The sequence below is a fragment of the Callorhinchus milii genome, unplaced genomic scaffold (genome assembly GCF_018977255.1).
Source record: "Callorhinchus milii isolate IMCB2004 unplaced genomic scaffold, IMCB_Cmil_1.0 Scaffold2, whole genome shotgun sequence".
In the NCBI taxonomy this organism is placed as follows: Eukaryota; Metazoa; Chordata; class Chondrichthyes; order Chimaeriformes; family Callorhinchidae; genus Callorhinchus; species Callorhinchus milii.
The window spans coordinates 125,362,670-125,601,545 of NW_024704743.1; the positions used below are offsets into that span (position 1 = coordinate 125,362,670).

At 45.3% G+C, this 238,876-nt stretch overlaps 1 protein-coding gene across 4 annotated transcripts; it reads right to left on the reverse strand.

Annotated features, from left to right (window-relative positions):
- Positions 1-3,011: 3,011 nt before the first annotated feature.
- Positions 3,012-215,713, reverse strand: LOC103190581 (low-density lipoprotein receptor class A domain-containing protein 4). Of its 4 annotated transcripts, XM_042331752.1 has the most exons (6): positions 215,616-215,713; positions 178,079-178,478; positions 142,494-142,634; positions 27,555-27,709; positions 5,461-5,514; positions 3,012-4,256 (listed from the first exon to the last, which is right to left on the reverse strand). In XM_042331752.1, exons 2-6 carry the CDS (start codon positions 178,116-178,118, stop codon positions 3,711-3,713), a joined length of 936 nt encoding a protein of 311 aa, XP_042187686.1. In that variant the 5' UTR covers positions 178,119-178,478; positions 215,616-215,713; the 3' UTR covers positions 3,012-3,710. The 4 variants fall into 4 exon arrangements, with proteins under 4 accessions (XP_042187686.1, XP_042187687.1, XP_007909609.1 ...); XM_042331753.1 differs by lacking the exons at positions 142,494-142,634; positions 178,079-178,478; positions 215,616-215,713 and adding an exon at positions 81,168-81,314; XM_007911418.2 differs by lacking the exons at positions 142,494-142,634; positions 178,079-178,478; positions 215,616-215,713 and adding an exon at positions 28,064-28,231.
- Positions 215,714-238,876: the final 23,163 nt, after the last annotated feature.

Genomic DNA, 238,876 nt, shown 5'->3' on the forward strand with positions numbered 1-238,876 from the left:
CATTGTTGCTGATTGACTGCAGATGTCAAGGTGGTTTTGGACGTTCAAAATGCTTTTGCTTTAACCCGAATGATTTATTTTTAATTTCAACCGTTGCTTCAAAACTTATTTACCAAAAAACAAAATCCTGTATTTATATATTAAAAAATCTGCAGATTCTAAATCTATCCGAGGCATTTCGAAGCTTTAAACTAATCCTGATGCCAGCTGAGCAGAAAAAGAAATGGCAAATATTCTGTTGCATTTTTAAACACGTGAGTTTAGCAAAGTCACTGCAAAGTTACATTGAAAAGTGAGAATTCTGTTTAAGTACAAACCAACTGACAACAGACGGTATCTTGTCAATCACCAAGGTCGGCATTTTCAGCAACGACCTTAGCAATACAGGATAATCATCTTTAGGAAAATAAACGAAGTCCTTTTTTTATGTATTAATTTGCAAACTCGTTTACAAAAGGACAAAGCATGTGGTAGGTATTCATAAATTTCTATGCCATTGTGTTAAAATTTATGTCATTTATACATTATTATACATTATTAACAATGTCTTTTTTGTCTACCCATTGGGTAGGATTATGTGCATAATATATTCAAGTTATATACAGCACCTTACAAATAAACACAAAAAGAGACAGACAATGAAAGAAGCACCATATTTAAGTGAGGCACAACAGAGTGCAAAGGGATTCCTATATCTGCTCAATCCGGGAATGAGGCATCTTATCTGCTCACAAACTAGTAACATGCAAACAAACCTCTTCATCAAATAAAAACGAGAGATCAGTTTCTACCACAGCATAGAGAACGAGCAAACATAGAGTGAAGTCCTGTAGCTCAGTGGTTAGAGCACTCGCTTTGCAAGTGAGAGACCTGAGTTCAATTCCAGGCAGAGGGCGAAACCTTGGGCAAGTTTCCTTACTCCACACAGAGCCTAATAATAACCCTCCAAAACCAAAAACAATAATAAATTGGTCATTTTCAATCTACGACTGTTTGTGGGACATTGCTGTGCGCAAATGGCTGCCGCGTTCGCCCACAAATATACAGTCAATTCACTTTACAGTGTGTTCTGTGAAGCGCTTTGGACGTCCTCCCGACGTGAAAAGCGCTATATCAAATTCAAGGATTATTCTTTAATAATTAAAACAAAGAAACTTCTTCACCCAATAAAGGTCTTGTGATATAATACCACAAGAGGATCAGAAACTGACATAGAAATTATTGAAAGTGTTACAGCAGCAACAGCAGCAAAACAAGTTGCCTGTCAGTCACTGACACCAAACAACACAGAAAAAGGAACATTTCAGGATCAACAAGACATAGTGACTTAAGATTTGCTGTTTGTTTCACCCACAAGTCACACGGGATGTGTGTGTATATATATATATACACATATATAACCTGACCTGACTGGCAGCTCAGCACAAAATGTCCGTTTGTCAAAACTATTGTTTTTAAAAACAGTAAAAGTGCGATATTTGCCAAAACTGAAACATAAACCAGAGAGAAGAGCAGCTCTGAGCAAAGACACTGAGACACAGACACTGGGGGCTTGTGCCAAACTTGGTGCGGTTTGTAAAAGGTACATGTCTTCCCCCCCCCCCCTCCCCGCCCTCTCCTCTCCCTCCCTCCCCGGTCACTTCAGGCAAAAAACAGCTTCAACTTGGCCAAGAACAGTCGTAGTGGTAAAGAACTCAGTAAATTGAGTAAACTCTCACTGGTCACACTTTAACTAGACCGAGGCTTGAGGAAAGTCAAGTGTAAAAAGCAATTACAGTTTAAAGTATCTTCAGTTTACACTTCAAAATGATGGTCTGAAAACACAAGGAATGAGACTCAATCAAACACTCGTAAAAGGAATGCAGTGTTAACACAGATTAAGCCATAGGTAGAGACTGACTGACACAGTGACTGTTCATTCCAGTTTCTAACATGGAAACAATCAAATGAATGTATTTCAATCACATAGAAGAGGTTTTTTTTTGTTGCTTTTTGTTACGGTTGTTTCAGCGGCTTGGGACGTCCTCCCGACGTGAAAGGCGCTATACAAGTGTAAGCTGTTGTTGGGATCCTGCACATGCTGAACCTCAGTTTTACCTCCAAGTTGCTGTGGGACAGCACACAAACATTTGCCAAAGGAACGGTCAGGAAACAACGTAAACAATGTGTGTTTAGTTAAAACAAAGGATCTTACGTTATGGAATAAAAAGATGACGGATTTAAGGGAAACAAACCGGTCAGAACATATTTATAGGTAACTGCAATGTGGATCTCAAGTCCCTGTACACTGAGACTGAACTAGCTCTACATCTCACCACCTGGACTCCATGCTTTACTTGTGTGTTTCAAGTCTAGACATTCAAGTTGATTTCCTCAGACACTATAATGAATTGAATAGCGGGCTACACATTTGCAAATATCAAAGCTCTCTCTCAAGAATTGACTCAATCTTTCACCCATTTCCTGTGATAGCCTGCAGTCTGTACCCCATCCGTTTAACATGACATCACTGCATAGCAGACTAACGTTAAGCCTGTGCTGATATCCTTGAGTAGGTGAAAAGCTGAGTTACTGACTGGTCCATTCTAAACAACTGTACAATTGGAAGTAATTGAGCTTTTACATTCTACACTTTAACCAGAACCCAGTTAACCTCAAAATGGAAATTCTAAACAAATGTTCACAATCTTAAAAGTCTTTCAATGACAGTATTTTAATAATAATCCTTACATTTTATACAGCGCCTTATCCAGTCTTCGAGACGTCTCAGAATATGCTGTAAATTCTAGTGGCTGTGTATTTTGTGGGTGAATCGCGAATTGTGCACAGCAGCGTCCCACAAAGAGTTTTGGATTGAGTGACTTTTTTTTTAAAAGGGATTATTACCCCTGGAAAAGTGATCCACCAATCGACTAACCACCAGGTTCCTACTTCTGCTGGGTAAAAGAGATGTGTGGAATAAGGAAACTTGCCCAGGAATTGAACCCATGACCTCTCACTTGCGAGGCAAAGCCTCTAACAGCTGAGCTACAGGACTCTATAATTTTCCATTTCCTGTATGGTGGGAGGCAATGGGCTGGATCCAGAAATCAAGGAGAACCTCCACACGTCAGAATTGGGAAAGTTCTACACCTTGTGATTCCACTCAGTTCCGTCAATATGAAGACAATGACAATAGATATTTTTTCACATAAAACAACTCCCCATTTTTTTTATCAAACAAGAAAATAGTGCAACATTTCAATTTTTCACAAACACATTTAAACCATTGCATTTTTTTTCCCTCCAACGTTTTTGTCTTAGCACTTGAAAAGGAATTTCAATTCTCTTAAGTTTGTTTGTAAAATGTTACAAAAAAAAACTGTCCAGTGATGTACAATTGCTCCTAAAATACCTTCAGCTTCTATTGTTGGCAATTCTGTCATCACGAAAAACACCCTCCGGCCAAGGCAGAAAGTCTGTGCTTGTTTCTTCAAAATTAAATAATCCGGATACAAAAAAAACAACTGTTTACCAAATGCTCTAATTTACTAAGTGGAAGTTGTGTTGTTAGAATCAATGTATCATGTGTTTGTTTCCCTCAGAGACAGACAGACAGACTTGTTTTGGTTTTACTCAAACGGTTGCAGTTCCCACTGATTAACCTTGTGCCAGGATGCTTGGCCCAGTCTGGCCGTCCTCTGCCTCAATTCAGGAGTCTGTGCCGACTGTCAAATGATTTTTTCTGTGTGCGTTTCCTTCCCTTTGAATGGGACAACTGTACAATCTGCATTGTTCTGCTGACAATGGTGTCTATTTTCCTCGTGTGCAGAGGGAGCCGTGCTGTGCTGGTGCTGGTGCTGGAAGAAGGCTGAGCCTGGATAGCGCCCCATCACCTCGCTGTATGTGGGGGGTGGGCCCTCCATCAGCCCGTTACTGCTGGAGTTGGTGGCACTGATGCCCGAGTTGTTGCTGGGCGGGCAAGGACCCCCGTTGTACACTGACATGTCTATCAAATCACTGTCAAAGATGGTTCTGTTGGGTGGAGCCCGAACTGACTCCCGGTTCAGTTCCATCTGCTGCTCCGGGTCTCTAAGCTGCAGAGTACACAGCCCCTGATAGGGGGGCGGCTCCTCGCCATCCCACAGTGAGATGGTGGGGGGGAAATCGATCTCATGGTGTAAGTAGGGGTACGTGGGCTGGAAGTGGCTGAAGCGGTCCCTCTGCATGAACGGTGAGGCCGAAAACCTGTCCCTCGATCTCGGAGAATACATCAACTGAGGAGACAGGAAACACCTTATGGTGGAAGCTGCACTGAGGTAATAAATTATTATAATATAGTAAAACATTGTATATTATAATATAGTAAAATATAGGTTTATTATTGATTATTATATCCAATACAGCAATAGATGCACGGTTCGTATCTGCCATTTAACAATAGTCAATAATTTTTAGCAACATATAATAATAATAATCCTTGCATTTGATACAGCGCCTTATCAAGTTATTGAGACTTCTCAAAGCGCTTCATAGAATATACTGTAAAGTGAATTAATTGTATATTTTGCGGACGAAACGCAGCTGCCAATTATCCACAGCAATGACAAACAGTCGTGGATTGAGTGACCAAATGATTATGACTTTGTCTTTTTAAATTAATTTTTGTGATGATTTTCACAGTAAAATCGTGTTATAAGTTAAAATAAAAAGTTGGTTTTATAGTACATGAAAATTACCTGACAGCTTATGTGGATTGAGTTACCAATTTATTGAGGCCTTCCAAGGCTTTGCACCTCCCTACCTCTGACCTGCTGACCCCCTATCAACCTGTCCACTGTCTCCACTAAGCGGGCTCTGGTCTGCTCCATGTCTCCCACCCGACCCTCTCTACCATCGGTGGCCGGGCTTTCAGCCTCTCTGCCCCCACACTCTGGAACGCCATCCCACAATCCCTTCACCTCGCCCCCTCGCTCGCCTCCTTCAAGGCCGGACTCAAGACCCTCTACTTTGACTGTGCCTTCGGCCACCCTCCTACATCCCTTGCCCTCCACCAGCCCCACCCCCCAGCTCTGGTCCAAATCACTGACTGCCCAGCGCCCGACAGGAAAGGCACTGTACAAATGTCATTTTGTATTATTATTATTATTTTTGGAAGAGATAATTACCCCCCAAAAATCACAGAAATGTAATTAGGCAAACATTTCTTGAATGTTTTAGGTTGCATGTATAGAGGCTAAACATTACCATTAAAAACTTAAATACTGTTTAGCCATTTTTAAGCAAAGTGCAATTGGATTTCCAAAGGACTCAAAACTGTTGTGCAATAAACATTTGGGCCTTTTCATAAAGGAATGCTTTTGGGAAGATATTTATGGAAATATAAAGCATGTAATTACAGAACAATCTCCTGGTGTGGTGCTGTGATATCTATATGAACATATTCAGTGATATCCTATTACATGCTTCTAGTTAACATACCTCTGCAGGGCAGTGGCGAGACACTGTGCTTTCTGACGGACATAGACACCCTTCCTATTAAAAAGAAGAAAACATTAGATAACGTGTCGAGACAAAGTGAAAAGCAACGTCCACAACACCCAAAAAAAGAAAAGTCTGCCCAGGTTTGGCCTGTCATTGATGACCAGACGATGGCAGCCGAGCTGTGAGCCGTTCATGTGACAAACCCAGACATCGTCTCAAGTGCAACATGAGACACGCTGACGCAGCAGCAATTTTGTTCGATGTTAAACAGGAAATCAGAGCAGGCGGCTCCTTGGCTTGGCCTCGCCAGGTTACAGCAGACTGTTTCCTGTCAGTAAGACGATTCTTTACCACTTGCTGAATTCACCTAAAACGATGTGAAATGGCTCTTGATTTACTATTTCGGTGGTACTTACATCATACGCTTGTAAATGCCCAAATCTTCAGTGTTTGATGAGGATTTTATAATAAACCTGAGTTCTGATTATTCTAATTGTAAGAATTTTCTCACATTCAAAGTTTTGTATTTTTGATATTGATATAAAAACAGTATGAATTTAATTTCAATATTCAATAAAATATGATCAATTCAATTTGGTCACTCAATCCACAGCTGTGTGTGGGATGCTGCTGTGCACACACATATACGAGGGTAATAGTAAGGAGGAGGGACGTGGTAGGTATATAATGGTCTGAGCTGGAGTGAACACAGTGACTGAATGGCCTTCTGTTCTACAGTATGTATGAGCATATTCCAGAGCTTGTATTTCTATTCCCCCCTTGGATTAATATTGTAATTTTCCAGCTATTTCCTCTGTGTCTGACAGAATTTGCACCACATGAGACTTGATTAGACCCTAAGTGCAGACTGTGCAGCCTTGTTAGCCACTAAGGTATCTGGAGGCAGCAGTTAGAGTAATGTCCATCTGCCTTGTGTGCAGCAGAATCATGTGATGCGCTGGAGAACTTAAGTGTGAAAGATACAACTTGAGTGGTTGCTGTGAGGTTTCTGTAGCTGAGGGAGACAGCACATCACATCATTGCCGATTTGATCTGGGATCCTGAGTCTCTTGGGACACCCAGGGTCAGGCACTGGGAGTCCTGCAGACTGTAGTCTCAAGAAGCTCTGCTCATCGGGTCTTAAACTGAGCAAAAGGGACAGATTCCAATCTCTGTCCAGAGTCCATCCCGGTCAGTCTGTGTTTGACACAAAGGGCTTCGCAGGGTTAAGTGTAAAGTGGAGTGATTGTGTCTTTTGTGGGATAATAATAATAATCTTTGCATTTGATAAAGCCCCTTATCATGTCTTTGAGATGTCTCAAAGCGCTTCACAGAATATACTGTAAAGTGAAACAAAAACAGAAGTCGCTGGGAACACTCAGCAGGTCAGGCAGCATCTATGGAGAGAGGAAAGTGTTTCAGGTCCACGACCCTTCATCAGAACTGGGGTATGTTGGGAGGGAGAGGCTTTTAAGGGTTAACAGAGACGGGGGAGGAAGACAAAGGAGAAAATGGGGTAGAGGACAGGGGATGATGGGCTAATCTGACAAAGGGTCGTGGACCCGAAACGTTGACTCACTTTCTTTCTCTATAGATGCTGCCTGACCTGCTGAGTGTTCTCAGTGACTTTGTTTTTGTTTCATATTTCCAGCCTCTGCAGTATTTTGTGTTTTGTTTATACTGTAAAGTGTATACTGTAGACTGTATATTTTGTGGGCGAAACGCAGCAGCCAATGCCACAAGATGCTCATTTACAAATAGCAAAAGTAGTAAAACTAACAAAAGAAACCCCACAATAGCTTTGTTCTAACCTCTTTACAGCATGAAACATTCCCCTGGTTTCCTAATCCAGTACCACATGTGACCTCAGATCCTTTCACTCGTGTGAAATTGTCAAAATATAAAAAGTCAACTTAATTTCCTTTTCATGAACTGAGGCTTTCCCAAGTGGTTGCTCCATAATAATATTAATAACATCATCAATAATAATATAATGACAACAATAATAATAATAATCCTTACATTTGATATAGCGCCTTATCACATCGTTGAAACGTCTCAAACCACTTCACAGAATATACTGTAAAGTGTAGTGACTGCGTATTTTGTGGGCAAAACGTGGCAGCCAATTGCGCACAGCAGTGTCCTACAAACAGCCGTGGATTGAGTGACCAAATTATTTTTAATTAATTTATTTATTAAAGGGATTATTACCCCCAGAAAGTGAACACCTGGGTTCCTACTTAAGGCTAGGTAAACAGAGGTGTTTGGAGTAAGGAAACTTGCTTAAGATTTCACCCTACCCTGGAATTGAACCCGGTCCTCTCACTTGCGAGGCGAGTGCTCTAACCAATCAATATGCTCCACTCATAATCTCTCTCAAAAGTTTTTCAACAATTTTCCCTGAATATTGCACTCGGGTATTTCTCTCAACCCTTTTTAAAATGAACTTGTCTGTGGTGTATTTTCTATTCTACTCTCACCTTCATAATATTGTGCAGAAGCATTGCCTGTTTCAGGCCTAATCTGCAGTCTGCCTTTATCAGCCAGTGTGCTGACAAGCAGAGAAGCAAAGACCGTAAGTATTGATGCCAACAGAGCCAAAGGGCCTCATCATTAGTACTGCCTAAGTGAGCTAACGTGCAACAACATTCAGAGACGAGTCACAACCTCAGGGTTTGCGGTATCTTGTGAATTGAGCACCAGTAGTCAATCACATTAATCCAGAGGCCAAACAGGAGGCTTCTCAAACATGGTGTCTGAGGCCCTGCGTCACTTTGAGCAGCAGTTACAAAGCTGTGTTGTGAGGAAATGGAGTCAGTCTGGAGAAGGAATTCCTCCAGTCCCCTGGAGACACTGACTGGGCTTATAGAAAAGTGCTTCCTTCTGAGGTCACTGCTCGAGCTCAGCATCAGCCTCTGGTTTACAAGCTGCTTCTCTCCACCATGATAGGAAATGTGGGCCCAGTAAAGCTCATTATAGTCATAAAGCACAGTAAAGCTCACGTCAGTTGGTCAGTACGAGCTGTTAAAGGAAGGGCCTTCCAACAAAACAACTTGCAATTATATAGCGCCCATCAAGCGGGGAGCGTCCTGGAGCGCTTCCAGGAACTTACAAAGATCAAAGTTTAATTTCACGTGTTTATGGGATGTTACCTGCACATTAGTTTCACGTTTGCTTTGATAACAACTTACATTTGAATTCTAATCAACCAATCATCTTGTGAAGGTTCTCCAGACATTTATTTGCATCAGTAGAATACAGTAGAATCTCACTAATCCGGTCACTCAATTGATTGGGCAAAAGTGACTGATTACTGAAACAGGTCGGGTGATGCAGGTCACTGAGCTAATGCTAAGGGCATTGGCAATGGGGGAGGTGGTGGGGGGGGCTGAACATTCAACAACCGTACTTTGGAGTCCTGTAGCTCAGTGGTTAGAGCACTCGCTTTGCAAGTGAGAGACCTGAGTTCAATTCCAGGCAGAGGGCGAAACCTTGGGCAAGTTTCCTTACTCCACACAGAGCCTAATAATAATCCTCCAAAACCAAAAACAATAATAAATTGGTCATTTTCAATCTACGACTGTTTGTGGGACATTGCTGTGCGCAATTGGCTGCCGCGTTCGCCCACAGATATACAGTCAATTCACTTTACAGTGTGTTCTGTGAAGCGGTTTGGGACGTCCTCCCGACGTGAAAAGCGCTACATCCACACGATGTAGGAAAGAGATCCACATCCACACGGAGGACTCCACACGATGCAGGAAAGAGATTGATGCTAAGATTAAGACGTGACCATAATAGATTCGAATCTTGTCCTAAAGTCACTGGTATACTCGTGGCTGTTGTTAACAGGTCCATTCCGGTCAAATGATGAGTTTGAAGAATTGATTGTCTGAATTGCTGAGAAGTTTTCCCTCTGGTCCTGATTTGAAGGACGAGGGGAAAGGAATTACTCTCTCAAAGTGGAAAGTACCTAAAGTGCCTGAGGGATTTATTAAAAAGCTTTACTCGGGTCTCAGGCCATTTGGAGAACAATTGAATTAGTAACTTAAGTTTGTGATTAATAATAATCTTTGCATTTGATACAGCGCCTTATTACACAATTGAAATGTCTCAAAGCACCTCACAGAATATACTGCAAAGTTGAGTGACTGTATATTTTGTGCGCAAAACACGGCAACCAATTACGCACAGCAGCGTTCACAAACAGTCATAGGTTGAATGAACAAATTATTATTATTTTTAAAATTATATTTTATTATGATTTTCACAGTAAGATGTTGTAGGTTAAAATAAAATGTTAGTTTGACAGCTGGGGCACTCTTAGTCACAAAAACAGAAGTCTCAGGGAACACTCAGCAGGTCACGCAGCATCTATGGAGTAATATACCAGCAGGGAAACCACTAACACTAATATACCAGCAGGGAAACCACTAACACTAATATACCAGCAGAGAAACCACTGACACTAATATACCAGCAGGGAAACCACTGACACTAATATACCAGCAGGGAAACCACTGACACTAATATACCAGCAGAGAAACCACTAACACTAATATACCAGCAGGGAACCACTAACACTAATATACCAGCAGAGAAACCACTGACACTAATATACCAGCAGGGAAACCACTGACACTAATATACCAGCAGGGAAACCACTGACACTAATATACCAGCAGGGAAACCACTGACACTAATATACCAGCAGGGAAACCACTAACACTAATATACCAGCAGGGAAACCACTAACACTAATATACCAGCAGGGAAACCACTAACACTAATATACCAGCAGGGAAACCACTAACACTAATATACCAGCAGGGAAACCACTAACACTAATATACCAGCAGAGAAACCACTGACACTAATATACCAGCAGAGAAACAGATTCACACTTGTTTTTATTTTGAGAAACTCCAGAACCGGTCGTTATTGGTCTGAGACGCTGCCCTGCATTGTGATTGTGATTGTCCCATCGCTGTCACTTTCCTCCATAAACTGCTGCCAATTCCAACAATTTCAATCAAGACGACATGGGAATCCGTGTGCGGTTTGTTTCTTGAATTGTCGGCCAACCTAATCTGTGAAGCGCTTTGAGACGTCTGGAAGATGTGAACTCCTCCCCTGTAAAACTACCAATCACTGTAAAACTAGTGGCCTGGTGCTGCCTGGAAGCAAATACAATCAGCGTTTCTCCCACAGAACACACAGTCACTTCACTTTAGAGTATATCCTGTGAAGCGCTTTGAGACATCTCAATGACGTGATGATATCAATTGCAAGGATTATTATCATCATAATATAATTTACATATGTACGTGAAAGGTATTATACAATGTAAAATATTGTACGGAGGAGTTGTGCCTCTAAGCACTTCGCAATGCTACGTGGGCACCTGAGCTGAGAAAGGGGGCGGAGAGGGTGGGCAGAGGGAGAGGAAAGGGAGAGGGTGGGTGGGGAGAGGAGGTGGGCAGAGGGAGAGGAAGGGGAGAGGGTGGGTGAGGAGGTGGGGGGGTGGAGAGAATGGGGAGAGGGTGGTGCGAGGTGGGGTAGAAGCTGTGGAGAGGGAGGGCAGAGGGGCAGGAGAGGAAATGACCAAAAGCACGTCCAAAAGATGAATGGAGACAGGATCTGAATGTGGGGAGGGAGGGAGGGAGGGAGGTGGAGGAACTCTGGGATGGAGTTCCACACAGTGGGGCAGCATATGGGTGAAAAGGTCACCCCCTGGTGGTGTGGCGGGGCTGAGGGAGGAGTGTAGGAGGGGCTGAGGGAGGAGTGTAGGAGGGGCTGAGGGAGGAGTGTAGGAGGGGCTGAGGGAGGAGTGTAGGAGGGGCTGAGGGAGGAGTGTAGGAGGGGCTGAGGGAGGAGTGTAGGAGGGGCTGAGGGAGGAGTGTAGGAGGGGCTGAGGGAGGCGTGTAGGAGGGGCTGATGGAGGAGTGTAGGAGGGGCTGAGGGAGGAGTGTAGGAGGGGCTGAGGGAGGAGTGTAGGAGGGGCTGAGGGAGGCGTGTAGGAGGGGCTGAGGGAGGAGTGTAGGAGGGGCTGAGGGAGGAGTGTAGGAGGGGCTGAGGGAGGAGTGTAGGAGGGGCTGAGGGAGGCGTGTAGGAGGGGCTGAGGGAGGCGTGTAGGAGGGGCTGAGGGAGGCGTGTAGGAGGGGCTGAGGGAGGAGTGTAGGAGGGGCTGAGGGAGGCGTGTAGGAGGGGCTGAGGGAGGCGTGTAGGAGGGGCTGAGGGAGGCGTGTAGGAGGGGCTGAGGGAGGCGTGTAGGAGGGGCTGAGGGAGGAGTGTAGAGGGGCTGAGGGAGGAGTGTAGGAGGGGCTGAGGGAGGCGTGTAGGAGGGGCTGAGGGAGGAGTGTAGGAGGAGCTGAGGGAGGAGTGTAGGAGGGGCTGAGGGAGGAGTGTAGGAGGGGCTGAGGGAGGAGTGTAGGAGGGGCTGAGGGAGGAGTGTAGGAGGGCTGAGGGAGGAGTGTAGGAGGGCTGAGGGAGGGTGAGGCAAGGCTGTGAAGGGACAGTGAAGATCTCTGGGGCTGGGGAGCCAGTGGAGCTGACCGGGGGGGGGGGGGGGGAGAGCTGGTACAGGAGAGGACATGGGCTCGAGGGTTGTGTGGGAACTACTGTTCAGGGACACTTAATAATCCTTGCATTTGATATAGCGCTTTTCACGTCGGGAGGACGTCCCAAAGCGCTTCACAGAACACACTGTAAAGTGAATTGACTGTATATTTGTGGGCGAACGCGGCAGCCAATTGCGCACAGCAATGTCCCACAAACAGTCGTAGATTGAAAATGACCAATTTATTATTGTTTTTGGTTTTGGAGGGATTATTATTAGGCTCTGTGTGGAGTAAGGAAACTTGCCCAAGGTTTGGCCCTCTGCCTGGAATTGAACTCAGGTCTCTCACTTGCAAAGCGAGTGCTCTAACCACTGAGCTACAGGACTCCACTTACTAGAAGAGGAAGTCTCTACCAACATCAAAACATCTCGTAACACTGCATTGCAGTCATTTTGCACACAGCTAAAATCCCACAAACAGCCATGAGGTCAAAGGCTAATTTATCTGGAAGGTTGTTATGTAGGACACTGGAAGAAACTCACTTCTCAAAGAATATCACGGAGACTTTCAACATCCATCTGAACAGGCAGACAGAACCTCGGCATAACTGTGGAGAGTCCACCAAAACCCTCACACACGCTTTCATTACATCGAGGCTCGACTATGCAAACTCACTGCTTGTCGGCCCCCAACTCCTCCCTCCACAGACTGCAGATCATCCAGAACTCTGCAGCCAATGTCCTCTCCCGCACCAAACTCTATGACCCTATCACCCCCATCCTCACCCGACTCCACTGGCTTCCCATCACACAGAGGGTACAGTTCAAGATCCTGGTCCTCACCTTCAAAGCCCTCCATGGCCTTGCTTTCCCCGACCTCTTACCACCTCCTAACCCCCTACCATCCTGCTCACTCCCTCCGCTCAGTGGGCTCCGGCCTGCTTCACATCCCCTATCTCGCTCACCCCACCATTGGTGGGCGAGCCTTCAGCCACTCTGCCCACACCCTCTGGAACTCCATCCCACAGTCCCTCCGCCTCACCCCCTCCCTCACCCCCTCCCTCGCCTCCTTCAAGACACATCTCAAGAACTTCCTCTTCGACTGTGCTTTCGATCTCCCTGCTTCCCTGCGTGGAGTCCTGTAGCTCAGTGGTTAGAGCACTCGCTTTGCAAGCGAGAGACCTGAGTTCAATTCCAGGCAGAGGGCGAAACCTCGGGCAAGTTTCCTTACTCCACACAGAGCCTAATAATAATCCTCCAAAACCAAAAACAATAATAAATTGGTCATTTTCAATCTACGACTGTTTGTGGGACATTGCTGTGCGCAATTGGCTGCCGCGTTCGCCCACAAATATACAGTCAATTCACTTTAGTGTGTTCTGTGAAGCACTTTGGGACGTCCTCCCGACGTGAAAAGCACTATATCAAATGCAAGGATTATTATTATTATTATCCCCCCCCTGCCCTCCACCCTCCCCGAACCTGACCCCCAACTCGGGTCCATAACTCTGTAAATCCAGCCCCTTGGGACGTCCTCCGGACGTGAAAGGCGCTTCACAAATGTAATTTTGTTGTTGTTGTTGATAACAAGTTAAGTTTTGATTGTGAAATCCACAATGATCAAACCGCTGCTTACAGTAACTCTCTGCGAGTTTGCATTTGAAGGATGGCCACTGGAGAGGTCTCTGTAGAACGTTACTCCAGCAAGTGAGCTCCTTCAGGCAACGTGTGTTTAAGGAGAAAAATCAGAAAATTGAAAAATGATTTTATGTCTGTAATAATAAAAAGGATGTTGGAATAATAAATTCAGGGCTATAGGGACTGTGCAAATTCACACAACTTCACAGTGTAAAATTGACATGCATTCTAACATCTAAAGTGGAAATAAAGACCAAAATTGAAGGGCTCCTTGATGCTCAATGGAAAATATATAGTCACTACACTTTACAGTATATCAGGTGAAGCACTTTCAGATGTATCAACAAAGTGATCAGGCACAATATCAAATGCCAGGATTATTACATTATTATATTAAGATGTCCTTCAGTGCCGGAAGTTGTATTTTCGATTCCAGGCAAATGGCCTCAAAAATCCCTGGACAAGGTGGGGGCGAAGTTCAGACAGGATTCTCACTCCAGATTGTAAACCTTCCCATTAAGTGGAATGATGTTTGGAACATAGCAACAACGGACTCTTTAACGGACTTCATCCAGATAAAGGGTCAAACGAAAATGTTAAGCTACAGGAGTCCTGTAGCTCAGTGGTTAGAGCACTTGCTTTGCGAGCGAGAGGCGAGAGACCTGGGTTTGATTCTTGGCAGCGTGAAACCTTGGGCAAGTTTCCTTACTCCACACACCTAATAATAATCCCTCAAGAAAAAAATAATAAATGGTCATTTCAACCCACGACTGTTTGTGGGATGCTGCTGTGCGCAATTCGCTATGTTCCATGATAGGGAGCCAGTGGGGCTGGCGAGGGCTGGGGTGATGGGGTACAGGGGTTAGTGTGTGTGATAGGGAGCCAGTGGGGGCTGGCGAGGGCTGGGGTGATGGGGTACAGGGGTTAGTGTGTGTGATAGGGAGCCAGTGGGGGCTGGCGAGGGCTGGGGTGATGGGGTACAGGGGTTAGTGTGTGTGATAGGGAGCCAGTGGGGGCTGGCGAGGGCTGGGGTGATGGGGTACAGGGGTTAGTGTGTGTGATAGGGAGCCAGTGGGGGCTGGCGAGGGCTGGGGTGATGGGGTACAGGGGTTAGGGTGTGTGATAGGGAGCCAGTGGGGCTGGCGAGGGCTGGGGTGATGGGGTACAGGGGTTAGTGTGTGTGATAGGGAGCCAGTGGGGGCTGGCGAGGGCTGGGGTGATGGGGTACGGAGGTTAGTGTGTGATAGGGAGCCAGTGGGGGCTGGCGAGGGCCGGGGTGATGGGGTACAGGGGTTAGTGTGTGTGATAGGGAGCCAGTGGGGCTGGCGAGGGCTGGGGTGATGAGGTGTGTGTGATAGGGAGCCTGGCGAGGGCTGGGGTGATGGGGTACAGGGTTTAGTGTGTGTGATAGGGAGCCTGGCGAGGGCTGGGGTGATGGGGTACAGGGTTTAGTGTGTGTGATAGGGAGCCAGTGGGGGCTGGCGAGGGCTGGGGTGATGGGGTACAGGGGTTAGTGTGTGTGATAGGGAGCCAGTGGGGGCTGGCGAGGGCTGGGGTGATGTAGAAGGAAACTAAGCAGAGAGCGAATGTTCTCCTCACCCACAAGGAGCAAAACTATTCAGAGAATGAATCACTTTGCTCTCTAGCACAGCTTGTAAATAATACAATAACAGCACTTTTACAGTCTGTGCCAGGTCTCTGTAGGAAATCTTGCAAAGACCTTAGAGACTGGCAACTGTATGTTGAGCTGATCTTGTGAACTTTCCTGGTTGAGAGGCATTTGTTGAAGCCTGGGAACAGATCACCAACTTGCTCTTGATTTAGGAATATTGCGCAGAAGAAAGGGGAGATGCAATAATAATAATTAATCTTGCATTTTATACAGTGCCTTATCATGTTTCTGTTTATCACAAACCCTTATGGAAGAATCATTTGTAAATGATAACGTCTTTCTCTCTTACACTGCTGTTTTTACAACATGTAATAAATAATATGGTTCCAAAATAATCCAAAAAAAAATAATAAATTGGTCATCTTCAATCCACAACTGTTTGTGCGACGCTGCTGTGTGCAATTGGCTGCCGTGTTTCGCCCACAAATATACAGTCAATTCACTTTACAGTATATTCTGTGAAGCGCTTTGAGACATCTCAATGACGTGAAAAGCGCTGTATCAAATGCAAGGATTATTATTATTATTATTAAAAGGCAGTGAAACCCCTTTTCTCCCACTGGAGGCCACACCATTACCTACTGGCCACGTTAGTGTCAATGTCACGGTCGTGCTGGTGCAATACGTTTCCATGTTTTGAAGAGTGCGGTTCCCCATGAAATTAGACATAAAATACAAGACTTGGAGCATTTCCAAAATAAGGCTTTGTAATTTGCAGCTGATAAGCTGGGGGGAAACTGGAATCAGAGGAGGCAGCAAAGATCTTCCAAAGACAGTTTCACATGGGCTGATAACTGTCAAATGAAGTTTTATACAATAAATACAATATACTATGATAATAATAACTCTAGTAGTTGAAGAAGACCTGATAAGGCGCTATATAAGTGCAAGGAATTATTATTATACAGCGCCTTATCATGTCTTCGAGACGTCTCAAAGCGCTTCATAGAATATACTGTAAAGTGAATTGACTATATTTTGTGGGCGAAACGTGGCAGCCAATAGTGCCCAACAGCGTCCCACAAACAGTCATGGATTGAAGTGACTAATTTTTTTTAAGGAATTATTACCCCCGGAAAAGCAATCTGTCAATCCACTAACAACCGAGTTCCTACTTACTGCTGAGTAAACTGAGGTGTGTGGAGTAAGGAAACTTGCCCAACATTTCACCCTGCTGGGAATCAAACCTGGCCTCTCGCTTGTGAGGCAAGTGCTCTAACCACTGAGCCACAGGACTCCACAGAATATACTGTAAAGTGTAGTCACTTCAATCCATGACTGTTTGTGGGACACTGTTGGGCACTATTGGCTGCCACGTTTCGCCCACAAATATACAGTCAATTCACTTTACAGTGTGTGTTCTGTGAAGCGCTTTGGGACGACCTCCTGACGTGAAAAGCGCTATATCAAATGCAAGGATTATTATTATTATTATTATTTTATGGGTGAAACGTGGCAGCCAATTGTACACAGCAGTGTCCTACAAACAGTCCTATACTATATTTAGGAAGAAATAATAGGAAACGTGAACGTTATGAATGGGCAGAACGTGCTGAGGAGAAAGCTGAAATATCTCAGGGTTTGAGTTGATTTATTGCTTACTATGTCATAACAGTGTGAGGCTGCAACACACCAGACAAACAGCCTATATTGCTAAATCAGTTGAGTTTAGATCCTCCTACATCACACTCAAATAATAGCAATAATAAGAATACTCCTCATTTTTGATATAGCGCCTTTCATGTCAGGACAACGTCGCAAAGTGCTCAACAGTATTTTTACAGTAAAGTGGACCCACTGTGTATATTTTGTGGGTGAAGCTAAACAGTGCTCTAGTCAGACTGTGACTTAGAGTAAGTAACCCATACAATTCTGCTGACTGCTACATACCCTGCCTTGGGCCAAGAGGCAAAGAAGATGGGAGGAGAGCAATGAGGATGATTCCCGTTGCTAAAGCAATGATTTATGAGCAATGATCAGACAAGCTAGGGGCTCTTCAGCCTTAAGAAGTCTCAGAGAGAACCTCATAGTAGGGAAATCTGGAACTCTCTCTCCCCGAAAAGGCTGTGGATCCATTAACATTTTCAAGACCGAGGTGGATAGATATTTATGAGGTCAGGGTATCAAGGGATATGGGGCAAAGGTGAGAAATTGGATTTGAGGTACAGATCAGCCTGATCTTATAGAATGGCGGAACAGGCTCGAAGGGCTGAATGGCCTCCTCCTGTTCCTATGTTCCTATAACTTTACATTTGTGTATTACCATCCACCTCTCTTGATGTTCCACACTCTCCGAGATACACTTCCACATGTGCAGGTCCCTCTCCAGTATCGCTCCCAATGGTGACTGTTTATGTGCTTCTATTGTCAGCTGTTTATCAGAACAACAGTGACCTCCACAATGGGGAGAAAAACTAGTGACAAACATGTCCCATGTGGTATATGAGCAGAAACACAAGCTGAACATCAAATAACCCACCTTAACTTGGCCTCAACCCGGATACAATTGGCCACGTGAAAGCTTATCCTTCATTACCCGCCCCTCATTATCAGACCCTCATTATCAGACCCTCATTGCCCGGCCCTCAGTGCCAAACCCTCATTGCCAGACCCTCATTGCCAAACCCTCATTGCCAGACCCTCATTGCCGGACACTCATTGCCAGGCCCTCATTGCCAGGCCCTCATTGCCAGACCCTCATTGCCAAGCCCTCATTGCCCGGCCCTCATTGCCCGGCCCTCACTGCCGGACCCTCATTGCCGGACACTCATTGCCCAGCCCTCATTGCCAGACCCTCATTGCCCAGCCCTCATTGCCAGACCCTCATTGCCAGATCCTCATTGCCAGATCCTCATTGCCAGACCCTCATTGCCCGGCTCTCATTGCCAAACCCTCATTGCCTGGCCCTCATTGCCTGGCCCTCATTGCGGACCCTCATTGCGGACCCTCATAGCCGGACCCTCATTACCTGCGACATGTGACCCTTGGCAGCAAGTGTTGACAGTTATTTGACTATTTAAGGGAGGGGGGGGTGGGGGGGGGAAATCCTATCTGAGCTCAACCCTGTCCTCACAAATATACACAAGCCAGGAACTTCCTGCATGAGCTCGGTCACTCAGCAGTGATCAGGAGCGAGAACTCAAGCTGGCTTTACCCACAATAGCTCACAGACACAAGGCCAAGTCTTGTCACCTTGATGGCATCCTGGCTCAGAACCTCATAACTTCTGGTTCAGCAACTTACTAGTTATCTATTCTTGAGCTGGTAAATAAATTAAATGTACATGCACCATTTTAGTCATGGAATCCTGTAGCTTAGCTTGGTAGTTAAGAGCACTCGCCTCTCAAGCGAGAGGATCTAGGCTTGGTTCCTGGGCAGGGGGAAATGTTTCCTTACTCCACTCGCTTCTGTTTACCAGCAGTAAGTAGGAACCCGGCTGTTTGTTGATTGACGGATCGCTTTTCCAGGGCTAATAATTCCGTCAAAATTTAAAATAAATAAACAACAATAATTTGGCCACTTAATCCATAACTGTTTGTGGGACACTGCTATGTGCAGTTGGCTGCCACGTTTCGCCAACAAAAATATACAGTCAAGTCACTTTATATTATATCCTGTGAAGCAACTGAGATGTCTTAAAGACGTGAAAAGACGCTATATCAAATGCAGGGATTATTATTATTATTATTATTATTTAGTCTCCCACATACCAAACAAAAGACATATGGACACAAAGTACCTGGAGCCATATATTGTAAGTTCGGGCAATAAGAAAATAAACTGTTGACAGCAGCATGAGGAATCCAAGTCATTTTTAGTTATCTTACCAGTTGACAAAAACATGTCAAAAAATAGATTAAAGAATTAAAGGATAAGTTAGGAAGATATTTTACAGGAGTTAAAGAGACAACAGAGTAACAATTTTTTTTAACATTATCATAGAACCATAGAATTATACAGCACAGAAGGAGGCCATTCGGCCCATCAGCTCTTTGAAAAGACTTCCAAATCAACCCCACTCCCCCGCGCTCTCCCCATAGCCCTGATCAACCCCACTCCCCCACTCTCTCCCCATAGCCCTGATCAACCCCACTCCCCCACTCACTCCCCATAGCCCTGATCAACCCCACTCCCCCGCTCCCTCCCCATAGCCCTGATCAACCCCACTCCCCCACTCTCTCCCCATAGCCCCGATCAACCCACTCCCCCACTCTCTCCCCATAGCCCTGATCAACCCCACTCCCCCCCCCCCACTCACTCCCCATAGCCCTGATCAACCCCACTCCCCCGCTCTCTCCCCAGAGCTCTGCAAACTTGTCCCCAAATAATTATCTGCTTCTCTCTTAAAAGTTGTTATGGAATCGGCTTCCACCGGCTTTTCAGGAAATGCATTCCAGATCCCAACAACTCGCTGTGTGAACACATTTCTCCTCCCCTCCCCTCTGTTTCTTTTAACAGCTATTTTAAATGGGTGCCCTCGGGTTACCGACCCACCGCCAGTGGGAATAGTTTCTCCTTATTCACCCTATCGAATCCTCTCATCATTTTGAAACCTTCTATTAAGTCTCCTCTTAACCTTCTCTGCTCCGAGGAGAATAATCCGAGCTTCTCTACCTCTCCTGATAACTGAGGTCCCTCATTCCTGGTACCATTCTGGTCAATCTCCTTTGCACCCTCTCCAATGCCTTGACATCCTTCCTAAAGTGTGGGGCCCAGAACTGAACCCAGTCTCTCGCTGAGGCCAAACCAGTATTTTATATAAAGGTTCATCATAACTTCCTGACTTGTGTATTCTATGCCCCTATTTGTGGAGTCCTGTAGCTCAGTGGTTAGAGCACTCGCTTTGCAAGTGAGAGACCTGAGTTCAATTCCAGGCAGAGGGCGAAACCTCGGGCAAGTTTCCTTACTCCACACAGAGCCTAATAATAATCCCTCCAAAACCAAAACAATAATAAATTGGTCATTTTCAATCCACGACTGTTTGTGGGACATTGCTGTGTGCAATTGGCTGCCGCGTTCGCCCACAAATATACAGTCAATTCACTTTAAAGTGTGTTCTGTGAAGCGCTTTGGGACGTCCTCCTGACGTGAAAAGCGCTATATCAAATGCAAGGATTATCATTATTATTATTATTATGGGTTTCTATAAGATCCCCTCTAATTCTTCTATATTCCAGAGAATATAGGCCCAAATTGGTCAGCCTATCCTCGTAACTCATCCCCTTCATCTCTGGTACGAACCTAGTACATCTACACTGCACCCTCTCCAAGGCAAGTACATCCTTCCTTAAATAAGGAGACCAAAACTGCACATAGTATTCCAGGTGTGGTCTCACAGGGCCCTATGCAGTTGCAGCGAGACTTCCCTACTCTTATACTCTAATTCTTCCATAATGAATGCTAACATACCGTTCGCCTTCCTAATTGCTGCTGCACCTGCAGAATAACTTTCTGTGATTGGTGTACAAGGACACCCAAGTCCCTTTGGACGCTAACACATTCCAATCTCTCTCCTTCTAAAAAATAACCCGCTCTACTGATTTGCTACCCAGGTGGATGACTTTGCACTTCCCTACATTATACTTCATCTGCCACCTACCTGCCCAATCACCTAACCTCTCTATGTCGCGCTGCGTTTTTTTAATGTCGTCCTCTGTGTTGACACTTCCTCCTAGTTTTGTGTCATCCGCAAATTTAGATATATTAACTTTGATGTCCTCATCTAGATCGTTGATGTAGATGGTAAATAGCTGAGGCCCAAGGACTGATCCTTGTGGCACTCCACTAGTCACATCCCGCCAATCTGAAAAGGACCCGTTTATCCCTACTTTTTGTTTCCTACCCGTTAACCATTTTCCAATCCACGTTAATATGCTCCCCCCAATTCCATGGGCCTTTATCTTTTGGACTAACCTTTTATGCGGCACCTTATCGAATGCTTTCTGAAAGTCCATATAGACCACATCCACTGATTCACCCTTATCTAGTTTACTGGAAATATCCTCAAAAAACTCTATGAGATTTGTCAAACATGACTTCCCTTTTGTAAAGCCATGTTGACTTGGCCTAATTATATTGTGCCCTAAATACCGCACTACCACATCCTTAATCAATGATTCTAAAAATTTTCCTATCACTGATGTGAGACTAACTGGCCTATAATTCCCCATCTTTTCCTTTCCACCTTTTTTAAATAGTGGTGTGACATTTGCGATCTTCCAATCCATGGGGACTGTTCCAGAATCCAAGGAATTTTGGAAGATCAGACACAAGGCCTCCACTATCTCATAAGCTCCTCTTTTAAAACCCTGGGATGCAAGCCATCCGGACCAGGGGATTTGTCACTTTTTAGTGCTAACAGTTTCCCAGCACCAATTCTCTACTAATGAAAATTTCCCTAAGTTGCTCCCTGTCCTTATCCCTTTGGTGCATCCCTATTGTTGGTAGACTTATTGTGTCTTCTAGGTTGAAGACAGATGCAAAGTACCCATTTAGGGACTCTGCCATGTCCTTATCTCCCATTACAACTTCTCCCGTCTCTGACTGAAGTGGACCTACATTTACCCTCATCAGCCTATTCCTCTTAATGTATTCATAAAAACTTTTACAATCAGACTTAATGTTCCTGGCGAGCTTACCCTCATACTCCCTTTTTCGCTCTGAATGAGCTTTTTAAGGTTTTTTTGCTGGTTTCTAAAACTCTCCCAATCTTCAGATTTGCTGCTTTTCTTGGCAGTTTTATAACCTTTATGTGTTAATTTGATGCTTTCCCTAACTGCTCTAGTTAGCCACGGATGAATTGCTTTCCCTGTGGTACTCTTATTCCGCAAGGGAATATGCAACCACTGAGAATTATGCACTACATCCTTAAATATTTGCCACTGTTGGTCTACATTTTTACCTCTTAATCTTATTCTCCAGTCTATTTTACCTAAATCTTTCCTCATACCTACAAAATTAGCCCTATTTAAATTCAGAATACTTGCCTCGGATTTAACGGTATCCCTCTCTAACTTAATGCAGAATTCAATCATATTGTGATCACTCTGCCCTCGAGGAGTCTTAATACCTACACTGCCAACTCACTCTGTTTCGTTACACAAAACAAGGTCTAGGATGGCCTGTCCGCTGGTCGGTTCCTCGGCAGCTGCTCTAGAAGGTTATCTCTCATACACTCAATGAACTCTTATTCTGACCTACTTTTGCCGATTTGGTTTTCCCAATCTATGTGGAGATTGAAATCACCCACTATTATCGCTTTACTTTTCCTACACGCTCCACTGATTTCTTGATGGATACCCTGTGCTATTGTGATCACTGTTTGGGGGGTCTATAAATCACTCCCATTAATATTTTCTGCCCTTTATTATTTTTATTTCCACCCATATTGTCTCTACTTCCTGGTCATCGGATTTCAGATCCTTTCTCTCCACTGCTTTTATTTCATCCCTAATTAAACCCACCTCGTTTCCCACAGTGCCTATCTTTCCTGTAAACTGAGAACCCTGGAATATTTAACTCCCCCTCGATCTCCTTGTAACCATGTTTCAGTGATGGCCACTTGATCGTACCCATATGTGTCTATCTGTGCTTTTAATTCATCAGTTTTATTCCGAATGCTTCACGCATTCAGATATAACATTTTTAATTTCCTACCATTACTTTTTCTAATGCTAACTTATGGTTTCTCTTACCTATATATTCACCCCCTCTTTACTAGTTTAAATTCCTATTTACCTCCCTATTAGTTTGTTTAGCTAGGACATTTGTCCCAGCCTGATTTAAATGCAGCCCTTTTCTCTGAAAGAGCTCTCTTTTCCCCCCAATACTCGTGCCAATGGTCCATAAAAAGAAACCCCAGAGCTCTGCACCACTCTTGATCAGTACATTTCCAGCCTAACAAGGACGGAAGCAGTGCTGGATCTAGTTCTGGGGAATGAAGTATGGCAAGTGGAGCAAGTTTCAGTGGGAGAGCATCTGGGCAATAGTGATCACAACATCATTAGATTCAGAGTCCATATGGAAAGAGACAAGGAACCATCTAAGGTGAAGGTGTGGAGTCCTGTAGCTCAGTGGTTAAAGCACTCGCTTTGCAAGTGAGAGACCAGAGTTCAATCCCCGGGGGGTCAGGGCCAAACCTTGGGTAAGTTTCCTTACTCCACACAGAGCCTAATAATAATCCCTCCAAAACCAAAAACAATAATAAATTGGTCATTTTCAATCTACGACTGTTTGTGGGACATTGCTGTGCGCAATTGGCTGCCGCGTTCGCCCACAAATATACAGTCAATTCACTTTACAGTGTGTTCTGTGAAGCGCTTTGGGACGTCCTCCCGACGTGAAAAGCACTATATCAAATGCAAAGATTATTATTATTATTATTAAGATACTCAACTGGAAGAAGGCAAATTTCAGTGAGTTAAAAGGGGACCGAGCCAAGGTGGACTGGAAAGAAAGATTGGCAGGTAAAACAACTAAAGAGCAGTGGGAAGTCTTCAAGGATGAGATAGCTCGGGAACAAGAACAAATACATTCCCACAAAAGGAGAAGTAGGGCATCCAAACCGCCCTGGATGACGAAGGTAATTGTATCTAGAATGACGCAGAAAAAGGAGGAGTATGAAAAATGTCAAACCCAAGATACAGAAGACAACCAAATAGAATATAGGAAGTACAGAAGAGAACTGAAAAAGGAAATAAGAGGCAAAAAGATTATACGAAAAAGGTTAGCGGGTAACATTAAAGGGAGTTCTAAAATATTTTACAAACATATCAAGAAAAAAAGGTTAGTCAAAGGTAGGGTGGGACCAATTAAGGACCAAGGGGGAAATCTTATTGTGGAGGCAGAGGCCATGGCTGATGTGCTGAATGAGTACTTTGCATCTGTCTTCACAAAAGAAGTGGAAGCACCAAATGCCGCAGTATCGGAGGAGAGGGCAGAGGAAATGGATAGGATAAGTATAAACAGAAGTACTGAACAGGTTGACTGCGCTGAAGGTGATAAGTCCCCCGGGTCCGGACGGGATGCAGCCGAGGTTACTATGGGAGGCACCGGTACAAATAGCGGAGGCTTTGGCTACAATTTCTCAATCTTTGTTGGACACAGGAGTGGTGCCTGAGGACTGGAGAGGGGCCAATGGGACTCCCTGTACAAAAAGGGACAGAAGGACAAACCTGGGAACTCCAGGCCAGTCAGCCTCACATCAGTAGTGGGGAAACTCCTGGAGACTATAATCCGGGACAGAATAAATCTTTACTTAGAAGAATATGGGTTAATTAGGGACAGCCACACGGATTTGTTAAAGGCAAATCTTGTCTAACAAATCTAATAGAATTTTTCGATGAGGTAACGGAGAGGGTGGATAAAGGTAGTGCAGTTGATGTAGTTTATATGGACTTTTAAAAACTTTGACAAAGTGCCACATGAAAGACTTGTAAGAAAGATAGAAGCCCACAGTATAAAAGGGACAGTGGCAGCGGATCCAGAACTCACTGGGAGACAGAAAGCAGAGAGTTGTGGTGAACGGCTGCTTTTCTGACTGGAGGGAAGTGTACAGTGGTGTCCCCCAGTGATTGGTGTTAGGACCACTGCTCTTCTTAATATACATAAATGATCTGGACTTGGGTATAGGAAGTACCATTTCCAAGTTTGCAGACGACACAAAGTTAGGGAGGGGGTAAACAGTGAGAAGGATAGGAGCGACTGCAGGAAGACATAGACAGATGGTACAATGGGCGACACATGGCAGATGAGTTTCAATGTGGAGAAATGTGAAGTAATGCATTTTGGTAGAAAGAATGAGGGGAAGGCAATATAGTCTGGTAATACAATCTTAAGGGGGGTGAAGGAACAGAGAGACCTGGGGGGCAGGTAAATGAATCCTTGAAGGTGGCAGGACAGGGAGATAAAGCTGTAAAAAGGGCAAATGGGACACTGGGCTTTATAAATAGGGGCATAGAGTACAAGAGTCAGGAGGTTATGATTAACCAATATAAAACGCTGGTTAGGCCTCAGTTAGAATACTGCCCCAGTTCTGGGCACCGCACTATAGGAAGGATGTTAAAGCATTGGTACAGAGGAGATTTACGAGGATGGTACCAGGAATGAGGGACCGTGATGATGAGGAAAGGCTGGAGAGGCCGGGATTATTCTCATTGGAGCAGAGAAGGTTACGAGGACCTGATAGAGGTCTTCAATATCATGAGGGGATTTGACCGGTTAGAAACCTGTTCCCACTGGTGGGTGTGTCGGTGACTCGAAATCACAGATTCAAAATAGTCTCTAAAAGAAGCCGAGGGGAGAAGAAATGTTTTCACGCAGAGAGTTGTTCGAATCTGGAAGGCATCGCCTGAAAGGGCGGTCGAGGCCGATTCGATAACTTCTTTTAAAAACGCGGTGGACGGGTATTTGAGGAGGACGGGTTTGCAGGTTATGGGGAAAGGGCCGGGAGTGGGATTGACATTAACTGCTCTATTCAAAGAGCCGCACAGACTCGATGGGCTCAATGGCCTCTTTTTGTGCTGTACAATTCTATGATTATATGTGTGTGTCTCTCTGAGTGTGTGCATATCTGTGTGTGTGTGTGTCTGTGCGTGTCTCTCTGGGTGTCTGTGTGCAGTAGCAGCCCCAAGAGGCAGGAGGTGGTGACCTCCTGTAGCCCCACAGTCAGGACAGGGTGAGCAAGGCTGGTGTTAGGCAGATGTCCAGCCCTTTAAATGAGGTGGAAGGGGGGAGTGGAGAGAGGCCATTCTGCCCTTCGGGCCTGCGTTGGTGGCTCACCCAGTTTTTGTGATAGAAATCATTTAATATCTAAAACATTAATTCATATTATTTGTTTTGGAACTATCTGTGATGCGTTATTTCTTCATGTTTAGTTATTATCAATAAAATGAAAAAATGTTGGTTAGCAGTAAAATATACCTGTCAATAGCACCAACCAACTACTCGCAATTTCCACCCAAATTTGTCAAGCTTCCCTCCACGTTTTTGTAAATATTTCCGCAAGTGTTCCTGATAACTCTTGATATAACACAGAATTCCCCCTCCCTTCCTCAGCTCTACCTCTCCCAACCCTCACCTCCCCAGTGAGAACTCTGTCAGTCAGTGTGAAACGCTTTGAGACGTCTTCCCAACATGAGTGTAAATTGTTATCCTGTGCCACACAATACTCTCTCTGCAAGAGGACAGGCAGCTTGCCTGCTCTGAGCCTCTGATATCAGCCACACATGATCTGCTCCAACTCGGCCTTTCTGTAACTCAGCCATCACCAAATGCAAAGCTTTTATTTCAAACTTAATCATGGGGGGATTGGGAAAGGGAGAGGAAGAGAGGAGAGTCGGGTGAGCAAACCTGATGCTTTCTTCTACCACTTAACCATTGCCGAGTTCCTCTGCACCATTTTCCTGACCTTGTTAATAATTAAGAGTGCAACATATCAAACATTTCACTGAGCTGGACTTTTTATTACTGGCGCTATCACTGCACACAACATCAGCATTTTACTGGACCTGTTCTGCTTCCTGCAACCATTTACTTTATGTTCTTTATGCCAATTTCAGGTATCTAATATGTTAAATGTCATTAAACCAGTTGGGTGTAAACCTTAACCTGCAATTTCACCGGCTCTTCAAATTCGATATGAGTTTGTGGTTTCAACAGAATGAACTGGAAAACTCTGCCTTGATGCTAATGTTTCAGAACAAAATTAAACTTTTGATATAAAAGATTGAGCCTCATATTCTGCCATTTCATGAAGCGCCAACTCCCTTGAAGTAAAGGGAAATTTCTGTCATGTAATAATGCTGCAGAAACAAAACCAAAACTGGAAGCTAAAATGGTGGATTTATTCTGCTCTTGTTGGTAAATTTACAAACCTTCAACAGGATGCGGCTACTCTGGGAAACCACCAAAGATCACATCCCCTGGGCGGCTAAAATCTCTCCTTTTATACACTTGGCAAAAAGGACTGCGATTGTCATACGGAGACACATTTAAAAAACATATAAAATTCTTCTAGGCATAACCATGGGCTGCAGAAATATAAGAAATGTAGCATTCAACTTTAGTAAGTGTGAGAGATTCTCCAACAGCTTGATTAAGGAAATAGCTCCTGAAATGCTCTATCACATACAGTGGAACTCAGCAGATTTGTGCACTTTTCTGGAAAAGGAAATAATGCTTTTAATAATGTTTCTCTTAAGTTCAGAGGAATGGACTTACTGGCTGCAAAGCTTCCTCTTGTCTTCTGCCTTGACTTTGTCGGTTTACAAAGGATCGTGTTAACAGTTTGTAGTGGTTCAGCAAACAGATGATCACAACTACCATGATGGTCATTACCACAACAATGATGATTATCTTGACAAACTCCTGATCAGCTGAAATGACAAAAATAAGCCACTGTTTAAAACTTTTATGAGCGGTTATAGTTAAATTAGCCACATTCTCTTAAAAACAACTGCTCTCGACATTTGACAGGTATATTATAATAATTCTACATTTTATAAAGCACCTTATCAGGTGTTTGAGATGTCTCAAAGCGATTCACAGAATATACTGTAAAGTGAATTGACTGTATATTTTGTTAGCAAAGTTCAGCAATCTCCAGATTTTGGCCGATCTGGTTATCAATAAAACATTGAAGCAAACCTGTGTATAAATAAATTCAAAGGCTTTTAAAATTCATATCACAACAGTTGAAGATTCACAGCTACCTTCTGCCCAAATCTCACCGTCTGACTGTGCAACCTTCATTGTGGTGAAATTCACCGGCTCACGCTGCATAATCGAGGTGTGCAATTAAGAGATGATTAAACAAACACACACACAGCTGCACTCAGAGATTGCTATACACCAGTGTACACATGCACACATATGTGCACACACAACTGCACTCAGAGCATGCTATACACAATGCCGTCTGGAGTGAAGCAAACCTCAGACCGAGTGTGTGCAACTTCCCGATGTCTGCATTTGCTGCAGAATATCACAAGCACCAGGTGGTGACTATAAACATTGTGGCTGAGACTGGAGACTCTGGCTACCAATTATCAGTTGACATCAGTGGAAGAGAACATGCAGTGTGGCAGGATGTTGGTTGTGCCGTGGAAATAGATAACTCTTGTGGCTAAATCTGTCCGGCTCGACAAAGAAGTTTTTCTGCCAGTTGTTTATTAAATTTAAACGTACAGGAAAAGAGACAGACATTTCAACTGGAGCTCGACAGCCAGCCCACTACAAAGGAAACAACAAATACAGTAAGGGGTGTTGGTATGTTAGACTAACAGCCTGATCAGACACAATCAACCAGCTCCGCCGTTTGCCTCACTGACTGAAAAGAAAAGCTCCTGTTGGCCTTGATCTTCACATTGTAATAGGAATAAATCCATTTGCCAGATTTTCAAACATGGACAGCAGCAGCTGTAGACTCTGATCGCATATAACTATACTATTTACAACCACAACAACAACTTGCACTTATATAGGGCCCTCCATGCAGGGTAGTGTCTCAGAGCGCTTAACAGTGGCAGAGCCTGACTTTTTGCTGCTGCTTAGACATGCCCTGTTTAGGGCTGAAAACTTACATTTTAAAAGCAAGTCATAGTTACGCTGGGAAATTAGTGCTCACCCGTTTCACAAGGAGACTGGCATTGCCATCACCCCGGAGGCTTGACTGCATTCTCATCCTCACTAGCACTGTTAGCAGTCAGTGAAACACCCTCAGATTTCCTACAGGGTTTCAGCTACAAGAAAAAACTCCAGAAGTCAAATGCAGATCCTGGAGACCACCCAATATTGTCACAGTGTTTTATCTTCTCTCTGAAGTACTTAAACAAACGCCTCTACACGTAATAATAATAATACTATATCCAAATATCTGGAGAAATGGATTAATTCAGGAATACAGAACAGCACAAATGAGTTTTTTCTTATATTCAAACAGGTTTTTTTGGCAGATCTCTTAGATTCTATTTTTATTTTCCTTTGTAATCAATTACAAAGGGCTCTGGCCTGCTTCACGTCCCCCGCCTCGCTCACCCCAACATTGGCAGGCGGACCTTCTGCCACTCTGCCCCCACTCTCTGGAACTCCTTCCCGCAGTCCCTCCGCTTCGCCCCCTCCCTCGCCCCCTCCCTCGCCACCTTCAAGCCCCATCTCAAGTCCCTCCTCTTCAACCGTGCTTTTGATCTCCCTGCTTCCCCCCCTGCCCTCCCCGACCCCAACCCCCAGGTCGGGTCCAAAACACTAACTGTTCAGCGCCTTCGGATGTCCTCCCAATTTGAAAGGCGCTTTACACATGGAATTTTGTTGTTGTTGTTCATCTTCACTCTATTGAGACTTTGAGCTCACAGACCAGACTGACCAACCATTACACCGCGGAGCACTGCATTGTGGGAGGTGCCGTCCTCGGGAGGAGACGTTAAACCGAGGTCCCGTCTGCCTGTTCGGTGGATGGTAAAGATCCCGCGGGGCTATTGGAAAAGAGAAGGAGTTTCTCTCTCTCTCCCGGTGTCCTGGACAACAATTCCCAAAATAATATTGCCCACTTGCTCCATGGCTGTTTGTGGGATATTGCTGTGCACAAATTTAGTGCTGCATTCGCCTACCAAATGCTCAGTCACTCCACTTTACAGTAAATTAGTAGAGTACAGTAAAGTGCATTGAAATGTCTCAATGTACTGGACCCAGGTTGAAGCGGGGGTTGGAGCGGGGGAGGCAGATACCATTACTACCATTACTGCTCAGCACGAGAGAGAAGCTGATCAACATCTGGAAGGGAACAGGATGGACCTGTGTAGAGCAAGAGCAGATGTAAATCGTTAAATACTGCACTGGACACACATTTGTATGTTGTTGGGACCACGAAAATGTCATTTGTAGAAAGAAAAGCAACCAGAGCTCGAAGCTCTGTGATATCGATCGTAATGGCTGAGGTACTTCAGGGCATCCAGCAAACAATAATAATAATAATAATCCTTGCATTTGATATAGCGCTTTTCACGCCTTCTCGACGTCTCAAAGTGCTTCACAGAATATACTGTAAAGTGAATTGACTGTATATTTGTGGGCGAAACGCGGCAGCCAATTGCGCACAGCAGCGTTCCACAAACAGTCGTGGATTGAAAATGACTAATTTATTATTGTTTTTGGTTTTGGAGGGATTATTATTAGGTGTGTGGAGTAAGGAAACTTGCCCAAAGTTTTGCCCTGCCTGGAACTGAACTCAGGTCCCTCGCTTTCAAGGCGAGTGCTCTAACAAGAGCTTTAACTTGTTGGAAATTTTACTTGTGGTGAGTCACCTCCCCGAGTAGATTAAATAAATAGACCACCATCAAGCAAATTGTATACAGTCTATGGTACAAACAAGGCCTCTATTAGGTTCTCTCTGAGCTGCAAATTCTTCATGCTTGTCCGTATGAAATTGTCCAATACCTGACTCGACAAAACATGACCCCAAGTCCAGTTCTAATAGCATCCCTGACCAGTTTTTACATTTTATTTTTGTGATTTAATCGTAGTGCTGTTCATATTAATGATCCAACTCCCTTCCTTCATCCCATAAAACTGAGTCCCATGGCATGGTGGTTAGAGCACTCACTCGCAAGGGAGACGATCTGGGTTTGATTCCCGGGAAGGGCAAGTTTCCTTACTCCACGCCCCTCTGTTTACCGAGCAGTGAGTGGGAACCCAGTTGTTTGTCAATTGGCGGATCGCTTTCTGGGGGTAATAATCCCTCAAAAAAAAATTGGTCACTCAATCCACGACTGTTTGTGAGACGCTGCTGGGCACAATTTGCTGCCGTGTTTCGCCCACAAAATATACAGTCAATTCACTTTACAATTTGTGGAGTCCTGTAGCTCAGTGGTTAGAGCACTCGCTTTGCAAGTGAGAAACCTGAGTTCAATTCCAGGCAGAGGGCGAAACCTCGGGCAAGTTTCCTTACTCCACACAGAGCCTAATAATATTCCCTCCAAAACCAAAAACAACAATAAATTGGTCATTTTCAATCTTCGACTGTTTGTGCAACATTGCTGTGCGCAATTGGCTGCCACGTTCGCCCACAAATATACAGTCAATTCACTTTACAGTGTGTTCTGTGAAGCGCTTTGGGACGTCCTCCCGAAGTGAAAAGCACTATATCAAATGCAAGGATTATTATTATTATTATTATTATTATCATAATATAATCTGTGAAGCGCTTTGAGATTTCTCAACGACGTGATGAGGGGCTGTATCAAATGCAACAATTATTATTTATAAAACAACAATTATTATTTATATGGGGCTCTCCTTCACAAGCTCTGCTACTGATACCATTAGATTGTATTGCTCAACATATAACATGTCACACAATTACTTTGTGAAAAAAACTAAATATATCCCAGAATCGACAAACCCAGAATCACTGAACTCACAATTAAAAGCAGTAAAGTGACTGGGTAAAGGTAAAGGCTGGTATAGAATTAAGTTACAAAGACCAGAAGGTTGTATAATAATAATAATAGATAATGCAGACCATGATCAGCTGTTTTATCGTGTACTGAACAGTAGAACTAGAGGACACGGCCTGTGATTGAAGGGGGTAAATTCAGAACAAATCTGGGGAAACATTACTTCAATGAGAAAGCGATTAGTAAAGGTATGGAACAGACTCCTGAGGGAGGGAGACAGACGGTGGAAACAGAAAGTGTTGATTGTTTCAAGAACAAATGAGATAGATTTCTGTTAGGAAATAATGTCTGGGGATACAGTAATGATAAGCGACTGTCAAGATGGTGAAAGGCAAACTGGATGGACGTTGGTATTCTTTCGCCAGCAAATTGTTATGTTGTGTTTCGCTGCACATGCAGTTGGTAGGAATAGGACAGCAGCAGGCAGCCACGGACAGATGGGAGACGGCCTGGTCTGTCATTGTATTAGATTGTGCTGCGGTTTGCCCACAAAATATACAGTCAATTCACTTTACAGTGTATCCTGTGAAGCGCTTTGAGACATCTTGAAGATGTGATAAGCCGCTATATCAAATGCAAGGATTATTATTATCTTTACACCCCAGCTCCCACACAAATCACTTGCTCTCGCTCTCTTCATGTGCAGTCCTCAGGACAGCCACCAGAAGGTATGCAAGAGCAGCTCACATGATGGTTCCCTCAATGTGGGGAAACACCTGGTAACCCACTTGGCAGGTCTCCACGTGGGACAGCTGTAAACTCAATACAAACATGGCCTTGTGGGTGGCAGGAGCTCCAGCCCCGCCCTGTCTCAGCGCACAGACAGCAGTCACAAACATAATTAGATTTTCATAGAAGCCAGACACTAAGTTGATACTAACCGTCTGGCAGTCAGGCCAGTCCAACAGAGCAGATTTGGCAGTTTGTTGAGGCTCCTTCACAAATACACTGCAGATATCATCACAACATAAATGGTCACCATTTAGGTTTGAGATGGAAACACGTTCTTTACTTTTGCAATTTAAGTAATCGGTCAAAATTTACAACAAAGAAATTGTTTTTTTGAATACAGTGCCTCATCATGCTGAAATGTCTCAAAGTATCACGGTGATTACCGTTAGGTGTAGTAACTGTTTTCTAAGCAAACACCTCAGCCATTATTCCGCACAATAAAATATAAATAACTACAACAATAACTTGCAGTTATATAACGCCCTTTGCTTGGGGTAGCGTCCCAGAGCACTTGATCTGGGAGGATTGTGAGCCAGGACCTATAAGGATTTAAATGCATAAAACCTGGGGGTGTAAAAATAATAAAACCCCACCTAGTACTGTAACCTACTACACAGACAGTGTCAGGTTCACAGAAAGGGGGGAGGCAGGGTAAGGAAGTCAAAGGAGAAAATGGGGTAGAGGACGGGGGATAATGGGGTGTTAATGATGCAGAACAAAAGGGGTGAGGGGGAGAACTTGCAACAAAACAGGTAGATCAGGGAGAGAAAAGGTGTGTCTGGGACCGAGATGATGTGGTAATGGTCACTGAAGAGGGGGAAGGTGACCTCACCTCTGTTTTGCATCATTAACACTTCTTTAACCCATCATAAGAACATAAGAATTAGGAGCAGGAGTCGGCCATTCGTGCCCTCGAGCCTGTGCTCCGCCATTCGATAAATTCATGGCTGATCTTCAGACCTAACTCTAATTACCCGCCCTGTCCCCATATCCCCTAATCCCTGTTTTTTAAAAATCTCTCAGTCTCAGCCTTGAAGATGTTCAAGTACTGACTGACATCTACAGCCTTCTGGGGGAGTGGATTCCATAAAGTCACTGCCCTCTGAGTGAAGAAATGTTTCCTCAACTCTGTTCTAAAAGGCTGACCCTTAATTTTAAGACTGTGACCCCTGGTTATAGATTCTCCCACCGGGGAAACAGACCCTCTGTGTCTACTTTATCAGCCCTTTAAGAATCTTCTATGTTTCAATAAGATCTCCACTAATTCTTCTAGAGAATACAGCCCCAGTTTATTCAGCCTCTCCTCATAGGTCAGTCCCCTCATCCCAGGAACTAACCGAGTGAATCTACGCTGCACCCCTCGAGGGCAAGTGTGTCCTTTTTTAAATAAGGAAACCAACACTACACACAATACTCTCGGTGCAGTCTCACCAAAGCCCTATACAGTTGCAGCAAGACTTCCCTACTCTTGTACTTTAAACCTTTTGCAATGAACGCTAACGTGCCGTTCGCCTTCTTAGTTGTCTGCTGCACTGCAAAGTAACTTTTTGAGACTCGTGTACAAGGACACCCAAATCCCTCTGCACTCTAACACTATCTAATCTCCTACCCTCTAGAAAATAATCTGTTCTTCTATTTTTTCTACTTTGGTGAATAACTTTCTGCCAATTCGAGAATGACCCGTTTATCCCTACTCTCTGTTTTCTACCCGTTAGCCACTCTTCAATCCATGCTAATATGTTCCCATTAATCCCGTGGGCCTTAACCTTGTGCAATAGCCTTTTGTGTGGCACTTTGTCAAATGCCTTTTTAAAATCTAAATATACTACATCTACTGGTTCCCCCCTTCTAACCTGCAGATACATCTTCAAAACACTCTAAAGGATTAGTTAAACGTGACTTCCCTTTTGTAAAGCCATATTGACTGCCTCATCTTGTTATGGTCTTCCAGGAATCCCATAACGGCATCTTTAAATAAGGACTCAAGAATTTTCCCCTGTCCTCTACCCCATTTTCTCCTTTATAATAATAATAATAATAATCCTTGCATTTGATATAGCGCTTTTCACGTCGGGAGGACATCCCAAAGTGCTTCACAGAACACACTGTAAAGTGAATTGACTGTATATTTGTGGGCGAACGCGGCAGCCAATTGCGCACAGCAATGTCCCACAAACAGTCGTAGATTAAAAATGACCAATTTTATTATTGTTTTTGGTTTTGGAGGGATTATTATTATTATTATTAATCTTTATTAATTTGTCTTCCTCCCCCGTCTCTGTTAGCCCTTAAAAGCCTCTCCCTCCCAACATACCCCAGTTCTGACAAAGTGTCGCGGACCCGAAACGTTGACTCACTTTCCTTTCTCCATAGATACCGCCTGACCTGCTGAGTGTTCCCAGCGACTTGCGTTTTTGTTTTCAGATTTCCAGCATTTGCAGTATTTTATATTTTGTTTAAACAATGGGCCGTTATTTTGCATGTCATGAAATCCAGCCGTCTTGCTGAAACATGAAATCTATCCAAACACTTATAGGTGAATTACTTTTGATCCCTGGTGATTAAACTATTTTAATCTAATTTTAATCTCTTAATCTCATGAAAACAACAGTTACACTAGAGATTTCACTGCACCAGAAACAACTCCCCAAGAGGTACAGTACAGACAAAATATTGACATTTATTTACTCTATAACTGGACAAGGACTCGGGATTTTGTTTGCCTTATTTAGGCCTGGCTCGTAGACAATGACAAAGCTAAGACGTACAACCCCAGAAGGCTGATGTATTGGCCAGACAGCCAGGTATTAGATACTCCAGCTGTCTTGATGCTCGGAGAGTCTTATCATGTTAGTTGCTGCTGTCTCTGTGACAAAACAGTGCAAGGCTCATTTTCATTCCATCCACAAGGTCGTGTTTGTATTACCCTCTGAGAGTCTGGCATATTTGTCAGCTCAAACTCGTCTGAGATAAGCTATTTCCCATTATCTATAAGATCTCACCAGGCAGTGCAACGGAAGGATAAGCACAAACTAATAGCCTAGGCAGGCATGAAATCTTTAACTCTTGTCAGTTTTGCATAAAACATAGATCTATTCACGGGACGACAGAGTCTTGTTGATCACTTTTTTTTCCTTTTCCTTCGCTTTAAATCTCATTGGGGAATCAGCCAAACTGTGAGGAGATCTCCTTGACAAGGAGGATGTTGGCAGACACCCATCAGTGGTATCAGGTCTATTACTGACTGCATTGAAATTAATATCCAATTGAGCGTAATTAAACTGCTGAAACTTACTAACCCACAAATTGTCTCTTGAATGGTAGAGGGCGCGAAAGGTGTCAACCTCCGAGACAATGCACAGCTATTAGATACAGTATGATAAATGCACTCATTTTTCTGCTAGATCTTTTGGCTACACTTCTATTTTTTTCACAATGTAAAGCTCTGTTGCTGCCTGGTGCTGTGTCACTTGTACAGATCAGGAAGATAGGTTCCACATTCAATTCTTTCAAAGCATTAAGTATCAAGGTTCTTGTGAGGGGTCACTGCCTTACATTAGCTGATATCTAGGCATTTGTGAGGAGTTTAAAATTGGCCTCAGCTTCCCTGAGCTAGAAATAGCAATAATAATAATAATAATCCTTGCATTTGATATAGCACTTTTCACGTCGGGAGGACGTCCCAAAGCGCTTCACAGAACACACTCTAAAGTGAATTGACTGTATATTTGTGGGCGAACGCTGCAGCCAATTGCGCACAGCAATGTCCCACAAACAGTCGTGGATTGAAAATGACCAATTTATTATTGTTTTTGGTTTTGGAGGGATTATTATTAGGCTCTGTGTGGAGTAAGGAAACTTGCCCAAGGTTTCGCCCTGACCTGCGTGGGATTAAACACAGGTCTCTCTCAGGTCCCTCAGGGCTCTGTCCTCGGTCCCCTCCTCTTCACCCTCTATATGCTCCCCCTGTGGTGACATCATCCGCAGACATGGAGTTAACTCCCACATGTACGCGGATGACACCCAACTCTACCTTTCGTCCTCTACTCTCAACTCCACGACCACCGATGTCCTGACAGCTGTCTGTCCGACATCGAGTCCTGGACGAGAGACAACTTTCTTCAGCTCAACGTGCGAAAAACCGAGGCCCTCCTGATTGGCTCACGTCAGCGCCTCCGCACCTCAGGCGCCGACACCATCAGCATCCAAGGCTGCACTCTCCACCTCTCAAAGCCAGTCAGGAACCTCGGCGTTTTGTTCGACCCTGAGCTGTCCTTTCTCCCTCACATCCGCACCACAACTGGCACCGCCTTCCATCACCTCCGGAATATCGCCAGACTACGGCACTACCTCACCCCTCACGCTGCTGAAACCCTGGTTCACGCCTTTGTCACCTCAAGGCTGGACTATGGGAACTCTCTCCTCGCCGGCCTTCCCGGCCCTCCCTCCACAAGCTGCAGGTCATTCAGAACTCTGCAGCTCGTGTACTGTCCCGCACCAGGCTTCGGGACCACATCACTCCCACCCTCGCTCGCCTCCACTGGCTCCCCATCCCCCAGAGGATTGATTTCAAGATCCTCATCCTCACCTACAAGGCCATTCACGGCCTCGCTCCCTCCTACCTCTCCAACCTACTATCCCCCTACCTACCTCCGTTCCTCCGGCTCAGGTCTGCTCCACGTCCCCCGCCCCAATCGCCCTACCATCGGTGGTCGGGCCTTCAGCCTCTCAGCCCCCAGGCGCTGGAACTCTATCCCCCAGTGCCTTCGCCGCTTCCTCCCTCTCCTCCTTCAAGGCCGGTCTCAAAACCTTTCTCTTTGACCGTGCCTTCAGCTCCGCTCTCGACTCTCTTCCCCCTCCTCGCTCCCTCCCTTCCCTCCCCTCACCCTGACCATTTCCCCCCTGCTCGGGTCATGACCCAACTGTGCAGCGCCTTGGGACGTCCTCCTGACGTGAAAGGCGCTTTATAAATGGAATCTTGTTGTTGTTGTTGTTGTTGCAAAGCGAGTGCTCTAACCACTGAGCTACAGGACTCCACAAATGATAGAGTAGATAGCGGGAGATTGTCCCCTGGTTGGAGAAACTAAAACCAGGGGTCACTGAGTTGAGGAAGAACTTCTTCACTCAAAGGGTGGTGAATGTATGGAACTCGCTACCCCAAAGGGCTGTTGATGCTCAGTCCTTGAGCATATTCAAGACTGAGATATATATATTTCTTATTGCAAAAGGGATTAAGGGATATGGGGATAAGGCAGGGTTACCTTATCAGCTGGAGTTAGATTAGAAGATCAGCCATGATTGAATGTCGGGGAAGGCTCAAAGGGACGAATGGCCTACTCCTGCTCCTACATGTTATGTTATGTACAGATTTGGTCAGCCTGCCTACAGACATCAAGTACTGGATGAGCGCAAATTTCCTTCAGCTAAATGTTGACAAGATGGAAGCCATACTCTTTGGCTCTCGTCAACGTCTAAAATCGCATGGTTCTCACCTCCTCCACCCACCCGACCTCCCCCTGAAACTCTCCGAACCTGTACGCAAACTAGGTGGCAGGTTCGACCCCCAATTATCCTTCCTCCCCCACATCCGGTCCCTCACCAGCACCGCTTTCTTCCACCTCCGACGCATCGCCCGTCTCCGCCAATACCTCACTCTAAAAGCCGCTGAAACCCTGATCCATGTCTTTGTCACCTCTCGACTGGACTATTCAAATGCCCTCCTCGCCGGTCTCCCCTCCATTACCATTCATAAAATCCAGGTCATCCAGAATTCTGCCGCCCACATTCTTACCCGCACCAAACTCCACACCCCGATCCCCCCAGTCCTGGCCAGACTGCCTATCTCAGAGAGGATCGACTTCAAGTTCCTCACCCTTGGCTTCAAATCCCTCCACTCCTCTGCACCCCCCGACCTCTCTGACATCCTCTCTCCTCACAACAGTACCCGATGCCTTTGTTCCTCTGGGTCTGGCCTCCTCCTTGTCCCCCGAGGCCTCCGCTCCACCCTCGGCGGCCGTACCTTCAGCCACTACCCCCCGAGGCTCTGGAACTGCCTTCCTCACTCCCTTCCCCTCGTCCCTTCTCTTCCTATTTTCAGGTCTCGGCTGAAGACCTTTCTTTTCGACCGTGCCTTTGGTCACCTTCTTCCCCGCCCTCCCCCTGGCTCCTCCTCCACCCCCTGGCTCCTCCCCTGGCTCCTCCCCCTCCCTGGCTCCTCCCCCTCCCCTTGGCTCGGCCCCGGGATCCGTTACTGTGAAGCTCTGAGACGCCCTCCGGCGTGGAGGGCACTATATACATCCAAGTTATTGTTGTTATAAGGGGCTGAAATGGTCCTGTGGGCAACAGGAATCCCTGGTGCTAGAGGAACAAGAGTATGAGCAACTAGTAGACTAGCTAAGGCTCTTCAGGCTTGATAAGAGACATCTCAGAGGTGTATAAGATGGAGGTGTTTAACAGTAGAACAGTACTGTAATGAAGACTAGAACCAGAGGACATGTCCTGTGATCGAAGGCGGTAAATTTAGAACAAATCTGCAGAGACACTATTTCAGTGAGAAAGCGAGTGGTAAACTTATGGAACAGTCTTAAGGGTAATAGTGGATGCAGAAATTGTCATTTGTTTCAAGAACAAATTAGATAGATTTCTGATAGAAAATAATACCTCAGGATAGAGAATATAGTTTGGGACACAACATGTCAAGCGACTCCCAGGATGGTGAAAGGTGAACTAAATGGTTCTTCTTTCGCTAGCAAATTCTTATCTTCTTATACGATTTGAAATGAGATTGAGAAGAAATACTCAGAACAAAACTTTCAGATGCACAGGGACAGCAGAAGAGGTAACACGTTTAAGAATACAAAGATGAATTTCACCAGGAAGTATATATTTCCACAGTGGTTAATTAACAACTGAAACCGGTTACTGAGAAAGGTGGTTGAGGCCTGGATGTTAGACCCATTTTAAATCAGATTGCGGAGTTCCATAGTATTGCGGTTAACGCACTCGCCTTGCGAGCGAGAGGACATGGGTTCGATTCCTGGGCGGGGTAAGTTTCCTTACTCCACACGCCTCTGTTTACCAGTAGTAAGAAGGCATCTCAGTGATGTGATAAGGCACTATAACAAATGCAAGGATTATTATTGTTTTATTATTATAAAAAACAGTTCAACACTGTGATAGGAGGTTATTGTAATAATAATAATAATAATAATCCTTGCATTTGATATAGCGCTTTTCACGTCGGGAGGACGTCCCAAAGCGCTTCACAGAACACACTGTAAAGTGAATTGACTGTATATTTGTGGGCGAACGCGGCAGCCAATTGCGCACAGCAATGTCCCACAAACAGTCGTAGATTGAAAATGACCAATTTAATTATTGTTTTTAGTTTTGGAGGGATTATTATTAGGCTCTGTGTGGAGTAAGGAAACTTGCCCAAGGTTTCGCCCTGACCCCCCGGGGATTGAACTCAGGTCTCTCACTTGCAAAGTGAGTGCTCTAACCACTGAGCTACAGGTCTCCACGATTGTAGGAAGGATCAGATAAGATGATCTGAACCTCCTGTGATCTTGTGAAAAAGAATCTTACACATATCTCCAGAGCCGCCATCCCTATCAGCTCACTCGGAGCTGAGCTTTAGTGGTTCTCGGATCAAGCCCCATTTTTCACTCTATCCTGTCCCCCTCCTCCCCTCCACCCCCCACCCCCCAAGCAAACACTGCCTGGCCAAGATGTGGAATTTGGTTGCTTGGAGAAATCAGATCATATACCAATGAAGTCTGGGATCAACACTGAATAATAATGATAATCCTTGCATTGGGTAACAATGCCTTTCATGTCGAGAGGACATTCCAAAGCATTTCACGGGATAAACTGTACAATGCAGTGATTGTGTGTTTTGTGGGCAGAAGCTGTAAACCTGGTGTAGTATAGGTGATTGATGTTGTGTCCTGACTGATAATCGTAACAATTCAACTACACAAATTAAAAAGCCAATCGTTTCAGAGCTTATACTGGTATAATTAATTTTAGACCCCAGTTGCAAATTCACCTCCTTCCCCCTCCCATTTTCAAAGAAATTATACAAATTCAGAAGAAAGTGCAAAGGTAGTCATGAAGGAGTTTCAGATCACTGACCAGCCCAGGGAATACAAATGAAACCTGACAGTTACTTCAATCTATAAGGATCACTTTCTGAAAGCTAGCAACCTGAAAATCCCTAAAAGGCACGATTCTGCTAAAATAGTATAAAATACTATTTGGCCTCTTTTCAAACGTTTCACAACAGCATCTGTTTATTTATTAAAAGCGTGTCAGGATTCCATCAAATTTCACTTTATTTTTACTAATTAACTCCATACGTTGGTTACATGAATGCTCCATCCATGTTAATATATCCTCAGGGACTAATGAAAAGAAAATACTACCTGTAGTAAAGAAACCACATTTTTGTCCTCTTTTAGTTGAGAAATTCTGTTTGGGGAGAGGTTTTAGGTCAGGTAGGGCATAATTCAGTGTTACTGTGCACAACTGGCTGCTGCATTTTGCCCACAAAATACAGTCAATCCACTTTACAATATATTCCATGAAGCGCTTTGAGACGTCTCAACGATGTGACAAGGTACTACATCAAATGCAAGGATTATTATTTCTATTTAGCAGTAATAATAATAATAATCCTTGCATTTGATATAGCGCTTTTCACGTCGGGAGGACGTCCCAAAGCGCTTGTAGGTTTGCTATTTTGACATAGTCAGGGGTAAAGTTACCATCGCTCAGTTTTTTTAAAATCTTACGATATACAACCTTAACGGGAGCTGTTGTTCTATGCAGGTGCTTATTCCAATACAGACTTCATGCCCCAAAGCCATCTGTCTGTCTGTGCATGTAGAACTCAGGATCAATAGCAGCTCACAATCTGAACAGTCAGGGTTCCCCTCCACAGTCAGAGTCAAAACCTCATTTCAAACAAACTCAAGGGTCAGAGGTTCAAAAGATCCTGACTGAAAGATGATAAAAACAACAACAAATGAGTTGTTCTGCCAGGTGAATTATAATAATAATAATAATCCTTGCATTTGGTATAGCGCTTTTCACATCTTCTAGACGTCTCAAAGAGCTTCACAGAATATGCTGTAAAGTGAATTGACCATATATTTGTGGGTGAATTCATTCATTATAACTTTGAAACACTTTAGCTGTTGAAGTGAGTTGCCTAATCTATTCTCTTGCTTTGCCATTACATTGCATGCCATCTCCACACATACATGCCATCTCCACACATACATGCCACCTCCACATGTACATGCCACCTCCACATGTACATGCCACCTCCACATGTACATGCCACCTCCACATGTACATGCCACCTCCAACATAGATAAGTTACCTGGTCCGGACGGGATGTATCCTAGGTTACTGAGGGAAGGAAGGGTGGAAATAGTGGAGGCTTTGGCCACAATCTTTCAATCCTCTTTGGACACTGGAGTGCTGCCAGAGAACCGGAAGGCTGCAAATGTTACTCCCCTGTACAAAAATGAGCAGAAAGATAAACCTGAGAACTATCAGCCAGTGCCTAACATCAGTTGTAGGGAAACTCTGGATACTATAATCCGGGACAATATAAATTCTCACTTAGAAAAATATGGTTCAATAAAGGACAGTCAACACGGATTTGTTAAAGGGAGATCGTGTCTGACAAACCTAATAGAATATTTTGATGAAGTGACTGAGGGTGAATGAAGGTAGTGCAGTAGACATAGTTTATCTGGATTTTCAAAAAGCATTTGACAAAGTGCCACATAAGAGACTTATAAACAAAATAGAAGCCCCCGGTATTAAAGGGACTGTGGCAACATGGATCCAGAACTGGCGAGGAGTCAGAAAGCAGAGAGTGGTAGTAAACGGTTGCTTTTCTGACTGGAGGGAGGTGTGTAGTGGTGTCCCTCAGGGGTCGGTATTGGGACCACTGCTCTTTCTGATCTATATTAATGATCTGGACCTGGATATAGGGAGTACAATTTCCAAATTTGCAGACAATAATAATAATAATAATCCTTGCATTTGATATAACGCTTTTCATGACTTCGAGACGTCTCAAAGCGCTTCACACAATATACTGTAAAGTGAATTGACTGTATATTTGTGGGTGAACGCGGCAGCCAATTGCACACAGCAATGTCCCACAAACAGCCATGGATTGAAAATGACCAATTTATTATTGNTTTTTTTGGAGGGATTATTATTACGATACTAAGCTAAGAAAAGTAGTTAATGGTGAGGAGGATAGCACCAGCCTCCAAGAGGACTTAGACAGATTGGTCAAATGGGCAGAAACGTGGCAGATGAGGTTTAATGTGGAGAAATGCGAAGTGTTGCGTTTTGGTAGGAAGAATGAGGAGAGGCAATATAAGCTGATGGGACAATCTTAAAGGGGCAAATGAACAGAGAGACCTGGGGGTCCACATCAGCAAATCTCTGAAGGTGGCCGGACAGGTAATAAAGCTGTTAAAAAAGCATCCGGGATACTCGGCTTTATAAATAGGCCATAGAGTACACAAGTCAGGAGGTAATGCTGAATATTTATAAAGTGTTGGTTAGGCCTCAGTTGGAGACTGCGTTCGGTTCTGGGCACCGCACCTTAGGATAGATGTTGGGGCATTGGAGAGGGCGCAAAGGAGGTTTACCCGATGGTACCAGGAATGAAGGACCTTAGTTATGAGGAGAGGTTAGCGAAACTAGGATTATTCTCCCCAGAACAGAGAAGATTCAGTGGGGATTTAATAGAGGTTTTCAAGATCATGAGAGGATTTGACAGATTGAACCGGGAACTGTTCCCACTGTCATGTGGGTCAGTAACCCGAGGACACCAATTCAAAAGGGGTGGGGGGAGGTAAAAACATAGTAAAGTATAGTCCATCACAGTTAAACTTGAGATCAACAAAAGCAAGAGAGCAGATTAACAAAGGAGAAGAGCAAAGTGTGTCAAGCCGGGAAAGGAAGTACAGTGATAGAGTGCTGGTGAATAGGGTTAATAGCCGGAAGTCAGAATTAAGGGCACTGTATCTGAATGCACGAAGCATTCGTAACAAGATAGATGAATTAGTTGCACAAATAGAGACAAACCGGTATGATCTCGTAGCCATCACCGAGACATGGTTACAGGGTGATCAGGGATGGGAACTGAATATTCCCGGCTACGTGGTATATAGGAAAAATAGGCGATGTGGTAAACGAGGAGGGGGAGTGGCCCTGCTAATAAAGGATGGGATAAAAACAGTAGAGAGGAAAGATTTTAAATCTGAAAAGCAAGATGTAGAGTCAGTATGGGTAGAGATACGTAACTTCAAGGGGCAGAAAACTATAGTGGGAGTAGTTTATAGACCCCCAAACAGTGGTCAAAGTATCGCTCAAGGTATAAATCAAGAGATTAGTGGAGCATGTAGCAAAGGAAAGACACTAATTGTGGGTGATTTTAACCTGCACATAGACTGGGACAACCAAATTGGGAAAGGTAACATAGAAGAGGAGTTTATAGAATGTATTAGAGATAATTTTCTAGATCAATATGCTGAGGAGCCGACCAGGGAACAAGCCATATTAGACCTTGTTTTGTGTAATGAAACAGGGCTGATCAGCAAACTGGAACTTAAGGCTCCTCTAGGGCAAAGCGATCATAATATGATGGAATTTAGCGTTAAGTTAGAGAGGGAAGTAGTTAAGTCTGAAGCAAAAGTCTTCAATTTAAATCGAGCCAACTTTGCTGGTATGAGAGAGGATTTAGCCAGAATAAACTGGGAGACTAAACTTAAAGATTTGACGGTAGACCAGCAATGGCAGACATTCAAGGAGATAGTGCAAAATTCCCAACGAGCACATATTCCTTTGAGGAATAAGAATGCCACGGGAAAGGTGGTGCAGCCATGGCTAACTAGAGCAGTTAGGGAAAGTATCAAATCAAAAGAAAAAGCCTATAAAACAGCGAAGATGAGTAGTAAACCCGAGGATTGGGAGAACTTTAGGGAACAACAGAGGAGGACCAAAAAATTGATCAAGAGGGAGAAAATAGATTACGAGGGCAAACTAGCAAAGAACATAAAAATAGACTCCAAGAGTTTTTACAAATATATAAAGAGGAAAAGGCTAGCGAGGTGAATGTGGGTCCATTACAGGCAGAGACCGGAGGAATTATAATAGGGGACAAAGACATGGCAGAGTCATTAAACAAGTATTTTTCTACAGTCTTCACCGTAGAAGACACTGGAAACATACCAAAAATAGAGGACCAAGAAGACAATGTTAGCGAGCAACTTAGGGAGATTAACATTAGTAAAGAGATGGTTCTAGGTAAATTGTCGGGTCTTAAAACCGATAAATCCCCTGGACCGGATGGCCTGCATCCGAGAGTTTTAAAGGAGGTGGCTACTGAGATAGTGGATGGCATGTCTATAATCTTCCAAAAGTCTGTGGATACTGGAAAAGTTCCCATTGATTGGAAGATTGCAAACGTAACTCCACTATTTAAGAAGGGTGGGAGAGAAAATAGGGAAAACTATAGACCAGTTAGTTTGACGTCAGTTGTAGGGAAAATTCTTGAGTCCTTAATAAAAGACGTAGTTATGGGATACCTGGAAGACCATAAAAAGATTAGGCAGAGTCAACATGGCTTTACAAAAGGGAAGTCATGCTTGACTAACCTTTTAGAATTTTTTGAGGATGTATCAGCAGGTTGGATAAGGGGGAACCAGTAGATGTGGTATATTTGGATTTTAGGAAGGCATTTGACAAGGTGCCACACAAAAGGCTGTTACTCAAGATCAAGGCCCACGGGATTAATGGGAAAATATTAACATGGATAGAAGAGTGGCTATTGGGTAGAAAGCAGAGAGTAGTGATAAACGGATCATTCTCGAATTGGCAGGAGATGTAACTAGTGGAGTGCCACAAGGATCAGTGCCTCGGCCTCAGCTATTTACCATTTACATCAATGATCTGGACGAGGACATTGAATGTAATGTGTCTAAATTCGCGGATGATACTAAACTCGGTAGCAGAGTGAGCTCTCAGGATGATGCAAAAAGATTGCAACGGGATATAGATAGGCGCGGGGAGTGGGCAAGTAGGTGGCAGATGGAATTCAATGTTAGCAAGTGTGAAATTATTCACCTTGGTAGCAAGAATAAAAGAACAGATTATTTTCTGGAAGGGGAGAAGTTAGATAGAGTTAGTATTCAAAGGGATTTGGGTGTCCTTGTACACCAGTCCCAAAAAGTTAGTTTGCAGGTGCAGCAGCAACTAAGAAGGCGAACGGCAGTTAGCGTTCATTGCAAAAGGTTTAGAGTACAAGAGTAGGGAAGTCTTGCTGCAACTGTATAGGGCTTTGGTGAGACCGCACCGAGAGTATTGTGTGCAGTTTTGGTCCTTATTTAAAAAAGGACATACTTGCCCTCGAGGGGGTGCAGCGTAGATTCACTCGGTTAGTTCCTGGGATGAGGGGACTGACCTATGAGGATAGGCTGAATAAACTAGGGCTATATTCTCTATAGAGTACAGAAGAATTAGAGGGGATCTTATTGAAACTTATAAGATTCTTAAAGGGCTGATAAAGTAGACACAGAGGGACTGTTTCCCCGGTAGGAGAATCTATAACCAGGGGTCACAGTCTTAAAATTAAGGGTCAGCCTTTTAGAACAGAGTTGAGGAAACATTTCTTCACTCAGAGGGCAGTGAACTTATGGAATTCACTCCCCCAGAAGGCTGTAGATGTCAGTCATTGAACATTTTCAAGGCTGAGACTGAGATTCTTGAACAATAGAGGGATTAGGGGATATGGGGACAGGGCAGGTAATCAGAGTTAGGTGAGAAGATCAGCCATGATCTTATTGAATGGCAGAGCCGGCACAAAGGGCCGAATGGCCTACTCCTGCTCCTAATTCTTATGTTCTTATTAAGATAGTTGTTAAAAGAAACAAATGAAGGTTAGGAGAAATGTTTTACACCAGTGAGCTGTTGGGATCTGGAATGCATTACCTGAAAGGGTAGTGGAAGCCGATTCAATAATAACTTTTAAGAGAGAAGTAGACGGGTATTTGGAGAGGACAGGATTGCAGGGCTATGGGGAGAAAGCGGGCCGGTGGGATTGAGTTGGATTGTTCTTTTAGGAGCCGGCACAGACACGATGGGCCGAATGGCCTCTTTCTTTGCTGTGATTCTATGATTGTACATCCCACCTACACATGTGCATCCCATGTAGGAGGGATGTATATGTGGAGGTGGGATGTATAGAATTCTGTTTGGTTGGGATACTCTTGAGCATGGCAATGGGTCTGCATGCCAAGACATACAGTGACCAAAACAAACACATGCAAGAAATGTTGAGCAGGACACAGTGCCAAGTGCCAGGAAGATTGTTTGTTTCCCCAGCACTCAGTGCTGCAGGAGTATTGGTCCTTGTTCAGCTCTGCTGATCCTCTCCACAACACAAGGTCACAGTTTCAGACACAGGTTTATGCCAATTGGAGATTAAACAGTTAGTGTTTGTAGTAGCAGCTCTCAGTGCAAAGGAAGGAGAAACAAACCACATAAATCTTTCACTTCTCTGCCAGTGTTAAAATAGAAATCTTAACCACAGCAGTTTGTGTTTACATATTAATTCAGGGTTTAAAATGTGGTCTGGGATCTGACAGTCACATTCCAGTCAAAGCCAGAGCGAGATTAGGATCATGGCGTGTGCACAACAATGTTTCCTACGTGGGATGAGCATGTGATTGGCCACAGCATTTGGCGAGTCTGACACCGCAGTCATCAATGTGTCAGTCAAGCACACCTGCTGACAACGAAACTTCTCGCCCCATGTCACTGTTGAAACATTACACTACATCTCCTGCATCCGTTTCTACAGCTGGATTTGCTCACATTTTTAACACGTTAAGCAAACGGTTCACTTCAGCCAACAGTTTGCTAACATCTCTTCGGCCAAGTCAGTTACAATAACAGCAACAGCTGGCTTGCTCTTAGCACAGCAAACATGGTATGTTACAGCACTGCTGACCGCATCTTCGGTCATAAAAGTCAGGACTGGTCAGCGCTTTGGGACATCCTCCAGACATGTAAATAGCTATTATAATCTGTATTGATTTACCTAGTAAAATTTATAGTTCCATGGGGTTTGTGTAATTTTGTTTTGCACAGCCGGGTGCTAGACACATGCGGAAACCCATCACCGTGCTTAAGAGGCTCCAAACCAAACTGGGAGTTCCATCCATCCCACGTATACAGGTTGTTGGAATGGAATGTGCTCTCTCCCTCTTCCTGGAGGAACACATCCCGCTTACCTAATTCCGGAGAGTATTAGGCGCAGGTTGGCAAGAGCCAAGACTTGGGGGGACCCCAGAGTGTGTGTTGGGGTAACTGCTGGAGTGTAACCCGCTAAACCCACACCGCTCGGCCATTGATATCACTGTCCGGCAGCTTTCCCACTGCTTGTCCAGCGAGGATCCCCCTTCCCCGTTAGTTAGGGCTTTGGCTGTGGGGTTAACAGGAGCTGAGGGGGAGGATTCCCTGCCCCCAGTGACTGGTCGGCCCTTCCAGGTCCTGCTGATGAGCCGGGCCGGGCTGTGCTGTCATCAGCAGTGAGTGCCCTGGGACACTGCGGCCCCTCCTGACTCAGGAACCGACTGGAGACCGGCACGGGGGGGGGGGGGGTCGATTCTGACATTGCATTGCCAGACATAATAATAATAATCCTTGCATTTGACATAGCACTTTTCACGTCTTCTCGACGTCTCAAAGCGCTTCACAGAATGGACTGTAAAGTGAATTGACCGTATATTTGTGGGCGAAACTCGGCAGCCAATTACACACAGCAGCGTCCCCCACAAACAGTCGTGGATTGAAATGACCAATTTATTATTATTTTGTTATGGAGGGATTATTATTAGGTGTGTGGAGTAAGGAAACTTGCCCAAGGTTTCGCCCTCTGCCTGGAATTGAACCCAGGTGTCTCGCTTGCAAGGCGAGTGCTCTAACCACTGAGCTACAGGACTCCACAGGACATGTCACCTTAAGAGCCAGTTCTGCTCCAAGGAGACCCCCGCTTACCGCCCCACAAGGAGGATACGTGTAACTGAAGTCAGTGACACCAGAACAAGAGACAATGATGTGAGCGAGTAAGCCCAGACCTGATTCTATTCACCCAAATAATGATCAAAAATACAAGACACATTTTCTGAAGAAAAAAGCTAAATTGAAGAATAAAAGTACATTTGGCACTAGGTTTCATTAAGCAAAGTGTGTGTGAAACAATTCTATCCTCTGCTTTACCAATATGGTGTCTGTGCACCATATGCCATCGCAGCCAAGGCGGGTAGCAAACAACCTGCCACAAACTCCTTGCCAAAGACACTGGCAGCTCAGAGCTGGCACTGCCGCCCACCTTACACTAGTAGGAGGTCAGTGAGCAAACCACCAGATGGACGCCGAGTCAGAAGGTTGTGGTTTCAAGCCCCCTCGCCAAGACATGGAATCATATAGTCTGAACCAGTGGTTCTCAAACACATGTTTTGGGTGGCCTCAGTGTGTGGCTGAGCGCAGAGAACTCCAACACTGCCATCAGTGCTGCACTGTGAGCATTAGAGCCTCTTCAATCTGAGTGGGATAAGTATTTCCATTCTTCCCTCGTTCTGTTCCACCCAGAGATGGATAGACTCAATGTCCTGCAGTGCCTGTTCATCTCGTGCCTGAGTAAAGACCCAATTAAACCCACCAACTGGGGCCGGGAGCAAGTTCTTGTCACACCAATGGAACTGAGCATCAGCCCGTTCTCTCTTAAAGGTTTTCAGCATTTTGGTCTACAACATTTTTAAAAATATATTTATTGTCACACTGTTATGATTATTCTCCCATAAATAAGAGATTTGATGAATACAACAGGACAACTGGTGAAAAGGCCACATTTTCCTCAATGAATGGATGTAAATGTGAATTGTATTCATGTAAGCAACTGCTTCAAACAAACAGCTTCCAGCTTCCTCTGCAGCCAATGTGAGTTATCCAAAGCTTGGTGGCGTCTGGATGTGGCTATGTTGGCTTTAGCTTCTCAAGAAAGCAGCAACAGAATGATCTACTTCTAATTAATTCGTATTACTGCACAAGTTAACTTAATTTGGAAAATTTAGACTCACCCTGAAAAAATGTTGCATTAAAACCAGTCAGTGTTTTGGAAATAAGTATCAAAAATAATGTTAACGTTTTAAGAAACTTGAAGTTCCACAGTTACATTGACAAATGGCCACCTGGGCCAGAGTGTGGAGCTGTGCGCTGGTCAGAGCCTTCAGAAAGACAGGGGAGCAAAAACATGCACAGGCAAACATGTGCAACTTTAGTGCTAAAGCAGTAACGGCATGAGAACAAAGCATTGTTGTCAAACAGTCTCAATTCCATGTTATCTATTCAGATAACATGGAGTCCTGTAGCTCAGTGGTTAGAGCGCTCGCCTGGCAAGTGAGACACCTGGGTTCAATTCCACGCAGGATGAAACCTTGGGCAAGTTTCCTTACTCCACACACCTAATAATAATCCTCCAAAATAAAACAATAATAAATTGGTTATTTTCAATCCACGACTGTTTGTGGGACATTGCTGTGCGCAATTGGCTGCCGTGTTTCGCCCACAAATATACAGTCAATTCACTTTACAGTCTATTCTGTGAAGTGCTTTGAGATGTCGAGAAGACCTGGAAAGCGCTATATCAAATGCCAGGATTATTATTATGTATTATTATTATTATGCACACGTTAATAACAACAACAATAATAATATTCCTGGCATTTGATAGAGCACCTTATCACTATGTTGAGTTGTCCCAAAGCGATTCACAGAATATACTGTAAAGTGTAGTGACTGATCATCCAAAACTCTGCAGCTAGTGTACTCTCGCGCACCAGGCTCCGTGACCCCATCACTCCCACTCTCGCCCGACTCCACTGGCTCCCCATCCCCCAGAGGATCGAATTCAAGCTCCTCATCCTTACTTTCAAGGCCATCCATGGCCTTGTCCCCTCCTACCTCTCTGACCTGCTGACTCCCTACCAACCTGCCCCCTCCCTGCGTTCATCGGGCTCCGGCTGCTCCATGTCTCCCACCCGACCCGCCGTACCATCGGTGGCCGGGCTTTCAGCCTCTCTGCCCCACACTCTGCAACTCCATCCCACGGTCTCTTCACCTCGCTTCCTCCCTCGCCTCCTTCAAGGCCGGTCTCAAGACCCTCCTCTTCAACCGTGCCTTTGGTCTCCCTCCCACCTCTCTGCCTTCCTTCACCCCTACCCCACCCCCACACCACCCCTCACCCCACGCCCTCCCCCATGCTCGGGTCCTAACCCCTGACTGTTCAGCGCCTTGGGATGCCCTCCCGATGTGAAAGGCGCTCTATAAATGTCATTTTGTTGTTGTGTTTGTGGGCGAAATACACAGTATTGACCATAATAAATACTTGTACTTCAGTGACCAAACCAGGGCTCATTCTCAATCTGTCCCATACGCTGACCCATCAGTGATCTGGTCTGTATGTTTGAAGCTATTTTGTTGACATGACAAAGGTACTATAACTGTACGTCAGGGTTTTTCTGATATTTGGAGGGGTGGGGGGGGGGGGGTGTGCACATTCATATGAGCGAGGTCAGCAGACAGGATCTGGAATATTACTTGTGTACTGCGTGAGTCAGTTCGTATGCAGAAATTGCAATTATTACTCGTCTCATTTGACATTTATACTAAAATGTTGCGCAACAAAAAACCTCCCAATTTACTGATTCTCATCTAGTTCAGGAAGAACACTACCAAATAATTCACTCAATCCCCTATGTATAGGTGGGTGGGGTAGGGAGAGAGAGAGAGAGATGCTTTGTAACATAGTTAGACTGAGGTACATTTGGTATATGAGGTACGTTCTTTCCCCTTCAACAACAATCCGTCCCCTTCCAGCTCAGTTTCAAGCTATACCACTGCTAAACACTCCGAGACACTACCCCACGTGAAGGACACTGTGTAAATGTTGTTATTGTATATTACCAAATCATTTTATCATATTTCGCCCACAAAATGCACAGTCAATTCACTTCATAGTATAATCTGTGAAGCGCTTTGAGACGTCTCAACAACACGATAAGGCACTATATCAAATGCAAGGATTATTATATTTTGAGCCATAACTTTCTATGTTTTAAAAATACCTATCATATGGCATAGCGGAAACCTGGCTTTACAGTCCAATCCCATCTCATAATGCCATGTCATTGTGCATAACCTCCATTCCAGACATCTGCTAATCTGTGATAAAGCCGGGATTTAGGGACTTCCAGGTCCTAACACCAGGCACGTCTAGACTCCTTGTGTTTCCACTTTTGAATTGTTGAATTATTCAGTTCCATGTGGATAGACTAGCAAACCCTGATCAGACCAGCTTAGGTTCAGCTGCCACCTGCTAACACTCTACACCTTCAGATCCAGTCATTTTAAATTGAATTACAACTGCTTACAGACACAGAGGATGTCAACAAACACGGGAAAAGGGCAATTGGGTAAGATCCAATCTTCTCCCAATACTTCTCAGGGCCATCACTGTAGCAAACTGATATCCAGGGCCTTGGGGCATCCTCCTGGCATGAAAGGTGCTTACAAATATAAATTGTTATTGTTGAGTATTTATATTCCTTCCCATCAGAGCATCTTTCCACCTCCCTCTTTCTAATCACTCTCCTCAAGTTTACAATCGCAAATCAAGCAGCCAAAGCTTTGTTTGGAACATTGCAGATGATCTCAAAAACATCTGAGCAGCTCATCTTCAAAGACCACAGCCCTCATAACTCCCTTCAGACCCTTGCACCCCCCCACTATTTCTCTGATCTCTTTATACCCCATTTCCCTGCCCATCCTCTATGCTCAGCTAACACATGTTCTCCTGCCCCCTGCCCCACCATTGGTAGCCAAAACCTTCAATCATTATGCACCAACCTCTAGAACTCCCTGCCTCTGACCCTTTGCCTCGCCTCCTCTCCTTCTTAAAATCCCACTTTAAAAGCTACCTCTTTGACCGTGCCTACGGTCATCTCCCCTCTCCTCTCTCTTCTTGATCAGTGTTCACCCCACTACAGTGATGCTATTTTACGTGAAAATACAAGAATTATTACAATGAATAAGTTGTTGTTGTCATACTGGCAAAGTAATCTTCCAAGAACACTACTACTAATAATAATCCTTGTATGTGATACAATGCCTTTCATGTCTTTGAGACGTCTCAAAGCGCTTCACAGAATATACTGTAAAGTGAATTCACTGTATACTTTGTGGGTGAAACGCAGCAGCCAATTGTGCACAGCAGCGTCCCACAAACAGTCGTGGATTAAGTGACCAATTTTTGTTTTTTTGAAGGAATTATTACCACCGTTTTAATTATTTCCTGGCAGGGTGAATCCTTAGGTAAGTTTCCTTATTCCCCACACTTCTGTTTACCCAGCAGTAAGTGGGAACCCAATTGTTAGTCAATTGGCGGATCGCTTTCCGGGGGGTAATAATGCCTTAAAAAAGAATTGGTCACTCAATCCACAACTATTTATGGGACGCCGCTGATGCAGTTGGCTGCCACATTTCATTGACAAAATATACAGTCATAGAATTATACAGCACAAAAGAAAACCATTCATGTCTGTGCCAGCTCTTTGAAAAGAACTTCCAAATCAACTGGGAGAACTTTGTCAATTCACTTTACAGTATATTCTGTGAAGCGCTTTGAGATGTCTCAATGATGTGATAAGGCGCTGTATCAAATCCAACGATTACTATTATTACCATATAGCAACAATAATTAAAATTCTAGCTCCAACTGACTCTAACCTTCTATAAACTGCAGTGCAAATTGTCTCCCTACAAAATAAAGTTCAGAGGCCCTTAGTTGAAATACCCTTTTGCCACAGCCAAGCCCCAGATCACTAATGTCTGAACAGTGCAGCCTGAGTCAAACAGGAGACTGGTTCTATAATCACAACAATCAGAAACATTAAGAGAAGCTACAATTGATAAAATGAATCGGCATAATTAATAGGATGGATGCAAAATCAAAATGAGAATCTTATCTTACAGACATACTCCATTCCACCACCACTGGAATTTTCAATCCTCTTTACACGGGTTTACAGATTCATGCCAGACCTCTGGCTTCACACATGCCTGGCTCAACTTCAATAATACCTCGGTTACTCACTCTACCCTCTGCTAATAAAGACATACAAAATAAAACTTGGTGGAGCATGTAGGTAGCTTAGAGAACACTAATTAGGACTTTGCGCTGTGCTATATCGGTGTCATCCTGATTCAGTTGGTTCTGGGTCTAACTCTTACTTCTGTGTCAGAGGTTGTGGGTTCAACGCCCACGTCAGAACTCATATTGTCTATGCTGACACTCCAATGCAGTGCTGGGGACGTGTATATTTCTGGAGGTGCCGTCCTTCGGATTAGACCTTACACCAAGATCCTGTCTGCCTGTTCAGATGGATATTCAAGATCCCACAATGCTATTCGACAAGAGAAAGGACTTTTTCCTGGTGTCCTGGCCAACAATCTCCGAATCTCACAGCTGTTTGAGATACATTGTCGTACTGCCTCGTTCGCCCACAAACACAGTCACTGCAACTTATAGCAAATCCAGTGAAGCACTTTAGTACATCCTCCCAATGAAACAGGTGCTATACCAAATGTGAGGATTATTATTATTATTATTAATAAGCTTACAGAACCTAAGATTTAAATAATTATGTACAATTCATATTGTGGGAAAATGATTGGCTGGTTTGAAAGATTTAATCTTAATTTATGGCCATTAATCACACATAAACAGGAAACGTAAGAAACTAGAGAAATTAGACATATTAGACCGAAGGACAGACAGCTGTGGGTAAGGGACTGATCGGAAACCAGCCGTTCTCTCCTGTTAATGAGCAACTGCAATGTGAACCTCGTGTGAACCCTAAAATAGACTGAAAAGGAGCAAATGGGGGGATGGGGGGGGTAATTATTTAGCGCTTCTCTTTAAATTAAAATATGTGGCCGCATAATGAACTTCAATTAATATATTCTTGGCTTGTTTTGCAAGAGGCTTTGAGATCTGCCCTTCCTATCACTAGCGAGGTCTGTATAAAGTCACTAAGTGCAGAATAACTTGGCTGTACAATGCAGGATAATTTGAGTCACATTCTACTTTGGCAGTAATGGATTTTTTTATTATACTATAGTCTGAAACCCAACCTTCTGAAATTAATTGTACAATTTTCTTTCCACAATGTCAAATACATGGAGCCTTTCAAAGTGTGTGAGCCCTTTTAATAATAATAATAATAATAATCCTTGCATTTGATATAGTGCTTTTCACGTCGGGAGGACGTCCCAAAGCGCTTCACAGAACACACTGTAAAGTGAATTGACTGTATATTTGTGGGCGAACGCGGCGGCCAATTGCACACAGCAATGTCCCACAAACAGTCGTAGATTGAAAAATGACCAATTTATTATTTTTTTTTGGTTTTGGAGGGATTATTATTAGGCTCTGTGTGGAGTAAGGAAACTTGCCCAAGGTTTCGCCCTCTGCCTGGAATTGAACTCGGGTCTCTCACTTGCAAAGCGAGTGCTCTAACCACTGAGCTACAGGACTCCTCTTTTAATAATAAATAATAATAATAATAATCCTTGCATATGATATAGCGCTTTTCACGTCGGGAGGACGTCCAAAGCGCTTCACAGAACACACTGTAAAGTGAATTGACTGTATATTTGTGGGCGAATGCGGCAGCCAATTGCGCGCAACAATGTCCCACAAACAGTCGTAGATTGAAAATGACCAATTTATTATTGTTTTTGGTTTTGGAGGGATTATTATTAGGCTCTGTGTGGAGTAAGGAAACTTGCCCAAGGTTTCACCCTGCCTGGAAAGTTTTAGTTTAGTAATTGCACAAAGCTTGGTAACGCTCCCCATCTTTGTTCCCTTGACAAAAAGGGGTACTATTAGCATCTTACCACCTTCACATATCTACCACACCTACAGAACAAAGTGAAGTTCAGGTTTTGATAGTTCTTGGCAAGGCCACACAATGCCTTGTGGTTGTGGAGAAAGGAAACAAAAAGATAAATCAGCAGGGAATCTACCACATGGTGTGCTGCAAATCACAACTGCCTGTCAAAAGGCACAGACAGAATTGATGGAGACTGTGGGGAAGAGAGTCTGTGGATCAAACACAACCTCTGGCTTTGACATCTGGGGAAATGATGAGTGAAGGCACAGAAAGTTTGTTAAATTGCAGCTTGGTTCTCCCCATGGCCTCACAGATACAGGCAGCTCTAATGGCAGAGATTTGCAGCAAGATGGTGCCTTAAAGGGTCAAAGACAATGTGTGGATCCTGAGCACGGAGGAGAAGGAGGGGGAATGTTTACTGCTCCCCGTCCTACAGAATCTCTAACGCTAGTATTACAGTGTGGGGCACAGCATAGCCACGGCTACAATACACCTCCATGCTCATGTCTCAGGACCTGAGCTTCAGTCCAGTCTGACAACTTAGAGCAGGACTGGGTAAGCACTGCACTGTGGGCAGAGCGATCCTTCAGGTCAAACGGTCTATCTGCTGTTCAGGTAGATGTTAATGATCCTGAACACTGTTTGGAAAGTGAAGGTACGGTACCTTGGCCAACAATCCTCGTGGCTGTTGGTGGGATTTTGCTGTGTGCAAAATAACTGTCACATTTTGTGTACAAAAACAGTCACTACTTTTGGAAGTAACTTCTGTAATTCCATTTGGTAGTCATTACTTTGAGACATTTTGGTGTGCTAAGATGCTATAAAATTGCAGCTTCATTCCACTTGTTTCATTGCCTTAAGCACATCAGCTGCCATTTCCTCCCCTGCCTCAAAGACAGAATACCTCACTAAAGACATAATGCTTTTGCGGTTCACCTAAAAAGAGATTCAAGCCTACACGTCCAAGTCGTAGGAAGTACATACAGTGACTCAAAACACATGGCATGGAAAGTTGAGGTTTCACATTGCTCGTCCGAGCTGTGCACTCAGCTTCTTAAAACAATTATACGGTCAAACGTGTTCAAGCAGCCACCTCCATTCAGCAACTACCCCCTTTTAACAACCACCCTGGAATAGCCCGGTTCTCACATCAAATAACCCTTACTCAGGGGCCACTCCTATGTAAATATATAAAAAGCACATGATCCTTGACAGTGAATGTTGGCAGCTTTTCTACTGTGAGGAGCAGCACATCCACACCGTCACTGAACACCGTCCTCACCCAATATCACCTTCGGTAACTTTCCTTACTCCAGACGCCCCTAGCAGCAAGTAGGAACCTGGTTGTTAGTCGATTGTCGAAAGCTTTCTGGGGATAATAATCCTTTCAAAAAAATGTTAAATAATAATTTGGTCCCTCAATCCACGACTGTTTGTGGGACGCTGCTGTGCACAATTGGCTGCTGCGTTTCACCCACAAAGTATACAGTGAATTCACTTTACAGTATATTCTGTGAAGCGCTTTGCGACGTCTCAAAGACATGAAAGGCATTGTATCACATACAAGGATTATTATTAGTAGTAGTGTTCTTGGAAGATTACTTTGCCAGTATGACAACAACAACGTATTCATTGTAATAATTCTTGTATTTTCACGTAAAATAGCATCACTGTGGTGGGGTGAACACTGATAATAATAATCCTTGCATTTGATATAGTGCTCTTCACATCGGGAGGACGTCCCAAAGCGCTTCACAGAACACACTGTAAAGTGAATTGACTGTATATTTTGTGGGCGAACGCGGCAGCCAATTGCGCACAGCAATGTCCCACAAACAGTCGTGGATTGAAAATGACCAATTTATTATTGTTTTTGGTTTTGGAGGATTATTATTAGGCTCTGTGTGGAGTAAGGAAACTTGCCCAAGGTTTCGCCCTCTGCCTGGAATTGAACTCAGGTCTCTCACTTGCAAAGCGAGTGCTCTAACCACTGAGCTACAGGACTCCACGATCGATGATCAAGAAGGGAGAGGAGAGGGGAGATGACCGTAGGCACAGTCAAAGAGGTAGCTTTTAAAGTGGGATTTTAAGAAGGAGAGGAGGCGAGGCAAAGGGTCAGAGGCAGGGAGTTCTAGAGGTTGGTGCATAATGATTGAAGGTTTTGGCTACCAATGGTGGGGCAGGGGGCAGGAGAACATGTGTTAGCTGAGCATAGAGGATGGGCAGGGAAATGGGGTATAAAGAGATCAGAGAAATAGTGGGGGGGTGCAAGGGTCTGAAGGGAGTTATGAGGGTTGTGGACTTTGAAGATGAGCTGCTCAGATGTTTTTGAGATCATCTGCAATGTTCCAAACAATGTGACAAGGAGCTGTATCAAATGTAAGGATTATTATTATTACTGAAGGCCACTTTGGCTCAGTCTCCTGAGTGGCTGTTGAAGAGAAGGTTGGACGGTATAGACAGGATTCCCAGGTAAGAAGGCTCATATTATCAGCTCCGAAACAACATTTCTGTAGAAATCAATTGGTATAAAACATATCGAATCATAGAATGTTTAGATCTGGATGGATATAAAACATCCCAAACCCAGTATTCACTTGAACTTAAATAGTTGGGTGGAAATTTAACAGATTTAGCAAAGCTTCTCAATAAGAAACAGAGTCCAAAAACATTACCCTTCAGGACAGAAGTAACTGGGTTTAGATCACAAGTGTGGCTTGATTTATTTTAGGGAATATTGTACAAATTGCCCACTATTACAAGGCAGAAATATTTCTAGTTGCTCTCCATATATGTAGCACTTCAATATAACTGGCTGCTCTGCCTCCTCGTCCTCCTTGACCTCTCCCCTGCCTTCGACACCGTCGACCAATATCCTCATCCTCCGCCCCTCTCACCTCAACCTCCACGGCTCTGATCTTGACTCTGATCGTACCTCTCACACCCCCTGCACGTCACCTCCACAAACGGCTTCTCCTCTAGCCCCCACACCATCTCGTGCGATGTTCCTCAGGGCTCTGACCTTGGTCCCCTCCTCTTCAATATCTATATGCTCCCTCTTGGTGACATCATCTGCAGACATGGGGTCAACTTCTACATGTGTGCTGATGACACCCCAACTCTACCTCTCTGCCTCCACCCTTAACTCCAGGACCACTGCTGTCCTGACAGAACCTCTGTCAGACATCAAGTCCTGGATAAGAGATCATTTTCTTCAGTTGAACGTCAACAAGACCGAGGCTCCTGATTGGCTCCCGTCAGCACCTCCTCACCTCAGGCGCTGACAGGAACACCATCCCTGGGGCTCACTCCACCTTGCTAAGCCAGTCCCGAACCTTGGGGTCTTGTTTGACCCTCAACTATCCTTTCCACCCCACATCTGTGCCATGACCCGCTCTGCCTTCCGCCATCTCCGCAACATCGCCCGGCTCTGACAATGTCTCACACCGCAGGCCGCTGAAACCCTCATACATCGAGGCTTGACTGCAAACTCCCTGCTTGTCAGCCTCCCCAACTCCTCCATCCATCATCCAGAACTCTGCAGCTCATGTCCGCTCCCGCACTCGACTCCTTGACCCTATCACCCCCATCCTCGCCCGACTCCACTGGCTTCCCATCACACAGAGGATACAGTTCAAGATCCTGGTCCTCACCTTCAAAGCCCTCCATTTCTTGCTCCCCCCGAGCTCTGCCACCTCCTAACCCCCTCCGCTCAGAATTCTCTGTCCTGCTTCACATCCCCTGCCTCGCTCACCCCACCATTGGCGGACAGGCCTTCTGGCACTCTGCCCCCACCCTCTGGAACTCCATCCCGAAGTCCCTCTGCCTCACCCTCTCCCTCGCCACCTTGAAGACCCTCGTCTTCAACCGTGCTTTCGATCACCCTGCTTTCCCCTCTGCCCTCCACCCTCCCCAATCCGACCCCCAGCTCGGGTCCGAAATTCTGACTGTCCAGCACCTTGGGACGTCCTCCTGACATGAAAGGAAGCGCTTTACAAATGTAATTTTGTTGTTGCTGTTGCTTTCCCTTCACCGTCCCTATTGACCCACTTCCCGAGTGAGACTTGGATTTTCCACCACATCTTTACCCTAATCAGACTCAGCTGCTGATAAGAGCCAAGTCTCATCTTTTAGGCACACTTTTGCAGGAAAGGTTCATTTGCTCAATGTCAGAATCACAGAACAGTACATCACACAAACAGGCCATTCAACCTATCACATTTGCAGCTGGTGTTTTCTCCACCTAAGCCACCTATTCTAATTCACCATTTTCTCGCACACTCTTAATACTCCTCCACTTCAATCATTCCAAAAGATTTCATGCACTCTGCTTTACTCCATATGAAAAAACAAGGCAAAATTAAGTTAAAACAAAATGTAGAATAATTCTTAAGCACAGAACTCAAACCCAGGTACAAATAACGTATCCTTAATGGTGGTTCATGGCAAAATAAACTTCAAAGACTAAATTGTCCAATATCAAATTTACCTTAATCTATTTAGAGAATAATAATATAATAATCCTTGCATTTGACATAGCGCCTTATCACGTCACTGAGATGTCTCAAAGCGCTTCACAGAATATACTGTAAAGTGAATTGACTGTATATTTGTGGGCAAACGCGGCAGCCAATTGCGCACAGCGATGTCCCACAAACAGTCGTAGATTGAAAATGACCAATTTATTATTGTTTTTGGTTTTGGAGGGATTATTATTAGGCTCTGTGTGGAGTAAGGAAACTTGCCCAAGGTTTCGCCCTCTGCCTGGGATTGAACTCAGGTCTCTCGCTTGCAAAGCGAGTGCTCTAACCACTGAGCTACAGGACTCCATGATATAACAGTATATAACAGATCAAATATTTAACTTCATTGTGGAATTTTTTTTACAGACACAAACATTTTTTCCATAAGTGGGTGTTGACAGTTGGACAGCACTGGGGAACATGAGCAGCTATTTTCTGTGATGGTCTAATGGCTTGTAAAGTGTTCCCCCACAGTCTGGTGTCAGGCACTGCAGCAGGAAGGGGGCGGAGGGGAAAGAGGAGGGGAAGAGGAGAAAAAGAGGACTACAGAAACATATATCAACCTCGTGACTAGTTATGTTTTTACATTCGTAGTGAGAGGGAGGAGGGCAAGGCCGCTCTGTCACCCTGTCGTTCAGGTGGACATTAACGATCACACACTATTTTTAATCTAGGCTGACATTCACTGCAATGCTGAGTGAGTGTGGCATTGTTGGAGGTTCATCTTTTCAATAAGACACGCGCAAAAAAAAACTAGGTTTGCCAGGTCAGATGGACGTTAAAGACTCCACTGCACTATCCTGCTGTCCTGGCCAACAATTTCCCAAATAAAACTGGTCTTTCATAAAACTGGCTGTTTGTGGGAAACTGCCATATGTTAATTGGCTGCCATGATCACTTACAAAATACAGTCACTACTTTATCGTAAATCCTATGAAGCGCTTTGATACTTTGATGACAATGTGTTGAGGAGTTATATCAAATGTAAGTATTATGATTATCAAATTATCAAATGTAAGTATTGTTATTATTTCCAGTTGAAAAGAAAGGGGAGTTTCTTCTGGTGTCCTGGCCAATAATCTTCCAAATAATTTGGTCACTCATTTCATAGATACTTGGGGTTCTTTCAGTTGTGGCTTCAATATCAGTCCCAGCCACCGCTCATCTGATGATATTTGTGTTCATACCAACAGGATTCCAACATTGGATTTCAATTCTCTAACCCTAATTTCAATTCATTGATCCAAAATATACTCAATCCAAAATTCATCACCTTTTGTTCTTAAGTTATTTATAATATAATAAAATAATAATTTATTTTTATTATATTATTAAGTTATCTAACTTTACTGCTGTTACTTCTTTAGATGTCTCCAGTTTTATTTTTCTGGAGTGTGTGTGCGTGTGTTCGCGTGTATTCGCACGTGTGAAGGGGAAAGGATGTTAGAGGGGCACATTTCTCCCCTGTATTCAGTACTGCTCTCTTTCTCCCCCAAATCCCTGGGAGTGTGTATCCTAACTCACCACCTCCCTCTGAAATGACAGGAAGTTGCTGTAGGAATATATTGTACCACACTGAGTGAACATAACAGAATTTGATGGGAGTCTTACCAGTAGCCCACTTGGTTGGCTCAATCATAGAATCATAGAATTGTACAGCACAAAAAGAGGCCATTCAGCCCATCGAGTCTGTGCGGCTCTTTGAATAGAGCAATAAATGTCAATCCCACTCTCCAGCCCTTTCCCCATAACCTGCAAACCCGTCCTCCTCAAATACCTGTCCACCGCATTTTTAAAAGTAGTTATCGAATCGGCCTCGACTGCTCTTTCAGGCGATGCGTTCCAGATTCCAACAACTCACTGCGTGAAAACATTTCTTCTCACCTCACCTCAGAGACTATTTTGAATCTGTGACCTCGAGTCACCGACACACCCACCAGTGGAAACAGTTTTTCCATTTCTAACCTATCTATTAGTTCTCCTCGTAACCTTCTCTGCTCCAATGAGAATAATCCCGGGCTCTCCAGCCTTTCCTCATCATCAAGGTCCCTCATTCCTGGTACCATCCTCGTAAATCTCCTCTGCGCCCTTTCCAATGCCTTAACATCCTTCCTATAGTGCGGTGCCCAGAACTGGGGCAGTATTCTAACTGAGGCCTAACCAGCGTTTTATATTGGTTAATCATAACCTCCTGACTCTTGTACTCTATGCCCCTATTTACAGCCTTATCTCCCTGTCCTGCCACCTTCAAGGATTCATTTACCTGCACCCCCAGGTCTCTCTGTTCCTTCACCCCCATTAAGATTGTATTACCGCCTATATTGCCCCTCATTCTTTCTACCAAAATGCATTACTTCGCATTTCTCCACATTGAAACTCATCTGCCATGTGTCGCCCATTGTACCATCTGTCTATGTCTTCCTGCAGTCGGCTCCTATCCTTCTCACTGTTTACCCCCTCCCTAACTTTGTGTCGTCTGCAAACTTGGAAATGGTACTTGCTATACCCAAGTCCAGATCATTTATGTATATAAAGAAGAGCAGTGGTCCTAATACTGATCCCTGGGGGACGCCACTGTCCACTTCAATCTAGCAACTCAGGTTTTCAAACAGATGCAATTACAATGCACACAAATACTAAGGAAATCAGTGAGACACCGAGACACCTGTACATCACCAATTACAACACTTTTCACAAATGTATATGTCAATCCCTGCAGCATTTCTGTTCTCTCAATGAGTTATTATTGTACGGTAGTAAACAACAGTTTCAGTAGGAACCAAACACAGTGAATAATTTTTTTAAACAGCTTGAACTCACATTGTACAATGCAGAAAGCATGACCTGTGTGGCGTTGCTATGTCATTCATGCAGTTATTATTGCAGTTTTGTCCTCACCACAACCCAAGGCGGTTCCTGATCCCTTAACTGAAGCAGCAGCAGAGATAACACAATAAATGGTCCTTCCCACTGCCTCCTGGGGTCTGGCCTCAGCCCACAGCCACCGCCTCAAGTCAGCAGTAACTGCATAGCACTGCTCGCCAGTGAGAAGGTAATTGCCAGAACATTCCAGCTGAAATCTGTGAACCACTGAATACGCAATGTAATGATGCCTGCAGTGATGTGGCCAGGGCTTTGGTTTCTGCCGGCGGAGTAAACAGATACGAAGACCATCAGACTTAGGGCACTTCTGTCTGTCTGAATTGACTGGTGTATCAACAACAACAACAGAATTCCATGTGTAAAGCGCCTTTTACGTTGGGAGGAACGTCCCAAGGCGCTGCACAATCAATGTTTCGGCCCCGAGCTGGGGGTCGGGATCAGGGAGGGTGGAGGACGGTGGGAAAGGAGCTGTGATCCCCAGTCCCCTGATGTTCTGTCGACTTGTCTGTCGGACATCAGTTGCTGGATGAGCGCAAATTACCTGCAGCTAAACGTCAACAAGATAGAAGCCATACTCCTTGGCTCCCACTGACGTCTTCTGTCCTTTGGTTCCGACCTCCTCAACCTACCTGACCTGTCCTTAAAACTCTCCGGACCCGAGCGCAACGTAGGCATCAGGTTCGATCCCCAGTTATCCTTCCTCCCCCACATCCGGTCCCTGACCAGCCCCGCTTTCTCCCACTTGCGGCACATTGCCTGTCTCTGACACCACCTCACCCCAAAAGCTGCCGAAACCTTGTTCGTGCCTTTGTCACCTCTCGGCTGGACTACTCTAACCCCCTCCTCCCCAGTCTCCCCTCCTCCACTATTCACAATATCCAACTCATTCAAAACTCAGCCGCCCACATTCTCACCCGCACTGACCTCTGTACCCTGATTACTCCAGTCCTGGCCAAACCCCACCGGCTCCTGTCACAGAGCGGATCCACTTCACGATCCTCACTGTAGTGTTTAAATCCGTCCATTCCTTGCCCCCCATCTCTCTAACCTCCTCTCTCCCCACAGCACTTCCCGCTGCCTCCACTCTACCGGGTCCGGTATCCTCCACATCACCCGAATCCTCTGCTCCACCATCGGCAGCCATGCCTTCAGCCACTACACCCCGAAACTTTGGAACTCCCTGCCTCAACCCCTTGGCCTCGCCCCCTCCTTCCCCATCTCGAAGGCCTGAAGACCTTCCTTTTCGACCGTGTCTACGGTAACCTTCACCTCCCCCTGGGTCAGCCTCGGACTCCACCATTGTTAAGCTCTGAGACGCGGCCTGGTGTGGAGGGCGCTGTATAAGTGCAAGTTGTTATTGTTGACCAAAGGCAAGATCGAAGAGGTGGATCTTGAGACGGGTCTGGAAGAGGAGGACAGGGAGGGGGCAAGGTGGAGGGACTGCGGTATGGAGTTCCAGAGGGTGGGGGCAGAGTGGCTGAAGGCCCACCTGCCAATGGTGATGTGGGCGAGGCAGGGAATGCGAAGCAGACTGGAACCCGCTGAGTGGAGGGATTGGGCAGTTTGGTAGGGGGAGCAGAGGTCGGGGAGAGCAAGACCAAGGAGGGCTTTGAAGATGAGGACCAACATCTTGAACTGTATCCTCTGTGTGATGGGAAGTCAGTGGAGTCGGGCGAGGATGGGGCTGATAGGGTCACGGAGCCGGTGCGGGAGAGGACACGGGCTGCAGAGTTCTGGATGATCTGCAGTCTGTGGAGGGAGGAGTTGGGGGCTGACAAGCAGGAAGTTTGCATAGTCGAGCCTCGATGTAATGAAGGCGTGTGTGAGGGTCTCGAGGGCTGCGGTGGGAGACAGTGGCGGAGTCGGGCGATGTTGCGGAGGTGGGGAAGGCAGAGCGGGTCATGGCACAGATATGGGGTAGAAAGGATAGTTGAGGGTCAAACAAGACCCCAAGGTTCGGGACTGGCTAGCAAGGTGGAGTGAGCGGCCATGGATGGTGATGCTGTCAGCGCCTGAGGTGAGGAGGTGCTGACGGGAGGCAATCAGGAGAGCCTCGGTCTTGTATCCTGCGCAACTGCTACAGCTCGCTTAATAATAACCTTTGAATTTGATACGGCGTCTTATCACATCTGAAGGACGTCTCAAAGCGTTTCACAGGATTTACTGAATATACTGTAAAGTGCTGTATATTTTATGGGCAAAACACGGCAGCCAATTGCACAAAGCAGTGTCCCACAAACAGTCGTGCATTGAGTGACCTAATTTTTTAAAAGGGATTATTACCCACGGAAAGTGATCTGCCAATCGACTAACAACCGGGTTGCTATTTACTGCTCGGTAAACAGGGACGTGTGAAGTAAGGAACCTTTCGTAATGCCGGGAATCAAACTCGGTTCCTCTCACTTGTAAGGCAAGTGCTCCAAGCAATAAGATACAGGATTGCAGGTATTTATGTTATGTAACAAAGGAAAGGGGAAATTAACAGTTGTGCTTTTCTTGTGATGGTGAAAAAAAGAATCAGAAGAATACAGAACTAAAGCTCCTTCTGCTGGCTCAACTTTCAAGAAGGCTGCAGTCTAGGATTTCTTAAAAAAACGAAATCAAATTTGTAAATCATTAGCATATGCTTAAAACTAGGTTGTATGCTATAATAGCATTACTCTCTGCTTGCTCTTCTGGAGGCAATGACTACAGGGATTATACATCGATTGCAATGGATTTTAAGGCGATTTATTCACTTCTGAAGGCAAATTTATTAAGACTTCCTTCTGAAGCTGAATTTATTTTCTGTACAGACCACCGCTGTAACAATCGCACAAACACAACTCTTGTGCTTATATTTTTTTCTTTTAATTGTATTTCAAATATTGTGAAGCTTATTCTTCTGTCTATTTGTATATATCTCTCTTTCCTCCCACTTGCTTTACTATATTCCATCTTTTCAGTGTACATCATGTTATCACACAGTCACTTCTCAACAACTCTCCAGACAGTGAGCCCCTCGTACAAACAAGCTGCTCACAAACATGGAGTCACGGCTCAAATGAGATGGTTTCAGTTGAGAATCCCGGTGGAGTACAATACAGACATATATATATATGTATATACCCACAAGTTTTTTTATTGTATGACTGAAATATTAAAATGGGGGGAGGGGTTTTGATCTTTACTGAAAATAATTTTAGCTTCGTTGAATTTTGTTTCACTCACAAAATATACAGTCAATTCACTTTACAGTATATTCTGTGAAGCACTTTGAGGGTCTCGAAGATGTGATAAGGCACTACATCAAGATTAATATTATTGAGGGATTGAAGTCCTTAAAAAACACTGCAGTCGGTGAATCTGTCTAGTCTGACAAGGAAAGGAACCACATACTGTGACTTTATAAGTCTTTTAATTTTTAGGAGAAATACTAAACTTTCATGTAGAATCATAGAATCATAGAATTGTACAGCACAAAAAGAGGCCATTCGGCCCATCGAGTCTGTGCGGCTCTTTGAAAAGAGCAATTAATGTCAGTCCCACTCCCGGCCCTTTCCCCATAACCCGCAAACCCGTCCTCCTCAAATACCCGTCCACCGCGTTTTTAAAAGTAGTTATCGAATCGGCTTCGACCGCCCTTTCAGGCGATGCGTTCCAGATTCAAACAACTCGCTGCGTGAAGCAATGTCTGCTCACCTCCCTTCGGCTTCTTTTAGAGACTATTTTGAATCTTTGACCTCGAGTCACCAACACACCCACCAGTGGGAACAGGTTTTCCATTTCTAACCTATTAAATCCCCTCATGATTTTGAAGACCTCTATCAGGTCTCCTCGTAACCTTCTCTGCTCCAATGAGAATAATCCCGGGCTCTCCAGCCTTTCCTCATCATCACGGTCCTTCATTCCTGGTACCATCCTTGTAAAATGTCTGCAGGATGTCTTAAAATGTATTACAGGATTTACTGTGAAATGCAGTTACTGTGTGTGTACAGTACAATATCCCATAAACACTGTGAAGTGAATGACCAATTGTTTTCTCTCTGGCAGATTGTTGGCCAGGACATTGTTTTATAAACTTTATTTTATGCACTTGATTTTGTGCACTGGATTTTATGCATCTTGCACCTTGATTTTATACACTTGATTTTAGGCAGGTTTGGCTTCAACGCAAATCATATTAAATGTTACGGTCCCAACTGTTATGACTTGTGAGTTTTAACGTCCTGTCAAGGCAAGATTATTTTGCACATGGAATAATAATAATCTCCACATTTGGTGTAGATTTTTTCATGTCAAAGTGCTTTACAGGATATATTGTAAATTGGAGTGACTGTGTGTTTTGTGGCCAATTTTGCACACAGCATTATGCTACAAATAGCCATAGAGTGAATGACTCATTTTTCTATTTGGGGGATTGTTGGCCTGGACACCGGAAGAGCGAAACTCCTTTCTCTATTCGAATAGCCTTGCGGGATCTTTAACATCCACCTGAGCAGGCAGACGGGACCTCGGTTTAATGTCTCAGGACAGACTTCACAATATTGGGGGGTGGAATAAATTTGCATAGAATAAGAACCGCTGCAATCCCAGTTTGTAAGATTTGTGGGTCCCAACAAATACAGCAAAAACAAATCTCATGGAAATGAAAAATAAGTATAATATTTCAACTATAACCTCACTATTGATTTATAATAATATATAATAATAATCCTTGCATTTGATATAGCGCTTTTCACGTCTTCTCGACATCTCAAAGTGCTTTGAACACTTTAACTGACTCACTTGCACTGGGTACAGTGATTTGCAACAGTCTCACTCTGTGAATGTACACCTGAAATTCACTTGTACAGTTGAAAATTTCACGAGTGTACAGCCCCAACAATAAGGGCTGCTTTAAATGAATTCAGGATCACCGCACAATACCGCCAACTGTTAAGTCTTATTCATATACATTAATTACTTTTACATACTAATCTTGTGGACAGCTGAATCATTATTCATGCCCAGACAACCACACTATGTGTGACACGTGACTGTGTGACATGTTACTATATGATACTGCGTGCCTGACCTTGTCTTTAATGCATTTCCTTTGTGATTTGCTTTGCTTACTTTTGGTTACAAACAAAATGTACAATTTTAGAATGCTGGGCCAAATTTTAGAACTGAGTCATGTTTTATTTCTACATGTAAATACAAAAGAGCAATTTATACAAGATGTTGTTTGGTGCAGTGGGAGGTTGGGAGAGTCGAGGCATTACAGAAAGACTATCAGCATTATGGACAGAGTACAGCAAATGCTCAAACCTATACAACCACACCGAGGGTTGTACAGTAATGAGGATAAGACGGAATAATAGCATCTGCTTTCACTTGAACAGAGAAGGATAAAAAGGGAGTCTAATAGAGGCCTTCAAAATTTTGCAAGGTTTGAAAGGATCGTGAAACATTATTCTTGCTGGTTGGCAAATGAATAATATGGTTGTTCTATCATCATTTGGGGAGAGATTAATGGTTAAGGTTCATCACCAACACAAGCTCAATGGTCAAAATGATCTAATATGGTGTCATTTCTATGACTATGGGTCTATCAGTATACTGTTACATCCTGGGGAAGTGCTTATTATTGTTTTCTCATATTGCTAAAAAAAATCATTACATTGCTTTGACAAAACAGGAAATTCATTTCCATGTTGTCAGTTTTATTATGCAGTGTTTGAGCAAAATATTGACACCTTTAAAATGCTGCATTGTAACATTGATGAGACAACAGCAACAGAAAGCTGATTCCAACAGGATGGCCAAAATATGCAAATACACTATTTTTCCAACACCTATGTCTTTGAATCATTTTCCTTCTCACAGAACAAACAAGGCTTCCCTAAACTTGTCATGTCTGATCTAACTGTATTAGCCAATTGAGTTTTGGGCAATAAGCTTGTAATCTGGTAGTGTGACAGACACAGATGGCCCTGGAGCACAGTGCAGGTCGCATTGTGGAGCTGCCAGTTTCTAGCGCTGAATGACTCGCAATGGCCGTGCTATACACAAGTAAGGGACATCAGCAACAACCCAAAGTACTGACTGACCAGTAGCGATTGTTCAGCTCACCTCATAATGTAGGGTCTGAGCTTATGGAGCCAGGCTATTGCTGTATATCAGAGTAAGAGCTTTTCCGAATCAACCCCACTCCCCCACTCTCTCCCCATAGCCCTGATCAACCCCACTCCCCCACTCTCTCCCCATAGCCCTGATCAACCCCACTCCCCCACTCTCTCCCCATAGCCCTGATCAACCCCACTCCCCCACTCTCTCCCCATAGCCCTGATCAACCCCACTCCCTGCTCTCACCCCATAGTCCTGCAAACTTGTCCTCCCCAAATATTTATCTATTTCTCTCTTAAAAGTTCTTATGGAATCGGTCCCCACCGGCCTTTCAGGCAATGCATTCCAGATTCCAACAACTCGCTGTGTGAAAACATTTCTCCTCACCTCTGTTTCTTTTAACAACTATTTTAAATGGGTGTCCTCGGGTTACCGACCCACCCGCCAGTGGGAATAGTTTCTCCTTGTTCACCCTATCGAATCCCTTCATAATTCTCAGAACTTCTATTAAGTCTCCTCTTAACCTTCTCTGCTCCAGTGTCCAAAGCGGATTGAAAGATTTTGGCCAGAGCCTCCATTATTTCCATCCTTACTTCCCTCAGTAACCTAGGATGCACCCCATCCAGACCGGGTGACTTATCTACCTTGAGCACCAACAACCTTTTTAGTATCTCCTCTTGGTTTATTCTTATCTTATCCAATTTCTCTCCCCTCTCCTCCAATATTGTGGCATTGGCTCCATCCTCTCCTTTTGTGAAGACAGATGCAAAGTACTCATTCAGTACGTCAGCCATTCCCTCTGCCTCCATAAGATTTCCTCTTTGGTCCCTAATTGGACCTACCCTACCTCTGACTAACCTTATATTCTTTATATGCTTATAAAATACATTAGGGATCCCTTTTATGGTACCCACTAATCTTTTCTCAGACAGTCACTTTGCCTCTCTTATCTCCTTTTTCGGGTCTTCTCTGTACTTTCTATATTCTATTTGATTATCTTCTGTATTTTGGACCTGACATTTATCGTAAACCTTTTTATGTTCTATTTTAATCCCAATTTCCTTATTCAACCAGGAGGTTTGGATGCCCTCCTTTCCCCTTTGTGGGAATGTATTTGTTCTGTCCCCGAACTATATACTCCTTGAAGGTTTCTCTTTGCTGGTTAGCTATTTTACCTGCCAATCTTTCTTTCCACAAACAGAAGTCGCTGGGAGGAAGACAAATGAGAAAATGGGGTAGAAAACGGCTTTTCCTCCAGCCCCCGCACTGTTTTGTGTGGTGTCCCTCAGGGTTCTGTCCTCGGTCCCCTCCTCTTCACCCTCTATATGCTCCCCCTGTGGTGACATCATCCGCAGACATGGGGTTAACTTCCACATGTATGCGGATGACACCCAACTCTACCTTTCCTCCTCTACCCTCAACTCCACGACCCCCGATGTCCTGACAGCTGTCTGTCCGACATCGAGTCCTGGACGAGAGATAACTTTCTTCAGCTCAACGTGCGTAAAACTGAGGCCCTCCTGATTGGCTCACGTCAGCGCCTCCGCACCTCAGGCGCTGACAGCATTAGCATCCAAGGCCGCACTCTCCACCTCTCAAAGCCATCAGGAACCTCGGCGTTCTGTTCGACCCTGAGCTGTCCTTTCTCCCTCATATCCGCACCACAACTGGCACCGCCTTCCATCACCTCCGGAATATCGCCAGACTACGGCACTACCTCACCCCTCACGCGGCTGAAACTCTGGTCCACGCCTTTATCACCTCAAGGCTGGATTATGAGAACTCTCTCCTCTCCGGTCTTCCCGGCCCTCCCTCCACACTGCAGGTCATTCAGAACTCTGCAGATCGTGTACTGTCCCGCACCAGACACCGCGACCACATCACTCCCAGCCTCTCGACCCAGCTCCCACCCAGCTCCCCTCTCGACTCTCTACCCCCTCCTCGCTCCCTCCCTTCCCTCCCCTCACCCTGACCATTTCCCCCCAATGCTCGGGTCCTGACCCAACTGTAAGCGCCTTGGGACGTCCTCCCGACGTGAAAGGCGCTCTATAAATGGAATCTTGTTGTTGTTGTTGTTGTTGAACATCTTCAAGGCTGAGACTGAGAGATTTTTTAAAAATAGAGGGATTAGGGGATATGGAGATAGGGCAGGTAATTAGAGTTAGATCTGAAGATCAGCCATGATCTTATCGAATGGCGGGGCACAGGCTCGAGGGCACGAATGGCCTACTCCTGCTCCTAATTCTTATGTTCTACACACGTGTCTGTCCAGGGCACACAAAGCATCCTGGAGTTCCCACGTGGCACACATTGTGCACGCAACCGATCTCAGCTGCCCTGCCATATTTCCAGACATGTTTTATATTATTTTAATATAACTGTTATATATTTTATAATTCTGTACCTCTTTCCCATTCTCACCAAATTCCTTAACAGAATTCTCACTCTCTTCCAGTTCCCTCCTCACACTGCTGGGCTCTCTGCTCAATTTGTTCATCATTCTGAAGCCTTTGCATGAGAATTAATGTGTAGCAATGGTAAAAATGATGTCTCTAAACTGGATCTTCACAATCCTGGAAGTACTGCAATGCACTGTACTCCAATTGTTGGAGGTGGCAGTTTTCAGATGAGATGCTAAATTGAAGTCTTGTCTGCCTGTTCAGGTGAATGTTAAAGATCACAAGACCACATGAAAAGAAAAGAGAATTTCTCTCACCAGAAGAATTTCTTCTGGTGTCCCGCTAACAACCCTCCAGATAAAATTGGTTACTCATTGCATGTTTATTTTTAACATTGCTATATGCAAATTAGCTGCTGAGTTTGCTTACAAATTCAGTCACTACACCTCACAGGAACTCCTGTTAAGCGCTTTTAGATGTCTTGATGATGTGACAAGGACCTATATCAAATGCAAGATTATTATGTTGACACTACTGCAGATACAGAGGAAATCAGTTCAGCATTTCATATTTAACTTTATTTGCACAAATCCTCCGTTTTTTGCCCGTATTCCACTGCCCTACCTTCCAGACAAAAATTAAGCCTCAGTCTTTGTAAGAAAAAAGCTCCAACAAACATCTCCCCCCCCCCCATATTCTGCCAAATTCCCCAACAAAACTATTTCCCTCAGACCATTCATTGTCAGCCTCCCTCCTACCTAATACAATTACAGACATTACTCAGAGGACTTCCAGACAGCTGCAATCAACTTGCCCAGTCAGGCAAGCGAGTACAGAAGGAAATTGCCCAAAAATTGATTGGTAATTGCAACAGAGTAACTGCTAACATTGAGTATTGCTGGTAAACTAACCCAGGTTGTCCAGACACTTTTATTTTAATTCCAAACTTAAACTCCTACTTTTTGCAGTGAACTAGATTGGATTTCCAGGTTTACAGGAAAACATACTGTTCTGACCTTTGTATGTTTATGAAGTGTCGGAATGCCGGATGACAAATCCTGGTCAGCTCCCATAGCTTCAAAGCAATTTTCTGGAAATTCTTGTTGAAAATACTTGAGGCCAGACAATTATCATTTGTGAATTTATTTGACATCCCAAGCAAAATGACATGGTAATGAAATAACAGACATACTGGAGAGATGGAATTTCGAAAGGACCCACAACATTGCAAAACTGCTCGGGAACACAATTTAATCATAGTTTGATAGACAGTCAGGTCATTGTCATTAAGTAAAGTGGCACAGTTGCAGAAGCAGAAGTAACAAGTTTGATAATGAAAAACTGACATTGAACTCCACATGTCACCAGTGCAACCCTCTCTACCTCCGAAAACAGCCACGGGGGCTTTTACTGGTCAGAATTCTTAAGTTCTATTGCGACAGATCTGCACAACAAGTACTTGCGCAAATTGTTGTAGCCAGAGATCCAAACAAAACAAACCCCATACCATCTGGCCCACTGCCAGCTTTGAGGCTCAGACTTATCTTAGCCAGGATGTGCTAACAGCAGGAAAGCAACTCAAAATCACATAGTGTAAGCTGACACTGCGATATAGTGCTGTTTGTGGTACACTGCTGTGAGCAAATTAGCTGGCATTTCTTCCACAAAGAAACTGTCACTCCATTTTACAGTAGATCCTGTGAAGCTCTAGTCACTCCATTTTACAGTATACAGTGAAGTCCAGTAGCTCAGTGGTTAGAGCACTCGCCTCGCAAGCGAGAGCCCTGGGTTCGAGTCCAGGCCGGGCAAAACCTTGGGCAAGTTTCTCCACACGTCTGATAATAATCCCTCAAGGAAAAAAAATTATTTGATCACTTCAATCCACGACTATTTGTGGTACACTCACTTCTGTGTGCAATTGGCTGCCATGTTTCGCCCACAAATATACAATCGATTCACTTTACAGTATATTCTGTGAAACACTTGGGAGTCTTCTAGAAGACTTGAAAAGCACTGTATCAAATGCAAGGATTATTATTATTTTTATTTCCTGTGAACCTCTCGTCACTCCATTTTACACTATATCCTGCGAAGCTCTTTTGAGATATCTTCTTGACGTGGAAGACGCGATAGCAAATGCACCTCAACAAATGCGGATTAGTAGGAGTGGGTAGTACATCGTTTCCAATAAAACTGGGGAACAAATAATCAAATTCAAACAATCTTACAAACACTGAATTGATATTTCTATTGAGACATTTTGGAACTCAGGTAATAATTATCTGTAATTTCAATAAATAAATGGAATATTAAAATGTGTACAAAATGCATTGTGGAAGACAGCATTGGAGATGGAAGTGTAGGTCTAGAATCTATACTGTAAGTCATGTCAAGGCCAGTTAAAGTTATTCAGTTTATGGGCTTGGTGCTAATATTGCTGGGAATAAACCTGAGACACTAAGGGAAAAAGCTTAATCTTTATAAGATTTTGATGTTTAAATAATCAATAATTAATAGATAACCTCATGAATTAGTTGTCTCAAACAATTAAATTTTTATTGGGATGGAAAAAGCGAAGAAGAGTTTATTTAACTTACAGAATGTTTAAATTCGACTTTTCCTTCTATATTCCAAACACATTGAAGAGAAATGCATACCAATTTTTGTTTTGAATTAAATTGCCCTCAGAGGAAATCCAGCAATGATTCACCTGATGAAAAGATTTAACTGATGAGAGACTGCATATACTGGGATTATATTTGTTGGAGTTCAGGAGATTGAGTTGGGATCTTATTTGAGAAGTTTGAAATAATAAAAAGGGTTCCCCCTTGGCAATTTGAGAACAACTTCACTGTAGTTAGGGAATCCAGGACAAGAGCATTTACTCAAATAATAATATAATAATAATAATTCTTGCATTTGTTATAGTGTTTTTCACGTCTTATAGACATCTCAATGTGCTTCACAGAATATACTGTAAAGTGAATTGACTGTATATTTTGTGGGTAAAACCAACCAACTGCGTGCAGCAGCGTCCCAAAACAGTCGTCGATTGAAGTGACCAATTTATTATTTTTATTTATTTTTGAAGAAATTAATGCTCTGGAAAATAGATCCGCCAATCGACTAAAAACCGGGTTCCTACTTACTGTTGGGTAAACAGAGGTGTGTGGAGTGAGGAAACTTGCCCAACATTCTGCCCTGTCCGGGAATTGAACCCAGGTCGCTTGCAAGGCGAGTGCTCTTACCACTGAGCTACAGGGCTCCACTTATCCTGTTGGCAGGATACCTCAAAGGTCTTCACAGGATTTACTGTGAAATGGAGTAACTGTGTATTTGTAGGCAAACTCAGGAGCCCAGTTGCACACAGCAAAGTCCCACAAACAGCCACAAAATGAATGACCAATTTTTATTCTGGAGGGATTGCTGGCCATGACACTGGTAGAAATTCCCTTCTCTTTTTGAACAGTGCTTCGGGGTCTTTAAAGTCCACCTCAACAGGCAGATGGGGCCTCAGTTTAACGTCTCACCTGAAGGACGGAACTTTACTGCGATTCCAAGGTACACCTTGATATTGGAGGTACTTTTTAATGAAATGAAACATGCCTTAGAATTAAGCAAATACAAAGCCAGTTAAAATTGGAGCTTAACACAGTGAAAGGGGAGTCCAGAAAAAAAAAGGTGGGAAACAGAATAAACTGCCTTCGAAAATTGCAGGTCTACTCAAAGCATTTCTGAGAGTGCAAAACACTTGGCTAAGTCAACGTATTAAGGGATATGAAAGAAAAGCAAGGAAATGGTAGTAAAGAGATACTGAGATTTAATAGTGGAGCCCTGCCAACCGAATGGCCGACACCGAGCAAGATATGAAATTTCTTTTATGGTTGGAGGGCATTTAAAGCACAGTTCCATGTACAGGTTCTTTTTTGCATCTACATGACAAAGTGGAATTGAGAGAGAATTTAAATTCAGTTTTGTAAGAGCTTTTTTTTTAGCACAATGTGAAAGAAAATCTAACTTTTATCAAAACAAAGCAACAGCTGCTGTGAGTTTACTAAAGGAGAACATTTTCTGACTGTGACTCATAACTCAAAAGTTCTGGTCTGATCCAGAGACACAGTGAGTGAGTTTATTCAGACTAGCAGAACTAATGCATCACCGAACCCAAAGAACCCATTTATCATGCTGCGCAAAACAAGATACTGTATAACTATTCCTTGCATTTGATTATAGTGTCTTATCAGGTCTTCGAGACATCTCAAAGCTCTTCACAGAACATACTATAAAGTGAATTGACTGTATATTCTGTGGGCGAAACCCGGCAGCCAATTGCGCACAGCAGTGTCCCACAAACAGTCGTGCGCTGAGTGACCACATTTTTTTACCCCCCAGAAAAGTGATCCACCAATCGACCAACAATCCGAGTTCCTATTTATTACTAGGTAAACAGAGGCACATGACTGGTGTAAGGAAACCTGCCTAAGGTTTCGCCCTGTCCTGCCTGGGAATCGAATCAAGGTCCTCTCACTTATGAGGCGAGTGCTCTAACCACTGACCTACAGGACTCCACTGTATGAACTATTGGAAACAGCAACTAAAGGGAACATCTGCAGATACAACCCCTCATGAGGACATTGTGGATTGCGTGGACCAGAACTTGAGAGGAATTGTGCTGCTTGTGCACCAATACTATATAAATTACATATACAAAGATATCATTTGTGATTTAGGCAAGATGGGCAAAACATTCCCAATGCAGGAGGGAGTTTGCATTCAAGTCTATTGTCACCTAAAGAGATGNAAAAAACAATACATTCAACCATGGATTCAATCTATTTCCAAATGGTATTGCATGGGATCTAATAATAGTAAATCTTGCATTTGATATTGCACCTTTCATGTCTGGATACCATTTCAAAGAGCTTCACTTAATATATTGTAAACTAAAGTCACTGTGTATTTTATAGTCAAACATAAATAGGTTGAATACAGTAGAAAGGAATGTCAGAATTGAGTCAATCCTTTGCAGTCGTCTCTACAATCTTGTTCCTGACCAGGAGGGGCCGCAGTGTCTCGGGGCACTCACTGCTGATGGCAGCACAGCCCGGCCCGGCTCATCAGCAGGACCTGGAAGGGCCGACCAGTCACTGGGGGCCGGGAATCCTCCCCCTCAGCCCCTGGTAACCCCACAGCCAAAGCCCTAACTAACGGGGAGGGTAGTCCTCGCTGGACATGCATTGGTAGAAACGTGCCAAATATCCCAACACACACTGCTGTTCCCTAACCAACCCGACTACATCCTAAAATGAGGTAAGTAGGGCACACCTCGCCAGGGAGAGAGCGAGAAAGACAAAGGGTAATTCCTATGGTGACTGGCATACGTATATATAGAACTCAATCTGATATGAATGCTCCTAAGCACGGTCATGGGTGTCTGCACGTGTCACTCAGCTGACCAAAAAAAAACAGAAAATGATAAAGATTTTACTTTTGTAAATATACTGTATTCTTGTGAGGTGTTTTAAAACAGCTTGACTTCTGAAAAGCTTTAGTGAGTGGCAGTGAGAGACGTGTGTCCTCGGTAAAGGCAGGTGTGTTCTCTGCTGTACTGTGTGCTGCTTTGTGCTGTTCTGTGGCCTCCTGCAAAGGCACCATCCTGGCTGCTCTCTTCGACTCAGGTAACACTGGCTTCCCGGCCGGCCTATCCACCAACCATTCTGCCTACGTTCTGGCCCTCCATCTTGCTCCCTCCCTCCCCTTTTTGAAGGCATATCTCAAAAGGTCGTTGATAGATCATCTTTCTCATGCCCAGCTCAGCTGTCCACTCAGCACTGAACGAGAATGAGCACTGGAAAGTCTGATACTGGACATCCTCCTGATGTGAAAGGCGCTATACACATGTAATCTTGTTGTTGTTGTTGTTAATGCCACAATGCTACCAGTAATGGAGATGGTATAACAGGGTTCAATTGAACCAAATTAACAGGAGAGGAGGTTCTCTGCTGATGTTCTGCTGTGTTCTTGCGACAGAAGGATTAATAATGCCACTTTTTCTATCCAGAACAGGCACATCTAATAATAATAATCCTTGAATTGGACATTACTAACACAGCACTGACACAGGACATCACTTATACAGCACTGACACAGGGGATCACTTATACAGCACTGACACAGGACATCACTTATACAGCACTGACACAGGACATCACTTATACAGCACTGACACAGGACATCACTTATACAGCACTGACACAGGACATCACTTATACAGCACTGACACAGGACATCACTTATACAGCACTGACACAGGACATCACTTATACAGCACTGACACAGGACATCACTTATACAGCACTGACACAGGACATCACTGATACAGCACTGACACAGGAGATCACTTATACAGCACTGACAAAGGACATCACTTATACAGCACTGACACAGGACATCAGTTATACAGCACTGACACAGGACATCACTTATACAGCACTGACACAGGGAATCACTTATACAGCACTGACATAGGGGATCACTTATACAGCACTGACACAGGACATCACTTATACAGCACTGACACAGGGGATCACTTATACAGCACTGACACAGGGGATCACTTATACAGCACTGACACAGGACATCACTTATACAGCACTGACACAGGACATCACTTATACACCACTGACACAGGGGATCACTTATACAGCACTGACACAGGGGATCACTTATACAGCACTGACACAGGGGATCACTTATACAGCACTGACACAGGGGATCACTTATACAGCACTGACACAGGGGATCACTTATACAGCACTGACACAGGACATCACTTATACAGCACTGACACAGGACATCACTTATACAGCACTGACACAGGACATCACTTATACAGCACTGACACAGGACATCACTTATACAGCACTGACACAGGGGATCACTTATACAGCACTGACACAGGACATCAGTTATACAGCACTGACACAGGACATCACTTATGCAGCACTGACACAGGGGATCACTTATACAGCACTGACACAGGGAATCACTTATACAGCACTGACACAGGGGATCACTTATACAGCACTGACACAGGGGATCACTTATACAGCACTGACACAGGGGATCACTTATACAGCACTGACACAGGACATCACTTATACAGCACTGACACAGGGGATCACTTATACAGCACTGACACAGGACATCACTTATACAGCACTGACACAGGACATCACTTATACAGCACTGACACAGGGGATCACTTATACAGCACTGACACAGGGGATCACTTATACAGCACTGACACAGGGGATCACTTATACAGCACTGACACAGGACTTCACTTATGCAGCACTGACACAGGACATCAGTTATACAGCACTGACACAGGGGATCACTTATACAGCACTGACACAGGACATCTTATACAGCACTGACACAGGACATCACTTATACAGCACTGACACAGGACATCACTTATACAGCACTGACACAGGGGATCACTTATACAGCACTGACACAGGACATCTTATACAGCACTGACACAGGACATCACTTATACAGCACTGACACAGGGGATCACTTATACAGCACTGACACAGTGGATCACTTATACAGCACTGACACAGGGGATCACTTATACAGCACTGACACAGGACATCACTTATACAGCACTGACACAGGACATCACTTATACAGCACTGACACAGGGGATCACTTATACAGCACTGACACAGGACATCAGTTATACAGCGCTGACACAGGACATCACTTATACAGCACTGACACAGGAGATCACAGAATAAAGTATATTTAAAGGGCGGAGTGCAATGTGGAGGAGAGAGATAGTGTTTGGGACAAACGAGACGTTTCCCACTGTCTGGTTCGCCGCTGTCTGGGATGTCGGAGGGAACGTGAGACAGATATCTGATAAAAGCAAATTAAACAGTATTTATTGATGGAATTGCCGATTGTCACTCAAGAATCTGAGGTGATGGACTCTTTTTCAACATCAGCGGAATTCACAGAAAGTAGAAAAAATGACAATGGTTCAGAATTTACAGAGCGAAGGCCGTTTTAATGTGGGCAAAGGGTTAAACCTTTACACCATTCTGAAAGAACAGTTCATTAACTGTGGTTTATTTGCCTTTTACTTTTATGGAAATCATAATCCTGTCCGCAATTTACAACTGTGGAACAAGTGCCGCAATAAACCCCATTGGTCAGAGCTTCAGAAACAGAATTGTGACTCCGATGACCACAGTCCCCAAAAGCCGTTCCTCTGTAACACGAACTCAAACATAGGAAAACTTTGATATTTGTGGACAGACATTACTGTGTGAACTGCGCCCCATTCCGATCCCGGTCCCCCCTCAGCCGCTCCCCCCCTCAGCCACTCTCCCCCCCCCCCCTCAGCCGCTCCCCCCTCAGCCACTCTCCCCCCCCTCAGCCGCTCCCCCCCTCAGCCACTTCCCCACCTCAGCCGCTCCCCCCCCACTCAGCCGCACTCCCCCCCCACAGCCGCTCCCCCACTCAGCCGCTCCCCCCACCCCCAGCCGCTCCCCCCTCAGCCGCACTCCCCCCACTCAGCCGCACTCCCCCCCCCTCAGCTGCTCCCCCCCCACAGCCGCTCTCGGCAGCAAAGCGGCTCAATATCTGTGAACCATTGACGGTGCTTATGTGGGGGTTGTGTGTGTGTGTGTGTGTGGGGGGGGGGGGTTGTGTGTGTGGGGGGTGTGTGTGTGGGGGTTGTGTGGGGGGGTTGCGTGTGTGGGGGGGATGTGTGTGTGTGGGGTGGGGGATGTGTGGGGTGGGGTTGTGTGTGTGGGGGTTGTGTGTGTGGGGGGGGTGTGTGCGTGGGGGGGTTGTGTGTGGGTGGGGGGGGCTGTGTGTGTGTGCGGGGGGTTGTGTGTGGGGGTGGGGGTGTGTGTGGGGGGTTTTATGTGTGTGTGTGGGGGTGTGGGGGGGGTTGTGTATGTGTGGGGGGGTGGTTGTGTGTGTGGGGGGTTGGGTGTGGGGGGGTTGTGTGTGTGTGGGGGGGTTGTGTGTGGGGGGGTTGTGTGTGTGTGGGGGGTTGTGTGTGTGTGGGGGGGGGTTGTGTGTGGGGGGGGTTGGGTTGGGGGGGTTTGTGTGTGTGTGTGGGGGGGTTGTGTGTGTGTGGGGGGGGGTTGTGTGTGTGTGGGGGGGGGTTGTGCTGTGTAAAAACACACACTATTAAATCCCACAATAGGAGTTTACAGACAACTGCACTATTTTGGTTTAATTGACCATTTAATTTCCCCTCAACTCAACTGAAATGCAAAGTATCACAGAACACCGACAGTGCGGTTTCAGTCCCAAACACAGCAGTTACTGAGTTACTGAGTTATTGAGTTATTGATGAGTTATTGAGTTATTGATGAGTTATTCAGCTCTGCTCAGATCACAGCTTTGCTCTCTTTCCTCCAACAATGTTAAGGCTCAAATCTGCAAATTCAAACTCTGAGGAATGAAAGTGCTAATTGCATTGGATACTACACACAAAACAACAACAACATTATATTTGTAAAGCGCCATTAACGTCGGGAGGACGTCCCGAGGCGCTGGAACGAGTTGTTAGATAATTTGTTTCTGTGTAATTAACCAAACTGCTAACGTTGTTGACTGAGAGCCCAGAGCTCAGCGCTGAACTATAGGTACAAAACCACAGTGAAGTACTTACATATCTCCATGTCCAGTGTCCAACACTTGTGCAGTTACAGAAACACGACACAGTGTTGAGAATAGTTAAATTATACATTGGGGACCAAGAAGGAAAAGTGTAGCAAAAACAGGTCAGAGGTGAAGGTCTACCAGTGCTCTGTCAGACACTGGCACAGATATGCACTTTATGCCATGTTCCCAGACAAGACTGTTGCTGTGGTGATGCATTGGCTTCTTCATTCAGGAGAGCATAAGCTGTTACATGATAGCGTGGGCTGAGCAACAGCCAGACAGACAGACACAGACAGACAGACACAGACAGACAGACAGACACAGACAGCCAGAGAGAGCCACACAGACAGACAGACACAGACAGACAGACAGACAGACAGACACAGACAGAGAGAGCCACACAGACAGACAGACACAGACAGACAGACACAGACAGACAGACAGACACAGACAGACAGACAGAGACAGACAGACAGAGAGAGCCACACAGACAGACAGACACAGACAGACAGACACAGACAGACAGACACAGACAGACAGACAGACAGACACAGACAGACAGACACAGACAGACAGACAGAGAGAGCCACACAGACAGACAGACACAGACAGACACAGACAGACAGACAGAGAGAGCCACAGACAGACAGACACAGACAGACAGACAGAGAGAGCCACAGACAGACAGACACAGACAGACAGACACAGACAGACAGACACAGACAGACAGAGAGAGCCACACAGACAGACAGACACAGACAGACGGATGGATGGATGGATGAATGAATGAGGGAGGACGGCCAGACATTCTCCAGCGAAGGAGAAAGTGGTGGTGACAGTGGCAGTGGAAGGGGTGGGGGTTGTGTGCATGTGTGGGTGGAGGGGGGGGTTGTGTGTGTGTGTGGGGGGGGGGGGGTTGTGTGTGTGGAGGGGGGGTTGTGTGTGTGTGTGGGAGGGGGGGTTGTGTGTGTGTGTGGGAGGGGGGGTTGTGTGTGTGTGGTGTGGGGGGGGTGTGTGTGTGGAGGGGGGGTTGTGTGTGTGGAGGGGGGGTGGTGTGTGTGTGTGTGTGTGGGGGGGGGGGTTGTGTGTGTGTGTGGGAGGGGGGGTTGTGTGTGTGTGGGGGGGGGGTTGTGTGTGTGTGTGGGAGGGGGGGTTGTGTGTGTGGAGGGGGGGTTGTGTGTGTGTGGAGGGGGGGGTTGTGTGTGGTGTGGGGGGGGGGTTGTGTGTGTGGAGGGGGGGGTTGTGTGTGTGTGTGGGAGGGGGGGGTTGTGTGTGTGTGTGGGAGGGGGGGTTGTGTGTGTGTGTGTGTGGGGGGGGGGGTTGTGTGTGTGTGTGTGTGGGGGGTGTTGGGGGGTTGTGTGTGTGGGAGGGGGGGGTTGTGTGTGTGGGGGGGGGGGTTGTGTGTGTGTGGGGGGGGGGTTGTGTGTGTGTGTGTGGGAGGGGGGGGTTGTGTGTGTGTGTGTGGGAGGGGGGGGTTGTGTGTGTGTGTGGAGGGGGGGTGTAGCCATGGGGGATGGGGAAAAAATTGTGATTTTCATGAGGGGCGGTGCAGTAATCAATGTGGCTGTCGGAAGAGCTGAACCTCAGTGTGACCTGCAGTCTGGATGATCTTCAGCAGATGCACAGAACCAGTACACCCCCACAGTGCTACAGTCTATAAATAACTAAAGCAGTTAAAGCAGACTCTTCCTTTTTGATAACTGCAGCAGTATAAACGATTGCCAGGGGACTGACATACAACATCTGCTTCATCAGGAATTCAGAAACTTCTATGCAAAGGAAAGTGAGCGGAACAATGCCATTTCAGCCTCAGTCACAGCTACAAAATGAGCCCCAAATTGAAAGCAATTTTCAAAGTTTTGCAAGTTTAATTTTCAAACTTTGCACGGTGAATAATAAGGATCCATGAAAAGATTCAATTAGTGTAAAATAAGAAAACATAATAATAATAAACCTTGCATTTGATTTCGCACCTGATCACGTCTTCGAGACGACTCAAAGCACTTCATAAAGTGAATATTTTGGGGTGAAACACAGCAGCCAATTGCGCACAGCAGTATCTCACAAACAGTTGTGGATTAAGTGACCAAATGATTATCATTTAAAACATTTTTCTACAATAAACTCTGAAAGTTGGCAATTAAAAAAACCCAATAAAATCTTATTTTTTATGGTGTACTTATTGCCAATCTTGCAGTAGAAGTGAATATTTCAGAGGGAAGCAGGATCCAAGTGTCAGTGCAGACAGCAGAGTTGCTTTAAAATGGTTTCCTACAAACACGGTTTGCAAGGTTGGAAAGCAGTAATCGATGTGACATGTTAACGGTCTGAATTCTCTCCCCCACCCCCGAATGTGGAAGAAAATAGTAAATTGATTGCTCATTGAACAGTCACAGACGCTCAGCTCTGCTAACATTGTCGTATCAAGATTCTTCACATCATTTAAAGACTTGAGCCGACAATAACAAGAGAGTTACTCCAAAAGGGTTATGAATTTATGGCCTCTATGAGGTAATATTTGTGTTTTTAATGCATATTAATTTTAAAGGCTTAATTACACTAACTTGTCCAGAGACTGCACACTGGCAGTTGCACTGTTTATTCCGGTTACCTAGACAATCTTACGTGCTTGAAAGCATTATGTGCAGTTTTTCTTAAGCATTACAGGAACAAACCAATTCAAGATCTTGCAGCCATAAGTAACCGAATTATAATAATCCTTACATTTGCTATAGCATTTTATCATGTCGCTCGGATGTCTCAAAACGCTTCACAGAATATATTGTAAAGTGGATTGATATTTTGTGGGTGAAACGCAGCAGACAATTTTGAAAAGCGGTGTCTGACAAACAGTCGTGAATTGAGTGACCAAATTATTATTATTATTTTTTATTGAAGGGCTTATTATCCCCGGAATGTGATCCGCCAAACGACTAACAACCAAGTTCCTACTTACTGCTGGGTAAACAGAGGCGTATAGAGTAAGGAAACGTGCCTAAGGTTTTGCGCTGCTGGGAATCAAACCCCGGTCCTCTCACTTGCGAGGCCTCCAACCAATATGCTACAGATTTCACATGTATTGTATGTGGTGCAAAACAACAAAAACGAGCACTGTCAATTTATTAGGGGATAAAATAATAAATTATTGGAAAAAAATTGTAATACTTATTTATTAATTGTCATACTGTTTGGGGGAGAAGCAAGGGGCCATTTCAGCATATTATGACAATAAAATGATATCTTAATAGTAATTAACTGCAATATTTGTCACTATTAAGGTTTAAGGTATGCATTGTATTGTCCAAACATATTGAAGTTCGCTATTACCTCTCCCCTTCCACCAAAAATAGTAAGATCGTAATTTTTTGAGACCACTTTGCAAGGGGGGAGAGAGGAAATCAGGGGTGGGGGGGGCAGAGAGGAAATCAGGGGGGGGGGGGCAGAGAGGAAATCAGGGGGGGGCAGAGAGGAAATCAGGGGGGGGGCAGAGAGGAAATCAGGGGGGGGGGCAGAGAGGAAATCAGGGGGGGGGGGCAGAGAGGAAATCAGGGGGGGGGGCAGAGAGGAAGTCAGGGGGGGGGCAGAGAGGAAGTCAGGGGGGGCAGAGAGGAAGTCAGGGGGGGGCAGAGAGGAAGTCAGAGGGGGGGCAGAGAGGAAGTCAGGGGGGGGGCAGAGAGGAAGTCAGGGGGGGCAGAGAGGAAGTCAGGGGGGGGCAGAGAGGAAGTCGGGGGGGGGCAGAGAGGAAGTCAGAGGGGGGGCAGAAAGGAAATTGGCGGGGGGGGGGGGGGGGCAGAGAGGGCGGAGAGAGGAAACCGGTGGGGGAGAGGAAATCAGGTGGGGGGGGGCATTTATTATTGCAGCTTTCAAACATAAAATCTTGGTATGATAACTGCTGCTAAACTCAGTTCATTCAAGTATCACAAGAGGAGAAACCAAAAGAAAGGGAATGACCATCTCGGAAGTCCCAATGGGAAGATCACAGCATATAATTATTATTATCATTATCTATTCCCAAAGTATAGATTAAATAAAGAATTAATTTAGCATTAATATAAATAATCCTTACATTTTGGGTCGACATTCATAGTGCTTATGATAATCAACAACAACAACAAAATTACATTCATAGACCGCCTTTCACGTCGGGAGGACGTTCCAAAGCGCTGAACAGTCAGCTGTATTATGATTATAATATGATAATGACAAATAGGTTGTAAAGGCAGTCCATTTGGATATTGTGGAGTCCTGTAGCTTAGGGGTTAGAGCACTCACCTCGCAAGCGAGAGGATTTGGGGTCAATTCCCAGGCAGGGCAAAACCTTGGGCATCTTTCCTTACTCCACGCGCCTGTTTACCTCGCAGTCAATAGGAACCTGATTGTCAGTCGGTTGGCGGATTGCTTTCCCGGGGGTAATAATCCCTTCAAAACAATAATAATAATAATTTGCTCACTCAATCCACAACTGTTTGTGCAACGCAGCTGTGCGCAATTCGCTGCCGCGTTTCACCCACAAATCACTTTACAGAATATTCTGTGAAGCACTTTCAGACGTCTCAAAGACGTGATAAGGCGCTATATCAAATGCAAGGATTATTATTATAATCCTTGCATTTGATACAGCGATTTATCACTTTGTTGAGATGTATCAAAGTGCTTCACAGAATATATTGGAAAACTCAATTGACTGTATATTTTGTGGGCGAAATGAGCAACCAATTGCGCACAGCAGTGTCGGAAAGCGATCCACCAATTGACTAACAACCGGGTTCCTAATTACTGCTACGTAAACAGAGGCACGTGGAATAAGGTAACTTGGTGAAGGTTTCACCTTGCCCGGGAATCAAATCTTGGTCCTCTCGCTTACGAGGTGAGTGCTCTAACCAATATGCAACAGGACTCCACAGGATATACTGCAAAGTGCAGTGACTGTACGCTTTGTGAAAGATTAGTATGAATCTGAAGCTGACTCACTCATTTACACTTTTTCACATTTCACTTTCAATTAGAATTAATTTATTTGGGTGAAGAAAGAGATACAGATGAAAATCAAAGGGTGAGAGTCAACACTGAGAAGACATTTCCTTTCCTTCCTGGATCTATACAAACATCACATCTCAGTTTCTCTGCAGTTGCTGGAGTCTCCAGAATGAAATATCAACAGGAAGCAACTTACATTCTATGCACATGCCAACTTCACTACATAAATGGCTAAAACGGCAAATAATAATCCTTGCATTTGATACAGCGCCTTATCAGATTGTTGAGACGGCCCGAAAGGCTTCACAGAATATACTATAAAGTGGTCGATTATATATTTTGTGGTCGAAAGTGGCAGACAATTGCGCGCAGCAGTGTCTCACAACAGTCGTGGATTGAGTGACCAAATTATTATTTTCTATTCTTTGGACTAAAGATTATTACCCTCCGGAAAGCGACCGACAACCAGGTTTCTAATTACTGTTAGGAAGTAAGGAAACTTGCCTAAGGTTTTGCCCTGCCCGCGAATCGAACCCAATTCCTCTCGCTTGCAAGGCCAGCCCTCAAATTATACCACTTTACATGCCAGATGTTTAGTGCACACACAGAATGCTGTTTGCTGCAAACACCCACCACTGTCAACTGTGAAGATAAAGTCCACAGGTGTGAAAATAGGCAAAGGAAAAGTCAGTGCAAGATTGCACATCGGCCCACGCTGCAGGAGCCCATTGGTTCTGCCCCTCCAATGCACTGTAACACCGTAAAATCACATCGGTTCTGAAACTAGAGGGGTTCCCAAACTACCATGAAGAAATGGCATACATTTTGTGATAAATTATAGATCTAATGAAGGTGAACATGTTACTTGATATTATCCATACAATATATACTCAGTATTACAAAGAGTGCTGAATATTATTCAGACTATACATCCTAACTAAGTGTTTTCTCTTGAAGTCTGTCAGGTCACGTTTAGTGGATGTAAGTCACAAGAGCATAACTGTCCATTCTAGTCCTCTGCTTTCCAATTTCGTCATGAATAAAATTAAGTTGTTCAGTGAATTTGTGCCAGATCCAAGTTTTTTTTTACAATAAATGTTATGCTGTCTCCAGATATTAAACAGGAACCCAAATGGATGAGAAACTGGTGAAACAAATCATGGATACAAATCCCAGTGGGATACTAAAATATGATCTTCAGGAACAGAACAAATATTTCATTTAAGATACTTTTGTTCAGCCCAAAGACAAACATTTTTGCAATGAAAGGACTTGATTCTTGTTCAAACAGCAGTTGGGATATTAACATAATGCAATAATAATCCCTGTATTTGATCCAGCACCTTATCACATCAATATGACAACTCAAAGCAATACACAGGATTTACTGTAAGGTGCAGTGACTGACTATTTGTAGGCAAACATAATGAAGTTTGTAAAATTGCAGATTGGTTCAGCCCCTAAAGAAAGAATCCAATCTGTCTGCAAGACTTTAAAGGAACGAAGGACAATTTTAGAACTGCCAGTTCAGACTCATGTGGTCAATTTTCTAAAGATTTCATTAACCTTCCCTGATAAATCCACCTGTCTAACTACGTACAGTGTAATGTGAGGCAGGGGCTTTTACAGATACACTGGGGTCTGGGTACCATGGTGGGTTAGCAATTTGCTCATCTACACCTGTGCCTGGTTTTTCTGCACACCATAAATAATAATAATTTTTGCATTTGATGCAAAATCAACTATCAACAGGTTCCTATTTACTGCTTGGTAAACAGAGGTGTGTGGAGTAAGGAAACTTGCCTAAGGTTTCACCCTGGCAGGAATCGAACCCAGATCCCCTTGCTTGCAAGGCGCTTTGGGACGTCCTCCGTGAAAAGGACGTGAAAAGCGCTATATCAAATGCAAGGATTATTATTATTAAGTGCTCTAACCAATACGCTACAGGACTCCACAATGGTAAGAAAGCCTTCTCTCTGCCTGACTGAAGTGTCCCACCTGAAATGAGGTTAGGAAGTTTCAGCCCAGCTCCAAAAAAGGTTGGTAATCCTCAGTAGAAAATGTTGCTTCATTCAACTCAATGAAAGCAATCTTGCACCACAGGAGACTGAACTTTGTGGCAGTTCAAAGAAACTTGCCTTTGCAAGTTTTGGAGTAATAGTACATTATTAGAGAAAATAAAATGGAACCTTCATTTTGTAGCTGTCTGCAATATCTCAATTGCGGGAGCTTTATGCTGAGAGTAGATGACAAAACACGCAGGAAAAAAATGTTCCACCTTTAAAGAGCACAAAGTTCATCCCAATTGTTTTTTAAAAATATGCACCATTAATGCGTATAGGAAACAATGCATATCAAAAGGAAAAACAAATGACAGTACTGTATAGATTACAATATCAGTTACAGAAAAATACATATGTTTGTCCTCAGGAACTCCACTCCTGATATTAAAAACTGGTACAAAATAAAAACTTAAGTGGGCAAAGCTTGCACTTTTCACCACTATTTAAGCTTGGAATACGGGCAGCATCTTGACATTAACTTTCTGAAATTGGTCCCTTGGGTCATGGCTATTTGCAGGGCATTGTTATGAGCAAACAGGCTGCCACGTTTTGCTCAGAAAATACCGTCACTACACTTTACACTGTATCTGCAAAGCGCTTTGAGATGTCTTGTCGACTTGTCGTCTTGTCGCTATATCAAAGGATTATCATTATTTTGCTTGTGCATCATGTGCATCATCCACTAAATCGTCGTTCTGCTCCAAGACAATCTTAGAGGCCAAGGAAAACCCCAGACTCCTCTTCTCCATCACGAACTGGCTCCTCCACCCACCCTCTCATACCTCGCCCATCCTCACTTCCAACTCCAACTGTGAGGAGATTTCCTCAAGAACAAAATCGAGGGGATCCGCTCGGCCACCTCTGCCCTCCCAACCGCCACTCCTTCCCCATCTCTCCCTCACACTCTGGCCCCTACCCATCCCTCGCTTCACGCCTTCAAAACTGTCTCCCCCTCCTCTCTCACCACCACACTATAACCCGCATGAAGCCCACCACCAGCTCCCTCAAACCCATCCCTACCCCTCTCCTTACCTCCCAGCTCCACTTCCTTGCCCCTCTACTCACAGACATCATCAACTTCTCCCTGTCACCTGGCACTATTCCCACCACCCTAAAACAGCTGTGATCTTCAAAAAAAAATCCCTCCCTGGACCCATCCCTGTTCTCAAACTAATGCCCCATCTCCAACTGCCCTTTCCTATCCAAGGTGTTTGAACGAGTTGTTGCTTCCCAGCTTTGCTCTTTCCTCTCCCACCATATCCTCCACGAACCCCTCCAATCGGGTTTCCGTGCCACCCAGAACACAGAAACAGCCCTGGTCAAAGTTACTAATGACATTTTGTCTATCTGTGTGTAGGGCTTCCTCTGTATCCTCGTCCTCCTTGACCTCTCGCCTGCCTTTGATACCGTTGACCACTCAATCCTCCTCCACTGCCACTCCTCTCACCTCAACCTTCATGCTTCTGTCACACTGCCTCTACAAATGACTTCTCCTCTAGCCCCTGCATGGTCTTGTGCGCTTTCCTCAGGGCTCTGTCCTCGGTCCTATGCTCTTCAACCTATACCCGCTCCCTCTTGGTGACATCATCTGCAGTCATGGGGTCAACTTCCACATTATGTGGATGACACCCATCTCTCTGCCTCCACCCTCCACTCCAGGACCCACTGCTGTCCTGACAAACTGTCTGTCAGACATCAAGTCCTGGATGAGAGCAAACTTTCTACAGTTGAACGTCAACAAGACTGAGGCTCTCCTGATTGGTTCCTTGTCAGCGGCTCTACACCTCAGGCACTGACAGCATCAGCATCCATGGATGCACACTCCTCCTTACTGAGCACTTTTTTAGTATCTTCTCTTGGTTTATTCTTATCTTATCCAATTTCTCTACCATCTCCTCCGATACTGTGCCATTGGCTGCATCCTCTTCTTTTGTGAAGACAGATGCAAAGTACTCATTCAGTACGTCAGCCATGCCCTCTGCATCCACAAGAAGATTTCCTCTTTGGCCACTACATCATAACTCCATGTGGCAACTTGAGCCGCAGCTCACCAATCATATTTGTCACACTCCGTGCATTTACGTACATACACTCCAAGAGCAACTTAGTCTATTCTGCATTTCTCCCCCATATAATCCCTCTTTTTTCTGGATTACTCCTGATTACATTGCTATTCGTCTCTCCCAGCCCTCTATGTAACTTGTTTGTCCTCTTCAATGTGACATCCTGATTCCTTTCCCCCTCAAAATTAATTTAAACCCTCCCTCATAGCACTAGTTAACCTCCCTTCGAGGACATTGGACCCAGCCCTGTTCAGGTGTAACCCATCCACCTTGTACAGGTCCTACCTGCCCCAGAACTGGTCCCAATAATCCAGGAACCTGAAGCCCTCCTTTCTGCACCATTTCTTCAGCCATGCTTTCATGTGTTTGATCTGCTGTTTTGATACTCACTTGCACGAGGCATTGGGAGTAAGCCAGAGATCACCTCCTTTGAGGTCCTACTCTTTAGCTTTTTTCCTGACTTCTGATACTCACCTTGTTGGATCTCAGCCCTTTTTCCCCCCTACGTCATGAATCCCAACATGGACCACGACTTCTGGATGTTCCCCTTCCCCTGTAGAAGGTTTTGCACCCGTTCCGTGATGTCTTCACCAGGGAGGCAACATGCTATGCAAGAATCACATCTTAAGTTGCAGGAACGCCTGTCTACTCCTTTCACCATTGTATCCCCAATGACAATTGCATTGACACTCTTCCCTGTGTCTTCCCTGTGCATTCATTTGCTTTTGACGCCTCTCCCCAGAGGTGTCATCACCCCGACAGTATGGTATTCAGTACAGAGAACGGTTCTGTGATCACTATTGTCCAGATGCTCTCCCACTGAAACCTGCTCCACTTCATTCTGAGTAATCCAGAGATCACCACCTTTGAGATCCTATGCTTTAGCTTTTTGATATTCTCCCTGTAGGATCCCAGCTCTTTTTTTCCCTACATCACGGATCCCAACATGGACCATGACTTCTGGATGTTCCCCTTCCCCCTGTAGAACGGTTTGCACCCGTTCCGTGATGTCTTCAACCCTGGCACCAGGGAGATAGCATACCATGTGAATGTGAACTCTTCAGCCTCCTGTATGCTATGCAGTGACATTCTGAGCTCAATCTCGAGCAGCCCGAGGCACTTCCTAAATATGTGTCTGTCCAGTGCGCACAAAGCATCGTGGAGTTCCCACGTGGCACACTTGTCAATGTTGGGCTCTCTGGTCAAGTGAGGCGCTCGCAAGTCTTCTTCTTTATATTGTACTCAACCAAAGGGACCCAGTTTTGACTGGTCAGCAGACTTTTTAATCCCCAGCACCTGGCCTATGATTAATCGCTAGTTGCAAAGCGACAAATGACATTCTGTCCATCTGTGACCAGAGCACTCTATTCTCATCCACCGCTTCTCCTCTAACCTCAACCTTCATGGCTCTGTCCTTGATTGGTTCAGATCATACTTCTCACACAGCCTCCTCTTTATCTCCACAAACGGCTTCTCCTCTAGCCCCCGCACTATCTCGTCCGGCGTTCCTCAGGGCTCTGTCCTTCGTTCCCTCCTCTTCAATATCTATATGCCTCCTCTTGGAGACATCATCCACAGACATGAGATCAACTTCCACATGTCTGCAGATGACACCCAACTGTACTTATCAGTCTCCACCCTTAACTCCAGGACCACTGCTGTGCTGACAGAATACTGACAGCAACACCATCCATGGTTGCACACTCCACCTTGCTAAGCCAGTCCAGAATCTTGGGGTCTTGTTTTACTCTCAACTAAACCTTTCTACCCCACATTCGCGCCATGACCCGCTCTGCCTTCCCCCACCTTCCCAACATCGCCCGGCTCTGCCACTGTCTCACACCACAGGCCCCCGAGACCTTCGTACACACCTTCATTACATCAAGGCTCGACTATGCAAATTCCCTGCTTGTCGGCCCCAACTCCTCCCTCCACAGGCTACAGATCATCCAGAACTCTGCAGCCCTCATCCTCTCCTGCACCAAACTCCATGACCCTATCACCCCCATCCTCGCCCGACTCCACTGGCTTCCCATCACACAGAGGATACAGTTCAAGATTCTGGTCCTCACCTTCAAAGCCCTCCCTGGTCTTGCTTTTCTCTACCTCTGCCACCTTCTAACCCCCTACCATCCTGCTCGCTCCCTCCGCTCAGCGGGCTCTGGCCTGCTTCACATCCCTGCCTCGCTCGCCCGCTATTGGTGGGCGGGCCTTCTGCCACTCTGCCCCCACCTTCTGGAACTCCATCCCACAGTCCCTCCGCCTCGTCCCCTCACTTGCCACCTTGAGGACCCATGCTTTTGATCTTCCTGCTTCCCCTCCTGCCCTCCACCCTCCTGACCCCGACCCCCAGCTTGGGTCCGAAGCTCTGTCTGTCCGACACCTTGGGACGTCCTCCCAACGTGAAAGGCACTTTACAGATGTAATTTTGTTGTTGTTGTTATTGTTGTTGGCTGCTTACATATAATGTTGCCTCTACCTCAAGATAGATTTCCCTTTCTTCTGCTGAATGGAAGAGTTCTCTCTTGCTCTCTGGTATCTCTTCTGCTGATGAATTCCCACTCTCACCAAATTCCTTAACAGAATTCTCATTCTGTTCCACCTCTCTCAGTTCCCTCCTCACGCTGCTGGGCTCTCTGCTCCACTTCCCCCGCCTGGCTCGCCCCACATTCGGCAGCCGGGCCTTCAACCTCTCTGCCCCTACCCTATGGAACTCTATCCCACATTTCCTTTGTCTCGTTCCCTCTCTTGCCTCCAAGGCACTTCTCAAGACTATTCTCTTCAACCGTGTCTTCGGCCACCCTCCTACCCCCTACTGTGCTCAACCTCCCTGATCCCAACCCGCAGCTAGGGTCCAAATCCCTGACTGTCCAATGCCTTGGGATGTCTTCCTATGTGAACGGTGCCGTGTAAATGTAATTTTGTATTGTATGAATTTGTGACCACATCATGGAAAATAAAGAAGTGAAAATTTGTTAGATTAGTACTGCAGCATTAGTACTGAAATTGAACTGGATCCTCTGAAGGAAAGGGACCCATTGGAGTCGGGCGACAATGGGGGAGATGGGTTCACGGAGTTTGGTGCGGGAGAGGACACGGGCTGCAGAGTTCTGGATTATCTGCATCTGTGGAGGGAGGAGTTGGGAAGGCCGACAAGTAGGGAGTTTGCATAGTCGAGTCTGGAGGTGATGAAGGCATGAACAAGAGTTTCAGCGCCTGAGGGGTGAGGGAGTTGCGGAGTCGTGCGATGTTATGGAGGTGAGGGAAGGCAGATCGGGTCATGGCTTGGATGTGGGAAAGAAAAGACAGTTGAGGGTCGAACAAGACACCTCGGTTCCTGACTGGCGGTGAGTTGGTGAGTTGTAGTGTACACCATGGAGAGTGATGCTGCCACAGCCTGAGGTGCAGAGGCGCTCGGGGGAGCTGATCAGGAGGGCCTCAGTCTTGTTCACATTCAACTGTAGGAAGTTTGCCCTCATCCAGGACTTGATGTCCGACAGACAGTCTGTCAGGGCAGCAGGAGGTCTGGAGTTAAGGGTGGGGGCAGACAGACAGTCTGTCAGGACAGCAGTGGTCCTGGAGTTGAGGGTGGGGGCAGAAAGATAGAGTTGGGTGTCATCCGCATACATGTGGAAGTTGACCCCATATCTGCGGATAATGTCACGAAGGGGGGAGCATGTAGATATTAAAGAGGAGACAAGGACAGAGCCCTGGGTGACCGTGCGGTGGTTGGAGGAGAAACCGTTAGAGGCAACAAAGCAGTCATCAAGTCTAGAATAGGTTTTTCATCCAGCAGAACAAACCCGAATGCCCAGGCTGTCTGTCATAAACTCTCAGCACCAGTCATTTATGGCTGATCATTTGAAGGGGCAAAATGCATGCCTGGGTCACTAGCTACAATCGCAGTCCATTTGCGCATTCAAAAGCAGTACTGACAATAGGTCTCATTTAATTTTCTGCAAGCATAATATTATAAATTTGCCAGATATGGAAGAATAAAAAGCAGGCTGAACAGGTTTTGTCTGAAAGGTCACAATGCTTTCACTGTAGGCAAACAGCCAAAAGGTCCCCTTGCTCACGAGCACAGACAGCATGACATTCCCTCCGCCCAAGAACACACTCTTGACTCGGCCAGCGCAGCTGCACAGACTAAACAGAGCCTGAGACATTTCCAGACGCTCATTTCAACTGAACCTAAACTTCTTCATTAGATGGTAATTTTACTTTGTTCTGAATTTGTTGATTCAACATTACAATTAAGTGGAATGCTCCAAGGAAGCCTTTCAGAAAAACAGACTAGCCCGGGCAAAGCACAGAGGCTATTGTTTAATAGATGAAAAAAATACATATTTGTAAAAGATGTTTCGTCCACAAAATATAATCAATTTGCTTTACAGTATAAACTGTGAAGCGCTTTGAGACATCTAGAAGACGTGATAAAGCGCTGTATCAAATGCAAAGATTATTATTTTTTTTTTTAAAAATCAGAACTCTCCTCCAGGGTAAGAAAGAACATACAGCAACAACATTTTATTTGTAAATCGCCTTTCACATCGGGAGGACGTCCCAAGGCACTGGACAGTTAGGGATCAGGACCCAAGCGTGGTGAGGCAGGATTGGGATGATGGAGGGCAGAGAGGTAGGAGGGCGGCTGAAGGCACAATCGAAAAGGAGGTTCTTGAGTCATGCTTTGAAGGAGGCGAGATAGGGAGCAAGGCAACGGGATTGTGGGATGGATTTCCAAATGCCGAGGGCAGAGAGGTTGAAAGCCCAGCCACTGATAGTAGGGTGGGTTGGGCAGGAGACATGGAGTAGGCTGGAGCCCGCTGAACAGACAGGTTGATAGGGGGTCAGCAGGTCAAAGATGTACGAGGGGCAGGACCATGGAGGGCCTTGAAAGTGAGGAAGAGAATTTTGAATTCTATCCTCTGAGGGATGGGGAGCCAGTGGAGTTGGGCGAGGGTGGGAGTGATGGGGTCACGGAGCCTGGTGCAGGAGAGGACACAGCCTGCCGAGTTCTGGATGATCTTGTAGCATTTGTGGAGGGAAGAGTTGGGGAAGTTGACAAGGAGAGAGCTTCCATAGTCGAGTCGTGAGGTGACGAATGAGTGGATGAGGGTTTGGGTGGCCTGAGGTGTGAGACAGTGGCGCAGTCGGGCAATGTTGCAGAGGTGGAGGAAGGCAGAGCGGGTCATGGTACGCATATGGGGCAGAAAGGACAATTGAGGGTCGAACAAGACCCCCAGGTTCCTGACTGGTATGGTGCCTAGAGCAGCAACAAGGAAAGTTTACTGAATCCACCAGCTCAGTCAGATGCTCAGAACATTGAGCATCAGGACAGTCCAGTCTCATTGCCCTCATGACTTCCCCAGTGATTCAATGACACAGAAACACTGAAAACAATCACAGAAATCAGTCAGGAGATTTGAACCTTAATCTAATCAGAAAGACAGCAGCAATATACAAAGGACCTGTTTCCTCCAACTTATCTGACAAGTGACATGTGGAGCTCCAAGGTCAGTCCTGACTGTCCTAAATTTCAGGGAGAGAACGACAATCCTGGACAGATTCTCTAGATCCTCTGATGGTTCAGCTGTTAAAAATGCTCGACAAGTTTTCAGACAGTCAAAGACGGAAAAGATCTCTGGTCTGTAGTGAGTTAGCTGAACGTAGTCAGGCCTCAATGCCTCTGGGCCAAAAGAAGGGTTCCTGTTCCTCATTACTTTCAGAAAAGCCAGTCAGAAAACAGCAATTCCAAAGTAAGTGACAACCAATGTCAAGACAACCATTTGTGAGTCCCTCTGCAACCACTAACTAAACACAATGTTCCCAAAGTATATTTCACCAAAGCGTGTCCAAAGTATTTGATTAGTCTGTTAGAAGTGGTGTGATTCAACAACAACAATAAAATTACATTTGTATAGATTCAGTTTAAATATTAAACATAGAATTAACAGTTTAGCACGATTCTTTAGGTGTTTGCTTCGTTTTGAAATTCATTCATTTTTGAAAACCATTCGCGGATGCCATTCAGAATTAATTTACCCATCATATAGAGTGAAGGAAAATTACAAGGTTGAAAGGAAATTCCAAACAACTAGCAGAATGCAAGTAGTAACATTAGCAAAATGATGCTGGAAGCTGTTGGTCAGCAACTCTTCATCACTCAATGTTTAGAACTTCCAGTGGCATCACATAGAGACCACTCTTTTAAGACCATCACAATCTCAACAAAAACAATTCTCGAAGTTCAAAATTTCACATTTTCTGACTGAACAGGTAATAATAAAAATAATCCTTGCCTTTGACATTGTTGAGACATCTCAAAGTGCTTCACAGATTATACTGCAAAGTGAATTGATATGTATTTTGTGGGCAAAACGCAACAGCCAATTGCACACAGCAGTGTTCCACAAACAATTGTGGATTGAGTGACCAAATTATTATTATTTAAATTTTTTTGTAGGGATTGTTACCCGAAGAAAGCAATCCGCCAATTGACTGACAACCAGGTTCCTAATTATTGCTAGGTAAACAGAGGCGTGTAGAGTAAGGAACTTGCCTAATATTTCGCCCTGCTCGGGAATCGAAACTGGGTCTTCTTACTTGCGAGGTGAGTGCTCTAACCAATACGCTACAGGACTCCACAGGTAGATGTGTTTGCAAGCTACTCTATCTCTTTTGAAAAAAAACTCAGATTGTACAATTTTTTTTAAAGAAAGAACCAAGGCAGAGACATTACAGATGTGTTTCTATACCAGCTAACTTGTACTCATACACTCCAATGCAGTGCTGAGAATGTGCTGTATTATCGAGTGAGACAATAACTCTAAGTCCTTCTGTCTGTTCAGGTGAATACTAAAGATTCCAAGACACTATTCAAAAGGAGAAGGGAGTTACCAGGCCAAGAATACCCCAAATAAAAATTGGTCACTCACTTTAAGGCTGGTTGTGAGACATTGTTGCAGGCAAACTGGCAGCCACATTAGCCCATATGTACAATTAATTTACTTGTGCAGCTCTTTGAGATATCTCTATGAAGTGACAAGACACTACTTCAAATGCAATGTTAATTTGCTGAACTAAATTATCCATCCTTTTCCTATTATAATATTCTGTGCATTTGATATAGCACCTTATTATGTCAAGACATCTCGAAAGTGCTTCATATGATTTACTATAAGATACAGTGACTGTGTGTTCTGTTAGCAAATGTGGCAGCTAATTTGCGCATAGCAATATCCCACTATCAGCCATGGAGTGAGTGACCAATTTTATTTGGGAGATTAGTGGCCAGGACACTGGGACATAGGAACAGGAGTAAGCCATTCAGCCCTTCGAGCCTGTTCCGTCATTTAATTAGATCTTGGCTGATCTGTACCTTAACTAATCCTTTCAATTCCAATTTCCTGCTTTCCCCCATATCCCTTGATGTCCTGACCTACCAACCATCTATCAACCTCACTCTTGAAGGTGTGGAGGAATCCATCATCCATGGCCTTTTGGGGGAGAGAATTCCCGATTTCTGCCACCCTTTGAGTGAAAAAAATGCTCCTGATTTCACTCTCAAAGGGCCAAACTCTTCTCTTTTCAAATCATGCCATAGGATCGATTATCCACCTGAATAGGCAGAAATGAACTCAGTTTAATGTTTCATCTGAAGGACTGCACCTCTGACAATGCAGGTTCCCCGAGCACTGCATTGGTGTCGGCCTGCACTGTGAGCTCCAAGTCCTGGGCTTGAACCCACAACATTCTGTCTGAAACACGACAGGGCTAACAACTTAGTTATGCTGACACATGTCTGTACAAACCAAATCAGATTTCAAAGGTTTGTTGCAAGTCCAGTTCAAATGCTTTATTAGGTAAATACAAGTTAAGAGATCTGATTTTGAGTGGGTCACTTCCCTATTCATACTCCTATATTGGCCTGTAGAGGGCGCTAAAGTGCTGTTCAAGGTGAAACACCAATAGACTCGCTCTCAATCCTTATTATTACGATCTGAGTAAGAGTGAAGTCCTTTATCTGTTTGTGATTCTGTGCCAGATGACCTGGTTGAGATAAGCAAATCACCAATTTGAGTAAGGCTAAATGCGTGTCAGCCAGCGCATCCCACTCTGCTTGTGTGGACCGAACACGCCATGTGTGAAAATGAAAATATCAATTCACTTTACTATATATCCTGTGAGGTACTTTGAGACGTCTTAACAACGTGATAAGGTGCTATATCAAATGCAAGAATTATTATTATATTGTAATTCAAAACATCAGATCGTATATAGCACCTTTCACGTCGGGAGGCCGCCCCAAGTCGCTATAAAGGATTTACTATAGAATGGAGAGACTTTTGTGGATGAATGTGTAAATTTGTATTGTACTGTTTACATTTGTAAACTCTGCTGCTTCTCTCTTAGATGTCAGGCCCTGCCTCACCTTTTGGACACAATAGTCAGTTGATGGCTAAGCCCCACCTCAGGATTTGAGCTTATGTTGAGCTGATACTTTGATACTTCAAGCAAATCGACTTCAAGATCCTCACCTTGTCTTCAAGTCCCTCCACTCCTCTGCACCCCCCGATCTCTCTGACCTCCTCTCTCCTCACAACAGTACCCGTTGCCTTTGTTCCTCCAGGGCTGGCCTCCTCCTCGTCCCCCGGATCCTCCGCTCCAACATCGGTGGCCGTGCCTTCAGCCACTACCCCCCGACGCTCTGGAATTCCCTTCCTCACTCCCTTCCCCTCGTCCCCTCTCTTCCTATTTTCAGGTCTCTGCTGAAGACCTTTCTTTTCGACCGCGCCTTTGGTCACCTTCCCCCCCACCTCCCCCCGCCTCCTCCCCTTCCCCCTGACTCGGCACGGGATCCGTTACTGTGATGCTCTGAGACGCCGTCTGGCGTGGAGGGCATTATATACATCCAAGTTATTGTTGTTGTTGATACCATGATGGGAAAATCCATGTAAACAGGTCTTTCTCATGGCTGTTTGGTGGACCTTACTGTATGCAAAATGGTTGCTGTGTTTTTCTGCCAAAACTTGTTTTATTGTAAAGCACTTTTGCTAGGAAGCTGCTAAGACAGAAGACACTGTAACAGTGTAAATGCTTGTCTGTCTCTCTCTCCCTCGCCTTCTCTTTCACCCTAGCATTTCCATAGCCATTTCACCACCACAATAACATTTTTATCCTAACTCCTCCCAGCTTACTGGGTATTTTGTATTGGCTTTTACTTCTGTGTTCCTTAGTTGGTTCCAAAAGAGGATAATATAACCATGTTTCACAACTAGGTGAATATTATAATTCATTCAGTGAATCAGAAAGGTTTAGCCACTAGGAGTTGCTGAGCTAATATATTTTAATGCTAATAAATGCCAGGGACTATACATGGATATTGGGGGGAAAATGGCACTAGCTTCCATTAATGTTGGAAAATAAAAGAAAATGGGTTTATTAACCCAAATCAGTGCCCATCAATGTGAAGTCATCAGAGTGGCTACTCAAGTACATGGATGCATTTGAGGGTATCTGATTGTAAGACTAATTAGTTGCAACTAATTGCAGTTATATTCAGAATTCATTCATATTTCTATACTTTTAAGGTTCAGATCCACATTTGACTTGGATGCCGAATTGTCGGTCAATTTAAAAAAAACATTTTACCTTCAATACAATTGACATTTATACCCCGCCTTTCATGTCGGGAGGATATCTCAAAGCACTTCACAGTGCCAGGCGGGCATCTGAGCTCAGGAGCTGGGGGTGGCCGGGGAAACAATTAAATGCACTGAAGAAAATGCAGAGCCACAAGGATGATTTCAATCCACCACATTTAAAAATTAGCAGAATTGTAACTTTAAGTAGAGAGAAAAGCTAAAAAGGGTACAAAAATCATGTCTTTAAAAATTTTGAATGGATATATATGTATGTATATGTGATGAGCTTGTTATGTAACCTAACGTTATCATAGACTGGAGGGCACAAGTACTGATTTCACAAATCTCAAGTGAGAAAAGAGATTATAAGGATGTGTTTTTCTCCACAGTTTGTTTGATATGTGAAATCCACTTCCATCGAATCAGGAGCAGAGGCAGGAGAAAGATAAAAAACCAAGTAGACCAGTGGGAAAATTAGTTAAAAACAATCAAAACATTCTGAAAGAGTAAACTAACAGCTAACACTAACTACTAACTAACAGTAAACTAACACTAACTGCTAATTAACAACACTAAAAATAAAATAAATTTTAAAAAAATAATTAAAAATTTAACTTTTAAAAATAATAATTGATTAAATAAAACTTTAATTCACAGTACGGGTGGGAGAGGTGACAATGGCGTGGCAGGTGTTTGTGAGGACAACAACAAGATTTCATTTATAGGGCGCCTTTCACGTCGGGAGGACTGAAACCCCGGCCACCGATGGTAGGGCGGTTGGGGCGGGGGATGTGGAGCAGACCGGAGCCAGAGGAACGGAGGGTACGGGCAGGTAGGTAGGGGGATAGTAGGTCAGAGAGGTAGGAGGGAGCGAGGCCGTGAATGGCCTTGTAGGTGAGGATGAGGATCTTGAATTCGATCCTCTGGGGATGGGGAGCCAGTGGAGGCGAGCGAGGGCGAGGGTGGGAGTGATGCGGTCGCATCCTAGGATTTTAAAAGAGATAGCTCATGAGATAGTGGAGGCCTTGGGTCTGATCTTCCAAAATTCTTTGGATTCTGGAACGGTTCCCACCGATCGGAAGCTCGCCACTATTTAAGAAGGGAGAGAGAAAAGATGGGGAACAACTGTACAGCGCTTTGGGACGTCCTCCCGACATGAAAGGCGCTCTATAAATGGAATCTTGTTGTTGTTGTTGTTGTTGTTGTTGAGGGGCCGAATGGCCTACTCCTGAGCCTATTTCTTATGTTCTTAAGAACTCATTTATACTGTCCGCTGCTCTATCCTCCTTCACTGAATACCCTTTGGTTTCGGGGAGAGGAGTCAGGACAGAGTGGAGGCGGAGGCTGAGGTAAGCTAGGAACTGTCAGAGCGATGAAAAAAGAAAAAGTGCCGTTGATGTGACGTCATTTTCAACAGCAGAACCAGGGACAAACATCGACAAACAAGGAACTGTCAGAAACCACAACACTGACGGACGGCAAATTAAAACACAAAACAAAAATAAAAAATATATATTGAAAACACTGTGTGAGAAGATGATGGCATGTGAAATGCGAGGACTGTGACATGTGGGAGTAATGGAGGGCCCTGAGCCCCGGCAACTTCATCTGCAGCAAGTGTCTGCAACTCAGGAAGCTCCAGCTGAGAGGAGCGGAGCCGGAACCGAGGTGCAGACACTGCGCTCCATCAGGGACAGTGAGAGGTTCTTGGACAGTATGATGGAGGAAACCACCACTCCCCTGAGGTTCGGGAGATGCTTGCATCCGGTTAATGCTCAGGGACAGGATAGTTTTATCAGTCCTGCAGATAATGGGACCCTTGAGAGAGGGATGATGGAGCCTTCGGCTTCAAACTTGTACAGTGGATGTGAGGATTTGATGGACAAGACACTTCAGGAGGTGGTCACCCACAGCCATGGAAGGATCAGAGGGAAAATGACTGGATGACTATCCGGCATGGTTGGAAGAGGGGACGGGCAGGGCAGAATGCCCCCAGTAATGTAGCACTCTCAAACCAGTACTCTGTACTGAAAATTGAGAGTGTTGATATCTCCAGGGAGGACAGTACCGAGTGGTAGAACAGAGGGTCATAGGTAACAGGAGCAATGCTGTTGTCATAGGGTATACAACAGTGAGAGGTATAGACAGGCATTTCTGCAACTGAAGACAGGAGTCCAGGATGGTATGTTGCCTCCCTGGTGCAACGGTCTTAGACATTGCGGAACGGGTGGATAAAATTCTTCAGGGGGAAGGAGAACATCCAGAAGTGGTGATCCAGGTTGGGATCCATGATATTGGTAAAAAAAAAGGGTTGAGACTCTACAGAGTGAATATCAAAAGCTGGGGAACAAACTGAAGAATAGAACATCCAAGGTGGTGATCTCTGGATTGCTCCCTGTGCCTCGGGAAAATAAGTACCATAATGGCAGGATCAAGCATATGAATCCTTGGCTGGAGCAATGGTCCAGAAAAGAGGGCTTCAGGATCATTGAGACCAGTTCTGGGGCAGGTGGGACCTGTACCATATGGATGGGTTGCACCTAAACAGGGCTGGTGCGAATGTCCTTGCAGACAGGCTAACTAATGCTGTTGGGGAGGGTTTAAACTAGTTTTGAGGGGGGAAGGGAATGCAAAAAACAAAGGGCAAGAAAATGGAGAACTAAAGGGGAGGTAGTGCAGAACAGGTCAAGTCGGTCTTGGAGTGCATGTGCCTAAATGCACGGAGTTTAGCAAACAAGATTGGTGAGCTGCAGCTCAAGTGGTCATAGGGGGATACGATGTAGTAGCAGTAACAGAGACTTGGCTCAAACGAGGCCAGGAATGGAAGCTGAATATTCCTGACTGTAATGTATTCAGGAGGGATAGGGAAGGGAAAAAAAGAGGGGGTGTGGCAATTTTAATCAAGGATACGGTTATAGCCGTGGGAAGGGTCGCGGTCCTGGAGGGCCCCAAAACAGAATCTATCTCGTTAGTTAAGAAACAAAAAAGGAGCTGTTACGCTGGTCGGGGTATACTATAGACAAACAAATAGTGGGAAGGAAATAGATGAGCAGATCTGCAAGCAGATCTCAAGACAGATGCAAGGCCAATAGAGTCGTGATAATGGGGGACTTTAATTATCCCAACATAGACTGGCAAAACAACAGTGCAAAGGGCAAGGAGGGGGAAAGATTCCTAAAATGGATACAGGACAACTTTCTTGATCAGTACGTTTCCAGCCCAACAAGGAAGGAAGCAGTGCTACATCTAGTTCTGGGGAATGAAGTAGGGCAAGTGGAGCAGGTTTCAGTGGGAGAGCATCTGGGCAATAGTGATCACAACATCATTAGATTCAGAGTGCATATGGAAAGGGACAAGGAACCATCTAAGGTGAAGATACTCAACTGGAAGAGGGCAAATTTCAGTGAGTGAAAAGGGACCGAGCCAAGGTGGAGTGGAAAGAAAGATTGGTAGGTAAACCAACTAAAGAGCAGTGGGAAGTCTTCAAGGGTGAGATAGCTCAGGGACAGAATAAATACATTCCCACAAAAGGGAAAAGTAGGGCATCCAAACCGCCCTGGATGACTAAGGTAATTGTATCTAGAATGAAGCAGAAAAAGGTGTATGACAAATGTCAAACCCAAGGTACAGAAGTTCTCTTCTGTTTTTCGGTTCTCTTCCGTAGTTCCTATATTCTATTTGGATATAGAATATAGGAAGTGCAGAAGAGAATTGAAAAAGGAAATAAGAGGCAAAAAGATTATACGAAAAAAGGTTAGCGGATAACATTAAAGGGAATTCAAAAATATTTTACAAACATATCAAGAAAAAAAGATTAGTCAAAGGTAGGGTGGGGCCAATTAAGGATTAAGGTGGAAATCTTATTGTGGAGGCAGAGGCCATGGCTGATGTACTGAATGAGTACTTTGCATCTGTCTTCACAAAAGAAGTGGATGCACCAAATGCCGCAGTATCAGAGGAGAGGGCAGAGGAAATGGATAGGATAAGTATAAACAGAAGTACTGAACAGGTTGTCTGCGCTGAAGGTAATAAGTCCCCCGGTCCGGACGGAATGCAGCCGAGGTTACTATCGGAGGCACCGGTACAAATAGCGGAGGCTTCGGCTACAATTTCTCAATCTTTGTTGGACACAGGAGTGGTGCCTGAGGACTGGAGAGTGGCCAATGGGACTCCCTGTACAAAAAGGGACAGAAGGACAAACCTGGGAACTCCAGGCCAGTCAGCCTCACATCAGAACTCCTGGAGACTATAATCCGGGACAGAATAAATCTTCACTTAGAAGAATACGGGTTAATTAGGGACAGCCAACATGGATTTGTTAAAGGCAGATCTTGTCTAACAAATCTAATAGAATTTTTCGATGAGGTAACGGAGAGGGTGGATAAAGGTAGTGCAGTTGATGTAGTTTATATGGACTTTCAAAAGGCATTTGACAAAGTGCCACATGAAAGACTTTTAAGAAAGATAGAAATCCACGGTATAAAAGGGACAGTGGCAGCGGATCCAGAACGGGCCAGGAGACAGAAAGCAGAGAGTTGTGGTGAACGGCTGCTTTTCTGACTGGAGGGAAGTGTACAGTGGTGTCCCCCAGGGATCGGTATTAGGACCACTGCTCTTCTTAATATACATAAATGATCTGGACTTGGGTATAGCAAGTACCATTTCCAAGTCTGCAGACGACACAAAGTTAGGGAGGGGGTAAACAGTGAGAAGGATAGGAGCCAACTTCAGGAAGACATAGACAGATGGTACAATGGGCGACACATGGCAGATGAGTTTCAATGTAGAGAAATGCAAAGTAATGCATTTTGGTAGAAAGAATGAGCGGCAATATAGGCGGTAATACAATCTTAAGGGGGGGTGAAGGAACAGAGAGACCTGGGGGTGCAGATAAATGAATCCATGAAGGTGGCAGGACAGGGAGATTAAGCTGTAAAAAGGGCATATGGGACACTTGGCTTTATAAATAGGGGCGTAGAGTACAAGAGTCAGGAGGTTATGATTAACCGATATAAAACACTGGTTAGGCCTCAGTTAGAATACTGCCCCAGTTCTGAGCACCGCACTATAGGAAGGATGTTAAGGCATTGGAAAGGGTGCAGAGGAGATTTACGAGGATGGTACCAGGAATGAGGGACCGTGATGATGAGGAAAGGCTGGAGAGGCCGGGATTATTCTCATTGGAGCTGAGAAGGTTACGAGGAGACCTGATAGAGGTCTTCAAAATCATGAGGGGATTTGATAGGTTAGAAAGGGAAAACCTGTTTCCACTGGTGGGTGTGTCGGTGACTCAAGGTCACAGATTCAAAATAGTCTCTAAAAGAAGCCGAGGGGAGAAGACATGTTTTCACACAGTGAGTTGTTCGAATCTGGAACGCATCGCTTGAAAGGGCGGTCAAGGCCGATTCAATAACTACTTTTAAAAATGCGGTGGATGGGTATTTGAGGAGGACGGATTTGCAGGTTATGGAGAAAAGGCCGGGATTGATATTACATTGCTCTTTTCAAAGAGCCGGCATAGACTCGATGAGCCAAATGGCCTCTTTTTGTGCTGTACAATTCTATGATTCTATGAAAATATTCTGTCTGTTTTCCCTCTTTATTACCGTGTGAAACCATGGTACCTTCATCAGAATGAATAATTTGTCATTTTTACTTTTCAAAATATATTGGTGTACAGATAGATCTATGCTCATTGCCATTCATATGGTTGAACAAGTAACTGTTTAGGAAAAGATCCAGTATACATAAGAACATAAGAATTAGGAGCAGGAGTAGGCCATTCGGGCCCTCGAGCCTGTGCCCCGCCATTCGATAAGATCATGGCTGATCTTCCGACCTAACTCTAATTACCTGCCCTGTCTCCATATCCCCTAATCCCTCTATTTTTTAAAAAATCTATCAGTCTCAACCTTGAAGATGTTCAAGTACTGACTGAGCATCTACAGCCTTCTGGGGGAGTGAATTCCATAAATTCACTGCCCTCTGAGTGAAGAAATGTTTCCTCAACTCTGTTCTAAAAGGCTGACTCTTAATTTTAAGACTGTGACCCCTGGTTATAGATTCTCCCACCGGGGAAACAGACCCTCAGTGTCTACTTTATCAGCCCTTTAAGAATCTTATAAGTTTCAATTAGATCCCCTCTAATTCTTCTGTACTCTAGAGAATATAGCCCCAGTTTATTCAGCCTATCCTCATAGGTCAGTCCCCTCATCCCAGGAACTAACCGAGTGAATCTACGCTGCACCCCCTCTAAGGCAAGTATGTCCTTTTTTAAATAAGGAGACCAACACTACACACAATACTCTCGGTGCGGTCTCACCAAAGCCCTATACAGTTGCAGCGAGACTTCCCTACTCTTGTACTCTAAACCTTTTGCAATGAACGCTAACATGCCGTTCGCCTTCTTAGTTGTTTGCTGCACCTGCGAACTAACTTTTTGAGACTGGTGTACAAGGACACCCAAATCCCTCTGAACACTAACACTATCTAATCTCTCCCCCACTAGAAAATAATCTGTTTTTCTACTGAGGTGAATAACTTCACATTTCCCCACATTAAATTCCATCTGCCACCTACTCGCCCACTCCCCTCGCCTATCTATATCCCGCTGCAATCTTTTTGCATCATCCTCAGAGCTTACTCTCCCACCTAGTTTAGTATAGCCCAAGACCAGAAAGAATAGGTTGATATTGCTGAATTATCATAGAATTATACAGCACAGAAGGAGGCTAGTTGGCGCATCGTGTCTGTGCCGGCGAGTCTAATATTGTAGGTTGATATTGTTGGATTATGGTTGAGATTTCAACAACAACAAAGTGACATTTATAGAGCGCCTTTCACGTTGGGAGGACGTCCCAAAGCGCTGAACAGTCAGATGTCGGTGCCCGAGCATAGGGGAGGGCGTGGGGTAGGGGTGAGGGAAAGCAGAGAGGTGGGAGGGAGACCAAAGGCACGGTCGAAGAGAAGGGTTTTGAGACCGACCTTGAAGGAGACGAGGGAGGAAGTGAGGCGAAGGGACCGTGGGATGGAGTTCCAGAGTGTGGGGGCAGAGAGGCTGAAAGCCCGGCCAACGATGGTAGGGCGGGTCGGGCGGGAGACATGGAGTAGGCCGGAGCCCGATGAACGGAGCGCCTTGGGACGTCCTCCTGACGTGAAAGGCGCTTTATAAATGGAATCTTGTTGTTGTTGTTGTCTTGTTGCTCCATGCTGTACATTTCGGCATGTTACTTCAGTGGTTCTAGCATCGAAAATTCAAGGACCTTCCTTTGAAAGCTTTTTGGTGCAATAACCTTTAGCAGCATTCTCCGTTATAGATTTTAATTTGAATTGCATTAATTCTTTTAGATTTTTAAATAAAACAGGACCGCAAATTAAGTTGCAAAATGTTAGATCTAAAAAGGTTAGACATTTTTAAAAACAAAATTAAAATTTTCAATTGTATACATTCCTAAAGACCTTATTAGCATTGAGGAAAAACATTACAAATAATTTATGTCAACAAGTAACATTTCATTCATTGTACATAAATCTTATTAAATTATTTTAGTATTGCTTTTTGCCTTTTGTATTGTTTAGAACCTAGAACTATCGAGTCATGTAGCGGATTGGTTAGAGCACTCGCATTGCAAGCGAGACCTGGGTTTGATTCCCATTTGGGGAGAAATTTTAGGCAAGTTTTCTTACTCCACACAAGCCTCTGTTCACCTAGCAGAAAGTAGGAACCTGCTTGTTAGTTGATTGGTGGATCGCTTTTCCAGGGATAACAATCCCATCAATTTTTTTTTTAAAAATAATAGTTTGGTCACTCAATCCACGACTGTTTGTGGGTCACTGCTGTGCGTAAACGGCTGCTGCGTCTCACCCACACAATATACAGTCAATTCACTTTACAGTATATTCTGTGAGCCTCTTTGAGATTTCTGAAAGACGTGATAAGACGCTATATCAAATGCAAGGATGATTATTATATTATTATAATAAAGGGCCAAGACCCATATAGTGCAGAACAGTGTGTATAAAACTGACTGGAAAGAATAAATAAGAAGTCAATGAATGATTACGTGAAGCCAACTTTTTAAAATTCTAAAGATTTTCTACAGATGATATGATGCAGGATGATTGAGAGAACTCCAACCTTGCAGGACTGGGAAAGAACAAATTAAGAGTAAAAGTGCGATGGAGGGGAAGCAGGGAAGAAGAAAAGCAAACAGGATGAGGTACCTGAAGTTTGGATGAAAGAAGAATAATGTTCAAATAATCAATTAACATAGTATTATCAATGAAATGGAAAGAGAGAGAGAGAGAGAGAGAAAGGAGGGGAGGCAGGAGGTGAGAGAAAAGCATAGCTATCAGACAATTATTATACACCTTTCCTGTACACTGTCCAAAAATGCAGTGGAGGGGGGAGAGTGCCAGATATGGGAACAGTGTTCAGATCTTGGATGAAATTATAGTGTGGGGAAAATAAGGAAACAGATTCTTGGAAGATGCTTCAACAAATAAGAAATCTACTGGAGATCAGGGATAGCGAGATCCAGAATGTCACAAGGAAGATAACGAGCGGAACTAAAGCAGAAGACAGTCTCTGCTTGTGAAAGATATGAAGGAAAGGTTTCTGATGAACAATTTCTACACTGAAGAACATGAAGCAAGTCAAGAGGAGAAGAATCAGAGAAGGACTATTTGCTAATTATTATGGAGCAGCTACCAGTGCTTTTTGGGGGATCAACCGGATGTCTGACACATACAGAAACCCATGACTGTCTTAAGAGTATCCAAACCAGACTGAGTTCCAAATATGTATATGGCACTTACACATGGAAATGGCCCTTTATTGGAATGGAATAGGCACACACAGCCAGCTTACTTAAATCTGAAATAAAAACAGAAGTAGTTGGGAACACTTAGCAGGTCAGGCAGCATCTATGGGGAGAGGAAACTGAGTTAATGTTTTTATTTCAAATTTCCAGCATCTGCCGTATTTTGCCTTTCCTTATCTAAATGTGTACAGCATTCGGTGCAGGTTGGCAAAGAGCCAAGGCCTGGGGACCCAGAGTGTGATCTGTGTTGGTGAACTGCTAAAGAATTAACCAACGAAAATCACATAACTTGCCATTGTGACCACGGACCAGCAAGCTGTCCACTGCTTGTCCAGCGAGGACCACTCAATCCATTGTGGCTTTGGCCTTGCTGGTGCTGAGTGAGAACAATCTCTGATGCGCTTAACCCTAACCCAACACCCAATAATAGCCAACAATGAGAATTTATAGCCGGTCTAACAACAGTAGAGACTCATTATAACATGGGCTCGCTGATGGGTTTCCCTTATGCCGGCCAGTAACTTGATGATCTGAACATTGTTTTTTTATAAGAGCGTGGGAGGCCAGTTCTGCCAGCAGGCGAGTGCTCAGTGTTGTCACAATGTGGCACTGACCAGCCACTGTGGCAGGTTACGTTGGTTCGGATTTTAGGGATTCACTTGATGACACTATTATTCTGCAGCAGAATTGTAGACTGTAATAGCACAGAAATAGGCTATCAAACACATCACTAAAAAAAAATTTGGTCATCAATCCGTGACTGTTTATGGGACGCTGCTGTGCGCAATTGACTGTCGCGTTTCACCCACAAAATACAAAGTCAATTCACGTTACAGTGAAAACTTTCTAGACATCTCAACGACGTGATAATGTGCTGTATCAAATACAAGGATTATTATTATTATCATGTAGAGTAGCATTTCTCCTCTGCCTGCTCCCTGTTAAAATTCAAAATCCTCATCCTCACTTTCAAGGTACCTCCACGACCTTGGCCCCTCATACCTCTTGACCTATCAACATGTCTGCTCCCCTATCAAAGACCCCCACCCCTTATCAAACCGTCCGCTCCCTCCGTTCAGCAGGCTCTGGCCTGCTCCATGTCTCCCGCCGTATCATCAGTAGTCAGGCTTTCAGCCTCTCTGCCCCCACCCTTTGGAACTCCATCCCACAATCCCGTCACCTTGATCTTTCCTTTGCCTCCTTCAAGGCACAACGCAAGACCCTCCTTTCGGCCGCGCCTTCAGCCACCCTCCTACCTCTCTGCATTCCTTCATCCCAACCCTGCCCTCCCATGCTAGGGTCCTGATCCCCGACTGCTTAGATATCCTCCCGATGTGAAAGGTGCTTTATAAGTGTAATTTTGTTGTTGCTGTTGCATTATCCTTTAATATTCCTCTTTTTCAAGCACCATCTCATTCCCTTTTAAAATTATGTTTTTGAATTCTGTCCCAGTTGTGTTCAAACAGCAGCATCTCAATCACTGAGTTGTCTGAAATTATTTTTTTTACAATCAAAATCAAGATTAGTAATTGAATACTCTATTCACGAAGAAATCAAAGAAAAATACAAAGGAGGTTTCTGTGCACTGGTTACAATATTTTATGATTTTCAACTAAATCCCAAAAGTACAATAATGAACATTATCAAAAACAAAATTCACTTGGTTCATCTAAACGATGCTTTCCTCTTCAGCTTTTTACGCTTGTGTCTTTTAATCTAATTTTATTTTTTACGACCACCAGAGATTGATCTTGAAGCTGTTTTCCTTCAACTGTTTTGACTTTCAGCACTAAATCAGCAAAATACCAGCTCATCTGCCTGCTAGCATTTCAGCCTTTCCGAGATGTGCTGTTGAAGACAATAATGTGTTGCAATACTGCAAAATGACACACCTTGCAGAGAAGGTGGCTTCTGAGGTTGAACAGCTAATCAGGTATTTTTTTCACTCCTGCAGACTTGCTTAGCATAGAAATGGGCTTTAAGCCCAGCATCATGAGGTAATGTCTAGGTTTCATGCCAATCTGTACAACTGGAAAGACGCTCTTGGTAAACATTCTCCTACAACTGGCAAACAAAATGCAATTTGAGAGAGCAGCTCCAATAAGAACTCTACTGTTCTCCCTCAGACTCACCGAACCAGTGCGCAACCTAAGCGTTCAGTTCAACCCCCAACTGTTCTTCCTCTCTCACATCCGGTCCTGACCAGAACTACCTTCTTCCACCTCCGCCACATTGCCCACCTCCGACTGTACCTTGCCCCAAAAGCTGCCGAAACCATTGTGCATGCAGTTATCACCGCTTGGATCACTCCAATGCACTTGTCGCTGATCTCCACAGCTCCAGCATTCACAAGATCCAGGTCATTCAAAATTGCATTTTGGGAGGAAGAATGAGGAGAGGCAATATAAGCTGATGGTACAATCTTAAAGGGGGTGAAGGAACAGAGAGACCTGGGGGTCATATAAGGAAATCTTTGAAGGTGGCCGGACAGGCTGTTAAAAAAGCATACGGGATACTCGGCTTTATAAATAGGGGCACAGAGTACACAAGTCAGGAAGTTATGATGAACCTTTATATAAAACACTGGTGAGGCCTCAGCTCGAGACTGGGTTCAGTTCTGGGCCCCACACTTCAGGAAGGATGTCAAGACATTGGAGAGGGTGCAAAGGAGATTGACCAGGATGGCACCAGGAATGAGGGACCTCAGCTATCAGGAGAGATGAGAGAAGCTCGGATTATTCTCCTCGGAGCAGAGAAGGTTAAGAGGAGACTTAATACAAGTTTGCAAAATTATGAGAGGATTCAATAGGGTGAACGAGGAGAAACTATTCCCACTGGCGGTGGGTCGGTAACCCGAGGACACCCATTTAAAATAGTTAGTAAAAGAAACAGAGGGGAGGGGAGGAGAAATGTTTTCACACAGCGAGTTGTTGGGATCTGGAATGCATTGCCTGAAAGGCCGATGGGAACCGATTCCATAACAACTTTTAAGAGAGAAGCAGATAATTATTTGGGGAGGACAAGTTTGAAGGGCTATGGGGAGAGAGCGGGGGAGTGGGGTTGATCAGGGCCATGGGGAGAGAGCGGGGGAGTGGGGTTGATCAGGGCCATGGGGAGAGAGCGGGGGAGTGGGGTTGATCAGGGCTATGGGGAGAGAGCGGGGGAGTGGATAGTTCTTTTCAAAGAATTGATTTGGAAGCTCTTTTCAAAGAGCAGCACAGACACGATGGGCCGAATGGCCTCCTCCTGTGCTGTATAATTCTATGATTCTATGATTATATGAAAACTCTACTGCCCGCATACTGACTCCATCCCCACATTTCTCCAGCTCTGGCCCAGGCTCAACTGGCTCCCCATCACCGAACAGATCGACTTCAAGATCCTCTCACTCTCGTGTTCAAATCCCTTCACTCTCTGGCATCTCCCCACCTCTCCGAGCCCCTCACTCCCCACCTCTCCGAGCCCCTCACTCCCCACCTCTCCGACCCCTTCACTCCCCACCTTTCCGACCCCCTCACTCACCACCTCTCTGACTCCCTCACACCCCAATCTACCACCCGGTGCCTCTGTTTGACTGGCACCGTCTCCTGCTTATCCTTCGCACCCTCTGCCCACCATTGGAGGTTGTGCTTTCAGCCACTACGCCCCAAAACTCCAGAACATTCTCCCTCAATCCCTCCGTCTTGTCCCCTCTCTCCCCTCTTTCAAGTCCTGTCTGAAAACTTTCCTGATCGACCGTGATTACGGCACCTCCCCCCTCCCCGCGGCTCGGAGTCAGGCTCTGCCACTGTTAAGAGCTCTGAGACGCTGCCCTGTGTGGAGGGCGCTATAATGTGCAAGTTGTTGTTATTGATACTGTGCATTCTGTTAAACTAAATCATTTGGATGATTTCCTGTTTTCAGGTTTCTGTGATAAACAAACTACAAATGTAGAATTACAAATGTCTTTTCAGGTCAAAGTGAAATTATATTCACTCAAAATATACTCAAAAAAAATTTCTTCTTTCAAGACAGTAAAGAAGTGGCATGGTCTTAAAAAGGCAATGCTCTTTTGATACAAGACAATATTATAGCTCCGTTCTGACATTTCTGTGCTGTTACAAAGTACTGTAAATATTTTAAGTCGCATTTCCAAAAAATTATTTATATTTCCTACAAAGTATTTTCCCATTTCCCAACTTCTCCCCTCTTCCCAGGTTCTCTCATTTATGATGTGAGTGCTCTAACCACTGAGCCACAGGTCTTCACAATAAACACTGTCGGGTAGAGTAGGTTGGGGCCAGGATGATGGACTTATTTTAAAACAAAATTATTACTGTTAATGTGAAGACTTTAAGGCAGGTATTCTGGAAGGTTAAAGGCCCTTCTTCAACTAAATCTCTTGTGACATAGTGCAAAAAATCCCCGTGTCCAGATGCTCCCAGAATGTCTGAACACTTTAAAATTCAGCTCTGCATTGTGAGAGATTTGCTGATGAATGAGCTTTCCACATCTGGACCATACCTACTGTTCACCCCACAAGGCCGTTATTTAGTCTGAATAATGAAACTTTTATTAAAACGTTAGCTAATGCCTATAGGATTTGGCCTCCTGTTACACACATTCCAACACGATACTATGAACATTTAAACATCTTTGTAGATTCAAGGAAAGATGGTTACGGATTATTACCAACAGGATGACAAAATAAGCAGTTCAGCATTTAAATATGTACGGCCAAATACATTCAACATTTACTGAATGTACGCAGTTTAGATCAATTACAACCTTAAACAACAAATTACATTTGTATAGCGCCTTTCATATCAGGAGGACAACCCAATTACACTGACCTGATCACACGGAACTTCATGTTGAGTGTGACAGAGTGATTGTGAACAGATTTGTACAGTTTTTTTTATTTACCATCAGTATCCAAGCAGCTTAGTGAAGCATGCAGGCGTAGATGGCAAGTGATGGCAGGAATGGGCTCACTGTGGTGTTTCCCCAACAGTCAAATAGAAACAGGAAAGTCCACCTTTTTAGCAGCTTATCGCATTGAAACATTTCAAAGTACGTCCCTGCTTTACAGAAAGTGCCGATGTGTAAGTAGTACAGCCACTTAACACTCATCATCTTGGCTCAAGCAAGATAAGTAGCCACTTGGACAAGAATGAGGTACAGCTCCTGACCCAAGCTTTAACATTAGTGCTCTTAACAAAGATGGGAGAAGAAAGACAAAACTGGTTTAAAAAAATACAAATAATAATCCTTGCATTTGATATAGCGCTTTTCATGTCTTCTAGACATCTCAAAGCGCTTCACAGAATATGCTGTAGAGTGAATTCACTGTACAAATAAGAAAGATTCAGTTAAGAGTTGGTTAACAACGGGATAATATTGCTAGTCAGGGAGCACTGAAAGCTGTTAAAAGTAATTTATCTTTTGATGATGGAACCAAAGTCTGTTTAGGTAGAAATCTGACTCCAAGGGAAGAAAACTAACAATTAAGCAACTCCACTAAAATAAGAAAAAAATCAGACTGGAACAGAATTATATTACCAAATAAAAAGGCATCATGGAAAGGGAGACTTGTAATTATAAAGAATTTTAATTACCTTAACTTTCTGGTGAAGAACAGTACCACAGGACAAGGCATGAGACCATATTTAATTTAATATTTAGTAATGAGCCAGAGGTAGTGGAAATGTAAAGATATGGGATTATTTAGTGCATGAAGAACCAGAATATCAACAGATTGATATTCATGTGTATCTTGGGGTGCTGACCTGATCCACAAGAATGAATCTTAACTCTGTGGTGTAGATTTACCACAAGTTTAAGGAAGATGTGTAGCCAAATGTTGGTTAGGTTTTGGCCATGAACTTTATGTAACATGGCCTTTTTTGTTGCCTGAACAGACTTAGATATTTTATCACAGATGCTTTTTAATAAAAAAGTGCAAGAAGTGCAGATACAATACAATACAAATTTACATTTATACATCTTTTACGTCAGAAGCACATCCAAATAAAATGAACAGTCCAGGGTTTGCGCCTAAGCTGGAGGTGAGGCATGAGAGGGAAAAGATAGCCAAAAGCATGCTCAAAGAGAAAGATCTCGAAGAGGACCTTGAAGGAAGTGAAGGAAGGACCAAGGCAGACAGAGAGATTTTCACAGGAACATTACATGAACTGTGCTTTGAGACTTTCTATGTGAAAGGCACTATATATACAGTTGATGTAAGTTATTGTTCACTACAACATGGCATTGTTTTCCAGCACAAAAAACACATTTCCCAAAGCTAGTCCACAAGGGCAGAAGCCATAGTCTGGGCAAGGCTGGACAGTCAGAGTGGGAATGGCCTGACAGGACACACATGTCTAACAGCAGCCGTATCTCTCGGTGACGCTGGCTTTCATAGAAGCTGGCATTTGCTAAATTGGATGTGGAGCATGAATGAATGACACAAACAGATTCCAGGAAAAATGTTGGGACAATAAACGCAAAACTTCATAACCATGTTGTGACAAATGAAAAAAAACAGGAATTGGAGAGGCTACAATGTTTCTGAATGCTAACCAATTTACTTACTAAATTATTAATTATGTGCTTCACTCTTGATCGTTTGAGGCAATGAGAATACAACAACCACCATATTCCATTGTAAAGCGCCTTTCACATCAGGAGGACATCCCAAGGTGTTGGACAGTCAGAGATTTGGACCCGAGCTAGGGGTCGGGATTGGGGAGGGCGAAGCGCAGGGGTGAAGAAGGGTGATCAAAAGCACAGTTGAAGAAGAGGGACTTGAGATGGGTCTTGAAGGAGGCAAGGGAGGGGGTGAGGTGGAGAGACTGTGGGATGGAGTTCCAGAGGGTGTGGGAAGAACGCCCGCCCGCCAATGGTGGGGCAAGTGAGGCGGGGACGTGAAGCAGGCTAGAGCCCGCTGAGCAGAGGGAGCGAGCAGGATGGTAGGGGGTTAGAAGGTCGCAGAGGTCGGGGGGAGCAAGACCATGGAGGGCTTTGAAGGTGAGGACCAGGATCTTGAATTGTATCCCCTGTGTGATGGGAAGCCAGTGGAGTCGGGCGAGGCTGCGGGTGATAGGGTCATGGAGTTTGATGCAGGAGAGGACACGGGCTGCAGAATTCTGGATCATCTGCAGCCTGTGGAGGGAAGAATTGGGGAGGCCGACAAGCAAGGGGTTTGCATAGTCAAGCCTCGATGTTATGAAAGCATGTATCACGTCTCAGTGGCCTGTGGTATGAGACAGTGGCAGAGCCGGGTGATGTTGTGGAGGTGGGGGAAGGCAGACCAGGTCATGGCACAGATGTGGGGTAGAAAGGATGGTTGAGGGTCAAACAAGAGGCCAAGGTTCCAGACTGACTCAGCAAGGTGGAGTGTGCAACCATGGATGGTGATGCTGTCAGTGCCCGAGGTGAGATGGCGCTGACGGGAGCCATTCAGGAGTCAGCACAGCAGTGGTCCTGGAGTCGAGGGTGGAGGCAGAGAGGTAGAGTTGGGTGTCATCCGCATACATGTGGAAGTTGATCCCATGTCTGTGGAAGATGTCACCCAGAGGGATAACATAGATGTTGAAGAGGAGGGGACCAAGGACAGAGCTCTGAGGAACACCGCACGAGACGGTTCGGGGGCTAGAGGAGAAACCGTTTGTGGAGATGAAGTGCGGGCAGTGTGAGAGGTACGATCTGAACCAGACAAGGAGAGAGCCATGAAGGTTGAGGGGAGAGGAGAGGCACGGAAACCCGATTGGAGGGGTTTATGAAGGGAGTGGCAGAGAGGAAGGAGCGAAGCTGGGAAGCAACAACTCGTTCCAAGACCTTGGAGAGGAAAGGGAAGTTGGAGATGGAGAATAATAATAATCCATGCATTTAGTATAGCGCCTTATCACGTCTTCGAGGCATTCCAAAGCGCTTACTTATAAAATCCAACAATACTTGGAATTCATTGGTCAATACGTATTTCTCAAGTATCCGGTAAGTACATACGTAGAAACCTTCTAACATTAGAGCTGCACAATAATTAGGAACACTCAAATCAGCATTTCTTTGAAGCTCAAACTGCATGTTTACTTATACTTTGTACAGTACTTGTATCTAATTACTGACGCAGACATCGCTTAAACTATCAATCTCAGACTGGCATTAAGATCAGAACTTGAAGGTTAATCTTTTAAACAGTAGCTACCTTCCGTGATCCATTCTGAATTAGTTCAGTTAGTTATTCAGCCAAATGTAAGAGTGTATAACCACACATAACACTGGAGCCATAAGACTTAGTATGAAAAGTAAAACTCAGACAATTTTGGCAAATCTCTAGCACTGTCCCATCTACAAAGCCAAACAATAAATATTGGGCTAACCTATTTGTTGAAATTTCTAGGTGCATTTGTAGGTGAAAGCAGCAGCCAAATTGTGCACAGTAACGTCCCACAGACATCCAAGGAGTGAAGGACTTATTTAAAAAAAATTTGGGAATTGTTTGCCAAGACACTGGATAAAACTCCATTCCCTTTTTAAGTAATGTCACAGGATCTTTACTATCCACTTGAACAGGCAGCTCCCACAGTGCAACACGCCCCAGCACTGCATTCGAGTATCAACCTGAATTACGAGCTCAAAGCTCCAAAATAGGGTTGAACCCCCAACTCCGACTCGGGGACAAGAGGGCAAAGTCCTTTTTTTAAAAAAAAGATAGTCAGTTGTCTAAATGAGTTTTCCATACAGCTCATTTCTTGTAATCATAAATCTCAACAACAACTTGGATGTATATAGTGCCCCCCCACGCCGGACGGCGTCGCAGAGCTTCACAGTAACGGATCCCGAGGCTGAGCCAGGGGGAGGCGGAGGAGCCAGGGGAGGGGAGGAGCCAGGGGAGGGGAGGAGCCAGGGGAGGGGAGGAGCCAGGGGAGGGGAGGAGCCAGGGGGGAGGAGCCAGGGGAGGGAGGAGCCAGGGGAGGGGAGGAGCCAGGGGAGGGGAGGAGCCAGGGGAGGGGAGGAGCCAGGGGAGGGGAGAGAACTAGGGGAGGAGCCAGGGGAGGGGGAGGTGCCAGGGGAGGGGGAGGAACCAGGAGAGGGCAGGAGCCAGGGGAGGGGAGGAACCAGGGGAGGGGAGGAACTAGGGGAGGAGCCAGGGGAGGGAGAGGGGGAGGGAGAGGGGGAGGAAGGTGAGCAAAGACGCGGTTGAAAAGAAAGGTCTTCAGCAGAGACCCGAAAATGGGAAGGGAGGAAACAAGGGAAAGGGAGTGAGGAAGGGAGTTCCTGAGCCTCGGGGCATAGTGGCTGAAGGCACGACCACTGAGGGTGGAGTGGAGGACTCGGGGGACGAGGAGGAGGCCAACTCAATCGCAGCCTCAATGGCAGCTGTTAATACATCCCCAGTGTTAGCAGCATCTTGGATAAGGTTTCGCCCACAAAACACACACTCACTTTACTTTACTATGTATTCTGTGAAGTGTTTTAAGACGTCTCGACCACATGATAAGGCTCTCTACCAAAAAAATTTAAGAATTATTAAGGCCCCCCCCACCCCCAAAAGTATGTTACCATAGTCTAAATGAAACTATGTACATCACACGGGCCGACCTAAGACATCTGCAGCCAAGGAATTCCTATCCTGGACTTCCTTCACCTCCAAAAAGGTTAAGCCAAAAGGGCTGGTTTACTTTAAAAATGGAAAAACATACAAGTTCGTCCATAAAACACAGTGACTACTTTACAGTATATCCTATGAAGAGCTTTGGAACATCCTCCTGGTGTGAAAGGAACTATAACAACTGTTAGGATTATTACTATTATTTGGAAGATTGTTCTGTACAAGTACTTTATTCAATTTGAAATACGTGTTGTAACATGTGGGTTTGTTGGAGTCCTGTAGCTGAGTGCTGTCTGGGGAACGCACCGCCAGACAAACTGGTTAAAGTGGGTTTTGTCGCTGCATAATAAATAGCACTCTTTTTACAAGTACTCGCTTTCCTGCTAGCATTGCTCCATTTTTTGTGTCCAAAAACAGGTTGGCCTCTTGAACAATGCATCAATGATTGTGAGATATAAGGAGGAACACAAACGAGCAGAAACTCGGTCATTGTTTCTGCACCACACATGGAACAAATGCACCACCCTGCTAATGTAGGAACAGAATTTAAAAAAATACTTGGGCAGGTCTAACAAAGAACAGCAAGCAAACAGTGTTATAATAATAAATAATAATTCTTATATTTGTATTTGATATAGCGCCTTATCACGTCTTCGAGATGTCTCAAAGCGCTGCACAGAATATATTGTAAAGTGAATTGACTGTATATTTTGTGGGTGAAACGCGGCAGCCAATTGCGCACAGCAGTGAGTGTCCCATAAACAGCCGTGGATTGAAGTAGAGAGTTTTTTTAAAAAAATTTGAAGGAATTATTACCCCCGGAAAAGCAATCCATCAATCGACTAACAACTGGGTTCCTACTTAGTTAACTTGATTAAATCCGCTTTTAAAATAAAAGGCAAAGTACTGCAGATGCTGAAAATCTGGTATAAACACAAAAGTCGCTGGGAACACGCAGCAGGTCAGGCAGTCAGAACCAGTTAATAATAATAATAATAATAATAATCCTTGCATTTGATATAGCGCTTTTCACGTCAGGAGGACGTCCCAAAGCGCTTCACAGAACACACTGTAAAGTGAATTGACTGTATATTTGTGGGCGAACGCGGCAGCCAATTGCGCACAGCAATGTCCCACAAACAGTCGTAGATTGAAAATGACCAATTTATTATTGTTTTTAGTTTTGGAGGATTATTATTAGGCTCTGTGTGGAGTAAGGAAACTTGCCCGAGGTTTCGCCCTCTGCCTGGAATTGAACTCAGGTCTGTCACTTGCAAAGCGAGTGCTCTAACCACTGAACTACAGGACTCCACAGTTCTGACGTCAGGTCATAGACCTGAACCGTTAACTCATTTTCCTCTCTCCATGGATGCTGCCTGACCTGCTGCGTGTTCCCAGTGACTTCTGTTTATATTGTTATTAAAGTACTGCTTTTTCTTAGAGAAAATTAATTTTGCTCCCACAGTCACACAATTATTCAACATTTGGTCACAGTGTAATCAATAAACCCAAACTTTGTGTGCACGTGTGTGGGTGTGTTGGGTATGATTTCTCATATCCAGTGTGTAATTCAAATATAGTACATCAATGTTAATTAGGACCAGTTGTATGTTCAAAGATCTTATTATGAAGTGCACAAATAGAGTCCTAGTAACCGTGGCACCCCATAACGGATTTCATATGTAAACAATGCAGATCTACAGTGAATAATGATAATCCTTACATTTGGTATTGCACCTTTCACATTGGGTGGAGATCTCAAACTGCTTCACAAGATATCCTGTAAAGTGTAGTGACTGTGTGTTTTATAGGCAAATGTCAGAATAAAAAATACTGGAATTTAAGTTGAAAAATGTTTAGAAACTATTTTAATCAAGTACTATGTGATACTTCATCACTAAATCATCTCCCTTAACTCCTCCATTCCCCTCCCCAACACCCATACCCACCTCCATCTCCTACCGCTCCAGCGCCTTGCGATGTCCTCCCGATGTGAATATGTACAAATGTAATTTGTTGTTGTATTGAGGTAGATGTATGAACATACAACTTGCTGACATGATTAGCATTATTATTATAAAAGCAAAAATAGAAGTGGCTGGCAACACTCAACAACAACAACAACAAGATTCCATTTACAGAGTGCCTTTCACGTCGGGAGGACGTCCCAAGGCGCACTTAGCAGGTCAGGCAGCATCAATGGAGAAAGGAAAGTGAGTCAACGTTTCGGGTCCATGACCCTTCGTCAGAACCGGGGCATGTTGGGAGACAGAGGCTTTTTTATTATTGTTATTATTATTATTATGATTGCAAGCTAGAAAACATGTTTTGCAAATTATCTTGGGAGATCAAGGGAAGGAATGCCAGTACTAGTATAATACAATTCTATTCCTTTTGAATACAATTTTTGTATCAGGTTTTTCCAAGGTAAGGTTAAGCTAGGCCAGACGCAAATCTACCTTGTCCAAAAATGTGCCTCATTCAAAAGACAAAAAGCATTCCTCATTTCACCACAGTGAGATTTTTTGATTTTGCACACCAAGAAATCAGGTTCTCTCAGAAAGATGAATTTAGTCATTTACCTCTCATAAACATTCTGCCTGCTTCTCACCATAACTTATTCTTTCTGAAACATCCCAAACTAAATTTTTCTTTGCGCAGAACCTCAGTTTGTACATTAGAGATGTTTATCTTGATGTAATCAAAGAATGCCAACTGTTGCTCTAAAAGTCTATCTTCTGGATCCTTGTTAAAGCTGCCTCTCAAAATTACTGGGAATGTTCCTTACCACTACACTAACATTTTGGCCATTCAAATGCTCTCCCCTTCCAAAAAAAAGCTTTGCCTCAGTATCATCCCAACTCCAAAATTGACCTCGGAAAATAACTCTATTGTGTTCTATACTATGGTAACATGAGTTCAACATCAGTATCCTTTCTATTATTCCAAAAGAGATTTCCTTTGAAATTTGTGTTTTGTTATGGAAGAGGGGCAAATAACTATGTCTGGATAGCGACCAGGAGGATGCACCACGACAACAGAAAAGTAACGCCGCAATTTTTCCAGGGAATCCGCTATAAACAGCTTCCTCCACTACAAACAGCCTCTTCCACGATAAACAGCCTCCTCCACTATAAACAGCCTCCTCCATTAAAAACAGTCTCCTCCACTATAAAAAGCTTTCTCCATTATAAACAGTCTCCTCCACTCTAAACAGTCTCCTCCACTATAAACAGTCTCTTCCATCATCAACCTGTCCCTCTCCTCTGGCTCTGTTCCCATTCCCCTAAAAACTGCCACCATCACTCCCACCTTGAAAAAACCCTCCCATGATGCGTCGCAGCTATTAAGCTACCGGTCCATCTCCAACCTCCCCTTCCTGTCCAAGGTCCTTGAAAGAGTTGTCGCCTCCCAGCTGCACTCTTTCCTCTCCACCCATTCATTATTCGAACCCCTTCAGTCGGGTTTCCGTGCTGCCCATAGCACAGAAACTGCCCTGGTCAAGGTCACCAATGACATCCTGACCATCTGTGACCAGGGCTCCCTCTGCCTCCTCGACCTATCGGCAGCATTCGATACGGTCGACCACTCTATCCTCCTCCACCGCTTGTCCTCCCACCTCAACCTTCAAGGCCCTGTCCTTGAGTGGTTTAGGTCGTACCTCTCCCACCGTCTTCATTTTGTGTCCACAAACGGCTTTTCCTCCACCCCCCGCACTGTCTCGTGCGGTGTCCCTCAGGGCTCTGTCCTCGGTCCCCTTCTCTTCACCCTCTATGTGCTCCCACTTTGGTGACATCATCTGCAGACATGGGGTTAAACTTCCACATGTATGCGGATGACACCCAACTCTACCTTTCCTCCTCTACCCTCAACTCCACGACCCCCGATGTCCTGACAGCTGTCTGTCCGACATCGAGTCCTGGACGAGAGACAACTTTCTTCAGCTCAACGTGCGCAAAACTGAGGCCCTCCTGATTGGCTCACGTCAGTGCCTCCACACCTCAGGCGCTGATAGCATCAGCATCCAAGACTGCACTCTCCACCTCTTAAAGCCATCAGGAACCTCGGGGTTCTGTTCGACCCTGAGCTGTCCCTTCTCCCTCATATCTGCGCCACAACTGGCACCGCCTTCCATCACCTCCGGTACATCGCCAGACTACGGCACTACCTCACCCCTCACGCGGCTGAAACTCTGGTCCACGCCTTTATCACCTCAAGGCTGGACTATGGGAACTCTCTCCTCGCCGGCCTTCCCGGCCCTCCCTCCACACTGCAGGTCATTCAGAACTCTGCAGCTCGTGTACTGTCCAGCACCAGGCTTCATGACCACATCACTCCCACCCTCGCCCTCGCCCTCACCCTCGCTCGCCTCCACTGGCTCCCCATCCCCCAGAGGATCTATTTCAAGATTCTCATCCTCACCTACAAGGCCATTCACGGCCTCGCTCCCTCCTACCTCTCTGACCTACTGTCCCCCTACCTACCTGCCCGTACCCTCCGTTCCTCTGGCTCCGGTCTTCTCCACATCCCCCGCCCCAACCGCCCTACCATCGGTGGTCGGGCCTTCAGCCTCTCGGCCCCGAGGCTCTGGAACTCTATCCCCCAGTGCCTTCGCCGCTTCCTCCCTTTCTATTTGACCGAGCCTTCAGCTCCCCACTCGCCTCTCTACCCTCTCCTCGCTCCCTCCCTTCCCTCCCCTCACCCTGACCATTTCCCCCCTCCTCGCTCCCTCCCTTCCCTCCCCTCACCCTGACCATTTCCCCCCTCCTCGCTCCCTCCCTTCCCTCCCCTCACCCTGACCATTTCCCCCAATGCTCGGGTCCTGACCCAACTGAACAGCGCCTTGGGACGTCCTCCCAACGTGAAAGGCGCTCTATAAATGGAATGTTGTTCTTGTTCCACTATAAACAGTCTCCTCCACTATAAACAAATTCCTCCACTATAAACAGTCTCCTCCACTATAAACAGTCTCCTCCATTATAAACAGTCTCCTCCACTATGAATACTCTCCTCCACTATAAACTGTCCCCTCCATTGCAAACAGCCTCCTCCACTATAAACAGTCTCCTCCACTATAAACAGTCTCCTCCACTATAAACAGTCTCCTCCACTATAAACAGTCTCCTCCATTATAAACAGTCTCCTCCACTATAAACAGTCTCCTCCACTATAAAAAGCTTTCTCCAATATAAACAGTCTCCTCCACTATAAACTGTCCCCTCCATTGCAAACAGCCTCCTCCACTATAAACAGTCTCCTCCATTATAAACAGTCTCCTCCATTATAAACAGTCTCCTCCACTATAAACAGCCTCCTCCACTATAAACAGTCTCCTCCATTATAAACAGTCTCCTCCACTATAAACAGTCTCCTCCACTATAAACAGCCTCCTCCACTATAAACAGTCTCCTCCATTATAAACAGTCTCCTCCACTATAAACAGTCTCCTCCACTATAAACAGTCTCCTCCATTATAAACAGTCTCCTCCACTATAAACAGTCTCCTCCACTATAAACAGCCTCGGCCACTATAAACATCCTGTGTATTTTGTGGGGAAACGCGGCAGCCAGTTGTGCACAGCAATGTCCAACAAACAGCCATGGAGTGATTGACCAATTTGATTTGGTGAATTGTCGGCCAGGGCACTGGGAGAAAGAAACTTCCTTCTCTTTTGAAATAGTGCCACCTGGACAGGCAGACGGGACCTTTGGTTCACATCTCATCCGAAGTATGGCAATACAATGGTTGCTGAGAAACAAAGTGTTTTCAATGCTATTGCCCCCATTTTTTGATTTCTATGGTTTATCAACAACAATAAAATTACATTTCTATAGCGCCTCTCGCGTCGGGAGGAAGTCGCAAAATAATAATAATAATAATCCTTGCATTTGATATAGCGCTTTTCACGTCGGGAGGACGTCCCAAAGCGCTTCACAGAACACACTGTAAAGTGAATTGACTGTATATTTGTGGGCGAACGCGGCAGCCAATTGCGCACAGCAATGTCCCACAAACAGTCGTAGATTGAAAATGACCAATTTATTATTGTTTTGGGTTTTGGAGGGATTATTATTAGGCTCTGTGTGGAGTAAGGAAACTTGCCCGAGGTTTGGCCCTCTGCCGGGAATTGAACTCAGGTCTCTCGCTTGCAAAGTGAATGCTCTAACCACTGAGCTACAGGACTCCACAATGTGCTGGAGTCGGTCAAATTAATAGGATAGATTATCCAACACATCTAAAATAACATATAAGAGAAACACAGCTACTACACTTTACAGTATATCCTGTGAAGCACTTTGAGACATCTTGATGATATGATAAGCTGCTGTATCAAATACAAGAATTATTATTATTATAATCTATTAATACGAATTGGCTTTAAAGTAAGTAGTGGTGTCAGTGCCCTGATATGTTTAAAGTGACACATTGTGTGAATGAATTTCTTTGGCGTCCAGACCAATTGAAGATGCCAATCAAATGTTCATCAGAACCCAGTGCTGCAATATGCAGCGTCTGCCACTAGATATCACTCCTACGTGTATATTGCATCACTCCAAAGCGCCATTTTAATGGCATGAAAGTGAGATAAGGGTGTAAACAATGAGAGCCCATTCATTTTTTTTTACAACTTGCCCCCTTTCCCTATCATCTTGCCAAACTATTTGTTTCTCTGATAATTTAATATTGACCTTTGAACTAATTAATGGAAAATTTAAATATGTTAATTATCCATTTCATAGAATCATAGAATTATACAGCACAGAAGAGGCCATTCGGCCCATCGTGTCTGTGCCGGCTCTTTGAAAAGAGCTTCCAATTCAACCCTACTCCCCCGGGGACGTGAAGCAGGCCGGAGCCCGCTGCGTGAAGGGAGCGGACAGGATGGTAGGGGGTTAGGAGGTGGCAGAGGTCGGGGGGAGCAAGACCATGGAGGGCTTTGAAAGTGACGACCAGGATCTTGGACTGTATCCTCTGTGTGATGGGAAGCCAGTGGAGTCGGGCGAGGATGGGGCTGATAGGGTCACCAAGTCTGCTGCAGGAGAGGACATGGGCTGCAGAGTTCTGGATGATCTGCAGTCTGTGGAGGGAGGAGTTGGGGGCCGACAAGCAGTGAGTTTGCATAATCGAGCCTCGATGTAATGAAGGCGTGTGTGAGGGTCTCGGGGGCCTGCGGTGTGGGACAGTGTCGGAGCTGGGTAACGTTGCGTAGGTGGGGGAAGGCAGAGCAGGTCATGGCGCAGATGTAGGATAGAAAGAATAGTTGAGGGTCAAACAAGACCCCAACGTTCCGGACTGACTTAGCAAGGTGGAGTGTGCAACCATGGATGGTGATGCTGTCAGGGTCTGAGGTGAGGAGGTGCTGACGGGAGCCAATCAGGAGTCAGCACAGCAGAGGTCCTGGAGTCGAGGGTGGAGGCAGAGAGGTAAAGTTGGATGTCATCCGCATACATGACTACGGATGATGTCACCAAGAGGGAGCATGTAGATGTTGAAGAGGACAGAGCCCTGAGGAACGCCGCACGAGACGGTGCGGGGGCTAGAGGAGCAGCCGTTTGAGGAGATGAAGTGGAGATGGTGTGAGAGGTACGATCTGAACCAATCAAGGACAGCGCTGTGGAAGTTGAGGTGAGAGAAGAGGCGGTGGATGAGGATAGAGTGGTTGACGGTGTTGAAAGCAGAAAGGTCAAGGAGGACAAGGAGGCAGAGGGAGCCCTGTTCGCAGATGGACAGAATGTCTTTGTCACTTTGACCAGGGCGGTTTCTGTGCTGTGGGCGGCACAGAAGCCCGATTGGAGGGGTTCGAGAAGTGAGTGGCGGGAGAGGAAGGGGTGAAGCTGAGAAGCAAGAACTCATTCCAGGACCTGATTTCGATCATGAAATCTTTTCTCACTCCTCTTCGATCGTGCTTTCAATCTCCCTGCTTCCCCCCTCCCCCATCCCGACCCTCAGCTCAGGGCCGAAATTCTGTCTGTCCAGCACCTTGGGACGTCTTCTCGACATGAAAGGCGTTATATGAATGTAATTTTGTTGTTGTTTAACTAAAATATAGTGGTGCACTGACAGACAAAGGCTCTCCTACAGTCAAATACAAGTTTCAAAATCCCAGCTCAAGTAATTGTTGATGACCGTTTAAAACATCTGGGTACAAGGGATCAGTTCCAGACATCACAACCATCTGGAAGAGTTCTGCAAACGGGAACAACAGAGTTCAAAGCGACATCGCTGCATTCTCGGTAGATTATTTAGATTGATACAGATGCTGAGGTGCAGCTGTTATGTTTCCGGTATGACTTTTGGTGCAGCCACCCCCCTTCCCCTCCCATCCCTTCCCCCCCCAACCCCAGCTCGGGTCTGAAATGTTGTACTCTGTCCAGCGCCTTGGGACGTCTTCCCGACGTGAAAGGTGCTATACAAATGTAATCTTGTTGTTGTTGTAATGTTAAAGACAGAATTGCAGGCTGGCTGCACATTGTTAATAGTGGCCCAGGTCATCTCTTCAGGTCCACAGGCAGCAGGGCTTTAAACTGCTTTGAAAGCAGCAACAGAGATGTTTCTTCCACAGCCTCTCAAACAATATTTTAGCATTAGGCAAACACAGATTTTGAAGAGTTCCTGAACTTCCTGACAGTTGTATGTTAGGCCTCTTCTTTACTATTAATGGGTAACTCTTCAGCACTTGACCAATAAGATATCCCAAAAAGCATAGAAAGATAGGACCAAGTCACTTGGCAGGACATGTGTGCTGTATTTTAAAAATGATAATAATCCTTGCATTTGATACAGCGCCTTATCACATCATTGAAACATTTGAAAGCGCTTCACAGAATATATTGTAGAGTGGATTGACTGTATTTGTGTTTAAAACGTGGCAGCCAATTGCACACAGACATGAACAGTGAAGATCTGCAAACACAAAAACTAAGCAGCTAACATTTTGCAATTGTACAGGACAGAATAATGCTCAAGGATTGATTTTAAACCTCCAATTTTAACCCATTCTGTAGCTTTATTTACTTTATTTTCGATTCCTGCTCCACATTGTCCTCCCAATGGTCCTGACCCAACTGTGCAGCGCCTTGGGATGCCCTCCTGACGTGAAAGGCGCTTTATAAATGGAATCTTGTTGTTGTTGTTGTTGTTAACCAGATATCAGATGCCAGCTTCTCTTTAGCAGTTAACAATCACTTCATGATCTACAGACAGCATGTGCACTCTTTACAGGTAAGATAAATGTCCTCTGTTATTTACATGCTAGGAATGACTACTCTGCCCACCTCAAGTACAATAACTGATTACAGCCCAAATTAGTTTGAATTAGGATCAAAACAGGGATTCAAAGTACAACAACAACAACATTACATTTATAGAGCGCCTTTCACGTCGGGAGGATGTCCCAAGGTGCTGGACAGTCAGGGGTCAGGACACCAGCGTGGGGGAGGGCAGGGGTGGAAGTAAGGCAGAGAGGTGGGAGGGCGACCGATGGCACGATCGAAGAGGAGGGTCTTGAGATCGGCCTTGAAGGAGGCGAGGGAGGAAACGAGGCGACGCGACTGTGGGATGGAGTTCCAGAGTGTGGGGGCAGAGAGGTTGAAAGCTCGGCCACCGATGGTAGGGCGGGTCGGGTGGGAGACATGGATGGTCTTGAAAGTGAGGACGAGGATCTTGAACTCCATCTTCTGGGGAATGGAGAGCCAGTGGAGTCGGGCAAGTGTGAGAGTGATGGGGTCACGGAGCCTGGTGCGTGAGAGTACACGAGCTGCAGAGTGTTGGATGAAGGGAAGAATTGGGAAGGCCGATGAGGAGGGAGTTCCCGTAATTGAGCCTTGAGGTGATGAATGCGTGGGTGAGGGTTTGGTCAGCCTGAGGGGTGAGGCAGTGGCGGAGTCTGGCAATGTTGTGAAGGTGGTGGTAGGCAGTGCTCGTCATGCCGCAGATGTGGGGGAGGAGTCTCCCAGTTCAGGGTCAAACAAGATACCCAGGTTCCTGGATAGCTGTGATGGGTCAAGAGAAGGTTTCTTCAAGGTAGGGGTGATAGTGGCTGTTTTGAGGGAGTCAACAGTCCACCAACATATCTGGCTGGACCACATCAAAACGTAGCGCTCCACCCTCGCCTCAGCAAATCAGCCTTCTACTCCAAGATAATCTTGGTTGCGAAGGACAACCCCAGACTCCTATTCTCCACCACCAATCGGCTCCTCCGTCCACCCTCCCCCACCCCTCACTCATTGTCTCCTCAAGCTCTGATTGTGAGTAGATGCTGGATTTCTCCAAGTCCAAAATCGAGGGGATCTGTTCAGCTGCCTCCGCCCTCCCAATCGCCACTCCCTCCCCATTTCCCCCCCACACTCCAACACCTACCCATCCCTCCCTCCAAACTTTCGAACCTGTCTCCTCCTCCTCTCTCATCACCACCATATCCAACAAGAAACACACCACCTGCTCCCTTGGCCCATCCTCATCCCTCTCCTTATCTCCCAGCTCCACCTCCTCGCCCCTCTGCTCTCCAACACCATCACTCTCTCCCTTTCATCTGGCATTGTTCCCATCCCACTAAAAACATCTACAATCACCCCCCATCCTGAAAAAACCTTCCCTGGACTCATCCCCGCCTTCTAACTACCGGCCCATCTCCAACCTCCCCTTTCTTTCAAAGGTCCTTGAAAGAGTCGTTGCTTCTAGATTCGCTCATTCCTCTTCTACTACTCCCTTCACAAGCTCCTCCAATCAGGTTTCCGTGCTATGGTCAAGGTGACAAATGACATTTTTTCCATCTGTGACCAGTGCTCCCTCTGCCTCCTCGACCTCCCTCAACCTCTCTGCTGCCTTCAATACAGTGGACCACTCCATCCTCCTTCACCGCCTCCCCTCTTACCTCCACCTTCAAGGTTCTGTCCTTGAATGGTTCAGGTCTTATCTCTCACACCGTCTCCAATTTGTCTCCGCCAATGGTTTCTCTTCCAGTCCCCGCACAGTCTCATGCGATGTGCCTCAGGGCTCCGTCCTCGGTCCCCTCCTCTTTAACCTCTACTCTTGGTGACATCATCTGCAGACATGGGGTCAACTTCCACATATACGCGGATGATACCCAACTCTATCTCTCTGCCTCCACCCTTGATTCCAGGATAACTGACGTCCTGACAGACTGTCTGTCTGACATCAAGTGCTGGATGAGAGCCAACTTTCTGCAGCTGAATGTCAGCAAGACTCAGGCCCTCGTGATTGGTTCGTGTCTCAGCACCTCAGGCACTGGCAGCATCAGCAGCCACAGAGTGTGTACTCCACTTCACCAAGCCAGTCATTAACCTGGGCGTCATGTTCGACCCTCATCTCTCTTTTCTCCCCCATATGCTATGACCCGCTCTGCCTTCCCCTCTGCAACACTGCCCAACTCCACCACTGCCTCATCCTCAGTCCGCTGAAACCATCAAACTTTTATTCGTCACCTCAAGGCTCAATTACAGAAACTCCCTCCTTGTTGGCTTCCGCATCTCTTCCTTCCCCAAGCTGCAGATCACCCAGAACTCTGCAGCTCGTGTCCTCTCCTGCACCAGGCTCCGTGACCCCCATCATCCCCACCCCGCCCGGTTCCACTTGCTCCCCATAGAGTTTGAGGATAGAGTTCAAAATCCTTGTCCTCACTTTCAAGGCCCTCCACGGTCTTGCGCCCTCCTATATCTCTTACCTGCTAACCCACTATGAACCTCTCTGCTCCCACCGCTCAGCAGGCTCCAGGTCTTCCGCCCGACCCGCCCTACCAATGGCGGCCGGGCTTTCTGCCTCTCTGCCCCCACTCTTTGGAACTCCATCCCACAATCCCTTCGCCTTGCTCTCTCTCTTCCCTCCTTCAAGGCACGACCCAAGAGCCTCCTCTTTGACTGTGCCTTCAGCCGCCCTCCTACCCCCTCTGTCCTCCGTCATCCCAACCCTGCCCGCGTCTTGGGATGTCCTCCTGACGTGAAAGGCGCTTTACAAATGTAACTTTGTTGTTGCCTTCTAAAAATGATTCTGTTTGCTTAAGATATCCCTGTAATTATACCATTACCTCTTCCAGAAGTATCATTGACAAACCATAGCACAGTGTCTGCAATACCAAAGCACCCATTTCCTGATTCTAACTTATGCTTCACAATATTAAACGAATATTATCCACAAAGATAAAACAAAACAAAACTAAGCGCTCTTATCTTTGGGTTAGGAGTTTGTGGATTCAAACTGCATGGTGGGACCTGTTCAGCTAACACAGGTGGCATTCTGTGTAGTATTGGGGGAGCACTGCGTTGTCAGAGATTATCCTTCAGATAAAATATGGATGATTGCTTGTTCTTCAGGTGGATGTTAAGGACTTTGTAACACTATTGGAGAACAGCATTTCTCCTAGTGTTCTCCTAGAGTTCTGCCCAACCCATTGTTTGGTCAATCACTAGCATTATAATTAGATATTAGATATCAGATGAAATATATGCATTTAAAGCATAAACGGAGGGTACGGGCAGGTAGGTAGGGGGATAGTGGGTCGGAGAGGTAGGAGTGAGCGAGGCCGTGAATGGCCTTGTAGGTGAGGATGAGGATTTTGAATTTGATCCTCTGGGGGATGGGGAGCCAGTGGAGGCGAGCGAGGGCGAGGGTGGGAGTGATGTGGTCCCGAAGCCTGGTGCGGGACAGTACACGAGCTGCAGAGTTCTGAATGACCTGCAGCTTGTGGAGGGAGGTGCCGGAAAGCCGGCGAGGGGAGCGTTCCCATAGTCCAGCCTTGAGGTGATAAAGGCGTGGACCAGAGTTTCAGCAGCGTGAGGGGTGAGGTAGTGCCATAGTCTGGCGATATTCCGGAGGCTGAGGAAAACCTCACCCATGCATTCGTCACCTCAAGGATTGATTACGGAAACTCCCTCCTCATCGGCCTTCCCAACTGTTCCCTTCACAAGCTGCAGATCATCCAAAACTCTGCAGCTCATGTACTCTCGCGCACTAGGCTTCATGACCCCATCACTCTCACACTCGCCCGACTCCACTGGCTCCCCATCCCCCAGAGGATCGAGTTCAAGATCCTCTTCCTCACCTTTAAGGCCATCCATGGCCTTGTCCCCTCCTACCTCTCTGACCTGCTGACTCTCCACCGACCTGCCCACTCCCTCCGTTCATCGGGCTCCGGCTGCTCCATGTCTCCTGCCCGACCCGCCCTACCATTGGTGGCCGGGCTTTTAGCCTCTCTGCCCCCACACTCTGGAATTCCATCCCACGGTCCCTTGGCCTCGCTTCCTCCCTCGCCTCCTTCAAGGCCGGTCTCAAGACCCTTCTCTTCGACCGTGCCTTTGGTCTCCCTCCCACCTCTCTGCCTTCCCTCACCCCTACCCCACCCCTCCCCCATGCTCGGCCCCCGACACCTGACTGTTCAGCATTTTGGGACGTCCTCCCGACGTGAAAGGCGCTCTATACGTGTCATTTTGTTGTTGTTGTCGTCGAATAAGCAAAACACTTAAGATTGACCAATTCTCCTATTCAAATTCTGCTCACCTTAAAATACAATAAACTAAAACCTTAGATAAACGGACAGGAACACATTATTAAGAGCAAACCAAATCATCTTTTTTAGTCATCGCCTCTCCCAAATCGAGGCGACTTTACAGTGACTGGTTGCAGTTTTTTTTCAATTAATGTGTTACACTTGCATACTTTCCTAAATAAAAATATTTTCCTAATTATGTTCCACATCGTAACTTAATTTTAATTATTTGGACCCAAAATATCAAAGAGAACAATAATGATGTGTTCTGTGGAAATTATTTACTCCTGGCTAAAGTACAATTAGCAAGGCACTGGAGGAGCTTTATTCTCAAACATTTTACTACCATACACAAATTACCAGACTTACTGGTACATGAAGGGGTTGTACTCACTTTCCACCACACTCTCTTGAAAATCATGATGAATTATTACAGTTCTCAGTTTTGGATTTAAAACTGTGAGAACATAGAACTATCAAAAGTGTTTAAACTTTGAAGTCGCTACTGCTGTTTTAAGAAAATGGCTCAGTGGTCAAATTACTGTACAGTGTAGTGCTGAGCTATGCAAATGAGGAAGTAGCCAGGTTCATGTTTAATCCCAATTTTATGTTGAATTAGCTGTTCTCAACCAGACAGCAATCAGGTGCGGTAATTCACCTGATTTCTATCCAGTCTTCTCTGTTGGAAAATGATTAGAGCACTCGCCTCGCAAGTGAGAAGACCTGGGTTCAACTCAACAACAACAACTTGGATTTATATAGCGCCTTCCACGCCAGACGGCGTCTCAGAGCGCTGTTCTCAACTCCCAGGTAGGACGAAACTTTGGGCAAATTTCCGTCCTTCATACGCCTCTGTTTACCCAGCAGTAAATAGGAACCTGGTTGTTAGCCGATTGGTGGATCAATTTACCAGAGGTAATGACATGACTGTTTGTGGGACACCGCTGTGTGCAATCGGCTGCCCCTTTTTGCCCACAAAATATACAGTCGATTCACTTTACAGTATATTCTGTGAAGCGCTTTGAGATGTCTCAAAGATGTGATAAGGCACTGTATCAAATACAAGGATTATTACTATTATCAACGTGGATTTATGGAGGGGAGGGGGTGGAAAAGGGAAAATAATAATAATAATCCTTGCATTTGATATAGCGCTTTTTCACATCTTCTCAACGCCTCAAAGCGCTTCACAGAATATGCTGTAAAGTGAATTGACTGTATATTTGTGGGCGAAAATGAAAAAATTGAAGCCATAAACTATTTTGAACAAGAACGATTGATGCACATTTATACAGTCACTTGATGGCAGAGGATAAAACAGTTTTAAATAAATAAATAAAGTTTATTTGCCCTTGGATTCTCTTTAAAAACATGTTGGAGTACACACTGAATATTTATGCTTATAAAGCAGGTAGCTGCATGCCTGAGCACTCAAAAGTCAGTTGTTACTACCTGGAATTAAGATCAATCTCTGGACGCCACAAATTAGAATCAAAGTCAATAACACCATCATACAAACATTCTCTTCCCCAAAACTAAATAGTACGAACTTTAAACTGAGATAATTATCGATTTGTTATATGAAACAGAAGACTTTGAGGTTCTAAACCAGGATCTGCATTGATTGGTCTTTTACTAGAGGAGAAAATGTCCTTACTTCCCAATTACCTAAACTAGCATCTCAATGCATGTCCTCAGAGACCCCAGCTTCACTCGGGCAGAGACTGTCTAGACAGTATTCATGATCCATTTGTATCACACAGCCAGGCTGATGGCAAGCCACATTACAATTCAAATACTTTCCTCTGTGTGTAAGTCTGTAATCCCACTCTGAAAATTACTGTCATTGTTAAAGCTCTCAAAATAGCATCATCCATTTCGTTAACTTCTACACTAGACTGCTGAATAATTTAACAAACTTTATCAATTTCACATCCACCAAGAAAGTTGCTACACGGTAAAGGAAAAAAATCCTCCTTTCTTCAGTGTGCCACTGTCTTCATTTTTTAAAGCAACCAGACTCTGATGCTTGAAGAAATCTGCAATAATTAACGACTTTTCACAGTACTTCAGATGAGACACTAAACCATTAAACCCGTTTGCCTGTTCAGGTGGATGTTAAAGAACGTTAAAGGAGCATTCTTTTTAATATTATTAACAAAAAATGCTTTAAAAAAATGGTCAGGCTCTCTCTTTTTTCTCTGTGATCTCTTGACGACCGACTGTGCAAATTGTATTCATTTGGAAAAGAACAGAGTTTGTACAAAAAAGGACAAAGCCTGAATTTGAATTTCAGTCGAAGTGTTGTGTTTATAGTTGTCCATAACACACTGCTGTATGCATTTAGCCGCCGCGTTTCGCCCACAAAATATGTACAGTTACAGTTACTACACTTTGCAATATATTTTGTGAAATATAAAGCATTTTGAGACATCTCACCCACGTGATCTATATCAAATGCAAGGATTATTATTATTATTCCGTCCCATGACACTATCTGAAAAGAGAAGGGAGTTTCTCTTTCATGGTGGCCTAGCCGACAAACCCCCAGATAAAATTGGTGACTCACTCCATAGCTGTTTGTGGAACATTGCTGTGCACAAACTGACTGCTGCGCTTCACACACAAAATACAGTCATTCTACTTTACAGTAAAATCCTTATCTCGACGATGTGATAAGATGCTGCATCAAATGCAAGTATTATTATATTATTATTGTTTAATATATAGATTCATTGGTACACTGTAGATTTAGAGATACAGAAAATTATAGAAAGAAATAGAAAATTAAGATACTTAAGAAACAGTGAAAAGGGGGGGAAGGGGTAGAGCGTGAGAAAGAGAGGGAGGTAGGAGAGAGAAAGAGAGAGGGGAAACATGCACAAGGAAGGGAGATAACTTTATAACTTATAAACATAAACGCATTTCATCTTACTGACCCCCCATCTCTCTCTTAAATGTTAAATGTTTCCATCTTGCCCCTAACCCTGGGGGAGTAAAAGCAATCCACAATCTGTCCCCATAATCCCACTACAGTTCCACTTCCTCTCTCCCACTCACATCACATCATGATGGGAGTATGGAATTGTGCTTTACTCGGATATTCTCACCTTCCTGGTAGAAAAGGATTTGTGTAAATTAGACTGGGGGCGGTGGAGTAGGGGAAGAGAAGGTTATTAAAAAAGCATTTATGGGTAGATTAGAGAAAACTTCTAGTCAAATGAGAAAAGCTGAAAAATCAATGATAGACACCCACTGCTTTGTTCAAACTCAGGCTTTTTATTCTTCGCCATTAGATCTACTGCTGTGAAGCCAGACTAATCAGACAACGTAAAACAAATGTGGAAGCGATAACAAAAAAAGTATACACAATAAGTCACCGACAACCAAATGTGAAATATAATTTTCATTTAGAAGAGTGAAAGTAACCAAATAGGTCAACCAATTACATCCAACCTGATCAGCAGAAATAAAAAACAATTTTCACAGTTGTATATACTTTTCTAATACTTGCTTTTATCTCCATGTTTGTTTCATTTGCGGTAATTGTGGCTACCTTGGGTGAGCTCCACTCCAAAGGTATCAACTACCATTGATAAAACTGCCCGCTCAGTTCACATTGTACATTCATTTCTCAAACCAGAAAAAAAAGCTTGAGTTAGTGTAGTGAAACCATGTGGCTCACCAGTAATTTTAGTAATTTTAGTGCTGTTTCCCAAAGTTGTCTCTCTCTGGACAAAGGAGATTTCCATGGCTGTCGTTATATTTATTTCCCTACAAATTGCAGTTAATGGACTTTAAGTAAACCCTGTAAGAGCTTTCAGATATCCATCCAACTTGATTGTTAGGATAAGAATTATTATTAGATCATAGTGAAAGGGTCTTTTCAAAAGTCTGCAACTAATACAAGAAGGGACCTTTTTTAAAATAAATAGATTTCAAAACTTTGCTGGCATAGATGGATAACTTGGCTGATTTCAGGAAAATGCGGTTGAAATAGCTAAGCTGGAGTTCGTTACAAGAGGACCAGAATGTTTTTCGTCAACTTGAAATCAGGATCTGGAACCCACCGGTACTTTACTGCAGAAAGACCACATTCAATTCATCCCAACAAAACTTACATTTGAAAAATATGTTTCAATTTGATGTTTGGTGGTTAAAGGAGCTGAAGGCTCCAATTAATACTTGTGATTTAAAGTCTTCCCAAGGCTGGACCAATTCCAAACTAATGGTCCTTCGGCAGATCTAGCTTCACCATACCAAGATCTACCGCTGAGCTCTTGCCTCTGCCAAATCCTCCTTCTACTCCAAGGTTATCTTGGAGGCAAAGGACAACCCTAGTTTTCTCTTTTCACCACAAACCGTCTCCTCCATCCACCTTCCCATGCCTCACCCATCCTCTCCTCAAACTCCAACTGTGAGGAGATGCTGGATTTTCTCAAAACCAAAATCGAGGGGATACGTTCAACCACCTCAGCCCCGTCCACTGCCAACAGCACATCACTTCTCCCTTATGACCCATCCCCCACTATACTTCTTCGACCTATCTCTCCCTTCTCCTTCTCCACGATTGTTCGCAAACTCAAACCCACCACCAGCTCCTTTGATCCCATTCCCACCTCTCTCCTCATCTCCCAGCTCCACCTTCTAGCCCCTCTCCTGTCCGACGTCATCAACCTCTTCTTGTCAACCGGTTCAGTTCCAACCCCTCTAAAAACAGCTGCCATCACCCCCATCCTGTAAAAACCTTCCCTGGACCCATCCCTACTCTCTAGCTACTGCCCCACCACTAACCTCCCATTCATCTCCAAGGTCCTGGAACGAGTCGTCGCGTCCCAGCTCCGCTCCTTTCTCTCTCGCCATTCCCTCTTTGAACCCCTCCAATCCGGATTCTGCACTGCCCACAGCACGGAAACAGCCCTGGTCAAAGTCATTAATGACAGTCTGAACATCTGTGATCAGGGCTCCCTCTGTCTCCTTGTCTTACTCGACCTCTCTGCCGCCTTCGACACTGTCGACCACTCCATCCTCATACACCACCTCTCCTCTCTACTTAATCTTCGCGGACCTGTCCTTGCCTGGTTCGATTCCTATCTCTCTCACCATCTCCACTTTGTTGCCTCTAACGGTTTCTCCTCCAGCCCTCGCACTGTCACGTCTGGTGTCCCCCAGAGCTCTGTCCTTGGCCCTCTCCTCTTTAATATCTACATGCTCCCCTTTGGTGACATCATCTGCGGACATGAGGTCAACTTCCATTTGTATGCGGATGACACCCAACTCTATCTTTCTGCCTCCACCCTCAACTCCAGGACCACTGCTGTCCTGACAGACTGCCTGTCGGACATCAAGTCCTGGATGAGGGCAAACTTCCTACAGTTGAATGTGAACAAGACCGAGGCTCTCCTGATTGGTTCGCGCCAGCGCCTCTGCACCTCAGGCTCTGGCAGCATCAACCTCCATGGTTGCTCACTACAACTCACCAGCCAGTCAGGAACCGAGGTGTCTTGTTCGACCCTCAACTATCTTTACAACAACAATAACAACAAGATTCCATTTATAGAGCGCCTTTCACGTCGGGAGGATGTCCCAAGGCGCTGTACAGTTGGGTCAGGACCCGAGCAAGGGGCAAATGGTGAGGGGAGGGAAGGGAGGGAGTGAGGAGGGGGTAGAGAGTCGAGAGGGGAGCTGAAGGCACGGTCAAAGAGAAAGGTCTTGAGACTGGCCTTGAAGGAGGAAAGGGAGGAAGCGGCGAAGGCACTTGGGGATAGAATTCCAGAGCCTCGGGGCTGAGAGGCTGAAGGCCCGGCCACCGATGGTAGGGCGGTTGGGGTGGGAGATGTGGAGCAGACCGGAGCCAGAGGAACGGAGGGTACGGGCAGGTAGGTAGGGGGATAGTAGGTCGGAGAGGTAGGGGGGAGCGAGGCCGTGAATGGCCTTGTAGGTGAGGATGATGATCTTGAAATCGATTCTCTGGGGGATGGGGAGCCAGTGGAGGCGAGCGAGGGTGGGAGTGATGTGGTCTGAAGCCTGGTGCGGGACAGTACACGAGCTGTCTTTACTTCCCCACATCCCCTTTACTTCCCCACATCCAAGCTGTGACCCGCTCTGCCTTCCCTCACTTCCGTAACATCACCAGACTCCGCCACTACCTCACCCGTCAGGCCGCTGAAACTCTTGTTCATGCCTTTATCACCTCGAGGCTCGACTATGCAAACTCCCTACTTGTCAGCCTTCCCAACTCCTCCCTCCACAGCTGCAGATAATCCAGAACTCTGCCGCCCGTGTCCTCTCCCGCACCAAACTCCGTGACCCCATCTCCCCCATTCTCGTTTGACTCCATTGGCTCCCTATCCTTCAGAGGATCCAATTCAAAATCCTGGTCCTCACCTACAAAGCCCTCAATGGTCTCACCCCACCCTATCTCTGCGACCTCCTAACCCCGTACCAACCCGCCCGCTCCCTCCGCTTAGCCGGCTCTGGCCTGCTCCACAGCCTCCGACCCACCCGCCCCACCATTGGTGGGAGAGCCTTCAGCCACCTTTGGAACTCCGTCCCCCAATCACTCCGCCTCGCCCCCTCCTTAGCCTCCTTCAAGTCTTGTTCCAACTTGTTGTTGTTGTTGTAAAGGCACTATCCAAACTCAGCCACACTAACTGGTTGGGTTGCACTAACCTGTTGGGCTGGTCTGTGCTAAGTTCATTGATCTCAGTTGAGGGAGCAATTTGGGGATGGGGAGACATTTATAATTTTGTACATTATACTGTACAAATATTCTGTAGCCCATATTCACATATTGAATTGTGACCATCATTCATCATTGGAGTCCTGTAGCTCAGTGGTTAGAGCAAATACCTGGCAAGCGAAACACCTGAGTTCAATTCCAGGCAGGGCGAAACCTTGGGCAAGTTTCCTTACTCCATATGCCTGATAATAATCCCTCCAAAAAACAAAAACAATAATAAATTGATTATTTTCAATCCATGACTATTTGGGGGACGCTGCTGTGCACAATTGGCTGCCGAGTTTCGCCCACAAATATACAGTCAATTCACTTCAGAGTGTATTCTGTGAAGCGCTTTGAGATGTCTAGAAGACATTAAAAGTGCTATATCAAATGCAAGGATTATTATTATTATTATCATCAAACAAGTGTTATGCAACTAATTACTTTGGGACGTCATCCCGATGTGAAAGGGGCCTTACAAATGTATTCTGTTGTTGTTGTTACTTATTTTGTAACTAAACCCTTGAAAAAAATCATGGTGTCAAGAAAATCAATACCTTAAAAGGTTTAATAGGATAAGAGAAAAACAGACGAGTGGAAATTTGCAATGAAAACAAATACTGGCAATGCACAGTAGGCCAATCATCATTTGAAAGAGAAAATAAAACTCAAGAAGCTCTGAAGTGTCAAAGCCAAAACATGAACAAACTTCTCTCTGTCAGAAGCTGATCAGCTATTGTAGATTTCCAGCATTTTCCATCTTGATCTCAATCGAATCTTTTCTGTACCAAATGGCACATATTTTGAACAAAAGGCAAAGTGAATTAAAAACCTATTTTGAGATGGTTTAAGCAGCACTTTGTGACTCACTTTCCCCAAAACTAGCACAATACTTCTATACGTAGATCACACTAACACAGATTTGTCAACATATTGAAAGACATATTGAAGATCTGATGTACTAATCCCGGCCTTGTCCAATTAAAGTCATTGCTTCTGCTTTATCACATGAAAACAGATTTGCTGAGAAGAACAAACTGGATTACCAGCTCACTGTCCAATCCTAATTCAGTAACTGTACATTCTGGGCACGTGTCAAACTGCCCTCAAAATGATTTACAGCACTTGATGGCTCTCTCTGTCATAAGCTATGCTTTTTCTCAACAAATATGGTGGAAATGTTAAGCTGGACAGATTGCCTCCATTTAAAAACTGTCAATTTTTTGGTGACAGAAGGTGTTGATTTAAAACTGAGCAACAAGTTGCAAATTGGTTTGGAATCCAGTATTTCCATATTTAATTCCTGTCACAATGCAACCACAACAAATGCAAAACTGATTCTGACTGAACAATCAGTTCAACAACAACTTGCACTATATAGTGCCTGTCGAAAAGGAAAGGTTTTCAGGTGGGACTTCAGGCAAGAGGGGGCAAGGCGGAGGGATTGAGGAACAACAACAACTTGCCCTTCTATAGCCCCCTTTACACAGGGTAGGGTCTCAGAGTTCAGTACAAACTCAAGCAAAGCTCAATTGATGTACTCGAACCTGAGTTCCATTCTATTGAATCAAATCAAGTCATGATGAGCGGACTAGACACTAATAGCTTTGATTTGAACAGTTAAAGTTTAGTTGGATAGTGTTTTACTGGAAATGTTTTTTTCCCCTCTTTATCCCACTTGAAAGCAAAAACAAAAAACGATCCCAACCCCCAACTCGGATCTGAAACACTGACTGTCCAGCACCTCGGGACCTCCTCCCGACGTGAAAGGCGCTATACAAATATAATTTTGTTGTTGTTGTTGTACCATAGAAAACATTTTGTTTAAGGAGATCCGGATGCCATGACAACATTATGTACAAGTGTGACAATAACAGTGTTCTAACATGTGTCTTATGATACAAAAACAAGTTTATCAAACAACTTTTATAACAATATTTTTATAACAACCTTTAAACAAGAAAAATACTTTTAGTGGGTGAATGATCAGAAACATTAAATTTAACTCTAAATTGTCCACATTCTCATTTCAGCATCACAGATATTCAACTACCCTAATTGCTGATATACCAGCAACATAGCCACCAACATCAAAACAGTGTTCAATATTTGGTAAGAGAATAAAAGTCTAGAGATCTTCATTTACAAATGTCCCACTTTGTCAACAGCAGGGCTCCAGGCATAAGTTTTCTGTCCAATTGCCAGTTCAAATTAATTATTCTGTTCCAATATGAACACATTTTTAAAATATTTCACTACATTCAAATGTTCACTGCCATAGAACAATGACAATTCAGTAAAAGTGCAGGACTTAAAGGATCAGATTACAACAACAACAAGATTCCATTTATAGAGCGCCTTTCACGTCGGGAGGACGTCCCAAGGCGCTGGTCAGTTGGGTCAGGACCCGAGCCTTGGGGGGAAAATGGTCAGGGTGAGGGGAGGGAAGGGAGGGAGCAAGGAGGGGGTGGAGAGTCGAGAGGGGAGCTGAAGGCACGGTCAAAGAGAAAGGTCTTGAGACCGGCCTTGAAGGAGGAAAGGGAGGAAGCGGCGAAGGCACTGGGGGATAGAGTTCCAGAGCCTCGGGGCTGAGAGGCTGAAGGCCCGGCCACCGATGGTAGGGCGGTTGGGGCAGGGGATGTGGAGCAGACCAGAGCCAGAGGAACGGAGGGTACGGGCAGGTAAGTAGGGGGATAGTAGGTCGGAGAGGTAGGAGGGAGCGAGGCCGTGAATGGCCTTGTAGGTGAGGATGAGGATTAATTGATGAAGGAAAGGAACCTTTAAAATCCATTAAAAAAAACTCTATTGCCTGCACATTTTAAGATGTGTAGCTCAAGTTCCAACCATATGATATATTGAAACTTCCAGCTTGTTTCTCAAACTCCCAAACCAGTCACAACCTTAGCTTCCGTGCAATCCTTGGCTCTCCTTTCTCTCTCACTTATGCTCTCTGAATAAGATGGTCTTCCTTCACCCTCGCCCATCTCGTACCAAATACCAACAAAACCCTTATCCACACCTTTGTTAAGTTCGACCTGGACTTCTCAAATGTATCTTTGCTGGTCTCTATGGCTCCACTATAAACTCCAACTTATTCAAAATGCTGTCTGCATCCTTGCCCTCCCAAAACTCCACATGCCTATCACCCCAGGTCTTGCCAGGTTCCACCATTGTCCAGCAGATCGATTTCAAGGTCCTCAACTACAAATCTCTTCACTCCCCTCTCTCTCTGATCTCCTCCTACCTATTGCTCTGCTCACCCCTCCACTCGGCTAACTGGCGCTTGCTGCATATTTGTTGCCCCAGCCGTGCTACAATCACTAGCTGAGTTTTCAATTTCTATGCCCCTAATCTCTGGAACTCCCTAACTCTACCAGAGGACACGGCCTGCGATTGAAGAGGGGTAAATTCAGAACAAATCTACGCAAACACTATTTCAGTAAGCGAATAGTGACCCTGTGGAACAGGCTCCCTGGGGAGACAGTTATAGCTGGAAATGGTGATTTTTTCAAACACAGATTAGACAGTTTTGTTTTAAGGAATAACATGATGGGATACAGCACATAGGGAGTTTGGGACATATGTGCACGTGACCGCCAGGAAGGTGAAAGGCGAACTAGATGGACCTTGGTCTTTTTCTGTCTAGCATTTCTTATGTTCTTATGTACCCCTCTATCTTGACCCTTTTCTACCTATGTTCAAAGACCTGCTTCAAAAGCTACCTCTTCGACTGGGCCTATGATCAACTCCCCATTCCCTCTTCCTCTGTTTGATGTCCAACCCTGTCACTAGAAAGCGCTGTGAGATGTTAGCCTATGTGAAGAGTGTTATATAAATGCAAGATGTTGTTGACATCAATCACAATATTTAAAATTTTATTGCAACTCTTCATGTTTTCATTACTAATAACAGGCAATGAAATAAAGTGAAGTTCTGCACTTACAGTTGAAGATGGTAGGTGGTGGGAGCTCAGTTACTAATGGACAGTTTTCTTCATCACTGTTATCTCCACAATCATTCAGCTGGTTGCAGATCAAGTTTCCAAATTTCAAGCAGTTGCCATTGGCGCAGTGGAATTTGCACTCTGCAAAACAGAAACACAAAAACATAAGGATTTGCTCGTCGAAGACAAAGAACCACCCAGTTCGCCTTCCACCATCCTATTTACAACTGGATCACTTAACGCCCTCATTCATGCATAATAAATACGTCGGTTCAAACTACAATAGCACTATTAAAAATAAAAAATAAAAATAAAACTCCTGTAAGAATGTCAAATTTTGAAAAAATTAATGTTTGCAAAGTGCAATATATGTCATGACCATGTAAAACAGGTTAAATAGCAAGTGTTACTATTTTGACATAAATCAAGTATAATCAATATCCTTTTATTTATTCTAGGGAAAACTAGTTTGACAAACTGGATAAGGGGTACTGAGCCTGGCGTTTGTAAGCAGCTGAATACACAACACCTGAGTTTCTGACTGTACATTCAAGTTCATTTAGTATAGTGTAAGGTTTAATAACAGGCACACCACTTTACAATATATCACGTGAAACGCTTTGAGACACCTCAATGACATGATAAAGTGGCATGTCATATGCAAGGATTCTAATAAAAGGGCTTCAAAATATGCTATTAAGTGAATTGACGGTATACGTTGTGGGGGAAACACCCACAAAATGTTGCAAACTTATTATAACAACTTCACTAAGCCATTATTCCAAATATCACCATAAACTGTTTAAGGATTTTTAAAAAAACTTAGCAATAGTAAATAGAATATTAAAATCAACTTTTTGTTTAAAAAGACCTGTTTGAATACACTACTTCAATTTAAAAAATACTCTTTTGGATAACAATCCAATTTTGTACTCCTGATTTAATCTTTTGGTCAATATAAAGGTTTGTATATGTTAGGAAATGATACACTTTTCACTTCTAGCAATCAGTTCAGCATTAAGTATTTACAGATCAGGTAAAACAAAGGGAGAACAGTGTAAATTGTGTCATTTTCCATAAAAGCCTTCTTCACATCCTCTTTGAGGGACATTGTCAATTTGTGCCCAATAAGGGCAAATTTGTCATGGGGTCAGTCAGGTACCAATTAAAATTAGATTGAGGTTATTTATCTGAACTAATTTCACATCAGGCTATTTCTTTTGGGAAAAGTGAGGAGATTCCATTCCATCAATCTTGGACAAAGGATGAAAGGCCAGTGGTCCAATTCACTGCTTTATAAAGCAGTGACTGGCATTCTCACTGATTATACAAAGGGAAACGTTACATCTCACGGCTGATGTTGTCATACATTCTTGACAAACCAAGGGTGCAAAAATGATCATCTTGGGTTTTCAGTTATTTTACTTGTAAACCGAAACTTGAATCTAGATTTATTTTAGGAATTAAGATTTTTGAAAAATAATTTTAAATTACATTGTTGTATAATCTACCAATAAATCATGTTAGAAATGATATCAAAGACCTTTATATTACACAACATAAACCTGTCCTTAACAATAAGAGCTGCCCAATTAAAAAAAAGTTTCCTAACATTTTGTAATTAAATAGGCACAGATTGATACAATTTTCTAGCAACAACAACAACAACAAGATTACATTTGTATAGCGCCTTTCACGATGAGAGGATGTCCCAAGGTGCTGGACAGTGTACAGCATTTCAGACCCGAACTGGGGTCAGGGGGGAGGAAAGGGAGGGGAGGGGAAGAGGGTTGGCCGATGGCATGGTCGAAGAGGAGGGTCTTGAGGCGGGACTTGAAGGAGGCTAAGGAGGGGGCGAGGCGGAGTGATTGGGGGACGGAGTTCCAGAGGTTGGGGGCAGAGTGGCTGAAGGCTCTCCCGCCAATGGTGGAGTGGGTGGGTCGGGGGATGTGGAGCAGGCCTGAGCCGGCTGAACGGAGGGAATGGGAGTGTTGGTAGGCGGTTAGGAGGTCACAGAGATAGGGTGGGGCGAGACCATTGAGGGCTTTGTAGGTGAGGACCAGGATTTTGAACTGGATCCTCTGGAGGATAGGGAGCCAATGGAATCGGGTGAGAATGGGGGAGATGAGTCCACGGAGTTTGGTGCCGGAGAGGACACGGGCTGCAGAGTTCTGGATTATCTGCACCAATAATAATGCCAAGCATCTAGCCCCAGCTTGTTGGTGGTCTTCCTCAAATAACTGTCACTAACTCCAGTCAACACCAACACCATTGGCGTAATAAAAATAATCCTTGCATTTGGTTTAGTGCCTTGGGATGTCCTCCCAACATGAAAGGCGCTATACAAATATAATTTTGTTGTTTTCACCCTTCACATTGGGAGGACGTCTCAAAGTGCTTCACATGATTTACTGTGAAATGTAGTGACCTTGTAGGCACAGGCCACAGCCCAATTACGCACAGCAATGTCCAACAGACATGAAACGATTGACCAATTTAATAATACTTAGGAATAATACTTAGGAATAATTGCTTCAAGGTATTTCACATCTGCAATAAAAGAACCAACTATTTCTAAGCAGCTATTCTAATTTTCTAGACCATGAGAAGAATACAGCAACGCATCTTCTGTGCCGTAAGACAACGTCGAAGGAATATCCTGCAATACCAATCAGAGATAAAGCTGAAACATTCCTCTCTACCAGCTCCCTATTTTCAGCATTATTTATCCTAAAAGGAAATGTCAGAACATGGAGTAAATTTGCATTCTCATTCAAAATTTCAGCACTCTGAAAGCAATTTGATTCAAAGGTGATTTGATATTGGAAATAAAGATTTCACTTTAAGGTGATTCGGTGGTGCAGTCTCCTGGCATACTAATGTAGTGCATTACAGCTTCTCCCTTGCTTGCACAGTAAGTTCATCATCCAATGCAGCAATTGGAGAGAAGGGTGATTGCACTACGAAGCTAGAGGCCATATGGAAACCCTTTACCATGGCTGAATCACATTGTGTGCATTTTGTTGCCAGTCGTGATTTTAAACAATTAAATCTTTTGAAACAAAGAAGTAAAAACTAAAATTGATATCATTCAAGAAAAAATGTGAAGGACACAATTCTTTAGAGTCTTTAAAAGTACTCAAATGAATGATTGTATTACAAGACTTTACTAATAATAATCATAACAGGAACGCATTTATATAATGCCCCTCACGCAGGGTAGTGTTCCAGAGCGCTAGGCAGTGGCAGAGCACGATTCCGAACCGGAGGGAGGTGACCATAGTACGGTCAAAGAGGAAGATCTTCAGGCACGATCTGAAGATGGGGAAGGGAGGAACAAGGCAGAGGAATAGAGGAAGAGTGTTCCAGCGTTTCGAGGCACACTGGCTAAAAGTGCAGCCACCCATGGTGGAATGGAGGGCATGAGGGACATGCAGTAGGCCAGAGCCAGTCGAGCGGAGGCAGCGAGTTGTGGGTTGGGGAGTAAGCAGGTCTGAGAGGTAGGGAGGTACCAGGGCATGAAGGAATTTGAAAACATGTGAGGATCTTGAAATCGATCTGTTCGGCGAAAGGGAGCCAGTGAAACCTGGCCATGTGGCGGAGATGGAGAAAGTTGATCCTGGTCAAGGACTAGATGTGGGGAAGGAAGGACAGCTGTGGGGCGAACCTGATGCCTAGGTTGTGCCATACTTACATTTGGTATAGCACCTTTCATATCACGAGGCCTTCCCAAAGCGCTTCACAGGATGTATTTTAAAGTGCAGTGACTGTCTTTTGTGGGCAAATGTGGCAGTTGATTTGCGCACAGTAATGTCCTTAAACAGACTTAAATTGTGATCTCAAATAGTTGTTTTTTATGGCCAAGTGAATTCTGATAGACTCTTAAACCGTCACACAAACATGAGAGAATCTTAGATGTGCAGATTTAGTGCGATTCACTATAGTTTTGTGGGGTTCATAATCCAGCATCTCCCTTCACATGAACCTTGCAACAGAATTTCATGCACTTTCACAGCCCCTCCCTCCCTCCCTCCCTCCCTCTCCTTCCTTCATCCAATCCCAATCCTTAACATTCCATAATGTTCCACCGTAATAAAATGATCCATGTAATTAACAGTGTAGCAACATTATTGCAAATTCTATAAAGGGAGAAAAATCTGAGTTCCCAAATGATACGTCTTTCATATAATAAACAGTTTTGCTTCTTTAACCATCCTTGCCCTTTTTGTTCTTTTGCAGCAAAGTCTACCACAGTCTTTGAGCTATCTGCCCTCCAAAGATAATGTGAAATTATATCAATTATGCAGGTTAACGCTGAAGCCAAATCTTACTGAAGTTACTCCATCGATTGTACAAGTAATTTCTATCATTTTACTATTCAAAACAACCTAAATTAGAATGTTAAGCAGTCTAAGACGTCACAAATGTGATACAGTAAAATGTATAATGCCTCGAAGCAGCTTCCAATATTCATAACAATGAATACCCTGCCGGGCAATCTCTTGCTTATGTGGCGGAATACATGGAGAGATTAGTCAGGTGTGGGATTGCACAGGAAAATTTAAAGAGGGAATTTTGCAACTAATCACAGTGCTCATAGTATCATATATCACAGCACAGAATGAGGCCATTCGGCCCATTGTGTCTGTGCCGACTCCTAAAAGACCAATCCAACTCAATCCCACCGGCCCGCTTTCTCCCATAGCCCTGCAATCCTGTCCTCCCCAAATACCCGTCTACTTCTCTCTTAAAAGTTGTTATTGAATCGGCTTCCACTACCCCTTCAGGTAATGCATTCCAGATCCCAACAGCTCGCTGGTGAAAACATGTTTCCTAACCTTCCCTCTGTTTCTTTTAACAACTATCTTAAATCGGTGTCCTCGGGTTACTGACCCACATGACAGTGGGAACAGTTTTTCCGGTTCAACCTGTCAAATCCTCTCATGATCTTGAAAACCTCTATTAAATCCCCACTGAATCTTCTCTGCTCTGGGGAGAATAATCCTAGTTTCACTAACCTCTCCTCATAACTAAGGTCCTTCATTCCTGGTACCATCGGGTAAACCTCCTTTGCGCCCTCTCCAATGCCCTCACATCTTTCCTAAGGTGCGGAGCCCAGAACTGAACGCAGTCTCCAACTGAGACCTAACCAACATTTTATAAATATTCAGCATTACCTCCTGACTTGTGTACTCTATGGCCTATTTATAAAGCCGAGTATCCCGGATGCTTTTTTAACAGCTTTATTACCTGTCCGGCCACCTTCAGAGATTTGCTGATGTGGACCCCCAGGTCTCTCTGTTCATTTGCCCCCTTTAAGATTGTACCATCAGCTTATATTGCCTCTCCTCATTCTTCCTACCAAAATGCAACACTTCGCATTTCTCCACATTAAACCTCATCTGCCACGTTTCTGCCCATTTGACCAATCTGTCTACGTCCTCTTGGAGGCTGGTGCTATCCTCCTCACCATTAACTACTTTTCCTGGCTTAGTATCGTCTGCAAATTTGGAAATTGTACTCCCTATATTCAGGTCCAGATCATTAATATAGATCAGAAAGAGCAGTGGTCCCAATACCGACCCCTGAGGGACATCACTACACACCTCCCTCCAGTCAGAAAAGCAACCGTTTACTACCACTCTCTGCTTTCTGACTCCTCGCCAGTTCTGGATCCATGTTGCCACAGTCCCTTTAATACCGGGGGCTTCTATTTTGTTTATAAGTCTCTTATGTGGCACTTTGTCAAATGCTTTTTGAAAATCCAGATAAACTATGTCTACTGCACTACCTTCATTCACCCTCAGTCACTTCATCAAAAAATTCTATTAGGTTTGTCAGACACGATCTGCCTTTAACAAATCCGTGTTGACTGTCCTTTATTGAACCATATTTTTCTAAGTGAGAATTTATATTGTCCCGGATTATAGTATCCAGAGTTTCCCTACAACTGATGTTAGGCACTGGCTGATAGTTCTCAGGTTTATCTTTCTGCTCATTTTTGTACAGGGAAGTAACATTTGCAGCCTTCCGGTTCTCTGGCAGCACTCCAGTGTCCAAAGAGGATTGAAAGATTGTGGCCAAAGCCTCCGCTATTTCCACCCTTCCTTCCCTCAGTAACCTAGGATACATCCCGTCCGGACCAGGTAACATATCTATGTTGAGCACTGACAGCCTTTTTAGTACCTCCTCTCTGTTGATTTTTATATCCAATTTCTGTTCACACTCCTGCGATATTGTGGCATTGGTTGCATCGTCTTCTTTTGTGAAGACAGTTGCAAAGTACTCATTCAGTATGTCAGCCAATGCCCTCTGCCTCAACAAGAAGATTTCCACTTGGGTCCCTAATTGGAACCATTCTACCTTTGACTAACCTTTTACTCTTGATATGCTTATAAAACACCTTAGAGTTCCCTTTTATGTTTCCTGCTAATCTTTTCTCGTACAATCTCTTCGCCCTTCTTATTTCCCTTTTCACTTCTCCTCTGTATTTCCTATATTCTATTTGATTATCCTGTGGGTTTTGGACCTGACATTTGTCATAAGCCTCCTTTTTCTGTTTTATTTTAATCCCAATTTCCTTAGTTCTTACCTTTCCTCTTTGTGGGAATGTATTTGCTCTGTCCCCGAACTATCTCCTCCTTGAAGGCTTCCCATTGTTCATTTGCTGTCTTACCTGCCAATCTTTCTTTCCAAACTATCTTGGGCAGGTCCCTTTTTAGCTCACTGAAACTAGCCTTTTCCAGTTGAGGGTCTTTACCTTTCACTGCCCTCCTCTCCTCCCTAAACCTTACCCTTCATATAAATTCAGCCACCCACAACCTCGAGACTGAACTTAACCTCGTCATCACCCATGGCCTTGACATTTCCGACCTCAGCATAGTGGACAAGGCCATCTTGGACCACTTTTTCATCTCCTTCTCCTCTCACATCCGTCTCTCCTCCGCCAAGCCCTCAACCATCCTCTACCGTCCTTGGAAAAGGCTACCCCCTGAGACCCTCACAAAGGCCCTCTCATCACCAAACATCCTATCCCTCTGGGCTTCCACCCGCGGAGATCCTGAAGCAGCCATCCAGCTGCTCCATGATCGCCTCTCCTCCACCTTCAACTCCCTCATCCCTCTGAAATCCAGGACCATCTCCAAAGCCACCCGATCGCCTGGTACAACAACCATCTCCGTCGCCAAAAAACCCAAACCCATCTGCTCGAGCGCAGATGGCGGAAATCTGGCCTAACAGTTCACCGCCAACTGTGGCTCGAGCATCTCCACAGCTACCGTCATTCTTTGACACGCGCAAAAACGGTCTTCTACTCCAACATCATCCTGGAGACTAAACACAACCCTAAAATCCTTTTTTCCACCACCCACTACCTCCTCCATGCCCCCCCTCAGGCCTCCTCAATCTATGTGTCAAATGCCAAGTGCGAGGAGGTCATGGACTTCTTTTCATCTAAAATACTTAACATCCGCCAGGCAGCCTCATCCACCTGCCCCTTGTCACCCACCACCGGCCCTCTCTGCCCCCCTCACCTTCCTCATCATCTGCTCCTACCACCGCCCCATTCTACACTCTTTCCTCCCCATCTCTATCTCCTCCCTCTCACCCATCATCACCTCCATGAAACCCACCACCTGCTGCCTCGACCGCCTCCCCACCAACTTACTGATCACTCAGCTCCCCCTCCTCTGCCCACTACTGGTTGACGTCATCAACCAGTCCCTCTCCTCCGGATCAGTCTCTGCCTCCCTCAAAACTGCTGTCATCACCCCCCTCCTGAAAAAACCCTCCCTAGATCCCTCAAACCCCAACCATTACCGCCCTATTTCTAACCTGCCCTTCCTCGCAAACGTTCTAGAACACGTTGTTGCCAATCAACTCCGCGCTCACCTCTCCTCCCACTCCCTCTTCGAACCCCTCCAGTCCGGTTTCCGCTCACAGTACATAGACTGCACTTGTGAAAGTCACAGACGACATCCTCTCTATCTGTGACCAGGGCTCTCTCTGCCTCTTTGTCCTCCTGGACCTCTCCACCGCTTTCGACACAGTCGATCACGCCATCCTCCTCCACCCCTTTCCTCCGTCATCCACCTCAGTGGAGCGCACTCGCCCGGTTCGAGTCCTACCTCACAAACTGCCAGCAGTACATCTGCACAAACGGCTTCTCCTCCCGCTCTCACCCGGTTACCTGCGGGTACCTCTTTTTCTGATTTACATGCTCCCTCATGGGGATGTCATCCGCAGACATGGGGCACATTTCCACATGTATGCGGACGACACCCAACTAGACTTCTCCACCTCTCTTTGCACCCCCCAGTCCCCTGATGTTCTGTCAGCTGCCTGTCAGGTCTCAGGGGCTGGATGAGTGCAAATTTCCCTCAACTAAATGCTGACAAGATGGAAGCCATACACTTTAGCTCTTGTCAACGTCTAAAATCTCACGGCTCTCACCTCCTCCACCTACCCGACCTCCCACTAAAACTCTCCAAACCCGTACGCAACCTTGGCGTTAGGTTCGACCCCCAATTATCCTTCCTCCCCCACATCCGGTCCCTCACCAGCACCGCTTTCTTCCACCTCCGACGCATCATCCGTCTCCGCTAATACCTTTCCCCAAAAGCCGCTGAAACACTGGTCCATGCCTTTGTCACCTCTCGGCTCGACTATTCTAACGCCCTCCTCGCCAGCCTCCCCTCCACTGCCATCCATAAAATCCAAATCATTCAAAACTCTGCCGTCCGCATTCTCACCTGCACCAAACTCCGCTCCCCGATCACCCCAGTCCTGGCCAGACTGCACTGGCTGCGTATCCCAGAGAGGATCGACTTCAAGATCTTCACCCTCGTATTCAAGTTCCTGCACTCCTCTGCACTCCCCTGACCTCTCTGACCTCCTCTCTCCTCAAAACAGTACCCGTTGCCTTCGTTCCTCCGGGTCTGGCTTCCTTCTTGTCCCCTGAGTCTTCCACTCCACCCTCGGCGGCCGTACCTTCAGCCACTATGCCCCGAGGCTCTGGAACTCCCTTCCTCACTCCCTTTGCATCGCTCCCTCTCTTCCTATTTCCAGGTCTCTGCTGAAGACCTTTCTTTTCGACCGCGCCTTTGGTCACCTTCCTCCCCCTCCCCTGGCTCCTCCCCCTCCCCCTGGCTCAGCCCTGGGATCCATTACTGTGAAGCTCTGAGACGCTGTCCGGCGTGGAGGGCGCTATATAAATTCAAATTGTTGTTGTTGATTGATTGTTGTCCTTTTCCATAACTATTCTAAACCTAATGATGTTGTGATCGTTGTTATCCGGACGCTGCTTCCTTCCTCGTTGGGCTGGAAACATGCTGATCCAGAAAGTTCTCCTGCACACATTTCAGGAATTCCTCTCTTTCCTTGCCCTTTACACTGTGTCTTGCCCAGTCTATGTGAGGATAATTGAAATCCTCCATTATCACTACTCTATCGAGTCCTACTTCACGAACCGACAGCAGTACATCTGCACGGCTTTTCCTCCCGCTCTCATCCAGTTACCTGCAGGATTCCCCAAGGATCCATCCTTGGCCCCTTCCTATTCATAATCTCTATGCTCCCTCTTGGGGATGTCATCCGGAGACATGGGGTACATTTCCACATGTATGCAGACGACACCCAAATCTANTTTTCCACCTCACTTTGCGACCCCCAGTTCCCTGATGTTCTGCCTGTCAGACCTCAGGGGCTGGATGAGCGCGAATTTCCTTCAGCTGAATGTTGACAAGACGGAAGCCATACACTTTGGCTCTCGTCAACGTCTAAAACTCACGGTTCTCACCTCCTCCACCTACCCGACCTCCCACTAAAACTCTCTGAACTCGTACGAAACCTAGGTGTCAGGTTCGACCCCCAATTATCCTTCCTCCCCCACATCCGGTCCCTCACCAGCACTGCTTTCTTCCACCTCCAACCCATCATCCGACTTCGCCAATACCTCACCCTAAAAGCCACCGAAACCCTGGTCCATGTCTTTGTCACCTCTTGGCCGGACTATTCAAATGCCCTCCTCGCTGGTCTCCCCTCAACTACCATTCATAAAATCCAGGTCATCCAGAACTCTGCCTCCCGCATTCTTACCCGCACCAAACTTCGCTCCCCAATTACCCCAGTCCTTGCCAGACTGCCTGTTCCAGAGAGGATCGACTTCAAGATCCACACGCTTGTATTCAAATCCCTCCACTCCTCTGCACCCCCATTAGCTCTCTGACCACCTCTCTCCTCATAACAGTGCCCATTGCCTTTGCTTCACTGGGTCTGGCCTCCTCCTTATCCCCTGAATCCTCCGTTCCACCCTCGGCGGCCGTGTCTTTAGCCACTACGCCCCGAGGCTCTGGAACTCCCTTCCTCACTCCCTTTGCCTCGCTCCCCTCTCTTCCTCTTTTCAGGTCTTGGCTGAAGACCTTTCTTTTCGACCATGCCTTTGGTCACCTTCATCCCCCTCCCCCTGGCTCCTCCCCCTCTCCCTGGCTCGGCCCAGGATCCGTTACTGTGAAACGCTCTGGGACGCCGTCCAGCTTGGAGGGTGCTATATAAATCCAAGTTGTTGTTGTTGTTACTCTTGGTTTTGCATCTCTCCGAAATCTGCTTGCAGATTTGCTCATCTATTTCCTTCCCACTATTTGGAGGTCTATAGTAAATACCTAAGAGTAACAGCTCCTTTTCTGCTCTGTAACTCTAACCAAATAGATTCAGTTTTTGGACCCTCTAGCACATCGTCGTTTTCCAGGACCATGACCGTGTCTCTAATGCTCTCTGCTTTTTCCTTCATTCTTCCCCTCGGATTTTTCCTATGACAATGACTGGGCTATCAGAGGTTTGAAGGGGCTTAGGATGGGGCAGTGGCATTGAATTGATAGCTTTCCCTGGGTGCAGAGCAGATAAACCAAATGGCCTCATTCCGTGTTGTCATTCATGGTACAATTAACAAATCCCACCACTGTCAGGATTTGTGAATCATCTGCTCAGTTATATTTTAAAAAGTGAACCTCTTTTTCTTATAAAGATTCAGCAAACATTCCTTTTTATGTGGACCACCAGAAACAGTTTAAAATTAGTTTGAGTTAAACTGAACAAATCATTAACTTTACAAATCCAATTTCTGATCAATTTATAAAATATTGCACACCATTCTGTTAGTCTCAACAATAAATTACATTTATATAGCCTTTCACGACAGGAGAATGTCCCAACAACCTTTTCAGCAATTATCTCAATTACAAAAACTTAAATTCAAATGAAACTGACAGATAACTGATTGTATTGAGCACATAAATAAAAAGTGATCTATTTTTCAGACAATAATAATAATAATCTTTAAGTTTGATAAAGCACCTTTCATAACATAAGAACATAAGAAATCCTAGACAAAAAAAGACCAAGGTCCATCTAGTTGGCCTTCCACCTCCCTGGCAGTCACATGCACATATGTTCCCATCTCCCTATGTGCTGTATCCCATCATGTTATTCCCTAAAACAAAACTATCTAATCTGTGATTGAAAGAATCAACATTTCCTGCTTCAACCGTCTCCCCAGGGAGCTTGTTCCACAGGGTCACTATTCGCTCACTGAAATAGTGTTTGCGTAGATTTGTTCAATCGTAGGCCGTGTCCCCTGGTTTACTATTCTGGACACGTTGAAGCAGCCCGTCATGATCCAGATTGTTTTGCCCCTTTAGAACCTTAAAGATAGCAATCATATCGCCTCTCACTCTTCTCTTTTCCAGCGTGAACATGCCCAATTTACTTAGTCACTGCTACTTACTGCTAGGTAAATAGAGCTGTGTAGATTAAGAAAACTTGTCTCACGTTTCATGTTAGGAGAACATTTCAAAGCGCCTCACAGGATTTAATAATAATAATCCTTGTATTTGATATAGCGCCTTATCACGTCTTGGACATGTCTCAAAGCGCTTCACAAAATATACTGCAAGTGAATTGACTGCACATTTTGTGGGCGAAATGTGGCAGCCAATTACGCACAGCAGTGTCCCACAAACAGTTGTAGATTGAATGGCCAAATAATAATTGTTTTTTTTAAGTGATTATTACCCCCAGAAAAGCAATCCGCCAATTGACCAACAACCGGGTTCCTACTTACTGCTGATAAACAGAGCCAGGTGGAGTAAGGAAACTTGTCTAACGTTTCGTCCCACCCGGGAATCAAACCCGGGTCCTTTCGCTTCTGAGGCAAGTGCCCTGAACACTAAACTACAGGGACGCTACCACATGTGTAGGGCATTATATAAATGCAAGTTGCTGCTGTTGTTTACTCTAAATTTTCTTCCTTTCTTAGCTTCGCGGGCCATGCACACTCGATGCAAGCTGAGAGAACTTGCTCTCAGCGTCTGACACTGAAAAAAGCTCTCATTGAAAGTGTTTCCAGTAGGGAATGCTAAAGTACAATGTGAGATAGAACCAATGCCAATCTTCTCTCCCTAAAGGCATTTGGTTGACTGCCATAGCTTTAGTAGTAGCTGATCAGCGAAATACTGAAAATTCAATACTGGACCTAAGTTCAAAGAAAACATTACCATAACGTTTTCATTTCTCACATCTATAGTAAATAAAAAACAGAATGAATGGAAATGTGGGGCATTCTTATCTTCCTCTGACAAAGTTACACAGAATTTCAAACTCTGCAAAAAAATTCACCTACTTCCCCTAAAGCTTAATAAGGAAATCCTTGGAATATTTTCTATCCTAATCTCCACTATCCCTTCCCTAGCTGACAATTTTCTAGACAAGATTCCCTTAGAAACAAAAGCATGTTGTGTTCCTCTACCTCTCTGGCCTCTCTCAAAGTCACCTAACCAGTAGAGAATTTCAGCATAGGTTTTGATACATTTTCTCACTACATTGCCCACCTCCTCCTCAATCCAATGCCAAATGCTTCCAAAATCCTTTTCCATGCTCGTTACCTCCCACCTAGACTTTTCTTTATCCTCCTCAGCAATTTTCCCAGTTCCAACATCCAAAAGATCCAGGTCATCTAGAACTCCACCCCCTGCATCTTATCCATATTAAACTCCTCCCACTATTTCCTCATTTTGTTTGCCTCAATCAACATTCACTTATGTTCATTCTGTAACGTGTTGAAATATCTTTTATGTGTATAGGCACTAGATGCCAGTTATTTGAAGTACGATGAAATGTATTGAAATGTACAGGATAATAATATTAATATTATTAATATTAATAATAATGAAGCAAAAAAAGAAATATAATTATCTTGCTTTAACTGCACTATATCTGAATGCGCGAAGCATTCGAAACAAGATAGATGAGTTAAATGTACAAATAGAAACAAACGGGTATGATCTGGAAGCCATCACCGAGACATGGTTACAGGGAGATCAAGGGTGGGAGCTAAATATTCCAGGGTATGTGGCGTATAGAAAGGCAATGTGGTAAACGAGGGGCCCTGCTAATAACGGATGGGATAAAAACAGTAGAGAGGAAAGATTTTAAATCAGAAAAGCAGGAAGTAGAGTCAGTATGGGTAGAGGTATGTAACAACAAGGGGCAGAAAACTCTAGTGGGAATAGTTTATAGACCCCCGAACAGCAATCACAGTATCTCTCAAGGTATAAATCAGGAAATTAGCAGAGCATGTAGCAAAGGAAAAACATTAATTGTGGGTGATTTTAATTTGCACATAGATTGGGACAACCAAATTGGGAAAAGTATGATAGAGGAAGAGTTTATAGAATGTATTAGGGATAATTATCTCGATCAGTTTGCCGAGGAGCCAACCAGGGAACAGGCCATATTAGACCTTGTTTTGTGCAATGAAGCAGAGCTGTTCAGCAAACTGGAAATTAAGGCTCTTCTAGGGCAAAATGATCATAATATGATGGAATTTAACATTAAGTTCGAGAGAGAAGTAGTTAAGTCTGAAGCAAAGGTTTTAAATTTAAGTAGAGCCAATTTTGCTGGTATGAGAGAGGATTTAGCCAAAATAAACTGGGAAATTAGACTTAAGGATTTGACAGTAGACCAGCAATTTAAGGAGATAGTGCAAAATTCCCAGCGAGCACGTATTCCTTTGAGGAATAAGAATGCCACGGGAAAGGTGGCCCAACTGTGGCTAACTAGAGCAGTTAGGGACAGTATAAAGTTAAAGGAAGAAGCCTATAAACAGCTAAGATGAGTAGTAAACCCGAGGATTGGGAGAACTTTAGGGATCAACAAAGGAGAACCAAAAAAGTGATTAAGAGGGAGAAAATGGAATATGAGGGCAAACTAGCGAAGAACATAAAGACAGACTGCAAGAGTTTTTATAAATATATAAAGAGGAAGAGGCTGTCAAAGGTAAATGTGGGTCCGCTACAGGCAGAGACGGGGGGAATTATAGTAGGGGACAAAGACATGGCAGAGTCATTAAACAAGTATTTTGCTACTGTCTTCACCTTAGAAAACACTGAAAACCTACCAAGAATAGACGGAAACCAAGTAGACAATGTTAGCGAGCAGCTTGGGGGTATTAATATTAGTAAAGAAATGGTTTTAGGTAAATTGTCAGGTCTTAAAACTGATAAATCCCCTGGACCTGATGGCCTACATCCGAGGGTTTTAAAAGAGTTGGCTACTGAGATAGTGGATGGGTGTCTTTCATTTTCCAAAATTCTCTGGATTCTGGAATGGTTCTCATTGATTGGAAGATTGCAAACGTAACACCACTATTTAAGAAGGGTGGGAGAGAAAAGATGGGGAACTATAGACCAATTACTCTGACATCAGTGGGAGGGAAAATTCTTGAGTCCTTAATTAAGGATGTTTATGGATAACAAGATTAGGCAGAGTCAACATGGCTTTACACAAGGGAAGTTATGCTTAACTAATCTTTTAGAGTTTTTTGAAGATGTATCTGCAGGTTAGAGAGGGGGGAACCAGTAGATGTAGTATATTTAGATTTTAAAAAGGCATTTGACAAAGTGCCACACAAAAGGCTATTGCACAAGGTTAAGGCCCACGGGATTAATGGGAACATATTAGCATGGATTGAAGAGTGGCTAACGGGTAGAAAACAGAGAGTAGGGATAAACGGGTCATTCTCGAAGTGGCAGGAGGTGACTAGGGGAGTGCCACAAGGATCAGTGTTTGGGCCTCAGCTATTTACAATTTACATCAATGATCCAGACGAGGACATTGACTGTAACGTATCTAAATTCGCAGATGACACTAAACTCGGTGGGAGAGTGAGCTCTGAGGATGGTGCAAAAAGATTGCAATGGGATATAGACAGGCGAGGGGAGTGGGCGAGCAGGTGGCAGATGGAATTTAATGTGGGGTAGTGTGAAGTTATTCACCTCGGTAGAAAAAATAGAAAAGAGATTATTTTCCAGAGGGGGAGGGATTAGATAGTGTTAGCGTTCAGAGGGATTTGGGTGTCCTTGTACACCAGTCTCAAAAAGTTAGTTTGCAGGTGCAGAGAGCAACTAAGAAGGCGAACGGCACATTAGCGTTCATTGCAAAAGGTTTAGAGTACAAGAGTAGGGAAGTCTCGCTGCAGCTATATAGGGCTTTGGTGAGACCGCACCGAGAGTATTGTGTGTAGATTTGGTCTCCTTATTTAAAAAAGGATATTCTTGCCCTCGAGGGGCTGCAGCGTAGATTCACTCGGTTAGTTCCTGGGATGAGGGGACTGACCTATGAGGATAGGCTGAATAAACTGGGGCTATAGTCTCTAGAGTACAGAAGAATTAGGGGAGATCTTATTGAAACATATAAGATTCTTAAAGGGCTGATAAAGTAGACACTGAGGGTCTGTTTCCCCGGTAGGAGAATCTATAACCAGGGGTCACAGTCTTAAAATTAAGGGTCAGCCTTTTAGAACAGAGTTGAGGAAACATTTCTTCACTCAGAGGGCAGTGAATTTATGGAATTCACTCCCCCAGAAGGCTGTAGATGTCAGTCAGTCCTTGAACATCTTCAAGGCTGAGACTGATAGGTTTTTAAAAAAATAGAGGGATTAGGGGATATGGAGATAGGGCAGGTAATTAGAGTTAGGTCTGAAGATCAGCTATGATCTTATCGAATGGCGGGGCACAGGCTCGAGGGGCCGAATGGCCTACTCCTGCTCCTAATTCTTATGTTCTTAGATTCACTTCCTCTGCTATCCAGAACAGGAATATCATGGGAATACTTCCACCTCCAAGTTCTCCAACAAGTCACTCACCTATACTATCAAGCCCAACACCAATGTGGGAGCATCATTATCATCATCATAAGGAGTGCAGTGTTGTCAATTATTTTTTAACTCCTGACCCCTGCTTACCAACCAGGGATGGGTAATAAATGCTTGTTGGGAAGCAGATAGAGCGACAATTGATGATGTTGGAAAAATGATTACACTCATTGAAGTACTCTTGACAGTCCAACAGCCACTGCAGTCATCTGTCTAGATACCCACATGGAGAATGGCCACTTGAGTGAGGCGAAGCTAGAGAGACAGCTCATGGGACCATAGCCAGCAAGATTAGGTGCCTTCAAAGAAAGAATGACCGCAAAAGAAAAGCATAAATTCAGACTGATCTCCCCTTTCTTGGCAGCAAGACATCCAATACCAGTTCCCTCCACTTAATGCCTCATTGTCCATGATCTCACTGGCACAAACCCACAACATTCAGAATAAAAACACACTTTAATAGTAGGTACAAGTGATCCAGTCAATTAAATACTGTAAACTTAACCCGAATAAAATTACAACTAACAAGAAATTAATTTTAAAAAATGTTGGCAAACATCCAACAAGGGTTGCTGAAGCAATTCCTTTGTGCAAGGAAGCTATTATTATTATTTTTATAAGCTTAAATGGTCAACTTTATCTTTCCTACCTGGTACTTGCTACTGATTCCTACATCTTCACCAGCAGTGCTATCTTCAGGTTAGTCATCGAGATTTTTGCTTAACAAAATTGCGAATTTGCTAAGGTAACACACACTTTAATGGATTTATCACAACCTCTAGAAAGGTTTGATACTGGAAAGTGCCTTGAGACGTCCTACGACTTGTAAATTTGTATTGTACATGGGGATAATAATTTACAAAAAGTTTAAATGTACAAAAACATCAACAACAACTTGCATGTATATAGTGCCCTTCAGGCAGCATACCCCCTCAGCAGCATTAACAACTATGTAGTGTTAAAGGCATTTTATGTCAAATGCAGATCCTGGGCATTTTAAAGGGGCTTTATTAAAAATTATATTATTATTATTGTAAAGCATTTCATGGAAGATGAAATATCAAAAAGGTTCCTGAACAGGAAGATGACATTTCCAACATGTACCCTAGACACTAAATGACATTGCACATAACTTGTCAGATGGACACACTTTGTTTCAGAATCATCAGACTCTTGAACAAAACAGCTTGTACTTTCCTTGTCTAAACAGCGAAACTTTGAGATGTGATACAAAGACAGACAAGCATGAGCAATCCTTCCAAATAATCTTACAGGGCAGCAAGGCTTTTCTTTTCATTTCTGAAGTGGCAATTAGAGAAGAATCAGTTGCTACCCCAATTCAAGAGCTTCCTCGCCTTCCCCTAAACCTGTGAGGTACAGAGCAACAAAAGCCGGCACAATTCATACCAACATAGAGGCTTTTTTAAACAACAGCCATAGTTGATAACAGCTGGTGGGAGGGAAGGAGAAAAAAAATCGAATCTAGGTTTACATGAAATCGGTTATTGTACAAGTTCAAACTGCTTTGTTTGAAGTGGGCAAACCAGGTGATGAATTTATCAGCAAATAGCTTTCCATACCGTGAGCAGATAGTACTAGTTTCTTTTTGAAAAGACGAAAGAAAATCTGTGCTTTTCTATTGAATTATTATTTATGTTTATCTTACATTCATTTCTATTTTTCTTCCATTTCTGGTTGGCATTTTGCGCTAAGTGGTATAGGATTTTTATTTTCGGCAGTTGTCATTGCCCTCTAGACAGAAAGCAATGAATTTCATAGGTGTATAACTGTGGGGCACGGCTGTGTGCAATTGGCTGCTGCGGTTCGCCCACAAAACATAGTCAATTCACTTTACAGTATACTGTGAAGCGTTTTTAGATGACATATATCAAATGCAAGGATTATTATTATCTTTTCAGAGGATTTAAGTTCAAATTCCATTCTCAGTTCAACATGAATGCTCTCTGATCCCCAAAAATAATCATGGAAAAATTGTAGAGTATTCATCTAGCCCACTATAACTTGGCCTCCTTCCCTCCTCTACAAGCATTTCCCCTTTCACCTTTCAGCAGGACACAAATCACCATTGTCTCACATAGAACTTCAGTGAATTCCAACTGAAAATCCAAGTAGATGGTCAAGTAATGCCTCGTATTTATTTTGTGAAGAATGGTAAGTGGTACAGTGATGGAAAACTGACACAAATACTTTTATATATCCCACCCCTACTGTGAAAGTTTTGTTTATTTCTATCTAGCTGTCCCCGTGAGTGAGTGAGTGAGTGAGTGAGTGAGTGAGTGAGTGAGTGAGTGAGTGAGTGAGTGAGTAACTTGATGTTGATCATCATGCCATACAGATGATTATTGATAACCTTGGTTTGTTGTCAGTGGGTTTCACGAATGTTAACTGTGGATCACAGGGAAACCGTGTTGCACATCATGTTACGATAACGTGATTGGCATTGGTTCCATATTGGTGCAATTGTGTAGATTGTGGTGGTGACTGTGGGAAAATAACTGAACTGGTGTATTTAAGTTATGAAAGTTAACAATTAATGAGTTTTGAGGAAATAGAAAGGAGGGATTACATTTGGGTGTCCCTCGTATATACAGTTACCCCAAAATCGACACAGTCACTACAACTTACAGTATATTCTGTGAAATGCTTTCAGACGTCTCGAAGACATGATAAAGCGCATCAAATGCAAGGATTAGTATTAGTTTAGTCTTCATCCACAAGTAACCATCTCAAAAAACATCTAATGGATTCATGAGGAATGGCCTAATGCGTCTAAATTCATATTGACTAATCTCAGCATCTGTGCTATTACATGTGCATTAATAGTACTGTATGTTGACAGTAGAGCTGAGAGCCGACCGGTGTGAGCTGCGACCGGAGGTGAGACCAAAGTGAGAAGGAAGTAGGTGCAGAAGGGGAAGTAGGTGCAGAGGGGAAAGTAGGTGCAGAGGGGGAAGTAGGTGCGAAGTTGGGCTTGTGGCCAAGTTGTAAAATATATATTGTATAATACTGACAATAATCTACAACTACCAAGACTTTTTTTTTAAAAAAAAACTTTTAAAGAAAAAACCCTAAACTACCAGTGAGAGAAAGGAGAGAATGGCCTGGCAAATGTGCGAAGACTGCAATACGTGCGAGTTGATGGACAGCCTGAGCCCAGGCGACTTCATCTGCAACAAGTGTCTGCAACTGAGAAAGCTCCAGCTTAGAGTAGCTGAGCTGGAATCCGAGGTGCAGACACTGCACTGCATCAGGGAGAACGAGAACTTCCTGGATAGTATATAATAGTATACTCCCCTGAGGCTCAGTAAATGCATAGATCTTGTTAATGGTCAGGGACAGGATAGTATGACTGTCAGTCTGGCAGGTAACGGGACCCCTGAGAGAGTGGTGATGGGGCCTCGGGCTTTAACCTTGTCCAACAGGTATGAGGTACTTGCAACCTGTATTGACATGGAAGCCTGTAAGCAGGGTGGGAAAACTGGCCCCAACACCTCTGTGCAGGAGGTCAGACATGCGGGGGGAGCAAAAAATGTGGTTGTGATAGGGGACCAGACACTTAGGAAGACGGATACTCTTCTCTGCGACCATAACCAGGAGTCACGTTGCTTTCCTGGAGCCAGTGGTGTCTCTTCAGGGTTGGAGAAGAATTTGAAGCAGGAAGGGGAGGATCCAATTGTTGTGATCCACATAGGAACAAATGACACGGATAGGACTAGTAGTGATGCTCTAATGAGGGAATTTGATGAGTGAGGGGTGAAATTAAAAAGCAGAACTTCAAAGGTGATAACCTCGGGATTACTACCTGAACTACGCACAAATTGGTACAGGGACAAGCGGATTAAGGAGCAAAACGCGTGGCACCAGTTTTGAGGGAAGAAGCTATTCCATCGTGATGGGCTCTACATGGGACAAATGTCCTAGCAAAACGAGTAATTAGGGAGGTAGATAGAGCCCTTGTTGAAAAGGCTTTAAACTAGTAAAGGGAGTGGGAGGGTTGGGTGGTAAAAATAACAAAAACATAGGGCAAGTAGAGGACAAGAGCAACGATCAAGGTAACATAACACTATAGGAAACGAAAAGGTAATAGGAAGTTATTACACAAGGCGTAGCAAATCAAAACGTGAGAGAAAAACATTGGTCAGAGCATGTAGGCAAGTTAGTGACAGTTACCCAAATAAAAATTATGTGCAAAAATGTATGTAGCATAAGAAATAAAACATGTGAGTTGGAAGCACAAATTCAGTTCCAAGGGTATGACGTAGTAGCCATTACAGGCACTGGTTGCAAGCTGGGCAGGACTGGGACTAAATATTCCAGGCTATAAGATCTTTAGAAAAGATAGAGACATTAGGAAAGGAGGAGGAGCAGCAATATTGATAAAATAAACTATTACAGCAGTGGAAAGGAGAGATTTCAGTCAGGGCAACCATGTAGTGGAAACACTGTGGGTAGAAATGAGGAACAGCAAAGGAAGTAAGACTCTATTGGGAGTTGTCTACAGACCTCCAGAGAGTTGTGATTTAGTGGGGAAATATATAAATACGGAGATTAGGGAAGCATGTAGCAAAAGCAATGTGGTTATAATGGGAGATTTTAATTTTCACATAGACTGGGAGAAGCAGGACACCTCATGTAATAAAGGTAACACATTTCTCGAAAGTATTCAGGACAGCTTTTTGGAACAATATGTGTTAGAATCAACAAGAGAACAAGCCATACTAGATTTGGTGATGAGTAATGAGCCAGATTTAGTCAATAATTTGACAGTAAGGGAATACCTTGCAAATAGTGAACATAATATGATTGAATGTGACATTAAATTTGAGAGGGAGAAGGGGGAGTCACAAACGAAGGTGCTAAAGTTAAGTTAGGCAAACTTCAATGGGATGAGGAATATATTGACCACAGTAAACTGGGCTGAATTGCTAGTGGGAAAACCTACAGATGAGCAATGGGAAGTATTCAAAAAAGTACTTGATACGGTGCAAAACCAGTACATACCCCTAAAATACAAAGGCTCCAATCATGTAGTTAAACAACCATGGTGGACAAAATTGGTTAGAGATTCCATTAAGCTAAAAGAAGAAGCTTACTCAAATGCAAAAGATAGTGGGAATGCAGAGGCCTGGGAGAAATACAAAAGGCAACAAAGGGAGACGAAGAAAGTAATAAAAGGAGCAAAAAGGGAGTATGAACAAAAACTTGCAAGGGACATCAAAACGAATAGTAAGAGCTTTTATAAATATATCAAGAGAAAGAGAATGGTAACAGCGAATGTGGGTCCATTAAAGACAGATATAGGTGAGACTATAATGGAAAATAAAGATATGGCTGACTTTCTAATTAAGTACTTTGTTACAGTTTTTACAGTAGAAGATGAGGACAAAATACCAAGCATACAAAGGAACCTGAAAATAAGTCAAAAAGAAACACTTAATAAACTAAATATAAATAAAAAAAAGTGATGGAGAAAATAATGAGATTCAAAATAGGCAAATCTCCAGGACCTGACAGTTTCCACCCCAGGGTATTAAAGGAAATAGGAGAGGAAATTGCAGATGCGTTGGTCATAATTTTCCAAAGCTCACTAGATTCGGGAATCATGCTCTTAGATTGGAAAATTGCCAATGTCACCCCTTTATTTAAAAAGGGGTGGCTGGAGAAACCAGGAAATTAGAGACCTGTCCGTTTAACGTCAGTTGTAGGGATATTACTGGAATTCATCATCAGGGACAGAGTGACTGAACATTTGGAGAGGTATGAGCTTAACAAAGGGAGTCACCATAGATTTGTAAAGGGTAGGTCATGCCTAACTAATCTAGTTGAATTTTTTGAGGAAGTCACTAAATAATAATAATAATAATCCTTGCATTTGATATAGCGCTTTTCACGTCGGGAGGACGTCCCAATGCGCTTCACAGAATATACTGTAAAGTGGTCGATAAGAGAGTGTCTATGGATGTCGTTTACATGGACTTTCAGAAGGCATTTGATAAGGTTCCAAACAAAAGATTATTAGCAAAAATAGAAACGCATGGAATCGGAGGTAACCTTGTGACATGGCTTCACAATTGGTTGGAAGGCAGAAAATAGAGGGTAGGGATTAAGGGAACATTCTCTGATTGGGGGACGTGACAAGTGGTGTCCCCCAGAGGTCTGTACTGGGACCTCAGCTTTTTGCGCTCTCCCCATAGCCCTGATCAACACCACTCCCCCGCACTCTCCCCATAGCCCTGATCAACCCCACTCCCCTGCTCTCTCCCTATAGCACTGATCAACTCCACTCCCCCGCTCTCTCCCCAAGCGCTTCACAGAATATTCTGCAAAGTGAACTGACTGTATATTTGTGGGCGAACGCGGCAGCCAATTGCGCACAGCAATGTCCCACAAACAGTCGTGGGTTGAAAATGACCAATTTATTATTGTTTTTGGTTTTGGAGGATTATTATTAGGCTCTGTGTGGAGTAAGGAAACTTGCCCAAGGTTTCACCCTCTGCCTGGAATTGAACTCAGGTCTCTCACTTGCAAAGCGAGTGCTCTAACCACTTTAGCTACAGGACTCCACGTGTATATAAATGCAAGTTGTTGTTGTTGTACTTCAGATGAGGCATTAAACTGAGTGCTTGTCTGCCTGTTGAGGTGGACATTAAAGATCCCATTATTCAAAAAGAAAAGGGAGTTTCTTCTGTTTGTGAATCCTGTGATGTGCTTTGAGATGGCCTCCCTACGTGAAAGGCACTGTGTCAAATTCAGGGATAATTATTATAATAACCCTAAAGGGACTTAACTGGACTTTAAAATACCATCAATTGTTAACATTTCTAAAACATTTCTTTGGATCTCACTTGTTACCATCTGCAATCTGCTTTTTTATGCTTTCTAACTTCCTCTAATAAATCTTGAGTTGCCCTCAACTGTTTTGTAACTGATTGGGAGTCTTTCCTACCATGATAGAGATAGTGCAGAAGCAGTGCATGAATAGATTTGCTCTCCTTGAAGGAGTGACAAATTTATAAATGAGGAGCGTTACACCAAAATGACTGCGATATTGCTACAAATACAGATTTCACAGTAACTCCTGTCAAGCGCTTTGAGACGTCATGCCAATATATGGAGTAATACCAAATAGAATCATAGAATATTACAGCACAGAAGGAGGCCATTCAGCCTATCGTGTCTGTGCCGGCTCGTTGGAAGAGCTACCCAATCAGTCCCACCCCTCCTGCTCTTTCCCTATATCCTTACATTTTTTTCCTTTTCAAGTACTATCAAATTCCCTTTTGAAAGTTGTTATTGAATCTGTTTCCACCACCATTTCAGCAATGCATTGCAGGCCATAACAAGTCTGTGTGTAAAAAAAAATTCTTTCATCTCCCCTCTGGTTGTTTTACCTATTATCTTAAATCTATGTCCCCTGGTTACCAACACACCTGTCAGGATTATTATTTTTATTATATTGATATAAAATGTCACATCAGTTCCTGATTATTAAATAGATCTGGCACAAGGATGAATCCTGTCCTTGGCAAACATTGAAACTTCTGCTTTTACCCCATAGCACTGTTCGAAAAATGAAGGGAGTTTCTCTCTCCCGGTGTTCTGGTCAACAATCCCCTAAATAAAATTAGTCACTCGCTCCACATTTGTTTGTGGGACACTGCTGTGCTCTACTGGCTGCTGCGTTTTGCCCACAAAATACACAGTCACTCCACGACAGTATATTCTGTGAAGTGCTTTGAGGTGTCTCAACAACAAAATAAGGTGCTACATCAAATGCAAGGATTATTATTAGATCTTACCAATACTTAAATGCATCTAAAACACATGAAATTACAAAATATGGTACACTTTATTTTATGACAATCTGACTCACATATTTCACAGGCAACATGAGAAAAAATAATCCTTATATTTGGTAATTAGCCTTTCACAATGAGAAACCACCCAAAGCAAGTCATAAGATACAATACAAAATAACATTTGTACAGCGCATTTACGTCGGGAGATACAATGTAAAGTGCAGTCACTGTCTGTGTTTTGGTAACAAACATAATATTTCCGAGTCAATCTGACTGTTGAATGTAACACTTATTCTCAACCTGAAGAAAAATTCAGAACCTCCAAAATTTCAACCCCTCCCCTCCCACCCCATGTCAATTCTTGGTGGTGTCTCTTTGAGTTCCATCCGAGAGAAGCATAACCAGATATTCTCAGACATATTCACAACACAATAGGAAGATGTATTCAGGGCAGGATTGTACTGTGAATCCATTGCAGACCTACAAAATTGAGTTAAAATGACAAAATCTGCTTAAAATAACCTACTTTAAAAAATTCACAAACAATGCTAAAGAAAATAAAAATACTCCTAAAAAGTTGGAAATACGTCATCTTCCTACAGCAAAACATATGGTCCTTAACTCAGTGCTGTGGACTTGCAGGCACAGGAAACAATTTCAATTTAGACCTTGACAGCTACCACAGAGAAAGCCTTTATTTATCACTCCAGAACTGAATCTCACCCTCGTGCTACAGAGTTCCCAGCACATGCTGAATTTTAAAAGGCCATGTCTCATAGCAACCGAGCAACAACAAGCCAGATCGTTCACTTCATGACCAGGTGCTCACACGATAGGGATCCAAAAGCTCGTCATCAATCTTAACTACCAGCTTCATAGAATCATAGAATTATACAGCACAGAAGGAGGCCATTCGGCCCATCGTGTCTGTGCTGCTCTTTTAAAAGATCTATCCAAATCAATCCCACTCCCCCGCTCTCTCCCCATAGCCCTGCAAACTTGTCCTCCCCAAATAATTGTCCACTTTGCTCTTAAAAGTTATTATTGAATGGTTACAGCCATTATTAACAAGGATGGAAGATCGAGTGCCTCAGTAAGTGAAAACCCCACTGGTGGTACTGAAGAACACGTGGTGTGTGGAGTGAGAAAAGGAAAAAGTCTCTTGCTGAACAGAAACTGTCAGAAGGGAATGTCTGTGGTGATAAACTAACCCAAAAAAATGACCTTTTCCCATCAAATAAAACAGAAGTAATAATCCTTGATATAGCGCCTCATCATGTCGTTGAGACGTCTCAAAACACTTCACAGGGTATATTGTAAAGTGGACTGACTGTGTATTTTGTGAGCGAAACACAGCAGGCAGTTTGCACTTAATAATAATAATAATAATCCTTGCATTTGATATAGCGCTTTTCACGTCGGGAGGACGTCCCAAAGCGCTTCACAGAACACACTGTAAATTGAATTGACTGTATATTTGTGGGCGAACGCGGCAGCCAATTGCGCACAGCAATGTCCCACAAACAGTCGTAGATTGAAAATGACCAATTTATTATTGTTTTGGTTTTTGGAGGATTATTATTAGGCTCTGTGTGGAGTAAGGAAACTTGCCCAAGGTTTCGCCCTCTGCCTGGAATTGAACTCAGGTCTCTCGCTTGCAAAGCGAGTGCTCTAACCACTGAGCTACAGAACTTAAGGTTACAATCATTCATTGGAAAAAGTCTCTTGCTGAACAGAAACTGTCAGAAGGGAATGTCTGTGGTGATAAACTAACCAAAAAAAATGACCTTTTCCCATCAAATAAAACAGAAGTAATAATCCTTGATATAGCGCCTCATCATGTCGTTGAGACGTCTCAAAACACTTCACAGGATATATTGTAAAGTGGACTGACTGTGTATTTTGTGAGCGAAACACAGCAGGCAGTTTGCACTTAATAATAATAATAATAATCCTTGCATTTGATATAGCGCCAATGACTTTTTACAATGAATCAACCAAGAAGCCAAATACAACATGGTTTAGTTTCTTTTCCATAGAAGCCCCACCTCAGGACTCTGACCTCACAGGTCTAAGATGACATTCCACTGCAATGTTGGAGGATCCGTCTGCCTGTTCAGATGGATGTTAAAGATCCCATTGCACTATTTGAAAAAAGGATGTATTTGTCTGTGACCTGACCAACAATCCCCAAAATAAAGTTGGTCCTTCACTTTCACGTTGCTGCACACAAATTGGCTGCTACATCAGCTACAAATATAGTCACCACACTTCACAGTAAAATCTTTTAAGTGCTTTGAGAAGTCTTGACCACATGATAAGGCACTATATCAAATGCAAAGATTATTATTATAATCACACTCATATACATTGAAGCTGTAATACTAACATTGAGGTTATAATTAATGTGTAGAGCAATACTTTCGCCCTCCAATGCAATGTATTACAGAATAGTAAAACAAGTGGGGTCAGCAATGTGTTAAGGCCGTAGAGCCTCTTCTTTACAGAAGATGAGGAAACGCATCACATTTCACAGAAGCTTTACCCCCACCTCCAATTTGTATTTCAAGTACTTTTCTACTTGCAAAGTGCCTTGGGAAATGGCCTTTAATCCTAAGCATCTATAAATTTAGAAACTGCAGAAAAGATTTGCCATGTCTAGACTGGACTAAATCAGCAAGGAAAACAATTAAGAGAATGTTGAGTGATTTTCACCATGGGTTCAGATAATTTTTTTGTTCTTTTGTTCTACTGTCATGGTGCATCCTAAAGTATTTGTGATTTTCTGTTTCAATCCAATTAAAAATGTTTACACTGCTATAAGGCTTCTGACTTGTCTTTCCTAAAAGTAAAGAACCCTAGCTTGTCTAATCATTGCTTGTTCCTCATTCATTACTCATTGCTCTCCTCTGCACTGTCTGAAGGGCCCTAGCAATCTCCTTCTGTTGTGGTGACTAAACTTCTCTGCAGTACTTCAGGTGCTGCTGACTAATGCACTGTATAGTTTAAATGCAGACACACAACACTGGAGACCAAAACAAGAAAAGTCCAATAATAATAATAATAATCCTTGCATTTGATTGAGACGTCTCCGATCATATTGTTGAGACGTCTCCGATCACCACTTCATCTCCTTCACGACCTCCACCCCCCTCTCCACCTCCACCAGACCCACCACCATCTTCTACCGCCCCTGGAAGAAGTTACCCCCACAATCCGTAACCGCTGCCTTGGAGTCCTCTGAACTCCTCTCCCTCTGGCCTTCAACCCTCACTGACCCCTCTTCTCCTCTCACCCTCCTCCACAACACCCTCTCCTCCACACTTGCCCCCATCACCTCCCGTACCGTCTCCTACTCTCGCTCCTCCCCCTGGTTCACCACCCACCTCCGCTCACTGAAGAGCCAGGTGCAGGCCACTGAACACACCTGTCTCAAATCTGGCCTAACGGTCCACCGACAAATCTGGCTGGACCTCCTCAAAATCTACCGCTCCACTCTAACCTCGGCCAAGTCATCCTTCTACTCCAGGATTAGGCGAAGAACAACCCCAGGCTTCTGTTTTCTACCACATCCCGACACCTCCGTACCCCCCGCCACCCCGCGCAGGTCATCTCCTCCAACCTTCACTGCGAGGAGATGCTGGATTTCCTTGAATCCAAAATCAAGGGAATCCGCTCCGCGGTCCCTTCCCCTCCAACATCCACCCATCCCCCACCACCTCCCTCCCACACTCCGACTCCTACCCATCCTCCCCTACACACTTTCGTACCCGTTTCCCCACCCTCTGTCACCAAACTCATCCTATCCCTGAAACCCACCACCTGCTCCCTTGACCCCATCCCCACTCCACTCCTTATCTCCCAGCTCCACCTCCTTGCCACACATATCGTCAACCTGTCCCTCTCCTCTGGCTCTGTTCCCATTCCCTTAAAAACTGCCACCATCACTCCCACCTTGAAAAAACCCTCCCTTGATGCGTCGCAGCTATCAAGCTACCGGCCCATCTCCAACCTCCCCTTCCTGTCCAAGGTCCTTGAACGAGTTGTCGCCTCCCAGCTGCGCTCTTTCCTCTCCACCCATTCTTTATTCGAACCCCTTCAGTCGGGTTTCCGTGCTGCCCATAGCACAGAAACTGCCCTGGTCAAGGTCACCAATGACATCCTGACCATCTGCGACCATGGCTCCCTCTGCCTCCTCGACCTATCGGCAACATTCGATACGGTCGACCACTCTATCCTCCTCCACCGCTTGTCCTTCAGCTCCCCTCTCGACTCTCTTCCCCCTTCTCGCTCCCTCCCATCCCTCCCCTCACCCTGACCATTTCCCCCCTCCTCGCTCCCTCCCCTCCCCTCACCCTGACCATTTCCCCCCTGCTCGGGTCATGACCCAACTGTGCAGCGCCTTGGGACGTCCTCCTGACGTGAAAGGCGCTTTATAAATGGAATCTTGTTGTTGTTGTTGTTGTTGTCCTCCCACCTCAACCTTCAAGGCCCTGTCCTTGAGTGGTTTAGGTCGTACCTCTCCCACCGTCTTCATTTTGATTCCACAAACGGCTTCTCCTCCAGCCCCCGCACTGTCTCGTGCGGTGTCCCTTAGGGCTCTGTCCTCGGTCCCCTCCTCTTCACCCTCTATATGCCCCCCTTGATGACATCATCCGCAGATATAGGGTTAACTCCCACATGTATGCGGATGACACCCAACTCTACCTTTCTTCCTCTACCCTCAACTCCATGGCCCCCGATGTCCTGACAGCTGTCTGTCCGACATCGAGTCCTGGACGAGAGACAACTTTCTTCAGCTCAACGTGCGTAAAACTGAGGCCCTCCTGATTGGCTCACGTCAGCGCCTCCGCACCTCAGACACTGACACCATCAGCATCCAAGGCCGCACTCTCCACCTCTCAAAGCCATCAGGAACCTCGGGGTTCTGTTCGACCCTGAGCTGTCTTTTCTCCCTCATATCCGCGCCACAACTGGCACCGCCTTCCATCACCTCCGGAACATCGCCAGACTACGGCACTACCTCACCCCTCACGTGGCTGAAACTCTGGTCCACGCCTTTATCACCTCAAGCCTGGACTATGGGAACTCTCTCCTCGCCGGCCTTCCCGGCCCTCCCTCCACACTGCAGGTCATTCAGAACTCTGCAGCTCGTGTACTGTCCCGCACCAGGCTCCGGGACCACATCACTCCCACCCTCACCCTCACCCTCACCCTCGCTCGCCTCCACTGGCTCCCCATCCCCCAGAGGATCGAATTCAAGATCCTCATCCTCACCTACAAGGCCATTCACGGCCTCGCTCCCTCCTACCTCGCTAACCTCCTATCCCCCTACCTACCTGCCCGTACCCTCCGTTCCTCTGGTTCCGGTCTGCTCCACATCCTCCGCCCCAACCGCCCTACCATCGGTGGCCGGGCCTTCAGTCTCTCAGCCCCGAGGCTCTGGAACTCCATCCCCCAGTGCCTTCGCCACTTCCTCCCTTTCCTCCTTCAAGGCTGGTCTGAAGAACTTTCTCTTTGACCGTACCTTCAGCTCCCCTCTCGACTCTCTAACCCCTCCTCGTCCCCTCCCTTCCCTCCCCTCACCCTGACCATTTCCCCCCCAACTGTACAGCACCTTGGGACGTCCTCCCGACGTGAAAGGCACTCTATAAATGCAATCTTGTTGTTGTTGTTGTTGTTGTCTCAAAGCGCTTCACAGAATATACTGTAAAGTGACTGTATATTTTGTGGGGGAAACATGGCAGCCAATTGAACACAACAGTACATGGTTGATCTGTACCTCAAGAGACACTTGACCATGAATTCTGCACAGACTAAGAATCGTGCAATACAATAACTAGTTAAATTACCCTACGTTTGATGTGAATGATTTCAAAGCGCATTGTGCTTGGAATAACTTTCATCACTACTGCCCTCCAACCCAACAACAGTTTACATTTACACAGCGCCCTTCACGCAGGGAGTGTCCCTGAGTGATTAATACTGGCGCAGTCTGACCCCGAGCTAGGGGCGGGGGGGGGAAGACGACCATAAGGACGATCAAATAGGAAGGTCTTTAGGGATTTGAAAGTGGGGAGGGAGGGGACAAGGCAGGGGGATTGAGGGAGAGAACTCCAGAGTTTCAGGGTGTAGTGACTGAAAGCACGACTGCCAATGGTGGAGTGGAGGGGGCGAGGGACAAACAGGAGGCCGGAGCTGGCTGAGTGGAGGCAACGGGTGGTGGAGTGGGGGTGAGCAAGTCAGAAAGGTAGGGAGTGCGAGGGCATGAAAGCGGTCCTGGTCAGGGAACGGATGTGGGGGAGAAAGGAAAAGCTGGGGATCAAACTTGATGTCTGAATTGTGCATGGGTTTGGTGAGTCTGAGGGAGAGCCCAGGGAGTTTGAGGAGTTCAGACCCGTAGGAAAGGAGACATTGATAGGAGCCAAAGAGTATGGCTTCCGTCTTGTCGACATTCAGCTGCAGAACATTTATGCTCATCCAGGCCTTGATGTCCCCCAGACAAGCTGATATCAGCGGACTGGGAGATGCAGCTGGAAGAGGAAAAGTAGATTTGTTGTCATCCGCATACATATGGAAGTTGACATTGCCAAGAGGGAGCATGTAAATGAGGAAAAGAAGGAGGCCAAGGATGGAGCCTTGGGGTACCCCACAGGTGACCGGGCAGGGAGGGAGGAGACCCCATTTGCCAAGATAAATTGTTGGCGGTTAGTCAAGTAGGACTCGAACCATGCGAGTGCAGTCCCACTAAGATGGAGGAGGATGGAGTGGTCGACTGTGTCAAACACGGCGGAGAAGTCGAGCAGAATAGGAGACAGAGGGAGCCCTGGTCACAGAGAGTATAATTTCCAAGTTTGCATATGATACTAGGCTAGGAAAAGTAGTAAACAATGAGGAGGATAGTAACCGACTGCAAGAGGATATAGACAGACTGGTAACACGGGCAGACACGTGGCAGATGGAGTTTAATGTGGAGAAATGCGAAGTGATGCATTTTGAGAGGAAAAATGAGGAGAGGCAATTTTAGCTGATGGTGCAATCTTAAAAGGGGTGAAGGAACGGAGAGACCTGGGGGTCATATAGTAAATCTTTGAAGGTGGCCGGACAGGCAGATACAGCTGTTAAAAAAAGCATCCGGGATACTCGGCTTTATAAATAGGGGCATAGAATACACAAGTCAGGAAGTTATGATAAACCTTTATAAACACTAGTGAGGCCTCAGCTGGAGACTGTGTTCAGTTCTGGGCCCCACACGTTAGGAGGCACATCAAGGCATTGGAGTGGGTGCAAAGAAGATTGACCAGGATGGCACCAGGAATGAGGGACTTCAGTTATCAGGAGAGGTGAGAGAAGCCGGGATTATTCTCCTTGGAGCAGAAAAGGTTAAGAGGAAACTTAATACAAGTTTTCAAAATTATGAGGGGATTCGATAGGGTGAACAAGGGAACCTATTTCCACTGGCGGGTGGGTCGGTAACCTGAGGACACCAATTTAAAATAATTGTTGAAGTAAACAGAGGTGAGGTGAGGAAAAATGCTTTTACACAGCGAGTTGCTGGGATCTGGAATTGCCTGAAAGGCTGGTGGAAGCTGATTCAATAACAACTTTTAAGAGAGTACATAATTATTTGAGAAGGACAAGTTTGCAGGGCTATGGGGAGAGAGCGGGGGAGTGGGATTGATTTGGAAGCTCTTTTAAAAGAGTGGACACAGACATGATGGGCTGAATGGCCTCATTCTGTGCTGTATAATTTCATGATTCTAAGTGCGTCATCTACACATAGAACTTTCATTGTGTTTAAAATGCAAAGCATATTCTCTTCCCAAAGGGATGTACTCTTCCCCTTCCCCCTCCCTCATCCATACCCTCTCCAACTCTCCCTGCTCCTCAAACTCCATGGTCACTTCTCCCCGATGACCTCAAATCCTCTCCATACCATTCTCCACCAGCAAACCTATCCACATTTCCCTCCAAAATGGCCGCTACCTCTCCAACAAAGCCCTTATTATCCACGACCTCATCCTGGATGAGCACATTGATATTCTTGGTCTTACTCTCCCCCGGTGACCCTGTCCCCTCGTTGAAGCCTCCCCTCTTGCCTACACTTTTCACCACACCCCCTGCCCCAACCAACGTGGCGGTGGGGTGGCCCTCATCTCCTAAGCTTCCCTTGGTCTATCCCCTTATTCCTCTGGCTGACCACACCCTCTACCATCCCTCCTCTTTCTCCCTCAAAATCCTCATAGTTTACTGCCTCCCACACCAATTCTCCTGGCTCTTTCCTCACCGATATCTCCTCACTCCTCTCATCCCTGTCCCTCTGCACTGAACACCCGCTCATAATGGGTGATTTCAACCTCCACTTAAAGTCTCCTTGCACCACCTCCTCCGATTTCACTGCCCTCCATTCCCTCCCTAAACCTCACCCTGCACATCAAATCGCTGACCCACAACCGTGGTCACTCCCTCGACCTCGTCATCACACATGGCCTTGACATTTCCGACCTATCAATCACGGACTAGGCCATCTCCTCCCACACCCCCCTCCCCTCTTCCAAGCCCTGCCACCATTTTTTTCCGCCCCTGGAAAAAACTTCCCCCTGAGTCCTTCACAAATGCCCTCTCTTCCTCGGACCTCCTCTCCTTCTGGCCCTCCACCTGCAGTGATCCTGATGCAATCAATCTGCTGAATGACCATCTCTCCACAACCTTCAATTCCCTGGTTCCCCTGAATTCCAGGGTTGTTTCCAAATCCACCGGCTCCCTCTGGTACAACAACAACAACAACAAGATTCCATTTATAAAGCGCCTTTCACGTCAGGAGGACGTCCCAAGGCGCTGCACAGTTGGGTCATGACCCGAGCAGGGGGGAAATGGTCAGGGTGAGGGGAGGAAAGGGAGGGAGCGAGGAGGGGGAAATGGTCAGGGTGAGGGGAGGGAAGGGAGGGAGCGAGGAGGGGGAAGAGAGTCGAGAGGGGAGCTGAAGGCTCGGTCAAAGAGAAAGGTTTTGAGACCGGCCTTGAAGGAGGAGAGGGAGGAGGCAAGGCGAAGGCACTGGGGGATAGAGTTCCAGAGCCTCGGGGCTGAGAGGCTGAAGGCCCGACCACCGATGGTAGGGCGATTGGGGCGGGGGACGTGGAGCAGACCGGAGCCGGAGGAACGGAGGGTACGGGCAGGTAGGTAGGGGGATAGTAGGTTGGAGAGGTAGGAGGGAGCAAGGCCGTGAATGGCCTTGTAGGTGAGGATGAGGATCTTGAAATCAATCCTCTGGGGGATGGGGAGCCAGTGGAGGCGAGCGAGGGTGGGAGTGATGTGGTCCCGAAGCCTGGTGCGGGACAGTACACGAGCTGCAGAGTTCTGAATGACCTGCAGCTTGTGGAGGGAGGTGGCGGGAAGGCCGGCGAGGAGAGAGTTCCCATAGTCCAGCCTTGAGGTGACAAAGGCGTGGACCAGGGTTTCAGCAGCGTGAGGGGTGAGGTAATGCCGTAGTCTGGCGATGTTCCGGAGGTGATGGAAGGCGGTGCCAGTTGTGGTGCGGATGTGAGGGAGAAAGGACAGCTCAGGGTCGAACAAAACGCCGAGGTTCCTGACTGGCTTTGAGAGGTGGAGAGTGCAGCCTTGGATGCTGATGGTGTCGGCGCCTGAGGTGCGGAGGCGCTGACGTGAGCCAATCAGGAGGGCCTCGGTTTTTCGCACGTTGAGCTGAAGAAAGTTGTCTCTCGTCCAGGACTCGATGTCGGACAGGCAGCTGTCAGGACATCGGTGGTCGTGGAGTTGAGAGTAGAGGAGGAAAGGTAGAGTTGGGTGTCATCCGCATACATGTGGAAGTTAACTCCATGTCTGCGGATGATGTCACCAAGGGGGAGCATATAGAGGGTGAAGAGGAGGGGACCGAGGACAGAGCCCTGAGGGACTCCACAGTACGGGGGGTGGAGGAGAAGCCATTCGTCGAGACAAAGTGAAGACGGTGAGAGAGGTACGACCTAAACCACTCAAGGACAGTGCCTTGAAGGTTGAGGTGGGAGGACAAGCGGTGGAGTAGGATAGCGTGGTCGACCGTATCGAATGCTGCCGATAGGTCGAGGAGGACGAGGAGGCAGAGGGAGCCCTGGTCACAGATGGTCAGGATATCATTGGTGACCTTGACCAGGGCAGTTTCTGTGCTATGGGCAGCACGGAAACCTGACTGAAGGGGTTCGAGTAATGAATGGGTGGAGAGGAAAGAGCGCAGCTGGGAGGCGACAACTCTTTCCAGGACCTTGGAGAGAAAGGGGAGGTTGGAGATGGGCCGGTAGCTTGATAGCTGCGACGCATCAAGGGAGGGTTTTTTCAGGGTGGGCGTGATGGTGGCAGTTTTTAAGGGAATGGGGACAGAGCCAGAGGAGAGGGACAGGTTGATGATGTCGGTGATATGTGGGGCAAGAAAGTGGAGCTGGGAGATAAGGAGTGGAGTGGGGATGGGGTCAAGGGAGCAGGTGGTTGGTTTTAGGGATAGGATGAGTTTGGTGACAGAGGGTGGGGAAACGGGTACAAAAGTGAGTAGTGGAGGATGGGTAGCAGTCGGAGTGTGGGAGTGAGGGGGTGGGGGGTTGGTGGATGTTGGAGGGGAAGTGACCGCGGAGCGAATTCCCTTGATCTTGGATTCAAGGAAATCCAGCATCTCCTCGCAGTGAAGGTTGGAGGAGATGACCTGCGCGGGGTGGCGGGGGGACGGAGGAGTCGGGTTGTGGTGGAAAACAGTAGCCTGGGGTTGTTCTTCGCCTCCAGGATTATCCTGGAGTAGAAGGACGACTTGGCCGAGGCTAGAGTGGAGCGGTAAATTTTGAGGAGGTCCAGCCAGATTTGTCGGGCAGGCGGAAGGATAGAGGAGGAGTGTTCCAGAGTTTCGGGGAATAGTGGCTGAAAGTGCGGCCACCAACGGTGGAACAGAGGGCACGAGGGACATGCAGGAGGCTGGAGCCAGTCAAGTGGAGGCAGCAGGTTGTGGGTTGGGGGTAAGCAGGTCGGAGAGGTAGGGGAGGTGCCAGGGCATGAAGGGATTTGAAAACAATTATGATGATCTTAAAATCGATCCATTCAACATTAGGAAGCCAGTGGAGACTGGCTAGAACTGGTGTGATGAGGGTTCGGCGTTTAGTGTGTGTGATAGGGAACCAGTGGAGCCTGGCGAGGAGTGGTGTGATGGGGTTATGGAGTTTAGTGTAGGTGAGTATGTGCGGGCGGCAGAGTTTTGGATCAGTTGGACCCTGTGCATGGTGGAGCTGGGGAGACTGACAAAGAGAGCATTTGAGAAGTCGAGTCGAGAGATGATGGATGCATGGACGAGTGTTTTGGCTGCGGAGGAGTTATTCAACCCCATGCTCCACTTGCCAGTTTTTTTGCTCTTTCGTGGTTATTTACAAAATAGACCAATTGGTAAAGCTACTCAGTTAAGTTACATTTTGGTCACTTTTGTGAACTAAGGTAACAAAGAACAGGCTATTTCTGTCCAGTGAGTGATCTTGTTTCTCGGATAAGTTTTTACATTACATATTGTCGCTAATAATATAAATAACACTTACCTTTTAAAGCATTTGTGGCTCGAAAACCAGCTTCCTGCATACTGTTCTTCACACAATGTTTGCAGTTCGAACATTAATCCATCCTCAGTGCAGGAAGCAGCCACAACACTTCCATCTTAGCTCTTTAGAATCCATTTCTAACTGCAATATGGTTCATCTGCAAACAATCACCTGAAACAGGGGTACAAACATTGAAGTTCCAAGCTGCTCGTTATGTTGGCACTGTATTAGCTGCCAAGCCATGAGAAATTTTCCATGGTGAATCTGAAAGTCATGGCAGAGTTAAGAAAATGTCCCCAGTGGGTGTGTCCTGTTATGATGCAGTTGTCACTATACTGGGCCTTGTCTATTCAGTTCCCAGCAGTTTTCATTCCCATCCCACGTTGCTTCAGGCACACTCCTGAAAAATTAAAAAGCAAAAATGATTCTCAATGACCTATAGAAACATTTCAGTGAGAAGGTCTGACTAAGAGAATTATATTTCAAGGGCAACTGTTCACATTAAACACCATTCCTGTCATACTCAAAATAGATTTCCATAGTTGTTCTTTTAAAACTAAATCAGTTGAACATTTCATTTTGAACACCTTTAAAAAATAAAATGTATTTTAGAACCAAAACACAATTGTTGAGACCCTTCCCCCCACCCCATATCAATGTTTCTCTCCATATCTTGCCCATCTTTGGAATCTAGTTTAAAGCAAAGTAACACCAGTTGGTGCTATAGTACATGATTATCACCCACTTCAATCTCAATTTGGCAAAAGTTCAATGGCCAAACTTCCTACTCACCCACCCACTCTTCAACCGTGCCTTCAGCTCCCCTCTCAACTCTCTACCCCCTCCTCGCTCCTTCCCTCCCCTCACGCTGACCATTTCCTCCCTGCTCGGGTCCCGACTCAATTGTCCAGCGCCTTGGGACGTCCTCCCGACGTGAGAGGCGCTCTATAAATGCAATCTTGTTGTTGTTGTTACATATGTTGAAGCTGATGAAGTTTAATAATTATGGCTGAGTGACTCAGTACAATATTGCTGAACTAGAAGCGCTAAGACCATAACTGCCACCTGCTTGAGATCAGCTAACTCAGCGCTGATCAGAGAGCAAACATTCAACCTTCCCGATCTATAATAATAATAATCCTTGCATTTGACATAGCCTTTTTACGCCGTTGAGACATCTCAAAGGGCTTCACTAGACAGACTATAGAGTGGTTTGACTGTGTATTTCGTGGGCATGTTTGTACTGAATTAGGGGATTAATTTATCAAGTCAGAGAAACTGGACATGAAAAGGGAACGTGTAATGGAGTTCCAAAGGGTGGGGGTGGTGAGGCTGAAGGTCTGATTCCATTTATAATAACAGTAGAGCTCTACTATTATTCACCTCAAGAAAGATATTGTTCCACCTAAGCTGGTGCTGTCAAATCAAATACTTCCTATAGTGGAGTCCTGTACAGTATTGGTTAGGGCACTTGCCTTGCAAGCAAGAGGAACGAGGTTTGATTCCCAGCAGGGCGAAACCTTAGGCAAGTTTCCTTACTCCACATGCCTCTGTTAAGTAGGAACCCGGCTGTTAGTTGATTTGGTGGATCGCTTTTCCGAGGGTAATAATGCCTTCAAAAAAAACGTTGGTCTCTCAATCCACAACTGTTTGTGGGACACCGCTGTGAGCAAATGGCTGCCGCATTTTGCCCACATAACATATCACCAATTCACTTTACAGTGTATTTTGTGAAGCGCTTTGAATCGTCTCAAAGGCGTGATCAGGTGCTATATCAAATGCAAGGATTATTATTATTCCTGGAATCAGTCCTAAATTCGCCCTTCACAACCCTGAGCCTGTATCTTCTTGTCCTACCTCCCTTGGCACTTCTGAAGATATTTTCCAGATATTTCTTCACGGCATCAAGCATTTTATATACAGTAACTCTGCACTTCACCTTCGGGCTGAAGAATAAATGAAAACATACTGGGCTCAGCTTTATTCTATGTGCCACATATTTTTCCTAACTCAGAGAGGACAGGGAGATAAAACCTTAATTCAACATACATCTTCCAATTATTTACCAGCTATTAAGAGGTGTGCAAATTTTATCACAAAACCATGTAGACTGTTATTGCAAACAAACTTAATGAACTTTCTCAATCGAAAACCTAGTTAATAGTAAGTAAAATCTCATAGTCGTGTTAGCTGTTATGTTATGCAAATGGTCGTATTGTTATCAGTGACCTACTTTACTCATTGATTCTATAGATCTTCTTACAAGATAAAAACTGAAAATAATGGTAAACAGAAAATATGAATTTTTCAAATGTGGGAGGCAACATAGATAGAAAAGTACCAGGTCACAGCCTTGAACGAGATCCTATGTACAGCAGAGTTGGAGGAGGAATGAAAGGAAAATCATCCAATTCATCAGCACAACCCGGTGATGATTTTTCTGATGGCAATGTTCCACTTGTATGTGGTAGTTGAAATCCATTTTAATGAATGCTATTGCTATACAATTATTAGATGCAGCTTCTGCAAGTACCTGATTCCCAAAAGGGATCATTAAACCTTATAAAAATGCTGGGTAATCTGACTGCTGCAATGCCATGAACACACCATTGAGGTTAGAGTGTAATACATTTGTGAATGAAGTCTGCAGGTGAATTGAAGCCCTGTAGGGGAAAATCCTTTTTTAATTTACTTCATTTTAAAGAAGCTCAAATCAATTTAGGAAAGGAAGAATTTTCTAAGTAAGAGCATTACCAATGACCTACTTTCTACTCTAAATGCAAGTCACGCATATCCTAGTTTAAATTACAGAATAATGTGATGTAATTGTGACATAAAATATTGAATATAACATCATACATTTCTGTAAGTGCAAAAGAGATGGCAAGCAACATGTTAATGTTAATTTAACAATAGACTGATTTGGATGTTATAAATATTTCTTAGTTTGGATGTCTACAACAACAACAAAATTACACTTGTAAAGCGCTTTTCATGTCAAGCGGACGTCCCAAGGCGTCTTTGCCTTTGTTGCTCACGAATCTAAGGTGATGTTGGCAAACGTCTCCTCACCTCAGGCGCTGACAGCATCACCATCCATGGGGCTCACTCCACCTTGCTAAGCCAGTCCCGAACCTTGGGGTCTTGTTTGATCCTCAACTATCCTTTCTACCCCACATTGCGCTATGACCTGCTCTGCCTTCCCCACCTACGCAACATCGCCCAGCTCTGCCACTGTCTCACACCGCAGGCTGCCAAAACCCTCACACACACATTCATAACATCGAGGCTTGACTATGTCAATTCCCTGCTTGTCGGCCCCCAACTCCTCCCTCCACAGGCTGTAGATCAGTCAGAACTCTCCCGCACTAGGCTCCGTGACCCTATCAGCCCCATCCTCGCCTGACTCCACTGGCTTCCCATCACAGAGAGGATTCAGTTCAAGATCCTGGTCCTCACCTTCAAAGCCCTCCATGGCCTTGCTTCCCACTAACTCTGCAACTTCATAACCCCCTACCATACTGTTCGCTCCCTCCATTCAGCGGGCTCCAGCCTGTTTCATGTCCCCACCATTGGCGGGCGGGCGTTCTGCCACTCTTCCCCCAACCTCTGGAACTCCATCCTGCAGTCCCTCCGTCTCGCCCCCTCCCTTGCCTCCTTCAAGACCCAGTCAAGACCCTCCTCTTCTACCGTGCTTTCAATCACCCTGCTTCCCCCCCTCCCCAATCCCGACCTCCAGCTCGGGTCCGAAACATCAACTGTCCAGCATCTGGGAACATCCTACTGACTTGAACGGCGCTTTACAAATGTAATTTTGTTGTTGTTGTTGACGAGGATAACGCTTCACAAAGACTCAGGTGGCCATTAAGATCCCTTGGCACTATTCGAAAAGAGAAGATTGTTTCTCTCGGCGTCCGGGCCAACAATCCCGAAAGTGAAATTGGTCACTCACTCCATGACTTTTTGTGGGACACTGCTGTGCCCAAACTAGCTGCTATATTTCACCCACAGAATACACAGTCAATTCACTTACTGTATATTCTGTGAAGCGCTTTGAAACTTTCGACAAAGTGATAAGGTGCTATATCAAATCAAGATTATAATTTTTATTGCTGAATAATGGAAAGCAAATAGGTCAGGGAGAATTATTGGCTTAAACTGAAACCATCAAAGAAACCCACAAGAGGAGACATGCCTGTATATGGCATAAATGGTGTTGAACCTGGAACTATTCTGTTCACAATTTGAAATTAGACATGAGACACAACCAATTTTACGAATGATATTTTCCAAAAGTATCTATTCAATGGCAATTCTACAAAATTAATTTGGGGAAGATGTACTGAAAGGGTTAAATGATTGTTGAAAAAGAATAGCATTATTTGGACTCCAATCAAAGGCAACACAGAAGATGCATCTGAAGATAAAACAACAAAATTACATGACAAGTTATAATGAAAATATTAAAAACAAATTATTTAAATGTATTTAGCTTTCCAATTAGTTCAGAATGTAATAATAATCCTTGCATTTGATAGGGTGTCTTGTCACGTCTTCGAGATGTCTCAAAGCGCTTCACAGAATGTACTGTAAAGTGAATTGACTGTATATTTGTGAGCGAAACACAGCAGCCAATTGCGCACACAGTGTCCCATAAACAGTCGTGGATTGAGTGACCAATTTTTTTTAAGGAATTATTACTCCTGGAAAAGCGATCCTCCATTTGACTAACAACCGGATTCCTACTTATTGCTGGGTAAACAGTGGTGTGTGGAGTAAGGAAACTTGCTCAACATTTTGCCCTGCTGGGAATCAAATCCAGGTCTCTCGCTTGTGAGGCGAGTGCTCTAACCACTGAGCCACAGGACTCCAGAGTCCATATAAGAACAGAAGGAGGTTTTTCAGCTTGTCAAGCTTGTTGTGGCATTTTATCAGATCATGGTGGATGTTTTCACTTAATTTAGGTGTCAAACTGGTTCAGTCTAGGTGTTCACTCAGTCTGTTCACTCTGTCTCTCGCTTGAGTCAGAAGGCTGTTAGTTCAAGCTCCACCTCAGGATTTTAAATTTACATAATTTTGCAACGAATATTATTTTCATAGATGTAGCTCTATCATTTCAATATTGAAACTTTGGAGTTTAAATGAAATACAATCCAACAATTATTTGATAAAATTTGCAGCTATTTCCACAGAAGGAATGCAATGGAAAATTCAGAATTATAGAAACATAGTGAAAGAAATTATGGTTTTGCAATCATCTACTTAAATATACCAGTTCTATTGTGGTTAAATGATTATATAACATCCATTTTAAATATGTATGTAGAGTTAAAATTCAGAAATTGTAAAACATGAAAAGGAATGTCATGATTTGAAATCATATTTAACACTGGTGAATAAATAGCAATACTACCTTTTTCCTTACAATTCTGACCATAAACTCAGTTAGTCCATACATAATGCAGACAGGATGAAAAGGTCAATATTCAGACCAAGAGTTACGATCCAACTAATTGAATCTATATAATTTCGCCAAAATATTTCTCACCACTACAATACATAAAGAATTGAAATTAAACACTACTGTTCGCAATTGGCTGCCACGTTTTGCCCACAAAATATAGTCAATTGACTTTACAGTATATTCTGTGAAGCACTTTGAGATGTCTGGCAGACATGATAAGGCGCTATATCAAATGTAAGGATTATTATTACATTATATCATTGCAGACTTCAGATTACTATTTATAAGTTCATTAATTAAAATGTCTGTTTAAAAGGGCAGCTTGTACTGTGACACTTATGGGTTTTCTATGTATGTGAATAGAATACATACATAGTTCTTGATATCTGGCTTAACATGACAGAACATTTAGTTGAGTCCTGATGTTTCCCTGATAAAATGTATGGGAACAAATGTTCGGTTTGAGAACATTCAGTACTACCTGGCTCAAGTTCCACTCCACCCTATCCTGGTATTCCAGAACAAATGTATTTGGCTTTCCTTCTTGCAAAAGGGTGAGAGTAAACCAGTCCAAAATGTAAAATGTAAGTCAGCAATATAACCTAATTATACTTCGAATTATATTCATAGCTTGACGAGCCAAAAAAAGTGAACTTGTTGCTGCCTTCCATACCTTTGTCACCTCTTGGCAGGACTACTCCAATGCCCTCCTCGCCGGTCTCCCATCCACTACCGTCCATAAAATCCAAATCATTCAAAACTCTGCCACCCGCATTCTCACCCGCACCAAACTCCGCTCCCCGATCCCCCCAGTCCTGGCCAGACAGCTCTGGCTGCCAATCCCAGAGAGGATCGACTTCAAGATCCTCACCCTTGTATTCAAGTCCTTGCATTCCTCTACACCCCCCGACCTCTCTGACCTCCTCTCTTCTCACAACAGTGCCCATTGCCTTTGTTCCTCCGGGTCTGGCCTCCTTCTCATCCTGATTCCTCCGCTCCACCCTCGGTGGCCGTGCCTTCAGCTACTGCGCCCCGAGGCTCTGGAACTGCCTTCCTCACTCCCTTCGTCTCACTTCCTCCCTTCCCATTTTCAGGTCTCTGCTGAAGACCTTTCTTTTCGATCGCGTCATTGGTCACCTTCCTCCCCCTCCCCCCTGGCTCAGTCCCAGGATCCGTTACTGTAAAGTGCTCTGAGGCGCCATCCGGTGTGGGGCGCTATATAAATCCAAGTTGTTGTTGTTGTTGCTGCAATTAAAAGTGAATTTTAGAGTTGAATATATCACAGAAATGATGAGCAAAGATGAAGGTCGAACCTTCAGTCAGTAAGTCCATAATGTCTGGAACTCCCTACCTCTCTGTCTCTCTCCACCTTGCCCCCTCTTTGTCCAGCTTTAAATCCCACCTTAAACTCTACCTCGACTGTGCCTATAGTCCCCTTGCCCTTCCCCCATGCTCAACGCCCACTGTAAAGTGCTCTCAAAACTTTATCATCAACTGCAATTAAAAGTGAATTTATATAGTGCCTTTCACACCAGGTAGAATTTCAGAGCGCTTAGCATTACCCTCCATGAAAGACACTATATAAATGCAACTTGCTGTTGTAGTGTTACAAAAGAATTGTACAAACTTTCACAATTCAAGAATGATTCCTTAAAACAAATAGTTTAAAAGTGTAAATATTGAATCTTATTATTTGTTCGAAATATCTTGAAAATAACAGTTTGAAAGTATGTGAAAAATCCTTTCTTCACTTAAGTAATTTCAAAACCTTGACTTATAGTCAAACATCCTGATTTCCTGTTTATCAGAGAAAAAACAGTTGCACATTCTGATTTCACAGTTTTGCACTTCCCCGACATAAACAACGCTATTATAGAGTACACATCATTCATTTCCTGCTCACACATAGTCAAGCCTACGCTCTGCTGCAATGCTAGTCATTTCTAAAGAAATGTAAAGTTCTTGGCTTGTAGTTTCTTGGTTGCTTGCCTGAAAGGCTGGTGGAAGCCAATTTGACAACAACTTTTAAGAGAGAAGTAGATAATTCTTTGGGGAGCACAAGTTTGCAGGGCTATGGGGAGACAGCAGGGGAGTGGGGTTGATTTGGATAGGTCTTTTCAAAGAGCCAGCACAGACACAATGGGCCGGATGGCCTCCTTCTGTGCTGTATAATTCTATGATTCTACATGATTTGGGCACAAGCCTTACATATGAATATGTAACATATAAAAGCCAACTTGGGACTGCAAGCATCAATTATCCATTTTGCTTTCCACTCGGACAACCCTATTTCCCAAACTAAATATTTATAAAAATATATTAATTTTAAAATAGCCCAAGCTCGTTCCTCAAAATTCCAAAATGCATGTTTTAGGACGTGAAAGGCGCTCTATAAATGGAATCTTGTTGTTGTTGTTGTTTTAGGAAACATAAAATTCTGTTCCCATTATACGATAAAGGAATCAACATTAGTGCAGTAAGTTTGAATGAAAACACCAGGAATGCATGTCTGCCTGAGATCAATGAAGAGAGGATAATCATAAATGCCTTGTAAGGTTCCTTCCTCCATTGCTCAAGTACAGAAGATGGCAGGTCAGTAATGCAACATCATTTAGATATTCTGCAAAAATGTTATTGAGCTGGCCTAACCCCCTTCCCAACTGAGGTCCTTAGATGCTAGCTTGAAACAAGGGAGAATGAAAGAAAACATTTTAAAACATCATAATTTGGGAAATTTGTAGTCAACCTTAAGAAAAAGATAATTGTGTACTATTACGCGTCAGTTTCTCATATGATATATAGCAGTCTGTTGGAGAGGAGGGGAAATGTCAGCAATGAACAGAGAAAAGAAAGGGTGTTACATGACTTGGAATTAAACACAAACTTTAACATTGAACACAGGAAGATTCACTAACAACATAAATTCAATCTTTGATGTGAAAAATTTGGCAATGTAATAGATCATGCCATTTATATAAAATACAATATCCCTATCCTCTAGGTCGCCGATGACTGCTCAAATCATTTAGAAAATCTATCAACAGAATTCAACAACCTATCTCTTCACTCTTTCTCCACCAATACTCAATTTAACTTCCCTCAGCTGGCAGAAAATTTCATGGTTTTGCCTGCTGGCTGCTTTCAAACATTTTTTGATGGGATAGAACATTGAGGAGATACTTGGCAGAAGCGAGGCTCCTCTGGACTGGGAGAGTGGGAAAGCTGCAGAAGCCTCTTCCAAAAGCTGATCTTAAGTTCAAAGCTGTATTGATGTGCAGGGAGCAGATTACTTATGCACTGAACTTCACTTAAGATTGTTCTTGGCATGGAAAGAGACAAGAGCATAAAATAGAGAACAAGAATAAAGATTTTGTCCTAAAAGAGCAAGGGGCATTGGTGAACATTGTCACTATTTACCATGTGTGTCACCTGGCTTAGTTGGTAGCACTCACGCCTCTGAGGCAGAACTTTGTGGGTTTAAGCCCAAATGCAGGGACATGGAACTCGTCTCTAAGCTGACGTTCCACTGCAGAGCTGGGGGCTGCTGCAATGTTGGACGCGCTGTCCTTAAGATGAGACATTAAACTGAGACCCCGTCTGCATGTGCAGGAAGGTGTCCTGACAACAATCCCCCAAATAAAAAATTGGTCATTTACTTCATGGCCTTTGCAAATTGATTCTGCATTTACCCACAAAATGCAGTCACTGCACTTTAGAGCATATCCTATAAAGTACTTTGAGATGTGGGTTCGATTCCCGGCAGGGCAAAACGTTGGGCAAGTTTCCTTACTCCACATGCCTCTGATGACCTAGCAGTAAATAGGAACGCGGTTGTTAGTCGATTGGTGGATCGCTTTTCCGGGGGTAATAAATCCTTTTAAAAAATAAGTTGGTCACTCAATCCATGACTGTTTGTGGGACACTGCTGCGTGCAATTGGCTTTTCACCCCCTCCTGCTCCATCTCCTCAGACTTCTCTTCCCTGCACTCCTCGCTCAACCTCTCCCTCCATATCAACTTCCCCACTCACAGTCACGGCCACCAACTCGACTTGGTGATCACCCGGGGCCTCAGTGTCTCAGATGTCACTATCACCGACAAGGCCGTCTCCGATCACCACTTCATCTCCTTCACCACCTCCACGGCCCTCCCCACCTCCACCAGACCCACAACCATCTTCTACCGCCCCTGGAAGAAGTTACCCCACAATCCCTAACCGCTGCCTTGGAGTCCTCTGAACTCCTCTCCCTCTGGCCTTCAACCCTCACTGACCCCTCTTCTCCTCCACACTCGACACTCTTGCCCCCATCACCTCCCATACTGTCTCCTACTCTCGCTCCTCCCCCTGGTTCACCATCCACCTCCGCTCACTGAAGAGCCAGGTGCGGGCCGCTGAACGCACCTGCGTCAAATCTGGCCTAACGGTCCACCGACAAATCTGGCTGGACCTCCTCAAAATCTACCGCTCCACTCTAGCCTCGGCCAAGTCGTCCTTCTACTCCAGGATAATCCTGGAGGCGAAGAACAACCCCAGGCTACTGTTTTCTACCACATCCCGACTCCTCCGTCCCCCCCGCCACCCCGCGCAGGTCATCTCCTCCAACCTTCACTGCGAGGAGATGCTGGATTTCCTTGAATCCAAAATCAAGGGAATTCGCTCCGCGGTCACTTCCCCTCCAACATCCACCCACCCCCACCCCTCCCTCCCACACTCCGACTCCTACCCATCCTCCCCTACACACTTTCGTACCCGTTTCCCCACCCTCTGTCACCAAACTCATCCTATCCCTGAAACCCACCACCTGCTCCCTTGACCCCATCCCCACTCCACTCCTTATCTCCCAGCTCCACCTCCTTGCCCCACATATCACAGACATCGTCAACCTGTCCCTCTCCTCTGGCTCTGTTCCCATTCCCTTAAAAACTGCCACCATCACTCCCACCTTGAAAAAACCCTCCCTTGATGCGTCGCAGCTATCAAGCTACCGGCCCATCTCCAACCTCCCCTTCCTGTCCAAGGTCCTTGAACGAGTTGTCGCCTCCCAGCTGCGCTCTTTCCTCTCCACCCATTCATTATTCGAACCCCTTCAGTCGGGTTTCCGTGCTGCCCATAGCACAGAAACTGCCCTGGTCAAGGTCACCAATGACATCCTGACCATCTGTGACCAGGGCTCCCTCTGCCTCCTCGTCCTCCTCGACCTATCGGCAGCATTCGATACGGTCGACCACGCTATCCTCCTCCACTGCTTGTCCTCCCACCTCAACCTTCAAGGCCCTGTCCTTGAGTGGTTTAGGTCGTACCTTTCCCACCGTCATCACTTTGTTTCCACGAACGGCTTCTCCTCCACCCCCCGCACTGTCTCGTGCGGTGTCCCTCAGGGCTCTGTCCTCGGTCCCCTCCTCTTCACCCTCTATATGCTCCCCCTTGGTGACATCATCCGCAGACATGGGGTTAACTTCCACATGTATGCGGATGACACCCAACTCTACCTTTCCTCCTCTACCCTCAACTCCACGACCACCGATGTCCTGACAGCTGCCTGTCCGACATCGAGTCCTGGACGAGAGACAACTTTCTTCAGCTCAACGTGCGAAAACTGAGGCCCTCCTGATTGGCTCACGTCAGCGCCTCCGCACCTCAGGCGCTGACAGCATCAGCATCCAAGGCTGCACTCTCCACCTCTCAAAGCCATCAGGAACCTCGGCGTTCTGTTCGACCCTGAGCTGTCCTTTCTCCCTCATATCCGCGCCACAACTGGCACCGCCTTCCATCACCTCCGGAATATCGCCAGACTACGGCACTACCTCACCCCTCACGCTGCTGAAACCCTGGTCCACGCCTTTATCACCTCAAGGCTGGACTATGGGAACTCTCTCCTCGCCGGCCTTCCCGGCACCTCCCTCCACAAGCTGCAGGTCATTCAGAACTCTGCAGCTCGTGTACTGTCCCGCACCAGGCTTCATGACCACATCACTCCCACCCTCGCTCGCCTCCACTGGCTCCCCATCCCCCAGAGGATCGAATTCAAGATCCTCATCCTCACCTACAAGGCCATTCACGGCCTCGCTCCCTCCTACCTCTCTGACCTACTATCCCCCTACCTACCTGCCCGTACCCTCCTTCCTCTGGCTCCAGTCTGCTCCACATCCCCCGCCCTAACCGCCCTACCATCGGTGGCCGGGCCTTCAGCCTCTCAGCCCCTAGGCTCTGGAATTCTATCTCCCAGTGCCTTTGCCGCTTCCTCCCTTTCCTCCTTCAAGGCCGGTCCCAAAACTTTTCTCTTTGACCGTGCCTTCAGCTCCCCTCTCGACTCTCTACCCCCTCCTTGCTCCCTCCCCTCACCTTGGCCATTTCCCCCCTGCTCGGGTCCCTCCCCTCACCCTGACCATTTCCCCCCTCCTCGGGTCCTGACCCAACTGTACAGTGCCTTGGGACGTCCTCCCGACGTGAAAGGCGCTCTATAAATGGAATCTTGTTGTTGTTGCGTTTCGCTCACATAAATACAATCACTTAATTTTACAGTATACTCCGTGAAGTACTTTGAGATGTCTCGAAGACGTGATAAGGCGCTGTATCAAATGCAATGATTATTATTATTACACATTTCCTCTTGGTGATTTGCATACAGGGGTCCACTTTGTTAAGTAAACTGGATTTATGATATTGTCCAATTTGGGTCATCTGCATGGGATCTTTAAAGTCCACCTGATCAGGCAGACGAGCCATTTTAACATCTCGTCTGAAGGACTTCATCTCCAACAGTGCAGCACAACCCTAGTAATGCGCTGAACTATTAGTATATAAACTAAACTGTATGATTTCAAGTCCCAATATGGGGCTTCAACCCACAATCTTCTGACTTGGAGTCTAGAGTACTATAATTAAGCCATTATATTTTTAAAAAATGAATGCAAAATTTGGTAGCTGTACAGATGGATTCCAATAGCAAATTGAGATGGGGGAACAGCAGCTTCACAAACGGTACGAGGAATGTTAAAGCTGAGAAATCGTGTTACTTAAATCTCAGGGATTGGCAATGAATAAAGTCGAGGTTCAGTAGCTCCATTGAAGCTTTTAAAGAGAGAAAGCAATATTAATCCACAGAACGCTAAACAGCATCAGATAATCCACACCAAGTACCAGGGCTCATTAAGGTTCCACTAACACAGGCAGTGCACTATACTCCTGTGCAAACTCGCTCACTCATGCTGTTATTAAAGAGTCTTTTCAACTCAGCTTTACAGGCCAGACTCCACCTGGCAAGAACACAGATGTAAGCAGGCTGCAGCAAATTCCAGTTTGCTTTGCAGGACTGCAAGTTTATGATTTAGAAATGGGGCTGGAGGACTTTTATTATTACTTGTTTCAGTTTCTAAACAAAATTGTCAAAAGGACAACAATCCCCCAGATAACATTGATATTTCACATCATGGCTATTTGTGGCACATTGCTGTGCGCAAACCGGTTCCCCCATTCGCCCACAAGACGCACAATTCACATACTGTGAAGCACTTTGGGATGTCTTGCTGGACTTCCTCAAATCCAAAGTCAAGAGAATCCGTTCAGCTGCCTCTGCATCTGCTACACCCTCCCCAACTACTCCTCCCACCCTGGCCCTTACCCATCCCTCCCTCCACACCTTTGAACCTGTCTTCCCCTCCTCTCCCATCACCATTATAACCCGCATGAAACCCACCACCTGCTCCCTCGACCACATCCCTACCCCTCTCCTTACCTCCCAGCTCCACCTCCTTGCTTCTCTACTCACTGACATCATAAACCTCTCCCTGTCCTCTGGTACTGTTCCCACCCCATTATCACTTCTATCCTTAAAAAAAAACCCTCCCTGGACCCCTCGGTGCACTCAAACTACCGCTCCATCTCCAACCTCCCTTTCCTCTCCAAGGTCCTGGAATGAGTTCTTGCTTCTCAGCTTCGCTCCTTCCTCTCCGGCCACTCCCTTCTCGAACCCCTCCAATCGGATTTCTGTGCCGCCCACAGCACAGAAACCGCCCTGGTCAAAGTGACGAAGACATTCTGTCCATCTGCGACCAGGGCTCCCTCGTCCTCTTCATCCTCTTTGACCTCTTTGCTGCTGTTGACACCATGGACCACTCTATCCTCATCCACTGCCTCTCCTCTCACCTCAACCTTCACGGCTCTATCCTTGATTGGTTCAGATCGTACCTCTCACAACGCCCGCACTTCATCTCCACAAACGGTTTCTTCTCCAGCCCCCGAACCGTCTCGTGTGGCGTTCCTCAGGGCTCTGTCCTTGGTCCCCTCCCCTTCAATATCTATATGCTCCCTCTGGGTGACATCATCCGCAGACATGAAGTCAACATTCACATGTATGTGGATGACACCAACTCTCTCTCTCTCTGCCTCCACCCTTGACTCCAGGACCACTGTTGTCCTGACAGAATGTCTGTCAGACATCAAGTCCTGGATGAGAGCGAACTTTCTTCAGTTGACCATCAACAAGACCGAGGCTCCTGATTGGCTCCCGTCAGCGCCTCCTCACCTCAGGCGCTGACAGCATCACCATCCATGGTTACACACTCCACCTTGCTTAGCCAGTCCCGAACCTTGGGGTCTTGTTTGATCATCAACTATCCTTTCTACCCCGCTCCGCCTTCCCCACCTCCGTAACATTGCCTGGATCTGCCACTGTCTCACACCGCAGGCCCCCGAGACCCTCATACACATTTTCATTACATCGAGGCTTAACTATGCAAACTTCCTGCTTGTCGGCCCCCAACTCCTCCCTCCACAGACTGCAGATCATCCCGAACTCTGCAGCCAATTTCCTCTCCTGCACCAAACTCTGTAACCCTATCACCCGCATCCTTGCCCGACTCCACTGGTTTCCCATCACACAAAGGATACAGTTCAAGATCCTAGGCCTCATTCTCGAAGCTCTCCATGGCCTTGGTCTCCCCCTGACTCCTCGACCTCCTAACCCCCTATCATCCTGCTCGTTCCCTCTGCTCAGCAGGCACCGGCCTGCTTCACGTCCCCCGCCTCGCTCGTCCCACTATTGGCAGGCGGGCCTTCTGCCACTCTGCCCCCACCCTCTGGAACTCCATCCCGCAATCCCTCCGTTTCAGCTCTCCCTCACCACCTTCAAGACCCATCTCAAGACCCTCCTCTTCGACCGCGCTTTCGATCTCCCTGCTTCTGCCTTTGCTCTACACCCTCCCCGACCCCCAACTCAGATCCATAACACTGTCTGTCCAGCACCTTGGGACGCCCTCCCGTCGTGAAATGTGCTACAGAAATGTAATTTTGTTGTCATTTTGTTGTTGTTGTCTTCGCGATATGAAAATGTGCTATACCAAATGCAAAGATTTTTGAATCGTACCATACTCACCCAATGAATTACAATATTAGGAAAACTCATTCAGTTTTTTTTTACATTAACTGTCTTAAGAATCCATTTCAGATTTTCACTGCTTTGTAGAAAGTAAAATTCTGTTTTGATTGAGGCTGGTTAATTTTATACCTGTGGCCTCTCGGTCTACGTTTAGTACATTAAGTAATCTCCCAGCCCCGACTTTATATATTTCTCTCAGCATTTTATGTGTGTTATGTTGATCATATTGCTTGAAAGTGCCAAATACGTGATCTCCCAAAATATCATAATTCTTGTGAAATGGATTCTGAGGACCTCTTTAAACAGGAATGAAGATTTTAAACTATTCCATCGCTACAAATGTTGCAAAAGATTGTTAGTTTAAAGATCCTACACATGTTGATGGGAAATCTTGTTAACAGACAGTTAACCGAACCCGCCCGCTCCCTCCGTTCATCGGGCTCCGACTGCTCCATGTCTCCTGCCCGACCCGCCCTACCATCGGTGGCCGGGCTTTCAGCCTCTCTGCCCCCACACTCTGCAACTCCATCCCACGGTCCCTTGGCCTCGCTTCCTCCCTCGCCTCCTTCAAGGCCGGTCTCAAGACCCTTCTCTTCGACCGTGCCTTTGGTCTCCCTCCCACCTCTCTGCCTTCCCTCACCCCTACCCCACCCCTCCCCCCATGCTCGGTCCACAACAGCTGACTGTTCAGTGCTTTGGGATGTCCTCCCTATGTGAAAGACGCTCTATAAATGTAATTTTCTTGCTGTTGTTGCTGGTTAGTACTGTACTAAACATCTCAGTGAAAGCTGAAGGTTTCATGTCTGCCCTGGGGCTAAACTATTGATCCCAAACAGCCCCTGATTTTATAAGTATATCCATTTTGGTATAGTTAGTGAGTAATGCCATGTGTTTGGACCTAGTTACGGTTTTCATTGGATACTGCTCCATGCCTAAATTGCACTTCATCACACAAGGCCATACATATGGTGTCAGTGAGGGGAACATGCCAAATATTCTCAGTGTCTATTTAGCATATTATCTCACGCTGATCCTTTTTAATCTTTCAAACTGCCATATAAAATGTTAACGATTACTATGTTCAAAACCAATCAGTTGAGACAATGATACAAGCTCATCAACTTTAATATCTAGTTGGGAAATAGGAGTAAAATGACAAGAAATTCTGCCTTAAATAGACACACAGCATACGACTGGGGAAGTCATGGAGGGAAGAGAAGGATGGAAGGTTCTGCAGTTGGTGACCGCTCAAAAAGATTCTGCAATATTAAGGATATTGTAGACTTCATCTTGCTGAGTACAGAGGCACATTGAAGTCATTTTAAAATAGGGCTAATGATTGTGTCCTCTTTAGGTCCCCTCTGGCACAAAATATTGTGGCCAAGGATTGAAATCTGCCAATGTGTGAGCTCTCTGCCAATCTCAGCCCGAAGCCAACCACCAACAGGAGTACATGGAGCTCGGCCATCGACCCAACTTCCCTCTGCCCTGTGGGGAACCCGAGAGCTATACAACCCTCCCAACAGTGAAGAAATTCACAACTTATCTCAGGAAATGTTGGAACAAAGCTCAATGTTATCATTCGGAGCACAACAGTAGTTTTTAAAATCTTATTTTATTTGGGCAATAAATACTTTTATGATGTGAATCACAAACACAAACCGATTGATAAAAAGCACTTTGAACTCTGTAATTTGTTGTTGTTAATACCAAACTGGTTCTGCTGGGAGGGTGGCTCCACAACTCTGTTTACCTAAAAAGAAAAAAAGAAAATAGCTTGGTTACCATCGAAATGGGTAATTCGCTCTTGGGTGCATCCTGGAGAGGAAAACCACATGTTTTATATGGGATGAATGTGCTTGAGAAGGGGAAATGTTCCAAAAAGGTTAGGAACACTCTAGAACTAGAAATTGTACTTCTGTGAATTCTCCAGTAGCAGAAACTACAGATTCACATAACAAGTGGTTTCTGCACATATGAGACTCTTGCTAACAAATAAAAAAAACACTTTGCTGAAGAGGTCACTGGACAGGACCAGGGACAGAAACCTTGACTCCACTTTTCCCTTCTCTAGCCTAGGGATGTCAAAGCCAATTACAGTATTATTGCATATAGAGAGGAAGATATTGAACTAGTGCAGGGCAAGCTCCGAGTTATAATTTACTTGCACTTCTAAAAGGCATTTCATAAAGTTTCATGTGTCAAACATTTAAAGAAAGGCTAGCTCACTAGCAGGGTTGAAACTAGCTTAGCAAAAAGAAGCAGAAGGTGGATAAAACTGTTGGGAGTGTCTGGGGACAGGCGTAGCCCCTGCTGTTCAGACAATTCTTATTGTAATTGTTTTTAAATCAATACGCTATGCATCAGGTGACTAATATAAGGAAACTAAATTGCATTCAAGATCATTTTTACCATTTGAGAAAAGAGTCTAAGTAATGAGGCAGGGATTTTAATGTTAATAATAATCCTTGCATTTGATATAGTACTTTATCACATCATGGAAATGCCTCAAAGTGCTTTACAGTCAAACTACAGACCAGTAACAAAAACATAAGTCGCTGGGAACACTCAGCAGGTCAGGCAGCATCTATGAAGAAAGGAAAGTGAATCAACATTTCGGGTCCACGACCCTTCTTCAGAACTTCAGTCAGAACTTCGTCAGTTCTGACAAAGGGTCATGGACCCAAAAAGTTGATTCACTTTCCTTTCTCCATAGATGCTGCCTGACCTGCTGACTGTTCTCAGCGACTTCTGTTTTTGTTTCAGATTTCCAGCATTTGCAGTATTTTGCGTTTTGTACAAACCAGTAAGTTTGACGTCCACTGTGGGTAAAATTATGGAGACTCTTATTAAGGATAAAATCATGGAGCATCTGGACAGAAATAAAATCATAAATGAAAGCCAATAAGATGCAGATTATTCAAAACTCTGCAGCTCATGTCCTCTTTCATACCAAGCTCCGTGAACTTATCATCCTCATCCTCGCCTGGCTCCACAGACTCCCCATCCCTCAGAGGATCCAGTTTAAAATGCTCATCCTCACTTTTAAAACCCTTCATGGTCTTGCTCCTCCCTATCTCTGGTCCATACAGCATACCAATCTATCTGCTCCCTCCATTCAGAGGGCACTGGCCTGCTCCATGTCCCCTGCCTTACCATTGGTGGTTGGACCTTCATCTTTTCTGCCCCAATCCTGTGGAACTCCATCCTGGAATCCTTCCGCCTTGCCCCCTCTCTTGCCTCCTTCAAGGCCGTCTCAAAACCTTCCTCTTTGACCATGCCTTCAGCTGCTCACTCCCCCCATCCCACATTCTCCACCCCGCTCAGGTGCAAACTCCTAACTGTCCAGCACCTTGGGATGTCCTTCTAAATTGACTGAAGTGGTCAGAAAATGGTCACTGATGACTTTTGGAAGAGGCTGGGAACAGCTTGCAGGTTTGCTTTAGCAGGACTGTCTTCCACACATAGCCTGGTTTGTCAGTACTGGGTATCTGCTCGAGGCAGTCGCTCAGTACTAGAGAGAGAAGCCAGAATATCAGCCTTCACTCCTTCCTTCCCCACTGGGCTTTGTAAGATCTCCAAGACTACTGAATGTTTCAATAGTCAGACAAACAGAATGGTGACATTCCACGTTTTGCTTCTCCCACCTCCCCCATTATCGCAGGCAGCTAGAAATCGTTTGACAGTATCCCAGACAAAAATATTGTTTTGAAGACCTTTTTAAGTTAAAGATTTAATCCTTATTCTTTTCAGTTGAGGGAAAAATATGAATGTAAAACTTGAGTTCAGTTGGGAAAAGTGAATTGTGTACCATTATTGGCTGACATCTGCAACAGAAAGCTTTCAACTGATTGCTGGAGAGAGAGCCTCCTTAATCCGTTCTATTTGTCACTTAATAACAACAATAAGAGCATGAAAGAAGAGTTCCATGAATGCTGCCCATCTTCAGTATCTTATTTGAGGAGCCATTTCTCATAAGCAAAGTGAGGCACTGAGTAGCTATTCTCTGGCCATTTCACTGGAGATACTTTCTGATACTTGAGACCCTATATTTTAATATAAAACAGCATATTTTTCCATAAAATAGTCAATTACAGTATATTCTGTGAAGGGTTTGAGACACCTCGATGACGTGTTAAGGTGCTATATCAAACGCAAGGATTATAATTTTGCTATAATTTTGTTAAACTAATACAGTAGTTGAAAGAACATGTCATTGAGTAACAATTATACAGAACACACTGTTTTATATCTGCCAGGAAACTTATTTACAGCACCAATAAAACAAAAATGGATACAAATACCCACAAGTCGTGCAGTCCATACCATTTATATAGAGTGACATAACATCATAAGCATTGAAACTGTAGTCTGTAGCATTGTTCATAATTCACAGGAAGATCCACCTTTCCGATTATCCTTCCATTCTCATCTATCCTCTTCCATCAAGGTGGGCTCCGCCTTAACCAGGCTGGGACCCACGTACTGGCAAAACGATTAAATAGGGACATAGGTGGAGCTTTAAACTATTAAGGGGGGGAGGAGGGAGGGTTGCAGCTGCAGTTAAACGTAAACCGACATGGCTGTAGAGCAGAATAGCGACTTGGGATTTAAAGAACAGAGTGTGTCAAGTAGGGACAAAAAGGTCAACAAAGGAAATAGGGCATTAACGAGTAAGGGAAATAGTAAGTGGTCAAAATTAAAGGTGCTATATCTGAATAAATGAAACATTTGTAACAAGATAGATCAATTAAGTGCACAAATAAACAAAGTATGATTTTGTGGCTATTACTGAGACGTGGTTACAGGGAGACCAAGGGTGGCTAACCCTAAACTGGGAGCTAAACATTATAAAAATTATAGTGGGGAATAAAGAAATGGCAGAGTCATTAAACAAATACTTTGCTTCTGTCTTCACGTTAGAGGACACTGAAAACTTACCGAAAATAGAGGGGAACCTGGAGGCTAATGTTAGTGAGGAACTTAAAGAAATGAACATCAGTAAAGCAATAGTACTAGAGAAATTGATAGGTTTAAAAACCGATAAATCCCCTGCACCTGATGGCCGGCATCCTAGGGTTTTAAAAGAGGCGGCTACAGAGATAGTGGATGCTTTGTTTTTAATCTTCCAAAATTCCCTGGATTCTGGAACGGTTCCCACTGATTGGAAGATTGCAAACGTAATGCCGCTAGTTAAGAAGAGAAAAAAATGGGGAACTATAGACCGGTTCTATAGTCCCCATTGGTGGTAAGGAAAATTCTGGAGTCCTTAATTAGGGACGTCGTTGTGGGGTGCCTTGAAAATCATAACATGATTAGGCAGAGTCTACATGGCTTTACGAAAGGGAAATCATGTTTTACAAATCTTTTAGAGTTTTTTTGAGGATGTAACTAGCAGGTTAGACAGGGGAGATCCAGTAGATGTGGTGTATTTGGATTTCCAGAAGGCATTCGACAAGGTTCAGCCACTATGCCCTGAAGCTATGGAACTCCCTCCCCCAACCCTTTTGCCTTGCCCCAATTTTCAGGTTGTGTCTGAAGACCTTCCTCTTTGACCATGCCTATGATCACTTACCCCTCCCACTGGCTCGGCACCAGGAAGCACCATTGTTAAGCGCTCTGGGACTCCTCCCGGTGTGGAAAGCGCTAGACAAATGTAATTTTGCTGTTGTCGTAAAAAATGCAAGTTGTTGTTTTGAATTATGTCATTTTACAATCCTACTCGTATGGAATTTGGCGAATAACACAGAATAACTGGTCGAGTTCTACAGTGTAGTGGTTAGCTTGCTCTCCTCCTCACAAGCGAGATTACCCAGGTTCGATTCCCAGACGGGGCAAAATCTTCGGCTAGTTTCCATACTACACACACACACATAAACACGCACACGTGTGCACACTCCTCTGTTTGCTTAGCAGTAAATAGGAACTCAACTTGTTAGGTGGCAGCTCGTTTTCCGGGGTAATAATCCCTCCAAAAAAATAATAATTTGGTCACTCAATCCATGACTATTTGTGGGACACTGCTGTGCCCAATTGGCTGCCACGTTTCACCCACAAAATACACAGGATGGTCAATATGTATGAAAATGCAATGGACAGTTCAGCTCATCACACATCAAAATGCAATGGACAGGACTAACAAAAAACTTTTCCACCAGTAGTTAGTGTTAGTCAAGGTACGAGTACCACAATGTGCCAGTCCTCCCTCTGCACCCCCGACCCCCAATCAACAGTCCTTCATGCTATCTTCCCAAGCAACAGCTCTTTACCATTGATTAAATACTTTAATTACAATACAATAATTAGACTTAATATTCTGTGTGTGCGTGTCTGTCTGCTTATCTGTCAAGAACACAATAACCGATGATGTAGTGACCTGATTTATAACTCATTGGAAAGGTCTCGCATGGGCATGTTTGTTTTCGGGGATCTCCTATCGTTGATGAGCAATATTAAAAATATATTAAAAAAATGCTTTAATTAAGCCCCCAAAAAGTATGGATGGTATTCTGCCACAAAGTCGTGACAGGTCACACACCCTTCTAGACAGTACATCTGTACTAACAAAGACAAAATGTCTGTCTAGGTGTCTGTCTAACCGATTGACTTAGTGGGCTCTCCGGACATAACACCACCACCATTGGAAGACAAATAGGATCCAAGTCAAGAGCAGAAAGCCAAGTGATCTCTGTGTTAGACTTGCTGCTTGGACAGCTGAGCCACATGATCCACAATACTACATGGCACGGCTTATTTGTACGGCTGTACAAAGAGGGACAAACCTGGGAACTCCAGGCCAATCGGCCCTACATCAGTAGTGGGGAAACTCCTGGAGACTATAATCCGGGACAGAATAAATCTTCACTTAGAAGAATATGGGTTAATTAGGGACAGCCAACATGGATTTGTTAAAGGCAGATCTTGTCTAACAAATCTAATAGAATTTTTTGATGAGGTAACGGAGAGGGTGGATAAAGGTAGTGCAGTTGACGTAGTTTATATGGACTTTAAAAAGGCATTTGACAAAGTGCCACATGAAAGACTTGTAAGAAAGATAGAAGCCCACGGTATAAAAGGGACAGTGGCAGCGGATCCAGAACGGGCCAGAAGACAGAAAGCAGAGAGTTGCTTTTCTGACTGGAGGAAAGTGTACAGTGGAGTCCCCCAGGGATCGGTATTAGGACCACTGCTCTTCTTAATATACATAAATGATCTGGACTTGGGTATAGGAAGTACCATTTCCAAGTTTGCAGACGACACAAAGTTAGGGAGGGGGTAAACAGTGAGAAGGATAGGAGCCAACTGCAGGAAGACATAGACAGATGGTACAATGGGCGACACATGGCAGATGAGTTTCAATGTGGAGAAATGTGAAGTAATGCATTTTGGTAGAAAGAATGAGGGGAAGCAATATAGTCTGGTAATACAATCTTAAGGGGGGGTGAAGGAACAGAGAGACCTGGGGGTGCAGGTTAATGAATCCTTGAAGGTGGCAGGACAGGGAGATAAAGCTGTAAAAAGGGCAAATGGGATTCTAGGCTTTATAAATAGGGGCATAGAGTACAAGAGTCAGGAGGTTATGATTAACCTATATAAAACACTGGTTAGGCCTCAGTTAGAATACTGCCCCAGTTCTGGGCACCGCACTATAGGAAGGATGTTAAGGCATTGGAAAGGGTGTAGAGGAGATTTACGAGGATGGTACCAGGAATGAGGGACCGTGATGATGAGGAAAGGCTGGAGAGCCCGGAATTATTCTCATTGGAGCTGAGAAGGTTACGAGGAGACCTAATAGAGGTCTTCAAAATCATGAGGGGATTTGATAGGTTAGAAATGGAAAAACTGTTCCCACTGGTGGGTGTGTTGGTGACTCGAGGTCACAGATTCAAAATAGTCTCTAAAAGAAGCCGAGGGGAGGAGAGAAGACATGTTTTCACGCAGCGAGTTGTTGGAATCTGGAAGGCATCGCCTGAAAGGGCGGTCAAGACCGATTCGATAACTACTTTTAAAAACACGGTGGACGGGTATTTGAGGAGGACGGGTTTGCAGGTTATGGGGAAAGGGCCGGGAGTGGGATTGACATTAATTGCTCTATTCAAAGAGCCGCACAGACTCAATGGGCTGAATGGCATCTTTTTGTGCTGTACAATTCTATGATTCTATGATTTACCAGCTGGATCATATGAACTGGGGATAGCAATGTGCCAACAGATTCTAATAATACTGCAAGCCAATGGTTTGGGTTGAGTAGTCCCAGGTGGACAAACAGCAATAAAGTTTATCATTGCCTCATCTTAAAATATAAAAAAAACTCCCTATGAATGTGGCCACAAGCTGGGGTTTTAGCTAGTTCAATTCTAACAGTAACCTACAATTTAGATCTCAATGCTTCTGCCAACCGGTCGGTACTTGTGCTTTCTTGATGCAGGCAAACTATGTACATTTCCAAACATTCCCTTTCTATGGGTGAGTCAAGCACTCCAAAACCTGAGATAAGCTAATTCTGCAAGTTCTTAGCAAGTGGAACCAGAGTTCCACAGTAAAATAATTTTTAAAGATGGTTGGCATGAAGCTGAACTTGGTTCAGATGTACACTTGCCTGTAGCTTTTCCAGCAAGGCTCGGTGTGCTCTATTAATAAGCCTGACCAATTTTTATCTGTTCATGGCTTTTTTTTAGTATGATTTCATAGCAAATCCATCATACAAAAGTATCAAAACTCTCACATTTCAGCAGTTCTTAAACTTGATGTCCTGGAGGACCACAGATTTGTAAATCCTTAAACCTACAAGAAGATACGTATGTGCAAACAGCCAGGATGATTTTCTGAGTAGATTTGCAATTCACCGTTTCTCCGACTGGTCAGATTAACAGTCACTCCACTTTACAGTTTATTCTGTAAAACACTTTGAGATGCCTCATCGACATGATAAGACTATATTAAATGCAAGGATTACTATTACAAGCAACCTCTACAGTCCTGGGGCAGGGATAGAAAGCAATAGGCCAAGGTTCCATCTCCTGACTACCACTGCACTCAGAAATTCTTGCTTGCAAATGCAGTGTGAGAACATCGTATGGGACAGGAATGAGCTCAGTTGTAATTTCTACTTCGCACACACATTTGAATAGCCTGCCAACACTCAATAAATGGGCTTGCTCATAAATAATGGACAGTAAGGCAAGAAGCTCAACACCCATAGAATAATATTTCAGGAGAAGGGAGCTTGAATGCCTTCAAGGGAAGCAAGGAAAAAAAATTGTAGAAACAATTTACTGCGCAGAAAGTGATAAAATCCTATAAGAATTTTTTGCTTAATGAAATTCAGATGAAGTCAAAATGTAAATAGTAAATAGTTCATGCAGTCATGTGAACACCAAGAGTGTGTTTCACATACAACAATGAGAAGTTCTGTGAACTTCCCCCATTGGCATTGATTGTTAACTTGGAAAGGAAAGTCTGAGTACTCCTGCATACATTCTGTATGCAGAACCCAGCTGGAAGTAGTTTTCAAGGTCGGGCAGCTCTGGATATGCTCCCAGTCTAATTCGAAGTGTCTGCTCTATTGAAGTTAAAGAAGCTGTTCCAGGTGTGCAACTATTTCTTATAACCATCACAATAGCAGCCAGAAAAGTTACATTTTCTCAGCGCTAACATTTATATGTAGAATTTTCAAAACAGAAGTAGGAAGAGGTTTCCTGAGTGGTCTATGACGAATAAGAATGTCAGCCAGCGTTCTCACTCCTGATCATTATTCAGAGAATGTCATCCCCATAAGTTATACATGTCTACATCAAGATAATGGGCCAGAACAGGATAAGGCACATCTGAGATGACCTTCGCAGCCAAATGTGGAGTACTGTAGCTGAGTGGTTAAAGTGCTCGCCTCGCAAGTGAGAGACCTGGGTTTGATCCCCAGCAGGGCAAAATGTTGGGCAAGATTCATTACAACAATAACAAGATTACATTTGTATAGCGGCTTTCACGCCAGGAGGACATCCCAAGGCGGTGGACAGAGTACAGCATTTCAAACCTGAGCTGGGGTCAAGAGGGGAAGGGAGGGGAGCGGAAGGGGGATGGCCGATGGCATGGTCAAAGAGGAGGGTCTTGAGGCGGGACTTGAAGGAGGCTAAGGAGGGGGCGAGGCGGAGTGATTGGGGGATGGAATTCCAGAGTATGGGGGCAGAGTGGCTGAAGGCTCTCCCGCCAATGGTGGGGCGGGTGGGTCGGGGGACGTGGAGCAGGCCTGAGCCGGGTAAGCAGAGGGAACGGGCGGGTTGGTAGGGAGTTAGGAGGTCGCAGAGGTAGGGTGGGGCGATGCCATGGAGGGCTTTGTAGGTGAGGACCAGGACCTTAAACTGGATCCTCTGAAGGATAGGGAGCCAATAGAAAGGGCGAGAATGGGGGAGATGGGGTCATGGAGTTTGGTGCAGGAGAGGACACGGGCTGCAGAGTTCTGGATTATCTGCAGCTGTGGAGGGAGGAGTTGGGAAGGCTGACAAGCAGGCGTTTGCATAGTCGAGCCTGGAGGTGATGAAGGCATGAACAAGAGTTTCAGCGGCCTGAGGGGTGAGGTAGTGGCGGAGTCGGGCAATGTTACTCCACACACCTCTGTTTACCCAGCTGCAGTAGGGTAGGAACCCTAATTGTTAGTCGATTGGCGGATCGCTTTTCTAGGGGTAATAATTCCTTTAAAAAATAATAATAAATTGGTCACTGAATCCACGACTGTTTGTGGAACACTGCTGTGTGCAATTGGCTGCCGCATTTCACCCACAAAATATACAGTCAATTCACTTTACAGTATATTGTGTGAAGTGCTTTGAGACGCCTTGAAGACGTAATAAGACGCTGTATTAAATGCAAGAGTTATTCTTATTATAAATGGCCTTCCGACACTGTTGTCAGGCGGACAATTTAACAATGGTCACAGGTGACGTATCTGAAGGAGCCATGGAACTGTACCCAAACAAAAAAAGAGCCAACGGTAGTCGGAGAGGAAGAGACAATATAGAGACAAAAACAAACAGGGAGTACGCCTCACAGAAAGTCCAGTATTCTTTCCCAGCATTATTCCCAGCAGGTACACTGTAGCAGCTCCAACATATTGTGCCACAGAATATGGATTTATGTCGACAACTCCTCACAAAGCAATTTATAATAATAATAATAATCCTTGCATTTGATATAGCGCTTTTCACGTCGGGAGGACGTCCCAAAGCGCTTCACAGAACACACTGTAAAGTGAATTGACTGTATATTTGTGGGCGAACGCGGCAGCCAATTGCGCACAGCAATGTCCCACAAACAGTCGTGGATTGAAAATGACCAATTTATTATTGTTTTGGTTTTGGAAGATTATTATTAGGCTCTGTGTGGAGTAAGGAAACTTGCCCAAGGTTTCGCCCTCTGCCTGGAATTGAACTCAGGTCTCTCGCTTCCAAAGCGAGTGCTCTAACCACTGAGCTACAGGACTCAGTGACCTTACCCATGCCAAACCTAGATACTTCTCCAAAACAAAGGCAAGCAGAGACACAGCAAGACACCCTAGGGTATCTCATGCATATCCTGGGCACTGTATCACATACAGAAACATTGATCACATCCTGCAGTTCAGCCAAGGGGGGTGTGGTTCAACTCACCCACTGAATGGAAATTCATTAAAAAAATATTAAGATATTTGTCAACTTTCTGAACTGATGGAATCAGCAGCATAGAGCAAAAGGCCTTAAACTCACTGGAGAGACTGAGTAAGACTAATCAACATCAGGCCTCAGATGTTGGCAGGAGAGGATAACTGTAAAGGAAATTTATTGTTGCCAGGTGTGGAGATGATGTGGCCAACTGCATGTGGGGTAACTTTACTTATAACATTACCATAAAAATTGTCTGTCACCTGCCATATATGAAATTCAACTACAGTGATCACCCTTAATCAGTTATAATTGTGCGGCTTATTAGATATTATACTAGTTGTCTGGTCAGAGAAGATCCATTTGTAATTTTAACAACTGGAATCAGTGTTCAACACATCAGATGAGAAGAGATCACTTAATGTCATGATCATCTCTATATCATAGAATAATAATCCTTCTATATTATAGAATAATAATCCTTGCATGTGATATAGCACCTTAACATGATTTGGTGATGTCCCAAAGCACTTCACAGAATATACTGTAAAGTGAATTGACTGTATACTTTGCAGACAAAACAAGGCAGACAATTGTGCACAGCAATGTCCCTCCCAGAAACCATCGTGGATTGAATAACCAAATTATTATTATTATTATTGAGTAACCAAATTATTATTATTAGAAGGGATTATTATCCCCGGAAAGCGATCCACCAATTGACTAACAACCGGGTTCTGCGCACTCTCTCCCTGGAGGGATGAATCCTGTTTGCCTAAGTCCAGAAAGCTTTACAACAAATTACTTGTATAGAACACACATCATCCGCGTAGCATCAACTTCCACATGAATGCGGATGACACCCAACTCTATCTCTCTGCCTCCACCATCGATTCCAGGACAACTGATGTCCTGACAGACTGTTTGTCAGACATCAAGTCCTGGATGAGAGCCAATTTTCTACAACCTCCGTATCCCTTCCGCCTTCTCAACCCTCCACCATCACATACGGCTCTCCTGTTTGGCTCACGCCAGCACCTCTGCACCTCAGGCACTGGCAGCATCAGTTTCCATGAATACACACTCCCCTTCACCAAGCCAGTCAGGAACCTGGGCATCTTGTTCGACCCTCAACTGTTTTTTCTCCCCCATATCCGTGCCATGATCCATGACCTCACCGTTGAGGAAAACATTGACATCCTCACCCTCACTGAAACCTGGGTCACCCCAGGCGACACTTCCCACTAGTCGAGGCCACACCTCCAGGTTACACCTTTCACCAAACCCCACGGCCTAATTACCATGGCGGTGGTGTGGCTTTCATCGGCCTTTCCCCTTACTCCTCCGGAACCTTCCCCTCCTTTGAACATCTTACCCTCTACCACCCTTCCAGGTTTTCCCACAAAATCCTCCTTGTTTATCGTCCCCCCAAGCCTTACCCCATCTTCCTCTTGGACATCTCCACCCTCCTATCTTCCCTCTCCCAGCGCTCTGAACGCCTCCTAATCGCCTTAGGTGACTTCAACCTCCACTTCACCCCCTCCTGCTCTACCTCTGCTGACTTCTCCTCCTTCCTCTCTTCCCTTAACCTCTACCTCCACACCCACTCCCCCACCCACGACCGTGGCCACCCCCTTGATCTGGTGATCACCTGGGGCCTCACCGTCTCGGACATCACCATCACCGACAAAGCCATTTCAGACCACCACTTTGTCTCCCTCAACACCTCCGTATCCCTTCCGCCTTCTCAACCCTCCACCATCACATACTGTCCATGGAAAAAAATTTCCTCCCTCTCCACTGCCCTGGAGTCATCTGAACTCCTACCCCTCTGGCCCTCACTGACCAATCGACCCTCCTTGCTCTCTTTTATCAACAACTCCTTCTACTCCATTCTGGACTCCCTTGCCCCACTCACCTCCTGAACTGCCTCATACTCCCGTAAATCCCCCTAGTACACCAGCCATCTCCAGTCCCTCAAGGCACAAGTGCGAGCTGCCGAACGCGCCTGGACCAAATCCGAAGTAATGGTCCATCGGCAGATTTGGCTTCATCATACCAAGACCTACCGCTGTGCTCTTGCCTCTGCCACATCCTCCTTCTACTCCAAGGTTATCTTGGAGGCAAAGGACAACCCTAGGTTTCTCTTTTCACCACAAACTGTCTCCTCCATCCACCTTCCCATGCCTCACCCATCCTCTCCTCAAACTCCAATTGTGAGGAGATGCTGGACTTCCTCGAATCCAAAATCGAGGGGATACGTTCAGCCACCTCTGCCCCATCCACCGCTACCCCCACATCACCTCTCCCTCATGACTCACGCTCCACCCATNCCCCCCTATACTTCTTCCACCCTATCTTTCTACCTCTTATACTATCTTTCGCCCTGCTTGTCAGCCTTCCCAACTCCTCCCTCCACAGGCTGCAGATAATCCAGAACTCTGTAGGCTGTGTCCCCTCCCGCACCAAACTCCGCGATCCCATCTCCCCCATTCTCGCCCGACTCCAATGGCTCCCTATCCTTCAGAGGATCCAGTTCAAGATCCTGGGCCTCACCTACAAAGCTCTCCATGGCCTCGCCGCACCCTACCTCTGCAACCTCCTAACCCCCTACCAACCCACCCGCTCCCTCCGCTCAGCTGACTCCAGCCTGCTCCACGTCCCCCGACCCACCCGCCCCACCATTGGCGGGAGAGCCTTCATCCACTCTGCCCCCAACCTCTGAAATTGCAACCCCCAATCACTCTGCCTCGCCCCCTTCTTAGCTTCCTTCAAGTCCCACCTCAAGACCCTCCTCTTCCCCTCCCCCCCTCCTGACCCTAGCTCGGGTCTGAAATGCTGTACACTGTACAGCGCCTTGGGACGTCCTCCGACGGGAAAGGTGCTATACAAATGTAATCTTGTTGTTGTTGTTATCTCTCCCTCCTCCCTCACCACCATCGTTCGCAAACTTAAACCCACCACCTGCTCCCTCGATCCCATCCCCAACTCTCTCCTCATCTCCCAGCTCCACCTTCTGGCCCCTCTCGTGTCCGACATCATCAATAATAATAATAATCCTTGTATTTGATATAGCGCTTTTCACGTCTTATCGACGTCTCAAAGCACTTCACAGAATAGACTGTAAAGTGAATTGACTGTATATTTGTGGGCGAAATGCGGCAGCCGATTGCGCACAACAGTGTCCCACAAACAGTCGTGGATTGAAAATGACCAATTTATTATTGTTTTTGTTTTTTGGAGGGATTATTATTAGGCTCTGTGTGGAGTAAGGAAATTTGCCCAAGGTTTCGTCCTGCCAGGACTCGAACCCAGATGTCTCGCTTGTAAGGCGAGTGTTCTAACCACTGAGCTATAGGACTCAACCTCTTCTTGTCTACCGGTTCAGTTCCCACCACCCTAAAAACAGCTGTCATCACCCCCATCCTGAAAAAACCTTCCCTGGACCCATCTCTCCTCTCCAGCTACTACCCCATCTCTAACCTCCCATTCCTCTCCAAGGTCCTGGAACAAGTCGTCGCGTCCCAGCTCCGCTCCTTTCTCTCTCGCCATTCCCTCTTTGAACCCCTCCAATCCAATTTCCGTGCTGCCCATAGCACGGAAACAGCCCTGGTCAAAGTCACTAATGACATTCTGCGATCAGGGCTCCCTCTGTCTCCTTGCCGTCCTTGACCTCTGCCGCCTTCGACACTGTCGACCACTCCATCCTCCTACACCACCTCTCCTCTTTACTTAATCTTCGCGGACCTGCCCTTGCCTGGATCCTATCTCTCTCACTGTCCCCACTTTGTTGCCTCTAATTCTCCTCCAGCCCCCGCACTGTCACGTCCAGCACCCTCCAGTCCCTCTGTCTTTGGCCCTCTCCTCTTTAATATCTATCTCTTGGTGACATCATCCGCAGACATGGGGTCAACTTCCATATGTATGTGGATGACACCCAATTCAATCTTTCTGCCTCCACCCTCTACTCCAGGACCTGACAGACTGCCTGTCGGACATTAAGTCCTGGATGAGGGCAAATTTCAGCCGGCTCCGGCCTGCTCCACGTCCCCCGTCCCATCCGCCCCACCATTGGCGGGAGAGCCTTCAGCCAATTTGCCCCCAACCTCTGGAATTCCATCCCCCAATCACTCCGCCTTACGCCCTCCTTGGCCTCCTTCAAGTCCCGCCTCAAGAGCCTCCTCTTCAACCATGCCATCGGCCACCTACCTTCCCCTCCCCTCTCCCTCCCTGACCCCAGCTCTAGTCTGTACACTGTCCAGCGCCTTGGGTCGTCCTCCTAACGTGAAAAGTGCTATACAAATATAATCTTGTTGTTGTTGTCGATGATCCGCTTTGCCTTCCCCCACCTCTGCAACATTGCTCGACTCCGCCACTGCCTCACCCCTCAGGCCACCGAAACCTTTATACACACATTCGTCACCTCAAGGCTCGACTACAGAAACTCCCTCCTTGTTGACCACCCCAACTCTTCCCTCCACAAGCTGCAGATCACCCAGAACTCTGCTGCTCATGTACTCTCCCGCACCAGTCTGGGTGACCCCATCATCCCCACCCTCGCCCGGCTCCACTGGGTCCCCAATCCTCAGAGGATAGAATTCAGAATCCTCGTCCTACTTTCAAGGCCCTCCATGGCCTTGACTCTCGTACATTTCTGACCTGCTGACCCCCTATCAACTTGTCCGCTCCCTTCAACCTCTCTACCCCCAACCTTTGAAACTCCATCCAACAATCCCTTTGCCTGCTCCCTCTCTTGCCTCCATCAAGGCACGACTCGAGACTTTCCTTTTTGACCATGCCTTCAGCAGCCCTTTGCCCCACCTCATCCCAACCCTGTCCCCCCACGCTCAGGTCCTGAATCCCCAATTGTTCAGCACCTCGGGACATCCTCCCAGCGTGAAAGGTGCTTTAATAATGTAACTTTGTTGTTGTTGACTTCGGTCAGACTTCCCAGGGTGTTGGATAATCAGGGGTTTTGGACCCGAGTTGGCGTCAGAAGGGGAGGAGGGCGGGGGGTGGGAGGGTGGACAAAGGCACAATCGAAGAGGAAGGTCTTCAGACGGAACTTGAAGGGGGCAAGAGAGGGGGTGAGGCGGAGGGATTGCGGGATAGTTCCAGAGTGTGGGGGCAGAAATGCTGAATGCCCGACTGCCAATGGTGAGGCGGAAATTGCGGGGGACCAGAAGCAGGACGATGTCTGCTGAATGGAGGGAGCAGACAGGCTGATATGGGGATGATATTAGGCACAGGTTGGCAAGAGCCAAGGCTTGGGGACCCCAGAGTGTGCGATGGGGTAACTGCTGGAGTCTAATCAGCTAAAACTGCATAGTGTGCAATTGATATCACTGTCTGGCAAGCTTTTCTGCTGCTTATGTAGCTAGAACCACGCTACCGGTTAGGGTTGCAGGTTTAACAGGAGCTGAATGGGATGACTCACTGCCCCCAGTGACTGGTCTGCTCTTCAAGGTACTGCCGATGAGCCAGGCTGGGCTGGGCTGCACTGTCATCAGCAGGATTCTGGAATACTGTGGACCCATTCCGGGTAAGGAACCGGACAAGAGACAGTCATAGAGCGCTGGCTCAATTCTGACATTCTGTTGCCAGGCATAACACCTTGGGGCCAGTTCAGCTCCAAGGAGATCCCAGTTACCCACCCACAAGGAGGATAGTCAGACGTCCCCCTAAAATGAAAGATGAAATAATATGAAAAGCAAGGTTTATTTATTATTTTCACCCCTCAACATATTTCACACTTGTACCCCTTTTAAGAATTTATAACCTCTCAAATACCACATCTCAAAAATAACATGCATTATTTCCTTCAACAATACTTTTCTAAAAATCTTATGTTAGAAGGCGTAAAGTGCCTAAAAGATGTAGTCCCCCAGAACCTCAGTGAGACTCTTGAAATGCACCATTTTCTTCCCATCCTTAAAACACAAGGAATTGAAAAACGTTGAGATCAACACAGTCACTTAAAAGAAAATTCACAAATTGGTAGAAACTTGCTTAAAAAAAACGTAAAATTGCATACAACCTGAATTGGCAGATGTGGACATACCACACACTCTGAATGTTATGAAATAGACCACAATGGAGAGCCAGACTGAGAAATGTCTCCTAGATCAGTTTCTATCTGAAGAGTACAAGTGATATAATAATAATAATAATCCTTGCATTTGATATAGCGCTTTTCACGTCTTCTAGACAACAACAACAAGATTCCATTTATAGAGCACCTTTCACGTCGGGAGGACGTCCCAAGGCGCTTGTACAGTTGGGTCAGGACCCGAGCCTTGGGGGGAAATGGTCAGGGTGAGGGGAGGGAAGGGAGGGAGTGAGGAGGGGGTAGAGAGTCGAGAGGGGAGCTGAAGGCACGGTCAAAGAGAAAGGTCTTGAGACCAGCCTTGAAGGAGGAAAGGGAGGAAGCAAGGCGAAGGCATTGGGGATAGAGTTCCAGAGCCTCGGGGCTGAGAGGCTGAAGGCCCGGCCACCGATGGTAGGGCGGTTGGGGCGGGGGATGTGGAGCAGACCGGAGCCAGAGGAACGGAGGGTACGGGCAGGTAAGTAGGGGGACAGTAGGTCAGAGGGGTAGGGGGGAGCGAGGCCTTGAATGGCCTTGTAGGTGATGATGTGGATCTTGAATTCGATCCTCTGGGGGATGGGGAGCCAGTGGAGGCGAGCGAGGGTGGGAGTGATGTGGTCACGAAGCCTGGTGCGGGACAGTACACGAGCTGCAGACTTCTGAATGACCTGCAGTGTGGAGGGAGGTGGCGGGAAGGCCGGCGAGGAGAGTTTCTATAGTCCAGCCTTGAGGTGATAAAGGCGTGGACCAGAGTTTCAGTCGTGTGAGGGATGAGGTAGTGCCGTAGTCTGGCGATGTTCCGGAGGTGATGGAAGGCGGTGCCAGTTGTGGTGCGGATGTGAGGGAGAAAGGATAGCTCAGGGTCGAACAGAACCCCGAGGTTCCTGATGGCTTTGAGAGGTGGAGAGTGCAGCCTTGGATGCTGATGCTGTCAGCGCCTGAGGTGCGGAGGCGCTAACGTGAGCCAATCAGGAAGGCCTCAGTTTTACGCACGTTGAGCTGAAGAAAGTTGTCTCTCGTCCCTGAGGGACACCGCACTAGACAGTGCGGGGGTGGAGGAAAAGCCATTCGTGGAAACAAAGTGAAGACGGTGGGAGAGGTACGACCTAAACCACTCAAGGACAGGGCCTTGAAGGTTGAGGTGGGAGGACAAGCGGTGGAGGAGGATAGAGTGGTCGACCGTATCGAATGCTGCCGATAGGTCAAGGAGGACGAGGAGGCAGAGGGAGTCCTGGTCACAGATGGTCAGGATGTCATTGGTGACCTTGACCAGGGCAGTTTCTGTGCTATGGGCAGCACGGAAACCCGACTGAAGGGGTTCGAATAATGAATGGGTGGAGAGGAAAGAGCGCAGCTGGGAGGCGACAACTCGTTCAAGGACCTTTGGCAGGAAGGGGAGGTTGGAGATGGGCCGGTAGCTTGATAGCTGCGACGCATCAAGGGAGGGTTTTTTCAAGGTGGGAGTGATGATGGCAGTTTTTAAGGGAATGGGAACGGAGCCAGAGGAGAGGGACAGGTTGACAATGTCTGTGATATGTGTGGCAAGGAGGTGGAGCTGGGAGATAAGGAGTGGTGTGGGGATGGGGTCAAGGGAGCAGATGGTGGGTTTCAGGGATAGGATGAGTTTGGTGACAGAGGGTGGGGAAACGGGTACGAAAGTGTGTAGGGGAGGATGGGTAGGAGTCGGAGTGTGGGAGGGAGGGGGTGGGGGGTGGGTGGAGGTTGGAGGGGAAGTGACCGTGGAGCGGATTCCCTTGATTTTGGATTCAAGGAAATCCAGCATCTCCTCACAGTGAAGGTTGGAGGAGATGACCTGCGCGGGGTGGCGGGGGGGACGGAGGAGTTGGGATGTGGTAGAAAACAGAAGCCTGGGGTTGTTCTTCACCTCCAAGATTGTCCTGGAGTAGAAGGACGGCTTGGCTGAGGCTAGAGTGGAGCGGTAGATTTTGAGGAGGTCCAGCCAGATTTGTCGGTGGACCGTTAGGCCAGATTTGACGTAGGTGCGTTCAGCGGTCCGCACCGGGCTCTTCAGTGAGCGGAGGTGGGTGGTGAACCAGGGGGAGGAGCGAGAGTAGGAGACAGTACAGGAGGTAATGGGGGCAAGAGTGTCGAGTGTGGAGGAGAGGGTGTTGTGGAGGAGGGTGAGAGGAGAAGAGGGGTCAGTGAGACGTCCCAAAGCGCTTCACAGAATATACTGTAAAGTGAATTGACTGTATATGTGTGGGCGAATGCGGCAGCCAATTGCGCACAGCAATATCCCACAAACAGTCGTGGATTGAAAATGACCAATTTATCATTATTTATTTATTATTTATTTATTATTGTTTTGTTTTTTTGGAGAGATTTTGGAGGAGTGTGGAGTAAGGAAACTTGCCCAAGGTTTCGCCCTCTGCCTGGAATTGAACTCAGGTCTCTCGCTTGCAAACCGAGTGCTCTAACCACTGAGCTACAGGACTCCTTGGTATGGTAAGTGATATAGCAAGGAAGGATTAATAACACTAATACTGGCACTTTTGTTTAGTCTCGGGCCAGTTTCAGCTTTGCATATATATCCATGGTTACTCATCAACCGAAACCAAACTCAGAACATCGCTCAGAAGTAGCTGGGAACAGTCAGCAGATTAGGCAGCTTCCATGGAGAAAGGAAAGTGAATCAAGGTTTCTCCATAGATGCTGCCTGACCTGCTGACTTTTCCCAGCGACTTCCGTTTTTGTTTCAGATTTCCAGCATCTGTAGTATCTTGCATTTTGTTCAGAACAAATCAATCTTTCTGAAAAACATCATAAATGATCTTCCTTTACTTGGCTGTTAAAGGAAAAAAACAGTATTTTTATAAACAATTTTAACGTTTAAGCACCAGAAACACAGGAGAAAAATAGCAGTGAACTCTGAACCGTTTGCCCTTGAGATTCAATCCTCCAACTTAAAATGAACACTTCCCACCACTGCCAAAATGTGGCTGAAGAATGAATGGCTCCTCGGTGTAAAAACCCCCACGTATACACACTGAGAAACAAGGCGATAGAACCACCAGGAAACACATAAACACAAGTTACAGCATTGCCCCAAGAACAGACATTGATACTCACACACATTTATAATGTGTATATCATATAATATATACCAAAAAGCCAATTTATGGTAGAAGGCATAAGGAGCCCAAACATTTAGTGCCCCAGAACCTCAGTGAGACTCTTGACCATTTTATTCCCTCCTTAAAACACAAGAAGTTGAAAAACATAAAACAATCAATATAGTTCATGAAAAGAAAATTGACATTTTTCCTCGACCAGGCAATCACACACCATATCTTCGGAAATAAAACTTTTAATTATAACAAACTGTATGTGTATATATAGATGTATAACACATCCCCAAAAATACACTATTCTTTTCTCTCCCGAAAGTAAACCATGACACATCTGAGCAAGCTGTGCTGAGTTTTTTGTCTTTTAATTATTTACACACACATTATATCTCCCGAAAACGCCAGTATTTTTCTCTCCCAAAGGGGTGTGTGAGAGCATTTGTGTTTATTATTACTATTGACCTTAAACTTGGTGGTTCCCACAGAGTGGTTGCGTAAGAAAGTGAATGTGTCTGTCACAACTCCGCCCTGTCTGTCTGTCTGTCTGTGTCTCTGTCTGTCTGTCTGTCTGTCTGTGTCTCTGTCTGTCTGTCTGTGTCTCTGTCTGTCTGTCTGTCTGTCTGTGTCTCTGTCTGTCTGTCTGTCTGTGTCTGTCTGTCTGTCTGTCTGTGTCTGTCTGTCTGTCTGTGTCTCTGTCTGTCTGTCTGTCTGTGTGTCTGTCTGTGTCTGTCTGTCTGTGTCTCTGTCTGTCTGTCTGTCTGTCTGTGTCTGTCTGTGTCTGTCTGTCTGTGTCTGTCTGTCTGTCTGTCTGTGTCTGTCTGTCTGTGTCTGTCTGTCTGTGTCTGTCTGTGTCTGTCTGTCTGTGTCTGTCTGTGTCTGTCTGTCTGTCTGTGTCTGTCTGTCTGTGTCTGTCTGTGTCTGTCTGTCTGTCTGTGTCTGTCTGTCTGTGTCTGTCTGTGTCTGTCTGTCTGTGTCTGTCTGTCTGTGTCTGTCTGTCTGTGTCTGTCTGTGTCTGTCTGTCTGTGTCTGTCTGTCTGTGTCTGTCTGTGTCTGTCTGTCTGTGTCTGTCTGTCTGTGTCTGTCTGTCTGTGTCTGTGTGTCTGTCTGTCTGTGTCTGTCTGTCTGTGTCTGTCTGTCTGTGTCTGTCTGTGTCTGTGTGTCTGTCTGTCTGTGTCTGTCTGTCTGTGTGTCTGTCTGTCTGTGTCTGTCTGTCTGTGTCTGTCTGTCTGTCTGTCTGTATCTGTCTGTCTGTCTGTGTCTGTCTGTGTCTGTCTGTCTGTCTGTCGTCTGTCTGTGTCTGTCGGTGTCTGTCTGTGTCTGTCTGTCTGTGTCTGTCTGTCTGTCTGTGTCTGTCTGTGTCTGTCTGTCTGTGTCTGTCTGTCTGTGTCTGTCTGTCTGTCTGTGTCTGTCTGTCTGTCTGTCTGTGTCTGTCTGTCTGGCTCTATAGGAACACAACACACACTCTCTACTCTCTTTGCCCTCTCTCGCGCGCACTCTCACACTCACTCTCTCTCCTCTCTCTCTCACACTCTCTCTCTCGCTCTCTCACACACACTCTCTCCTCTCGCTCTCTCACTCTCTCTCTCACACTCTCTCTCTCCTCTCACTTTCTCTCTCTCTCTCTCACACTCTCTCTCTCCTCTCGCTCTCTCACTGTCCTCTCGCTCTCTCTCTTCTCTCTCACACACTCTCTCTCTCTCCTCTCGCTCTCTCTCACACTCTCTCTATCTCACACACTCTCCTCTCTCTCTCACACTCTCTCTCTCTCTCTCTCCTCTCTCACACTCTCTCTCTCTCACACCCACAGACAGTGTTTTCCGGCGCCACAATAAAACTTCTCCATTAATGTGTGTTTGAGGCGAGTCAATAATAATCAGATTCCAGACTCACCTCTTCCCGCGGCTCCGCGTCCCTCAGCGGCGGCGGCGGCGGCTCGAGCTGAGCCTCGAACTTCGACTCAACCGCCACCGCGCGCGCTGTGTCTCACCCGCACCGACTGAGCAGCGCTCGGGAAGAGCGGCCGCCGCCACCACAGAGGAAAAGCCTGTAACGTGGCCCCGCAGCGCCATCTGCTGCACAGGATGAGGCATTGCCTCATTTCATTAAATTTTGCTGCAATTTAAAAGCCACCTTTTGCAGCCAATCCCAAATCCGCACTGTCCCCCTCCTCCCCCTCTCTCCCCATCTCTCTCTCTCCTTAGTCATCCCTCTGGATCCCTAAGAAAATTGGGATTAAAATAAAACAGAAAAAGGAGCCTTATGACAAATGTCAGGTCCAAAACCCACAGGATAATCAAATAGAATATAGGAAGTACAGAGGAGAAGTGAAAAGGGAAATAAGAAGGGCGAAGAGATTGTACGAGAAAAGATTAGATTATAAGGTGTGTAGTGGTGTCCCTCGGGGACCACTGCTCTTTCTGATCTATATTAATGACCTGGATATACGGAGCACAATTTTCAAATTTGCAGAAGATACTAAGTCAGGAAAAGTAGTTAATGGTGAGGAGGATAGCACCAGCCTCCAAGAGGACTTAGACAGATTGGTCAAATGGGCAGAAACGCGGCAGATGAGGTTTAATGTGGAGAAATGCGAAGTGTTGCGTTTTGGTAGGAAGAATGAGGAGAGGCAATATAAGCTGATGGTACAATCTTAAAGGGGGCAAATGAACAGAGAGACCTGGGGGTCCACATCAGCAAATCTCTGAAGATGGCCGGACAGGTAATAAAGCTGTTAAAAAAGCATCCGGGATACTCGGCTTTATAAATAGGGGCATAGAATACACAAGTCAGGAGGTTATGTTGAATATTTCTCAAATGCTGGTTAGGCCTCAGTTGTGAGTACTGTATACTCAGTTGGAGTACATGCACAACAAAAAAATAATTTGGCAATATTGATTGTACTCCGAGCGCGAGGCGCTATTGATGGACGGACTGACTGGACTTTCTTGCAAAACGATTCCTCCCTCCTTCTTCCCCACTATCTGCTCCTATCTGCTCGGGGCGGGGGTGGGGGGGGAGTGTAAGGATGTGGGGGTCGGACAGATGTGGAAACCTATCACCACGGTTAAGAGTTTTCAAACCATGGCTGGAGAATTTCACATAATGTATGCCACCTACACATGGAAATTTCTGTGCGTCTGGAGCTGGAATGCACTCTCCCTCTCCCTGGAGGGATGCACACAGCTTAGGTAATTCAGCTGGGTATTAGGCACGGGTTGTCAAATGTGCACTGGGGGTATCTCTGCTGTAATTCAACCGTTTGCCACTGAGAGCTGTGAGTGGGAAGAATCCTTTCCCCTATGTGACCGACCCATCTGCCTTCCAACAAGCTTGCCAACAAGCCAGGCCATTGACCTGTCATCAGCAGTGTCTTGAAGTATTGCGGACCTGCCAGGTTCATGAACCAGATTGCCAGACCATCGCAGAGAGTCGACTCGATACTAACATTCCTTTGCGAAGTTTGTGCTCTTGGAGTCAGCTCAGCTCCAAGGCGCCCCCGCTGACCTCCCACCTCCTCAGCAGGACAGATATTTGATATCTGACAAGCACAAGTATGAAACTTCAGTAGGTGGATAGCAAGCATCAGGACCTCCTTGTGAGCTTTCTAGTGGGAAACGCAGCTCAGCATGAAATGTGTGAGAGCCCGTCACCATTCTCCTGCCTACAGCTCAGACACACACTCTTACCCATTAAGTGATGGATGCACTGATTGACGGTGTGGATACCAAGGACGAGATATACAAATGTTTGTTCACAAACACAGAATGGACAAACAGAGACTGGCTCAAAAATAACTTTTCTCTGTTTTATCCTATCAAAACCAGACAACCCTAATTCTGAGCTCTTCATGACTGTGATGTCCTTTCTATAGTGTATTTTCATACTTTGAATCCAACCAGATGGACGAGATCTATACCTTAAAAAAAACAATAATTGGCCACTTAATCCACAACTGTTTATAGGATGGATGGATGTAGGTGGGTGGAATTAGTTGTCAGATTTTGCCCACAAAATATACAGTCAATTCACTTTACAGTATATGTGCATCCATGGATGCACACTCCACCTCACTGAGCCAGTCCGTAACTTTGGCATCTTGATTGATCCTTAACTGTCCTTTTCTATTCAAATCCGTGCCTCCACAACCACTGCAACATCACTCGGCTCCGCCACTGCCTCACCCCCTCAGGCCACCAAAACCCTCATCCTCGTATTTATCACATATAGGTTTGACTACGCCTTCATAACTCTTCCCTCCACAAGCTGCAGATCATTTATAACTCTGCAACTCGTGTCCTTTCCCGCACCAGGCTCCGTAACCTATCACTCCCACCCTCACCTGCCTCCACTGGCTCCCCATCCCCCAGAAGATAGAGTTCAAAATTCTCGTCCTTGCCTTCAAGGACCCCATGGCCTCGCTCCTCCCTACCTCTGTGACCTGCTAACCGCATATCAACCTGTCCACTCCCTCCATTCAGCAGGCCCCGGCTTCGTTCCCTCATTCCCTCCCTTGCCTCTTTCATGGCACATCTCAAGATCCTCCTCTTCAACCGTGCCTTTGGCCACCCTCCTAACCCCCTGCCTTCCACTCCTCCTGATCCCAACCCCCAGCTCGGGTTCAAATCCCTGACTGTCCAGTGCTTTGGGATGTCCTCCCGATATGAAAGATGCTATACAAATGTAATTTTTTTATTTTATATTCTGTGAAGCGCTTTGAGACATCTCAGCAACATGGTAAGGCGATATATAAAAATGCATGGATAATCATAATTATAATTATTATTATATTGGTTATTTCCAATCCTATACCCATATTCCCACTTTTGTGCTTTCAGTAAGTAGCTTGGAAATCTGCAGTACTGTAGGAGGCCATTCGATCCATTATATTATTGCAATTTTATGGTCATTATGATTTTTAGCTCATGTGAAAGAATTGTATCAGCTTAATTTTTAAAATATTATTCAACTAGCAGCTGTTCAAAAGAAGAAGTATGCAGTTTTTTGTAGAGTCTTACATATTTCTACTGATAGTAACTTTTATTTTCGAAAGAGATAACCACTTCCTTGTATGTGGAGTCCTGTAGCTCAGTGGTTAGAGCACTCGCTTTGGAAGCGAGAGACCTGAGTTCAATTCCAGGCAGAGGGCGAAATCTTGGGCAAGTTTCCTTACTCCACACAGAGCCTAATAATAATCCCTCCAAAACCAAAAAAAAACAATAATAAATTGGTCATTTTCAATCCACGACTGTTTGTGGGACATTGCTGTGCACAATTGGCCGCCGCGTTCGCCCACAAATATACAGTCAATTCACTTTACAGTGTGTTCTGTGAAGCGCTTTGGGACGTCCTCCCGACGTGAAAAGCGCTATATCAAATGCAAGGATTATTATTAGTAGTAGTAGTAGTATTATTATTATTATTATGTTCTTTCAGTGTTTCAAAATAAAATCCAACTGATTTGTAATCTATTGCAATGATATTTTCCCCCCAAAGAGTACTGTTTCCAATGATCTGACCTTGACAATACAGAGTACAATCAATTCCTGGTAAGTTCGTTACGCATTTTTTGCCACAAACTTTGTTGATATCAGGAGTTCATAGTTTAAATAAACACAATACTGGTTTATTTTCTCCCCTTCTTTTAGTTGTTTCTTCTGATTAATTTAAAGATAAGGCAATATTGAGAAAAGTATGTTGATATTAGATTCCAGGCAGAGGGCGAAACCTTGGGCAAGTTTCCTTACTCAACACAGAGCCTAATAATAATCCCTCCAAAACTAAAAACAATAATAAATTGGTCATTTTCAATCTACGACTGTTTGTGGGACATTGCTGTGCGCAATTGGCTGCCGCGTTTGCCCACAAATATACAGTCAATTCACTTTACAGTGTATTCTGTGAAGCGCTTTGGGACGTCCTCCCGACGTGAAAAGCGCTATATCAAATGCAAGGATTATTATTATTATTATAATCTCTGTGTTGTGAATCATTGTTTCTTGCTCTGCACACAACACTTAGTTCCAGGATTATTTGAGAATTTCTATGACTTTCCTACCTCTTTAAGAATAGAAGAAAAGAACTCTAGGAGTTTTCAGGAACACACTGTAAACTGACATCCAACATATGAGAACCAATCATTTCCAAAGTGTATCACAATTCTCCAAGATTCAACAGCCCATTTCAACAATCAGTTCTGCTCCCAGCTAAGGCAGCAAGCCCAGCTGGTAATCATGGGGCTGGAAAGAAAATCTTATGTTCTGGACATAAATAAGCTTTCTGTTTTATGCCATCAACAAATCCACCAATTTCACTGCAACTAAAATGTATGTTTTACAATTAAGAAAAATCAAAAAGTGCCAAATTGCATTTAAACAGCATAAACAAGTGCTCCAAGATGCTGTCTGGCGTGAAGGTCGTTATATAAATGCAAGTTGTTGTTGTTGATTAGACAGTGTTACAGAATTAATATAAATACACTTAATCTATTGGAATATTATAGTACAGGATATACAGAATATACCACAACAACAACAACAACAAGATTCCATTTATAAAGCGCCTTTCACGTCAGGAGGACGTCCCAATGCGCTGCACAATTGGGTCATGACCCGAGCAGGGGGGAAATGGTCAGGGTGAGGGGAGGGAAGGGAGGGAGGAGGAGGGGGAAATGGTCAGGGTGAGGGGAGGGAAGGGAGGGAGCGAGGAGGGGGTAGAGAGTCGAGAGGGGAGCTGAAGGCACGGTCAAAGAGAAAGGTTTTGAGACCGGCCTTGAAGGAGGAAAGGGAGGAAGCAAGGCGAAGGCACTGGGGGATGGAGTTCCAGAGCCTGGGGGCTGAGAGGCTGAAGGCCCGACCACCGATGGTAGGGCGGTTGGGGCGGGGGACGTGGAGCAGACCGGAGCCAGAGGAACGGAGGGTACGGGCAGGTAGGTAGGGGGATAGTAGGTTGGAGAGGTAGGAGGGAGCAAGACGGTGAATGGCCTTGTAGGTGAGGATGAGGATCTTGAAATCAATCCTCTGGGGGATGGGGAGCCAGTGGAGGCGAGCGAGGGTGGGAGTGATGTGGTCCCGAAGTCTGGTGCGGGACAGTACACGAGCTGCAGAGTTCTGAATGACCTGCAGCTTGTGGAGGGAGGTGGCGGGAAGGCCGGCGAGGAGAGAGTTCCCGTAGTCCAGCCTTGAGGTGACAAAGGCGTGAACCAGGGTTTCAGCAGCGTGAGGGGTGAGGTAATGCCGTAGTCTGGCGACCACATGCAGATACCGCAATACAACAACAACTAAATTACATTGGTAAAGCGACTTTCGTGTCGAGAGGACATCCCGATGCGCTGAACAGTCAGGGGTCAGGACCTGAGCATTGGAGGCAGGGTTGGGATGAGGGAGGGCAGAGGGGGTAGGAGGGCGCCTGAAGGCACAGTCAAAGGGGAGGGTCTTGAGTCATGCCTTGAAGGAAGGAAGAGAGGGTACAAGGCAAAGGGATTGTGGGATGAAGTTCCAAAGAGGGGGGCAGAGAACCTAAAAGCCCAGCTGCCGATGGTAGGGTGGGTTGGGCGTGAGAACTGGAGCAGGCCGGAGTCTGCTGAGCGGAGTGAGTGGACAGGTTCATAGTGGGTCAGCATGTCAGAGATGTAGGAGGGGGCAGGGCCATGGAGGGCCTTGAAAGTGAGGATGAGAATTTTGAATTCTATCCTCTGAGGTTTGGAAAGCCAGTGGAGTCGGGCGAGTGTGGGGGTGATGGGGTCACGGAGCCTGGTGCGGGGGAGTACATGAGCTGGAAAGTTCTGGATGATCTGCATCTCAATACACAGAATATTGTGTGGATATTGTATCAATAATCAGAACATGCGCTGATACTAAACAACAATACATAGAATATTTTACATTTACTAAGCAAGCACAATCTGGTCTTTTTGAGAAACACATCTTCCTTATCTATCTCAAGTCAGTTGAGAGTATGGTTAACTGATTAGCGGTGTAACTGGTCAGCGTAAGTTCTTTTCAAAGAGCCGGCATAGACACGATTGGCCGAATGGCCTCCTTCTGTGCTATATAATTCTATGATAATTCTTTCATAAGCTATTGGTAATCAAGACATTTATGCTAGGTTCAATCTGCATTTAATGAAGAACCAGACTTTTTGAATTTCACCATTTGGATTTAATACTAATAATAATCCTTGCATTTGATACAGCGCCTTATCACATCATTGAGACATCTCAAAGCGCTTCACAGAACATACTGAAAAGTGAACAGAACACAAAATACTGCAGATGTGTTTGGGGCCTTCGATAGTGGTCTGGGAGGAGGTGAAAGGGCCGGTATTACATCTCCTGCGCTGGCATGGGAAGATGTCAGGAGAAGGAGAGCAGCTGGTAGTGCTGACGGCGGAATGAACTAAGGAATCCCGGAATGCAGAGAGGGGAGGGGCCTGGGCCTACCTTCAGGTAGTATAAAGCTCGAGGCGGCAAGGAGTTCAGCTTGGGGTGGGGGGGGAGGGTGGAGCGGGGGAACCGCTGGCATCATAGTTTAGATTCCGGAGTGTGCGCGCTCAAAAAAAAAAATCTCTGCGCCCCCCACCCCACCCCAGGGCTCGCATCAGAGAACACCATGTTCCTGTTGCGTTGGCTGCCCCAGCCCCAGCCTATGGGCTAATGTCGTCCACCTGACCGCTCGCTCCCGGTCCCCACGTGCGCATTATGGCTGCCGCTCTGACCCGATTCCCCCACATCCCCTCCCCACTCCTCCGCCCCCCCCCAAACCCTCCCCCCTCTGCATCTCTCCCGCTCTGTCCTCCTTTCTCTCCGTCCCTCTCGCCTTCTATCCCCACTTGACCCTCCCACCCCCTCCCTCTGTTCCAGTCTGGGAATCCTCCGCCGGGCTCACCGCGGCACTCGGCGTTGGCTGTCCAGCAGCAGCCACACCGACTGCCCCATTACCCACCACAATCGCCAGCCACCCCGGACACAGACCCGGGGAGTCAACCTCTCCTCCCTCATCCCCATCCCCCCCACCCCTACCTCACAACCTGGACCCCACTCTCTCCCCACACACCCTTCTGTCAAGCGTTCCCTCCACATCGGACTACAAAACGTCTCTGTAACAAGGCCCTGGTCATCAACGATCTCATCCTTGATGAGAGCGATGACATCATGGCCTTAACTGAAACCTGGCTCACCCCAAGCGACACCTTCCCCCTCACGGAGGCCACACCACCCGGCAACACCTCCCACCACATCCCTCGCCCCAACCGCCGTGGCGGTGGTGTAGCCCTTATCTCAAGAACACCACTTGCCCTATCCCCCTACTTCTCTGGCTCTTTCCCCTCTTTTGAGCACCTCACCCTCTCCCACACCTCCCATCTCTCACTCAAAATCCTCCTCCTCTACCAGCCCCCTAAAACCTCTCCCACCTTCATCTCCGATATTTCTACCCTCCTAATATCTCTCTGCCTCTGCTCTGATCGCCTCATCATCCTGCGCGACTTCAACCTGCACTTCACCCCCTCCTGCTCCATCTCCTCGGACTTCTCCTCCCTGCTCTTCTCGCTCAACCTCTTCCTCCACATCAACTCCGCCACTCATGTTCACAGCCACCCATTCGATTTGGTGATCACCCGGGGCCTCAGTGTCTCGGATGTCACCATTACCAATAAGGCCATCTCTGATCACCACTTCATCTCCTTCACGACCTCCACCCCCCTCCCCACCTCCACCAGACCCACCACCATCTTCCACCGCCCCTGGAAGAAGTTACCCCCACAATCCCTAACCACTGCCTTGGAGTCCTCTGAACTCCTCTCCCTCTGGCCTTCATCCCTCACTGACCCCTCTTCTGCTCTCACTCTCCTCCACAACACCCTCTCGTCCACGCTCGACACTCTTGCCCCCATCACCTCCCGTACTGTCTCTTACTCTCGCTCCTCCCCCGGTTCACCATCCACCTCCGCTCACTGAAGAGCCAGGTGCGGGCCGCTGAACGCACCTGCCTCAAATCTGGCCTAACGGTCCACCGGCAAAGCTGGCTGGACCTCCTCAACAACAACAACAAGATTTCATTTATAGAGCGCATTTCAAGTCGGGAGGACGTCCCAAGGCGCTGGACAGTTGGGTCAGGACCCAAGCAGGGGGGAAATGGTCAGGGTGAGGGGAGGGAAGGGAGGGAGCGAGGAGGGGGTAGAGAGTCGAGAGGGGAGCTGAAGGCACGGTCAAAGAGAAATGTCTCCTCAAAACCTACCACTCCACTCTAGCCTCGGCCAAGTCATCCTTCTACTCCAGGATAATCCTGGAGGCGAAGAACAACCCCAGGCTTCTGTTCTCTACCACATCCCGACTCCTCCATCCCCGCTGACACCCCGGGCAGTTCATCTCCTCTAACCTTCACTGCGAGGAGAAGCTGGATTTCCTTGAATCCAAAATCAAGGGAATCTGCTCCGAGGTCACTGCCCCTCCAACTTACACCCACCCCCTCCACCCCTTCCCTCCCACACTCTGACTCTCACCCACTCCCTACCCCTTCCCTCCCACATTCCGACTCCTACCCATCCTCCCCTGCATACCTTCGAACCCACTTCCCCACCCTCTGTCACCAACCTCATCCTGTCCTTGAAACACACCACCTGCTCCCTGGACCCCATTCCCACTCCACTCCTTATCTCCCAGCTCCAGCTCCTTGCCCCACTTCTCACAGACACCATTAACCTGCCCCTCTCCTCTGACTCTGTTCCCATTCCCCTCAAAACACCATCACTTCCACGCTGAAAAAATCCTCCCGTGATACGTCACAGCTATCAAGCTACTGGCCCATCTCCAACTTTCCCTTCCTGTCCAAGCTTCTCGAAAGAGTCGTCGCCTCCCAGCTGCGCTCTTTCCTCTCCACCCATTCACTTTTTAAACCCCTCCAGTCGGGTGTCCGTGCTGCCCATAGCACGGAAACCGCCCTGGTCAAGGTCACTAATGACATCTTGACCATCTGCAATCAGGGCTCCCTCTGCCTCCTCGTCCTCCTCGACTTATCGGCCGCATTCGATACGGTTGACCACTCTATCCTCCTCCACCGCTTGTCCTCCCACCTCAACCTTCAAGGCCCTGTTCTTGAATGGTTTAGGTTCTACCTCTCCCACCGTCTTCATTTTGTCTCCGCTAGTGGCTTTTCCTCCAGCCCCCGCACTGTCTCCTCTCCTCTTCACCCTCTAGATGCTCCCCCTTGGTGACATCATCCGCAGACATGGAGTTAACTTCCACATGTATGCGGATGACACCCAACTCTATCTTTCCTCCTCTACCCTCAACTCCACGACCCCCGATGTCCTGACAGCTGCCTGTCTGACATCGAGTCCTGGACGAGAGACAACTTTCTTCAGCTCAACGTGCACAAAACTGAGGCCCTCCTGATTGGCTCACGTCAGCGCCTCCGCACCTCAGGCGCTGACAGCATCAGCATCCAAGACTGCACTCTCCACCTCTCAAAGCCATCAGGAACCTCGGGGTTCTGTTCGACCCTGAGCTGTCCTTTCTTCCCCACATCCGCGCCACAACTGGCACCACCTTCCATCACCTCCGGAACATCGCCAGACTACGGCACTACCTCACCCCTCATGCTGCTGAAACTCTGGTCCACACCTTTATCTCCGCAAGGCTGGACTACGGGAACTCTCTCCACGTCGGCCTTCCCGGCAGCTCCCTCCACAAGCTGCAGGTCATTCAGAAGTCTGCAGCTCGTGTACTGTCCCGCACCAGACTTCGGGACCACATCACTCCCACCCTCGCTCGCCTCCACTGGCTCCCCATCCCCCAGAGGATTGATTTCAAGATCCTCATCCTCACCTACAAGGCCATTCACGGCCTTGCTCCCTCCTACCTCTCCGACCGACTATCCCCCTACCTACCTGCCCGTACCCTCCGTTCCTCTGGCTCCGGTCTGCTCCACATCCCCCGCCCTAACCACCCTACCATCGGTGGCTGGGCTTTCAGCCTCTCAGCCCCTAGGCTCTGGAACTCCATCCTCCAGTGCCTTCGCCTTGCTTCCTCCCTTTCCTCCTTCAAGGCCGGTCTCAAGATCTTTCTCTTCAACCGTGCCTTCACCTCCCCTCTTGACTCTCTACCCCCTCCTCGCTCCCTCCCTTCCCTCCCCTCACCCTGACCATTTCCCCCTGCTCGGGTCCTGACCCAACTGTCCAGCGCCTTGGGACGTCCTCCCGACGTGAAAGGCGCTCTATAAATGCAATCTTGTTGTTGTTGTATTACTGTCGATAGGAATCCTCAGTCGAAGAAAAAGGAGGACATCTTGGTTGCTCTGGCGTGGAAGGTTGCATTATCAGAGAAACCTAGCACCTTCCCCTGGCACCTTCCAACAACAACAACCTCCATTCTGTATGCAAGGTCAACCTTGATCTTCCCGTCTCTTGCCATTTTAACTCACACTCCCTTTCACAGTCTGACCTCTCCATCCATGGTCTCCTACGTTGTTCCAATGATCCACAGTGAAAGCTTGAGTAAGAGCATCTTATCTATCTGCTAGGGACCCTACAGCCCTCTGGCCTCAATATCGATTTCAGCCACTTCAGACCATAACAGCTCACCTTCCCCCTTCCCCCTCTTTCTTTTACCAGAAGAGTTATGTTCTGTTATCATTACAATCATCACCCCAGACACTCTGTCTCTCTCTGGTGTGTTGCCTGTTCTGCACCATTAACACCTCTTCTCCCCAGTTTTGTTTCCATCCCCCCCCCTTTTTGTTTTATGCCACTAATACCTCTTTAACCCATCAACTGACACATTCTCTCCTTTGTCTTCTTTGTTGTCTTCTTTGTCTTCCTTGTCCTGCCTCCCCTTCTCAACTTGTCCTTAAAAACCTCTCCCTCCCAACATGCCCCAGATCTGACGAAGGCTCCTGGACCCGAAACTTTGACTCACTTTCCTTTCTCCATAGACGCTGTCTGACCTGCTGAGTATTCCCAGCTCCCTCTGTTACTGTAAAATGAATTGACTATATATCATGTGGGCAAGTCAATTACTCATAGCAGTGTCCCACAAACAGTCGTGGATTGAGTAACCAATTTATTATTTATTTATTTTGAAGTAATTATTACCCACGAAAAAGCAATCTGCCAATTGGCTAACAACTGGGTTACTACTTACTGCTTGGTAAACAGTGTGGAGTAAGTAAACTTGCCCAACATTTTGCCCTGCTGGGAATCAAATCCAGGTCTTCTCACTTGTGAGGCAAGTTCTCTAACCAGTAAGTTACACATTATAGATCCTGGCAACAGGTTGGATTGCGTTTGGCCTTAACTCATTTATTTAATGGTCTCTTAAAGTCTCAGAATAAAAAGATAGATTCACAAAATCTTAAGAGGAATATTAAAAAACAAATAGAAAGTGGGTCATATATGTAGACTGTGAATATTACAAGTTCAAAGAAAAACTGAATTCTTGGATTTTTATACATGTGTCACCACAGTACGGATATATGACTGTATTGTAAATTGTGAGTACTCATTTTTGGTAAAAAGAAACAGTATCTGTAAACTAAGAAATGAAGTGAAAACCTGGTAGGGATTGAAAGTCTTAGAATTACTAGAAAACCTTACTGCTTTTTGTGAACTCAAGGTGTTGGGTCAATTCATGCAGAAGACTGTCATAATTCACTCATGCCTAAGTCACCCAATGAATTATGGACCTTTCTCACTTGGGAAAAAATGGTTGTAAGTCACACTCATTTAAGAGGTAGCCAATATATCTGACATTCCCTCCTTTCAATACTCCCGAATCTGGCAGACTTCCTCCTGTGACAGAGGCACTAAACAACAGCAATAAGGAAGGAAATAATAACAAAGCAATCAAGACCCTGTTGATCAGGCAGATGTGCAGCTTATTATTGTGGTGGACTATGATATACAAAATATACCCCAAAGTGATATACTCCACTTACTGAAGCTTCTAGGGTCGTAAAACCATTTAGTGCATTATTATATTAAATTCCAACTTTGTGCATAAGACTGCTGGCTAACAGAGACTGAAAGTCTGCAGAACCTTGTCACATCCATTTATATGTTTTCAACTTTGGCCAAATCATGCCACCATTTGACAATTGCACATTCTTGTATTTTTATATTAATGTTGATTTGTTGCAGCTAAACAAAATCTTATAAGTGAAGACTGTTCCCGTGCCATGGCCACTTGGGACTCATTACTGCCCTGCTGTTGTCTGGCCCCTGTCTGAAACAAAGCAGAATAAATACTGAGATGTGAAGAACGGGAAATTAAATTTGGCAAATTTAAAATGATGTCAAATGCAGGTAATTTTTGTTTAAAAAGCACAATGGAGAAGATAGATATTTTGTTGATCAAGATAATTGGCCATAAATTAATCTTGATGCTTAAAAACAAAAACATTTTTTCTCCTGGTCAATTAGCTTTGTTTTTGACTTGTCTCACTATCCACAATTCAGCCTGGCTCCCAGATCCTGCCAATGCTCCCTGTAGCGAGGTGCCAGGATGTGTGGCTATGATTTCCAATTTTCGCCTTTTGCTCGGATCTCACCCAATTGGCAATTCAATAAGTGAGCAGGAAGCAAAGTATTCAACACACAATGCAGATCTCAGCATTGCTAATGTAGTGATGCATTGAGTGTGAAACTGGGGAAGAGCCTAGCTCTAGTCCGCTAGTTTCTTTTTAATTATCTTGCTCTAATATATACTTTTAATGTTCCATTTATGGATTCGAAATTCACATTTCAAGTAATTTTTTTTAATAAAAGATTTTAAAAAAATTAAAGACTGTTTGTTGAACATTGCTGTGTGCAATTGGCTGCTGCATTTCGCCTACAAAGTACAGTCAATCCACTTTACAATATATTCTGTGAAGTACTTTGAGCTGAACGACATATAAATACACAATTTAGTTACATACATACTGATTATAATTTAAAATCATGTGCATAAAAATACTATTCATCTCACTAACCCTCAAGCACACTGTACTTGAGTTCTGTAGGATGGTGGTTAGAGCACTAGCCTTGCAAGCGAGAGACCTGGGTTCGATTCTCAGCAGGGCGAAACATTGGGAAGTTTCCTTACTCCACACACCTCTGTACTTAGCACTAATGACAACAACACAACAATTTGCACTTATATAGTGCCCTCCATGCAGGGTAGCGTCTCAGAGGGCTTAACAGTGGTGAGCCTGACTCCAAACCAGGGGGAAGGGGAGATGGCTGAAAGCACAGTCAAAGAGGACAGTTTTCAGGCGGGACTTGAAAGAAGGAAAAAAGGGGCCAGGCGGAGGGATTGAGGGAGAGTGTTCCAGAGTTTCGGGGCTTAGTGGCTGAAAGTGTGACCTCACAGAGGGGCAGAGGGTGCGAGGGATGAGCAGGAGTGGGTGCCAGTCGAGCAGAGGCGCTGGGTGATGGATTGGGGAGTGAGGAGGTCGGAGAGGTAGGGAGGTGCCAGGGAGTGAATAGAGTTGACCACAAGAGTGAGGATCTTGAAGTCGATACTTTCGGTGATGAGGAGCCAGTGGAGCCTGGGCTAGAACTGGTAAAATGTGAGTACAGAGTTTGGTTCGAGTCAATATAGAGTCCTGTAGCTCAATGGTTAGAGCACTCGTCTTGCAAGCGAGACAGTTCCCGGCAGGGTGAAACCTTGGGCAAGTTTCCTTACTTCACATGCCTGATAATAATCCCTCCAAAAAACAAAACAATAATAAATTGGTCATTTTCAATCCACAATTGTCTGTGGGACACTGCTGTGCTCAATTGACTGCCGCGTTTCGCCCACAAATATACAGTCAATTCACTTTACAGTCTATTCTGTGAAGCGCTTTGAGACGTCAAGAAGACATGAAAAGTGCTACATCAAATGCAAGTATTATTATTATTTTTTATTATTATAATATGTGGGCGGCAGAGTCTGAATGAGCTGATCTTGTGAATAGTGGAGCTGGAGAGGCTGATGAGGAGTGGGTTGGAATAATCCAGGCGGAAGGTGACAAATGCATGCACAAGGGTTTAGGCTACATTTGGGGTAAGGTATGGTCGGAGACGGGCAATGTGGTGGAGGTGGAAGAAGGAAGTCCTGGTCAGGGACTGGAATGTGGGGCAGGAAGGAGAGCTGCAGGTTGAACTGGACGCCTAGTCTGCACATTGGTTCATTGAGTCTGAGGGAGAGCCCAGGGAGGTTGAAGAGTTCAGATCTGCAGGAGTGAAGACGTTGTCCATATTCTTGTCTATATTCAGCTGCAGGAATATCCAGGCCTTGATGTCTGCCAGACAAGCTGGTAGAACATCGGTGGACCTGGAGGAGGCAAAGTAGATTTGTGTGTCATCCGCATACATGTGGAAGTTTACTCTGTGTCTGTGGATGACATCGCCCAAAGGGAGCATATAGATAGAAGAAGAGGGCTAAGGATGAAGCCCTGGGGTACCCCGCAGGTTTCTGGGCTGGGGTGGGAGGAGAAACCATTGGCTAAGATGAAATGCAGGTAGTTGGTTAAGTAGGACTCGACAGTAAGCAGGAACCCAATTGTTAATCGATTAGTGGTTTGCTTTTCCGAGAATAATAATTCCTTTAAAAACAAGAAAAATGGGTCACTTCAATTCATGGCTGTTTGTGGGACAGTGCTGTGCGTTTCGCCGGCAGCCAATTGCACACAGCAGCCACTTCAAACAGCCATGAAGTGACAGACCAATTTTATCTGGAGAATATTGCTTAGGATACCAGGAGAAACCTTCTCTTTTCGAATAGTGCTATGGGACCTTTAAAGTCCAGCTGAACCTGCAAGATCACAAGATTGGTCAGGTTGAAGAAGGCCCTTTGGCCCATCGATTCTCATCCTTCCAAAACACCCACCCTATTGTCTCAAAATCATTGCTCTCGGCTGGACTATTCTAAAGCCCTCCTCGCCGGTCTCCCATCCACTACCATCCATAAAATCAAAATCATTCAAAACTCTGCCGCCCGCATTCTAACCCACATGAAACTCCGCTCCCCGATCCCCCCAGTCCTTGCCAGACTGCACTTGTTGCCTATCCTAGAGAGGATCGACTTCAAGATCCTCACCCTTATATTCAAGTCCCTGCACTCCTGTGCACCCCCCGACCTCTCTGACCTCCTCTCTCCTCCTCTCTGCCTTCATTTCTCCGGGTCTGACCTCCTCCTTGTCCCCCAAGTCCTCCGCTCCACCCTCGGTGGCCGTGCCTTCAGCCACTATGCCCTGAGGCTCTGGAACTACCTCACTCTCTTCGTCTCACTCCCTCCCTTCCCATTTTCAGGTCTTTGCTGAAGACCTTTCTTTTCGACCGTGCCTTTGATCACCTTCCTCCGTCTCCCCCTGGCTCGGTCCCGGGATCCGTTACTGTAAAACGCTCTGAGACACCATCCGGCGTGGAGGGCACTATATAAATCCAAGTTGTTGTTGTTGCTTTTTAAATGAGTCCAATGATCCGGCCTCTACCAACTTTCCTGGCAACTTGTTACAGTCATTGATTATCCTCTGCATTAAGATCAGACAGGAACTCAATTTAATATCTTATCCAGAGGATGGCACCTCCAACAATACAGCACAACCCCAGCACTGTATTGGAATGTCAGCTTAGACTGTAACATCATAATCAATGACATTTATTATTTCTCACCAAAAGTACACATTCAATGGCCTCCTCACAGATCTCTGCCATTGTTGCTTTTGAGCTTGTTAATAGGAGGCTGCCTCTAAACACTTTACAATCTTAGCCACACTTAATACCATTATCTTAAAATGTGAGGTTAAGTAGTTTATTTGGATAATTCTTAAATTACATCTAAATCTCAAAGCTAGTTTTTTTTTAAAAAACAGCATTTCTTGACCTGTGGAAAAACAGCTTCCAAATTAAGAGTGAATTGAAATTTTTTCGAAAGTTCTGGCGGGTCATATATAATAATATTCCTTCATAGGATATAGTATCTCATCACATCTTTGAGATGTCTTAAAACACTTCACAGAATATATTGTAAAGTGAATTGACTTTTATATTTTACAGGCAAAACGTGGCAGCCAATTGCACACAGCAGCATCCCACAAACAGTCGTGCATTGAGTGACCAAATTATTATTATTTATTTTTTTGAAGGGTTTATTACTCCCGGAAAAGCAATCCGACAATCAACTAACAGAATTATTACTTACTGCTAGGAAAACATAGGCATGTGGAGTAAGGAAACTTGCCTAAAGTTTTGCCCTGCCCAGGATTTGAACCCAGGTCCTCTCGCTTCCGAGGTGAGCGTGATAAACGCTACATTACAGGCCTCTATATTTTTAAGACAATGGTCTTAAGGGCTAAGACCAGGAAAAATTTTGGACCACGGGAAGTTAGTAGGTTTAATCAATGATCTGTGTTGAGTTAGCTGAGGCCACTCAGAGTCACCCTAGACCTGACTGTAAACTGGAGTTAGCCAGGGCCAGTGCTAATTGCAACCAATTGAACATGTGCAGTCATGTTACCTTGCCTCTCGGGGCTCGGTTTTCTTTCCTTTGTCGTTAATATGCAAATTATTGTTTATGAATATGCAAACATATTTTACAAGCATAACATTGCTTTGGGCATGTGCTTGCGTTGCCCCCAATTTTGATCATAGCTGCTGAGCCGTTCTCTTTTTGACTCATGAAGGCATTAACTAGGTGACAGAACTGGCAAGTTTACAGACCACTTGTCATTTTACATTCTAAAATTATTCTCAAATAATGATCAACCAAAAGACAACAACAACAACTTGGATTTATATAGCGCCCTCCACACTGGACGGCGTCTCAGAGCGCTTTACAGTTTTGGATCCCGGGACCGAGCCAGGGGGAGGTAGGGGAAGGTGACCAAAGGCGCGGTCGAAAAAAAAGGTCATCAGCAGAGAAGACCTTTTATAACTCCATGAGATTAGTGAATTAAGCTAATACTGAACTATAGCCATGAACAAAGTAAATCTTTTATTTTCCTTAGCTGTGATGTATGGACAGGTAAAGAGGATGGAGAAGGTTTCTGAACAGGCAAATTGAGCACTATAATGTGATCTCAGCCCAATACAGAACTAATGACCACTGACATTCTCATTGTCAAATAGTTCTAAGTCTTCTGTCAGGACTTAAAGGAACAAGTGGGATAAATCTATTAATAGCAAGTACATATTCAGAGAGAAGCTAATTGATAATTCACAGAGAAGCTAATACATCATGTCAAATAGTTTCAAAAACATCCGTCAAGTGCGGTCATTGTTTTTGTCGGAAAATATGACTGTAATTTAGCATGAGGTGGCCATGAGGTGAAGATTAATTTAATTGGAGGATTGTTCTGAATAACATTGTGGGATCTTTAACATCTACCTGAAGAACAGTCAACAGTGAAGTTGGAAATTGATTAAATCATCCCCTGCCCACCTGCACCAGACTATAATAATAAAATAATAATAACATTCAGACCCCGGGGTGACAGCGCTACCCAATGAGCCTGAACCAGATCTTCATTACTGGCCCTGTGGGGAACTATCTGTTCCTACTCTGTGCTGCCACCCAAAATGACTGAGCACCGAGGCCAGGAAATATCTCCATCCACATATGTGCAATATAGAAACCATAAATAAAGGAAAGAGGACAAGAAATTAAAAGATTTAACAAAATGCATGACAATTAAAGGTGATGGGTGCTGGCCAGGTTACAGTAACACCAGTGGAGCTGTTTTTCCGAACACAGGTAATAAAATAACACATGGCGATAGAATGGCAGGCACAATACTACCACAAACTGTCAAAATAACCTGGTGTGCATATGAAAACACTAATTTCTATGCTTTTTTGTCTACGAGTATTAAAAAGAAAATCAGGACTGATGATCAAAGCCGCAGGACCTGTAGAGGCAGACCAGTCACTGGGGGCAGGCAATCCTCCCCCTCAGCTCCTGTTAACCCTGCAGCCAAAGCCCAAACGAGTAGGATGGTCCTAGCTGGACAAGCAGCGGGAAATCTTACTAGACAGCGCTCTCAATGGCAAGCTGTGTGGTTTTTGGTGGATAGACTCCAGCAGTTACTCCAATGCACACTTTGGGGTCCCCAAGCCTGGGCTCTTGCCAACCTGCGCTGGCGGAATTAGGTAAACAGGATGTGTCCCTCCAGGGAGAGAGAGAGAGAGAAAGAGAGAGAGCGCATTCCATTCCAACAATCTATCTCTGGGATTTCCTTGTGTAGGTAGGACACATAAAATTCTCAGCTTGGTTTGGATACTGTTAAACATGGTGATGGGTTTCCACATGTGTCAAACACCCAGCTGGGAAAAAACCCCAGCTCCATTCCTGAAAGGAACAGATCCCAAAATCTTTGACAGCTAACTTTCTTCAGTTGAACGTCAACAAGACCGAGGCTCTCCTGATTGGCTCCTGTCAGCACCTCCTCACCTCAGGCGCTGACAGCATCACCATCCATGGTTGCACACTCCACCTTGCTAAGCCAGTCCAGAATCTTGGGGTCTTGTTTGATCATCAACTATCCTTTTTGCCCCACATCTGTGCCATGACCCGCTCTGCCTTCCCCCACCTCCGCAACATTACCCAGCTCTGCCACTCCCTCACACCGCAGGCCATCGAAGCCCTTATACACGCTTTCATTGCATCGAGACTCGACTATGCAAACTCACTGCTTGTTGGCCTCCCCAACTCCTTCCTCCACAGGCTGCAGATCATCCAGAACTCTGCAGCCTGTGTCCTCTGCTGCACCAGGCTCCGTGACCCTATCACCCCCATCCTCGCCCGACTCCACTGGCTTCCCATCACACAGAGGATACAGTTCAAGATCCTGATCATCACCTTCAAAGCCCTCCATGGTCTTGCTCCCCCCGACCTCTGCCACCTCCTAACCTCCTACCATCCTGTTCGCTCCCTCCGCTCAGCGGGCTTCACGTTCCCCACCTTGCTTGCCCCACCATCGTCAGGCGGGCCTTCCACAACTCTGCTGTCACCCTCTGGAACTCATCCCGAGGTCCTCCTTCTCGCCCCACTCCCTCGTCATCTTCAAGACCCACCTCAAGATCCTCCTCTTCGACCAAGTTTTCGATCTCCCTGCTTCCCCCCTTGCTCTCCTCTCTCCCCCATCCCGAGCCTCAGCTCGGGTCCGAAACTCTGCCCGTCCAGCGCCTTGGGACGTTCTCCCAACATGAAAGGCGCTTTACACATGTCATTTTGTTGTTGTTCTTATTTTATTGTAACTACAACACCATCCAGTGGCTATTGTTCAAAGAAGAATTATTACATTCATCATGATTTCTTTTCATTTACCTCTCAAAATAAATCTTTCATCTTTGCGTTTTTTACATTCAAGTATCTTCAATATATTTATTAACTGTTAATTAATTTTTGTATTTTAGTGTAAAATCATTTGTTGTCCTTCTCTGAAAAAAAAGTGGTCACTCAATCAACAAAAACAACAACTTGTATACAGGATAGTGTCTCAGACCGCTTAACAGTGGCGGAGGGGAAGGTGGCCGTAGTCACAGTCGAAGAGGACCACTGTTGGTTGTGGATTGTTGTGTCGAATTGGCTGCCACGTTTCAGCCGCAAAATACAATACTACACTTTACAATATATTCTGTGAAATGCTTTGAGTCGTCTGAACAACGTGATATGGCATTATATCAAATGCAAGGATTATTATTATTTTATGTTATAAGATACGTGTAAAAGATTCTGGTAAGGGGCTTTCAACAACTTGACCCAGATAATCTAGCAGCTGATCAAACCAGTTATCTCTTTACCTGACAATTACTCGTTTTGTCACATTTTAAAAAAGAGAGCGAGAGAGTCTTAGTTGGTCGCACTCTCGCAAGGCAGAAGCTTGTGGATTCATCTAACCACAAGAAAGTCAAATACTTCATTTGTTTATACCAACAAATTGCACTGGTTCAATCTAATTTAATTTTAAGTATAAATTATAAATCATACAATGATTTAAAAAAAAACACAATTTACCTCTGAAAAGCTTTTCTTTCCTTGGGTTGTATTCACTGTGTTTGCAGGTCTCTACTGAATAGAGTGGGGCTCAGGTGTTGGAAAAACTACCAGATTTCGTGTAACTCAACGACAGCTGATATACTGCAATCAGTTTATTTTGCGCACTTCAGTGTCCACAGGTTAATGGTTGAAGAGACCTGTACCTGAATCTGAAATGTAACCCAAGAGCCAACGCTAAGTGTGTTGAATTAATTTGCTGAAGCTTTCACTTTTGTTCTGATCTTTTCACGTCAAAGAGCTTTAAAAGCACTCAATACTATTTTACCTGATTTTCCTAAACAAGTTCATTTGGAGCTTGGGCTAGTTAATCATCTCCACAGTACTGTTAACTAATTACATTACAAACAGTATGTTTCCATGGCATGGTACTGATTCTTAATGCTATTGTTACTGGCTTGAGCCCCAGAGGGTTTTTTGCCTTCTGGTTGGGAGGCTTTCTTGTGCTGAGTTTTGTGAACTAAAAAGAAATACATTTGACATAGAGCCTTTCACATCTGGAAGACATCTCAAATTGTTTCACAGGATAGAACTTCAAAATGCTTATATTGTAAAGTGCAGTGACTGTATATTTTGCAGGCTAGTGCAGTAGCCAATTTGTGCACAGTAGTGTCCCACAAACAGTCATAAAGTGAGTGACCAATTTCATTTGGGGGATGTTAGACCAGGACACCAGAAAACTCCCATCTCTTTTTGAATTGTGCCATGGGGTCTTTTAATGTCCACTTGAACAGGCACAACAACAACAACAAATTGCATTTGTACAGCGCCTTTCACATCAGGAGGATGTCCCAAGGTGCTGGACAGTCAGGGATTTGGACCCAAGCTGGCAGTTGGGATCAGGAGTGGTGGAAGGCAGGGAGGGTAGGGGTAGGAGAGTGACCAAAGGCATGGTCGAAGAGGAGTGCCTTGAGCTGATGGAGGGAGGAGTTGGGGAGGCCGACAAGCAGAGAGTTTGCATAGTCAAGCCTACATGTTATGAATGCGTGTATGAGGGTCTCGGTGGCCTGTGGTGAGACAGTGGCGGAACCGGGTAATGTTGTGGAGGTGGGGGAAGGCAGAGCAGGTCATGGCACAGATGTGGGGGATGAAGGACAGTTGAGGGTTGAACAGGATGCTGTGGTTCAGTATTGTCTCCATGAGGTGCAGAGTGCATCCATGAAGGGTGATGCTGTCAGCACCCAAGGTATGGTGGCACTGACAGGAGCCAAGCAGGAGAGCCTTAGTCTTTTTGACATTCAACTGGGGAAAGTTAGCTCTCATCCAGGATTTGATGTCCGACAGGCAGTCTGTGAGGACAGCAGTTTAATGAGGCACAAATGAGACCTTGGTTTAATATCTCATCTAAAGAAGCTGTCAGTGACCAATATGAACAATCCACTACAGATGACCGAGTTGCTGGAGTTCTTTGTTAACTCCCACATGTATGTGGATGACACCCAACTCTACCTTTCCTCCTCTACCCTCAACTCCACGACCATCGATGTCCTGACAGCCTGCCTGTCTGACATTGAGTCCTGGACGAGAGACAACTTTCTTCAGCTCAACGTGCGCAAAACTGAGGCCCTCCTGATTGGCTCGCGTCAACGCCTCCGCACCTCTGGCGCTGACAGCATCAGCATCCAAGGCTGCACTCTCCACCTCTCAAAGCCATCAGGAACCTCGGCGTTCTGTTCGACCCTGAGCTGTCCTTTCTTCCTCATATCCGCGCCACAACTGGCACCGCCTTCCATCACCTCCGAAACATCGCCAGACTACGGCCCTACCTCACCCCTCACACTGCTGAAACTCTGGTCCACGCCTTTATCACCTCAAGGCTGGACTATGGGAACTCTCTCTTCGTTGGCCTTCCCGGCCCTCCCTCCACACTGCAGGTCATTCAGAACTCTGCAGCTCGTGTACTGTCCCACACCAGGCTTCGCGACCACATCACTCCCACCCTCGCTCGCCTCCACTGGCTCCCCATCCCCCAGAGGATCGAATTCAAAATCCTCATAGAATCATAGAATGTTACGGCACAGAAGGAGGCCATTTGGCCCATCCTCACCTCACCTACAAGGCCATTCACGGCCTTGCTCACTCCTACGTCTCCAACCTACTATGCCCCTACTTACCTGCCCGTACTCTCTGTTCCTCTGGCTCCGGTCTGCTCCACATCCACTGCCCCAACCGCTCTACGATCGGTGTTTGATCTCCTGGTCACAATCTTATCCGGTTGTTTTAAAACATGTCTGAAGATCACACATAACGTTCAGACTGAATTCTTGTCCTCCTATCCCAGGCTTGAGCTGTGTGTTATCTCAGTCCCTGGCCTCACTGCCTTCCCTGGTCACCCCTCTCCCAGCCCTCCCCATGTGTAAAGAAACACTTGCTTGGATCTACCCTGAACCTACCTGTCAATCGCTCTTCCTTGTCCAGATGCCTCCTCTAGGGTGGAAAAACAGCAAATGGTCACTTTTATTCTACCTGAGCCATGTCCATATCACAGAGCAAGTGTTTATGAGATTATCTTTACTGTGTTTTATTTCCAGATTCGCTTCAAAAATCCACACAGCCACATTCACCCAATCGGAGATCAATGCAGGAAATTACTGGTGTAAATATGCTACACACATGGACGGCCAAAAGCTCACAGCACCAGAGAGCGAGCAAGCGAGAATCTCTGTCAGTGGTAAGATGGACACCCTGGACTCCCTCATCAATGGCCACTCACTGCCTCCCGGTGTTTGGTCACCACAATCACAGACCACCCCCCGATCCTCCCATCTTGTTCAACCCACATTGTCCCACACCTTCATCACTCACATTTATCCCTCCCACATCTTCCCTCATTCCCTCCCTTCCTCCCTCCATATTCCCTCCCTCCCACACTCCCTGTCACACCCTTCCTCCCTCCACTCACCCACTCCCTCCCACACCATCCATCACTCCGTTCCTCTCTCACTCCCTCACTCTCCCTCCCACATCCTCACTTCCTCACTCCCTACCTCTCAGTCCTTCCAACACTCTCCCTCCCTCCCTCTTCCTCCCTCTCACACCCTTCCTCTCACACCCTCCCTCTCACACCCTCCCTCGTTTGTGTGTGTGTTTGTGTGTGTGCAGGCTGTGCTCAGGAGGAGGGGCTGTGCTCATGGGGTGG

Excerpts from the sequence above, each read along its gene's own strand:
- LOC103190581 (XM_042331752.1), bottom strand. The coding sequence starts at position 178,118 with ATGCAGGAAGCTGGTTTTCGAGCCACAAATGCTTTAAAAG. Across the intron at positions 142,635-178,078 it reads AGCCACAAATGCTTTAAAAG|AGTGCAAATTCCACTGCGCC; the intron begins GTAAGTGTTATT and ends TCTGTTTTGCAG. Across the intron at positions 27,710-142,493 it reads ACCACCTACCATCTTCAACT|CTGATCAGGAGTTTGTCAAG; the intron begins GTAAGTGCAGAA and ends TTGTCATTTCAG.